The sequence below is a fragment of the Struthio camelus genome, chromosome 1, assembly GCF_040807025.1.
Source record: "Struthio camelus isolate bStrCam1 chromosome 1, bStrCam1.hap1, whole genome shotgun sequence".
Lineage (NCBI taxonomy): Eukaryota > Metazoa > Chordata > Aves > Struthioniformes > Struthionidae > Struthio > Struthio camelus.
Window position 1 is genome coordinate 17,509,366 of NC_090942.1, and position 214,436 is coordinate 17,723,801.

General features: G+C 43.8%; 1 protein-coding gene across 1 annotated transcript; it reads right to left on the reverse strand.

Moving 5' to 3' along the window:
* Window positions 1-14,473: 14,473 nt before the first annotated feature.
* On the reverse strand, window positions 14,474-192,572 carry CELSR1 (cadherin EGF LAG seven-pass G-type receptor 1). Its single transcript, XM_068930868.1, has 35 exons — window positions 189,386-192,572; window positions 116,805-117,443; window positions 95,717-95,939; window positions 90,745-90,860; window positions 88,051-88,139; window positions 65,964-66,121; window positions 64,679-64,842; window positions 63,033-63,158; window positions 58,481-58,647; window positions 57,831-58,016; window positions 57,385-57,498; window positions 56,853-57,027; window positions 55,997-56,138; window positions 54,021-54,141; window positions 52,553-52,736; window positions 51,609-51,710; window positions 49,707-49,801; window positions 48,708-48,917; window positions 46,800-46,983; window positions 45,114-45,257; window positions 43,445-43,646; window positions 42,949-43,116; window positions 40,359-40,485; window positions 39,517-39,717; window positions 34,034-34,208; window positions 29,348-29,460; window positions 28,118-28,197; window positions 26,568-26,694; window positions 24,368-24,493; window positions 23,035-23,171; window positions 22,375-22,478; window positions 21,371-21,538; window positions 19,680-19,922; window positions 18,818-19,082; window positions 14,474-16,763 (listed from the first exon to the last, which is right to left on the reverse strand). Exons 1-35 carry the CDS (start codon window positions 192,570-192,572, stop codon window positions 16,739-16,741), a joined length of 8,787 nt encoding a protein of 2,928 aa, XP_068786969.1. The 3' UTR covers window positions 14,474-16,738.
* Between the last annotated feature and the right edge of the window lie 21,864 nt (window positions 192,573-214,436).

The window sequence follows — 214,436 nt, forward strand, 5'->3', positions numbered from 1 at the left end:
GGGTGGAGACTCCACAACCTGCACTGATACGATCATCCTGAGCCTTCTCTTCTCCAGGCTGAACAATCCCAGCTCTCTCAGCCTCTCCCCATAGGAGAGATGGTCCAGTCCCTTAATTGTCTTTTTGGCCCTTTGCTGCGCTTGCCCCAATGTGTCCATGTCTCTCTTGTACTGGGGAGCCCAGAGCTGGACACAGTGCTCCAGATGTGGCCTCACTGGTGCTGAGCAGAGGAGAGGGATCACCTTGCCTAGCCTGCTTGTAATATTCTGCCTAAGGCAGCCCAGGAGACTGTTGGCCTTCTGTGCTGCAGGGGCGCATTGCTGGCTCATGTTCAACTTGGTTGTCCACCATGACCCCCAAGGTCATTCTCTGCAAAACTGCTCTCCAGCTGTTCATCTCCCAGGTCATACTGGTGCATGGGGTTATTCCTCTCCAGGTGCAGGACTTTGCACTTCTCTTTTCTGCACTTCATGAGGTTCCCATCTGTGCATTTCTCCAGCCTGTCGAGGTCCCTCTAAACGGCAGCACAACCATTTGGTGTATCAGCTACTCTTCCCAGTGTTGTATCGTCTGCCAGCACCCTGAGGGTGCACTCTGTCCTATCATCCAGGTCACTAATGAAGGTGTTAAACAGTATTGGCCCCAGTATCGACCCCTGGGGGACACCACTAGTGACTGGCCTCCAGCTGGACTTCTTGCTGTTGATTGCGACCCTTTGTGCCCGAGCCTTATAGCTCAGCCAGTTTTCCTAACTGTTATCCACTTATCTGATCCATACTTCATCAGTCTGTGGTTGAGGATGTTATGGCAGCCAGTGTCAAAAGCCTTGCGAGAGTCAGAACAAACAACAGCCACTGTTCTCACTTTGTCTACTGAGCCAGTCATTTCATCGTAGAAGGCTGTCAGGTTTGTTGGGCGTGATTTCCTCTTCATAAATCTGTGCTGATGATTCCCAGTCGCTGTCTTGTCACTAATATGTTTGGAAATGGTTCCCAGGATTAGTTGCTAGATCTGTTGGCAGAGATGCGTTTGCCCTGCTCGGTCAAGTGGATGCCATCTCTTCCCAGCAGTCCTCGATTCTCAGATGAGGTCTTGTAGTCGTAGAAGCCAAATCCCTGTTGTCAGCATCACAACATCCTCGATCCAAGCTGCTGGCAAGCAGCAAACTTCTCTAGACAGCAGGTCAGCTGAGCAGATCGGGGCCTCTGTCACCGCAGGGGCTGCTGCCTGGCTTCGGCTCAGCTGGCTTGGGTGCTTCATTGGAGAGAGCTCCCAACTCCTCATCTGCTGCCAGGGCACTGGCCCTATTCTGCAGCTGCAGGTCTGCAGGAGGAACAGGAGCCATCCTCCTTCTGGTGCCAGCAGTAACCAGCTTCCAGCTTTTACCATCGTGAGGTGAACCACCCTTGCTCTGTCTCTGTTGCCTCATAGGCACAGACTCTGCTTGCCCCTCCTTCACTACAGCAGGAGGTTCGGGGTCTTGGAGCTGCAGAGTCTTGGAGAAAACTTGGTCAAGCTCTTCCTCAAAAATCCCATTCCTAAAAGGCCAGCTGCTCCCAGTGCAGTATTATTGGGAAGGCTTAGCTGCTATGTTTCTAGTACAGTTTTGGGTCTTCCCCAGGTCGAGGTGACTCAGGAGGCCAGCTTACCTAAGGCTTAGTAGATGTAGAAGTCATAAGTCCTTGTACCATTGTAATCGTTGCTTCAGGAGTTCTCCCAGCAAAGAGATCGCAAGGTTACTCAGAGGAACTAGGCCAGTGTCTCATACAAGGAAAGTTTAGCCAATGCTCCTTGCAGTTAGCTGGCACAGTGAGTGTTTGCTATAGCTTCAGTTGGAGGGAGGCTTTTTAACTAATTCTCTGCTTCCCTATTTTTCTTTAAATATTCTTAAAATGGGATACAACAGCAATGCAGTTTGGCTGCTGTAGAAAATTGGTAAGTTAATGTGTTGCTCAAGTGCAGAAAATTCTCTAGCAATTCAGTATTGAGCCCCAGGGACTCTTAAGTTTATTATCAGAGCTGCACCTTGGCTGAAGCTCATAATTCTTCTGAAGAAATGCATCTGACAAACAGATGAGTAGGTTTTTTTGGTTAGTAGAAACCCACTGTCTGAGAAGAATGGGGAGTTCTCAGCTTCAAGGCAGTGGGCACCTTCCATGATAATGAGCTGAGAGTTTCAATGTGGTAAAGCAATTGCTGATATTGTTCCCAGTGAATCACACAGTACCTCTGAGAGCTAGGAATTAGTAGACATTTGTGAAATTATCCTGACTAGCTTCTTCCACAGGGTGTTTTACAGTAGAGTGCATATTTGTAGCAATACGAGCATGCGTGTTTAAAACACAGCATTTCCAAATAGTTTGCACTTGTGCTGTTTAGGAAAGGATGATGTGTTTCCCACATATTTCACCCAGGTGAGTATCTAGTAACTATCCTCTTGCACATAAGGTCTCTGGCACAGGGAATTTTATTCTGTTCTGTACAAGGACACAACTTGTAAGTGGAGATTACCTTAGAGAGGCGTGTTTCTAAGTTATAGAAGAAGACATTAAATCTGCTCCTTCCCATTAGGGTATTTTGTAAAAGGTGAGGAACAGCATCACCATTTCTTCTGACTGTCTTTAAAGAGACTGGTGGTTTTGGTAATGTTTTGTGCGGGGTCCGGGTGGGCTGGTGTGCTGTGCAATAGTCAGCGACCTCTGAAAGCAGCAGTGTTCAAATGAGAGCGCTGCCTCTATCCTGCTCAGACCTACGTCTCTTCCAGCTCTGCAGCCCAGCCAAGGTGATTGTGAAATGGTTGTGAAAATGTAGAGAGGTGCAGCTGTAATATCTTGGAAACCTTAAGTAAAAGAGGGAGTTGACAGTGGAGTTTAGTGCCTGAGGGTTAGGCAGCCAAGTTCCTTCTGAATGGGCCGTCTGTGGGGTTGGCAGTGTCTGTCAGTAACTCTATCGCTCACAGGAAAGCTTTGTCAAGACTGGAATTTGGCCAAGATTTGACTTGAATTTGATAAGAGCAGGCTGATTGGCATGTGAATTTTCTTTCTTTTTTCTTTTTTTTAACTACAGAAGAACTAAAGCAGATTAGCATCTAAATGCTTTTTAAAATTGATTAGCTTTTCATTATTCATCATTTTTTCCTTCCACTTGGTGCAACAAAGAGCAAGCAGGTGATTTCACTTTCAAGTTGTCATTAAGCTTTTTAGGTCTTGAAATATTTGGCTTCAAAGTCTCAAATGAAGAACTGGTTGAAAAAAGGACTTTTCCCTTCCAGAGAAGAGGACATGATAACAAGTTGTGGGGTTACCTAACTGAAAAATCATGGCTTATTTCGGCTAAAAGCTGAAACGAAATTGAAATCTTTCTAGTACCTTGTGAATGTGTTTAGAATCTGTGTTACTGCGTGTGTCTATAAGACTGTACTCCAAGTACAGTCTTATTTCAAAAGCGTTTGTGTAAAAACTGTCTAACTGCTCTCTTGGTTTTGATCCTTCTCGGCTTAACCAAGGAACAGGCTGATGGCGTTCTTGACTCGGGCTGCTCCTGCGGGGCTGGAGGACAGAGATGTTCCTTCATGCAATGTGAGCAGGATTATCTTCTCCTTCTTTTTTCACCTGAATAGCCTCTTTGGAAAGGTGAGGCGTCGTGCAGGTGTTGTGAAGAGTTTAATTCATACTGCAGAAGCTCTGTATTCGTGGTCAGGCATTGGCTCTTAGTGTTCAAGTCAGCTTGCGGGACTGAAAGAAGCTTTCATCTTCCTGCTTGAAATTTATGTGTTCATGTGCTTTCTCTCTGTAGCTGGAAACCAGAGAGAACAAAGCTGAAATGCTGTTTTTAGGAAGGCATTCCCCACCTTCTTTTTAAAATAGATCTATCTGTAACAAAAAATAACAATTGTGATATAATACCCATAATGTAGTTATGATTTAATACCTAATACCTATATCCTGAGATTCAGCCCTTGTGGACAAGGCTGATCCCCCTTGGAAAGCAGAAGGTAACTGTGTGCCCTCACATATTTTGGCTCAGCCCAGCAAACAGTGGAAAGGGACCTGCGAGAAGAGTCACAGAGCAGCCTCTGCCACTGGATTTCAGGGGCATGCAATTTCAGATTTAAGGACGTAACTTCCTCTTCAGCCTTCATTTCCAAAGCAGTATTTTCAAATCCCCCCCCCCCCCCCCCCCACCACAAAGAAACCCTTTCAGCTTGGAGACTGTAGCATGAGCACGTCTGGTGAGGGACTCTGCTGTGGCATTTTCACATGGGCAATTTTCAGACTCTGCAGTAATGGGCAGCAGAAGGAAGAACCTTTTGTGTCACCAAACAAACAGCCTCGGAGCTATGTGGTCTGTAAATGTAGGATGTGGGAAGCAAGCAGCACCGGCTGTGACTGTCGCTGCTTTGCAGTGATGCCTTCTCCAGGCTGGGTCTTCTCTAAAGCAAACGGTAGCACAAGAGCACAGGGAAAGGCGACTGGAGGTCCCCTGGCTGCTCTGCAGGAGCACGTGCCTTTCTCAGTAGTCCCAATTTACAGTGCTGTCCAAAAAGAAAGGCTGGGCTTGCACCGCAGCTGTAAGCCAGTCTCAGGGCGAACTGCTACGAAAAGGTGAAGCTTTTTAATTTCCTGTCTTCTTGTCCCGATCCTAATGAGCATTTCGTTGGCTCCTCCAGAGGGCTAGTGAGCTGGAACCCATCTGCCAGTACATATGAGCACAGAAAGTCAGGTTGAAACTGTAGATTTCTCTGAATGTCTGTAGATGAACTATCTGGGTTTATTTCAAGAAAACAGCAGTTTCTCAAAGCAAAGCAAAGCGAAACAGACAACCCAAGGTGCTCGCGAGACCGAAAAGCAGCTGTGCAAATGAAAAAGGGTCGGTTTTTACGGGAAAAATGAACTTTGCAGGGAGTAAAGTGAATTGGGGGATAGTTACTGGCTTTTTGGCTGGGAAAATATGGATATTATGAACAACATATGATGAGTAACAGGCAAGGTTAGGCGACGATAGCGTGGATACAGATGAAGAAGGTGTCCGCTAACTGGAAACATCCTAGCTATCATACACATTCCATGATCTTTTTAAAGTCACATTAAGATTTTCACTGTGTATATGTTTTATTTTTATATGCCTGATGCTTTTTCTGTACTTACATGCTTTAACAAATTAAACACAATGAAATCGTGCATAAATATCCTAATTACACAAAAGTGATACACTTCAATAGCAAAGCAAAGGAGGAAATAAGATGGCCTGTCATTTCAAGCTTCAGCACCAGATGGCACTGGGATATCACATTTAGCCATTTAAACTGTGCAAGGCTCAGAAGTGATGGGTTCAGAAGTGATGGGTATAGGAGTTAACATGCCCGTGACTGTGAAGCTCTTCCTTTTTGCAGCTTTCACTGCGCCAGTACATCAGAAGAATTGTGACTCTGTGTTTGCTTAAGGCAGTGGTAAAGGTGATGCTATAATTTCCCTGTAAAGATTAGCTGGCAGTACGAGTCAGGACAAAACTGGCCGAAGAGCAGGGCAAACAAACGCTGGTACGAAAAATTCAGTTCCTGCCTGTTCTCGCCCCCTGAGCCATGCTGCGCTGGGCATTAGCTTTCACAGGCATCTCAGACTTCATCTGATGCTTGAATGGCTGGTTGTAAAAAGGAGCTTCTGAAAATGAGTCCCCGATGCTTGCACTTATTTGGGTGTGTGAGGGGTCTGATGAACACTAACGTCTGAGTTCGGCTCACTGAATCTCCAGGATTTTTTTTTCCTCCTTTTTTTCTTCTCAAACATCTTGTGTTTTACTAAACATGAGTTAGAGAAACTTGAAAATGGGAAATGTTAATGGCCTCTTCATTCTAGGTAATTTTACAGCATATAGAGTAGTTTCTTCAATACCAAAGAGCTTCAGATTTGCTTTGAAAATTTAAGATCTATCCTAGAAACTGAAATACCTCGAGAGATTCCCATGAATCTCTCTGTGGATGGTAGGACTTAATTGCAGCACACCAAGAAGGTGTCAGTAGGAGAGACCAAGAGTTAGAACCAGCAATGTAACCTTTTTTTTTTTCCTCTCATTTGAAAGACTTCAGAGAAATTAGAGTCTAAAATAACGAGTAGAAACACAGATCTCTTTTTGAGAAACTATAAATCTCAGAGGATGACTCCACAGTCCTGTTGCAGCTGCTGACTAATGGCAAATTAGACTCAACCAGTTTGGCATCGTTTCATTACCCTGGATGATAACTTGTGTAAAATAGAAATGTCAGAGAAGAATAAAAGTGACTAGTCTACAGCAACGTGCCACAGACAGATATGAGGCATCTGATGGATTTAAGTTCAGTACTCGTTAAAGGCAGTTTTAATGTAATAAAGGTGCTTAACGAAGGAGTATTTCTACTGCTCACACATTTTTTCCTCCTGCTCCAGGAGTGCATGAGGACTCTACAAGTTATGTCATGTCAGCCCGCTCCGTGGAAGAGAAAACCTGTTAGTAAATTTGCTATGTGAAGTAAAACTGTGAAATAAATTTATTTCAAATTTGAAAGGTTTCTGGCATGGCTTTTAGATTGAAATCACTTATGTGCTATTGTTATTATGGATAACTGTATACAACAAAGCAGAATAGCCTACACTGATTTTAAATGTTAGGCAAGGTGTTTTTTTGGTATAAGATTTTCACCGTGAACCATGAGGGGAGTTTTACACCTCACTTTTAAAGTGAAAGAGGAGATAACAGGAAAACAGAACCCCTCTGTGAACTGATTAATAGCCAGATGTTGAACTACATTTATGTAACCTGGCCATTTCACGGAGCCGAGACCATCTTTATGTGGTGAGTCTCATCCACACTGAAGTGTAACAACAATGTTCAAATTGCAGAAAACACAAGAGAAATTGCTACTTACCTGAGAGGGTTTGAGACTGATGCCTTTCCAGGTGGTTCCATGAAAATTAGCTAGTTGTTGAATCCAGAGGGTAAGTGTGAAGCACAGAGCGGGAGGAAGAGGTGGTGCCCAGAGAGGTGGTGGAGTCTCCTTCGCTGGAGATATTCAAAACCCGTCTGGATGTGACCCTGGGCAATATGCTCTAGGTGACCCTGCTTGAACAGGGAGGTTGGACTAGATGATCTCCAGAGGTCCCTTCCAACCTAAACGATTCTGTGATTCTGTGAATATATAAATGCTTTCTAAACGCGCAAGATTGATCCTGTGAATCAGAGCAAGCACCTCCGTTTGCAGACCACCTGCCGCAATTATCTAGCCCCTTAATTACGCTGAGTTTCAACAGTAACCAGCTCCCAAGGTTAATACTGCTGTATTAAGCGTCTGTCATTAAAATATAGCCACAGAGAGGCAAGATTTACCTCTAGTTAGAGAGAGAGGAAAGATATAACACAAATGGACGATACAGCCCATCCTAAAGGATAAATTATATGTATCTGTGTCCCTCATGCTGGTGAATTAAGCACTTCTTGTTCTCTGCTGACGGTATCAGAAACAGCCCCCCACCTCTGCCTGCCTTTGCCAAAGAAGGGAAATGGCAGGAACAGAAAACTCTTCTTACTCCTTTTAATTTGCATGACTCTGGTTTGCTGAAGAGTGCTGTTTTCAGGCAAAAAGCACCAAATGCAGATTGCTACCGAGTAAGTGTAGGGAGCCACGTGTCACTCATGTCACTCGACCGAGGTAGAAAAAAATACAAGCTGCTTTTGGTTTGCGTGTGGCACATCGAGATGAGCCCAGCTGGGAAGATACCTCCTCTCAGGCACCCCGACAGAGAAGAGCCGAGCGTCAGGACGGCTTTGGCAACACGGCAGTTGCGTTCCTCCTAACCATCCACTCATTCCTTTGGCAAGTTCATTTCAGTGAAGGACTTTCATCACCTCTACAGAGATTTTTCCCGAGCCTTTCCACCCCAGAAATGTGTTAACTCGTGCAACTGGCAATGAAGGAGTTAACCATTGTAGGGTTTCTTATTTGTTTTATCCCGTAGATTGAAATGTGTAATAAAATGTACTAATTTTTCTCAAAGCCAACTTGCATTTTGCAGGCCTGATTTACTGCTTCACCTGGAAAGTCATTCCCTTCACTTGCTCTCAACCACATCTGTTGCTATTTTGTACTGGATTCAGTTGGATGTTCTTAACCTGAAGGGCCTGCGTGGAATGGGTCCAGGTGAAAGGGATATTTATTTCCCTTAAAAACAGCTATTCTTTACCCACTCAAAACATCCTGTCCTTTTGAGAGCTCGTTTTGTAACTAATGAAATTACTGCTGTAGGTTTTTTATTTTTTTTTAATCTGATGAGCGTGTACAAGAAATGCAGCTGTTTCGATTGAAGAGCACTCTTATCTCCCTGTACCTTCAGGGTGCTTGCTCTGTCGGAATTATTTTATTATGGGTGGCTTAGCATGTGCCGTAAACATTTTTTCCCCTTTTTGAGTAATCGTGTCATCACCGAGCATGTCTATTTGACTCTCTGTTGCAAACCTTCAGGCCGGGTTCACGCATTGCTCATTAGCTCTGGAAGCCTGGCTGCCGTTGAGTGATTTGGCCACAGCACAGAGCAGCTTGGCAGCGGGAGCCATGGGTGCCCGCTTGGGACCGCGGCATCCGCGGGAACTGGCTGGGCAAGTTGAGGTCCAGCCGCAACGCTACTTCGCCTCGCTGCTTCTCCGACTGGTTACGGATAATCTGCTGCGTCGTGCAAATGTGGCTGGTCTAATTGCTCCTGCCTTTATTTTTTCCGCGTCCATATGTGTGGGTAGGGCGGCCTTCTTCCTGCTGCAGGGATGAGGATCGAGCACGGGATGGGGTGGCAGCACCACCGGCCGTGAAGGCTTCCTGCCTGCTGCCTGCTCCTGCCAAGGGGCTGGCGGGAGCGCGCCGAGCCGGCCCGTTTCCCGCTGCGCGCACGGAGGCGGCACCGCGAAGCCTCGCAGCCGGTTGGCACACGCGGTGATTTCGGTTTCGCCCTTTTGAACTGATCTTTGTTGAGGCTGAGGAAGACCGTGTGCATTTGGCCCACCCCTCACGTCCTCTCCGTTTCCCTGAGCGCTCTCTGACGTCTCCGCAAAATCCTACTTGTAGTGTGTTGTGGGTTTGAGGGTTTCATCTGAAAAAAGTATTTATAAAAATATCTTTCTCTGAGCTTTTTTTGGTACAGTAATTGGTTGGACATCTACACTTGGACACCCTGCATTGAACATAGCATTTGTTTTGAAGGCATCTAGCTGTGGCTGTTACTTCTCTTGGAGTATTGTGTGGAGCTCAATGACGGGGTCCATCTCTGACATGTAAGTGGTTTTGTGTTATCTTGCCCGGTCCAAGGCCATGCTATCACACCACCCGCAGCCCAGGCTGAGCTGGGGGAACAGCACACGAAGGAGGGATTGGGGTGAGGAAAGGTCTTTTGCATCTCTCTGGGCCACCGGTGACGCTGGATGGCTGCGGGGGCATGGGGTGAGCGGGGCGCTGCTGTTTTGGCCCGAATCCTTGGAGGGAACAGTGCTGCTGGGCGCTTTTTCATATCAGGACAGCTATGGTGTATTTACTTACTTCTGCTTCGACGCTTTTTTAACGAAAAAGTGGGAGTAGGTAAATTTGGGGAGCTCACCACGAACGAGAGGTTTTTGTGCCGCTTGGTTGTGCGGGTGGGGGTGAGCTGGGTCCCCCTCTGCGCTTCCTGTGGGACGGAGCCCAGGGCTGGTGCTGGAGCTGCTAATTGTTCATAAAAGTTTCACTGGATTAAAAGAAATCCCATCAGTAGGGCCCCACTGCTGAAATTGCCCTGTTTATACATGCACAGAACTTCGTATGCTCGTTAACGCACTCAAGGAAATAATATCCAACAAAAGTACTAAAAAAACCCTACGGTCTTGCTTGCAAAATGTGATAGTGGTTAAATGCTAACCAGCTCATTGCAGACAGCCTTCCAAAGAGCGACTGTCAAATGAGCGAAAACAAGAGGTTTTCCTACACATTAGCCAAAGAGGTTGATATTTTTGCAAACTGTAATATTTGCAGCAGAAAAAACCTAAGAAACTAACCCTGGAAATAGCCCAGCTGAACATGTTACAAGCGTTTTAATGAAAGGCAGCGGCAGCGCTGGGAAAGAACGTGCTTTGGGGTCGCTGCTCTTTCACGAGCGGGTTTGATTTAAACTCCCAGCTGTGCCGAGGTCAGGCCAGGCCGCCGAAGCCCCCGCTGCCGCCCGCGGTCCCTGCACGGGCCCGGGGGCAGCGGCGGAGGCGCGAGCCGGTGGTGCTGGTGGCGGGGCTGGTGCTCCCGGCAGGGCTGCCGGGGACCTGCCGGCGAGGCAAGGCACCTGCTTACTTTAAGCACAATCCTTTTTTCCTCTCCCCCCTCCCTGCTTTTTTTTCTTCCCCCACCTAAGCAGCCTTTCAGGACTAGATTTAGAGGGACTCTAGGATTTTTGCACCGGTTTTACCAGCGCTGTGTGCCGCGTGGTTGATAACGCTGCGGCAGGGAGAAGGGTGCTGGGGTTCTTACCGCCCGCGCTCGCTGCTGAGTGCATGCGGTCGGCGGTTCAGCTCCCTTCGACCTGGCCTGTGTCTCGTGATCGCCCTTTTAGAGGCAGGATGTTAAGCAGAGAAAAAGAGGAAAAAGAAGCAAAAAAAAAGAGACTGCCTTCACGAAGCACTGGTTGAGAGGGCTAATTCTGGTCTCAGTTCAAATAAAGCTAAAATGCTCAGAATGTGTGATATTTTTATTCAAAGGAGCAGATATCCTATTTCTGGTCATCTCTGAGAGCTAGTGGAGGACAGAGCAGGCTCCTGGTCCCACCAGAGGAACTGCAAAGCCAGGGAGACAACAGCCCAGCACAGAGTCCCAGAAAAGAGTCTTGAGTGTACCCCAAAATAATCCTTTTTTAAGTATTTGGAAGGTAATAAGGAGTTAACGTGATCTCTTTACAATACATCAGACTAATCCAATTTTCTTCTTTGATAAGGTGCCTAGCAGGGTAGATAAAGGAGCAGTAACAGATGGGACGTGTATTCAGTACGTCCTTTGGCACCGTCCAACGCTACGTTCTCATAAACAAAACACGGCTAGCGCATCTGACATTAATTGGCATGAAGTAGGTGCAAAATTCATTGAAAAAGCTCTCTCAGCAAGGAGAGAGGTTTTACAAGATCTCTTGTGGGTTTATTTTTATATGATATTTCCATTCAATGTTTGAATGATGAAATAAAAGGTAGCTGGTAAAAGCTGCAGGTGTGACCAAAGCGCACCAGGCATCCCGAAGGACACAGCTAAAATTCAGTATGAGTTTGAGAAACTGGAGAGCAAATCTGAAATCAACTGGCTGAAATGGACAAGGAAACAGGTGCAGATTTCTGCTTTTAGGGAGGAAAAGTGACCTGCATGAAGGCAAAGTGGAGCGCAGTGGCATGGTGGACGCGCTGCTGAAGAGGCTGCGGTGCCAGTGTGGCTCCCACATGGGACCTGACTGTGCAGGGAGATACCAGTGCAGAAAGTAATGTTTTAACTGGGCAACTGGGGAGGGTTTTTCTTCTTTTTTCTTTTTTTTTTGGCTGCTGGTAGGCCCATATTTTGCATTTTGCAGGAAGCTCTGGTCTCTTTTTGAGCTCTCACCGCCTCCAAAAACAGATGCCTTAGACGTGGGGTTGGAGAAAGGCAGGAAGGCATATTAGAAGTACAAAATAGTTTCTGTGCAAGGACCAGTTGCAGAGATTTGAGCTTTGCAGGTGGAAAGAGAAAACTGAAGAGGTCCAGGGTGAGGCCTGTCTTCCTCTTTGGCCTAAATGGCCTGGGAAAAGTGACTGTGAAATGATGGTTCACTGCATCCCTCAATGCAGCCAGCAAGGACACTCAGCTGATGGCAGTGGCGGGTGCCAGCTAAAAAACTGAACCGAAGAAAGAACCTTTTCTTGCTATTTGGAACCAAGTCAAGCAACTCACTGCATACCAGAAGTTCACATGGGTTCAAAAAGCAATGGGACAAATTAGTGGAGGAAAAAAGTCCATCATGGACAATTAGAGATAAACACAACACGTCTTGCTAGGGAGATCCTGAGCTGAGGCTCACTGGAGGCCAGGGGGGAGGCTCATGGTACAACGTGTCTGTGCTAATCCTCTTTTCCTAAACGTTTGCTGCTAACCATTATTGGAGGCAGGATCATGGACTGCTCTGTCCCACAACAACCCCACCTATGTGGGAATCTGGGTCGTATTTATGCTTTTCTGCAGTAAAGTGGACTTTGTTTAAATGAGAACAAGACCCAAGTACTGAACTTGTACAATAAACTGAAAATAAGGTTTCCCTTTGGGCAAATGTTTGGGTTCGTTTAGTGATGAGTTTTGGCAGTGTATTTTTGCAAACTGAAGAGCCCTTTCTTTGATTTTTTTTCCTCTACATCATTTTAATAACCAGGCTCTCTCTCCCTGACCTCACGCACTGCCATTATTTCCTGACGTTTAGAAGAATTTATGGAGAAGCTGGCCAGATATTGAGAAAGTGCTGGCGGACACTTGCAGGTCACTGCTGTGCCTCGTAAGACACGTGAAGGAGAAAGACTTGCACAGCATCCTAATAAATACAGAATGATCAAGACTATGGTCTTGTGTTAGTTGGCTTAAGGATCAGAAAAGTCCCTTCTCATTGCAGACCTCCGTGGTCATTTGCTCCTTTGCACTGGTCATGCTCAGAGTCAGCCATACTGTGGTATATTTGAAAGTAGATGTCCTCCATGGGAAAAGGCTGCAAAGTTTGGCTTGAATGGATGTCAACTCCAAAGCATTTCATCAAAATCCTCCATTAACAAGGAATATACTTTCTCATTCATGCAGGATAGTTTCTTCACATTGCAGCTAAAAAAATCACTCTTTGGTGACCAAACCCCCATGCCTTTTCTCTAGCCTTACGTGGCTGTTTGAGTCACCCGCATGGGTGCTGGGACTGATGGCCCTAGTGATCAGCCAAGCGAGGACAAGAAGAGCCAGAGTTTTGTAACAGTATTTGGATATCACATGACATAGGGTCTGGTGGGTTCTCCAGCACTGGAAGAAGCTTAAGTATCTTGGAGGTCCCAGGAACATGCTCTTGGTGCTAAGGAGCTGCAGCCCTTCTTGCCACTGCCTCGCTACTGGGAGTTGGGATCCTCATGGCTATTGAGCTGCGTGTTCCTCTGCCACCAGACTGCTGTGCAGCATAGGCAGGGATGATGGGGCAAAGCTAGTGCTGGTGCTGCTAACAGTCCTGCCTCTGTGGCATCCTGCCCATGGCAGGCATATGCCTTCCTATACCCTCTTCTTCTGCTCGGTTTCTAAAGCATAAATTTGAATGAATGTCTAAGACACCACAACTCGTATGCTTTTCAAAATAGCTCAGATCACTGCTATTAAATTTCAAATTTCCAAAGCTTTTTTTTTTTTTGAAAGATGTTAATGAAGCTAAAATCCCCCCCTTTCCTTTCCCCCCAAACCTACCCCCTCCTTCCCAACTGACTTGGCCGCATGGTAAAATTAAAGCATCTGCAGAACAGGAAAACAAGGCCTTTTCCAGACCTGAGGCTCTTTGGCTACTGTCTGAACCACAGCATTTTTCAATGGTGCAGGAAGCACAGGACACAGGCCCTGCTCTATATGGCCTGAGGCAAGCTCAAGCAGAGAAGCCAGAGGACTGCGACGGCCGATGAGGAGCTGGGTAGACACGTGCTGGCAGGTCTGAAGTGCACAAGCTGGGCTCGTGGCCTCACCAGCTTCAGTTCCTTCCCAAGCTTGTTTTCGAAACCCAGGGCTTTTTCTAGCACTCTGTGAGGAGGGAGGGGCGACTTTATTCCACAGACAATTTCCCGCAGGTGAGAAATGCTGTGGGTTTGGACAAAAACGCCATGCAGAGTTTCAACAGCAGTCAGCAACCAGTTTGTGTCTTCATCCACGTTGCTGTAGTTGGCCAAAGGGCATCACCCAAAGTCTCGCCAGCTCCATCGAGGTGGCCAGCCTTGCTGCAAGGGTGACGAGCCAGAGCGGTTTCACCGCTACTGAGCTGAGGGGGCCAGCAGGGCAGGCGAGCTCCCAGCGCAGCACCTGCGATGGGCTTTGTCACGCCATCAAAACGCCCTCCACAACTGCCTAAGAGCTCAGTAGTCTCCCAGCCAGCGGTCACGCACTCTCTGTGCAACAGGCAGGTGGTTGGAGGAAGTGTGCGTTTGTCCATGTGTGTCCGTGGCCATGGCCATGGGCGTGTGTGTGTGTGTGTGTGTGTGTGTGTGTGTGTGTGTGTGTGTGTGTGTGTGTGTGTTTGTGTGTGTGTGTGTGTGTGTGTGTGCGTGTGTGTACAAGTGTGTGTACAAGTGTCTTATCCACTTCCTTTTTTTGTGATCTAGCACATCGCCCCTGCTGGCAGTGTCCTGAACCCTGGGAAAGGTGCTCTGGGCCCTCCGCAATCTCAGTACTAGCACTCCGCTGGAAATAAACTGCCAGAGCAGGGATACAAATTCAAAAATCTTAATTTATTGTAAATTCTCCTTTCATCTGTGCTGCAATTCCAGTGTTCTGCACATTAATAAATATACATTTGTTAAAAAAAAAAAAAAAACCTCCAGTGTCTAATCTGCCATAAAGCTTTTAAAAAGTCATAAAAATAGGTTTTAATTTTTTTGTCATTAATACAACTGACCCTCATTTACTGCAACAATTCTGATCAAAATAGAACTACCTACATCTCACTGGGACAAAATATACATACACAGATGTGAAAGCAACTCCCATGGGTTATACACAATGCCTGAGCACACAGCCAAGTGTCAGACACTTAAACATTCAAAACTTTTTTCAACCAGAAAATTTCACACAGTATGTTGCATAATTTTTAAAGGAACACTATCCTTCCTCCTCCCGCTCCTTCCAAAGGCCTCCGAAGTACATTTAAAAATGCACAGGAATATAACAAAGCCAAGGTTACTGTACACTTTATTTCATTTTTTTTTGGCTAAATTCCTGCATTTTATTGAGCCTAATTTTCTGTTTGTTCCCTTTCACATACACATTCATACAAAGAAAAGCTAATGTTTTTTCCAAAATGGATGGTATGAGGAATGCCTAGCCCAGGAAACCCTTAGCTGCAGAAAGCCAGATAACCGCTGTACCATGGGCACGAACAGTGCCCTGAGGGCTCGCTTTGAGCCATATATTCACACCGAAGGGAACCGCTAGCAGAAGCTCTGCCCCACACATTCACTGTGGAGACAAATGTTTTTCACATCTGTTTTTCTTTTTCTTGTAAACGCTGCAGAAAGGTGAAGTTGGTAGGAATGACAGGCTTAATTTTCCTATGCTTGTGAAGCCAGCATATTTGGTGGGAACCATGAGACTGCAACCCTTTTATGTGCTTCTGAAACACCAGGATGGGCAGAGCTTTGCCAAAGAGCTGGGACTTGAAACCCCAGCATCTCAAAGATTTCAGCTTTGATTAACGATATGCTGACTCCAGTAGGAAAGAACTTAAAAGTAAACCGGTGAAAAAGTAACACTGAGCCTCACACAGAGCTTGTCCATCGGGCGGGGGGCTCTTCTTGGGACACACCACTGGCCGGTTTGCTGCTTAGCCAGATCAGCAAAGTCAGAGAAACCTACTATACAATTACACCGCTTGTTCTGTTGTTTTTGGTAAGGGAAAAATTGATTTGACTTCATCCATATAAGGATTGTGTTGAAATCTTACACTATATGACTTATTTTTAGTTCTGAAGTTCTGTTTCTGAACATTTCAGTGCACTTGAGAGAAAAGGCCAAAACACCATGAAATGAAGAAACAAAATAAAATATTTTTCGTTGGTTTGAGAAGAGGTTACGAAAAAACATACTGTGGCCTTAAAGTGTTTCCAAATCTGGCAACAAAACTTTTAAATTATATTCATGGATTTAGATGTAACCTTTACTGTATTACTTTGAAAACTGCATTGCATCTTAAGGTGGTTTCCATGCAAACTTCAGTTACTTTATCAAATGCCAAATTCAAGTAAAATTGTGCAATGTTCATATAAAAAATATCAAAAGCTCTTTTAATCGTTTTCCTATTATCAAGTTAAGAAGATCAGTATAAATGTAAAATATACAAAGGAACTTTTTCTTTAGCATCACCATACAAAATATATAAAAGTATCTACACTTTTTATATATATATAAAGGACTTTTTTTTAAGACGACGTGTCCATAAAGGGGTGGATAGAGATGCTGGCATAGAAACTAAAGGACACTTGTTGGGATGTTTCTCCCTGGAGTCCAGCAAAGTGAATGGTTCACACTGTAGTGGGACAAGACTTCACAAGAGACAAGAGACATCCCCTGGTGCTTGTCTTAAGGCTGACGAATTGACTTAACGTAGGTCCACTGTGATAATGTGTTTTTCCATGTTTCTCCCTAGCAGATAAGCAACCCCTGCAGCATTGTTCTTGTCTGCACCGCAAACTGCTATTTGTCCCTCACAGTGCAGCCCTGTCACCATTTCCACACTTTTTGGCACAGGTGTGCATCCCGCTGAGTGCATCACGGAGTAGCTTTATCCCATGCGCATCCGGGCATGGTGTCTCCGTTGCCAGCAGTCAGGAGTCTGCCATAACATGAATTCACGCAGGAATCAATCCCACCCTCGTCCTCCTCACTACGCAGCAACTCCTACGAAATCCGAGGTACCCGGCAAGTGACACCACAGCAAGTAGTCCAGAACGCAATAGCGATCACAGTTTCCTGATGGTTCAAATTGAAGTTTCATTACTGCCTCTGTTCATGAGAAGAAGTAATCATGCAGGCTCAGGGTTAAACAGGCACAGGCAAACAACTCCGTCCAAAACTACCTAATGCTTTTTAGTAAGGTCTCATGCGCTGTGAAGTTAGCATGCCTTGCTAATCAAATGCTTGCAAGGGAGATACTGCCCTTGTGGGCAAGATCAGCTGGGAAAAGTACTCACAGGTAACACAAAGGAGATGCACGCTTTAGAGGAAAGTCTACGGTGTGTTTGTAACTGGCTAGCACTTAGGTGAAGATGTGAGGCTCACACACAAGTCGTACAAGCTGTTAGAAACCTGGGATTTCAGACAGACTCATGCATTCTGCTGTTGAACAGCAAAGTTTGGCTATACATGAAAGGTGCAGAGAATAAAGCAATTATTTAGTACAGCAAGGTGGCTAGTTCTTCTCTAGTAATGAATATATTACCTGGTAGCAGCAAGTAGCTATTCCTTGTTAAAGACATCTATGTTTTCTCGCTAACCAGGAAATATTCCAACAGCCAATTTCCAGCAACCTAAAGATGGACTTTTACAGGGAGCTGGGAATGGCCTGTGCACCCATGGACAACAGGGGTGCCTAAAACATGGTGGGACAATGTCAGAGTTAAGATTCAGGTGAGAAATTTTCTGTTGGGTTGGAGAAAGAATGAGACCATTATTTGTGTTAATCAAGGGAAGGCTATATGCATAAAATATTAAGGCAGATTTTATATAAAGACTTTTGAGGTTGTTGTTGTCCTCATTTGGCATGTGAGAATCATTAAGAGTAATGAGGTTTCTGAGAATATCCTTTGCCTGAAAGCTTGCTCAGCTTTTTGTTAACGTTTAAATTAGTTTATAATGGCAAATATGCATACCGATCACCATGCTGCAGGTGGGAATCATACACCTGGCAATTTTAGGGTCAAGAGCTTGACATGGTGCTTTTCTCAGTGGCTTTTGCATCTCCTGCCCCGGCAACGTTTTTCTTCTGCCCAGCTGAACGCCTACCCCATGCTCCCCCTGGCCAGCTCCTTTGCCCCACACTACACCCAGCTTCTTCAGAGGATCCTGTAAGTTCTCCCAGCTAGGAAAAATCAGAGACTGGACGAGTATCAAGATGCGCTGCTATATGTTTGCCCTGTTCTTCTCCTCCTTCTCGGGCAACTGCCATTGGCCATGCTATAACTACTGGTACCCCATTGGTGATGGGACCCGAACAGCCCTAAATACTCTCCTTGCTGCAAAAGGTGAGAAAGAGACCTAGGGAAAAACAAATGTTCCCAGGGTCCAAAGAGGTGAAGGTCAATGGGTTGGGAGCTAAGAGCAAGGACCAGAGAGGGACCTGGAGCAGGGCTCCTCAAGTGCCGGCGGGCACTGCCACGAGGTCCTGGGTGCCTGGCAGCAGGAGAGGGCGGAAAAAGCTCGATGCGGGTGGCCAAGATGGGCAGGGGAAGGTGATGGCAAATTCCTTGACTTGGTGGGGCCTTGGGTAGGCAGGGAATGGGTGCAAATGGGAGTGGAGAAATGCAGCCAGGACCTTAGCAGGGAGGGCTAGAGAGGGTGGTCAGGGTCGCTGTGGGAGCTGCTCCTCAAGCTGCCCCCTTAGCTCGAGGCCAGATCGCTGTTACTGGTGTCACCAGGCCAAGCCCTGCAGGTACCACGCAAAGGGAACAGGGCAGAGCCCCGGCTGCGTTGTTGCTGGAGGGGGTCTTGGCCATGCATGCGGACAGAAATGCTGGGAATTTATGTCAAACACAAAAGAGCACGTGTTGCGCTTATCCATGGCATACCAATAGCGCTTGGCTCGCTAATTCAGAGCATGCCAGGCTGACCAGTGACGGGTGCGTATCAAGGCACTGTGCGTGTGATACTTGATTTTGGCCTTCTAATCTGTGCAATACTGGAAACACTGTATGGAAAAGCAATCAGTACAGTCACTGGTGAAGGACGCTAATCCAGTCACCAAGTGAAATCCTTGCACATGTGGGAGTCTGGGGCTGGAAAGCAGAGGGAGAAGCCAGAACTATGGGAGGTCTGTCAGGGTATTCCTATGCGGCACTTACTCTGAGTCTGAGGTCTCAGCGTGTCCTGTTCCCACGTGGACGTTCATGGCCATGCCATTGAGCTGATCTCGAGACTGCTCCCTCCGAGGATTTTTTACTGTTACCCCTGAGTCCGAGGGAGAGCGGATCCCATCATTTGTCCCCAAGGAAGCAGTCCTGGAGGATATCGTTGTCTGATTGTAATCTGATAGCTTTTCCCGCAGTCGATTCTTCATATTCTTATCCATCAGTGGGGGAGGGTATGTGACTTTATTTTTCAAGATGCCTGTTACAGAAAAGGGAGGAATAATGAGAATTTTGAAATGTAACGGTAATTTCATTTATCAGACTAAATACATCCAAAAAGTGATATTTTATGTTTTTTAATCAGACTTTTAGTTAGTCACCTCATTTTAAAACAAAAAGATTGGACCTTGCCAGCCCCAGTACCTACTAGCTTCCCATGGGCTTATGTGGTGGTACAGGTAGGAGTCCATTTGGAGAGCGCTCTTCCCTGACAGAGCTACTATATACTTACTTAAAATCCTCAGCCTCCCAGTTTGGCTCTGAGTTGGCTGAGAAGCAATAAGGCTCAGGGGAACATAGCAAATTGCCTCCTATTCTGCTTTTAGCCACACATCCCTTAGCTGGACTCACTGAGATGATGCCTATGCTGCCAGGGGAGCCCAGTGCAGAGCTGGGTCTCCAGTGCGCTATATAATCCAACTCCAGTGGGTCCTGAGAGCTGAAGCATCTCTGTACATGTACAGGCTGTGATGCTAGGGAAAAACTCCCAGCGCAACCACCGTACAACTTGCAGCTGGCCTCTTTCTGCCCGCGATTCATGTATTTTTCCCCGAGTGCGATGGGCTGGCCGCGTTACCTTTCCTCTGCTCTGGCTGCTGGTTATTCTGGTGGGACAGAAGCCTGTTCTCCTTCTGTTGCCCTTCGTTCTCTTTGTCCTGAGGTGCTTCGCTGCTGTGGTTCACTTGGTTTTCCCTGTGAAGCTCTACGTTGACCTTGGTCTCCACTTTGAGTTTCTGTTTCCCACCAGGGTCTTCCCCATCGCTGGCTGTTATGCACTCTGTGGGCCAATAGGGTTTCACATGATTGAGAAGGGTATCAACTGCAATGCAAAAAAACACTAGCTCGAAAACTACTGTTTGATAGGTTTCCTCAGCTACTGCCCAGCTAGTCTGATCCCTTGCAGCTGGGGAAGAGGTGTGTGCCAAACCAGAGCAACGCTTTAGACGATCCTTGCTGTAGGAATTTGAGTGGGTGAAACTGGGTGTGAGGGCAGGGACTGCGAATGGGATGCACTGCTCTGAGGGTGCGATGCCGGCCACAAAACATGGCTGGCAGGATGGCAGGGTGAACGGCCCCTGCTCGAAGCAGGTTCGCTGGTGGCATTACTGAGCTGTGTGAGATGAACCTGCTCTCACAGTTGTCCAGGGCTGGTGATCTCACAGGCTCCCTGGGGACAGTGCTTCTGAGGGGTGACGGAGCCCGAGAGAACGGAGGCACCTCGCACCGTATTTGCGCAGAGCACCAGTGCACAGCCTGGACGCTGCTGTGCCAGCACACGGCTACCAGAAACCACTGGGGCCAAGAACAGTGGTGCCGTGTCAAGACATACCAACCTGAACCGAAGGTTCCCAAGGTGGCAGAAATATTGAAATAGTAATGCCTGTCGCAGCAAGTTGGGGGTTTGAAGGCTTGCTGGCAGAACCATCACTTTTCATTTGCCCAGAGCCCCCAACAGCTCTAGTAAAGAATGGACCTCTCGAAACCATTTAAAGCTCCGGCTGATCGCACGCAAGCCAGTGGAAATCGGGGTGGGAACAATGCCAGGTTGGCTGAAGCTTGAACTGCCTCTCACATCGAAATTACAGAAGGTAAAAAGAGGACGTGGCCACCAGGAGCCCTCAAGAGCCGAACACACTGACTAGATTAGTCTCTCAGGGAGGGAAGGTGGATTCATGTCTCCGATCTTCAGACATGTGAATTTTGCTAAGCTGACCTACCTTCAGGATAAGCTGAACTGCACCTAGAAGAGCCTGTACCCTGCTGCCCAGTGTTGATACTGGTTGACCATGAGCTCAAACCCCATAGGTCAATGGCCTCCCCTGACTCCACTAAGCCTCCATGCCTGTATTGCATATGAAGAGAGGCAGATGTTTCTTCCTCCTGCCCTCAAACTATCCTGCTCCCTCCTCCTCTTCCTCACCCTTCTCATGTGATTGTGCTGGCTGAGCAGCGCCATTTCCAAGGGCTGGGGGAACCTCTCGGCAAAGCACACTGACTGCTGCCTGCCTCAGCACGGTAAGTAGCTGTTGCAGATTTGCTTAAGCATCCTTCGTTTCTGCACTCATTCACCCTGGGAACAAGCCCTTGGTAGCAAGGAAGACCCTCTAAGCTGGAGAGAACAAGGATCTCTTCGCAATAGCTAGGTATGGCAGCAGGGATGCAAAGCTGCCGTTGTTGTATGCTAGTCTGGTAAATTTGTTCCATCACCTCTAAAGTTATTTTACAGAAGGGAATAAATCCAGTGCTCTCCCCTTGCAGCAGGAGTACCTTTGGGAGTGCTGTGGAGAGGACCACGTTCATTATTTTTGGAAGTGGTTGTGTTCCACTTTTTCTCTGGCTCAATCCCGTCTTCCTCGCTGTCCGATGAATGGGAGGAGGCATAAGAGCTGCTGTGTTCATCGAGTGACAGTTCGCTGTCGGAGTCTGAATCATGCTCTGCAAATGCGGAAAGGGGAAATACTGAGATGAGAGTGTGGAAAGGAGTCAGACAAATCTATTTGATGAGTGCATAAAGAAAAGGAAAAGGCAGGCCTCTGGTTCAGGACGTGTCAGATGTGAGCACTTACGCCTGTAAGGGTACATAAGATTAGCTCACAAGGACTGTAGCATCCACCTAAGTGATTTTGGGAAGCGTAGCTGCGCTGCTTAGCTAATAGACAGGACCTTTAATCTACCTGGGGCTCCAGAGCAGAAAAGAAACTTTATTTTTCACAACTGAATACGCAGAACAGTAACTCCACAGGATCTCAATCAACACAACACACATGCAAACCAACGTTCCTACAGATAACAAAAAACTGTAAATGCACTCTTAAAAACAAGGCAATTACAAGGCAACAAAATTTAACATCAAGACCCCAAATGAAAGGAAATCAGCCAAGAGACACTTCTCATTTTCTTGTACAAAATACATAGCAGTAAAAGAAGATATTGCCTCAAGGTTTCAAACATTAAAAGATCTCCAATTAAAAATCAAGAGAAACAGCATAATTTGTGAGAAAGAACACAGACGCCAGAAACTGTCAACAGCTGTGACAGCTGTCAAATTAAAACTGAACTATCACAAGAAACACATACTTCATATTTTCCCTCTGGAATTCCCTAGCAAGGCAACCTCTGTGCATCTTGTTATGCCAAAAGCGTTATTTAAATTGAGAACGAGGCACAGCAAGACAGAGTAGCTATTCCTACTATACAGAAGCCTTTGAAAAAAAGTGCTGAGAAGGAAAAGGTGCACAAGTGGGTCAGGGCATTAAAAAAAAAATTCTTACCATTGGATTTTGATGGATTCCTATGAAAAATGGAGGAATCTGCTTCAGTCTGACCAGCCCTTGCTTGACTTGAGGATCCACTGAGTTTATGAGCAGCCTCATCCCTTAGGAAATAAAAGCAAGGACTTTTTTGGTCAGTTTACTAGTCTTAACAAGGCAGACATACAGACGGGATTCATCTGGTCAAATGCATACAGCTACAGTGTGAGCTAGCCAACCTGTGCTTACTTCATTGTCAGTGTAGTCACTTTTACAGCAAGACACAGCTTATCCTCTTGCAGCTGTCTACTTTTGATCCCACGAAACAGCCTAAAGTTAGTGATATGTAATTCCACCCCTTGAGACGCGGCTGAATGTAACATTTTAACAGGCAAGCAGCGTGGCCCAAATGGCTAACATAATAGTTACGTTAACCACTGCGCTGTTTGAATAGCGCAGTGATGCAGGGATGCAAAGCTGTCATAGTTGCATGCACCAAAGATGCATGCAAAAGAAAACGCACCACAGAAAATGCCAGTGACACAAAACAGAACTGTTAAGACATTAAACAAGTAGCATTTGAACCCAAACATTTGTTTTGCAATTTTTCCCCCCCCCCGACAGGGGCAATGAAAAGGGAAAGGCAAGCACCTGAAAGCCATGCACCTGCCACCTGATTACCTGAGAATATAAGCAAGGTAGCTATTGTGGCTCTTGGCTGACCTGACGGTGCTTTCTAGGGAGACAGTGGATTCTCCAAGAGTCGTGCGATACATATTTGGCTCCTCTATATATGTGTTGTTACAGTTCAGAGATCGCTGAGGGAGAAAATGACCAATAGTGAATGGTAAGAGGCACTGTTTTAAGCAATATGACATGCAGTTGGATTTCTGATCTGCCCAGACAAAGCCCTCTCCGTTCGGCAGGGTAGTTTGATTTGGACAGACAGCAGATATCCCATTGGATAAAACCTACATCCCAGGACTGCAGGGTAAAGTATGATGAACAGTCATTCTTTGGTATGTTTAAGAATAGGAAACTTGCTATATAATAACTTAAAACAAATCTTTATATCAGCCCTAGCTAGGGGATGTCTGAGACCCTATATGTAAAAAAATGATATTTAGGGATGGGGTTTTTTGTAAGCTTATGCACTTAAGTAGTTATGGACATATCCATGCATGCAATATTCTACACATATACACACACGCACACACTTTTCTCTATTAAAAAACAGATTTAGACCATGTCTGCTTTGTTAATGGGCAAGGGCCTAGTCTCTGCCCTGCCAGTAAAAGGCAATGGATGGCAAAGCTCAAGTCTGTATGGCTGAACTCTCTTTCCTCCCAAAAAGGGTGGCTTTATCCATGCTGCCTATTTGTGAACAGTCCTTGGCCCTTGCCGTTCCTTCCCTTCCCCCAGTCATGCCTTTACACAGACAGGGAGACTGCTAGTTGGCACAGCTAAAACCAGGTACCAGGGCGGACACTAACAGTTAAATACTATGGATGACTGTGGGCCAGGATTCAAGTCTATGATTTGGTCCTCTTTAGTTTACCAGTGTAAATGTAGTCACATGGACAGCAATATATCTAGAGGGGTAACCAGCTATTTCTGCCTACAAGTTTCAAACTGCCCATTATATATGTCAACATGAGTATAAAGTAATCAGAAAATTGCAAGTAACTCTGGAGTTTAGAGCACCGCACATGCATTTCTTTGCAATTTGCAAGAACAAAAAACAACGACTAAAAGTCCACATTACTCACAAATGTATTTAAAGTCTTGAATGAACCAAGTGGTTTTTGATGCTGAGGGAAAAATGATTTCTTCTTCTCAAAAGTTTTAATTAAGACAGTAATCAAAACTTTTGAGAGAGACCATTAGTACCTTTGTACAAGTCACTGTAATCAATCAGAAAATTCATTTAATTATGGACAAGCCACCTATAAATGTATTTCAGATAACTTTCTTCTAATGCAAGATTATGTCTTTTCCCCATTTTTTTTCTTACAGTTAATAATGTAGCTCTTGTTGCAGTAGAATCATCTGGAAGAGGTTTCTTTCCAGTTAAAGTATTCTTCAAGTGCTTCCTGACTTCTTTGTTAAATACACAGTGGAAGAAGAAAATGAACAGCCCCTGGATCATTTTAGAGAGAGAAAGAATAAATCTAAATTATTCACTACTGCCAAACTGGGAAGACAAACAAATCTTAGAGAACAGCCTTTCTGAAACAACCTCTGAATTCCCGTCCACAGTCCACGATATCAACAGCAATTGCGACCACAATAGCAATAACTATTTTCTGCCTCTGACTGAACTGGCACTGATTCATCTCCCAGCACTTCTTCGTAATTTATTTCCAAGTTTTAAATGCGCACAAAGGGCCTTGGAAAATATATACAATGCTGCCTCCTTCCAGGATTTAAATAGCAGAGCTCAGAGTAGATGTCGGCCTCCCTAGTAGTTGGGGAAGGAACGTTCTTCTCAAAATACGCAAAGGGGACTTCAGTGCCCCCCTGGAAGATATTTCAGGGAGTTTCAGGGTTGTAATTGTATTAGAGTTGATACACTGATGTTTAAACAAAATCACAAGGAGCACATCAAAAAAATCTCAACCTTTAGTGAAAACCTCTAGAAATGAGGAACTTCTGTGGTAGGTATTCCTAATATTATTGCTGAGTGAAGTCTGGAAAGCTTTGTGAGACATGATCAGTGGGGAGACTTTAGGGGGAGAGAGGTCCCAGCTTTTGCCCCATATGTTCCTCGATCCAGCAAAATCTCCTGGTGGGAACACTGAAATCCACCCAGCTGGGCAGTTACTGGCCCGTCAGGAACAAACATTCGTAGTTTTCTTGGTGGGGTGTGTGTGTGGGATGCACGTATATGCATTCAGATGTATTTGCTCTGAGGGAATTCATGCAGCTGCCAAATTGTTATCAATTTTGGCTGCCGATATAGCATACAGAAGCCAGTCACTTATGAAGTTGCAGCTGTACCACCATCACAAGATGCCTGCATTTCATGACTTCAGCCAAAGCAATTGACTTTTAGAGTAACTTTAAACTTCAGGCTCACTTTCCAAACATTTAATCAAATGCAATCTTAGCTGGCATTAACTCTCTAGGATTATTCATTAGAAAATTCACATAAATGTCTCTTTAAAAATACAAGTTCAAAGAAGGCAATGACGTGAACCGCCACATACCACCGTGCCTCCCTGGATAAGTTTGGAGAATTCCAGCTGCTGACTTTCCTCCCTCTCGTCACGTTTATGTTTAATTTAACTTTATTCTAGGCTTGTGGAAGCCTGGATTTACGGACTGAGTGGATGCATTTATTTCACAGCAGACCAGCTGCAGCAGCAAAATACCCTTGCTCCAGGTTGGCCTATTTGATGTGCTTTCAAGTCATGCTGAGGAACCATCTCTGGAGGAAAGCAAGAGGACTTCTTTTTCTCTTTTGCTGCAATTTGTGCTTGCTCTGCTGTGACTGACAGGAGTGTCCTGCTAGTAGCTATTATTTTAATGCTACAGGCACCTGCCGTGATGGTTGCTGCCATTCTTGGTCACATTTAAATAGTGACCAACATCAAGCTTCACAATTACTTCCTTGCCAGGTCTCCTACAAGTAGCTATATTCTGCATCATTAATTAGCAAGCCTACAGGCTAGGATAGTCAATCCAGCAAGATTTCCTAGAGCAAACACTTCTATTTGAAAATCATGTTTGACTCATTTCCTTAAACAGTTAATTAATTTGTGAAACCCCTGAACTCTCCACTCTGGGTGAAATGAAACACAGTCTCTTATTTGTGGTAGCAACAAAACAACTGTTAACACTCAGCCTGCAGAAGACAGTAGCAAAGACTCTGCCTCCGGAAAGGTAGAGGTATAATTGCCTACTGTTATTTATCTGTCACAGGTCGTAGCGTTCAAGCATCTATCTTGGAATGACTAAAACGAGAGAGAGCCATTTACTCAGGGTTATGAGGAAAATTCTTGTTTTGGTGAAAAGAACCCCCTCTTTGAGAAAAGAGAGTGAAAATCGCACTTAACATCTCTGCTCTTCTTACGTTAGCCCTGTTCTAGCAGGCAGGAGGTTTGGGCTCAGGGCTGCATTCGCTGAGGGCTGCCTTTGACAAGAAGCAGGCATCTTGGCCGTCTGCGTGTGGCAGATCTGCAGTGGTCGGGGGAAAATGCTGTCTAACTTACCTGTAGGCAGCTGAAAATGGCAAAGAGATAGTGAAATGTCATGACATCACTGTTCACCGCCATCAGCCCCAGCAGCCACGTGGCACTGATGAGCAGCAACAGGACGAAGGCCGTTTGCAGCACAGACCTGTAAAGCAAATACAGTCATTTGCATCATGACAGCGGAATAATAAAATAGCACGGCTTCCCAGCACTGGAGGTGACAAGTAAAGTTTTGAGTTCCCTTTCCTCCTCAAATGTACACAAACTGCACAGCACACAGACCCAGCTGGGAGAGTGCCTAGTGATTAGGCTACCGGGAGGGCTCCTAGGGAAAATTAAGGCAGTGTTTGGCTGGGGGAGTGCCTAACGCCTAGGCACTTTTTCTTCGGGAAAATTAAGAAGGTTCACTTGCCCCCAGTTCCCATCTCTCCCATTACACTACTCAGTGCCTTAAAACATTCAGGTTAAAAAAAGGTAACTTCTTTTCAAGTCTGTTTCTAAGATTTTTTCAATCAAACGAGCCTGGTAGCCAAGCTCTGCTCTTCAGTCTTGTTGACTCTGAGCAAAAGATCTGGGGAGTAAACGGTCAAGTTTGTCTCGTTGCTGTTTGTCAAGTTCCCTTTCACATTCTTTCGCAATGTTGCAGCCCAGGGTCTTGGATGGAGAGTACTCAGGGGAATGCCTGCTTGCTTAAAAACGTTATTTCCACAGACACTTTAAAAAGATGGCCACAGAGCGGTTCTACTGGCAAAAGGTTATTTCTGCAAAATGTAGATTACGAGTAAAATAGCTGCCTCTACGTTGCAATTATACTCCATTTGTTTAGGGAGGTTTAAAAAAGAAACTCAAAAAAGTAACCCAACAGCCAGAGTTGAATAAATAGCTAAAAGAAACCTTTTGACATCTCATATAGCTACCTATTTGAAAAAAAAGAAAGGCTGTCTTGCCACTAGCTAATCACACTTTAGTTCACAGGTAAATTATAAGCTTTGGGCAAAATACAAGCTAATGAGAACAGGCTGCCATAATAGCTAGGAAATGCGGCAGGTTGCAGCTTGTGGGGCTTTCTGCTCATCCCATGGGGAGGAGAACGGGGGATGGTGGCTGGTCTTCAGCACGGCAAACACAGAAAGTCTGCCAAAACAAATCCTGTAATTTCTGCATTCGTTAGAGGAGACCTTTCTGAGCCAAGGGCTACCACGAAGAGAGCCTCTCCCAGAATTTCATCTGCCTTGAAATTCCCATGGGCTGAGCACCTATTTTGTAGTAGGGAATATGTTGAAAGATCTGGAAGGACAGTAATGGTCACCCAGAATAACCAGTCTAATTCTTTCTTCTCTTCTCCTGTCTTGTCCGCAGTACCAAGCACCCTGCTGGACATTTATCCAAGAGCACCCCAGGAATAGATGATGGTAAAATGACTCCAATTTCCTCTACCAATGCAGACTGGCTCCTTCTCCAAATGCCTTATTTGCTCCCCACCCTGACGGTTGCCTTAAGGCAACCTGTCCCTTTATTATTCCTGGCCAGAACTTCTACAGGTTTTTGAATTCTGGCTCCAAACTTACATGACTCCGTTTTTCTCAAATGAACGTTGCCTTCGTCTGCATGATGCTTTCATTGCTAGTATGAAGATGACAGTGTTTATCTGAAAGAGAAATTGAAATAACAGCATAGTTTTTTTTTCTGTAAATTTGTTAGAACTCAGTTTTTATTGACAATGAAATTCTTATCCAAAAAGGGTTGCAGTGCCAAGAATATTTGTCTTTCAATTTACATGTCTCTTCCAGTTCCAAAATTCATCTCGTTTCAAGCCAATAGTAGTCAAGAACGTCCTAGGACTCCATCCCACTGAAACCCAGTAAGACTGCCCTACGACAAGGGGCTTGAGTGAAATACAAGAACTCAAGAATGGCTGTCCACAACCAAAGCAGATTCTACTTAGCCCAGCATCTTATTTTCCCTGGAATAGAGGAAATAATATAGAGGAATATAATATAAGAATAGAGCAAGCCTATAGCAATAATTCCTCAGGATGCTCCTCCAGCCTCCAGTGATTTCCAGAGCTGTGATATATTGGGTGTGTTTGTACTTAGTCATCCATGGTGAATATTTATGCTGTGAACTGGTCCTGTCACTTTTTGAAGCTTTTTACCACCATCAGTGTCCTGCTTCAGGGAATTCCAGAACTGGACTCCATGCTGAATGACAAGGTAGTTCCTCCTTTTTGCTTTGAACCTGTCACCTCCTTCCACTACTTGCATTGGAAAAGACACTGAACAGTTAGGTGCACAGTCTTCTCCACACCACTCACACTATTACAGGCTTCTACCTTATCTCCCCCTCCACTGCTTTCTCTTCTCTAGGCTAAAGGCTCCTAGTCCCCTTAGCTGCTCCTTCAGTGGAGGCTGTCCTGTATCTCTGGCAACTCTTGTGACACCTCTCTACACCTTCTCCAAGTCTGCTTCATGCTTTTTGAGATGGGGGGACCAGAACTACACTTGGCATTCAAGATATGGTCACTCCATAGATATGTATCTTCCAGTCTTCTATTATTAAGGAAAGTTTTAAGTCAGAAGTTAAACACCAGCCAATTTAGAATTCCTGACATTAGAATTATTTAATATTCCTTCAGAATTTCTGGATAAATAAAGTCTGGCCCTAGTCACATGTTATGGCTCATTTTGTTGATGTAAAGAATGCAGTTTCCTCAGATTGTGACTACTGATTGACAAAACAAAAAAGAAAGGTGATAGTAAGGCAGAGGCAGCTCAGGATGCCAACTCCACCATACTTACAACTACAACAATTGCGATGGGCCCAGCAAAACTCCAGATAAGGGTGTCATGAACAGACAACCAGCAGAAATCAGGGTTTCCGTAGCCTTGTGGGTCCAGACCAACAGCAAGTCCTGAGTCACAAAACGGAGAAAAAGGACATTAGAAAGGTGAGACCTTCTATATAGTTAGGCACAGTAATAATGTTTAGAAATCACTGTTTGACAAACAAAAATGATAACGGTAAAATGACATCAATAGCACAGTCTAGAAAGTAAAAATCAAGGCAAATAGTGAAATAAAATTTTGGTAGATCAAAATCTTTACTTTAGTCATTCCATATTAAATGACACTATGAATTTGCCTACAACATTTGGCTACATAAAACTATAATAAATCCACGTCCCAAGTTAATTGTGCTTCAACACAATTTTATAGTAGGTTCATAACAGCGCGGTCAAACCTTTAGGGTGAGTGACATGCTGAGGAATTTCAATAAGTTTATGCAGCAGAATGACATGAATCATAGCTGAAGAGATGTCTGCACTACAAAAAAAAGGTCATTCTTAACTCCAGTGAGCTTACTGTCATTAAAATAACAACCGAGACAAAGGAACCTGGGAACTAATGCAAGTTAACTGCCTGAGTTCAAGCCCAGCTGAAAGCCTGAGATTCATTGTAAGCTGCTAACCCAGGAAAGTGCCTACCTCACCTTGCTTTCACTACCGTTTTAAATGAAGTGTGCTAATGTCCCCAAGGCTACTGAGTTAAGAACATACCTTTTATTGTTTTAGTTTTTGAAGCTTGGACATTTCCATGGGAACCTCTGAGGTGAACCTCTGCCTGGAATGCTGATTTTGTGACCTAAACCTTGTCCATATGGAAATGGACTGGGATTGCGGCCTTGGATCTGCAAAATACTGCAGAGTTCTTCCTTCCTGAAGACCCAGAACATGATCCGACAAGGCCTATGGCCAATGACATACAGTAAATGGCTGCAGCACGTTGTTTAGGTGTTGGAAGGCACCTATGGCAATAAGCGCATGTCCTGACTCAAAGAGGCATCCAAGGAGGCAGCAGTGCTGTTCTCCTCCATGATAAGTCATGTGTACTAATAAACACCTGTTTGAATTGAAGCCTGCAGAGTTTGATGAAAAGACACTGAAAAAAGGAGAGGTAGCTGCATTTCACCCTGGCCCTATAAAGTCTGGAATACAGCCAGTATTCACATCTGGTACAGGCCTACACGCTATGAAAATTAAACTGGCTCTTTGGCAAAGCAGTGGATATTGGATCTGTTTTCTCTGATGTGTGGAATGAGATAGGATTGCTCGCTCTCTCTGTGCTCCTATTGGCCTTTTCATCACCACCTTTAGCAGTTACCATCCAGAAGGAATTAGCCATAAATGATTAAGGGACCATAAAGTATTTTACACAGATGTAACTCTATAGACACAGTCTGTTTCCCAGGACTTGATCTCCCTATTAGTGGAACTTAAACTACAGTTTGACCAAACATCTGGCTCTAAGATTAACTGGCAGACAGCAACATTTTTTCACTCTCAAAATCCTACCCTAAAATTCTCCATTAAACAAATAGGGCAAATTGCAGTCTTCAGGTATGTGGCTTAAATTTTACTGCAGACAATAATATGTGAAATGGCATTTTACCCAAAGGTAGAATTGAGCCAGAGCAATTTAATACAAAGAATCATGCTGGCACATCAGTTAACTGCTGCAGTCTCGTTGTCCCAGGCAGCATGAGTTGAGGACTGCCATGTAACATGCTCAGCGCACTGATGTTCCCAGGAACGGGTTGATTTGACAGCCAAGCCAAGTGGCCTGCGGTGAGGGACCAGCATCCACCCAAGGAGCGTGCCAAACACGTTTCACCCCTCCGAGCTCCTGCAGGCTCTGAAGGCGTGCAGGACTCGGGGCTGCTCCCCCAGGCTCACCACACCTCTGACTCATCACCTCGCTCATTGTTCGCAGCAAATCTGCAGATTCAGAAAACGCCATTGTCTGGGGGCTATTGATTTTAGAAGAAAGAGTGGGCTAAGTAAGAACCTGTTTTAACAGGAGCATTGCTGTCTCCATGGCAAAGCAATCCCTGCGTACATATAGCAAGTAGGTAGTGTGTTTTCACAAAGACGCTCCGAACGGGAGGGGTCCCACTGGGTGCCAAATCCAGCCTTTTGCTCCTGAGGCAAGGAAGTAATAAAATACCCTTCCTAGATGGATCTGATCCATCTTAAAATGAACCAGCTTAAAGCAAATTTAAAATTTCCCACTATCACTCCCCAAGGAGAATACCCCAGACCCTCACTCTTTGGATGGGTATAAGCCCTCTCCCAACTTCCAGCCTACATTTCATCATAGCAATTTGCTTTTGTATTGTGTGATTAAATGTGCTTCTTCCCTCTTGGACAGTTCCCTACAAAAACATTTTGTTAAGGCTTTTTTCCTCCCTAAAGCTCAAGGTTTCCTTTAGCAAGCAGTCTGGTCCCATCCCCCTTAGGATCACTATGCCTCAGGCTGAAATGAATGTGGTTTTGAGTATGGAAAATAACAAAAAAAGAAATACAATGGGGTAAATCCACTGCTGCTGTAGCTTCACTTCTTCAGGATAGCTATGACAGAGATGAATTGGGCTGGATATTTACCCTTTAAATTAGAAAAATATCCTTTGGATGTCCAAGACTAAAATCCCTTCCCATAGCTAGACTTTCCTACTATTCAGAAACATATACAATGCGTCTGTCATAAAGAAATTTAAAAGAAGCTGTATTTAAGATGCATATTATAAGGTTGGAACCTTCTTACTCTTTTGACATTAAAGTTTAAAATTTATAAAAGAAGCCTACTTAAAATACATATGGTAACAAAGTGATCCAGAGGCAAGAAATCCCATACTCTGCTATTTTACTTAGGATGAAATAATTTTCTCTTCAGAGGATTGCTAAAATTGGGAGGGCAAACTAATGGCTTATTTCACTTCATCCTTCATTCAGCAAAACCTGTAAACTCAGTAGTTTCATAGCTTAAATGACAGCAGACAACCTGGAACCCTAATTCATACTATATGCATAGTTGTAATAGTGGAAAATAGTTCCATATTACACAGAACAGTATCTACGAAGAAAAATGGAAAAACGGTGCAGCTTCTAACATTTAAATTGCATAACATTGCTATTGAGAAAGTCTCAATCCTTTTAAAATTCAGGAGAGGAACACTTTAAACATGAAATAGAAAATCTTTCTGACAAAATTATTCTGAAGAGTTACGAAAGCTCTGAAATACAAATTGTTTATTGTTTACTGCTATTTAATGACAACATGCCATTTCTAACAGAAATGGAGCTATCAATTATTTGAGGGTACTTAAATGTTCTTGAATATATTGCAGTAGTCTTGTGTGTACTGATAAAAGCTACACAGGTTTGAAATATTCTAGCAGTTTAAAGACAATTCGTATTTAAAATATCAGGAACATGTCCAGAGTGGTAGAGCCTTCAAGGATGTACCTGCCCCTATATCCTGAATAAACTGATAATAGAAGGAATTATTTATGTGCAAGATGATATGGGAAAAGTTAACAGCTCTCCAGAAAGGATATCTGTACTATCCTTATGCTATGCTTGTGTATTATACTTTTTTAAGTCACACATTTGAAAACCTCCATGTATATGTAAAAGTCTAACTTGTTCTGTAATATTTTTCCTAGTGTACCTGAGCGATAGCTATTTGATTTGAGAGACAGCTAAAGTTCTGTCATTACTGACAGTATTTTGTTATCTGTAAAAATAAAAGTAACTGTGTAAAATTTAACTCTCTGACTATGATTTGAGTTCCCATATGGCAACAGATCTATCCTGAAATAGTTGAACTAAAAAACCCCACGCCAACTGTTCTGTGAAGCGCACTTCCCAAGGAGCTGTCTGCCTGAATTAACGCGGCACCATGTGCTTAAGGTAGCCCGTGAAATGTCTGACTGCAAAAATAGGCACGGTGAAAGCGGAGATAGGTGTGCTCCTGTGGATCACACTGGAAGAGTTTAAAAGATTACTGCCTCCAGCTTTTCATTATTTTTCTTAGACTGGAAGTTATTGCCGTTGTATCTGTAATGAAGTAAGAGGCTGCTCAAATATTCCCAGTCTGCTTTCTCGCCAAGATAAACAGACTGCTGAAATCCCCTCCAGGGACCAGTTCCTGCTGCTGGAGGGTGGGCAGCGGGAACGTCCAGCGGAGGGCAGGAACGCCCAGCGGGTAACGGCGCTTCCGAAGCCGCTGCAGCCAGCTCCCCACCAGCCCGTGCGTCTACGCCCTGCAGCTACCAGCACGGGGAGGAAAATTTCTGCACGCCGCAAGGCAAAATCATTACCATAAAAATGTTATTCCCAAGCAACGTTAACAAATCCTGTTTGAATCAGCATTCAGTTATGTTTATGAATTGTAAAACCCTCAGTATCGCTTTTACTGGGACAATGGATATTTGATGCACGGATCTGCCAAACTCAGGCTGACTTCTGGCATTCATTATTTGGTGTTGCCCTTATTCAGGAAAGCACTTCAGTGACAGCAGCGCTTGAATGCACACACAGCTGTCTTGGACAGGGTAACTTTCCTGAAACTGGCCAGGGAAGATGGCAGGGAAAGCAAACAAAGCTGTTTTGGGGTTGGTGAGTGGTCTCTGTTGACTTTTGGTACCTGTTATAATGGCGGGAATGCCCCAGCCAACGACGTAGTAGAACCGCATGTGCCCAAAGTTGATGTTCCTCACTTCGGTCAGCATCCGGTAGATGTGGAGCTGCTCCACGAACATCCACGCAAAGGTGCTCATGTAGAAATAATGCAGGAGGATGGCAATCACTGTACATACGAACTGCGGAAGGGAAAGGGCACTGAAATTAGAGTTGCTGTGCTGAATCACACAACTTGGTGAGTCACCGGCTCCCCAGAGCAGCTGAAGGAAAGTTATAATAGACTTGGCAGAAAGAATACATTGCCATTAATTTACATTTCCGATAGCTTTCAGAGTTTCAGAAAAGCTGTTCACGCTGTGAAAACTAATTTTTTCATTATTTGGCCTGTGCTGAGCCCAGTTGGGTTTTACACTATCAGTCCAACGTGCTTTTAGTCACTGCCCTGCAAGTTCTGTGGTTAAATCCTCCAAGTATGTTTGCTGGAGAGGTGATTTCAGTTATTCTGACCTGCGCCTCCTCCTCCCGGGCGTAGGACTGGCGGGATGGGCAGAATCGGTGTCCCCGTAGGGCAGAGCTCAGAGCTGTGGCAGTTTTTCCTGGCATACAGAAGTGCAGCAGAAAGCTGAGCTACTCCTGTGGAGGCTGCAGACCTTCTGCTCCATCTTGCGCACTGGCCCGCACCCGTGCGCCGGTAGGCCTGTGAACTCAGCAACGGTGAGTTTAACTGCTCCGTGAGGACTGCCTGAGGCAAACCCACCTTCCTGTGCAGCCAACAGACTGCTCCTGAGCTGCCGCCTTCATCCCTGCACTGACTGACTCAGTGTCTCCCATTACCAAATTACGGGTTGTCCTGTGGGGTTTCCTGCTACTTCACTTCCACCGAGAAAGCCATCTGCTCAAGGAAGGCTCCAATTTGGTACAGTTTTGTTTTGTTTTATGTAACACTGTTTTGTGCTCAATATTAATAAATAAAAGTACAAGTAAACTCCCCTTGTGTTTGGCAGAGAGGGAGGTGAGCTGTGAGATGGGTCTTCGGCCTCCAGTTTAGGACCAGAAAGTCCTCCTTCCTGCCCTGACAAACTTCACTTTGGGGACAGAAATCTGTGTAGCGCCAGTCCAGGAAGAGTGAACTTGCTGCACATGAGCAATAGGTGATCCATAGACTTAAAGAAATCCAACCTTCCCTCAAGGTATTTTCTTGTCAGTTAAATGAAAGATATGTCTCACAAACAGGGAAAATTTCACGTGAAATCATGATCTAGCATAAGATCAGCAGACCATTTTGTGCCTACGTGACTGTATCATAAAGATCTTTGACGTTCAGTCTAGACTTCAGGTGCAGTAACAATTTGGGGCAAAGCAGCTGAGAGTTCAGCTCCTGGAGACCAGGCAAGGCTTATGCAACAAGATGGTAACTCATGAGCCTCATGAGTGCTAATGCAAATGGTATGAAAAGGAGACAGTGAAGCTCCATTAACAGGAATAGAAACAGGCTATGGATAAGATTGTTTGGCCATGCTACAATTTTGTTCAAAACTGGAAAAAAAATAACAAGAAAGGTTTTTTTTTCATTTAGAAAGCGTTCCATCTGCAGCTCCTTTTCTGGGATTCTTTAAGAAGATTCGAGGTTCAAAAGCATGGATGCTTGCACAGGCAAAGGTGATGAGTGCCTCCTCTGCCCTTGTGCCTCGGCCCTTCACTGATTAACCCTGCAAACCCTTGGATAGCTATATCTCAACAAGTTACTGGGGACACCTGGCCATTATCACTGGACTAAAATGATACAGCCTGAAGTAGACTGCTGCCCACTTCCCAGATAAATCCAAAAAGTGGAACCAACATTTCCCCTAATACCAAAATCAGAATATTTGACTATGAAGTGGGAGAGCGGGTTCTACGCCTTACCCAGCCTGTGCGGGGAGGATTAACTTCCCTTCACCTCTAGTGCAGAAAAATGCCCTAACTGCCAGGCTGTAGGGTATGCTGGGTCCAGAAACATTTAACCTTCCTCTTGAAGCTAAGCTACTTTGCAATGAGCACAGATGAGGCATGAGGAGACCCGGAAAGCTGGCATGGCTGGCTTGACGCTGGCCAGGTAGTTTACATCTTCAGCTATGAACAAGAAGAGCTACACCTTCAAGTTCCAGACCTGGTTTTGGTTTTTATCCAATAGCAGCAGCATGAGAATAGGTGGGCCATCAACTGTGTCAGCCTGAGGCCAGTGAAAATGAAGGACCCTCTGAAACCAAAGAGATTGTGCTGTTAATGTGACTCAGTAAAACACCTACAGTGAGTTAAAAACTGGTAGCTCAAGGCATCTCTGTGACCAAATGGATATTTTGAACCCTGTGATCTTCACAGAGCTGCATATCTGTAATATGTGCTAACCAACATTTGCTCCCAGCTTAACTACCTGATGGGTGAAAATAGGAAGGACCACCAGCATCCAGCAGCTACATTAAGACCTAAAAACTAACCTTCTTCCTTCAGAAGCAAATTAAAGGACTCTGCTTAGAATCTGCTGCTAAGTTTGAATTAAGATCACTTTGTGTAAGCATTTAGTTTTTGTTTCAAAATATTTGACATTGTGTTTTTGAACCTTTGTTCCTGTGTAGCACTGTCCAAGCTTTCAGATTTTGGCCTAATTTTTTAGTGCTTTTCCATGCTATAACGCTCAGAGCCATAAGCCATATTTCCTTGTTTAACTTTACACAGTGAAAGAATCATATAAAGACCACCAGCTTTCTGGATTCACTTACTGCATCAGCTTTATTACAACACTAAACATTACTGAAAATGTAGCTCACCAAATAAAAGACCTTTCCTTCCTCTATGTGAGTAGGTCTCTTTTTGTTCCTACTGGCACATGTACATGTGTAGTTTGCTGCCCTGAATATTACCTTTTTCAGGTAAGTAAAAAAAAAAGAAAAGAAAAGAAAAGAAAATAAATCACTTTCTATCAATAGTCCGTGGAAAGATTAAAACCTCACCCAGAAATGTGACTGTTAATTTACAAAAACCCATAAAAGCCAGGCTCGGTGCCAAGTAGCACAACATTATTTGGGCTCCAACATTCTTTTCCTCTTTATGTTCATCAGTGCATGACTCGTTAGACAACTCTCATTCCACACAGACAGATGAATAATTCTCTCAAGTAGACATAGCTTACAGCCCTCCTAACTTCTCAGATTGACTGGTTGGGCTGTAAGGAGCAGCCTTCTCTTGTATGAAATATATTCTGCAGTTTAAAGGGTTTCATAAGTGGGTTAAAAGTTCGGGATGTTTCGCTGAGTCCCGGAAACTGAACTGTACAGGACATTAGCGCACCATGAACCCAGTAGTGTGAAAATGGGAAAGAGCAAAAGAGAACAGTCTCATGAAGTACACTGCATTGGTGTTTGCGGTACTGCTGAAGTGAACTCTTTTACTAGCTTTATATTTGTTTGCTTGATATTTCATGATACTACAAACGGAATTTGGAGATGAGGAATCTTCATTTACTGTGGTGCTTTTAGCAAGATCCTACCGGGATCTGGGTTCAGCTCCTCAGTTTTCATGTTACTGATCTGAAAAAGTATAAACTCCCTGCTAGTGAAATGCAGTGAAAAATGAGTGGTGCGCTCAAGAAGGCATGGGAAAGGTCAAGTTACAGAGAGCGCTGGGGATAAATTGGTTAAGGTGAATTCATTTGAGCAAGGGTTACTTTAATACGCAAACTCATATATTACGGAGCAAAGACTGTAGGTCACACAGGATGCGAGATCATATCCCGTAGAGCAGGCTACTGCAAAAGACAGTAACAGCAGGTAAGAGACAGGAGGTCCTGCTTCAGGGGAATATCAGAACACGGGGTAGGAAGTGGCACTACCTGCTGGAACGCTTTATCCAGTTTAGCATTGAAAAATTTCCAAAAGGTGGGGGAAAAAAGCCAGTAGAGTGATTTGAATCTTAGAAAGTGAAAAAATTAAGGAGGTCTACTTTGTTTTGCTTTCCAAAAGAACTACTATTGAGTAGAGGCTTCTTGGGAAGACAGATCTGATAGCAGAGGTCTCTCAAATTTATTAGGAAAAGGCCTTAACAGGATCCAGTGACTGGAAATTGAAATTAGACAAAATCTGACTGGAAACACAGCATGTTTAACTGAGATGAGATACTATGACACCTTATTAATAGAGCAAAGGGACTCTGCTATCACATCAGACCTCTAAGTGAAGTTTCTTTCTAGAATGTATGTTACAGCTCAGGCGGGTATGAGAATACAGGGTGACACTTCTTGGCTTGTGTCATAGACTAGATTAGGCTAGATGGTTAGGCATAAAGGTATCATTACTATAATGGTGTCTTTATACACTAAATATAGGCATTTTCTCCCATTTCTGTTCCTTGGACAGTGCTGAAGCAGTGTGGTTCATTCTTTCATGTTTTCCTCACAAAATTGTGCTTCTCACAAGATTTAAATTGAAATGTACAATAAAGGATTTTTAAAAGATACATTTTCTTTAGAGTCTTCAGACAACTCTTATGCTAACATTCTGAATGTTCTTAATTTCCATAAGGACATATTCATATGATATTATATACTTTTTACACGTCATCCCCCATCTGTCTGCTGACTGGTACAGGAGACTCTGAAACTTTGTGGTGATGGAACAAGGCTTTGCCTGTTTTTCTTCTACCTATCTTCATGGTAACCAGGTTTTTTGAGATGGGTGCTATTAAGAATTAACAGCAGTATTATGTATAATGCTACACGGTTAAGATAGCAGTGATGTCCTGGGCACAAAACATAGACACTGTATATCTCATATTCAGTTTCATTCCTCACTTGTGCTTCTTGATATGCACAATGCTGGAGGAGCCTGCACTAAGCTATGGCAACAGTTGTGATGGGCTGAAGCCAAAAATCACTGCAGCTGGAAAGCACAAAGCAAAGCAACAGGTTTCCTCCTGTTTCTTGAATGTAGCAAGCTACCCTTGCCTGGCAAGTGGCTTCTCCAGAATGGCCTTGGTGCATGTGCAACATGCATATTAGCACCTGCACAGCAACACAGTTGAAATCCTGCCAGTCAACGCCAGGAGCTATTTGGGCTTGTAAGGTCCCTGCTGCAGGAGAAACTGGAGACCCTCCACTGAACAGACAAAGTAAGACAGAAAATATACTGTTGGAAAGGAAGAAAGAAATCAATATTCAGGGTTCAATTCCTGAGAGAAGCCCTCAACATGGCTGCTGTGATTTGCTCTCTGAAAACAACATACAGCAGGATAGTCCCATCTCCTGGAATTACTATTCATCATGTAAAACACAAAAGAACAATAAAAGTTTGACGCTTTTCAAATGACTGTTTAGTCCAAACAGAGGTAAAAAGGAGAGAAAGTGAAACAGATGGATGCAAATAAAAATTGCAGTATGAACCCAAATTAAGGCTTGGCAACAACTTTAACAATCGCACAGAAAGTGGTATACTACAAGCATCAAGTAAGTCTTACCGGGTTTTCAGTCTGGTTGATCCCAATGAGAAAGACGAGCTCAGAGAAGAAAAGGGCAGCCACCAGGTTTTTGTGGATACTGTGCAAGTTGGAGCGCAGTGTACGGATGAGAACCAGCAATATAAAGGTTATCAGCAAGGCCACCAGTGAAATGGATACAGTTGTATAAGTGACAATCTTCAGAGGAAGTACCTCCCCGTTCTGCAGAACGACAGATTGAGAGGGCCTCTGTGAGTTTTTCCTTCCTTTTCCTCCAGTCGAAGCTACTACTTGCAAAGCCAGTACTTTCATTACTGCTGAGCCAACATACAGACTTTCTTTAGGACCAGTTGGAGTTGGGACAATGGGAATGCCACCTCTTGAGTCCCTCAACCTTTTGAGCATGTATGGGCAATACCCAAAGGGACAAAGAATTAAGCAAGAATCCTAAATAACTGGAGGCTGGTCTGCCCTGTTGATATCATCCTGAGAGGCTGAAAGACCTCTGCGGTTTGTGTATTTGCTCCTGGCTTATTGTGATTCTTAATATCGGAATATCAAGCGACGCCATTTTCATCAGCTGTCAATGTCATCACGATAACTGTAATGCTTGTCTCATTCTCTCCTCCGCACGCCCCTGCACGGTGTAGCCTGGGAGGTTATGCATTGCTGACTACACCGTGCAATGACCAGGCAAAAGGCTCCTGTCAGATAGAGAAGGGAGGTGCAACGGCGGGCGCTGTCAGGTACGGGGCAACGCGCTCCTGACATGCTGCAAGAAGGGACTGACCCACTGACGACGCTCTGAATCAAACTCAGCCCCCTCGAAAATCACGCTGATGCACCAGCCAGGGATCACTCACCTCTCGTTTCGAAATGTCCATTAGGACGGCGAAGCTGGTTAGATGGTTGCACTGGCAAGCGATATGGCTCTGGTTTCTGGAAAACAGCTCACACCCTTTGGAGGACCAGCCCCCTGTTCCACCAGTCCTGTGGGGAAAAAGGGTCACTTCTGAATGCCGTCCTGTGATCGCCCCCTTGCCTCCCACTGCTACTACTCTCTGAGGCAGCCATGGCTCTGAAACCAGAAAGGTCACTTAGTACCAAGACAAAAAAATACTTACAGTTTTCACCTGCCTTAAAGAGTTTGATCAACCTAAAAAAGTCTTGAGTTAGAAGTAGTTTCTGATATGACACCTGACTTTGACTGCCAAATTTTGTGGTTTTATAGAAACCTGCTTTGATTAAAAAATAACAAACTTGCATTTTGTCAGTAACCATACAAGCAAGAAGGTAAAGTGATCACACAGTGCAAACTGTGGAACTGGCCACAGCAAAGTGCTGTCAGCTATGTGGGGTGAAAAGACCAGAAGCACAGATAGATAAATATTTTTTGGTCGCCCCTATTTCCCTCAATTTAGACATTGCTTGTAATACTCTTATGTGAAATACGTTTCAGCAGAAATATGATCTCTGTCATGGATTTCTTTTAAAAAGTAGACAAGAAAATGCTAAAAATAGTAAATAATACTTCATACCAGGAGGTCTCCAGTATTAACATTGTGGAGGAACTGCTCCCTTAAAAATTCTTCCCAGTTCAATCTTGTTTAACTCAATCGACTTTAGAAATGATTTTGCATCAATAGTAATTACTCTATTCTGAAGTTAATGAGTAATAAAAATTCTCTCGTAGTTACTGAGAGAGATTTTAATTAGACATTACAGGTGATCTTTTTCATTCAGCAATAAAATACTTGTTAAACTGCTCTAACATCACTTTCTCTTGCAATGTTTTACCTTTTTTTAAAAACTCTTTTGTTACATGCTTTTTAACTACGGTTATAGGAAATCAGACAGCAACGCCAACGCAGTTGCGAGCAAATACTGATGAAACACTTTAGAGCTAATGAGTTATTCAAGCCCATACTATGTTTAAAAATTTATGATAAAAGCACCTGCCATTCCCTCCTATTTGGTAGAGTCATGTGTACATAAAAGTAAGTAGGATGTTAAGAAATTGCTTATCTAACCTTTGTCCTGTTATCATCTCTACTTTACAAGCAGGCAAATGGAGTAGTTTATTATTGGTAATAAATCACTGATTGATAGATTTTTGTTGCCTCTTTGATACTTTCAATGATATAAACTCAATAAGCCTTTTTTGATCAGGAGGCAAATGTTTGCTTTTCTATTTCCAGTACAGGATATTCCCTCTTAATAGATTTTTTCCAGAGGTTTACTAGAGGCTTGGGATCATTAGGGAAAACAGTAATAGCTACTCCTCTTACCCTGGGCTGGCAATATCATCCTCTCAGTATACGTCTGGTTTTATGGTTGAAATTTGCTTATGTAATAGTTACAATACTGTGAAATTGTAACTTGCTGAGCATGTAGTTACCTCTCAACATATTTTCTTTTCCTTTATCGCACTCTTGAAATATCTGCAACGGGACTGTTGTGTTTTCACAATGCCATAAACCCAGCAAAACATTCATGTGGATACACAGTTCTTAACAGCTCCTTTAAAGTTCTTTAACTTCTCCAAATACAAAAGCCCTAAATGAGCCCTTTCAGAATATTGCACCAGCTCTCTCGCACCTCCCTCCTTGACAGTCCAGCATGCTCTGCTGTCCTGTATTGGGACTGCTTCCTAATAACAGTGGCAACAGGGAGATGCCAAAGGTCCCAAAGAAGGTGTTTTCTTCTCCTCCAGTTTTTCACTAAAACAAATGAAAAGAAATACACAGCAGCTGATGGAAGGAAAGGTAGGTTGCTTCTTATCAGGAAAACGGTCTTTGGCTGGACTGTTGATTCCAAAATGATCTTTGAGATATACAGTCTCCAGTCTTGCCATTTTATCTGCAAAACCTCAATCCTCCTTTTTACTGACATGAAGACTAGTTTTTGTTATTTTTTGCACTGGCCCTGGCTGAGGCATCTGGGTTAGCTGCCGGCCTGCCTTATATTCTGTCTACAGTCACCGGAGTGTGACAGGAGAAGATGCAGCCCATATAAGATGGAATTATCCTCTGGAGATGCCCTCCTAAAAAGAGAGCATGGGGCAATGAGATTCCTGACTTGGGGACCTCAGGTGAGTTATGAACCCATGCATTCGAGCTAGACTGTGCCTGTATATGTTGCGGGCAAAGAGCATGAGCAAAAACAAGTAGAACGTGAGATTTACTATTACCGAGTAAAAATAAACCATGCAAGAAGACAAGATGGCACTGCATGAATTTGTTAGAAAGCACACAGCTAGTCCTTTGTTCAGGGAGTTATGATGATTATATTTCCCTTGCTGATTACGTGGCTCCATTCCACCAGGAATTAGCCGCCTATTGAATGAACTAAGGCAAAAGACATCATGTTCTCCTCCTGAACTATCTACCTAGCCTAGACTTCTCCGTTAGAGACAGATCTCACGCATAGCCCTAAAGAAACCAGGAGACATACGCAATAGAGTGATTCCAGAACACGCAGACGGGCTTCGTTCGCTCCTCTGTTTGCAACATGGCGTACTCCAGGATGATGGGCTTTTCCACAAGGTTGGGTGGAAGCTCCCCGTCACTATGAACGGCGGTGCTCACTACAGGTGTGTTAATAATTGGGCGATTTGGCAACCTGCAGAGGGAGAAAAATTGCAAAATGATCTAAACATTACAATGCAAAACACTGTTTTGGTAACTTCTGCAAATAAAAGATTTTGAGTTGCTTCCATTGAGAAAGTGAAGTAGAGGCACTGTCAGTCTTCCACACAGACAGATTTCAAAAGCAATTAGCACTACTGAAGCGGTTATTCTCCCACAACGTGGGGTGAAGGACAAGAGACAGTATTGCAGTGACAAGTGCATCACGCATGACATTTGATCAACATAAATGTAGCCTCTGCTGTGCATTTAGAGCAAGTGTAAGGGCTTCTGCATGATTTACAAACAGGTCTAAAGTTTACCTCAAGCTCCTTCGATCAGGATCATAGTTTTCAGGTAAAAGCTGTCCTAGCGATCGGTATATAATGACCATGGCAACAGTATATTGGGTGGCGTCATCTGGGTTTCGCTTCCTTCTCTTTGTAAAGGCATTCTCAGGGCTTAGCTCATCACCATTCACCTTAGAGGATAACCTCTGGTTTGAAGGCTTCACTGTAGGTACTGCTATGAAATTATAAAATTAATATTAAATTCTTTCTGCACGGCTTCAGTGCTTCCATTTAAACTGGTATTTTTGCTTAGCAAAGGCACAGAACTGTTTCTGCTATAATTCTAGGCTTGCAGGACTGAGCATGCTCTTAACGTAACATTTTATGCTCTTAGCAAAATTTTAACACATTCTATAGTTAGTTATACAACTGAAAATCAAATAACCATTGAAACATTTTTAATCTAGCTAGAAAATAGCTAGATTTACCTTACCACTTCTAAGCTAGAAGTTCCAAAAATATATAAATAATCTGTGCAGGTTTTAAGAGGAACATTAAAACAATATGCAGGCTATTACTTTGCCGGTACCTTTATATATGGCAAAGCTAGTAAGAATCATAAACATGACAATGGGTAACATTGGATTTCTCTATGCTAATTCCGGCATATAACGAGCTTTCAATTTTGACACTATCTCTTAACATTTACATTTCCTTTTTCCTTACAGAAAAGATATGGGACATATAAACAGATATACTATTTCTGAGAACAAAGTCATAAAGATGTATTAGCTTATTTATTATTGTGTGTCGTTTCCAGAAGTGTTACTGTTTCCCTACATGGAAGATATTCAATTTATATAATTATTCCATTTGGTTACTCTCTCTCTCTCTAATGTGACTTGCGGTTTCATCTGAACCATCTCTGGATAGTTTAGAGACCTTGCAAAGTAGATAATTTTCTACACATTCTCAAACATGTCACCTATCTCTCTGCATGACTCAGACTTTTTAATCTGCTTTTGCTCTCTGATTACGTGGCTCAGTTCCCAAATTTGAATTCTCCACTCCCACATCGTGCTCTCGTTCCTTGCCTTACACCGTCTCTCTCCATCCACCCTGTTATCACCCCAACTTCACGTCTGCTGACACCCCCGCTCTGCCTTCAGACAGGAGCCTGCACCTGACACCGCCCTGATTCCCTCTATTTTCTTAAAACCTGCATCAAATTCCTAAAAGGCTAAAGGCATATATTCCCGGTATCTTCTGGAGTGGATAAACAAACTTTGTCACAGAGTAGGTAAGTCAAAACCAGCATGATTAGCAGCGAGGCCAGGAAGAATCCCAGTTATGAAGTCATGCTGGGAACCCATTTAAAACAGGTGAGGAGTTTGGGAAGTGGGAATGGCCGAGGCCTTCCCCGCTGGGAACCGAGGCAGAGCATTTCTCTCGCATTGGCGTGGCAGTTTGGGGGGCCGGCAGCGAGACCTGATAGACAGGTACAGCAAGTTACACAGCCCCCCGCGCTCCCGTCAGTGCCCAGCAGGCAAAATGTCTTAGAAGTATGCACAGCTGCTCCATCCCTACACAATGTTCGCTTGTGTATACTCTCACCCTAGTACCACTCTGCTTCACAGGGATCAATCACAGCTCTTAGGAGCTAGTCGAAACTGCCCTCCTAACATCAGCAGAAGGGTTTTACCTTTCCTCTCTGAAGGTCTGAATAAGGTATCAGGGAAGGTAACAGATGATTCCAGATCTTTTGGATAATCTTCTTTAATCTCATGAAATTGTGGTATTTTAGCTCCCGTAAAATTAGATTTGTCAAAGATGTCAACAGCAATAACTAGGAAAAAAAAAAAAGTTCCCCATAAAATTAACTTCAATTTCTTCAATCACAATATTGTAGCAAAATGAAACATGACTGCAAGGTTAAAATATCTGCACAATACAGAGAAGCAATTTGAATGAAAAAATATGAAGTCAAATCTGACTCCTCTCAATATCTTAAATGACAACCAAAAGCTTATGTTTCAGCATTATGTTATAGTTCTAAAACTACAGCTATATATGTATTGCATAGGCAATAGAAAGGAATTCACAAGACAGCATTTCATACTAGGAAAACAGTACTGCAAACGCTGGCAATATAAAGATGGCATGTTCCAGTTCCAGACTTGCCTCTTGTCCAGAAGGCGAGAGCTGCTGTTTCAGAAATATACTTTTTTTACATCTGTTAAATTGCAAAGTCAGCTAGGCAAAGAAAATAACCTGGATTTTACCTGGGAATACTTCTTAGCCCTACTCCAGTTCTCCTTCCTCTACACTAACAGTTACTCTCTGGCTCACCTCATCAGCCTCTGCCTGTTGTGTAACCCCCAAAATATTTAAAAGCAGCTGAGTTGGCCTTAACTTTGCCATTTTAGAAAAGTCACTGAGTGCCAATTTATATGTTATAATAAAAGCAAGAAGCTGGAAGTCCTGAGGGTAACCCTACACTGAAAGCTGTGATCCACAGCAAGTTTCTATATGAAGAAATATCCAAGTTAAGATCTGCAAATTCCCATTCCTTTCCTAGTCTCTAAACAGCTCCCAGATGAGCCATTAGGAAACTCCATTAACACCATGTTCACCTGGAAAAACCGTTCAAAAGAAAACAGAACCCATTCAGTGCAGAATTGCCTCATCCCTCCTGCGCTAGCAGAAGAAGAAGAAAAGGGGGAAGAGGCAGACCAGGCATTTACAGCCTGTGCAATGTGGAAAGGTTAGTGCTTAGCTGTCACAGAGAAGGAGATTAAAATGTGCCATAAAACTGAATCGAATGGGTGGGCTTGTGTCTAGCAGAATTAATACTTTTAGAAACTGGGTTTGTCTTCTGAAAGGTATTTTGTAGGTTCACAGGTGGCGCAGCCCAGCACCAGCGAGCTGTGAAAATCAGGGGTATATGGTCAATAGTGGTTTTCTTTTTATACTGACATAAATCTTCAGGTGGCGGAGGGGTGGTTCTTTCAAAAAAGTGACCTAGGATTTCAAACTATATTAGGCGGTCTCATAAGGCACTACCGCTGCTTACAAAAGTCCTTGCTCTTGTCTGCAGACCACTGTGGCTAACGAAATGCCATATGCAGCAGTGTGTCCATCCCCTGCCAGGGACATCAACCTAAGCTGTCGCTGGAGCTCAGCCCACAGGGAAAACAGATGACACTGCAGCTTCACGGCCACTCAGAGATACAGATCAGTGCTCAAACTGACTTGAAATGAATGTGTTGACTAGATTGCAAAATACAAACATTTTGTTTCTCAGTGGATATTATAAAAAACAATAATATCTAGCACATTTTTAAAGCTTTTCTAATACAAAATGGCAGTTTTCAACACAGATACTCACTCATGTTAGTGGTAACGATGACAAAAGGTCTCATGTAGGTTTTCTTCATGTTCTGGGCCACATTGTTGAAATATTCCTCATAACGCCTTAGCAGGTGAGCTGTGCCACCCTCCGTTCGCTGAATTTGTTCCCAGTGCTCCTTGTTGCTGGGATCCAGCAGAGCACTACCCACTTTGATAATATTCTGAGAAAAAAATACTAGCCTAAATTATGAGGCAAACAAAGCCTAGGCAATCAAGTGAAGCATTGGATTTCAAGCTTGGAGAACATTGCAAATGATTGGCATTACTGCCTCAGGTGAGCATATAATGAAACATTTTAATCCAGGCATGTTCCACTGCAGCTTTATAAAAATATGCACACCAGTTACTTACCTCGAGGTTGTTTTACATTAAGGAAATCCCTTCAAACCTTTTATAAGCAAAGTAAGTCAAAATTGGAGGCTATAAAGGAAAAAAGTAGACAGTTTTCTTAAGACAGGAAACCTATTAAGAAAATGCAGAAGGGAAACCTAACCATATTTTCTTTGTCTCAGAGAGACGACAGACAGGAAAAGCAGAGTGCTTGCTATGTACACTAAAGAACACACCCAGGTAAATCAAAAGAATATGATATGTTAAAACCAAAAGAAAGCCATCAACAGCAATATTATTTTCTGTCCTTTTTTCATTTTTGTTTTATCTTGTTGATTCTTGGCTAATTCTGGAAACTTACATGCTGAAGAATGAAAAGAGCAAATATTAACTTGCATATACAAGCTTGGAGACACATAAGAAATTATGTTATTCTCCCCCCATTTTTATGTGACTCACAAATGTTGTTAAAAAAGAGGTTCTAGGCAAGGACCTGCCCCCCTTCGGCTCTTTGGTACAAGATTGAACACAGCACTCAAAGGAACCCTTAGGCAGAATGGAAAAAAAGGCCCCATTAAGAGCATTAAATGGCTTAAATGAGAACGATGAAGATGCTGAGAAGTTTTAATCTTGGTGCACACATACGCTACATTGTTATGTCAAAATTTAACTCCTAACTGAGGTCAAATCTGAGTAAATTACGGTAGATCTTTGATAGTAAGTGGGTCTTTCACGAATGCTCAGACTAGCGGAAACCCTCTGGCCTGCATTTCCACTTATTTGTATGTGCCTAAATCACTTGGAATAACGGCAGGGTGCGGGATCGCTTTTGGTGCACCAGCTCTCTAATAGATGTGATTAAAAAGTTTCAAAGTCTGACTGTAAAAAAATCTTTGAGCCAGTAACTAGCTAAATACAACTTTGTTTTAAAACTGAAGATAGACAGGATTTCTGATCTCATGCATGTTTTCTGTAAGGAAATACTTAAGCTGGAAATGATAGGCCAGGTATGATACAGATACAAGGACTTACTCATTTTTCATATTTCCTATAAAGATTTGCAAAGAGATTGCAGGAAATCCAGTGTGAAATCAAACAGAATAAACTGTTCTCAGAATAAGTTCACTATGCATTTAAATGAAAGTGATCAAATGAGGCAGGTTTTCCAACAAAAATGGAATATGGTAGACAAAGCTCTTTCATCTAGGAATAGCACATCAATTTTATTTTTTAATTTGGGAAATTTTACTTTTGGATGTTGTTTATTATAACCATGCTTTCTATGATATATGTATTCTGTACACACGTGTGCATGCGCATGTGCACGTGGACCCCCCCACAAACATAACCAACTCCCCCCCCGCCCCCACAAACATAACCAACTTCCCTTTCTAAACTGACAAGACTGACTAATTTGTGAGAAACACTAAATAATTGTGTCAAATTTACTCCATCTTGGTCGAAGACAAATTCAATTATCAATTCCCATGTAAACATCTAAGTAGCACTGTAAAGCTCAACACAAGCTCAACACAGTATACAGTGTCTCTCTTACTTCATTGAATTCCACATCCCTGGTGGCGGCCAGGTCAAACCCTTGCTGCTGGCTCTCATACTGTAGGACCCTGATCATCATCTGGTAAGCTGTCCTCACGTCATTCCCGTACAAGCTGCTTGTGTACTTGGTGGCATTCTGCAGCACTTTCACAATCCGTATGGTTTTGTCTCCGTCCAGTTTGGACTCATTGCGGTATAGCTTTTCATTCTGAAGCGGAGACAGGAATGAAGAAAAAACCCAAGTGTCTTAAGCACAAAAATAATGTTTTTTTTTTCATTCTGATTACAAAGACATTCTCTCCATTATCTAGGGAATTTTGACACAAAGGAGTCATTTGATCCAAATGGAGTTTGTCCTGAGAAAGTGTGGACTGGACACTGCAATGCAAAAAATGACTAAGAGCCAGAAAAGGACGGGGCTGTGATGGGAAATGCAGGGTTGAAAGTCTAGGTCAAGAGACGGAGTGTGGGGACATCAAACTGCAGAATGAACTCATGATCACTTATAAACCAAAATCAAAAGTTGTACGAGATTTTCTGCCGGTAAACATTATGCGCTTTAGTAGTGCTGAAAGAAATTAAGCAATAGATGAACAATTAGCAACAGGGTAACACAAACAAACTAAGAAATTATTTCTTAAATCCAAGGGAAAATTGCAGCGAATCACCAAGAAAGAGCATTGGGCTAGATCATCATCTATATACATCAACACTGTCTATAGGAAGTCAGTGAAAACATGATAACTCATACCAAATGCAGATTTGGAGTAAAGTGTCAATAGTCACTGGATACTACAGTGCATACTTCAAAATCTGGCCACTGGATAAGCAGCTATAAACATATCATTACCAGACTTCACTAGACTCACTAGATCTGAGAAATTACATGTCTGTGGATTTCGCTGTGTCCCAAATTTGTCCATTAGATGTAAATAATACTAGGTCTTGACAGGTTAATCGGACTCTAGGGTACTAAATACAAGAAAATATAGCCTACCATGATTTTTAGATCCACAAAAGTGGTGGTGGTACAGTTAAAAAGCTCGGGAGGCAGCCAGCCTTTCTCATTGTTACAATGTCGAACTGCATTCCCTGGAGGAAACAAAGCATTAACAAAAAACAATCTTCTGAACTGTTCTGGATAAATTTACGTAGAACTCTACTTTCAGTTTCCTTAGAGAACTGCACATAGCTCACTTTCCAAACTGGCACTCCTGTCTGAGGAAACTTAAGAGTTTACTGATGTTCCCGAGTCATTTTCTCCAAGCCTTAGGGAAAGGGAGGCAAGCTGCAGACCTGCCTGACCACTCTTAGCCTTGCTGCTCTCATGTTCGCTGACGAATTTGGCAATTTTATGAGAAAGATTGAGCACTTCCTAAATATTTATGAAAACATACCCTGCTCAGATTTGGGTGTAATATAGGAAGCTTATATAGGAAGACCTCCAAGATATATGCTATCTTCATGTCCAAACCTTTAAGCACTGTCAGCATCTTAGCACACAGCACATGGTGAACGCTTAAACCAACACACAGAATTTCCTTTTGCTAATTGTGAATAGTTTGCAAGCAGCTTATTATTTAATTGAATATAGTACTTTGTATGATTTGTCAAATCATTTTTATAAATGATTCTTGGCTGTGGATTCTTCACAGTGAATTACAGATAATAAATTCTAAGCTTGCACTAAGTTTAACTTTGATTGGACACATTGCATGTGTCTAAGTAATTTAATTATGAATGTCTAAATAACAGAATCACAACTAGTAGAATCAGATCTAATTATATTATTTCTCTTTCCTGACAGGTGGATACAATTAAGCCTCAGGTTCCTTACTTGAATATTCATTATTATACAGCATACTTTCTTTGAATGGTCTGTAAAATTCACTTTGAGTGTACAATTTCTAAAAGTATCTTTGCCTGCTAGGCTATTTCCTAGAAAAGACACGGGGGTCAACCACAAAAACAGTGCAAATTTAGTGAGAAAAGTTATATTAATTCAACTTCATACTGTTTAACAAGGTAAATATTTTTTATTAAAAAAAATCAATTCAATCCCCTAAAATCTTTAAAATTGGAACTTGTTTGACTATAAACCTTCTGCACACCTACAGTCAGTGACGTACCCCCGGTAATATTTGCAAAAGTTACATAATCAGTTATAATTTGTTGAACCTGAACAGTGCTAGCAGCAGATAAAAGTCACCAGACCTAGAACTGAGACAGAGGTTTCATTTCCCACAGCACAGTCTTCACAAAAGATTGTAAACATTGTTTGCAAATCTGCTTTGGTATTCTGTGAGATAAACATTATCAGGGACACGCATAAAAAACTAGATTGTCATTCGCTTGCAGTACAAAATGACTTGCACGCTTGACAAGATATGTTTTTCAGCAATCCGAATGATGGAGTAGAGAAAAACTGGTGTAAAAATGAGAGTTCTTTTGTAACTCTGAGCTCTATTAGCCAGTAATGCCAGGAAAAGCAATCAGCACATAAACGGTTTTCTTCATTTTGTCTCTGCCCAGAGGAGTTATATTGCCAAAGATCCTGTCATTGCCATTAGAAACTAAAAGTTACAAGTATAAGAATTGCTTGATAAATAGAAAACAGAAAAATTGACTGTGCAAATACAGATTCAGACTTTTGTTCTTTAGATGTGTTTATGTATGTGCTGCACTTTTGTATTTACTTTTTGCTATAATTCCAAATGTGTTTCAACAGCTCTTGAGTTTCTCTAGGTAAACTTTTCATCTTGTGACTCACATAAGCTATGCTGTAATCTCTAGATTTAATGAATTAACGCCTTACCCTATGTACACATTTTTTTCTCTCTTTTTTTTCTCCACACAGGCATGTAGATAGAATTGTTAATGTTTTACCCAGGGAACTTACCCACTGATCCCTTAGGACATGGCACAGCAGCTGGCTGGCCAAACTTGGTCTGTGGCCACCAAATACCAGCCTCGAAAGCTTTGGGACACCCATTATAAATTACTGAAAGCAGAAAAAGAAACGATGCAATTTTTCTGACAAGATAAAATCACAGAGCAGTAACGAAGAGATAGTTACACCTGCCAAAAGGACCTTCAAGGAGTTCCCAAGCCAAGTCAGGACTTTTCTTTCTCTGCAAGGCCTTCCAAGCTGCAGCCCATCAGCTGCTCCTTTTCGACCGCGCCATCAGACAGATGCAGGCAAAGGAAAGCTCGGGATGATTAGGGGACTCTGGATCTCAGGTTTGCCTATCTCTGTCTGCTCCTTTGTTGTGGGAAAGGGCTGCTCCTTCATGTCACCCACACACAGCTGTGAGATGACTGCCACCAAAGCTTTGTGCTGATCAGAGGAGAAGGGCGTGGGAGGAAAGGCAGAACTGGTTTGCAGTGACTGGCCGTGGGACCGCCAGAGGGCACTCGGCCCGTGGCATGGCCTCCACGGGCAGAAGGCGCAAGGGCTGCTGCCGATCCCTTCAGTTGTGGCACACTAATGTAGTACTGCCCCAGCAGACGAAACCAAGTTTCTAGCAAAATCAGCATTAGCAAGTTTTGCTTCTCCCCCAACTTCTTAGCTAACTGTATTTCCATTTGATGGAAATTACATGAAATTTTATTATTTTTCTCAATCCTTGTGAGTCATATTGGCACAGATTCAGGAGGCGGGGGGCGAGGTAAGGCCACTGCCGCTCCCATTACCCCCGTCAGAGCCACCCTGCCTGGTTCACGTGCATCCCAGGACGCAGCTGCAAACCCATCACCTCACGCTCGCCTGTCTCCCCACTGCCAATGGCTCCAGTCTGATAACTACACCCTGACTGATCAGCAGCAGCGCCGGATGGGAGGTACCTTCACAGCCCTTGGTGGTAACCTCAGCAAAAGGGTTGTCGCAGCGGTTGCACTGCCGCCCTATCACTCCAGGTTTGCAAGGACACTGTCCTGTCTCCATGTCGCAGGTGCGCGTGTAGGAGCCGGAGGGGAAGCAGTCACATGGATAGCAGGTGTCACTGCTCTGGGGCTTGTAGTAATTTGCCTAGAAAAACAGAAAGGATAGGCACAAAGTTCTTTGCTTTTATTCCAGATTTCCTCTTGTTTCTGAAGTCCTACTTCAGCAGCATGCATCAGAAAAGACTTTCCAGTTACCCAGATAGTACGCTGCTAGCTGCTTCACTAGAGCACAGGATAATAATAAGACTATTATTAAGAGAAAAATAACAGTTATAAGAAGTGTATTCTGCTGCTGTGACTTGCAACAGCCCAGGCGATCAGGCAATCAAAGGCAGGATTGCACTGCTGCCCTGTGCCGTGGGCACTGGGGATTCAGACCACCAGTGCAGGTTGGCCAAGAACCTGGCCCACATTATTCATCCTGTGCTCGCTGCCTGTGCCAAGCAAATGCATTCTTGGAGGATTTGTGGTTTTCTCTGCCTTGCAGTTCTACTCTACTAGGGCATGAGCAAACTAATAGGAAAACTTCCTGCACTGTCCATTTATGCCTTATGTAGAGGGTGGAGAGAAAACTGTAATCACATATTCAAATCACATCTTTAAATGCTTTTGATCTGAGGCCTATGTGATTGCACAAGACAATGGTATTGGCACTCCATTGACTCAATGTAATGTAGCTGTTGCCATGTGTTCTGCTGTCATTTAGGAAAGACATACTGGGCCAGTATGTCACTGCCACCAGTTTAAACAGGCACAACTGCTCTATCATTCACATTTATTGCAACACCTACTGTAAAAACACCGTTATAAAACCTATGGGAGGAAGATGGCGCCCATCCTGGGTTTACTTTCTGTCCCTATGTGTCTGCAGCAAACTCCTGTTAAACTCGACAGAGCTGTCTCTGAGGAAAGCATTTTACCTCTCAAATTTAGCTCAGTCTCCTAAGTAGCAAGGCCTTTTGCTGGTCCACTGCACAGAAGAGAGTTTCACCCAGTGGGACTGAGCCGTTTCATGGCTATTACTCACTTGTGATACAACAAAATACTCACTAGCACTCCTCTGCTCCCAGGTCTGATCTCCCTCGATAAATTGGGCTCTACTTCAGAGAGATCAGAACCCAGGCTTTCTCAGTTTCTCAGTTTTCTCAGCTTCGCCTTCCAAATGCAAATAAGATAAGAGCTGCACAGTATGATTTTGTGAAGGGTAGCGCCAGCAAAATGTTTTAGGTAAAGATTAACTATATCATGAACATACATAATACAAAGCACAACTATGTGTACTCCGTTTCAGATATTCAGTTGTATTATTAGTGATATAGTTATTTTTTAACCTAAAGAAATTTTGACTTGACAGGTCTCTTTTGCTTACCTTGCAGTGGCATTCTCCATTAGTCTTATTGCAATCAGGATCAAACCCTTTACTAGTCTCACAGTTACAGGGACCACAAATGGGATTTCCCCACCAGCCTCTGGGACAAGGCAAGTCAATCCTATAAAAGAAAATCACATGGAAATCACATTTTAAGCGTATGCTTGAAAGGTGGGAAAAAAGGGCTTAGGGCCAAATCTGAGTCCCAGATTCACACGTAGGCACTGCCCGGGCAGGCTGCAGAGCCCATGCGGGAGCGTGCTGGCAGTTAAGCAGTATGCACAACTGAGGAAAGCGCTGAGCCTGTGCCTTGGATCTGTTTACCTGCTATCATAGATGTAACCGAAGGGTACAGTTCCACAACAGTTTATACCTAAAGGAGAGCTGCTGCAGCGCTGCCGTTCCCCTCCCTGCAGGTCCACACGGTCCTGTCCTACCCCTGTCGTTGGCATCGGTGCTTGTCTAGCCTCAGAGCACACTAAGTCAGGGTGTGAAAATGACTGCAAGCTGACACGATGTAAAAAAGGCACTATTTTTAGCCAATATGGCTTTCTCAACCAGCTCACCACAGGGCTAGAAAAGCACTGTCACAAGGGAGTGGGAAGAAATGTGTGGCTGGGGACATGGAGGAGAGAACTATGGCAGCTTCGCTTCAGACTAATTGAAAATGTCACACACCTCTGTAGGCTGCATAAAATACTTTAGTGGGGCATGAGCTGTTACTGCTGCTGAAAGAAGCACTCTTACCTGCCTCCTACCCTTGGCCGTTGTTCCTGCCCCACGGAGCAGCGGCACAAATATGCATAGGCTGTGCATCAACCCAAAGGCCATTGCTGGAAGATAACCCTTGTTTTTGCTGGGTTCTTTCTCTTCTGGGTGAGTGTCTGAGCTGGTTCAGCTCACAGCTGCCCCAACCCTTGTGCTGGCAATGACAGCTCTGGGGAAATGCTAGGGCTGCACAGACCTCTCTAGCTGGAAGTGTTCACCAAGCGAAAGCCTGAAGGACAACGTTCCCAAGCCCATGATTAGCAATAACGCACAAAGGAATCCCCTCCCTGCTTATTGACAGAAAAGCTGCTGGCTGTCCATCTCAAAGGCCACGATGAATTCTGCTTATGGTAAGTGCAATGGTTTGTATTTCTATCGTTTATAATATGGAAAAGACAATTGTGCACTTGACATGATGTCAGCAGACAAGGACAAGGGACAACCTCTCCGCATTGCTATTCCAGAGGAGTGAAAGATGAAGTTGGCAACATCATGGCCAGTATTTGCAGGCCAATACAACAAAAGGTGGAGAAAGAGGATTGTAGTTTTCAAAAGGAAGGAAACGTCTCACGAGCTATTCCTAAATGGACAGACAAATGCGCTTCATTTGCACATCATGACTGGCCCATATTGCAGTAAATCAAAATTCTGTCTCAGGAATAAGAGGAGGCTGGTTGCTGAATGCTTATCTGAGACGAAGAAGCTTGTGATGAGGGAACTGGCAGGCTTCCACCACACAACAGGACTTAGACCTAGGCTGCACAGAAGAGAAGTTTTTTTGCCAGCCCAGGAAGTGGACCCAACCTGCAAAGCCATTTTATCTGGCCAGGCACCCTAAATGGGTGCATTGCTCTGTCCGTGTGCTGGGGGAGCTGAAAGAGAGGGGCAGAGCAAAACCACGCCAGGTCTGCCAAAATGGACAGGTCAGATGCAATGTTGCGTAAACAGAGCGTTATTGACTTAGACTCTGAACTGCTGATAAAGGGAAGTGGCCCATGAGTATACGGAAATTCACCAGTCCTGCTCTCTGGGAAGAGAATTCAGGAGCGCCCAAGGGCAGGGGACCTGCAAATACCAACTACTACGAACACTCAGATAATGCCAGGGAAGATAACTGAAGAAGGAAAAGAAAGAAGGGGGGCTGCTGCCTTTGGAGACAAGGTACCTGGAAGGATCAAGAAACCAAAGACTAAAAAACAGTCTCTTACTTGCTCTCGCAGTACTGTCCATAGTAGCTTTGTCCACATTCACAGGTGTACCCATGGGATGAGCTGGGTTTGTGCACGCACGTGGAGACATGCTCGCATGGGTTCAGGTTACACACATCAACACAGTCTCTCCCAAAGTACCCTGGGGAGACAAGGTCATAAAACTACAGAAACCACTGTAATTTATGATTTGCATTTCTCCAAAAGACCATCTATTTTAAGCTTATACACTAATAATACATCCTCAATAATCAGTAGATTCCCCCCTGAGATATACTGTCAAAAAGAAGGTACTCTTTTTCCTCTCAGCAAAAAAGATAGATAGTGTTCTTTTTGACAGTCTGTTAACATGCTTGGGACACTCTTGGGTCGTTGGTTCCCAGTTTTATATTCAAGGCACGTGTTACAGATAGTTTTGTATTCTCTCCCTGTGTGTATGGGAGGTGACTAGCTGGGTGCTGACAGCATGTGCTGGGTACATGCATCAAAAGAGAGAAAACATTCAAAGCATCTCTATTAGGATGCAGGGTATGAGACAGAAATTGAACAGCAAGAAAGACTGGGAAAGAAAGGAAAAGGAAAAAAGGAAAAAAGAAAGAAGGCGGGCTATAGAAAAAGTCCTTTGGAACAGAGACCGCTTTTCTGTTTGAACGTTAAGTTGCTTAGAATAACTGATCTTTAGTCTGTGATTGCAGCTTCTAGCGTGCTACTGTAAGGTAGAGAAAGAAAACACCAACTGGAAGAGGACGAAGAAGGATCAGAAGAGCAGCAGCAGCAGCCGCACGCTTTGCAAGGTAACACCAAGGAGATGTGATTGCAGCTCCCAGATTACTGCATGTGGTAGCCGCTGCATTACCTGGGTCGCAGACACAGGAGTAGCTGTCCCAGTCGTCACTGCAGTAGCTGTGCTGAGGACACGGGTTGGAGTCGCAAGGGTTATCCACTTCACAGCCCTCCTTTACATTGATCTTGATAGCCTGTTTCATGTTGAGTGTAGCTACATTTGTAGATGTCTCTCCCATTCTTACTCCCTGGTCACCAAAGACAAGGTTTTTTTTAGAGTCTTCTTTTAGGATACGGTATTATACATCTCACTAACTCCATTAATCCATGAGGTCACACTTAAAAATATGAGCCAAAACATGATTTTTATCAAATGTCTGTCTTTGATCAAACCAGAGAAGCAGAGGAAAAGGGCTGCTCCCCTACAAGCTAAGACCTGTACTTGGGAAAGTGCGTGAGCTTTACTATTTTGATTCTTAGATATTTTGATGGAAGAAATAAAAATGTTTGAGGAGGGGTGAAAAGGTAAAAAAAAACCCCACGTGCCTTCATATGGCCATTTTCTTCTAAGTCCACAGTTAGCTACTACAGTTCTCACTTCGTACCTGCATACAGCCATAAAATCCCTGCTGAACAGAGACTTGGTCTCCAGAGACACCTCCCACAATGATGCTTTTCATTTTTAGTCCAGGCAGTTGATTTCCAATCTGCACAGTGCTCTGTTGAAGAAAAGGACAGTACGTAAGGGGCACGATCATCCTCCGCGACACAGACAGTGACTTTCTGCAGTGATGGAGTCACCAGTAGCTGATAGCAGACTAAAGAAAAATGATCAAAGCAGTGAGGAGCTAAACATCTGAATGTGACCTTTTTCAGACTTGTTCAGAAGATATTTTTTCATTAGGCTTAATAAAATAATGAGACTTCATTAGGCACAAGTCATGGCAGAACATGGCTCACAGAATAAGTATTTTTCCACAATCCTTTAACCTACTTTCTCCTGAAAATATTCCTGTAGTGATTTAACGGCAAAATTACGATGCTGCCTCACCTGGTACATCCCATAGTCCAAGGACATGACAGCTAGGTACTTGATGTCTTTACCATCTTTAGCACTCTTCAGCTCTACTAATAAATGATGCCATTCGCCATCACTGACTCGCGATTGGGTCATCTTCAAACTAGCAACCTGGTTCAGGCCACTGTACACTTCAAACTGCACATAGTTGTTCAGTATCTGTTGAAAAAAATATCATGTCTATTTTTTGCTGCATATTTGTTTAGGGGGCAAGATAACAGTGCTTCCTAAACAAATTCCAAAGGAAAAAAGAATGAAACAATTGCAATAACTTCTGTGGACATTGGACATTCTGTTTCTAACTTATCCCACTGAGGAAAAAAAGACATTAAAAAGATACATTTTTCTCATTTATAGTAACATACACTCATACCTTTGTTTGAAAAAATCACTTCACATCAAATCACATCCAATTCACATCAGAAAAACCCCTGAATGTTAGAATGATCAAAAGTCGAATTCTGCAGAAATCATTTGTATGTATTGATGAACGTTCTGCTGGGTGGACTAATCAGATACGCAATTTGCGTGGCCATATTCACTGACACGCGGATCACGCTGATATGCGGAGAGGGGGAGAAGAGAGAACTAGTTTTCCAAGGAAAGCAAGCCACATGTTTTACCTGAATGTTGATCTTGGATGCAGTTCCAGCATTAGCTTGCATTAACATGCCATTGACTTTCCGGGTCCTAAACATAAGCCCAATGTACCATGGCACAGAGATGGTTATATCGAGGTCACTCCAAATGATAATGCTTTCCCCACTAAACCGCTGAGGAGAAGGCATTACTGTAAATCAAAAGACAAGAGAGAAACACTTTATATCCTTCGAGACAAAGGTTAAGAGGAGGAACAACACTATATTGAAGACATGATGCAAGGTAACTACTCCCTCTTCCTCTGAGCTGTATTTCATTTACTACAGGGAAAGATCTGGCCCAGGGGAGTTACTAGGAAGCCGCTAATGCTTTAAATTCGCAACCTACCTCAGTTTGTGGTAGCTTGTCTCTGAACCCACCTACACTCTAAGGTGACATCTCCACAGTGCTACTGTACTACACAAACGAGAGATGTTCCTAGAAAGCCAAATTCAAAATGTCTACTGATATAATTTTGATGATGAGTGGGTGGATAAAGCAGGAAGCATGAGGGTAATACTTGCTACAGACATTTTCAACCTGATTACCTGGTTCTAATTAACAGATTAAACAGAGGAAATGCATCTGAGTCAACAGGGAATATTAATTAATTTCAAATACCCCAGGGCCAGGTTGTTCAGCTGTGTGAGCTACCCAGCCTTTTGACAGGGAGAAAGCTCTTGTGGAATTACCCAGATCACTTCCCTTAAACATCTAGAGCTGAATGCTGAAGCGTAGCCCTCATCTCTCATCTTGCCCAAACACAGCTCCTACAGGGAGACACTGACGACAGGCGTCATCGGAAAGCACTTTACTGATGGAAAGCACGGATACATCCACCCTGCAGGCTGTTCACGTAGCTATCCCAGGTAACGCAAGCCGATGGGCTATGGCACCATGGATTAGTTTATCCCACTGAGAGGAAGCGTAAATCAGCCCTGTGCTACTCCCAGCACTCCGGCTGGCTCGCGCGCCTCTGCCCCGTCCTGGGAGGTATTCCCTGTCCTAGGAATAACCACCCCAGGTTTGCACCCAGCTTTACACCTTGTCATGCACGAAGCCTGTTCGGATGGTGATAGGCTTGACAGCCTCCTTCCCCTTCCACTCTACAGCAAATATCTGGTAGCTCTTCTGGATGTTTTGTAGAAGAGATCACATATATGCAAATGTAAATGTATTATTTTAAAATGACAAGCCCTTAGAAAAAGCAGAGTGACGACATCATTGCTGAACATGAAGTCAGGTTGATGTGAAATGGCATTTTTGGGAGAAAAAGAAAAAACACCAAACTGTGCTACATCTGCTTTGCTAAAAGGGAGAAAGGGGTGTGTGAAGGAGCACAGAGGGCAGGAGGACCGTGTTGGCCCCAAGCCCTTTATCTCCCTATCTGTGAGAAGCAAAGTAGCAGCGACCAGTGAATTACCGCTAGCCAAGCTCGAGTGATTAGCTCGATTTATCCTTCTGTAAGGTTGTGGCCAGCCGATCACGCTAGCCGAAGGCAAGTGCAGGCGGCCACCCGAAGGGGCGGCCCCCTCCCCGCCTGCTTTGAGGCTCCCTGTGCGTCTCCCCTCCGCGCGGGTCGTACTCAGCCCTCCAGCCCCCGTCCACGTGCAGCCTCGCGAACCCTAGCCTGGAGCTGAGCCTGCTCTTGAAATCCAGACAGCAATTTTAAATGGTTTTGCCTCCCAACAGAGATGCCTTCAGCTTAAAGTGCGAGTCCAGTGCCTGAGCCCTGGCTCTCCGGGCCGGCGGGCACAGCTCCTCACCCCGCTCTGCGTCCTGCGGACCTACAAGTTGAGCGCAACCATTTCTTCCTCCTGCTCCGGGCGTGCAGGAGGCAGCTCTCTCCTCCCTCCTCTACCTTGCCAAAAGAGCCTCAGCTCCCAGCTGCTCTGCCAGTGGTTTCTAGGCCCGTTGCTGAGTTTTTCCAGTGTGCCTGTCGGCGGAGAGCAGAGCCGAGGGGCAGACCTGCGGGCTTCCCGCCTGCCGGGGCGGGAATGCTGGGTGCCGCTATTTCAGCCGGGCTCCCGGGACAACTGGACGAGCAAGGCAATCGGCCACCCCTCTTCCGCGTCTCACCGTTCCCCCCCTTTTCCTCGGGCTCACAAATAACGCCCCTCCCGGCTGCCTCCCTCCCTGGGGGCCAGGGTGGGCCTTAGGCTGCTGGGAAAGCCGAAATCGCCCCGCTGCCCTCTGCCCGCCCTTCCCCACGCCTGGGACAGCGGTGTTGCCTGCACAGGGTATTTAGTTATTACTGACTTCACAGTAATGTCCAGAACCACCCCCCTGTCCCCAAAGATGGGAACCATTATTGCAGAAGGTACTCTTTAAAAGAGCAACATAAAATAACCCTAGTTTCTGAAGAGCTGGCAATCAAAAAAATTTGGCTTCTTAAACCACCAAGGCCGTTGCTCTCTGTGAGACTGAAGCAGATCCAGCACTGCTAAAGCAGTTTAAGATATGCATCAGCCAATCACTCCTACACAAGACTGCAAATATTTTAGCCATAACTTTTTAAAAAATAGCTGCCTAATGATAGCTAATACTCTTAGGATCATTGGACATACCTTAGCACTCAAATAAACAGTCTGAATGCCAGGAGTACTGTGATCCCTCCTGACTTTAACTTCAGGCTCCTGAAATCTTTGGTCACATTTCAGAAAAAAATCCTTTTTTTCATTTGGCTTGTGAATTTTCCTTGGGGATGTTTTGCCCCACAAATATAATCAAAGAAACAAGAGGACTGCTGGTCACAAATTCTAAAATATTAACAAACTGACACCTTAGCAAGGATAAATATTTAGAAAATAACAAGGGAAATACTCAGGTCTCACTGCACTTAGGGTACGGGGGAACCCTGAAGCTGGGCGACAATAATGCTGCGATTGCTGTGAACTGTATTGCTCTAACCAAAACTAAGTATCAAATGGTGCCTAAAGGACACTCCTGGAGTGATTTTTCAAACCCCTAAATTGACGCTTTGGAATTTAGTTTGAGATAAGAAAAAGATGAATAGAAAAGACATTTGACTGAATGTTGAAATTCATGTTTCAACTAAGAGAAAGACAGAGGGAATAATATTCTTTGTACATGACAACACTACTCCCCATTTATCCCAGTACAGTTCACACACCAGAGTCAGGCCTCGCATCCTCTCAGGAAACATCAGCATGGGCTTTGTTCCAGTGAGGCCAACAGAGAGGTGCTACACAACTCATGAAGAAAACGCTAGAACTTCATTGACAAAGATATTTGACATGAGACACGTGGAAAAATAAGATCTTCATACAGACCTGGAGAGCTCAGAATATTTGAGGAACTGCTACAGAAAGCAGGTACCTTGCTAGCAGCAGCAATAGCAGCTCTGGGCTTTGTGAGAGGAAGGACACGGGGAGGCCTCCATCATCCTTTTTCCCCCAGCCTCCTACCACAGACCATTATTTCCTAAACCAGAAACTTAACTGCATGCTCTGTCTGTACCTCTCTCTTGTTAAGCTGTTCCTGTGAAGGCAAGGTGAGAGCAATTGCCGCTACTTCATCATGCCCCGGCAGAGGCATACCACGATGAAGTGGTTTGCATACCAGCCGCGGTGTGTGCACCATGGTTTGGAAACCTCACAATTAGGACTGCCTTTTCAGGGTCCACATCCTGCTGAGGGTAATCAAGAATGTCTGATTTGTGGTAGAAATATCAAAAGAACAAAATCCTTGCTCATACTGCAAACTATTCTGGGCTAAGCATCACAGGGGGATAACGGAAATGAAGACACGCCACATTTGTATCTGAGCAAGTGAGGACAGAATTTGCTCAGAAGGCTATGCCTCGTTTAAGCAGGATGTCCTTCTGGGAAGCCTCCAGTGCAATGTGACTACAAATCAGCAACCCACAGCCAGGTGTGGTGAAGCTGCCTTACAGCGGGCACCAGGAGCTGCAGCAGCACTGAACCCATGGATCCCCCAATGCAGACACGTCCTTGCTTCCTCGGAAAGGAACTAGCTACAAGTCTTTTATTCCCTATAAAACACACCTGCTGCTCCTTCCTCATCCTTCATTAATGAGGTTTTACACACATAAGCACATTGTGTTCAATCAAAGAAAAACCTAGTAAAATTGAAAGTGCTCTTACTCAGCAGAGACTGCCTTCTCGCTGAGAAAGTGGTGATTAAAACTGTACATTCATCCCCGGTTTGAGTCAGAGCCCAATAAAGTCAGCGGGATTCTTTCCACTGTTTTAAAGGGGCTTAGGACCAGGCATTTTTACTATAAACAAATTACTAAATACTGCCAAGCTCTGTGGAACTACTTTGCTAATGCAAGTAAATCAGTAAAAGCTGTTACTATTAATCACAGTAAGTTAGCTGTCATATTTACTGTATAGGTGATCTCACAATTATTTCAAATATATATGGGACTTTTAGTCTTAATTGCAATCTTCCACGATCTATCCCCTAAGCATCAGAGCTTGGCATACATCTCAGTGATTACTAATGAAAAGTGCACACGTGACTATGCATGAAGAGGTTTGTGCATCCTACCTTGATCACAGTTTTTCCCTCCGTACCGTATGGGACACTCACAGATGTAAGTATTCCACTTATTCACACACGTGCCTCCATTCTGGCACCAGTTAGTTTCACAATAGTTCTTCTGCGCGGCACAGCCTGGAAGTCAGCAAAATAGTTACCTGAAACCACTTGACACTTGTGTAGATGGGCACAGCAGCTGCATCACATCACGACAACCTAGACTATTGCATGGCTTCAAAAAAAAAAAAAGGCTCGGAATGACTGTATCTGAGTTTTTGACAAGGACAAGACACTTAACCATTATAGCTTTTGTTTTTTTAATATCCTTGAAGTCAATGAAGCAAAAAGTAGATGGTAAAAGTTTCCACGCACTTCACAAACGTAAAGTTCATTTTAAAAAAATCTATCAAAGGCTATTAAATCCAGTCACTAGGCTGTAAATCTTTGGAGACTAAGAAAATTTGGAGGAAATATCATTGCATGCTTGTCCTGTTTTCATACTCTTCCCTTGGCATCCACAGCTGGCCACAGTGGGAGATAGCCATACACACGAGTGTTGTGACTCAGCACCGCTGCTCTTTAAAAGTTAATGTCACATAACCAAGAAACTATCTGGGGAAAGCCAATATGTAGTATCACACACTAGTGTAACACTACTCTAAGTTGCGGTGTTGAAACATATGGAACACCCTTCCAAATGAGGGGAAAAAATCCATCCTGAAGAAAATGCTTCTTTTGTCATGGTCTTCCTGTTACTTTCATAAGGTAAAACCTTGTGTTTAACTAATATGAGAGGTATAATTGTTAATAAAAAAGTTTCAAGACAAAAGAGTAATTTGAAGTTAGTGTTGCAGCTCCGTTCTCCATCCACGATCAATGCAATGAATCTAAAAGAGCTGCAATTTATGTATTATGCAGACCTTCAGCAGGGTGGAAGGAAGGAATTTGCCATTCTTCCATAAAGTGTCAGTTTTATGATGATGAGAACATTTTGTCCATCAGAGCTAATCATGATCAGGGATCCAGGCACTAGAAACCAGACTAGAAACTTCAACTGGCTGCTTCATGAAACAAGTTTCAGATTCGAAGGACTGCAGAATTTGATTTAAAGGATAAACATTATTTATGAAAAGTCATTAAGATCATTTTCTTTTTCATGAACCAGTCCCATCAGTTCTCAGAGCAAAGTGACATTATCAGGTTTTTTTTTTTTAACAAAAGAAGAAAAGCTCATTTAAGGCTAAATTCCCTGTGCAAATTCCTGGGTGAAACTCACAGGAGCACAGGTGATCTTAACAAGTCCCGAAGTGCCACTTTATGCTATAAGCGGTGTACCATGCCGCGGGCCATTGTGTGCGTGCTTGGCACAGGCGCTGATTACACCTTACACAAACCAGCGAGGCGTGCGCAGCCGGCTGGGGTGCAGCCGTGCTGTGATGGGGCAGGAGCGCGGTGCCTGGTGGTACCCCAGTCCCCTGCCGCTAGCACCTCGCACAAAGGGGGCCAATGGGAGATGCCAGGGCCCTTTCAGAGCCCTTGGTCCCCTGGAGTTTCTCACTGTGCCTACCTCTTTGAAATCCTAAACCCTGTTATACACACTTATAAATGGCAGAGCGCTTTTTCTTGTCGACTTCTGAAGATGTAGTAGTTCCTACCTGGGAGAGTGCCGTTGTTGGCTATGAAACTGGCCATGTCAATTGGCTTGCTGTCAATAGAGAGGTTCCTCATACAGCCTATAAACTGTCTGTTGTGCACAGGGAAATCTTCAGGCAAGTTCGGGACACCACCAAGGAGAAGAGGGCCAGTCAGGTCCAAAGATCTAAAGAAACAAAGAAATGGTCACAGTTTTGGGGGTATAGATTGTCTTGCTCTTTTTACCTTGCGGTTTCCCAGAAGTACATCTGAGATTTACTTGAGATTTTAATTTATTGATGTTGCCACACACCTCCTTACTACTAGATCAGCTTTTTCAGGGCTTGTAATAAAAGTGCTTTCCAGGAAAACAACCGATCTCAGTGACGTTACAAAAACATCATAACCTGTAATTCAGGAGTTGTCGTACACGTATGGGAATCCAATGATCCATCTCTGACAGTGGTCAATATCAGAGGAAGAAAATGAAAATTATGAGACAATGTGCAGCTGCGGGACACTTCTGATTCCTGTTCCCAGGGGTTAGTTTAAACTATGTACCAGAAGGGATGAGATGCCATTGATTTTGATTTTGATATAACAACCTCATTATTATAAAATGTCCAACCCTTTTTTAACCCACTGAAGATCTTAGTCTTAATAACATTTGGTCAGTTTGAATTAGCCCTAATTTTTATGATGACCACCTTGCGATTTTATAGTAGTGTGTGCATCTCAATGGCCTTTCTGTCATCAGTCATTATTTGATCTCTCTACTATGTTGCTTGCAATCCATCTCCTCTTTAAACTAAATAGTATTAAAACTCTTCAGTCTTTCCTCTGAGGAGACTCTTCTTCCCTAGGTACTGATTTTCACTGAACTTTTCTGTACCTCCTTTATTTCTATGTCCTTTTAACATAAGGATATCAACTTAAATGATGGCAGTTACAAGCTCCTCAGTCATCTGCCTAGTAAAGTTTAACATTTTATTTGCCCTTCTCTCTACATTTTCATACTAAGTAGATACTTTTTTGGAGCCATCTACACTGATTTTCAGGTCTTTTTCTTGCATTTTACAAGTAATTTAGGCACACGTCTGTATAGGGGAAGATCAATGCATTCTTCCCACTGTGCTGACTCTTGCAGTTGCCTCTACCAGATTTCATCTACCAAATTAAAAACTGCCACTTGTTCTTGGTAAATGGAATCTCTTTTTCTAACCTAACCTGACTGGAGGTTAACCACATATTGTTGATTCTCTCCTGAAATAAGAGAATGAGTGGAAAACACATACAGAAAATCCTTACTTTTTTGAGCCAGTCTGAGTCCCTTGGGCAGCGCACGTGTAGTTGCCAATGAGACTCCCGAAGCGCACAGCCACTGCCGTGTCACAGTCATCCACGGTTACAACAGCCACCTTCTCCCCTGAAGGTCCATGGGGAATTCCTAATCGCCCAATGTTGGGCTTCAAGAAATAAAGGACACATCATATAATGCTATATACACGTTATTTGTATGCTGCTACAGCCAGCTCCACAACATAGCTCTTACCCCTGGAAGGGTACTAAAATACGATGTGCAAACGCGAAAGCGTTAAGTTAAGTTGACCTAAGGTAGGCAAGAAGAAATCAAAAGGATGACTCTAAAGGGTGTTCACACCCAATGTGTTACACAACATGGCCAGAAGCGACTGCTGGTTCATTTCCACTGATGAACCACTTGGGCCCAAATCACTTCAAATACGTGTTTTCCTACTTCTGCACAGTGAACTCTTCATGAATTTTGCTCATTTTGTGACTCTCCACCTCAAGCGAATGAACTCACTTGAATTGTAACTTGTTTCTGTCCAAAGAGAAGGAAATGTAAAAGGATGTAATACCACAAGTTAGGCTAAAGGCTTCCCTGAACAGGGTACTCTGTCCAAGCCCCTAGCAGTGACTGCAGACTCCAAAAAGGCTGTAACAAAACGTTCCCTGATGACGGGAGGGAGCTGAGGCCAAGCCTGGGCGCGCCCCTTGCGAGTGCCTCCTAGGTACGGGATGGGAGCACGGACACGTGCTGCCAATGGCTCAGCCGGCTGAGACCCCATCATTTCTAGTAATGGGGTAAGAGCGATCAACGGCCTGGGGAGCTGGCAAACAAGACCAAGGGATGGAGCTGAGCTCGCTTGCTCAGCAGCCGCGATCCAGCGCTGCGGACCGATATGGTGGGTGGTGCATGGAGGGAAACCTTTGTAGAGCCGGCAAGAAACGCTCAGGCTTACCCTGATCTCTGATTCACCCAGGTGGTAGGAAACGCCTCCTCACTGACCCACAAACCACCCTGGTGAATGCAGGCCACCAAACTGGAATTATCACACTGAACTTCATACTTGCGCCCTTATTCAATTTCTCCTAATCGCTGTGGTGTGGGGCATCGTTATCCCCACTTCTAACAACTAAAGAAAACTGGGGAAATTAAGCAATTCCAACAGTCAGGAAAGGCCACGGAACTACCGGGATTTGGACCCTAAACACCAAATCCTTTTGCCTTCACCTCAAACGCTGCTGAACGGCTCCGTTAACTTCCCTAAGTGAGGTACATGAGACTTATTCCTACGCAACTAGCCGCAGACTGCATCTGCTACACCAAAACAGCAAATTCTAACAGAACATAACTTTTCATGCTTAGTGTTTGTAGAGAGCTACAGAGTCCTCATCCCCTTCCCACACGGGATCTCTGTGAACTTTATTTCTAAAGGAGAAACGACGAGCTAAACCCCGCTCGCTTTGCTGCCGTTCCGCTGAGGGCACAGGGATGCTCTGATCCAGACGTACAGCCTGACTTGAAAGCCCAGAGATGCATTTATGATTCGTCGAGCAACAATAGCTGTAGCCATACGAAGGTGGAAGAAGACTGGGCATTACACCAAAGTTTGCTGTACGCTCACTTTGAAACGCGTATTGCTCAGCTGCACACAGAAATTCGTATTTGTACAGCAAACAAGGAAGCAGTAAGGGGATAAAAGCCCGTTCTCTCTGCTTCAATTGTACACACATAAATACACAAAAAAGCCCAAACTCAGTTTCATCATCTGTACGGAGATATAGATTTATTTATAAAGGTAATTATCCCAACGTATAAAAAACATTTTCAAAGATGTTTCCTGGTGTCAGTTCCAGTTGGAAAGTTCTTTCCACTTCCTCTACCAAAAACTAATGTGATCACATACTTTGGCAATTACGCAGCATATGGTTTTGACCTCTGCTAAGTGATATTAATGAAGATTGTATTTTTCCTACACTCCCTCGACTTTGTAACTGCCTAGCTTGGAAAAGACAGGAAACATACCTAACTGCAACGCTCAAAATGGTGTTGCATGCAATGCGGAAAATGTTAGTAAGCAGCTTTTCAAAGTCCATAGAAAATTAACCACTCAAGAGGCAGACCTTCCCTTCCAAAATTAAAATGTTTATATTCCGGGTGCTACTTCTGTTCATTTGGAGGAATGATTTGATTAACATTTATGTTCTCTTGCTTCACCCACATAATCTATTGTTTACGGCATAGGAACCGTGACAAAGGAAGGGTATTTATCCTCTTAGCAGGGGGTATCTGCCCTGGGTTAGTCAAGATTGCAACCTGATGAGACTCATCAGTTTGCAGCTGCTCCTTCACAGTCAAGTAACTGCAGCAGCAAAAGCTCTCCCTCCCCCCTTCTATTTAACTTAGAAAATGCAAAGTTTTTCTCTAGATGTTGACTGGCTATTGCAATCCAGACCTCTGGCATCTCTTTAGTTCAGGTGACCAGTCGGGACCATAAGCAGATAAAGAAGAAATGGGATATTCATGTGAATGAAAATATACCTATACTCAGTTCAAACTATATTCAGTACAAACATGTGGTGATTTGCTGATAGCACGAGCAGGCCCATTTTATATAACAAGCTTTTTCCACAATGGAAGGCTATGTCACAGGGAAAGGACGCGGAGAGTCTCTGAGTCATTTCATGTGACAGGGAACTTTCTCTTCTCTTACACGTGGCAAGTACTACACCGCTCATCTTCTCAGCACTTAGCTTAGGGAATATTTTATAACTGAAGTGAAAAATAAAAAGTATATAAAAATAAAAGACTGGAATGGAATGGAGGGAACTTAAGTTAGGAGTTCCTTCAGAACTGAGTCATGAAACTGATTTATTTAATATTTTCATTAATATTAAATGCCATTTGCTGGTGAAACAGAAGGTATTTAGAGTGTCATGCATCAAAAAAAAAAAAAAAAAAAGGAATCACTTTAGATATGTGAGTCCCGGAAAGAGAATTAATCATGTATCATGAAACTTGGGGTCCAATGACAAAAACTTCTATTGCAGGACATCAGGAAAATGATGGAAATAAATGATGGAAAAGAAGAAAGAATTAACTGGATTAATTGGCTACAAGAAAATTATGAACCATGGTGTGTTGAAAATGTAAGAAAGGCAATACAGCAGTGGGTTGTTGCGAAGATGGGTATGAGAGAATTTTTACGAATTAAACAGGATACTGGCATTTGAAGTATTGTGCAAAATGTTGATTTCACTCATTAAAAATGAATTCAAATTACAGGAGATACACACAGCTGCAGCCAGGGCAATGGAAAGCTTATCTTATAAAACAGACAAAAAGGATTCGGTATGTTTAGCCTATCAAAGTAAAGGCTGAGGAAGAGTTTGCAAATGAGAAGAGGCTGCCATTGTGATGGACACCTTACCACCAGAACCAATGGGTATAAAGTGCTTGCGAGTAATGTAGGCTAGAAGTCAGCAGGTGATGCCCACTCATCGGAGGGGTCGTCCTTGAGAAAGCAGCAGAGGCAAAAATTGTATAAAAGAACTTTATCAGTTTGTGAAAGGGATTATAGGAGCTCGTGTTAGCAGAGGACTGGCCTTGATGACCCTGTCCTATGTTCCTAGGAAAATAAAATAACAGTAAATTGCCAACGCTACATGATAACAGGAACATTTACACTTCAGGCATGACCTTTGCTTCTGTGGAATAGCACTGGAGCAAGACTGATCCCTACCAGAAGGAACAGCTAATACACAACAGCTTTAATTCACACTATTATTTTCTGGAAATATGTTCAAGAAGTTAGAGTCAGACTTTCAGCTGGGTACTTTGCAGTCCTTTCTGTCTGTCAGACTCATCTCCTGACTCACCATGCTACCTGAAAGCCAAGTTTCATTAGCTGTGCCAGTTTTGCATTCATGAGTAAAAGTTCAACGTGGTGTACAGGAATTTACCAGCATGACTCCTATTAACGGCAGTGCAAGTCATATAACTGAGTTCCTGCTCATGGAGCTGAAAATTTACCTTGCACTGCCTAACCCTAAAGACTGCTTTTTTACTTAGTGCCTGTCCAGAAAGAGGTTGGGATTCAAACTTCAAAGACCACATGCTGTAAAAGTGAGTAATAAGAAGAGGTAAAAACAGTGCAAGAAAGAGAGCTTCGTCTCCCTTAAACAAACTAGGAATCAAGTGGATTCAGCCTGGACCGAGAAAAAAAAAAGTGTGTCTTGCAGAGTATTGCCACCATCATGCAATGATTTCTTCAAACATTTTCTTTATCCTATATCCAAGTATGTTGCATCGACATTTACGTTCGCTTGCTATATTTGAATATAGATTCACTCAGAGAAGAGAAAGAAGCAGCCCTGACTCATGAACCGTAAGTGAAAGCAGAAGCCAAGGTGATGGCGTTTCTTGTTCCCTTTGCACATTGTCACATCCCGTTTCCTGGGGCATAGCGCTCCTCTTTCACTTACCTTTCTCCCCATCTGTAAACTGAGATAAACCATATTTATGTTCCTCAAATAATGGTAATTAGTATATATAATTGTATAGAATGTTACAAAACTTGACTTTGTCTCTCCAAGCTTTCATGAAGGAAATTAGTGGTTCTGTTTATGGGTGGACAATTTCAAATGTTGTGTCTAACCCATGCCATTCTCCATTGCACAGATGGAGGCACAGGCAGACTTTGATTACAGGAATGACAGTCTCTCAGGATGTCTTTTGAAAACTGCATCTTTCTTCCAGACCAGAGCAAAGCTAACTGTGAAAAGTCCCACACTCATCTAGCATCCTCGGTTGTGACCTGGAAGAACTACCTTCTCAAACTGCAAAGGTGAATTTACCTTCTTTTGGCTGCTAATATGGTCACGGGCCATCTATCATGACTTTCTCTGGTTGCAGTTGGTGGAGTGAAAGAACGGCGCCGCAGAGGTGCTTCCCTTCAAATGCCAAATCTGATTCTTCAAGTATGGAGCAATGAACTGTTTAGATTTCTCCCCACAATTTCAACAGAAACGAACACACGTATATTCTCACAGGTGCCGATGAAACGCTAAGAAGTTAATCTGTTAACATGCATTTTATAAACGGAGACCAGACAGAAGAGAGAAGGTCATCAAAATACATCTGCTTATAGTTTGCAATCTACTGTGCAAGTCTACTGTTTGCAGTCCTACTGCTCCCATTCCACTTAAAATATCAGACATACATAGATATTCTGAGGCATCTCAGCTTCATTTGGACCCTCTGTTTTTTTACAGCAAATATTTAAACTGCTGGTGCCCACACAGTCAGTTACTAAAGATACAGACGGTCTAATGCTGCATCGTGAATAGAAAAGACATATAGATTAGTGGATAATGAAAGCCTTCTCTTATATATTTAACAGTTTTATTTTTGCTTTATAAATAATACCGTTTTCAAAAGTCATGATGCAAACCTGATGGACAGGCAAGGTAAATTAAGCAAATAGTCTAATCTTTGGTAGGCTTATTTTGCATTAAACCAGGCTAGATACTACACGTTAATGACAGTATTACAAAGCGCAAATGTTTGATTAGTCAATGAGCAGCACTGATGACATCCGCATCTCTGGATGTCGCCCTTTTTACTTGATCCACAAGTTCCTGCGGCTTTTCCAAAGGTCCCACAAACCCCTCCTCTGCCAGGAACACCTTTTTCCAAGTTCCAAGTTCAATTTTCGTATAAAAATGGCCACTTGATTTTTCCCAAAGATCAAAGGAGAGTGCATTTCATTTCATGAATATTAAAAAATAAAATGCGCTCTACTCTCCAGTCAGAAGTGCTGCTTCGCCTATTTCAGGCTGCTTTAGGCACCTCATTGTGTCTTTTGAAGCAGCTGACGTTACGGGAGATGACTTAGCAGCAAACTGTAAATATGGCCAACAGTTTGAGAACATAAAATGGGAACCCTTGAAAATGAGACACAACAGACCTAGTTATGCTTGGCATGAGGAGACCTGTTTTTCTCAGGGGACAGATAACATTGCATACTATAAACACAGCCTTTGCTTAGCTCACCACACACATTAAAAAAATCTATTTTAGAAAGCTGGTCTTTCATCAAAATGCTTTGTGTGTCACGGATTAATATGCACAGCTTGGCTTGTTTGTCTTCATAATAAGTGCAAATCTGTAAAAAGAAAAGCCATCCTGAAGCCAGCGCCAGCCTTTTTCAATGTTTCCAAGAGTTTGCTTACCGGACAATGAGGTACCCTTCTGTTTTTGTTAATCAGTAGCTAATGATTTATTGACTGTTTCGCATGGTTAAAGGTTAAAAAGAATCTGTTTCCTAGTTATTTTTAAAACAAACCAGCATTCTTCTGCATTCGCTGGCTCAGCCCCCTGCTCCCCGCCAAAGCCAGGGGCGGCCGGTGCGAAATGCGGCGCGTTGGCGTCCTCCCGGACTCGCTGCTCCCCAACGCTGGCAGCTCCGGCACAATTAGGGGAAAACGGAGCGAGGGGGCGGCGTGTCCCGCCGGCGGCTGCCGCCGGGGCGCGGGGTGCCGCGGGGTGCCGCCCGCCGCCTCCCGCGCGCCCGGGGCTCCCTCCGCTCATTAGGCAGCCCGCCAGCCTCCCCGGCCTCCTTCGTTAACCCGCTGGCCTCGGCGCAACTACCGAACCCGCGAAAACGGGGGGGGGGGGGAAAAGCCTCCGATTCCCAGGCAATACTTCACTGCTTCAGTGGTCAAAAAAGCTCATTAACTCCCAGCTGCGGCTGCCGCTCGCTGGACCCAGCAGCGGCCAGGGTCCGAACCCGGCAAGGGAAATAAATAAACAAGCGGGAAACAACAAGGGCGGCAGGGGGAAAGCGCGGCGTTTGCAGTCTAGGGGGAAGAAATGAGTAAATGCTCGAGAAGCTTAATGTCGGGATATGAATTTGTAGACTGTTCGGATCAATCGGGAAAGTGGAAATCGGGTCAGATCAAGACAAACCATTACGGTTATTCTCTGCTTTGTAAAATTTCCCCCTACGGGTTTCCAGAGCACCTTTAAAAAAATACAGTGTGGAGAACGGAGAATCCTTTGCACGCTCCCACCGGACGCCTCCTGATTAGTCAGCAGGGGAAAGCAGGACAAATCATTTCACATAAAATCCTCAGCCCTTTGATGTAGGTACCCCCTCTATTGCGTATGCTAATGACATTTCTTTATACAAACTTGGCCGGAGTTGCAGAGAAACATGAGAGCCTGTGACGGCGAAAAGGAAAACAAAAAGCTTCCCAGCACTGAGTCAAAAATGCAAATCCTGAAAAGCCATCAGACCAGTTCCTTTTCCTAGACAAACTCATGGAAACGCTGATAGTCTCGGGCTCATCACTCAGAAGCAGGCTGGGCCACGACGCTGAGCAAGTTTTACTAGACCGATCTGTTATCTCCTTCACGGCTGCATCTAGAGGCTAAACTTTGATATTCAAAGCAGGAGGCTTTCGACACAGTCACGAGACGGGGCGCTGCGGATGGCGCTGCCCTCGGAGGTGCTGCGCTCCCGCCGCCCCGCAGAGACGCGGCAGCGACCTCCCGGCCCGCCAGGCCCAGCCCGTGACGTTGCAAGAGATGCGATGCCAGATTGGGGAAAGCCACGAATACACATGAGCGGCACCCGGAAGTGCACCTTCCTTCCATGCTGCCCAACCAGGTATCTTCACAAATATCACGCAGCTCCCGCAAAGGGCACATGCTTAGATTTCACTAATTATGGCAAAGCCGGCCACAGTATCGACAAAAAGAATGGGCTTTTCTTGCCTGCAATGGAAATTTTATTCTCAAATTTGTATTACCAGGTGCCCCTCTGCTCTTTGCTGATGAGTCAGGGACACAGCCAGAAGCACCTGATTTTGCTACGAGACCATGGCCACTCCTCTCGGACAACATCCTGCTTTCCATATCCAAGACACCAAGCGCCACGCTTGCTTTGCTCCTGAAACTACCTCGCCTGCCTTCTCCAGCTCCTTCGCTCCCTGCTGGACCGCCTCTGCGGCTGGCCCTCCTGCTCCTTGCCCCCCCCCGGCGCTCCAACCCTGCTCCTCTGCCCCTTGTCCTGCCTCCCTTCCTTCATCCTCCTTCTCCTCTGTGCATTCTCCTCTCATAGTTCAGCAATACCTTCTCTGTTCACCTTTCGTCCTTAGGTATCTGCCAAAAATACCACTCCCAAATACTTTCAGCTTTCTATAAATAGCGTATGTTTTACAGCTTAATTTTGCATCCAAGACTTGAACATTATTGCTGTCAGAGTCCAAGTAATACCTAGAAACAGCACAATGTGACACTCTTATTCATACCAAGCGGCTCCCTCCCTTTGGACTAGTCCCGTTTTCTTCTCTTGTGACACCTTGGCAAGTGAACTGCTGCCAAGTGTGACTAAAGGGGAGACAACAGGGTCGTTAAAAGTCAAGGAAACCTCCCTTCCTCTGCTCCGGGGGCTCCTCCTCTGGCTGTGGCCAGCTCTTCGCTCAGGTCTCCCCGTCACACAAATATTCCGGTGCGATCAGGTGCAGCAGAGGTAGCTGCAAAGTGCTGCTTCCCCTCACTCCACAGACAGATGCAAAACACCTGAAAAGCTCCCTGTGAATCAGTGAGTTACTGTAGATTTACTGTGTGATTAAATCGAGATAACTGTGCACTTCAAAGTACTTACACCAAATTCCTGAGGTGCCATTTCAATGACTCTGCTAGAAACAGCGTGCCACACTCAATCAGTGTTTCACCCTGTCTAAAATAGAGTAGGGGGGGGAATAGTCTTTTGCAACCACAAAAAGGACAAGGGTATTTTTTGGAAAAAGAACATACCTGCTCCGAAGCAAAAGAACACAAAAAATAGTGATAATCAGATGTGAGAAATGGTTGTGATTATAGGCATAGCTCTGTAACCACAGGGACTTGAATCTGTAGCTACTCAGACCCGTGTTGTGTTTATAAGAACAAATGCTCACCTGCCACTAACATGGGGAAAAGAACAGTGCCAAGAATCACAGCGAGAAGATAATGCAATGCCATAGCCCCAGCAAAACCAGGACTGAGCATGTGTCACTAATTGCCAGTGCCACTGGATGTCCCTTGTTACCTATTGCCACAAGTCCTCCATCCGCCCAAAGAACGCTGCCTTTGCAGGACACCTAGTCACCCTACACAGGGCACAACCTTGAAGCACGCTCCTCAAGGTCATACTATGAGAAGATGACCATTCAGACTCTGCCAGCTCTAGTGTAGGTCCCTCAAATCATTTTAGCCTTCAAAGACAGAGGAGCTGAAAACATCATTTTGGGAACTGCCATGATGCTCCATTAAACGTCTGGGGAATTTTGCAGCGTGGGGGTCAGCCCAGGCTCGGGGGGTGGCACCTTGTGCCAGCTCCCCCGAGAGCTGGGGCAGCGGCCATCTGCAAACCAGAAAACCCAAAGCTACAAGCTGCTACAGCCCACAAACCTTGAAGTGCCAATGACATAGGAGAGAAGCAAAGGCACATAAGTTAACTATTTAAATTCTGGCCCATTTGCTGAAGTGACAACAGTGAGTGCTGAGCACCTTTTATACGGTTGAGATTTCCAGCCCTGTCCTGAAAAGAAGAGTAGGAGCTGGGCTTGGTTTCAACTTCAAGCCATGGTCCACAACATCATTTGCTAAGTGAAAACCCTGGGGATATTTCTGAAAGATTATTGTTCTTGTTTGCATATGAAATCAACACCGTAACACCAATTATTTTCAGGTGTTGTTTGCAAATTCTGCAGCAGCAATACCACAAGAAGTACACAGAGGAGAGAAAGATACTAAACCATTCTGCACTCGCTTGGCCAACTTCTTCCCTAGCAGTGTAACAGATTTCTTAAAGCTGTTAAAGATAGCTGAGCAATTCAGGGCTTTGGAGCAGGATACACTTTGCATTTCAGTGACCTCTATGTGACTTTCACTGCTTTACACTTTCATTTCCTGAGACACAGATTTAGAGGCGAGTTATTTGTTATTCTGTGTCAAGCCAATGGAATGTCACTCTACAGCCAGATCCTGATTTCCTTTCTCAGATATCAATCACTTTTCACTTACCCCTTACAGGAAAAAAAAAAAAAAACCTAACAGAAATCTGCATGAATAAATATTGTTGGAATTGCAGGGAACTGTCTTTTAAAGTCCAGGTTCGTATGTGCCTGTTCTGCAAGGAAAGACCAGCTGCCTCTACTGCACCTGTTCAGTCCTGCAGAGCTCCATAACCATGTCAGAGCAGGAGCAAAAATAAAGTAAATATTAGCCAGCCGGCCCTTTGAGGATTTTCAGATGTTAGGAGCGTAGGAATGGTTGTCACAGGCCAGGCCAACGGCCCACCAAGGGAGCAACAGAGGCATATGCAGTGCGAAAGCAGAGGGTGGACATACAGCAGTATGTCTCCTGTCCTCCTCGCTCCTGGCCTTCTCTCCTGTTATGGTGCAGGTTGGAGCTTCATATGGTTTTTCACAAGATCCTTCTTGCTGCCCAAGGCTGCCACATTTTATGGCTGAAAGGGACTGATATTATCACTTAATCAGCCTTTCGTCTTTTACAATGACAGGACATCACCCTGGGTCAGTCCTGCCTCCAGAACATGGCTTCTGACCGAGCCAAAATTCTCCTTTAGGAAAGAAAATATAGATTTGATTTAAAGATTTCAAAGAATGGTAAAACCACCAGAACCTTGGGCAAATCATCCTGCTGATTGTATACCTTCACTGTTAATGACATTGCGTATTATTTCCAAACAGAATCCGTCAAACTTCGGTTTCCCTAGATCAAATCCATGAGCTTATCTAGACTAGGGATTTCATTGATGATCCTCAGGATCTGAGCGGAAGAGGATGAACCGGGCCTCACTAAAGACTGGAGTCTCTGAATCTTGGGCTGGAACAGCAGGAAATGACTCACAAACCAAACTATTTTTGCACAGATTGCCTTTTATGATGGCAATTTAAAAATTTAGTTTTGAGCATGTAGGAAATGACATGTTTTGCATTCAGACATGAGGAACATTTTATGTGTTTGACTAGAACAATATTTGGAACTTTAAATGTAAAATCCTGGCATGCATTCAGCAATGGAAAATCTAATTTCTTTCCCTTCCTTTAGATGCTTGTAATTTTTATTGCTACATTTTTTAAAAGGGCCATGCCCACTACCACCACAAAATACACAGTACAGATAAATAATACTAAACGCATAGATATAACTTCCTCTAATTCAAAGGTCATACCCATATATTGTGGATGTGCCTCAAGCACTAGCTACCATCACGCTTAGTAAGTACTTGAGTCTGTCCACCAAAAACCACAACAGTCTGCTGATACCAAGAATGTTATCAAAAACTATTATAACCTTATCTGGCTAACAATATTGGTAACCCAGTGAAAACTTGACTTGGAAAGTAAATTATTTTCCAAAAAGTTGGAAAGTAAATTAAATATGCATGCCCCTCAGGACAGTGGTAAATATTCTGGTCACAGTTAGCAAAGAAAGTGACTTTTTAACTGCATCACTTGAATTGCTTTTCTTCTTCATGTAACTGAAGAGCTCCCTGCAACCTTCTCTGTGAAAAGGAGGCCTCACATTTCTGCAGGTAACCATGGATGGGTTCTTTTCAAAACTAAATTTAAAGATTTGACTGCAGTCAGACTCTGTGTTTTTGGTGTCTTGTAAATTTTCCCATGTTCAAGCTACAGCAAAATTTTTGATATCATGAAAATTCTGTAGAAGAAAAGGCATCCAGTACGAATTGATGACCTTGCAAAGAATATGGTCAGTGCTCGGCTGGAAGTTAGTATTGTCCACTGCCTGACTGCTTGCTGTGCCACCACTGACCGAAACAACCCTTCAATTATTCAATACTAAATATTTGCAATCGAATGAGTGATAAGAGAGCAATAAAATTAGAAATACAGCTAAACCTTAGTAAGAATATCTGCTTTGTTTTAAAAGGAAGCACTACATTTTAATATGCTTTCTGCCTTGCACATCTGAGAGAACCTATACAAGCTGTATTGGCATTTCTTAAGAGATATTATGAATTTAAGTTTGGAAATGTGGATTCACAAAAGCAGGGAATTTTTTATAGTCCTTATTGGAAAAATATGCCACAGAGAAGTATATTGTTCCTAAACGAATGATATTTTCAGTATTTACAGTGCCGCTTCCACCCCCAATACGTTGCTTAACATTGCAATTAATGATGTCCTGCATGCTTAAGGGACCAGTTCTTCACCACACAATACCAAGAGATGCTGGAGGAGGTCTGTGTTGATTACACTGTAAACACAGCAAGTCTGAATGTGATCTCATTTTGAGCCAATAAAATTCAAATCGTAGTGGGGCCCACATCTGATCAACAGTGGCATTATCATAATCTTCAACAACTGCATTGTTTGTTTAGAAAATCCCTCTCAATCCTTTAATAAATTAGTCTGGAAGCCACTGGGAGGATTAGTTTCAGGAATTCTCCATCAGATCGCAATTATGTCTGTTCAGATGTCACGAGTGATGGACGTTTATGTAAGTCATATCAAATCTTTATTACATTTCCAATGACTTGACTTCTATTAGGCTCTGTCTTTTCCAACAGATTTCTAAAAATTAATATTCAAAAGAGCTACTTACACAGAGATGAAATCACTCCCCTGTATGGGAGGTGTTTCCTAGCACAGATTGCTTTATCTATTACCTGAAACTGTAACTGTCATTCACTTTTTCTAACTGTTCAGACTGGGAAGTAAGCGATACTGGAAGGCATACTGGATACTTTAGGGGGAAAAATCTGTCACGTTGGGTCCAATAACTAAAAGTTATGCCTAGCTGGTGGCAGCTATGTGGCTTTTGTCCAAGGAGCCAGTAATCTCTCTCTATTCAGCTGCAGGCAAGTGCCTGCATCATAAATCACCAGCACAGCTGGCAGCCTTGTTGGCTGGCTCAGCAAAGAAACCAGGGGCTGAGCAGATCCAAGGAGCAAACAAGTCCTTCATGCCGAAATAGGAACCTCGCACTTGAGGGGGATCGCAGTGCTGGGGCGGCATGGGGAAGTCCACACCGAGCCTCTGTGAAAGGCTCCTGCCTGCCTGTCAGTCCTGGGGGAACCAAGCACTTTGGACCCAGCACTACTTGTAAGAATTAATCCCCCTTTACAGGAGACCAAGCAGTAACCAACATCATCAATTTCTTTTGATGCAGTTGTCACAATCTCAGTTTCACTCAAGTGTTATTTGGTATCTGCCTTTGTTTTTCTTCCAAAGGAAGCAGGGGAACAGCAAGGGGTGAGACCTACTATTGGTCCTAAATAAAGAATAATTACATTTCCATAACAGGTGAATTTGCTATCATCAGAGAGGTCTGTGTTTTCAGAAGGAAACAGATAACCTATCTGCCAGCTCCACAGGCACCCAGCACCAGGGCATGTGTGCTGTAGTCAACAGGGCTTGCACTTGTCTCTGCAGCAGGCTGCCAGAGGTTGCTATATTTCATTCCGCCCTTTTCAAAACAAAGTGCTACATTAATCTCTCTGATGCAGATTAGCCTGGCTCTCAGTGTCTGAAACTGCCCAGGCTGCTTGCACTATTACAATGTGTTCAGATTAAGGGGCAGATCCTGCCTGCCTGTGCTGGGGAATGCAAGTGGCACTGAGCTCTCAGGTGCAGGTGCCCATGAGTGCACCTGCACAGAGGCCAGTAGTATCTGAATTTTAGAGCATAGCTGTGTCATACCCCCAGTGACTGGCGGCTGGATGAAACTGCGATCCAGCCAAATCTAGTATTTGGGCACAGAGCTGGACCTGAGTTTTTAAGAGGGAACCTTTGCTTATGCTTCCTCAAGTCCTTTGGAAGTACCCTGTCTCTGGCTGTTGCTAGGTAGTTGCACAACATATGTGCCAAGAGCCAAAACAGAGGCTCTAGTAAAACGAAAGCAGCGATGGACGTTGCAGATTTGCTATAAAGATAATCCCAAAGATAATCCTGTTACTGAGATGCAGTCATAACGTTTGTAACAGTATGACAAAATGCAAGGGTTATTCAAGATAGAAATGAAGAGCTTATGCTTGCCACACCGTCAGCGCAGGTAACACATGAAGACACTCCGCATTAGCAGTGCTGAGATCTACAGTATTCAGGACTGGTTCCTTGAATAGTGAAGAGCTAGCGGCAATGGGAGGGAGAGCGGGCTGCTTTGCAGGCAACGAGAACCGCTGGTACCCAGTTGGGTTCTCCATTCCCAAACGCCAGCAAGTTTATTTGGTGGCACTGTCTTTTATAACGAATCTCCATTGGAGGCTTTGATTTTTCCACCCTACTTGAGCCCATTTTGAATTCTCCTTGAGGACTGATGGAAACTGAGGCTGATGAAGGCAGCAGTGATGGACATGGCTGGCAGGATCTGCAGAACCAGGGGGCAGTGGGCAGTGGGGAGTAGCACAGGGAAGGATGGGTGCTGGAAGGAGGCAATACTTTCCCCAAAACAGTAGACACCGTGGTTGCTGAAGCTTGTTCTCTGTGCTCAGGCAAAGGAGAGGGCAGGATTTCGCCAGCAAATGGTGGTATTGGAGGAAACAGCAATGGCACAGACCTGCTCCTTGGTGTTGAGGGTGAGGGGAAATGGAGGCTCTCCCACACGCAGCTGCTGGCCGCAGCCCCACGGACCTCCCTTACCGCACTGCTTCTCCTGACCAATATGGCATCTCCTGACTAGCAATGGGAAGAGCAAATGAAGCTCTTACCTGGCCTGGGAATGTTTTTTCCTTCCTGCCTTTTCCTTCCTGATCCTGTCCCTTCTTTCATTGCATCCCTAGAGCCTCAAGCAAGCGCAGCAGGGATCTGTTGCTCTGTTGTGAGCCATTTCATCTCAAGATTATTGGGGCTGGCAGCAGTCCCAACACCATATCGTCTTCAGCATCTTCTGCTCTCAACTGCCCCCAGTTTTGCTGCGGAGCCTTGTGGCTCTGGAGAGCAGACCAGTCCTGTACAGCAGCTCTGGAGAGTGGTTAAACTCCACGAACAAATGGGGCTCGCTGAACTTTCTCCAGATGTGGATTTGGGTTTCTTTGCCCAGAGGTATGCCATCTCCCAGCCAGTTCATAGTTGGGCACTATGAACAGTATGGATGATCCATGGACACAGACTCAAAATCATCACCATACCGCAGCTATATAACCAGAGCTAAATAACCACTTGGGATCAGCTTCACCAAGGAGCTTGCATGCTAGGGCAAACGCTCCCCTCCCTGCCCACTCACAATCTGGCTGATCAAGCACAACAGGAGAGCTGCAACACTTAACTGAGGTACAGAAAATCAGTTAAAGCATGGGTCTTGGCACTGAAACGGGGGTATTCTGGCACACGGAAACAGCTGTCAGTCAGTAGGTGAGGGATAGACACAAGCTCTCCAGGAAGGAAAGGTTCTGGCAAATGCTAGCGCTCAAGCAGGCTGAGAGTTAAAACTCTACAGCGCTAGCTCAGACTTCAGTGATAGTCAAGCTCCAACTTGCCCCAGATGAAGGCCAGTTAGCTCAATAGAAATCATCGCTAACCACAGGCAGGAGATTTTTGAAAGCATAGGTGAGTCTGATTTAGAGCAAGTCACGTACTGCATTTTGAATTTGCAATGCACTGAAGATCAGGCCTAAGCAGCAACCATTTCTTTTAAGTTTATCCTTAGTTGAAGAATTTGCCCATTTAGCTTGGAGTGTGTCTTCAAGCTAAACGCAGGTCTGAGCACTGCCTGATGGGAACAGGAATTCAAAGCAGTAGATCCCCTGCTAATTGTAACTGCTATAAAAGGATGCAGGGGCTGTACAGAAAATCTTTCACATGAGCTACCCAAGACAGTCAAGCAACTGAAATAAGAACAAAAGACACTTTTAGCAGCCTAAAGAAATGACATGAAAGAGTAAAAGAATAGCAACTTACTATCTACTGTAAAATATGACATGAAACTTTAGCCCCGTTCTGGAAAAAGTGTAATGTTTGTCTTAGATATCTCCTTGTTAGAAGCTTTGAGGCTCAAGTGACCAGTACAGCCCAGGTGATTTCTGAAGCACCCGTTGTTTTTGCACCGCTTGACCTGTGGAAGAGGATCTCATGCACACACAACGCCCCATCTCACAATTGTTACTTTTGTGAGTCATTCTGTGAGTCATTTAGGGATTTGTTCATCCCAGCCCCCAGAGAATTACTGCAATATGCATCAGACACTCATATCATGTTTCTCTCTGCCCTTTTCAGGTTTTCTGTCCTTTTAGGTAAAATTTACCTCCCTTAAACAGATGCAGAAGGAGGTTCTGTCTGTAGAAGGAACAACTCAAGCAACTCAAGCAACTTTGATGTCATATATGTATAAGTAACATATGAGGTGCATAGTATATAAATATACATGTACATGCCCTCTATAATTAAAGGAACATGTCCATACGTAAAACACTTTTATCTTGTGCGAAATGATGAATTCTGCCCTGAGGTAATGAGTCAGGTAAAACATTAACATAAACTTGATGATATATCTTAAATTCTGAACAGAATTGCATCACTACTAGAAGTTCGGGAGAGTGAAGTTTTCACTTAATAAAAACCATCACCCATTACCAGGCTCTCTAAAATGTCCCATACTAAGCACTGCCTGCAAATGTGTATGATACTGTATATGCAGTAAATGCTAGATATTTTATGTGATACTATTGGTACTGAGCACTGTGACTATCAAACAGCCTGGTGGGTTTTGTCTCATTCCAAACAGACAAATATTAGCATGACTGAATCTGTTCACTGGCACCAAGGTTGGCCCAGCAACCAATCTGGGGCAAGGTTGGCTCAGCAGAGCCAAAGGACTGAATGAGGACCCAACCCCTGCCACAGGCCAACTGTGCTCTCATCACGGGGAAAGGAAGGACGTTAGCAGGGTGAGAGGGCAGCTCACATCACCTGCTGCCCCTCACTCCAGCTCCTCCGTGAATAAGGAGCAGGCTGCTACTTCTGCTTTCCATCAATGTTGTATTTGCCAGGCTGAATTTTCCTCTTTCTCTCACCTTTCCTTCCAAAAAAACCCCCACTCCAAAACGTATCTTATAAGTATATATACCTCCTGGCAAAGCAGGTCATGTAGGTCACCTCTAAATTTACTGCCTCCCATTGATTTTAATGGTTATGGGATCAGGACCTGAGAAGATAACATGTTTTAGCTAACAAGCAGTGAACAGCTTTCCTCCCTGCCTTCCCCCAGCTGTCAGCAAACATCTGTAACTGCAAGAAACTCTGCTAACAGGTAAACTGATACCTTGCTACTGTGTAGCTGACAAGACTTTTAATATATAACTGAAACTAGAGAATGGCCATAAAACACTCTTAGCTCACTTTTGCGCTCTTATAGCTACTTCTTTCCCCTTGGTGATCTCCCTTCCAGAAAGTCAATACAGAGCCAACACTGCCTTGCTAAGACATCTATTCGCCTCCCTTAGGCACCTCTGCCGAAACCAGTTGTGCCAATTGTTACCAGGGGAGGAAGCATCCAATTTCATCAGTACATGTTAAATGAAACAACATTGCTTCCTTTCCTCCTCTGATACAGCCTGTTTCATTACGGCAGCACTTCACAGTGCCTGTACATGACAGCATTTGTAAGACAGCATCAAATACTGTATGTAGTAAAGAACCGCTTTGCTGCTCGTCTGCAGACACCACGGTGAGTGGCTGGTGTTGGAAGGGGAATTGCAGTGCGCATGGCTTATGGGACAGAGGAGCTTGGTCCCAAATCACAAGGCTATGCATTGGATCACGGAGAAACCCGTGGAGGGCTGGGTAAGACTGTCGCAGATCACAGAGCTGGCTCGGCACAGGGAGGCGACCACGTGGTTGAGACCTGCGCCTGAGCGAGCACGACACGCAAAGCTGGCTGGGGACTGACCTCCTGCCAATGAATTTAAATGCTTCTTCCTAAGGGCAGCTAATCTGACGAGGAGATAATTATAAAACAATATTATTTCGACAACAGCTAAAGATACTTGTAATGTCACCTAGTGCATCGCTTCTGAGCTGAATACAGAAAATAATCTTCAGGGGTCACTTCTATACGTACTTCGTATTTATTTATTATTGCTATTTTCAGACTGACTTTGCGGCTACCTTACTTCCAGGCAGCAGGGTCCAAGGTTACCAGCGTCTCTAGCATTTCGCCAAACAGCCGGCTGTTAAGGAACTAGCTGCCGTAGATGGTTCCTACCAGAGGCCCCACACATCCAAGCCAGACACTGCTGGAACGCACATTTCAGTGATGCTTAGCAAAATGCCATCCACAGAGCTGCAGATGCCAAAAACTGCTCAAACTCTGCCATATCTAATGATTATCAACTCTGATTTCAAGCGCAACTTTCAAAAGTGTGAAAATTAATCTACAAAAATGCGCTCTGGACTGAAGTCATCTTGACTGTGTATCAAAGTCTGTCAGTCGTTCGCCTCAAAAACTAACGACGAAAAATTAATCTCAACTGTGATGAAATCTAATATTACTTATTTGAATTACAGCAGTATCCGAAAGCTCCAAAGAGGACTAACCCCCTTTATTTTGCCAGACACTGTACAAATACAGAAAGAGAGAAATAACCTGAACAGCTTCCAGTTTAGTTTTAAAACTAATACTTTAAAACTGCTCAACAAAAAAAGGAACTGGGAAAGAAGGATGAGGCTAACAGGGTACCCAACCATTAATGCTTGCTGAAAGCACGACAGGAAATTTTGAAATTGCTATTTATTTGGAAGTGCCCTGCACTAGGCCTCTCATTTTCCAAGGAGCAAAGGGTCCAGCTGGAAAGAGCCTGCTGCCTCCCGTGGGCAGAGCGCTGGGTGCAAAGAGGATGGGGCACAGGTAGCAGGGTGACCAGGCTGGCAGCAGTGAGCTGCTGGAGTATGAAGAACGTGGCTTTGTGGAAGTAAGAAGAGATCAAAGTGGTTACCGTGTGCAAAACAGCATGGAAGTGACACACGAAGAGACTGGCAAAGCTGCTAATATTTATTAAATAAAGAAAAGCTGCTAATGGAGCAAAAGGCAGATGGAGGGAGATGAAACTCCACGCGAGTGAGTGATCAGGATGAGCAGATGCATACACCTCTTCAAGGGGTCTTTAACGGCAAGACATACATAAATGACTAAAACAGCATCATCATGTTTCCGTCCATTACACATGTCCCATAGGCAAAACTGGGAAGAAAATAAGTTTGATAAGGGACAAAACCCAGAAGCTCTCCAGGCAAACACCCAAACTGAAGCAAAGAGCCCCACGGAGGATGCAGGCAGAGGCGGCCACAGCAGCAGAGCAGCCAGAAAAGAAACATTTTGGCAAAACGCAAGAGCGAGGAAGTGGGCGAGGGGGAAGGGGGGAAGCGGTGAGGAGGGCTGAAGCTGGGGATGGGATACACGAGTCTGAGGAGGGAAGAGGGAGTTGGAAAGCAGTGGGAGGGGGGACATGCTGGGAAGGACAGTCGGGGCAGCCACACACACAGCGGTGGTGCCGAGGGCTCGAGGAGGCTGCACACATGTCGAGGTGGATACAGGAGGCAGAAGCAGTGATGAGACGAGGACTTGGCATTGCGTGGTAAGATTTTGGAAACACTGGCAGGATGAAGTACATGCAAAGTGATACGAATGCACGGCATGGCGTAACCCCTGTCCTGCCCCTGCCACCCTGCAGTCAGTGTATAACTTAAGCAAAGTCATGAGTTTTGGGTACTCTGTTATTCGGACATGTCTTAGCTACATCAGGTTTAGACATAACACTCCATTTAGCTTGGCACAACTCTTGGCGCAACCTACATCCCTAAATTATCTCTGTCTTTGCAACCTCCTCCCAGGGATTTTTCCTCCAGCTTCGTTAAAAGACAAAGTAGCCAAGGAACCGCTTCACAAACAGATGTCAGCAGAAGCGGAGGCCTAAGCCTGCTCCCCGGCGCGGAGAGCGGTGCCCGGCGGGCAGGCATGGCAGGGCTCCCTGCCCAGCAGCACCACCTGCATCTTTCCCTGCTCTGAGAGCTGGGGCAACAGATGTGCTTCTCCAACACGCTGGAAAACCCTGAGAGTTTTCTAACTATGTATGTGTTACTACTTCCTATTTGTGTTATTTACTGAATGTTTCCCCATGCTGCTAACTTGAGAGCGGTGTGTGAGCTCCCTTCTGCTGGCCTAAACCTAACCTTTTTGGAATAAATACTGAAACTGAAAAGTGATGACCTCCATCTCCAGCATGGACGGAAAAGAGCAAAGCGTTGCTTTCCACATAGTGACCATACTGTTCGTTGCTATACTGCTGCACACAAATGCACAGGCTTTGAATTAGTGGCGTTTTCTGGCATAAAACTGGCACGGGAGGCAGAGAGCCTCTCTGCTCTCCCCTCCTGCTGTGAGTTTCCTCCTGCCCTGCGGGGACTGGCTCCTTCCCCTCCAGAGAAGAAAATGAGGGCAGGGCTTATGCTCTAATGGTAGGAAAACACCATTTGCTGCACTGCTAACACAAGCCACCTACCTATCTATTTAAACAGCAGCAAACCCTGAAAATGAGCCAGAGGTTTATTTTTAACTCGTGTGTCAGATCTCTTTGCCTTTTAAAGACTGTCCTGGAGCTGCCTCAGGCCCTTATCTGCTTGGCAGCGCTTCAGCGGGCTGCACCAGTGGCCGGGCCAGGCGGCAGCTGGTCCCGGTCTCCTGCCCACGCCTCCTTGCCCACTGAGAGGTGCTGAGCGTCTCTCGGTCATCTCAGCAAGGGTCGCTTATTCTAATAAAGCGTTTCCCTAAAAAAACACACAGAATACGGAAAAACAGCATTTCACAGTATGTAAGAGAGACCTTATTGTGTCCATAGATGCGGGCAGAGATATACCAAGTTTCACTTTTCTCTGTGCTTCACATAATAGAGAGCTAAAAGCATATTCAGTAGAAGTATAAAAATAGGAAAGCTTTTTTTATTTCCTCAATATAATTTTCTTAGGTGAGGAGACCCTATCTAGGAGTCCAACGAAACTGCTAATCCGCTCATTCAAACTACCACACAAACTGTGATGAAAAGATGCAGCACTGGGAAAAAAAGAACTTGTTGATCATATTAATCCTTCGTCTTCCATTCAGCTTCCGACGTCAGCATCCTCCTTCCTTTTTACAGCCAACAATACTCCTCTATTTCCTTATTTAATCCTTCATAATGCTATCACGTCAGACTTAAAAGCAACACTTCTCAGTAACCAAATTCTTTAATTTCTGTTATAAACAGAGGAGCTCTACAATCCACCTGTAAACAGCGACACTGTCCATCGCCACTGTACACCCTAAAAGCCTGCATTTTGTTTCTTCACGGGAACGGCTGCTTTACGCAAAGCCCTCACCTAGTCAAACGGGATTGACTTCTGACGGCCCACCAGGAGCGCGGCTGGGCGACTGGGCGTCCCGCACTGAGTGAGGGCAACGGAGTATGCCGATTGTTGCATTTCTCTTCTACAACTTTTTGCATAGCAGACAATTATTACTAGGATAGCCTGTGACTGCTGAAAAGTGTCAAAAATGTTATAGCTTATGTTTCTAAACCGGAGAAGCTTGCACTAACTATATCGTTTGGTCGTTTTACACAAGAAAAGGCAGTTAAACTGAACAATGCTGTTTCAGTAAATTCTCTGTTCGTGGTTTGTAGTCACTACACTGAAAGCTATCAGGTTGCACAGCTCTTCAGAAAGATCCCAGTCACCAAACCAGCAGCTTTAGATACACTGACATTTGAAACACGTTTGAATAACTAAAAATTGAAAGAGTTTCAAGTATCTGGAGATTTCTATGGTGGTACTTTCAAAAATGCCACTATTTCTGAAAAGGACAAAGTAGGTCTGATCTGGCATTCCTGAGACAAAACTCAAAAGCCTTCAATAGGATTTTTTGACTCAGCAAGACTGGTAGCATTTGTGCAGACCTGTAGCTGTGTGCCTGGTTAAATAAATAAAATTCAGGTCACCTGCACGCACCGGGTCACAGCCGGATGACCCATTGCCTCTATTACTTTACGAATAACGCAAGCACCCCCAAGGCGACTGGTCTTACCTTATTGTAGTACTGCACCTGGACGGAGTGCCACTGCCCGTCACTGACCCCTCCTGGAACGAAGGGTGCCACCGTAGTGGTCGTCTCCCCTGCAAGGGCAGCGAGAACGCACACAGCAAAACATCAGTCACCGTTACTGCAGGCTCCGCTTCGCGCCAAACCGAAACGCAGAGAGACCCCCGTCAGAGGCGGGACGCTGCTGTGCCGCTTCCTCCAGGAGGAAGGTGGAATTTCGTCCTGTGAGACAGCGAGTAGCCTCGGTTGCGCTGCGTTGCTTCGGAGCGCGGATATGAAAATAGCTTCTGGTACGTTCCAGTGAATTATGTTATTTTCTATCATGCTTCTGCAGAGTGCAGTAGCAGATGTCTTTGCTAGATACAGCTATTGCTGAAGTGGTCCGCTGAGGAAAAAGCGCACATTAATTTTGCTGCTTCAAAAAGCAGCACTTTGAGGGTTTTTTGCTCTGAAGAGTATCACGTGGGGACAGTTGGTTAGGGAAAGGAAGCCTGCATCTAGTCAGAGGGGAGAAACTCAACCGGGACCGCACTCCTGGTTAGACAGCTACAAGTACAGACCACACGTACTCAGCAAACTTTTACCTGCGATTAACAAAATTATCGGCAGCCTTTCAGTACTTCTATTTTAAAGAGGGTTCTTTATATTGCAGTTCTAAAGTAGAAGCTCTTACATTAGCCTGAGTCAGCACAACCAGCTTAGTAGCTAGGCATATCTGTTCTGGTGTCACGACAAAATCAATATTTGGTCAACAGTACATAAAGGCCTGGCACAGAGAATTGATTGCTAGGTTTTGTCTTTTTTTCCTTTCTTTCTTTCTTTTTTTTTTTTTTAATTCTAGGCAAAAGTTCCTGTTACTGAGGAAGAAGAGGAGAAACAGTTGGAAAATTCTACATAATAAACCACAGGAAAAATAACTCCCTCCCTTAAGTGAACAAAGTTCACTCTACTGTTGAACTTAAAATGTACTTTCTCCTCTTTATTTGCCACTATCACTTTTCCCCATTTCCTTTACTCTCCTTTAACTTGCATTCTGTAGACTTCTGTTATTTAAATAATACACATTTCAGCTTAGTACATGACCCACATCTTGCTGTGAAATGCGCCTCATTCGGTGATTAAAGAAATAATAAAAATTATTATTTTTATTCAGCTGGAAAGCTTCTGCAGAAGTAAGATTGCTGGTCTCCAATCATTTTGCTTTGGTTGCTGCAAAAAAACTGTTGTGACAGGTAAAACAATCAGATCAAACGTCCAAAACTTGTACTGTGCGTTAAATGCTACTGAAAGTCATAAAACATTTTAAAACCATTCTTCTTCCAAAGAAAACACCATTTGTAAAATACAGGACCAGACCTGCTCTCAGGTGCAGTAGTGCAAATCTAAATTTAGTTTCATGTATTTTAAAGGAGTTTCTCCACATTTAAATGCACATAAGTGCAAGTAGCATTTATCCTCATTCATCCTCAGGGTGCCTTCCTAGCAATTTGATTCAAGTTTAGACAGGCGGAGGACAGATACAGAATAAAGCAAATTTCTCCAACTGTAGCATGCTATTTCATTACACTGATCCATTCAACGGCCCGCCTTAAAATCCAATTTGAATATCTTATAAGTAAAAAAGAAGAAGTGAAACTGGAGTATCTTTGCGGGCCCAGATATGCACTTCAGCACATGGAGTAAATCCGTGGGGTCACTTGGGATTCACAGCAGGGTCTCACGGCCACGACCGTCACTGGTGGTGAGCGTGCAACCCCGACGTGGGCAAGGCCTCCACGTCTACTGTCGGACCGTTTGCAACGTCTCACTTTCAACAAAAATCAATTAGAGTTGCTGAGGGACTGTATGTCCACCTTGAAATCGGAAGACAGGAAATAACAATGTTATTTCCCAGAGCTACTTGCCAGTTGCAGAGGTCTCACCTAACCTGTGCGAAAACCTGGCCATCGATGCCTGCTGCTGAAGGTCTCGGGCACGCTGCAAAGCTACGTGCTCACAGCTTCACGTGCCTCTCCTACTGCGGGAATTAGTACGTATCAAAAGGTGCTGGCTTTGTCCTCAAGTAAACGCTGAAGCCCCCACGCCTTGTTCCCTAGCCCACCTTCACAATGAATGGCCAGTTTGGTTCTCCTAAGTTCTTCGTGGTTCACTGCTTCTCCCAGTAGGAAGTGCTTTAATATGCATCCATGGACTCCAGTGATGGTATTGCTTATCAAAAATGAATAGAGTGGCAGGCAGTTTTCATTCGCTTGTTACTTTTTCCTTTGGCTCATGTATAATTTTTAGATAACATTTATGTACCTACTTTTCCAGAAGGTGTAGTGGAAAAAAGAATAAATACACAAAATCAATCACAGCATGATAAAAAGAAGGCTCATTTAAGCAAACATTGGCTAGGAGGCCAACTTTAAGACTAGTGCCAACCTCATAAACTCTGGGTTTTATAACTGATAACGCTGACAAGCTCCAACCTACAATAGTGAGCGTTACTACTATAAACTGCTATAATCCAGAGTGTTTTGCAACTCACCGCATCAGTTGTTAACTGTACAATGTCACTCAGTTGCTCAATTTACAAGGCAGCAAATAGCTATATAAAATCATTGAAGTACATTTCCAAATGCACTGAGCAGATCTTATCCCCCTAAGTAGAAGCGCTAGACTCGGGTAACACCTCACCTGCAGAGAACGTTAGCTGTATCTGCTCTTCAATGATCTCCAGTGCGATAAAGTCATGCTTCTCATTAAAACGCCCATTGTAGAGAAGGAGAGCGTTCCTCTCTCGCGTTGCAAACCTAGAACATGGAGACGAGGAATCATTTCATGTTTAAGGGCTTACAGAGTAAAGACTGACAGTCGAGTCACCCTGAGGAAAGACAGCATTAGAACCACCAGAAGAGCAAGCCTTACATCTTTCTTTAGACATAAAATTACAAAAAAAAAGCAAGCAGCAGGATAAATATATTATCTCACAATCTGTGGAGACAAGCAAGACAGCAACTACAGAAACTACTCTGCACGTTTGCAGAGCTTCGCTTGGATACTGACCCTAAAAAAGGATAATATTATACACACACACGCTTCAGACTGAGTACCTGAGACTATTCAAACAGTAGCAGTTACTACACTTTGCAAACAGTTCAAAGCTAGCAAGTATTTCACATCAAAGGGGCAGTACTTGCTGCCTGCTTACTGTCTAAATGCTATATGGTACAAAGAGTCATAAACAGATTAGAAAGAACTGTTGGGGAGGGAAGGGGAAAAGAAAGATAAGAGTTACTTTAATAATGTCATGTAGATAGTTAGGGTTCATCAATCAACAGTTAAGGCAATTTGAGGAAGGAAAATAAACACTTCAATGATTCCACTATATCAGCTCTAGTAGGTATTTTTTATTTCTATTTTTCTTGAGCTTCTAATATGGGACGCATCACGCCTTTCCTGCAACCCCAGTTCTAAAAAAGCCTGTTCTTTGTCTGCGCAGAACTTCTTCTGAAAATTTATGTTCTGTGCATTTTAGAATTTTAATTGAAGCCTAATATCTTGGCAGATTCAAATGCACTTTTCCTCTGCTTAAGAACGTAAAACTTTAACACACTTTACAAAAACATTTTTACAAACGTTAACATTATATAAAGAGGGAAGAAGAGTAAAACCATGGGAATCTCTTATGTTTAAAAACAGTGTAGCTTGATTTTGTATCTTCATCTTCAGGAACTAGCCTGATTTAAGTTAATCCACTTCTACAAATGAATGAAATGCTGAACAGAGCTAATGTAGAACTCCCTGCCATGGAGCGAAGAAATGATTCTTTGTGTCTCATGTCACTTCTATCAGCAAGATCCTATGCAGTATAACAAAAACATCAAGGTCTGGTATTTTAAATAAAAAAATTCAAAATCAAAGACTATTTTTTAACAAAAATTGATTAGCAGAAATAAGTATGTTGTGAATTATATATAATAGAGACCATTCAGAACCAGTGGCCTGAACTTAAGCTATACAGAAATGAGAACTTCTGTTTCACAGAAATGTTATTCTCTTTGAAGGAGGAGAATGAATTGTTCTGGTTCAAAAGTCAAAATTTTGAAATTAAAATAAAAATTTCAAAAGATATTCAGTACATTCAATCAAAATGTTATATTACCATTTTTGCAACATATCTTTATTTCTAAGTATATTTGAACATAATATTTAAAGAAGCAAAAGTCAAATTAAATTAAGACACTGCTGTTGAAATATTTCAATATTACAAAAATATTGATTTACTTTTCAATTTTCGTTGTCATATATTTCATCTAGAGCAATAAAGTTCCTACAAAACATTTTGGAAAACTGCATTTTTCTGTGGGCAACTACATCACCAAAACTTTTTTGTTCATATCTGTCCAGGATATATATGACAGAAAGAAAGGGGAATTATATGAATAATGTGCTTCTTTAGTGGGCAGAAACACTTAGTTTGAGGGGCAGCAAAAGGAACATTAGCTCTGTTTGAAAATATTTTTCTGATACAGTTATGATCCTCTACCATGACTTTAATTAAAAAAGGCAAAATATTTTTTCTATTTTTTACACCTGTTTACTCGGTGTGTTTTCAGTTTCATTCTTTGCCACTAGCCAAATGCATCTTTTGTACCACACTGTTAGTTCAGTACCATTGCTTCTGGACTTGCTTGGTTATCACTGGCAGGGGGAAAAAAAGTTATGTTTTTTAATAGGAGGGGCCGTTTTTAACTCAGGAGATAGAAAATGAAATCTTTGAGATTGAAATTTTTGAATAAGTAACTAGAAAACATCTCCACTGACAGTGTCTTTTGGAGTGAAGACTGAAGAGCGACTGCTGGGAGGAAGCCAGGAAACCAGGAAGATGTATAAAGTTGGGAGCAGAAATCAGTATCCTAAATAATAAGAGTACGATGTAGCGTACCGGAAAAGTATTGGGGTAAATATGTACCTGAGTTTTTGCTCTTCTGCCTCTGTCATTAGGAATACTGTGGCATCTATGCTGTTAGCAGTAATACATGGTATATACAATCTATGTACCCCAAACCATTTTGGCGCTGGAGATGTTAAGTTGTCGGCAAAACTCATAATGAATATATGGGCTATTTTTTAAATCTCATTTTAGCTATGAGAATAGACTACACAAACATCCTGTGCTTTGCCATGCAAGGGGAATTTGAAGCTAACAGGAGCTAGACACCCTGGGATTTTAGGAATGTTCCCAAATCACCAAATATGTAACGGCAAATCCTTCATCCAATCAAACTGCTAGTTCTTGCTCACCCTCACATAATGTTTTCTACCTGTGTTGAAGGATAATAAAAGCTAAAGAAATAATAAGTATAAAAAAATAAATTTCAGGTACAAAAAGCTAAATATGTCATTATCCCAGATATTTGGGGATGAGTCCCATGATGACCTTGTTATAATCACACTGAAGGAATAACACAATACAATACAATAAATATGCCATTCTAGGCTGTAAAGAGTGTGAAGAAGTCATGCTGTAAGCACCATGGTACACTATTTTGCTGTTTCTCAGGAATGCCTACAAGGAGAATTTGAGTCACTTTAACTTGAAGCACCCTACACATCAAAGATCTCTTCCTGAAAGCTTGAAAAATGATACCACGTGGCTGCTGGGACAATCCAAGGGTAGTATAGGTAATTTATGCTGGCAGCCAGCCTAGAACACTCCTTTGTTTGCACTTAATGTAGATCTGACAAGCTCAACAGAGCTTTTGCTTCTCAGCTTTTCTGCACATTTAGATCTGATGCTTTAAAACAGTCTTTGCAGGCATAACTGTTCCCTACCTCGGCTCACTTGCAAACTGTATCTGCATATTCTGATTTAACCAACATTTCAAGGTGTCATAAAATGTTGACCTCAGGATTAAGGCAGATGAAGAACAAAACAGAAAGAAGCTGCCTGGTCCCAGAGAGATGTAAAACACCAAGTAACTGCTGAATGCTAGCTACTGTAAGAAATGTGGCTGATTTTGTCAGTCCCGCCTTTCTCCAGAAAGACGCACAAACGTGTCCATTGTCGCTCCTGTTCTTTTCCCTGTCCACAGATCCTGAAGTTTGCCCTTTGGAGTCAGGGCTAACACATTTTGTGCTATTTACACAAAGTCAACTCTGAGGGAGAACCAAAGGTTGATCTTGACCAGCTCAACCAAGGAAAAGCTGCTGATCTGCATCTTCTCTAGAGAAAATTTGTGTGTACATCTAGAGTGTTTGTTCTACTGCAGACAAGAACTACCTTAAGCAGCAGGACCAACAAAAGAAGTTTTCTCCAGAGAAGAGATTTTCACTACAGGGACCACATAATGTGATTGTCACCTTCACTGCCCATCCTGACCTCCCCGAAAGCCCCAGAGTGTCCCCACATGACAAGTGAGAGCTCCAGGGTGGGAGCAGACTGTTCGGTGCGGGGCAGAGGGTCCGTCTGGGGGCAGGGCAGGGACACGGCCGGCAGTGGGAGGGGACCAGGGCCAGGAGCCGGGCTGTACCCAGCCCCATGTCTGGACACAAAGCACAGCTAGGAGCCCAGCTGGCAGCACCCACTGAGCACGGGATGCCTGTAGCCTTACATGGTCAGATCCTCTCGCGAGCTGAGATGCTGGAGAAGGGAAGGGTGTGCTCCAATAAGCAGCTAGAACTGGCATAGTCTGAAGCTGATCTGAAAGTCAGGAGGCCACAGATACAACTGGAAAAAAGCTTTAAGTACTTGAGAGGTGAGCAAGCCCATCTGGGTAAGCCCGCCCAACCATCCCTCAAGGCTGTCCGGCTGACTGCTGCTGAGAGGTGGCCAGAGCTTGCGGTCAGACAGCGCTTTGCTGCCTGGGAAGGCTCGGATGGGAAACCACTGCCCAGCACAAAAACCTCAGAGCCTGGTCCATAAAGCTCCCACTGACTTTTATGCACAGTCCCCTCTCTCCGCTCCTCTTCCCTGGGTTGCACAGCCCTAGTTGCAGGCACGCTGGAGCAGAGAAAGGTCGTAAGGAGACTGGCAGTCCGGCCTTCCCAGCTCCCCTCCCTCGAGGTCAGCGTAGTCACAAAAATGGGCAGCATTCTCTTGCCAGGCCTAGGATTGGACCCTTGGTGGGACACGCTGCTCCAGGGACATCCTCTGAGTGGCCGCGGCAGCTACAAGCTCCTTCCTTTACCAAATGGCCATTTTCTAGATGCTCCTGGCACTTGTGCTCCCTCCTAGCCCGCGAAGGTTGAAAGGAGCCTCCTCTTCTAACCGCCTACAGGATTTCGCAACACCTCACCAAGAAAGGACTCTACGTATCGAAATACTAATCTCCATAGCAGAAGAGATGAATAAACTGCTTGTTAAAAAAGTGACTTTTTTAGTACAAGAAGTTTTTAGCAAAAGTTTCCAGAAAAAGAAACACAGTTAGCATTTCAACAGCCTCAGCAGCTGGGCAGAAGTCAAATGCTTTCAAATAACATGATCCTGCCCCACTCTCACAGGAGTCAACGTCAGAAATCCCCCACGAGTTACTTCCATGAATTTAATTCAGTGGGTTACTATATTTAATAAATACACTCTGAACCCAAACGGAGACACAATGGGACACAAACCTAAGCTTGGATCCCTCCAAGTCGGGATAAAGAAGGAAAAGGAGGGACTTACATGAGGGAGACTGTGAAGTGGAAGCGCTGCCGTAGCCCCTTGAAGGTGATGAACGACTGTGGAGGGAAGCTCCTGGTGGTCATCTCGCAGTATGGTCTTTCGTATTCTCCGGGAGGACACTCGCATTTGAAGCCTCCTATCAGCAGGTTAACGCAAGTTCCTCCGTTCTTACACACCCCGGGAGCACAGCGGCCAGAGCGAGCGTTCACTTCGCAGTACTCTCCTAGAAGGGGAGAAGCAAACACCAGAGAATGAAATATTTCGCTCTCAGCAGCAGGTTGCCTGAGACAGAGTGAACTAGATAACTGTTTCTGCTGAAAGTTAAGCTGTTTCCAAACCTCTGCTCCTAATTCCCTCTGTAATCAAGGGACGAATCTGTAATTGGAGGAGAATAAGGATGCTGTGTTGTCTTTCAAGTCTCCATTCTTAACGTGGCTCAGAATATTATTTGCTGAGTTATCCTTTTTCAAATATTTGACAATGTTGGCTCCAGTTTTTGGATTCCTTGGCTGCTCTCAGAACCGGTGATAAATATAAAACTGGTGATAGACAGACCTATATGGGAGGAGGTAACACTACCATTTAAAAACCTGCACACTACCTGTCAACCAAAATATGTGTGAATTGTTCCAATATTTCACTACAGGTTGGAAACTGGGTAAATAGACAAGTGTTTGCATTTCACCTTGGGTGGAATTTGGCTTTATTGCCCATGTCACACAGGCAGGGCATGGCCAAGCTTCAAATGCAACTCTGAAAGCTTTTACAGAATGAATGAGCAAAATGCAGATGACATATATATTGCTTCCATCTTTTCCTCTGCATCCTGCAGGTGATAGTCATTTAGTGAATCTTTCAGAGATGGGCACAGTAACTTCATTCAAGAGTTAAGGATTTTATGTACTGCTTACTGAAGTTGTTTTTCTTTACGCGCTTCACCTTTACTCTATTCAGCAGTCTGTATTAAGATGCATTAAATATAGGTACTGAAAAATGACGTGTCTTTCCTTGTATATTTGCCATAATACTTCCTGTGTTTGCCCAGAATTTGACAGTGGACCACAAGTTTAAAAAATAATTTGTGATTTTGTGGTTTGTGCAGAGGATATCGACTTTTAAAAAAATCTGCTGTGGCCAGGACAAGAGCAATTGCTGAATTAATCATTATACAGAAAGCTATCCCTCTACGGGAGTTAATTAGTTAACATTTATGCTTTGGAATGTGTCTTCCTAAGGTAACTGTAATTGTGCTGCTTTACTAGGTGTTCAGATCCTGCGTATTAAGCTGTTCACAGAAATTGCGGGTGGCTTATATAGCTGAATTTTACCCAGTAACAACATCTGACAACCAAACGTAGAGCAAAACTGCTCAACACAACCAGGTGAAGGAACACATTTCCAACCAGCTAGTGTTTGCATGATTACTTGCTACAAGATTATACAATTACATTAATTCAAACACAGTTAAAATCGTGCAAATGCATCCCTAGAGGAAAGTAAAAACAGCAGGAAGTATGGGTGGTGACTCACAAACGAAGGCAAATGAAAATGGAAAGCTCTGCTCTGCCAGCCGCCCCCACAGCCCTGCTCCCACAGGTTCCCACGCCGAAGCCGGGACTGCCGAGCGGTGCGGGAAGCCAACTGCAGATTCTTGGGCTTTGCAAAACTACTGGGCCAAGCCAGCAAGCCAAAAACTCTACAGTAATAAACCATATAGCTGAAAGTCCACCTTCAAGCCCATGCTTAAAGTTTTTCTGATTCAGGACTGACGTTTCTAGATTCTCATTTTATCATATTAAGATGAAATGCTGTGAATATCACTTGATAAGCACCTTCCTGTTTCCCTTTATTAACTGTGAGTACCAGGTTAGGCAAGATTATATGAATACACCATCCTTAATACTTTGGTGAGGAATTCAGGTAGATTAAAATGCCTTACAATGTGTTTCTTCTGCAATAAATTTTATAAATCAACCAAGACAGAAAAATTTCTCAGTGTATTGACTATGCCAAGGCAAAGTACACACGCACATCAAACGCATTAGAGAATTGATGGTCTACTGCATAACCAGAGCCAATCCCCCTCAACCCAATAATTGCACAAATCTTGTGTACCAGAACCAATAATTGCACAAATCTTGTGTACCAGAACAAAATACCGTTCCCACATAAAAGACTAAACACAGGTTTGTCCCTTTGTAAAAAAGTAGTGCAATATTCTGTGAAATAAATCTCCCAACTCAGAGTGGAACGTAATCTTCAAGGCTTTCTGAAAACAGAATGATATATTTGGCAAAAGCAAATAAAGCACAGTCCTGAATACACAGGGAAAAAAAGACAAGACCCGAGCTAAAAGGAGAGATTCTAACACGCTGTGGAAATACCATGGCAATATAGATGCATAATATAAAAGCCTACGTTTCAAGTCATTGATAGTTTTGTATTAATTCTATGATATAGCAAGAATTTATAGACCGTTTATTTACAGGCATAAAACTATTTAAGAGAAAAGAAAATTAATTTAAAGTACAAGTATATTGAAAAGTAGTGAAAGTATATTGAAAGTATACTGAATTATGTTTATTACTGCTTTTCATTATGACAGTTTAAAAAAAGTTATTTCAAAAAAACTGTAAATCAATCCTAAATATGATCCTTTGTCCTATATGCATACAACAGTAGCGTAACTCATGTCCCATTTACTAAAATTATTCTGAATTCTCATTATGTATGTAAATAAGAACTGAATTTGAAGCATATCCTTTGATGTTGAGTTTTCATATTTTATGTTTATTGACCAAAATACGTTAAATATCTTTTTTGAAATCTCTGCAAGAACTCCAAGTCATTGTTATGTTTCAAGGCACAAGGGTCTACAAAGAAACTTGATAAATCTTTATTTAACATTTTTTCCAAAAGGAAAAACAGTACCTGGAGTTATTTAGAAACACCACATTGTTGGCTTTCTTAAGTAGCCACCTGAGCAAATATTCCAAGTACTGTTCTGGTCTGGAGCACCTCATCTATTCTGGCAATGCAATAAGTCGCTGTGTGGCTCTTCAGTTCGCCATTTCCAAGGGTGGTCACCTCATCCTGGACACACTGTCGCCTCACAGCACTGCCCTACATGAGCTGGAAGTCACAGCCCAAAAAGCACTATCAAAAGCCGAATGTAAGCCCACATGCACTGGTACTGGAAGAAAGAGCTGGTGGCTGGCTGGCAGACTGAAGCTCAAGTCGGAAGCCCCTAAGGGAATAGCTACTTTAGGAACTGGACAGGAAGGGCATCGCCAATGGCCACAATGCCAGCAGTGAAGATGAAAAATGAAGAGATTGTGTGTCCGCTTTGCAGCTGAAGGTCAGAGGGCTGAGACAGCAGAGGAGTCTGCACTGGTGCAGGGGACGTGCCCCAGACCAACGAGAAAAAATAGTATAACCCCGAGGGCGAGCTGTTCTGGACTCCGGGTCCGAAACGGGCTTGGTGATAAGAGCCACGCAAGACAGCTGCGGCACGTGGCTGGGACGGTGCCCATGGCTCGCGTGTCTAGCATGGCCCCTGGGACCCATCATACTCCTCTCTGCCCATCACATCATTTTCTTTAGGAAAATGATTTCATCTTTCACACTGGCCAGTGTTTTAGGAATCACTGAAAACACTTCCTAGATATCACAATTCTGTGAAATCCAAGCAGGAAATGTAAAGCTTAGTCCCTCCAGCTGCTAAATCTAAAGCACGCACTGTCAGATAACGCTGCGCTGTGTCTGTCTGTTATCTGCTGGGCGGATTCTTGGGCTTTGAAAAGCTACTGGACCAAGCCTGCAAATGGTTTACTGTTACAGGATAGCAGCTAATCTTATATTCTCACAATTAATATTGATGACTTACAGCTATGAAAGCCTGTAGCTTTTAGACAGCCCTTTATGTAGTGTTTCCTGGTTTTAAAGCCCATGAGATCACAATATACTTGCTTTTGACACTCCTTCCTACTTTAAAGCATACTGACTCTCATATACTCCTTCTACCCCTTCTAAGTCTACAGAGATGTTAATGGTAAAATTTCTGATATTAATTTTAGGAAAGGGATGACACCATGATACCAGGCATAATATAATAAGAATAGACAAATTAAAAAATGGCTAGGAAATGATTTAACTTGTTTTTCCTCTGATGCATTCCAAATAAAGTAGTGAAAGAGTTTAAAGAACAAAAAATAAATGAGGATAAAAAGGAAGAAGAAATAAAAAAGAAAGAAGTTATTTTAAAAGTGAAAGAGTAATCCCCTAATTACAAATGAGTTGTGAGCTGAACATGATCGTTTGAGTATCAAATAGTGCACCTGCTTGCATCAATGAACCAGTCGCTGCAGAATTACTTGCACGGGTTTACTGGCGAGCTGCTTGACCTTACAATGATAGGCAATGCATAATGTTGGAAAGCTTGCTAAAAAAAACATGGCATTGAAATAAATACAGAATTGCTCTGCACTTCAGTTTACTGTGGTATGTTTTTACAATATTCCCATTCAAGGATTAGTCCTCAAAAACTTGTACTATTCTCTGACTATTTTCAATTGAAATACCACATTAAATATACATTACCATGAAGCAGCACTGATGTTCTTGCTTCTTTTTTTTTTCTAGTTTCCCTGGACACATTAATTTTTCATTCACTATCTGCAATTGTTTAATTTGAATTGATTCTTCTTTCCTTTCCTCCCTCCTGTCATTTGCTCTAGATACATATTAATCTTGTTCTCCATGTTTGTTGCTGCTTCACCAGAGTGGAAACTTTGGGAAGCTGATTTAAGCAGCCAGTCTAAAACGAGGTACTTCAAAGTAGAAAGCAGAAACAGCAAGAAATAGGGCAACTAAATTCTTGAAGAATCCCCACTGCTGTAATAAAGATCCAACTATCATTAAAAATTTGTTTGATATGTTACATATTATGGGAAAATCAATCCTCCTCTTCCTCTGGTAACTAGAATGCTAATAACCTGAAATGATGATTAGTACTGAAGCGATCAATGCACTAAGTAGTAACACGGTTGTTAAAACCATCAAACGAGAAAAGGAAAAAAAAATCGGCCCCAAGAATCTGCTTAATATCTGGTTTCAAAATCTCCCGCACTAACGTAAAGGCCACCCACCCCCTGATATATGTATCGATACGGTTGGCAGAGACCCACAGCAAAAGGTGCTCTCAGAGGAGAGGTAACCCCGCAGCAGAACTGCTCGAGCCAGATCCGTGGCTTTCTGTCCGTAACACGCTAAAAAAAGACGCTGATTCCATTAAAGCTCCACCGGCCTCCGAGTTAAACATTGATAGCCTGTGCGAACAACGCGCTGGTGTCCAGTTACCCGCACCGGCTATGGTACGCACCACTGCTCTTGCGGTTCTCATCCTGCCGATACCTGCTCAGGACCATGTGCGGATTTTAGCAGGGAAGCATAAAACCACGTCCCACAAAATGAATGGAGAATGTGAGAGGAAACAAGAGTTCATCCTCTTTGTCCCACTCTGCGGGGCTCTAATTTATAATCTCATTGCACATACAGATGAGTTGCAGAGTTAGCCTGGAAGTCTCTCTTTGGGCAAGAGATAAACAGGGTGGGATTCAGTGCACTCAGTTTCGGGACACTTTTGACATAGTTCAAGCTGATGGCAGTGGGAGTTACCATAGTCCCACCCTTTCCCCTAACTCATTGCACATTTTTCCTCCTCCCATGCACCAGCATTCATCCGAGCCTGCAGTGACTGATTTGTAGAGCTAATACAGCAAAGCGCCATTTACTTCTTTCTTGTGGGGTGAGTGCTCTTCTGCTGAGGTCCACCCAGGAGCAGCTGAATCGCACAGCAGACACAGAGGGAGGAGGCAGGAACATGCACCCAGGGATGGGGACACGCACGCAGGGATGGTCTTAGAAGGGCTTAACTGTCACGGAAACACAGCTTTAAGTATGCTGTTGTGACTTCAGTTTAGCTGGCTCACGGGCGAGTCTAGCGCCTGACTTAGGTGACCCGGATCACCACCTGCAGTAGATACCCACCTCTCTCCATTGACTGCTCAGGAACTCAGTGAAGGAAAAGGGCTTTGTCATATGACTAAAATGCCCAGGTGCAAGTTGAGGAAGGAAAATAAATACTGGCTCTCACCCATAAAGGGAAATTTGTGACTTCCACGACTCCGTGGTGCATGAGTCCAGCCCCTGCAGCCAAATGGGAGAATTTAGCCTTATTTCCCAGCATATTCTATTTACAAATGAAACATTCAAGAAGCAGCAGCAGCAGCAGCAGCAGCAGCAGCAGCAGCAGCAGCAGCAGCCTCTCCTTATTTTCTGAGAGAAGTTAGAGAGCTGCTACGCAGAAAAAGTAACCAGTCATTTGGAATAAAGAAATTAGATCAAACAGAATATAGAAGTCATCAGTGTACTAGTGACTGTGATATACATATTCACATATCATTTTATACAGACAACTTAGAAGGTGCTATTTGAAGAGCAGTGGCAAAATCTCGGTCCCTTAGAAATCAACAGCCAAACTTCTACTGGCATTTCAGAGACGCTACAGCAGACATAGTTGTTAGCCTTAATACTGACATTGACATTCTTCACTTTGGGAGGGATTTGAACCTCCATTATACTGATACCTCACATTCAAATTAGAAAATATACTTTGATCTTTCCTTTTACTTATTAATTTACTTATTAATTTATGTTTTAGTGTTGGGATCTAAGAAAATTAAAATCAGCCACAACCTTCTTACATTCAGCTTAACATCTAAGTTTGGGTCTCTCCTTCCCCTTGGTTTCTGCTCTCTTTGCTATTTCCCGCTCCATATAGGCAGATTTTGAGAAACAGGGTAAGTAAGATAACACACAGATACATACAGGCACTCACACCACACACGCTCCCCTGCCCAGTGTCCCCTACTATTTAGGACTAAATCACACTGACTCATAATGACAGCTGTCTTTTGTAATTTAAGTAGCTAACTGCTCCAGATTTAACAAGATATTGTTAAGTTTCTTGTTATTCAGTAACCTGCATTTAAAACACTAAGCAAAATGTCAACAAAAACAATTCTAAACAACTCCTCTCACACTATGAGTGGTTATATATATATAAAAATACATAAATATAAATACATAAAACTTGCCTAGTAGCCCTCTGAGGTGATAGATAGCAAATGAGCCTATACTAAGATACTCAGGAAATCATTGTTTTACCTCTGGATCTGATTTAATTTTTCTTGTGGACATAAGCATTAAACCCTGAGGTGGCGGGAAGGGACAGTGCAGAACTGCCGATGTTCTTACAGCTGTATATCATCACTCTCCTTTACCATCACCCTGTTGCCGTCTCTGTGCCGTTTTCTGTGAAGTCCCTCTGGGCATTCTTGATAATTCATAAATCAGATTTCCAAAAATCATGGGACTGGATGAAGGTCATGAGATCTTTAATCATGAGATGCTCCAAAACAATAAACATGGGAAGCTTTTTATTTTCTTTTATTAGTTTCTCAAGCTGTGGGTGGCATCTGCTGGCCCCAAGGCATGTGAGAGCTTTTGATGGTCAAATTCCAGTCTGAAATACACAGCCCGAACTGGCTGCTCAGAGGGCTCCCCCTGATCCCTCCCCAGTGGGAAGATGCTGGTGACTCCTACCCTGCTCTTCCTCCCAGTGGGGTCCTCAGTGATGGCATCTGCTCCCTGACTGTCCTGGGGGCCACGGCCACCAACCCGGCCAGCAGGACCCACCAGGGAGGAGGACTGCAATGGAAACCCCCTGGCCAAATGGACAAGAGCACCCAGGCAGGACCCAGTCCCACCTGCCAACCCTTCCCCCACTAGCAACAGAGCTAAACCAGTAAACCAGCACCGCGTCGCATTTCACAAAAGCATGATGAGAAAAAGCTGGGGTCTCCACTCTGCTGAGCTGCTTCGGCCGTGCCTGCTGACACATGGCACTGCCTGTGCAGCCACTGGCACCTTCGCGTCCTCGCAGCCCCAGATCAGGCCAGCTCCGAAACACAGCTCCAGCCTGAGCAAAGATGTGCCGCTTTCCTCTGTTGCTTGCCTCCTCCCCTTCCCTGATCTCACAAAACAAAACAGGACACCCTGCAGGGATGGATGACCTGGGATTTGGGTATTTTTTTTCTTTTTCACATTTAAATGACAAGGAATAATTGAAAAAAGAGGCAATACAGAGGAGGATTAGTGATATTTGGGGCACATCTGTTGGAGAAATGAATTAGTCTGTGGAGTCTAAAAATTATGAGCATGTTCTCAAGATGGCATATACTCAGTCTGAATGGTCACCGGACCTTACCCTCCCATGCAACTTCTACCAGTGTTGACTATACACAGGAACTGTGCACAGACAGAAGCCACAACTAAGTCTTTAATGCCTATGCTCTCTTCCTTGTGTATTTGCTGAGGATTAAAAACTCTCAGTCAAAAAGCTTACATTTTGTTTACACTAGATAGCTCTCCATTAATGTGCCAGCAACGGGACGAGCAGCGGTACAAACCTCAGAAGTATTACCAACTCTTTAAAACTTACCACAAATTATGGCAATGCCTTTTTTTCCCTTTAATGTCGGCGTACCCTTGATGAACAAGGAACCAGAAGTTACAGTACAATATTCTTCATTTACAAAAACGTTCAACTTTGAAGTCTACCTTGTGGCTTTGGAAAGAAAAGGTGCTAACTCAGAATTTTGCAGCTCCTGGATTAGTGTCAAAAGGCTTGGACTGTTCTGCAGACCTGTGGTGCACGTTAAATGGCAAATTCAGAAGTGCTGTGAGAGAGTGGCAGGCGCTACGCCGCCTTGGGCAGATGCCTGCATGAAGCCACCACCACGGGGTCAGGAAAAGGAGTTCTGTGGTAGGTAACATATGTAAGACATACATATATACACACACATACATTGTGTATATACATATGTAAGACAACCTATCATAAGGCAAATTGCACTGATTTGGGGTAAGATATGATCGCAAAGCACTGCCTTTCTAAAGTTTAAGCTTTATCTCTGGATGTATTTGGTAGGGGGAAAACATTACTATAGATGCAAAGATTAAACCAAATTGGATTACGTCATTATGTCTGTAATTTGCACTGTTTCTTACCTGTAATAAACCTCTTGGTATACACCTTTCTAAAAATCCCTCCTTCTTGCCATTCTCCGTTAAAAACCAATGAGAAACCTAGGGGTGTAAGAACAAAAAATTCCTCTGCATAACATGTTAAATTAATTTACAGAGGAATACCCCCACTTTATTTATTTTGAGAGAAACAGTCTTCTTCTACCTTAACCGTATGTATACCTGACATGATTTTTCGTTCTGTTCTCCGTGCCCCTTGATCCTTCTCCAGGAGCGTTATTACGCAGAGGGAACTGAAGGCTGGAGCAGCCACAGTGACTTGCAGGACTTGTCCCCTTAGGGACAGATTTTGGAGTCTGGTCTTTGTGGTCCATGTGCGCTTCCACGCACTTCAGCATGGGAACCGGCTGCCTTACCTTGCCCTAACTCGTTTCCAAGGACAGCAGTAAAGGAAAAGGTCACTCGTGAACACAGCATGCCTGTAGTGTGATGCCAAAAATGAGCTACTTCCTAATGCGAAGTTGCAGTTTTCACTGGGCACTGAATAGCACCGCTGGGCACTGTAATTCCACAAGGATGTGGTTTCACAGCCAATTTCAGTTCCTCACAGTGCCCTTCACAGATATTAACCTATTTATCCGAAGGACGAAAGTAAGCAAGGCAAGGTGGCTGCGTTGAGGGGACGGAGGGTGCAATAATGTCGTTTTTCAACAGGTTGAAAAGCCAGACATGATTTCAGGCACACACAGACATCCTCACTTTTAGCCTGTTTTTTTTTCCCCTGAACTCCTTTCCATAGAGGAGAACACCAAAGGTCTGCAGCTCCCAATTCCCAAATTTTTAGGAAAGGAGAAGGTTCTAGCACTTATTTTTAAACAATTTAACAACTTCAAACAGTTGGAAAAGGTTACTTATTTGCAAATAAGGCAACTAACTGGCAGCAGAAAAAGAGGAATAAAAAAAGGTCTCAGGAATATGAGAAAGAGCAGATCGGGTTCTCCCCTTCAATGGCAAACATTACTGTTTTCTTTAGGTGAGTCTAGCCCTTTTTCCACTCAGCTCCCACTTCATTTTCTCCATGTAGCTGCTACAGACTCCATGTTCGGACTCGAGTCAAAGGACAGACGAAAGAGCCTGTCCTGGTCCCCAGCAGCCCTCTGGGATTACCCGCACGAGCCTTACTCTGCACACGGACGTTAAAGGAAAATTGGTGAGAGCCTGTATTTTGAATTTTCCAGGATTTGAAGTTTCCACAGGGGAATCTCACTCTCAAATCTTCCGTGTAATCCAATACAGTAATAAAAATGATAGCACTGGGAAATAGGCAGACCTCAATCAAAATCATGCCCCTTAATGTTCGTTTGATATGTTCGCAGCAGCCTTCTTGGAAAGAGGAATAACGGCCAATAGTGAGAATACTTGAGAAGAAGCCATAAAATATCTTTAAAAGTAACTGAGAACAAAATGCAACTAAATCAGGGAAGTCTACTTTTTCTTAATGAATCTTGGAAAAGATACTGCAGTGTCACATATCTTGCACAGAAAACCTTAAAATACATGTACTTTTTAATCTATAGAATAGGAAGAAATGCAAATTTACATATATATATACACACATATATATATATATATAAAAACAGACTGATTGACAATAAATCAAGTCAAGTTCCAGAGCTAGTAATTAGCTCTTGTTAAGACACTTAACTAGATTAAAATTCAGCTATTTTGAAAAACATAGTTTCATTTTAAAGTAAACTTATACGATTGCCAAGTCTTGTTAGAGTTAATATACCTTATTGCATCATCTAGATTGTGTTTAATTATTAATATAAGGCACTCATCATAATAATGTTTCTTACCGTACACACATCAGTGTGCTGACCTCTCGAGTGTGGGTGGCCCTATCTACTTAAATAATGTTTTTTTAATTATTATATTGGAAAATACAATATATTAGCTCTATTATGCTTAGCTAAAGAGAAAGTGAAAGATAGTGCAAAGGAAAATATATTGATCTTGAATTTTAAAAATAAACTTAAAACCTCTGGATAATAAGTGCTCTTAATGTTTTGATCCAGCTGAGCAGTGGCACAGTACAGTAGGAGTCTCGGAGACCAAAGCCCAGCCCCGAAGAGTAGCAGGGGATTTGGATGCAGGCAGTGAACCATGATGCTCTAAACAAAAGAGCATTTGCAACAACAATGAAATTGCCGTTCCCACAACGCTCCACATAACTGTACCGCAGAACTCCAATTATCTTGATGTTCAAGGCCAAGTGCCTCAATCTGTTGCTCAACTGTCGAAATTTTCAGTCATCACAACACAAAGCAGAGATGCACAAAAAACTGCTTTAAACTTTGTTCTTCCCTAACAGGACATCACCCTAATACCCAGCAGTCCATCCTGCTGTCTCTGTGATCACAAATATGCACAGAAGCAGCATATGTTCTTCACAGTTTTGTCCTATTTTCATTTCTAAGTGGTTTCCCACTTTTGCATTAGGAGATAGGAGAAAAGGAGTCCTGTGTACCTTGTTCTTTGGAAGTTAAATTTCTTTTTGTTTTGGAATATATAAAATATTTATTTCCAATCTACTTGGAATTTCTTTTTTTAGCCATAACCTATGACCTGCTACGAGAATCGTGAGGGGGTTTCCAGAACATGAGGTACATTGAAGAAAACAATACCTCGTTATGATTTTATCATCTTCCCCACAAATAACTTAGAGGCAGGTTGCTGATTTTTTTCTCCTCCTTTCTGTTCTCCTTTTCCCCTATCTAATTTGTTTTCAGTGAGAAACAACCAATCAAGACACCTCACCACTAGCAAAAGAAACATTTAAGGGGTACTCTAATATATGGGCTATTCCAACGCTTAGCAATTGTATGTTTTGGTGTTTTAAAATGCATTTGTGTGGCTTACATACATTTTAAAATTTTATCCAAGCAACCTTTCTGACATTAAAAACAACTATGAGAAAAAAACCCAAATCATATGTTACGCAAGGCTCAACTTAGCTAAATTAATAAAAGCACAATGGTAAACTATGGTCACAGGGAAGTTTGCAGTAGTTCTATAAACTGTTATTTATAATATTTTAATTAAAATAACCCTCATTCAGTGTGTAGTTTCTCTCAGGTGAATGTTCTTCAATGCATATATATGCTCAAAATTATGACTGGGTGTGAGAAGTTAGGTACTTCAGTAAGGAGGGATTCTACCTGTACCTATAAAATTATAATATCAAAAAGCTCCACTTTGTATAATTACTCTCCACCTTCCACTTTTTTTGGTTAGTAATAGCAACAGAGATAAGCAAGTACATCATTACTAAGAATGTCAAAAAGCCTGGGAGAGTGAAAACTCTCCTTTAGATGTGGTAAAAGAAATCCCATCAGCACGAAACCAGAAGTACACGTTGAGAGCAAGCAAGAGCTTGAGAACTGCAGAAAATTGATAAAAGCAAAATCATTCAAAAAGAAAGAGACGTACAACAGCTAAGGACAATAAAAGAGACTTCTCGTGTATGCTAGAATGAAAAGAATCGTAAATTTGTAGCAATCCATTTTTAACAGGAGGGCCCATAGGGGTTCCAAGAAATGGGAGGTGGTCAGTACCGACCCCTCTTCTATTGAAAAGTGCTAACAATATAGTCACATTCATAGGACATTTTCTTGGCAATAGTATTGAAGGAGAGGTCGGGTACCACAGCTAAGCAGGTACCAAAGCGCAACACTTGTTAATCAGCAGCTCCAAGTAGTTCCCATGCAGGAAAGGGAGAGGAGTCGGCTCAGAGCATCTCCGCATTAATTCTAGTTTCCAAACCTCTCTTCTGGGCTCAGAAAGGAGGTTCCAGAAGACTGGAAGGAAACCAGCATTATTGCAGTCGTTCCAAGAGTAAACGGGAGGACTTGAGTAATCACACACTGTCATCAGCAGACTGCAGGCTATCAGAATGCCTTACAAGACTAGATTAATCAAAAATAATGCGTCCGCATGCCTTTTATGTCTGCAAAGCACCTTGACTTGATACCGTATAGCATTTGGTTAAGAACCTACCCTCTTCCCAAACTATAACGTAAGTAGGGCACACATCAAAGGAATTAAAAACATCTAAAATTAAAACAGGTTTTAAAAGGTAAGAACAAGCATGGAATCATTCCTAAATAGGTAGTTTCTCAAGTTCTTTAGATGCTGATTTTTAGCTTTGTTACTTAACATTCTCAGCAACAAGGAAGAAAGCATAAAATCATCAGTGATAAACTCTGCAGGTATCAAATACAGGAGGAGGGTAAATAAAGAGAAGAACAGGCCAACGACACAGCTGTCCGAAGAAAAAGCAAAACAATACAATGGAAAAACCAGAACACGAGCTTTAAGCAGTAGGTCGGATTTCCTGGACGCTGAACTGCTTGGAAGAGCTGAATTCAGAAGTGTTTGGAGATGTAGTACCAGGGTAGCTTCCAAAGTGAGGGCTAAGCAATTATATCGGTGTCAGATCTGTTGCTTTCTTTTAAAAACTACCCTTAATACATCCACTATTAAAATAACTTGTAAGAGCTGAAGTCTTGTCATGCTGTTCTAAAACTAATTAAAAAGAACAAACAAAATATTAAGTCTGTAGCTCGGTTTCAAAATGTCAGGCCTGGACTTTGATCTGTGCAAGTATATCCACAGGCAAGAAGGACAAGCCAGGGGGCTCCCAAAGAGGAGTCTCAGCTGCCGGGGTTTCACCAGTTTGGCTGAATCAAAGATGATCACGCGAGCACCACGTTGGGGCAGGGGGCAAGGGAGGCTTACTGCATGGCTGGGAAAGCTTTCAGACTTTAAACAGTAGCTAGTTAATATACACCGGGATGAGGGTAATATGATAAAACTCTTTGCCGAGGTTTAGGAAAAGGCACAGCAGACTGATGTCAAAGCTGCAGGCAATGTACGCTGCGAACATTGAGAACGAAACTGTCAACAAATACACCACAGTAATTCAGTCGGAAAAGACCTCTTGCGTCCTGACAAGTGAGCATAGGCTGAGGATTAGCTGAAGGAAACATCCTTCAGATAAAAATCAATCTGTGGAAGCGGCACACCTCTTCTGCAACACCTGTGAAGCTGATATAAACTCCAGATTTCCAACGTTAATCTGTTATGATTAAGGAACATCGATAGAAATATAGCCAACAGAAATACGACGTGATTCAAAAGCTGAATAGACTTCAGCTTTCGATTGTATTTTCTAAAAGTGTACATTCACCCTGTTTGTACTGGGCTATTATCCCAGCTACCTTACTGGGCAAGCAGCTAGGTAGTCATGATATCTGGGCCAGCTCCTCAGGTCGAACAGAGAAGCATTTTGCTCTAGCGCAGGCACGAGGCCATCACGCGCTCGCCTCCCCCCTGCAGCACGGCTAGTGCTTAGTGCTAATGCAAACACCAGCAAGGGCCCATTTTAACATATGGGGCACAGTAAATCTCCAAGTTTAACACAGTGGGTGCGTGGGCCCACAGGCTTCTGCTGAGCGGCTGTGTTAGGAAAGAAATACCTCTCGCAGCGAGATCCTCTAGGTTTCCGGCCATCTGTAGCCCAGGAATAGCACAGAGCAGCTGCAGCTGCTCCCGACTTCACCACCGACTGCTCTTCTGTGACCTGGAGGAGTTCAGGACCTTGTGCCTCAGCTTCCCAGGCCTTCGGGGAGGCCTTTGGGGAAAGTAGCAGCACCCCTCTGGTGCTGGCTCAAAGGGGTGTCTCAGAGGCTTCACTTATTAACAGCAACTTTTGCAGAGTCCGCAGCAATCCTTAGATGGAAAGTGCTTTGTACGTAAACGACTTGCAATGATCAGAAGTCATCATTCTCTGACAATACACATACCCAAAAAAGTGAATTTTGCCTGGTGATACCTCTTTATCTGAAAATCCAGACTAATTTTTTTTTTCATGATTTCATGACAAAAAATGGACATCATACTAAAAGGAGAGAAAGTTAATTAAATATCACAATTGACTGCTATGTTCTTGAAATACAGCATGTACTGCATAAGAGCCAATGGAAGACTTATCCATGGCTAATCGCAAAGAATAGGTTGTAAGGTTTCCTTATATGTTTAGATATTAAGTCAGCTCATGAGACAGCATCTGGGGTTCATTGCACTTTGGCATGGATAAATGCAATGGTCATATCGGGAAACTTCAAAGCACTGAGAAGAAGATTTACGAGACACTGTGTCTCAAAGTACACAGCTGAGTGATGAAGATCATCATAAAAAAAGAAAAAGACGCTTCTTCAGCTTTTGCACTGGTCATGCTCCGCTTCTGGACAGCACTACAGAAAGCAGGGTCCTTGCCAGCCAACTGAGCGTGTGAGCCCGTCTGCTTTAAGAGGGACCACAGGTTGGGACGGAAGAGAGGTACAAATTGCCCGAGCTCCCTCTGCACATCGTTGCTGCCAACGGAAGGGACAGAGCTTGCAACGTCTAGGCCAACCGAGCTGCCTCTTTATTTCAGGAAGGGAGAAGAGGGGTTTCCCTCACAAAAACGTCATGCTGATGACATAAAAAAAGTGAGATGAAGTGATGGCAAAGACTGTGCTGGAATAACTGTGAGAACAAGATAAGAAATACTAATCCCAAGGAAGGACCCTATAAGGATATATTCATTTGTACCTCCATCAGATGTGGAAAAGCTGCCTCAGCTATGGAGAGGGAGAGGTGCACAGAAATAAAGGAAAAATTGTGTTTCATTATAAACAGCTTGCTTCAGTCACAAACATCAGAACAACAGCATGGCATAGCACTGCTGAAAAAGAAGGAAAAAATTCTGTTGTTGCTCAGACTTCCCTATTTCACCAGAGTGGAAGCATTCAAAATGAGATTTCTTCTGGTACTGCCATACAGAAACCTCAAGTAAAAACAACCAAGGATTCCTCCAAGGTTTCCAGAAACAATGCAAGTGATTTAAAAAGCCAACAGTAAGCATTCTTCCTCAACTTTTCCTGTAACCAGAGTCAGTAGAATGACTTTATAAAAAACTGTTAAGACTTGGCACAAGTGGGAAAAGATACAGCCTTCAAATTCTGAAACGGGCACAAATCATCCAGTGCAAATCACCCAGCGTTCTAACAAGTAACAGTAGTCATGTTTAAACTCTTGAAAATGAATACTCGATTTTTACAGCATTAGGTCTTGCCACTGTTTTCATATGTTTGTAATATAAATGCACCTGAAATCCACTATCACTATCCGCTCTCTTTGAAGACCAGGACCAAGAGACACTACTAAGGCAGTAACAGTATAAAATATTTTAATATCTTCATTGCATTGCCTTAACATTTGAATGACGTATCGCAGAGAGGTGATCCACAAAGTTGTCCAACTGTCTAGATTTACGGGAGTGTTTGGGAACAACAGAATTTCTTACTTGGTGGTTTGTCTCAAAGACTAACTTAGTCAAAACTGTTGGAAAGTGTGGGCAAAGCCCCACAACTCAGAGATGGTAAATCTTGCTCAGCCTTGCCATTATAAACTCCTGGCCTTAACAAGGAGTTAAAGATGTAGTGAGAAGTCTAAAGGAATGATATTAAGAAACACTGCACAAGATTTTGCTGTTACAAACCTAGGATCCCAATTGCTTAGTGGAGCTGCAAAGTGTAACTGAGACTGGAATTTCAGACTCTCCCGTCTAAGATAAAATCCTCATTATTGCTACCCTGGCTGCCAAATTTCTGTACTTGAAAGCTGAAATTCTTCCAAATAAATCTCTCTGGCCTGAAAAATGAGAATCTAGTATCGGAACAAGTAGTGAAATTACTGTCTGAAGAATGGATGTAAGTAAAGATACCAGAGAATCAAATCTTCACATTTACTATTACGGCTAGTACGTTGTTGGAAAGAGGCAAACACTGCGAACTTACTAAACAATATGAATAGGGCCTTCTGGCACGGTTCTACAAAAACAGCTATAATTGCCTTCTCATGTCACAAAGTGAGAGTTCATGGCGGTAAAGTTAGATGTCATGATTTCTCATGTCAATATGGTAGCACAGAAATAAATTAGGAGAAAAAAAGTGTAACACGTAAACCATCTCTAATTGCTGTATTTGATTACAAGAAGATGTATAACCACTTAAGATTTCTTCCCTCCCCACCCCCCGAAACGAAAAATGAAATCCAAGGAGAGATGTAGAGGATATGGGAACTTCCCTGACAATCTTTTCCCTAGAAATCGCTCCTTGCTCGGGGTTAGGTAGCAAAGGAGGCAGAGAGAACGCCCTATGCTAAAGAGAACAGTGGGAACATTAAATCTCTTTATTGTTTTAGGAGTTTTTTTTCCCTTTGGAGTACTTTTGTTATGTATAAAATAATATTTTACTTTACGGAAACGTTGAACTGCTATGAGAGCTGCTGTGAGGATCCCAGTCCCAGAGCAGACACCAGCTCACTCACACAGTAATCCTGGCCAGCAAGAATCATGGGAATCTATATCCAAAAAGGTGGCATCTTACGGCCTCAGTGATGTGTCCTGGAGAAGGCACCAAGATGGGGCTGGAAGTATAGCTCATTCAGAAACTGTGGCAGCAAGTATGCCTCCAAAAACTGCGTGGATCAAATTATGCTTTTGCCCTTCAGGGATTTGCCCCTGTGTGGTACAGATATTTTTACCTCTGTCCACTCCTTCACCTACAGCTCATTTCAGCTGCGTCTGCAGCACTCAAAGATATATGAAATATAGCTGAAAAAATAAAATGTGCTTTCCACAGTGGTCATGGTGTTTGTTTGCTTAACGAAGTCACATCCTTCAACTTTTTAGTCATGCACATAGCATCCCGCAATCAATGGCACTATTGTTATTGCGTACTTCACTTTTGTGCACAAATTTGGATAAAACAAAATAATCGAATCTGATCCTTATTTTGAAAAAAGTGGTTAAAAATATATGTCCTTGTTCACTCACCTCCTCACATCACAGGAAGTGAAGCTAATTTCAAGTAACCAAGAACTAGTGAGTATTCAAATTTCAAAAATATCTTGCAAAAGCTCAGTTTACATTTGTGCTAGTAACAGAAGACTCCTGAAGAAAGAGGAACTTTCATCGTGTATAAATGACTAACAATTACATCAAAACAAATGGAGAGCTTCAAAGCAGGGTAGAAAAATGGGGGGAAATTCCATCCGATTAAGATAGGACATAATTATCTTCTCCAGGAAATAAATACTATATTTTTAACAGGTGACCAGTCAGACAGATTTGGTACAGGGTTGTGACTGTGTAGTGATTTATCATCGACTTTCAGTATATCTTACCAAAGAGATGACAGCTATTAGTATTTTCTTGCAATTAGTTTTCTACATAGGCTCTTAATTGGGAACCTGAAATTTCAGAGCTTCCAGAGCAGGCTGCATCTCATTGACTATTGCCATTCATATTTCATCTTTTACAATTGATTCAAAGATTCATAAGTAACTCATACTTATATGTCACTACACTGAGTTAAATCACTGTAACATTTCTGTAAAGGCAGAATCTCTCAACTTTCAGCCATAGCAATTCTCTATTTATCAGCCAAACACTGTTCTAGTCCTTCTCATTTACTATCATCACATTATATAATTCAATATGCACTGCTGTTAATTAGAAAAAAACCCTGCTCTGTAAATATTAAATAGACATAAAATCTGTATCGTTGTAAACCATAAACATTTTTATATGACTGGAAAACATAACATTATGATTAACAGATATAAATTGAACTTAAAAATGGATTTGAACTTATTTCAAAAAGGACAAAAATCATGGATAAAATAACATAGTTCTTAAAGAAGATTGGGACAAGTTTCAATAATGGATCACGAATTTTATAAAATATTTCTGGTAATGGTAATATATTATTTGTTGATAACATTTTCCACTCCGTTCAGTAAAGGGGATGAAAAACAACTGCCACCTAATGACCACCACATGTGGGTAAGTGTGTCAGGCTTAGTGGAAAAAACATTGTCACGCGACATTGAGCCTAAAGGGACTAATGTAACATCAGCTAACCACAGAATAGATATTAAACTTCAGCCGCATGCATTCCCCAATAAAACGGGAGTATTTGATAATACGCGTATCAGTTTACAGGTTAAAGGATCCTAGAGCCTTCCTGAATAGGGCTGGTGCGATTTCTCCCGGCTGTCCCGACTCTTGGGCCGTGGGGAGAAACATGCCAGCCTTGGCCCTGCAAAGCCGCCCTGGCTAAAGGAGTCCAGGCATGCCGCCCTGGGGGACAGCGACGGACCACATCGTTCTTTGTGTAGGAGTAACATGGTGCATCTCCTCTAAATGCGTACCATGTCGGCTCTGAGTACAGTGTCAATTATTAAATATGTTCATGACTTATTTATATGAATAATACTACCCTCTCTAATTTTTTAGCACGTTCAGCCTTTTTTCCAGAGATTTCTAGCACAAGATCCTCAAAACCTGATAGACAGGAATGCATATGATCCCAAAACCTAAGTCATGGATGAGTTAAGCTTATTTATAGGCACATTTTTGTTTAATGAGACTTGCTACTCATAACCATTCCTATTTATACTATTTATTACATGAACACGTTAAATGAAATGAACTGGTCATAACATCTATTTTGTGATGCCCAATGCTGCGTAGAGTTTGCATCAACTACTCTCAAGGGAAAATGGCCTTTACAGTTTATTCCATTGCGTAAGTCACTCGTGAGAGGTCTGGCAGGAAAATCAGCAAAGACTGTCAGTCCCAGCCATCTCACAGCCAGATTCAGGATTTCACCGGCTAGGTAAAGCGGTTTGTCTCCTGTACTTTATGAGGCTCCTGCTGTCCTGAGCCCCCTCTGACCTGGGGGAACCCCTCGTCCTGTTCCTCTCGCGGGGAAAAAGCCCTCGTTTACTTGCTGCTGCCGTTTCCCTGCTCACTGACAGTTGTCTCCTCTCACCATCACATTTTTAACTATAGCCCTGAGCCAAAAGCCACGGAAAGTGAAGGAAAACCCTTCCACTTAGAGGGTTTGATCCATCCCAGTAGGCATGCACATTGTGTAGCCGTTTTTTATACAAAGACTTGAATAATTTATCTTCTCAATTTTTAATAACTGCAGCGGTTAAAGCAGACATTCCTGCAACATTAGCATAAAATACAGCTGGGCAGCACTTAGGTGCAGAACGCTTAAATGTGTGCACAATTTCAAACATAAATAATCCCTCTGACTTTATTGAAGTACCAGAAAACGTTCAGTTAATATTCTTTATAACTCTTCAAGTGTATTTGAGAAGCAGCAGTTTGATCTTTATTAGCTGTCAAGTAAATTATGAGGCCAAGTAACCTCATCGCCAGGCTGCTAGAGACAGGTCTAGAACAAGCCTGCAAGACCCTATGTCTTTCTGGAGTTCATCTGGATATTTACAAGCTGAAGCTGACCTGAAGTGTTTCCCATAAATGTATATTATTGCAAGCGCTTGGGAACATGAACCATCCTTATGTTCTGCGCTTGCACAGGGGGACTGATGAGCTGTTACTAAGGCCGCACAACACCTCTGTTAACTGGTAACACCCGCTTCTGCTGCATCCTGAACGGACACACAGCGGGAGGCCCGCTGTCTGTCTGCGGCATGGCTGAGGGGCCAGAAAGCAGTTACAACATAAAACCATAAATGAAGGGATGTGTTCAAGGGATGTTTGCACAAACGTTCGTTTTGAGCAAAAATGCATGTAACTAGAATCATTTCAGCAACTATAGGGTCCCCTGCAAAGGCCTGGTGCGACTCACGGTTCCTATAATCACGTGTGCAGAGATACAGGACTTATTCTGAGTGACGTGTGACACGTAAAAGCCTACTCTCCGGCAGAAGTTAGTGTCAGGAGTTTTTCCCCCTTTGAGTAAGAATGTCAGCAATTTCAGCTTGATACAGAGCTGGCTCAGTTGATGGTCTAACATATAAATCATGGGCAATAGATAAGATAAACACATACCAGTGTAGTCCTCGTAGCATTCACAAGTGTAGCCCCCTTCTCGGCTCCGACACAGCCCATTGTTACCACATGGGTTGGAGTAGCAGAGGTCAATCTCCGTTTCGCAATAGTCACCCGTGAACCCTGGGGGACACCGGCACCTCAGCCCGTTGATGGGGTGGATGGGGCGGAACAAGACGGTGTTTGAACTGATAAATGGAGCGGAGCTGTCGAACTTCAGCACAGACACACACTTCATGTAGTTCTCACAGGGCTCCCGCAAGCAGATGTTGTCGTCAAAGGGCAGCACCCTCTGCGTGGAGATCATGGTCAGCAGGGTCCTGTTGAGGTAGATCTGCTCCTGAAGATCCTCAGAGGGGAAGAACTTGTTTCGAATACCACCCGGAAGCAACGCCGAGAACGTCACGTTGAGGATATTGGAGCTGACGTCTGTGTCGTTTTGGATGTTGAAAACGAAAACGCCGTCCTTGGCAGTGGACAGCACTGTCGCCACCCCCTCCACAAACAGAGAAAGGAGGGGAGAAAGAAACTTCTCCTGGGACATATTTTCCAGTCGCACCGTGATGCTGTTGGTGAGCATGTCGTCCGTGATGATGGTGACACGCAGGGTGCAGACCGCCGTGACACTGTGGACACCATCTGAAGGGAAGAGCGAGAGAGAAGAGTGACTCAAGAGAACAGGCTTCAGCCCACGGACAAGGGACCTGCACAGCCTTTCAGTGCACCAGGATGTGAGAAGGAAAGGTATCCACCTTCTGCAGTGCAAATCAATGCCTTATTTTGCGTATCAGGAAAACAAAAGAGAAAACGATTACAACTCAAAGGACTAGAGGCAGCTAGGAGAGCCCCGCGCACCTGGAGAACTTCCCAGGCAAGCACCTGGAAATGGCGAGCGAGCAAAGAGACTGTCTGACAGCTGTGACATGGCTCACGGGAAAGGGAGCTCTCTTGATAGAAACTACGTGTATGTTAAGACAAGTCACTGCAAGTCGACAGCTGGTGTTGGGAAGCTGTCACTTTTCACAGCACAATACCAAAATTATCTTCTCCAGGAGTGGTCTCACACTTAAGGAGGCAAAACTATCCAGGGGCAGAGAACTGTTACCAGAGCTTTAGATATAACTCATCTAAGGAAACAACTCTTCACATTTGAACATTGGAACGTCTTCATTCTTCACCTTTGAACTTTTTCAAAAGTCTTTACGAAATTAGAGAAAGTGACCCAAATCAAATAAGTCCGTAATGTCCACAGGCATTTAAAAATAGTTCCAATTATCTTTCTTTTACAGCATTTCTGATATTGTCATGGATGTTTTGCAATAAAAAACTTAAATATATACACAGTACTAATACCTTCTACCAGACTGAGAGATACCACTGCAAAAACTTGGTACACTCCTAGGATTATAGAGAACATAATTTGTATTATGAAGTGTTCTTTCATTATGAAAGATAATTATTAAACACAGGCAACGCTGTAATTAATACAAATTCTATGTGAGTATGGAATGGGAAATTGCATCATCACTGAAATCAAAACACTTAGCTCAATTCTGTCTCTTCGCTACCACTAAGGACTTCATTTTTGCTGATCCACCGTATTTTACTAAGAAAATACAGACCACATTACACAAAGTACGGGTAGTATTGTAACAGCACCTAGAAATCCCAGCAGAGATCAAGACCGCATTCAAATAGGGAGTATATAGCTAATAAGAAACGTTTCTTTCCAAAAATCTTATGGTGTAAACAAATGACCAAAAATGGGGAATCAGACAGAGAAATTAACTGATTTAAATGGCAAATATCAGGCCCACAGAGGTGTTAGAATCCAGTTCTCCCAGGTCCCAGCCCAGTGCCATATTATTGGCCTAAAGTGCCCCTGAAATAATATAACTTCACATGTGACTGGCTGTCACATTTATTTTAACTACACCAGAAGGTATGTATGGAAACTCATTTTGTGTCACCTGAACATAAAATCGCAGCAGTAGCTGCATTTAAATCAATCTAAAATCAACGTGAAATCAAAATTTGAATAGCACAGATTTCTAAAGGTCATTTTCCTAGGGAGTATTATCTAAGGTGTGAACAAGTTTATGATCCGTTTTGGGCTGTTATGAAAGATCTTTCAAGAACAGAAAAATCATAGTGGCCCCTTTTCTATTCCCTGTCATTGGTGCACCTAAAGTGCTATTTGTTTTAAAAATAAATGCATTGCTGGAAGATTTTTCTTCCAGTAGTACAGTAGCAATAGAATAATTTAGAACAGCATAATAAACCAATTGGCTTTCAACTCCTGATCAGGGTGTCTGTAAAAGCTCAGCTGTTGACTGTTTTCCTTTCACACTGAAGCAGCTTTTCGGCAAATAGGAAAACTTTTCCTCCTCTGTGCTGCTTTACTACTGCCTCGCTAAAAACAAACAGCAATAAGAAGTCGCTGTTTGGGGTGATCTTTGTGATGTGTCCATCAGACCAGCTCACTTGCCAGCTTTCCCTCTCTCTCAAGCTTGTGCAAATCTTGCATTTCCTCTTCCTCAAACCCATTCTAGAAATATGTAGTTTCAGTCTCCATGAAGGCACAAAGACGCTGAATGCAACCTTTAAAAATTATCAGGACCGAAGCCCTCATTATAAGCTTGGATTTCTGGACAACGGATAATACAGGATGCATCTTATTTTCTCAACTGACAGACTCAGACTAGTTTACCCCCTTCTGTCAACTGCGTGGCTTTTTCCACCGAAAGAACAGAAGCAGCACAAACTATTCACATTTTTTTTTCCAGAAAGCAATCGACATTTGCCTAGCTGTTCCATAGGGTGCCCAAAGCATTTTGCTATTTGTTGCACAATACGCTACACAACTTCTCTCATACCAGCGAGGAACGAGAAGACTGGACAATGGGCCCTTTTCTTAAGAAAACACTATGATCTATAGTCCCTGGTATGTATAGTAAGGGGACAAAATACTATCCACTGTCTGACAACACACTGGAGTCTACAAACTGTCATAATCAATATCAACTGTCACAATATACAAGAGCTTCCCAGCATTCACAACAGCTCTTCTGACACAGTTAATAAATCACTGGAAAAAGCCCAGCGTCAGATACCCCATAGACTTGTTGTTCTGAAGATAGCACAAAAGAAAATCAGGCACAGGCATATCGCTGTGGATTCTCCAAAATTAAGTCATGTTATAAGAGCAAATTCATCCTAGTGCAGCCCTGCGGCAAAGCATTAAAATAAAAATAAATAAAAATAAAAAGGAGCTGAACGTGTCTTCTGTAGACAACAAGCAACTGGCACAACTATCCAGTTTGCTGGACAACTAGCTCTTTCACATCACCAGTGAGTTTGAAAGTAGAATTACTGGATTTGATCATTCTAATAATTCAGAAATCCACAAAAAGCTGAAAAAAATCTATGGCTTTATGTGGCCAGATTAGAATCAATTCTACTTTAAACAGGTAGAATTTGCTTTGAGGACTTGAAACAAGTACAATGAAGAATGGGGAAATGTTGTCCTTGCCTTTGGTGGAAATTGAATTAAGCGCTAAATACACAATAATATATGTTTTTTGAGACTCATAGGCGAAATACTCCATGCAAGTTACAAATGTATACTACCAGAAATGTAAGAAAAATTATGTGAGAAAGTATTTTTTAATGGAGCAGTAACATTTTACATCCTTTTACTGTCTGACATGCCTGCCATGTGCAGCTATCCAATATAAACGCACAACCAATCTGTTATTCTGCTAAAAAGACTCTATCATAATCTGTTTTTTCAAAGGTCTTAAGAGACAGCTCCAAAAAAATCTGCATCATGTTTTTGCAGACGCAACATGGATTCAGTCAGAGGTGTGAAACAAACTTCAAATCATATTACGCAGGAGAAACTCTGGATACACTCTACTCTTTGGAGCAGAACTATGCATGAATTCATGCCTGTCACCAGGGCCATCACCTGGTTGGCTTCCATAACAGGCTGCAAGGGTCTTCCTGAGAGCGCTCTAATAAGGTAAGCCACGTTGCCGGATGGGACGTATAAGCATCCTACCAAGAGTGGCCTGAGCGGACGGCACAGCCCAAGCCACAGGCAACCTCATGCCTCGAGAAAAGGGAAATGCTGGATGGGTCAAGAGGTAAGATAGGATTTGACCCATCTTTTTGGGGGGTTGACTCCTAAAACCCTTGTGATAATGGTTTTCATCACTCGGTCCTACAATTTCTCTTCTGTGATGTGGAGATAATGGCACTTACAGGTAAACTGTGAGGTAGAGGCATGAAGATGTTGAATTGCAAGATACTGGCATAATGAAGACAATGTAAACATCCTAAACAACTCATAAAATACTGTTTCAAAAGATGTTAAGGCCAAGTTTACCAAAAACAAGGTGGAAAGATGAAAAAAAACATCTCTAGTGTCTCATACTTCTGTGGATGGACAGCTGGGTGACCATACAAGAAAAGAGATGCTTGTTACAAATGCAATCCATGCCCAACAAATTTTTATCCTGGCAATATTATTCTTTGTATGATTTCTATAAAATCAATATCCAGAAGGTAGAAATCTAAGCAGCGGGTTGTTTTTTGTGCCATTGTCACCGATGGACAGGCTCCCTAAAGACAGATCTACTAATCTTAATCCTCCATCAAATTAATGAAAACATTTAATAGCAACCAGACGCTCTGATGCATTACAAAGAGAAGAGAAGATAGCAAGTATGACAAAAGCTCAAACTTCTTTAAAAAACACTAACAGCTGAAAATTTATTAAATATTCATTGTTTCATGATTACTTTTACTTTACGACAAATCCAATCAAATCTGAGACTTTAATCTCAGCTTTCTATCTTCTGGCAGTCCGTAAACCAAAGAATTTTATTATCTAGAAATGTAAACACAGCAATGTTTAACTGAAATGTGTATTTGGCAAAGGCTGTACCTGGCCAGAAGGAATCTTTTTGTTTGTTTTTTAAGTTGGCAGGAATAAAGTAATTAACACTTTTTTTTGGCTTACTATATACAAAGGTATTAGAGCTAACTATCAAAGCTACATATTTCATATAAATGCTGTATCATCAGAAGTTTCTTTCACAGATACCCTAGCCTACATTTATTCTAATTCTGCTTTATAATGCAGCTGGAAACAACGGATATCAGAGTTTACAACACAGCCATACAAACTCCTTGGCCAGCAATAAACAAAGAAAGAACACTCTAAAAGCTCAAATAACCTCCTGGTTTTCCTAGCTCATAAGAAGCAGGCATATCTTTGGGTAGCAGACATCATTTGGCCCACAGCCTGATTTCCCGAGTGACTCCTCGCTAGCAGAGCTCTGCTCCTCACCTGGCAGATCCGAGCAAGTGCCACAGCCCGTCCAGCAAAAGGCTGAAAGCTTCGGATCAGGATGGCGAGGGCAGAAAGCAAAAGAGGAGAGATGAGTGGGGCAGATGGGAAGACAATATGAGCCTGTAGTCTCTTGGCAAGCAATGTGCACTGCAATTGCTTGCCACTTAGCGTTGCTTGCTAAAGCTGGTCTGAAGTTGTAAGGGTTTTCTAAAATCAGGGGTTTGCTAAAATCAAGTGTCTGAATCTATATTTGGACGTTTCCAAATTTCCAGGAAGAAATTTCCAGTAGCCCCTCTTCTGCAGAAGCTCATTTTTGAAAACACTGGCCAATGTTGTCTGGCTTCCTTTGCAGAAAAGGGAGCTGAGGATGGACAGAGAAAGGAAGAAGAAAAAGATGTGTCACATGGTGCAGGGGAATTTTAGCTCATGGCAACATAAAACAGAAGGCAAGGCACCGCCGGGACCCCGAACAGCAGTGCGTGCGAGCTGAGCAAGCAAGCTGCTCTGCGCAAGCAAGCACACTGGTCCACAGAGGCTCGGGGCAAAAATGAGTGAAGTGGCAGGCCGTCAGGAAGGGAAGCTTGAACTGAATTCAGGAGGCAGCAGATTATCAAGGAACGTGTTACATAGTTTATCACAGATGCCGCAACATGGACTTTAGCAGGAACTGGCAGCCCCAAATAAGCAATTACAGTCCTGGGCAGGTTTGTAAAGCCTGCTCAACCTCCTTCAAGGGAGGCTATAAGTGGGTTTGTCTGAGTCAGGAGGACTGGAAGGCTACTCTGTTACACAGCAAACCACACTGGTTTTTCACATAGATTGCTACTACAACATGTATTGGTGTTCCACCAAAACAGTGGAAGCAGAAGCTGTATGAAAGCAGCTTATTTCTGCTAATATGCCACAACAAAAAGTTCAACAGCTCAGTTGTATATTTTCCAGACAAAGTTGCGTGCCTTTTAAGTCATGTGGGACTCAATTTAAAGAAACTGCAAGATTTCCCCCAAAAGCCCAAGTTCATTCAGAGATTTCGTTAAAATATGAGAGAGCTTGCACTCAGCAAAAGCTTTCCCAGACAACCATGGACAGTATTCACCGATGCTTTTTATTACCAGTAATGCTTATGGTAGATATGTTCAAATATGGGTCAATATATTTAACCTTCCAACAATTTGTAAAGAAAAGAACGTGGATAAAATCCCAGGTCTGCTGATGTCTAACAAAGCCACTTGACCATTATGTCACAATAAAAACAGTTAAGTATTCCGGTAAGTGGGATAATCACTTGTTGCTGGACTTTGAATAGCAGGCTGAGGCAATGTTTTGTCGTTTTAATGAAGACCCCTAGCCTTTGAGAATCTGAGCTGATAGGATGTGACAGGCTGATATCTCCAAAAAGGAGAATGGACTCTGTATGGGAGGTTTCTGGACAGTAGTAACAATAATGCATTACTAACCCAAACAGTTACCAAACTTGCAGCCATGTTACCGTAAGGCCTCTCATAGCCCATCATTATTTTAGAAAAAAAGTTCTTTTTTGTTCTTTTGCTGCTTGCTTCTCCTTCGTTTTCCTAAATACACTGTGTGACATTCCCACCACATATCGAAACACGTAAAAAGGATGGACTGGTGCAGAGAGAGGGTCCTAAAAATGCATGTTCTGTCTTGAGGAAAAAGATTCAATCATACAGAAGCTGATGACAGCTCTTTGGAAACACCTTAATGTTGTTTACATGCTGAGCCTGGCATGGCAAGTTTGTCTCAGAGGTAAAGCTGCAGCAGACAATGCACATTTGGGGCAGGGTCCAATGGCTCAAACACATCCCTAGGGATGGTCACGTTGCAGTGGTGGCCACCTCAGGGCACAGGGCAGTGCAGAATCTGGATGCCCTGTGCAGAGGTCTGAATCCCGGGATTTCTATGTAGCGCTGACTGAGACACGAGTGTGGAGAGTGTCCCAGAGAAAGTGTCTTTGGGGGAAGAGAAAATATCTGGGATTAACTGGTCCAAGGCTGGAAGGCTGCCTGATGAGGACAGGCTATGGTCCATGTCAGGATAGTCAATGCATATATATAACTGCACTCCAGGTCAATTGTCCCTAAGCCAGGTTTAACCAAACTGCCTCCAGCAGCAGTCCTGGTGCAACTGAAGTAGCTCAGAGCATCAGAGGGGTCTGTACAGGCCCACCCAGGACCTGGGGTTTTAATTTGGATTGGTGCCTATTCCAGCTTGTGCCTGTGACTGCCCTGCTACAGCAGCCACCTTAGCCAGACCCACGCTTGCGAATGATGTAGGGGTAGACACAAGCAAAGGACCAGACAAGTCTATCCAGAGACAGAAAGCAGCTCACTCCTTTTACTTAAGCTGTGTCAGAGCTTCCAGACAAAGCCACTTCTAATGCGCACAGGCTGCAGACACTCTTAAAAACGTTTAAAGTCAAGCTTTCATGTACTTATTTTGACAGATGAGTCATCTCTTTGCCCTGACAGAGATGGGTATCTGTGAAGCCTGGAGGAAGGCAGGCAGCGAGACCCGAGGCCTGGCACTCGCGGGAATTCTCACTCCAAGGTCCCCTCGGCAGCAGTAATAGCAGGACGAGCTAAATTGGAACGCTTAAAAAAGAAAACCGTGGGAGAAGAAACTGTGCATAATGCAACTGTGAGTTCCTGAAGTGTGTAAGAAAAAAACAAACTAATCTTGGTATCCCAATCTTTAATGTAGCCTCTGCTGCTCAGGATTATTTACTTTGTACTCAGTACTGACAAAAATATATTTCCATTTGCAGCTAGAACAATCACATAGGGGATTAAGAACAAATTGAGGCCAATTGGATTGCTCAATATTGTACAAGATTGTGATTAGCTTTTATGAAACCAGCACCTGCAAGCTGAGAATTTTGAAATGCTAATTGGGTCGGTAATGCTAGTCTGGGGGAATATTTCCGGAGGGTGGGAAGTGAGACAAGCTGGATCTGCTGACAGGAATCAGCGCTGCTGAGTTCTGACTGCAGCTAGGCTGAAAATACGCCTAACTTCCCAAATAAATACACTCCTGCAGCCTCTCCTGCTTGCTCTTCGGGGGCGGAGGAGAGATCCAGGTAGGAGAAGCTAGTGAGGATGCAGCAGCAAGAAAGCAGCAAACAAATATCTATACTGAGGAGAGAGCAAGACACCAGAAGGAGAAAGGATGAGGGATATTTAGAGAGGGAAGTACAGGATAACCAGGAACACAGTGTAAGCACGCTAATTACTAGCTCCATCCAGACCATTTTGCTGACAAGGAGATTCTCCTGCTAGTCAAAATGCAAAATGATTTACCCTTCGTGGGCTCTGAATATCTATCCCACTGAGCCTAAGCTGGTTTTCCTTGTCAGCGAGGACTGGCAAGGCTCCTCTACCTGGATGCGCCTAGCAAAAGGGCTTTGCCTGCCGGCTCCAGCTTCACACTTAGCTGCAGGCTTCGTGCAGGTTATCCCAGGCAGCTTCCTCTCTGCCTGGTCCGCAGCTTGACAGGCTCTTCCCAGGGATGCGGGGAGACAAACGCAGCCCCTAGCCCCACAGCAGCCCACCCTGCTGCTGCTCTGAGACTGCCCTGCAGTCTACCACGGGCAAGCTTTCAGATGCAAACGAAGAAACTTTTCCATTTTATGCTAATGTCCATGGAGACTGCACATATTATGGTACTAATCAGACCTGTTCAGATTAAAAATCCTACTTCAGATCGTTACACCAGATAGACTCAAGGATCGACTTGCTGGAGGCTCAGCCACCTCCCAGAAAGCTTGATCTTGTTTCATATATAATCAAAACTATTGCCTAATGGCTGTGATAATTTTTAAACCTCTCTGAACTTTAAAGGGAGCAGCTTTTAATATCATTTACATTTTCACTTCAATTTAATGCATAGCTAAATGTCCACAGTTAAAAGACAAAGTTGTGTTTCCCAGCAGGCTCACATTTCCGTATTTTACACCTCAGCGTACAGGTGGCCAGGCTGCCCGGCACCCACCGCAAGGACCTGCCCTGGCTCCCTGGCCGCCCTGCATGACGTGAAGCTGGGGGCACCACACGGGGAGGGGGAAATGCTGGGCAGCGTCGTGGCAAAGGGGACAGCAGCGCTAGCGGCTCTCTCCCTTGCTGTAGCCCAGCCTCGCTCCCGCTGCGGGAGCTGACCTGTTACATGCACCTGGCCGGTGGTTGCAAATCAGGGCCAGCGGTTGCCCCCTGGCCAGTGGGACTGTGGCCCAGGCACGCCTGGTGCATCAGCTATGAACCTGCAGGCGTTTCGGAGCTCCATCCCCAGCTGAGACGGCAGGTCCCGCTCCACGCCTGGGGCGCGCGGAGGCGCCCGGCCATGTGGCCGACGCACGCAGGCAGGGAGCTGCCGCGGTCACGGGCAGGGGTGGAGGGAGCGCTGGGTGAGGGGGACCTGGGGTGGCAGGACCGGGGGCTGGCCAGGGTGCCGGGGGACCAGGACCTGGAGGTTGGGCGCCTCTTGGACACTAAGAGGAACAGAACAGGCTTGGGAAGTGAAGAGGAGAGGTACTGGGAGGCAAAGAGAGCATGGGGCCAGGGCCCTGTGCGAGGAGGCAGAGACGCAGGCAGGGGGGCTGGAGAAGGCACAGCTCCTGCCTGCAGCTCGGCAGGCAGAAGTTGTCCGTCCGCCCCTGCCCTATGCTCCTCCGCTCCAAGCAGTCCTTCAGACGGCTCGAAACGGGTTTCTTAAACAACCGAGAAAGCACCAGACCAACTGTACGCTGCAGTCTTGAGATGCTCAAGTGTTCATCTACATTCGGGGCATAGTCTTCAAGTAAATTACGTATTTTGTACAGAGTAAGATAGCACCAGCATGTTTACCCCAGACGTGTTTTTACCTCACTAGCCCCACTTCAAAAGAGAGAGGTCACGTTCAGAGCGCCCGGACGCGTTGCCTGGGGAGCCGTCGGACTGGGTCCCCACAAAAGACTTTATTCTCTTCTCAGCTGATGATCCCCTATAAACGTTTTTATTCACACAGTCTGATTAAAATAAGAACTTCCCCAGACAAGCCAGAGCTCAGCTCAAAACTCTCTCTTTTCAGTGTCCAAGCAGGAATGGATTAAAATTATCTGGGGGATGGAAAGGAGGATGGGGAGAGCTGGGTTTTTTGTTTTTTTTTTTTGCTGGAGAATTTCAAAAGCAGTAGCAGCAATAAGTAAATAGCTTCTCTGCCTCACAGCGTTTGCACACAAACTGCATATTAGTAACCTCAAAGGGATCCTTTCAAAACAACATCGGTAAAACAAAGCAAATTACATTTATTTTTCTAAATGCCTCTGTATTGCCATGTACCATTTGCCTTAAGATATGCTCTAGATTCCCGCGGGGTCTGCTCCAATTCACAATGAAATCACGGGGACGCTTCTCACTGGATGGAGTTTGGAGTTGCTGTCTTGACTCAAAAACAAAGGAGGGAACAATGAAAAAAGACAATGGTCCCTTTTCTGATGTCATTTCTGTTTGCAGCTAAGCTTTCAAAAACATTTATGTATCAGCTGAAAGAGTTATTGACATTCTGGGCCATACATAAACTTGCCAGATCTCCCTGAAACAGAAAAATACAGAAAAATATCAGCTTTCTGTCACAGCTGAGCAGGCTGCTCACTGTGTTCATAGTCTGCTGAAGAACGGCTTGGGAAATTAAGAGTATTCTTAGACGAAGGTGTATTTTTTTCAGTTTTCTGCAATTCCAGCCATCATGAGGCTGTTTACAAACCGTTCAGGGGGAAAAACAGAGGGCTAGCCATCAGGGCTAGGGCAAGGGGAGAACTTTTTTTCAGCAATATCAGTTATGTGTCAACTTCCACATATACCTGACACACGAAATGTCGGTTCAGTTACTCCTTTTGCCTCATCGGATTTGAACCCACTTCTCTCAAAGAAGCAGAGAAAACCTCTCCTCCCCTCCCCAATACTGCTTCAGTTCATATCAAATTCCTAAATACTGATGGCAGCAAAGGCTGGAACACAGATGTCCTACCTGCAACATGTATGCCTTAAGGGAAAGGTTTAAGAGCCTTTATCGCTCTCTCACCCTAGCTCAACTAATGTTTAAGAGTTTTTAAGAAGCAGATGAAAATGAAGACGGGGAGTATTCCACCTCGCAGATGAGTGGGTGAGTAGTGTACCCAAGGTTCATCCACTCGGCTCAAAAGTAAAATATAACCATCTCCTGCAGTCTGAAGAGCTTGCTTACACTTTCAATTGCCTTGACTCCGCTACAAATATCCGGAATGAAAATATTTTCTTCAATAGAAAAATATGTTTTCCCCATTTTTGGTTTCAAAGGGAATACATCTTCTTTCTTTCGTCTAACTAGATTTTCAACTGACCAGATGTGCTGATCTTTTTTCTTACTTGGGGCCCATAAACTCATCAGCAATAAGAAATATTTGCTTGCATCATGTGATTAATAAAAAGAACAAAAAGTTAAAACAGATAGGCAAAAACACCTTTACCAAATTTCTGCAGTTTTGGAAAAGACCCATCAGGCACAGACAATATTTATACACATTTTGTCCTGATGCTTTGCTTATAGGCAACTCACACATTTTTTTTAAAGCACGCCAAAAAAATAAAAAAGAAAGCCAAAGAAAAATTTTGACTGGTTAACAACTTACATGTCACTAGCCAGTGGCAATGAGATCACCATGTTTTTGGCTGTCTGGTCAACTGAGAAGATTATTCTTGGACCCTGGCCATTAAAATTAGTATGCTGAACACTAATCAGAAGGGACTTGTTTCCTGTTTCTATAGACTTGAACCTAGAGTGGGTATTTTCCTCCAGTGACTTGCTCTCCGAAACTTTCACAAAGAGAAAAGCAGCCCCACAGACAAAGTCGGATGAATGCAAGAGCTTTATCTAATTTCTGTATGCAGTCTTGGAGTGCTGATACAAAAAAATGTCATGTCAAGTTATGACAGATTCAGATGTGTAACATCAGTCTTTCTGAGCCATTGGTGCAATGCTGAAACTACACTGATATTCAGAAATGATAACATAATCTCAAATACCTAACTAATTATTTCTATTCAATTGCATTTTAGAAATGGATTCATAACTATCATCTGATTCATTTTTTTGAAAGCTAGATAAAATTTCCTGCCAGACATTTTATAAGGCATAGATCTGGAGTTAAATAAATATTTTGTATTCTAGATTTAGCATAAGACTATCCAACAACTTCTGTAAGAAAGAAATTATTTTTAAAAGAATTTACTACTCTGGATAACATAGAAAAATGCTGGTGCTCGCAGTAAATACTTGACCTTAGCAGCACATGAACAGAGCACCCCAGGAGCGTGTCAGGGTAGATTCTGCGTGACGTTCTCATTTTAGGAGTCCTTACCCAGGTAGTCCCCTTGATATTAACAGAGGCCCAGCATTAACGGGACCGTTTCGGATGAAGTCTTCAGATCGAGCTCTCAGGCTGTGCTTGGGGACCACCCCAGGAAAGCAGGGCTTCCCGAGGCAGGTCCGAGGAGGAACGGCGTGACTGGGCCGTGCATTGCCACGCGTCCCATCGCCTTTTTCTAAACATACCAAACCTCTGCGCCAGCCGTTTGTACGCATGCAGTATGGGATACACATTACCTCTGCGTGGGCATGTATATTAAATAAATAAATAAATAAATAAATAAGCCAAGAGTCTTTTTCAAAATTTTGCGCTCTACACTGTGAAAAGGGGTTTTGTAGAAAGAGTAGATGGGGGTTGTCTCCGAAGCTGAAGGCTTCGTAGGGCGCCGGGGGGACAGAGGTTGGAGCGGCGGGCGCCCGGGGGTTCGCCGCGGCCGGGCAAGACCTGCCGTGAGGCTTCCTGACACCCCTCCGGGCCTTGGGGGCTGCCTGGGGAGATGCTCTGCCATCGGCACACTCCCGGCTGGCGGCAGAAAGGTGGGCAGCACTGACGTGCGGCCTTCGTTCAGCTGGGCGCCGCGGTTCGCCATGCGGATGCCACCACCGCTCATCACGAGCCGAGACGGAGGTAAGGTGCGCACCAAGCTGTCACGGCGGCTGGCTGCAGCGTCAGCACGCCGGGGAAAAAACGTTTCCCTCGGACATGTCGTGTCACTGAAAGCAATATAAATTAAGAGGTACATATCCAAATTTGACGAGACTTTCATTGAGGCTTAGATAATTTCTTTGCAATGCAAGAGGAAGACAGATTCACCTCCCTCCCATATATATTGATATAGCTACATATACATACATACACATATACGCACACACACGCACACTCCGTCCCAAATACTGCATGGCAAGGATGATCGCCTAGAGTCCAGGATGTCTAAAGTCTCTTTTCTTGGCCTCCAGCTCAGGCTTTCTCCTTTACCGCTGACTCCTATGACTGCTAATGAGAGGCTGAAGACACTTCCCGCAACACCCCCGCAAGAGTAGACAGCTACCTGAGAGAAGCTGCCTTTTCCTCTTTCCTTCTTTTCCCTTTTTTTCTTTTTCCTGCTGTCCCAGCCAAAACAAACTGCTGCATTTGTGGTTACAGGAAGATGGGAGGAAGAGCAGCCACAAAGTGCAGGTCAGTCCACACCAGGGCGATTCGCCCAGCAGCGAAGTGGAAGCAAACTTCAACAGTGCAATTTCGGTGTGTTAAAATTATTCACACGAATGAAGCCTGCAGGCTCGGGATGTATTTAGCCAAATGCTCGCCTTGACAACCTCTACCTTACTTTAATTTCACTATAGGAAAACGTAAAACATGCGAAAGGGCTTCCTCAGTTGCAAAATGCCTCATCTGCTTCCGTTTCATAAAAAAACCCAACAATAACAAAAAAAAACCCAAACTTCTAATTAAGGATTGATCTTTATGTAATTAGATTTCTTTAATTTCACTGCAGTAAAACTTTAAAACACTTCCAAGCTCGAAATTAAATGTTCTAATCCAGAAAAAAATTACCAATTTGTCTTTGGCTCTTTTTCAGAGACACGGTTGGGGGAGAAGACGTTTCACAGTTTCCTACCATGGACATGAAACTCCATGCGCTCTCTCCGGGACTGCTGCTTGCTTCGTGCTTAATGGCCAAATCCTCTCCCATTTGCCTTTGAAACTGATTCTTGTGAACCGGAAACTTTGCTGTGACACCAGGCTCTCATGCTGCGCAAGTACTCTTTAAAAAAGCTCAAGCTCTGTAAAATGACCTCCCTAAACTCTGTTTCTCAGTTGGCTGAAATAATCTCCTGCACTGTTATTTCTACAACCGTAACTTCGGGCTTCCGAAAACGCTATAACAGGTGCTAAAAGTTAATTCAGTAACCAAGAAGAGGCAACGCTTTAATATTGCCATTCTAATACATAGAACTACTACTTTTGCCTCACATCCACACTCATAACTAGCTTTTTTTTTTTTGGTACAAGTCCATGACTCATGTTCAGACATTACCAAAGGCAAACAGATAGGGCATTGCAATTAGTTTGCATACAGTATCATTTAACATCTGCTACGTTTTTGACTGAGTTGTCTGTGAAGTGCAGGGCACTTTGGAAATGGTGGAAATACAGGGGCTTATTAAGGCTCATAGCCTGTTTCGTAAATGCTTTAACTTTCCAATTAATCCAACGGTACCGATCTTAGTGTGTGCTATGGTCATCTGAAATCACTTTGTAAGTAGCAGTATTTGAATAATTATACCATCCTAGAAAACACAAAAAAGTAATCCCAAGTTACCAGAAGAAACTTAGGAATAAGAAATAATATGACAACAATGAGGTTGCACAAGCATGAAACACAGAACTGCGTAATACTTACCACTATAAAATAAACATGTTGCTTGCTTCTCTCCTTTCTTAATACAGAGTAATGCACTGAACAACACCTTAAAGCAACCTTTATCCAAAGACAGAAGTATTGAAGGGACTGCTTCATTGACTCTTCAACCTCACAAAATAACTGATCTACTTTGTAACATCTTTGATTTACTAGAATTATTCTAGATTTACACGCGTGTAACAGAAGTCAGAAGCTGGCCAAATCACCTTAAAAAGACTGAACTGCTTGAGACATTAAGACCTGAGAACCCATCTCTTAATATGCCATTGCTCTAATTTCTCTTCTTAAAGCATTTGTACCAGTAATCAGAGGTGATTACTGAGCTCCATCCTGCACCTTTAATTAAAGTCTGTTTCTGAAAGCCCTATCTAGTTGCTAATCCTTCTCTAGTCAGCTGCTACATTTTTAAAGCAGGGCAAGGAGGCAGATGCATGTTTTGGGAGATGCATCCGGGCCCTGTTTGGCATCCCAAACTGTGACAAAACATCTACTAATACTGAAGCCAACTAATTCAAATGCAAATTGTCAACAATCAGTAAAGAAGTGCAGCAGAGAAGCACAAGCAGGGAAAAACCATGAATACAGATGTGAAAATTAATCTTTCAAGAGTAACTACACATTATTTGTGTTCAATTCTATCCATGTGGGCTTAGGTCCTGCCCAGCCCTTATCTGGAGCAGCTGCTTCTGTTGGAGCAGATGCAAGGAAATCTGCACAGCTTGCAAAGAAGCTAGGCTGAACTAGGGACTGTAGGAAGTTCTCTCCACAAGAGCTCAAAAGAGCTAGGAAAGAAAGGAGAACTGGCACTCCAAAAAAAAGTCAATTTAGTCCCCAAAGCAGTGGCTTGTACTATCCTCATAAGCCAGGGAACTGTGTCAGAGAGCTCATGTTTCACTGCGGGCAAGGTGCATCAAGATTTCTGCTCCACCGCGTCGCACTCTGCTGCCTTTAGTCATAGTGCGTTTCCTCTTTCCCTCTGCCCTGACAACAAGGCTTGGGCTTAGGCTTCCAATATCAAATTTGCCCTTGGTTTCATCTTCTCTCCCGTATCTGCCCCTTTGTCCACCTCTCCAGAGTATCCATGAAGTCTTCGTCCTCCTTCCTGTTCTCACTCTACACTTCTTTCTTTTGAGACACCTAAGGGAAACTGCCTTCCTGTAAAGCAAGGTGAAAGGAAGCAAAAGGGGCTTTAGATCTATTCCACTGACGTTCTTTTCATACACTAATGCGAACAAGTAAGTGTCCCAGCTTTCCAGTAAATGTACGTGTCTGACTGTCAGCCTTGCCCTTCTACCACCCTTCACCCTCAAAGAGTCTGACAAACATCTACCATGTCTTTTCTCTGCCTCAAGAGACTAATTTCTATTCTGTGCTTGTCCATCTGCTTTGGGTCTCTCCAGGCTGCTGTCATACAGTAACATAAGAGCAACAGACAACTTGCTGCAGAAGAGGATTTAAGGTCCCAGTGTGCGTGCTTGTGGAGAAATTACTACATGGACTTAAGTATTGTTCAGACTAAGCTGCAGCTTCCACATAAACTATGGTGTGGAAAAGGACATGTATAAGAAAATCCTTCAAACTTATAATTAAGAAACAAACAAAAGACAAAGCCAGTAGATAGAGAGATGAAATGAGTGACCGTGATAGTAGCTTCATGGTGAGGAACCAGACCTGTGATACCATGTCTGTAACAAGAATAGATGATGTTACATTGCCTTCTGACAGCTAGGACATGTCTAAAACAATAAATGTATGGAAGGAAAATAACCTCAGCAATATTGGGGAATTTTCTGAGTTACTGTTCACAAGTGAAAACCAATGAGACATGCAGAAGGGAAGTCAACACTATGCAGGATCACATTAGACATCTAAGACTATGAATGAAAAGGGGAAGCCCTCCCTGAAATTGCTCTGGGACCAACTAAAGATCAGCTGAGACACTGCACAACGGTCAAAGGATGTTGGAGCAGTGCAGAAAAGGACGTGCATTGGCAGAGCTCACGGGTGCTTTCTGTGATGAAAGGTTAGTACTAAGATTAGATGGTCTTAAGCAAAGAGGGTGCTAACCTCCCTGTGTTCACAGCTGACAATTCAGAAGAGCTTTCAGATAAGTGGGAAAAACAAGGAAGGCAGCTTTCACTTGGCTCAGAGGTCTCATCAGTGGCCTCAGCATAAAGTATAAAGCAAAAGATGAATTAACAGTTTTTCTTATTTCGTAAATATATATCACATCTCAATTGTATGATGCAATACACATTAAAAGAAGCTAAGCTGCATGTTGCATGCTGATGACTGGTGCTTGCCTCTTTTGCTGACAGCCCCGCAGTGTGTAAACATGTCTTCCCTAACTGCACATACCTCTTAGGTCTATGTAATTTGGTTTTCCAGTAAACCTTAGGGAACGGCTGAATGTGTGACTGTGCAAATCCACTATTTCTTGGCACTTTTTATGGTTTAAAAAAACCTCTCAACATTAAAAACAGTAATTAAAACAGTAAAATATAGCAGTGCTATATCACTGAGTTGCTTACTCAGTGACAACTATATTGAGGTATGCACACACAGTGTTGAGGGTATGGGAAACAAGGAAGCTATGACAAAATGTTAATAAATTATGCAATTTGTGACCTAGGCAACATCACTGAAACAGGAGAACAATGATTCTGGGACCTGCAAGGGAGAGAGAGAATAAAAAAAGAGATGGAGGGGGGATGCAATGTTAGAAGCATAGATATTGCTAACAAAAAGAATATGATAACACAGGAGAGTGAGGGAGGGAAAGGTTAGAGAATAAATGGCATGAAAATCCAAAGCAGCTATAAGAGACAACTTAAGCCAGATACCAGGAAGCTATCATAACTTAATATTACCGTGCTTACCTTTCCACACTATGCAGAGATAGGGAATTTTAACACACTAGCTAACACATGGTAACAAAAATATATTTATTTTCCTCTAGCAAAGTCACAGAAGTTTTATGATATAAAAAAGAGTAGAATCTCATGACAAGAGATTTTACAATCGTTTACAAATGAAAAAAAGAACTAGCTGATGACGCAACAACGTGTTAGGTTAGTACTAGCAGTCATGGGCTAGTAATGAATCCTGCATTCAGCATATTTAAAAATGACTTGCAAAATAGAACACAAGAATCTTTCTTTCTAGTGAAACTACTATCTGTGTGATTCAAACATGACATAAGCTAATTTAACCTACGAGAAACTCCACTGATTGCACATTTCTTACATAAATAGACTATTCGCTGATCTTAACCATACATTACAAAGCTGAAGATTGTAAAAGAGTTTTCATTTGAATTAAAGAAGCAACTTCCAATCCATCCGGACCTGAGAGATGGCCACAGTATGTTGAGTTTGCAAGTGCCGAATTTGAAAACCTCATTGAGAGTGCCACACCTACTTACTTTTAACTGTCACCTCCTCTAGTTTAATTTATCTCTCTTGTTGCCAGTGTGCAGTGCAGCGTGTGGGCTTGGCTCTAGGCACTTAATGAAGTCATCCGGGGAATGCACATTCAAAATTTCAAACCAGGAATACACGCCACGGGCAGGTTTCCCAGCCAATCGAGCCGCCCCAGAAGGCGAGTGCTATTCTTCCTTCGTCAGCTCCCCGAGCGGCGCGCGGCCCCCCCACAAAGCACAGGTTTGTTCAGCTCAATTACACAGCCTGTCCTGAGCGCACGTGGGGAAAGCAGCAAGCTTTCCCGTCCCACTAACAACGGAGATCTCCCTTCTCGTACTTATTACTCTTCCAATTGGTTTTAGAAATACATGTGCCCATGTTTAGCAATGTTACAAAGCCAATTCTGGTCACCAAATCACGTTTTAGGGATTTTAGAGGCAGGAAATAGTTGCTTTCACTTTTTGATATCTACATTACCAAAAGACGCTATGTTCTTCATGTGAGTGAATCCAGAAACACCCGAATTTCTAGTTAATCTACTTGTATGTTGATAAAACTGAAAAATTAGAGAGATGATTTTTAAAAGAATAACAAACATTTACTGTACTTCTGATTCTTCTCTTTAAAGTTCACTTCTCCAGTCATCTGATGCTCTTTCAAATTCTAAGCTGCGTTTTACCTGGAAAAAGTGTTTTTAAATTATATGCAGTTGCCAGTGCAAAGGCATGAACATTTACCTTAAAACATAACCCAGCTAGCCAAGCAAACGTGATTAGGCTTCATTAAAACAAGGCTATAATTCACACCTAATGAAATCTGCCATTTGCGTGCAAACCTCTATCAGCTTTGTCTCCTCCACAGGCGTTGGCACCCGAGCGGCACCGGCAATATTTGGCACAACTCTGCGCTTTAAAGCACGCGTTCGCCTTGCTGCTGCACTCAGGCTGCGGCGTTGCAGCTTTGATCGCCTCCCGGCAGCCTAGACAAGGAGAAATCTGTCACTCCAGCTCCTGCTTTACAAGCTCGGTAGCCTTTTCTTCTTGACACTTCCCTGAAGAAAAAAAAGGACAAATACGGGCCTAATAGCTAGGAATCGTTTAAACGACTCATCCTTCTCAAAGAGCTCACAATGAAGAGCCGAAAGGTAAGGTGAAGGCGAGTCCCTTTGATAAGAGGCCAAGAACTGACACTAACGAGATAAGCGGAGCCTTCAAACCCGTCCTGCGCACCGAGCACTGCTATCTCCAGCTTCCATCTGACAGCAGAATAATCCGATTAATATGAAACTTCAACACCAAGCTGATTGCCACGGCAAAAGACAAAGACTGAATGAGTTTAACTTCGCCTGTCTCTGGCTCTTCTTAGTGCCCCAGACATCGACTTGTGAAGCTGAGGGACACAGAGCCTTTTCTCGTGGATAAACAGTTTCGATCTCAGCTCTACTGCCCTTTTACCCTACAGATCTTCTATAGAAATTCTGGAAGAAAAAAACAGCCTCTCAGACATGACCATAGGACTTCTTATTAAGCATCCCAAAAGCAAAAACCCTGCCTGCTCTACTCCAGCTGTCCTTAGGGAGGAACAGGGAGCTGGGCACTTCCCCAGAAGTGCCCTCCCCAGGTATGCAGGACAGGGCTGCCCTCTAAAACCCTGGCTGGCACAAAGTTAGGGATGCACACAGTATAAGGATGATGCTAAGGACAAGACACAACATTTCTTGCTGATGAGCCCTCACATCTCCATGCGTTGGGGCACCCCAAGTCCTTGACAGAGGGCAGCTACCATGGCCCACAGAGAGCTTCAACTCCCACCTGTCTGATGGCCCTGTCGGACACCTAAATGTTATTTACAGCGACAGAAACATTCACCCAAGCAGAAACTGCCAATCTCGTCGCTGTTTCTGTGTCAGTGTCGAGGTCCACCAGACTCGGCTGCAGGGAGGTGGCAGGTGCTGGGACGCTAAAGCAGCTGCACTGATCCCCAGCCCCAGTGATGGCCAGCCATGGTGGTGCAATGGGCTCTGCGGTAGCAGCAGACCCTCTCATCTAACAAAAAAGTGTACGAGAAAGCCCTACCAATCTCTTAACAGGAGGGAGGAAGGGAGACCGTTTCCGGAGCACAGACTCAGTCAGGAAACGTGTTAACACCAAAAGAATGAGACTCAGCTCCCAAAGCTGATGTCAACCGTTCCTGACTTCTGCCTTAGGTGAGCCGATTCATGCATTTTATAGCCGTAAAGTTTGAAAGATACTATTGTTCCTAGAAGATCTCCATCGGATGCAGCTTCTGTCTTGTTTTGCTCTTTTCTTGACTCTTTATCAAGGGGTCCAAGCCAGAACTTTGTATCCCAAGGCTTCCATCTTTACAGAAGCTTAAATCCAAATCATTTCTTGGCTAACTCTTGTGAAGCCAACTAACCGTAAATCTGATCATGGGAGAAAAACTGAATCTAGACAAGACTTCAGTTCAGTCCCAAGTCTTTCAACTGTTTTCCTGATCTGGCTTTCTCTGCCTCCTCCGCCTTCATTTTTTCTCACCAGTCTGGTGTGGGTAATGAAGGGAGAATATGCATTTTGCCTCTGGCAAGAGTTTTTTTAGTTCAGACCAGCTGCCCCTGACTAGAGTAGGCAACATCTGCTACAAGAACGGCATACAACCACAGCAGGCTGAAATTAAAAAAAACAGCTAATGTACAGACCACTTCAAGAACAGTGTTGGCTACACTGCCACTTGTTGCCTGCAACAACTACATCACTTTCCTGTACTGTTTCTTTCCTGTAAAGAGTTAGACTATATGTGGACCTATGACAGTTAGAGAGATTGATTCGGGGCTGAGGTGCATAAACATCCATGGTGCTGGAGACAACCCAGTGTATCAGAGACCTCCACACCGCCCTGGCAAAGGTGACAGGGGCCAACAGGATACCCGAGCCCTTCCGGAGGCAGTGCAGCAGCACACCTTATGGCACTGCGCCTGGCCGAGACACCCACCACTGGGCAACTCGGTTGAGCCCATGACAACTGGTGAAGGCAATGACACACTGGAGAAGGACACTGCAGCCTCCTGAGAAAACAGAGTATTCAACTGAAACCAAGCTCCGTTAAAAAAAAAAAAAAAACCAGCAATTAACATCCCACAGCTCTCAGTACAAGAAAATGAACTGCTGCACCACTTGAAACAAAGCACATGTACATACATGAAAACACTAAAACAGGGCTTCAAAAGATGCGTTCAGGAGGAAAGGAGGAGCTTGGGAGGCACTGTACGCTGCCCAGAAAAGAAGCCTACAGCAGTTTTTGCCTCAGTGTCTTTGCCAAATGCCCTTCATAAACAATCTTGGAGGGAAAAAGCTTCCATAAATGTCAACAATTGCAGTTTATTACACAATCCATGACCTATTTGTAAACTGACTCAATTTCTTAATTATATTTGTCTTTAGATGGTAAGAACCATATAAAAATTTGGTATCTTTTGTGGAGCTTTAAGTGAGCAAATTACCTGCTTCCTGAGCCTTGCTAACATCTCAGTGCCTTTTGGCATAACTTCATTCAATAAGTAGGTATGGAAAAATAATACATTCGTGAGAAAGAATTTATACAATCTGCTATTCCCATGTTGGTTAAAATCAGATCAATCAGCTGGGCTCAGGTAAAGCTCACAGACACAAAATGTGCCTTTCTACAGCCCTAAAGAGGGAGAAAATTGAGACAGTTAACTTGTACAGACTAGCATTTGGAAGGTTTTAGTAATATTTTTAAAACATGCTGTGAGAAGCACATTGATCTGTCTACACTAGATGAATACACATTAGCTCAGGGATCGGCAGCCATTCGAAGCTGGCGTGCCAGATGATATTTTTCTTCCACAGATTAGAGACTAAATTTGCCAAGAGAAAACAAGCAAGGTCTTGGAGATGCTACTTCTGAAAAGGGTAGGATGCTGCAGACCCAGTATTTAGGTGTGGGCAAGACAGCGGCACCCCACTTCCAATAAATTTTATTGATCATTTTGCTACGTCTATTCTTCCTCATTTTATTTAGTGGATTTCAACTATTATTTTACAGGGGACAGAGTATGAACACAGTTAAACTGCAAAGGTTGTTCACTGAAGGACTTCTTAGAAGTAAAGTCAGGTAACTAAAACTTTAAAAAACTTTATGAGTCAAACTTTGGGCACTAAATTCAAGTTTAGCTTACAAATTAAAGAAGAATAAATTGAATAAAGTAATACCTTAATAGAATACAGCAATTAGGCAATTTAAACAATCAAAAGACACACCAAACATATTTCAACTGAAAACAGGAGTGGCAGTGTAACATCTTCTCTTCCTGTTTAATTGTCACTTCATTTGCCACCCCAGGTTATTTGACTGATGATCGTAATTCTGCCATTTATACTAGCACATATTAAAGGATTAAAAAAAAAAGAAAATGAAGCAGCTTGCAGACTTTTTGTCTAACTTGGAGTAGACAGTTTATTATTATTAGGATGCTCAGTCCCTTCCTAAACTGCGCATCCCTCCTTGCCTCTAACACTCCAAGTTTTGACTCCTTAACTCCTTTACACTCAAGCACTAAACTTTTTAAAAAATATCCCCTCTTCAGACGTTCCCGGCCCCCCCACGCAGAAGGCAGCGGGAAGAAGGAGCGGGGAGCTGGGCACCGCTGCCTCCCGCAGCAGCTGGGCGCACACGGCTCCCGCTCCTTCCCCGTTGGCACCTCACTCAGGCTCTGTCCACACACCGCTTTTGGCAAGCTGCAGGTTGCTGAATACGATCCCAGTTAACGCCTTTTAAATCCCACCCTAGATAAGACTTACAGCAGTAATGCCCGCGCTTTTGGGGCCACCTCACTTCTTGAGCACCGGTATGCAACCTTCAATAGGAAACCTTAAGTTGAAAGCACTATAAATTTTCTCTGTGCTATTTTGCAGATCACCATTTCAGAAACACTAGCCTGACAGACTTCAAACAACCTTATGATCTGCAAATGAAGCCCCTATTGCAGATCTTTTTCATTGCAAGGAGGGAGAAGAAAACTAAGTGTTCATCTGATCTGCATGAAGAGAGAGAAAACTGCTTCTTTCTGGGATTTTTTTGCTTGGTGGGGGGAGACGTACAAATGAGCTTGGTGTAGAGCTCAGATATCCAATTTTCTAAGATCTTGGTATTTCCCAGTTCACATAAACTCTCATTTTTTGAAAATAAGATGCAGGCAGGAAAGCTAACCCTATTTTAAAAAATAAAAGTAAACAACTGGAAAAATTACAATGATGTCTTGCATCCTACTAAATAATTTCTAAAATGCAGGAGAGGACTTTTTCATCTCATCTCGCGATCCTTCCGAATTGCAGCTGAATTTATCCTTTCAGGTTTCCTCAAGTAGATTTTTTCAGAAACATACCCCCCCTTAAAAATGCCCATTAAAAATCTGAGTTCGAAGTTTTACAAGATTTTTTAATGCAATGGAAATCCTATTTCCTGCATGTAATCCCTTTTTTAAAGAGCCTTGTTGTGGCCTGTTGTGAGTACCCTTCTGGTTGCTTGAGAAGCAGGAGCTAACACATATAAGATTGGCAATGAAATAACACAAGAATGAGTATCTTCGAGGGCACTGCTGAGGTATAGCAAGCATAAATCTGCAAGAAGTAAGTCCGCCCCTGGAAATCCGCACTGAGGACCCCTTAGGGGAGCCAAAAGGCATTAGTTTCTCCTCAGATTTCTATTTCAGTAGTAGCCTGGTTCTGGGAGGATGAAGATGGCCAGGTCGTTCCCTCTGTGCACCTCAGCTCTGCAGAGCTCAGACTCGCACCAGATCTGTTTGCAAGCACCTAATGAAAAACAACCAGGATCCTCATTTCCAATAGGAACAGGGTAGTTTTACTAAGTTTTGTTCTCTTTTTGTCTGTTCCATACAGGGCAAATGGCCTTTCCAGTAAAGCCTTTATGTGGGAAGGGCGGAGACATTTGATTTATACAGTCCTTAGTTAGACTGTTTCAAAAACACAGGTTTTTTGAGTTGTGTAAATGCAGAGAAAAGATTAGTCTATCACTACTTTATTTGAGCTGTTAACAAGTAACCCACCTTGATTAAGCCTACTGTAAAGGAAAGGATAAAAAATATTACTATCCAAACAATCACCTGGTTAGTGTTTGAGCTGTTCTGTACTACCTAAGTTTGAGCTCGTGCATTCCAGAGGCCTAGCAAAAGTGCATAAAGGACCAGGTGATTTTATATCCATTATAGCCACAGAGTATTTGCTTCTCCTTTGAAAGGAGAAAGCTCCACGAGATAGCCTTTCCTAATGCAACACCTTCTTTCGAAAAAAACACTTCTTTTTCAGAACGTTGGTCTGAAACCGTGAAACGACATCAGATGCAAAACACTTGCATCACGGCAATTACATAAAAATGCAAAAGAATTACAACAAATACATAAAGCAGACTGTCCCCGAAGCAGATGCTTGGCAAATATCCGACCCGGCGAGGATCTGCCCCACACCTCCTGCAAGCAGCAGCCTCCCCAGGTGGGGCAGTGCTAGGACATGGTGCTGGCCCCTGAGCTTAAGCTGGCACCTGAAACGCACACAGCAAAGGACAACTATGAACACATAAAATTTGCCTCGTGCTGCCTAGGGAATAGCAATGAACACAGCCAGTTAATAAAAGCACGAATGAAACCCACTTGCTGGCCAAGGCAGGTAACTTCACAGCTGCCTCTGAAGGCCCCTCACGCGGTGTGTCCCACTTGCCTGAGCAAAGCCTCATCCTGAGCAGAGCTGCAGCTCTGGGCGGGGTAAGAAGCTCTTGCAAATCTCTTTGGGGATGCAGCAGGGGAGACACGCAGCAGGACACCTGCTGGAGAACCCCTGCCCAGGCGTGGCCCCAACTCCCCGTGCAGTGCCCATGACCTCCAGTGTCCTGCACACATGTACAAAATCCCATCTAGAGAATGAGTGGTCTGGGCAGACCCAAGGGGAGGCAGGCCCCACGGGCAGCTCCTGGCAGACGGGGCTCCTGTCTTGTCCATGGGAGCCCCATGAGGTGAGTGACACTGCTTCAGGGTATGGCTGCCAGCAGTCTCTCTCCTCAAGTCCTTATAGTTACATCAGGGAGGATCAGAGCTTCCCTCCCAAATGTCCCCTTCCCCCTTCGATGAAATCAATTCAAATAGCCCATAAACCTACTCCAGTCATGGCAGAAACAGATTTTTATGCACAGGTGTGCATAACAATAAAATATTATTGAAACTAAGTTAGAGAAATTCAGTGATATCATTTGAGACTCTCTACATAATACGCACAGCACAGTACTATCTGCTGCCCTAAAGTCAAACCAGCAGGAAATTGCCCCTCTAGTCACAGGTGCAGAAGTCACTGCGGTACTGTGCAACGTGTAAGATTTCTCACTGCACCATTAAAGACTGTAAATTTACTTAATTCTGAGCTGAGAATTACCTTTCTAAATATGCTGGGAAAGGACAGTCAAGTCTGGTAGGACAAAAGTTGCACAGTATGTGACAAGAAAAGAGAAACCAATCGTTTTTTTATTTATGCACTGGAATACTGGTGGAAAGCCAAAACATCATTGTCCTCACACCAAAAGGTGCCAACATGAAGCAATTCCACTGATTTGGATGGGGTTTACACTGCCGTTACTGGAAATGGAACTTGACATCACCAATTTCAATAATAAAGCTAACTTGGCCTTGTGAGTTTCAGCCAAATGCTGAAATAGTAAAATATATGCCTTGGGAATATAAGAGCAACCTGGAAAACCTAGCAAAACCCACCTCACAGGTTTTTTTTTCCACGTTTTAAATGCTATTTGCATTTCTGCTCGTCTACCTGGTCCAGCATCTTGCGGCAGACTGCACACCTCTGATTCTCAGCCCTTCACAGACTGTAGACTGCTTTAAGTCAGATTATCTTGTCTACGCAACGCTCTTGCCTCTTGGCGGTTCTCATTCTCATTGAAATGTATGTAAAATAGCATGCATGAAAAGAAGGGGAAAAACCTACGTATGAGGTGTCATTACTCTTTTCATTAACCTGTTTTCTCTAATCTCATCGTTTTCCTGGTTATACAGTTGCTAGTCCAAGCACACACGGAAAATGCATGAAAGATCTTCTACTCCTTAAGAGCAACTACAGAGCCAGCATTTGGGCATCAGTTTTAACTCAATATGCTTTTCAGCACCATGTTATTCCTATAGGTCTGGTCCTTGGGGAAAAAAAATAGTGACAACTGAAACTTTCTGAGGCCATAAAAGTCTGCTTCAGTAGTCAGCATACATTACTGGCTGGATCATCACATGGAGCAACAGGCTCACGGGACTGACCCAAGATTGCGCATCTAGTGTTTGTGTGCCCTAAAGACAGAAGAGGGAGTGATGCTTCTTTCCTCAATACTATTTACTTAATGTCTCTATATATTACTGCTGATACAGATAAGCTGCACAAGTGCCCCAAAACAGATTCAGCTCCTGACAGTTCTTGGGGATTCTGCAGTTTAAGAATTTTTCTTGTCTGCATCAGGCCAGGCCCTTTCCACATGAAAGCTGTATTTCACATTGACTGTGGGCGAGAGGCTAGTCTACTTACAAAGGCCCTTTCAAATCTGAAAAATACTATCGGTTTTAAACTGCCTTTAATTGTCCGTAATATTTGCCATAATAGGCGGCAAAACGGCACAACAGTACAGCCATGTTCCCACCTCTATCCTCTGTAAAGCTGGAGGCAAATGAACTGATTCACGTGCCAAATGAACTGATTCTCCAAAACAGAAGAAAACGCTTTGGTTCTTCACCGCAAATATTTTAGATACAGTATATCAACTTTTTTCAAATGAACCATTCATAATAAAAAAAAATATTAACAAAAAATAAATCATGCTCCATTGAATGAGAGCAAAATTGCACATTAAAGGCCAACACTAACTCCAGTTGATAACCTTTTATTTCTACAAGTAAATTCAGAGCCAGCAGCCTTACAACATTTAATTCCAGTTTACAATTTTTCAGAATTACAGAAATACATAATATGGAAGATAAACTATATATATCTAAGGTCACCCATGACTGAATTTAATATGTTGATGTAGACTGCCTAAGGACTATTTTAATCAGACCTACATATGGTCCCAGATACGCACACTTACTTCAGTCTCAGAAAAAAATGCCAAAGCAAATGAACAGCAGATTTAACTAACCCAGCATTCGCTGACACCTGTAGCCTCTACGCTGCTGGAGCTCCCCAAACCCCAGCTGCAGGAGCCTCTCCCAGGGGAAAAGAGGGTAGTTCTGCCTTTTTATTTTTGCTTCCTTTTTGAGACTTGATAATGGAGATTTCAGTTGCTGCCAAATACAGAGGCCATTTCTGTCATCTGGGTTTGTCTCCGCTGATAAGGGGATGAACACTGCCAAGCATACTTCATCAAGGCCACTGAATAACAATTAATTGTTTTATTAAAACACACTGCGCATAGTCTGTTTCACGTTTAATTATCCAAGTATGAACTATGAAGTAGCTGAAAGACCAATTACTTTCAATTATTTTGATATTCCAGAAATCCCTAAAAAAACACAGTGAGCTAAAAACATGTTAGCAAATGAAAACAATAAAGTTTGGATAGTACGGTTGGGCATAAAGAAAGAACCACAGTGATGTGAATGGATTTTAATTTCTATCCATTTGCATAAAAACTTAGGTGCATTCAGTTATTTCTTCACTAAGTTTTATTATACTGTACTTAAATTCTATAATGGAACTGTAATGGAAAAAGTGATTGTCAAGATCTAGATCAGAGTGAGGGAAGGAATTCAGACTGGCACGATATCAATAAAAGTCTTAATCCAGCTCCCAGTGAAAACAATGGGAGTTTTGGCACTGGCTATAATGGAAGCAGATCGGAGACTAAGTATCTGTATTTTCAGGACTCTGCAGAACTTTCCTTTAGCGTCCAACTTTAACAACGCTACCATTCCACACATTTATTTTTTCCCTTTGAATTTATACTTTTAAAGGAAAATATGAGAGTGTTCTATTGTGGATTTGAATTCTAGCGAGAAGGAAAGGCATGGAGATTTCAAGCCAAATATCTTTCCCATGTTCACAGATGCTAACATGAAGCAATTCCATTGATTTTGAGGGGGCTTATACCACTGTGACTGAAAACAGACACACAGATATGTATATGGCAAAAAGATAACTTACCTTTACCTTTCTTACATTATTCAAACTCAAAAGTCTAAAACGTAACGTACATTTCTGTTTTTACGTTTTTTTCTTTTTCCCAATTCTTTCATGTTAAGGAGGTTTCACTTTCAGGTTTGAAGGTGCACAATTTCTAGCTGCAGATGCTGAAATTGCTAATTTTTCATTTACAGGAATACATTTTTTTACTCAAAAGAAGCATATTTGCTCACCATTTTCCACCAAGTCCAAATGCTATAAAGTAATTATGCAACAATATCAGGCAATTTCTCACAAACAGAAAACACTCGAAAGCTCCCTCTGCAGAGGTAGAAGTCAAATCTCTGTATATCCCAATATTTGATTATCTATTACACACACACGTATGCATGCACACACACACGTTCAAGGCAGATACATCCTAAGTATATTTTCCAGACTGGGATTTTAACTTTTGTGTCCTTAACATGCTAGGAAGCACAAAAACTTCTAACGCGTTATATCTTCTTCCCATCCCACTCTCCTCTTTCAAGTACTACATCTCTTATTAAAAACTGCTAGTGCCATAAGCAGAAATCTCTGCGCTCTCACAGAGATGGATGTTTTGCCAGGTTCAGGTACAAGGTATTTCGCGTGGAGCAGAGGCAGGAGGGAAATGGGGCGTTAGAAAGGCAAAACCTTTTGGATTAAGTAAGCAGATCCAACAGGAGCAGTTTCCTACAGCTGATAGCCTTTTCCTTTCCCTCCCACTTCCCTCAATTCTCACTCTCCCCTCCGTCCACCTTAGCGGACTGCTTTTCTTCCTAACCAGCTCCCGGCTCTTCCTGTGCTTCCTGATCGACACCAGTTCAAAAGAAGTCAGAACTGGACTGTCTTTTCTCTAAAGGCAAATTTTCTTTATTCCTTTCGGAAACGGGAAGGCGCTGGGACCCTCCCTCCGCCCGCTGGCTGCGGCTCGCGGCTGGGGACATGACAGCTCCGTCCCCTCGGAGGCCGGATTGCTGCTTCTCTCCTGACTCACGACGGCTCTTACTATGTCACTCAGTACGGCTTTTGTGACCCAGGACAAAATACCCTGCCTGATTTCTTTTACAGAGGCTTTATCACGACCCAGAGCTGATGATACTTGCTGCATGTGTTCGTACAAAGTAGTCCATCACAAACCTCACAAGACCATCGCCCAGGAAACTATGCGTGTAAAACCGGACAAGTCTCCACGGTTATGGTGTCTTTAAAGTCGAAGCAGAAGCTGTGTTACGGTTCAGGTCTGAAGGACACAAAACACAACTCTCATCCTTTGAAGCAGCTCTTCTTCTGACATGAGGGTCAAACAAAAGGGGAAGTTGTGCAATTTTAAATCACTGTTGTATTTAAAGGTCCACCGGCTGCTCAGAAGCAAGCGTAAAAACCTCAACACTGGTAACAGCATCCCAGGGACAACAGATCTGAGAGTCATAAATAACAAGGTTCACCATTTATAATTATTTCTGTATGTTTTCATGCTCATCTTTCTTTCTGTTGATACAAAGAAGCAACTTCCATAACTATTTTTAGTGAACGTGTCTTACTGCTTGCCTTAAATTAGTTTCATTACCAAATATCTCCTTAGGCAAAATTTCCACACAGTTAAAGTGCATATCTAAGGGCTGAAAATAATGTGCTTATGGCTTTCATATAGCCAAAGCCCTGTTTTTCTGCCTGGGCAAAATTGATGGGAAGTAAAAAGAGACTTGTTCAGGAAAACCTAGAAGTTTGATGGTTTTATAAATAATTCCTACTGCATTCATAGGCAAATTAAAACAATCTGGTGCCTATCTCATTTGTAATGCTTTCTGAAATAGACTGAAGTTCAAAAAGCATTTGACATGCTTTAGGTTTACTACTATTGTATTTAAAATAGCTAACTTCTACCACACAGTAGATACAGTGGAAGAAAAAAAAAAAAGGACCTAAAACGCAAGGTCTCTGCTATGAGTAACTCAGAAACATAAGACTAGACGCCCAGTAACTAATTTTGGATCTAATAAAATGGGAATCTCAGCAAAATAAGTTGTTTTCTTTCTCACAGTAACACAGAACGGGAGTTTTTCATTCATCAAGACAGCAGATCAATGAACTTAAATCATAGGTTGGAGAAGGCTATTGTTTGAACACAAAGAGAAAGACCTCCCGGATTGAACAAAGTAGCCAACATTTTGAGATATTAAGCCTTCACAGTCCTAATATGGTTTCTGAATGCAAACACTTTTTACACTTTTTCTTCTAGTACTGCATTTTCAAAATTAACATGTAAGTATATAACGCTTTTGAGTTTAAAGAAGAATGCACCTCTAATATGCAACACTCACTATTCCTATTCAGGGCTTAAACAACCCTATGTAAAATAACTTTCTGGGCTTACACAGACAGTAGTTGTTTAAGGTCCTGCGTTCCTTTTCTGGTGGAACAATGATAAATCATTCTACGTTAGATCACGCCTTTCTACCCGATCACTTTCTAAAGCTAAGAATGCGTGGAATTGCTTTCCCCCAAAACATCTAACAATGCCAAGAATGTGCTCCTGCCTAAAGGTTTATAAAAGCAGTACAAACAGAAAAAAAATGACAGCTAACATTTTAAATTAAAGACAATGAGTGGCGACCAAAAGGGACAGTTACTTTGCCCTCACGCGCCCCAGCTATGAGAATGATACGTGGTTTCAGCACTGTTATTTTTATAGTTTCTAAAAAAGTGTCTGTTCTTTCCTGAACAGGGAAAGACAGGGAGCTGGATGATTTTGAACCTAGAAAAGAAGATCACACTAATGGCCTGGGACAAGAATGCTGGTATTATGGCAAGGCTGATTTTACCCTTTCCGTTCTCGGTCACAGCCCCCAGGTGAGGCACGGACCTGTCTGCACCTAGGTAAGTGCCAAGTGACGTGGGAGACTCCAGCATCTCCTGCACCCGTGTTGGCCTCCTGCTCTTCTGTCCAGATCAAACCAACCTCCCAACTCCAGAGCCAGAATGATACGCCATGTTATTAGAACGATCTCTGTTTTCAGGGACTGCATCTCAGAAGCCACAAGCGGCGGCATAGAGGAAAGCTGTCTGCTTGGGAAGGGTCTTAAGTTGCCCAGTTGCGATGGACAAGGGGCAGGAAGCACCATCTGCAGGGTTACACCACAGCACAGCTGCTCCAAGCTGTGTCTGTGTCACCGGCAACTGCCTGCCAGCTCTTTCTGCACATAACGGCAAGGACAGCCCATAAAGTTCAACTTATCTATTGATAAGTTTGGATTCTTTTATCCAAAAGGCACCATTATACTGTCCAATATTCAGCTCAGACATCATTGATCTGAAGCATCAGGATGTTACTAATAATGTGACATTGCAGCAAGTACCACTATTTCCTCCACTAGTCAAAAATTTGACATTTACTGGAAGGAAGAAATGAAGATGAGGACTCGGCTCTTCCTCAAAGTTTTGCTCAGGGAAGTGGAGGATATAGGGCTAAACTGGGAATCTTTCTTAAAAAGTTGGATCTCTCCTTTAGGAATTTGAGGGCGGACAAGATGGCTTGTTCTTTCAGGATCTCATTTTCAAACGCTGTATAACGCAAGTCATTTGTGCTCGCTTTATTTTTTAAATATCTATTTATCTCAATAGATAATACAGAAAGCTTATAAATTTCCAAACAAAATATAACATAAACTCTCTTGTGTTAATTCACCCTTTCCTTCCTCGCAGTCTTCACACGTCTGAGGAATCTCACTGAAGTGAATGGCCTAAATTATGAAGAATCGAGGCTCACTCCAGATGGAGTCAAATGAAGTTCGCCTTTGTAAGAATTGTTTCTCAGAGGAACGCTAAGCAAAGACCTCTGGTCTTGGTCTAATAAGACAAATCACATGATGAAGTAAGGCTTGTATGATCAAGCTCTTACTCTTAGAGGCATAAAATGAGCTCTTTTATTGCAGCATTCATCAAAGTAGTATGGCTGCCACTCGGATTAGAAGTCAAGTATTGTTTTCCCTCAAACCAGATCTCACTGAAATCTCAGTGGCAATGTGTGCTTATTTTACATGTAGACATGCAGTAGGCTTGAGGGCCATCTGCCAGAGCAACATGCTCAGCCAAAACTTTCATAGCTTTCACTCATCATCTTTAGGTGAAAACATTTACTCATTAAAATAGCAAAATCTAATTCATGAAAGAGATCTCTATTAATAATTGAAAGTGGCACATTACATATAATTAAAATCTTTATATAACTCACTGTATTATGTTGCTCCAATAGCTCTATTTTAATAGACGTTAGTTTTAAAGCGGAATTTACAGATTAATTCTTTGTCTAGTAGACAAAGGAATTCCTGCTATAAAGTGGGACACATTTTTCTCTTTTTATTATCCTCTGCTTTTCAACATTTGAACGCTACCTGACATAGATTCCTCACTCACTTTGGACAGTGCAACAGTAATAAAATAAGCAATCTGTTTCACCTGCATGGGAACAAGAATCACAAGTTTTCTATAGCACAGGGAATGAATCTTCTACATGACAGCCACAGTATACAGAAGTTGTAGCCAATGTTGTGTCTGTTGTATTACAGCAACCTTACATATAAATTTGGTAGTACTTACACTTACAGACCTCAAAAAACTTGGGGGATGCATTCCTTACTTCTCCTTATAGTGGTAAGCTCAGCCGTGAAACGAACTGCAGGAAATCTTGTGTCCTTCTGAGTTCAAAGGGGGAACTGTTGGAAAACACTAGAAGATTACCAGTGATTTAGTCGGCGTCCCTACCACTGCGCATGGCTAGTCCAAATGACGTGTCACCTGGTTCCAGCGCAGACCCCAGTCCAAACTAAAAACTCCACCTAAATTTAGGTGAGAAATTCTTGTCTGCAGAAAGGAGAAGACAATATGGGTAATGCTGAACTAAGAGCACTGCCTAACTCAGTACATGAATCCAATTGCCTTTGCAAATCAGGCAGTGAGTCATCTGAACAGACGCTATACGGTTAATTGTAAGCACTTCTTTTCCCTGCGTTTCGTTGAAGGCCAAGCTAAGACTCTGATAAAAATCCTAACCAAAACAGCATAGCATCTACAGGTAATTATGGACTACAGTATTACAGATAACTATTCGCCAAGATAAAGTCATGGAAGTTGAACAAAATTAATAGGATAGCATTTTATAAATAAACAGATCCTAGGTTATGCATTTGCCTAGTCGCACAAAAATTTCAGACAATAAACAAAATGATGCGTTGTGTAACCCCTGGGATTTGTGATGTGGGAAGTAAAGGCGATTCTAATGCTGGACAGCTAATGGGTATCCTCTCTTCTTCACATACTCAAATCTTTCCATATGATTTCCAGGCACCCTTTCATGGCCATGGTACAATGCTGGCTGCAGTACAGTCCCATGGAAAAGAGAAAACCGTCGCAATAGGCAACTCAGCTCCTCCACAAACCAGAAAGGACTCAGCAAGGAAGCAAGGAAAGGAGGCAATTCCTTTCTCCACGTCTCCTGAGACCAAGTCTTTAGCTCTCAGAAGGGAAATTGCTGAATGTTGTTGGCTAATGTTGCTGCATTCAATCTTTCCAGTGCTCCAGATGAGTTCCATTAGCAGACGCAAACCACATGTAATTTGCTTTGTTAAGAAGAGAGCACTCTTCCTTCCCAGGCAAAAACCTCCACAGTTGTCTCATCGCTCCCAGGTTTGCTTTCTGTGGCTCTCTTGACCTGAGGTCAACGTAACTGCCATACCAAGGCTCTATCCAGTGCACCCACCAGTCATCTCACTAAGAGCCAGGCTAGGTCTGTGTGAACATATATCAAGACTTTCTACTCCGCTGGCTTCCAAATTCAAAGTCAGCATCTGAGACGATTCACGGCCAGAGTCAGAAGAGAATTTCTCTTGACAGCTTTATAGCAATAAACCACAGACAGAGAGATCCACAGGGTAGCAAAAAATTGTGCAAAGAAAAACACTAAGTCGCTCATCAAAGTACAATCGGAAAAATTAAGTAAACCACATGGGCAAAGACTGGATTAACGTTTAAGTCAGACTGACCAGAATAAACGCTATGGAATGTAATTCCCTCTTTTGAGTTACCTGCAAACAAGACACTTTGAGATGAGTTTTGTCTTCACAGACACTTGCCACTCCCTCTGAAGGAAAATCTGACAAAAGGCAATTACTGTGTTGCACGTAAACGGACCTGAGAGGAGAATTTCACAAATAAAACATACACTGATTAATGCCCTTAAAAGTAAGGGGCATGTAAGGTGTGCTTATAGACTCAGTTGCTCCCTCTCATATGAGTGCATACTCTTCACTCTTCTGTTATAAACCTCTACTTTTCTGTTTTAAACTTCTTCAGATCCCAACATGCCAAAACATGGCACATACAACAGACATGACTAACAGTAAAGGATTAGGTTAATGGATGTATCAATGTTAATTCAGAGCTGGCATTAGCTCCTTTTACTCATATTCACAGGCATGTATTTGTTGAAGTAGTTCCACTGAAGTCTTAGCATGAGAACGCAGCCCACACAGGAGCTGTGTAACTGGTCCATCAGAGTTCAGCAAACGAGTCTTTATCTTGCTCTCAACTAACTCAAAGGAAAAATTCCCATCACTGTGAATGGTGCAGGCTCTAGCCCGCATGGCATTGTCTTCCGGACTTGCGGCAGACTCGTTGCACTGCTTTTTAACAATTAGTTCTCTATGCTCAATGAATACTCTTGGCTTTTTGATAGAAAACAGCTTTGTCTGAGTTTTGCTAAACTTGAGATATTAGACTTTGGAAAGATCAATATTTCAGTTACACTAATGAGAGTCTTCCCCCAGGTAATTAAATCACACATTTACACATGGTGTGCAATAACATTTTCCTGTCAATTGCCATATGGCTACTTCTACAATAAAATTTTGCTCAATGCAATCACGGCAGAATTAGGTCCTAGCTCTCTATTAAAAGAAGGCACACCTGACAGAGTATGGCTTTTGCATAAGAACACATGATTTTAATAAGAAATTGCAGCAGGTTGAGAAATCTAGTATTAAAACTATTAAACATCTGTTCATTAAAGTGTTTATTTTTTTCATCCAAGCTCTCAGTCTCACACAGTTCAGAGTCTTTCTTATGAGGGATCACAACAGCAGTAATACTCAAGAACAACAGACAGAGATAATGATGCCAAATCCTCTTGGTTTTGAGAACTTAAGTTAGATCCTTAACATTAGCTTAATACTGTTTTTTTCTCTCTATCTCTCTTTTAAATTTTGTCTAAGATGCTCAAAATGATCTGAAGGATTAGGATGTGCAAGTCCCATTAAGTGTAACAGCAGTACTTCAAATTGTCAGAGGAGCTTTAAGACCAGGGTTAACTCAACTCTCACTATATGCATATAAGATGTGCTACGGCATGGCACGTTGCTCCAGCGATGATTAAAGCATTCTTAAAAAGTAAAGAACTAATTCCTTGCCACACCATCCCCAGAAGAAAACCACCCATAAAGCAAAGATGCAAAGGTCCTGAGAGGCACTGAAGCATCCAGGGACTCCAGCGCTTCTAGGGATAGGTCTTCATAGAGTTACTTCAACTTTTGCATTGGTCGCTGTCAAACCAGTGTAACACAACGGTGGATGCAAAGGAGCAGATGGCCAGGGAAATGGACAGTCAGTCGAAAAGCTTTGTAGCGTTTCTGCTGCTGTTCTCCTCACGTATTGCTAGTTATCACCCATCACGTCATGCTCTAACCTGATAAAGTCCCTTGACCTTGTTAAACAGTGCTTGCAGTTATATCCACTTAAAAAAGTAATTCTGCTGATTTCAGTGAAGAGAGCTGTCAGCTGTACTGATATAAATGTAGTGTGATGGCTAAGGAGCAACCCAGTATAAAGCCAGACTTAATGAATACAGAACGTGACTCTAAAGACGCTCCTGATGGTATCAATGAAAGAGAAAGAAGAAAGGCCTAAGGCACTTCCATGCTAATATAAAAGTATTAGCTCTCCCTGCTTACAGTCCAGGAGCCTTCATTTATAGAAGTATATTTGAATCCTTTTATTTTTTCCAGTCCCAAGGATGCAAAAATCAGGAGCTAAACCTCAGAAAGAATGAAGAGCTTTATTCAGACAACAATAAATATTGGTATATTATTACATGAATTATAAAACCAAGCCACTAAATTACACTGGAGAACTTTCGAAGCTTCTCTAGAAAACCACATTTCTTAAAAACGGAAAGAGATTCTTGTGAAAAAGCAGAGCTCCTGGTGCTAGGGCATTAAGAAAAGCAGTAAGCGTGATCACTTGCAAGAGTTTCCTGCCAGAGAAAATGGATTTGGTTGTCTTCCGCATTCTCCTTGGGTTAAGGAACCCATTTTGCTATCCTGATGACATCGTCAGGAGCTCAAGGAACGAAGAGCGAGTAAGAAGACGCGCAATCGGGTATGCCGGGAGTACCCATAGCCCTGGATGGATAGTGATTTGTCCCGATTCTAATCTTTTAGATACCTGAGCTTTAATTTTACTGAGAAAGAAGAGGAAAATGTTAACTATGAGCTTACTGCTTTCAGAATGATTTAATATGACATGTCCATACTTATGATGAAACAAACTTTTTAACTACTAGCAAATTTGACACTTTAAAAAAAGAGAAAAAAGTTACTGAAAGGCCAATAATTCAAGTACTGCTTAAGACTTTGCTGACTCTGTGAAATCCAGTAGGCAAGCTCAGCAAGTCAAAAGTCCTTGTGCATGAGTCAGGAATTTGATTCACAGAATGATTTTTTACAAGTACTAATGCATTCATCATATCCACAAAGCCCTACCAAATCAGTCGCTGTTCACTTTAGATTGGGCAAAATATAAGAACAAAGCATCACATTTGTTTCTCTTGATAACACATCGTTTCTATCAGCTACTTAGAAATTTTTATGGCGCTTTAAACTCTTTATAGTACTAATATACTTAGATATTGATGCATTTTCATATATACACAGAGAGATGACTTATACAAAAATACACAGAAATGCAAACCTGTACAGTATTTACAACTGGTCAAGTAGGCTACCTCTATGTCATGAAGAATAGCATGATTTGAACCTACAGGGAAACTACAAACACACAGACAAACTCTATGGTGATCTGGAGCTACAGTCCTTCGTCTTTGGTATTTAGGTACATATTTAGGTTGGGAACGAATACTTAGATGACATCCACATCCACAGGAAAAGAGAAAAGTCGCACTAGGGTTTATAGGTAATTCAGTTAGCTCATTATCATTTAGTTCATTATCACTAACAATATCAGCAGAAGCACAGGAAGGGATTTTTGGGGAATATCTAAATACTCTTTTTAATAAGGCAGTCCTTTTAAATGACACTTGAAGGGCAGGCACCAAGAGCAACCCCTGATTCTGATCTTTTCAACAACCGATGACACAGGTATGAAATCAAACTAAGAGTAAAACCAAAATTCTTTCGAAGAACTCATTGACCCCCTCCAGACATCACAAAAAAATTCTGAATAAACAAGTAAAATTGCCAGGACCTCAAATATCTTTCTACCAGTAAACCGCCATGGCGAACAGAACCTGGGAACTTCTGGCAATTACTGCAGCTAGCGGGTTAACTTGGCCTTTTTAAATTAAAAGGACATTCAGGAGACTAAAAGCTTGAGATGGAAAAGGCTGAGTGCTCCCTACACCAGCAGCCTCTGTGGGAGAGCCCGGTCCCCAGAACCTTCCAAAACTGGATAAAGAATTATCTGCTTGTAATGAGTGCTTACATAATATGTCTGTGTTTTATTACTCATAATTGTAACCTTTTAAGCATTGGGTACATGTACTGTGTTGGTCAAGGCAAAAGTGAGAGGCTGCCCCAGCCACAAGGTGTTTATATGCATTTGAGCTCCTTAATGAAGCAGCCAGACAATGTAGAAAAGATGCACAGATGTTCCTGATGGCCTAACAAGAATGGTTAATCCTACAGAGAGACAAATAAATGAGACTTGGTAACCTAATGGAATCGGTGCACAAGTGACCTTAGCGTTTTAGGTATACACATAACTGTGACCGTACGACTTTTACCACAATAACAATTTTAAGAATAATACACCTCAACAGGAGAAAAACGTTACAAAATGCCTAGACAGGTAAAATCAACATGAAAGAGGACAAACAACAAGGACTGCTTGGGCTGCTTACCAAAATAACCTGTTCCCTTAAAAATAAATTCAAAATGGCAAAAAACAGTTTACTACAACAAACTGTAGCATCCTGTGGGAAAAGGCAGTCAGACTGCTGATCTGATCTCACAAAACTGTTCCTGCACGGCAGTTACAATGAAATTACTGAAGTTGCTCAGGGAAGAGAGGACGGCTCACACAGGTAAGAATTTGCGGTGCCAATTCCCAGAGAGATGTTTACCGGGCACTGACAGAATTTTTACACTGCGAAATTATTACAGTAAGTCTTCACTGTCCGTATACCCTACAGCGAATTAACACGTGCAACCAAACTCTGCGTGCTCTAGTATTTCAGGCTCAAACAGCGGAGGCCATCATCACCAGCTGCGTTGAATCATGCTGAGTATCCTTGCAAATTTATCCTCATTAGCACTGTTCTAAATAGTCTAATTGCAATAGAGCTATTTGCTGGCACAGTCTGCAGAAGCAATTTATTCTGAGAGTTAGCGGCGTAGAGTCCGCTTTTGGCTGTGATGTGTGACGGGAGGACTAGTTATAAGCAGTTGGCATTGACACGGGAATGAAAATAGTTCCATCCAAAAGTGAAATTAAACTAATATTTACCTCGGACAGTAGCAGAACCAATCAAACATACTTTAGCAAGTTTATAAATAGCTTTAAGATGTTTTTCTACAAAGGTACAAGGCTTTTGGTGTGAGATTTTTTCTAAAGCAAACCTACTAACATAAGAGTGATATTGTATAATATGTACCACTTTAATTTCTGTGATACAAAATTTGGATATATTGGGTTCTCTTTCAAGTAAGCTAGTGAATAATTGCACTAAGTTAAAATACAGTAGTTAACATTTGCAAGTAAACTTTTATCAAACTCCTGGTACAGCCTGATGTGACATTACAGAAACTAGGAAATACCTATAGCCAGTGTTATAACGATTATGCCATAATAAAAGAGTCGCTTTGTCAGCATATTCAAGAGGAAAAGAGAGGGATTTTTGTCTTAAAAATGACATAAATATTTAAAAATTAAAGGGAAGGAACAAAATACTTCATGCAAAGTCAAACATCTAACAAAAATTTCATCACTTTAAAAGCTGCAAGTTTGCAGGCTCTAACGTATCATGCCCCAGACCATTCTAATCTCTTCAACATGTTTAATGCCCAGAGTAACATAGATTGTGTGCAGCAGGCTATGATCACATTAGCGGTCAAATCCTGTTCACCTCTCCTTTGTGAATAGACCCATTGACTCAGGCAGGACAACTTGCGTGACTAAGGCAAGTAGGATTTGGTCTTAGTGAAGTGACAGACCACTGTAACGTGCGCAAACGTAAAGCAATGCATTTTATAGCTAGAATACAGAAGACAACCTATATGATGCCGGGTAACGAGGAGGTACGGCCAATGGATAGGGGACAGACTGTTCAGAAAAAGAATAGGCTAATGGGATTCTTGGCTGCAGGAGAGAGAGTCCCTCATGCCAAGGTATGGGCCCCAGCGAAACTATATCTGGACTGCTGTCCCCCTTTTGGGGTGGTTATCCCACGGCGAAACACAGCACCAGCCGGCTAGGTGATTCCCTTTAGCCACACTTTGGCTTGGGACATCTTTTGTCACAGCACTCCTATCACCCCTCAAGCCCACATCCAGTTTGGGAGCTTCCCACAGAAGTGAAGAGGGAACTGAGAAAAAGCTGGATAAAGTTTAATTGCGTTCCCTCGATTTAGTCCCTGACGTGTCTAAAATCCGCTGGCCGTTAACAACTTCCCGGGGACCAGGAGCCAGCCCGGCGCGCCCCGACTCGGAGGCAGGAGCTCCGCCGCCGACTGGGAGCCGCTATCTTCCCGCTAGGCACGGAGGAGCTGCTCACAGACATCACGCGGAGTTTAAACTCATCGGGCTGGCTGCAGTTTCTTAGGTGTTTTCATTAACTGCATAGGTATCTGCATGTTTTCTGGATATGCTTCGAAAGAATAAACGACGACGGCCTGCTGCCGACGTGCAGATTAAGGGTTTCTTCCAAAAAAAACATTTTTTTAATGGTAAGAGGAAGTTCTCAACCGAGAAATTACCTCTGAAAACTCCTAGTGGATGGTAACAGCAGAGTTTCTCTAAATCACTCCTAAGCCTGGCAGATTACACACGCACACCCGTGGCAGCGAAATAATGAGAGATCTCATCTCGGGGGCCATACCTGGAGAACGCTCTCGGGGACACCTGGGACCGACCAGGGTACCCATCCGCTTCCGACCTCGTTAAACCAGTGTCAGGAGCTAAGTGATTTCAGTTATTCAGGGAAATAACTGTGTGACATGGAAAAGATACATACGGGCTAATGCTTTAAAGCAACATACAAGCAAACTGCTGTGAAAAAAAAAAGTCATTGAAGCAATGTAATCGTGAATCTAAGACAAACCACAGCAGTAAATGAAGCACTGCCACCACGTCTGCAGTACTCAGAGTGATTTCTGTTATCCAATGACATATTTTTTTGCTGCAGACAAGCAGCGAAATGAAATGAAATGAAATGAAATAAAAGGAAATAAACCCTGACTGAGAACATCCTTCCGTAAGCAGGCAAACACAACTGAAAGGCTAAAACACTTCTATTGAGAAATCGTGAAGAAACTGATATTTTCTCCTTAGTTTTGCTACTGTGATTACACAGACAGACTTGAACTCCTTTTCCGTAAGTTCACTCCCTAGCTCAGGGTATCCTATAGGTTAATTACACTGGGGCCTCGACAAATGATATCCGTGAGCAGGTACCATCTAGCTGTTACTGAGCAAAGAGCCACGAAAACGTTCTCGTTGAGAAGACGCAAGCACAGCGATGATTTTGCACGACCTGACGCCGATGCAAACGACCAACGACCAAACCGCTACCGGCGGTCCCAAACCTTGTGTTCGAGCTGACGGAAACCAATTTAACAAGGCTGGAAATGCAAGCAAAAAAAAAAAAAAATCTGCATTCCTGACACGGAAAAGAAAGAGCTTCCAAGATTTCTGCCAATACGAAGCAGAGAGATTCGCTTTCCAGCAGAACAAGCCCCCGTTTCATCCGGCTTGTATCAGATAACCTTTTACATCCCAACTACCAGCGTTTTGTCTTCTCCGCGAGCTGTGAAAATTCCTCCGGAGCGGCTGGCGCGGTCAAAGATCACATTTACAACGGTAGCGCGGCGCTGCCGGTCACCACAGCAACGCGGGAGCCCCCGCAACGCCGCGGCCCCCGCCGCCGCGCCGCTGTTTATGAGTAACTACGGGGACAAAGATCGGCGCTCAGCGCCCCGGCGAGCTGCCGAATGCCAGACAGCCCGGGGAGAGGAGGGGGACGAGGCTGCAGGACGAAACAAAACCCGGTGCAGGCAGGCTCGGAGAGCGGCCAGTTTCAAACTGCAGCTGGGGAGACACCTGTAGCTGCCGGGGGCTCTATTAATCATAAAGAGAATATTAAAGTTGCTTTCTCCGAACGCTTTTATTACTCTTTCTAAAGGATTAGCTCGCGAGCGTTTGTGGCAATTGCTCGTGCGGAGAATAAACTGGAAATGGGACTTAAGCTGCAAAATTCGGAATCGGATCCAGGCTTTGCTTCCTCCTAACTCTGGAGGTTTCAAGAAGAAAAAGCAGACAATAAATTTGTTTGTAACATTATATTTTGACTGCAATTAACCTGTAGCAACCACCTTGCAAAGTGCATCTCCAAGTGCTACCATACTGTGCTGCTTAAAAAGCTATAACCACATGTACCTAAATCAGACCAGGAGCATTTCTGAAGCGTTTAAAATCTGCTGCTCATCTGAAAGGAAGAACTTTCCTATGAAAACACTAATTCAGTGAATGCTGCAATATTCAAACAATAACAGAAAGTGGAAAGGGGGTAAGATGTGATGTGTACTGAAATGTCAAAACCTGCCTCACACGATCGAAGGTCTTTGCCTCGAGGGCGCTCAGGGCCAGGTACATCCTGCTCCCCACACTAACAACAGCACGGAGGCATAACGGAGACACAGCTGAGCAGGAGGGACAGATCCATAGGGCGACACAGCTGGCGCTGAGAACCAGACATCCTCATTATAAGCATTTGCGGGGGTCTCAAGTCCAGTTTGCCCTGGTCCTGAGCGCCTGAAAGTGGTTAGAGCGCGTCCCCCGGATTCATTTTGCCTGGAAAGAAGCCAGCTCACGCGCTCCAGGACTGGTCCATCAGAGTGCAGTAAGCGGGAACGATCAGGAGACATGCTTCCAAAGCACACTCGTGAGCCAAACCGATGTAGATGCACCCACGCGAGGCAGATTTAACCTATACTGTGCCTCTGCCCAGTTCCCAGGGCACCCTGATGCAATATAAAAAACAGTCCCTGTGGCTCACTCGAATGGATTTTCCCATGCCCACAAATGCTGAAGTCACTATTTTAGGACCGATGAACTTTCGTGTAGGGGATGAAAGTAAAATAAATGGCTCACAGGTCCTGCTCCTTTCAAGCCAATTGCCAAAGTCCCTTTGACTTCAGAGAGAACAACAAGAACAATAATAGGTTCTTATTAGGCCCCTTCCCAGCAGGGCTTTGGGTACTTCCAGGAATAACAAGATCTTCCCAAAGGCCTATTTCTTTGTCTCTTCCTTTAATCCCTAAAGGATTGGAATTTGGGGTTAATTTTGCGGCAGGAGTAGGCATAGAAATCCAGTACAACTCACATCAACACCTCACATGCTGCCATCATCTCCCAACGTCTCTGGATTAGACTTTTCTTCTTGGGCAGTCAGGTTTCTAACAGATGGCTCTCAGTTAGCCACGAGTTTAGTTTTGAACTAATTAATATTCTAATTAATATTAATAATTAATATTGCATGTGCATGCGTTATGAAAGAATTCAGGGTAAGTGTATGCAACGAGCCACACCTACAGGCGTCCAAGTACTCAGGGCTATATTCAGCAGGAGACTTCTATAACCTCTATACTATCCCTTCATCATGTTTTACTCCTAGCTTAATACTCCTCCTGTCTTTCCTCACATTATCCGACATATGGCTATATTATACTTCACTTTATCCTAGCCCCTGTCCTGAAAACACAAGCTCCCTAGCCTCAGTTTGGTAAAAAGAAATATAATACAGAAATACTAGGGATGTAAATGAATAATTATATCTTTACATGCAAATGCATTGATTAAATGCTATACTTCTGTATTTAATACTAAAATTATTTGTTCATATTCTCACCCTTCCCTCTTTTTTATCTGCACACAACTCTATCCAGAAACAAATACAACAGTCATATATATGTCAATCAGCATGCTTGGGAGATAACAGTGAAGTCCAAACTTGTATTAGGTTCCTCACAGTCCAAAAGACAAAACACCTACAAGGAACAATTTCCCAGGCTGTGCTTTTCAAGCCTACTCAGATCTAATCAGGGCTAAATTTGAGTGTCTTCCTGGAATCTTTTCCCTTATTAACCTAGGGAACTAAGCTGTCATCCTGGTTTAGATCTAAAAAAACTTGAGCCTTGCAATACCAAGAAATTGGAACTTAATTCCCATTGAGACATTTCTTGTTGAAAGTAATTAAAATAAGCATTGATACACAAACAGCACTCCAGAGCACTATTGTTTTACAAGTGACAGAAATCTGCATTTAGACAATGAAATAGGCTCTTCAATTTAAAGGGTCCCTTACTTAAAAAAGGGACTACAAAGGTGCATCTTGCAGCCTACTTTTCCTGAGGAATGTCTATGAGGAGGTTTCAATCACTATGACAACCTCTTTTTAATGCCAATGCTTTTCCAGCCCAGACAACTCTTTCTTGAGAAAGGGCATGTTTCGAGGCTCTGCCAAAACTGTGGTTGAAAGCATTACTGACAAGAAGATAATCTATGAGGTTACCGTTTTGGCAAACATCAGCTTTCTAAAAGAACTGGGAATTTTGCGTTATTGCTGGCCAGAAGACTGCTGCTATAAAGAGAAAAATAGTAGAGTGAATAAGAAAAAAAAATCTCCCACAAGCATCATTTGTTTAAAAAACAAGCATCCTGGGCTCTAACATTTTTGGCATTTGGGGAGTTGGGACAGATAGGGAGAACAACAGGCGCCCTCTCCTAATCTGCACTTGATTCTAATCTCCAATAAAGACCATCTACTATTTGTCAGAATCTGTATCTGCTAAGGGAACACGTATGTCTCCCATCAGAGAAAACAAAATCAGTACGAGCTAGAACTTTTCTCCTGGCTTATTTCTAGAGAACACTTCTTGCACTATATTGCCATCTAGAATAAGCACATAAAGTTTTTCCTCATTTTCAGGGATTCTATGCTATTCCGTAAGAACTGCCTCACGGAGAATATGATAAAAGAGACTCTTCAAAATTCACAGCGCAATTCCAAGCCAGCGTCAGTTTAGAGGCACTTTAGCACAGCCCACTATGGGCTGTGCATTCCCATGAGACGGTTGCAGCTCTGTGGCCGCCCAGGTTTCCCATGCAGTAAGGATTTGCACCCACTCAGGTTCCAATGAGCAAATATGCTCATTTTCTACTCTGATTTCTGATCTGTTACTACTTTCACAGACAAATAACAGTGCAGGGTTACACAGCACACCTAAAACTGCACGCACTAAACTAGTGACAGATTCAGGAGTACAAAATGGGAATTTCTCAGTCTCATCCCGTACAAACTTTCTTGCTACCCAGAATTCAACAAGCTGCCGCAGGGACTGATGGTCAGTACTGGAAGAAACAGGCAGCGAATGTTTTTGCAATCTTACCCAGCACAAAAGCCCTAGCAGCTGTTGCTATCAAATCTGAGGTATGGGAAAGGCATATTCAAACAACTGCTTGAATCCGAGGCCGAAGGGAACAACAAAGTGTTCCAGGAACTGTTTGCTTTTACTGCAGTGATGTTCTTTACACGTGTAGCTATGCATAAAATAAGAGGATTCCAATACTGTACAATAACAATGGCGTGTTATATAAGATACAGTAGTTAAAAAATAAAAAAAAAAGGGGGTAGTGTTATGTTAAGAGGCGCCTGCGTAGAATATACTGCTGCATTAGACGCCTGGATAGCCTTTCTTTTCTAAGACTACAATACTGCATTGAGTCTTCTCCTCTAGAAGCAGCACACAGGTTATCAGAAAAAAAAATGTTACTGTTAAAAGAACAAAAAAGGGGCTAGGGAAAAGCTTTTGGTTCTGGGAGATTCCTCATAAACCTGAATAACCGTGTCTGTGACTCCCACTAGCATCTGTTGCTTCAGAAAGCCATTGAAAGGGTCAGACAAACGCGAGAGCTTGTCTCATGTTACTTCCACTATTCAGGAGTGTGGCGCTCTCAGTATTCTGATCTCAAAAGGAGTTGCAGTCATATACTGGGACATGGTGACAGACCTACGCACAAGGAAGCATGGACAATGTCATTAATATAAGGATACTTATACACCTCTCAGTGTATATAACACACCAAATAACTGGTAATACTTTTTTGTCTCTATTATGCTATCGGCAGCAAAAAAAGCAACTAGGCTCCTAAAGATTCAGCTGAGGGATCTGAGAAATTTTTCAACAAACCGTTTATGAATGCCTGTATATACAACTAATGAAAATGAGCTTTGTCAAAAAAAAAAAAAAAAACAGATCTGTAAAGGGAAAGGCAGTTAGATTGCACTTGAAGACAGGACTCCCAATTAAGGCTGTGTGCCCCCCACCCTCCAGCCCAAGGAAAAAGCCAGCGGGGCAGGAGTGGCAGCGGTGCTCTGGGCTGAATTGCAAGAGTGCTGAATTCCTTTCCAGAAACGCAGCCTCTTGTCTTGAGGGCAGCAAGGCCAGCAGAGCTATGCAAGCACGCATTTATCCCCGGGCTATGTATAGCTTCTTATAGTACATAGATGATATTGTGTGCCAACTAAGAAAAAAATTGGTCCTTGTCCACTCCTCCAGGATGGATGTTGGTCAGGCTGGGCAGGAGCGGATAAAAGGAGGATCCTGAAGTATCTAAACAGTGACAAACTCGAGACTCCACCAAAGTCAGCTGAGGCTCACATGCAGAGAGAGTCCAGCACAGCCCCACGGATCTGCTGACAGCAATAAAAAAAAATCAGCCCGGAAGGTGATCCTTTCTAAGCTAAAGTAGAAGATAGATGGGGCCATTGCTGCCAATTTATAGTTTTTGTACACGTAAGCAGCTTGGGGAACTGAGGCTACCAGATCCCAAACCCCGCAATTCTCATTGCTCTACCCTGTAGCCAGCCTCTTGCAGACACCACTTACGTATTTCCCATTGCAAGCACAGGTGCAGTACGGCAGGTTTCAACATCCCCTCCGTTTCCTGGAGAGTGATCTTGGCCTTTCCAGGAGCTGACAGAGTGAGGAACAGCTGCTGGTGTTCTGCTGATATCACCACTTCCCCTGTCTCCAGGGTTTTGGCAACATTAACAAATTCCTCCTGAAATGTTCTAAAATCAAGTGCAGATACCGGCATCAAGGATATCATTTCAGCAGTAGATGATGGTGAACATGCTCTAAGTGGCAAAAGGAGAAACCAGGGTTCTCCACACCCCCAACTCCACTTCAGTTAGATAAGAAAAGTTTGGCTACATTCACTGAAGGGGAGAAAAACCTCATTCCCTAGTGCAATGGATGTCATATAAGGATGCTCCTGCTCCACCAGAACTACAGCAGTGCAACATTAGATCACCCATAGCAAGGTGGTATGTTCAGTGGATGCTGCCTTGTTCTGCACTGATCTTGTCGACGGGTTTCTAACTGCGGCGGCAGGTCTCTCAGTAGAGGAATGTGCAATGGAGAGCGAGTTTCCCAGCAACAGTGAGGAGGGAACTGGTGGCCACAGAGTCCTATTCTGTTTCTCCACACCTCAGTCATACGAAGGGCTTGGTAGATGTCTCCACCAGAGCTTAGCATTGTTTGTCCTTAAGAAAAGATGTGGAGCTTCATCTGGAGCATGCAGAGTCCAGAACATTGCTCCACTTCAGTGACATTTCAGCCTGGCAGTGCTGAGTCAACATCAGAGTCAAAACTGATGACCCAGGAGCCAGCAGTATGGAGGAGTGAGTCAGTAGTACTTGATCAAATATAAGTTTTGTGAAGTCAAATATCTGTCAGGTTCCCTCTTAGTGGGAAAAGGGAATGAAGGGAGCTTCGTGGCGACTTTGCCCTGCATCTCTCACCCAGTAAAGGAAAGAGAGGCATAAAGCATATACGTGGCCCTTGAAGGACTGTAATTCCACCAGTACCCTCTCCCACACAGCATACCCTTCCTGAGTCCTCCTATGTGCCCTTCCTTCGCAGAGCCTTCCCTCCACTCTTTCTTTTTTCAGAATTTCCTTAGGTATTAGATTCCTATGTCCTGAACGGTTTATTATAACAAAGAGACCATTTTAGCCTTAAAGAGCTCACAAGTATTTCTAGGTCACATAGATAATTATTCTAACAGCTAACATATTCCTACAGATCATCTGAACGTGCGCATGCCGTGCAAGCTTTGTCTCAAAGTCAGTGGAAGATTTACCATTTTTTTCAGCAGAAGCAGGTGCAATTTCAACCGAAAGTGTTTGTTTGGAAATAGTGTCTTTGGGAGGGCAGCACACAGGAGATCATGCTTTTGGAGAGACAACGATAATCGGTTTTAATATCCAAGATACCGATCTACAGAAAGGTAGTTATGCTATAACTCTGGAGCACGCCGCTAGTATAGCTCAGTTTAAATAAAATAGACTCTCTTTGTGAGCCCTCTTTGAGGTGGGCAATGCCTAACAAAAGACCACTGACAGTCCTTTGGCATGATCTCAAGCAATTTGAACTTTCCACAGCTTTTGCAGTAACATAGTTCACTTAAAGCGGACACAGTCAGGAACTTTCCAGTAATCCTCATGTTAGCTTTTATGCTAGGTTAATAATTCCCTGTTCAATCATCTGTGACTGAGACACCACCAGTACGATTTTTCAAAGACTCATCTATTAAAAGTAGAAGTAGAATCAAAACCACATTGAGAAAAACTTAAAAAAAAATGCTCTATCAAAATCCCACATAAGGCAAGGAGAATTGCTGAGGTTTTTTACTGCAATGATTTATAACGCAAAATGGGATCAAGACCAAGACGCTATGCTCTACAAATATAAGCAAAATAGAAACAGCAAATATTTTACATCTGATGTCCTTTGAACAATGTTGTTGAGGATTTTTGGTTTTCAGTTTTTGTCTTTTTTTAAACCAGTAAGTAGATATAAACTCAAACCTAACACCTAAGAATAGTATGCCTCCAGTGCTGTTAACTTTGAGACAAGCTCCGAGATGTCCCTTTGGGTGAAGCTGCTGTTCTCTAAAGGGCTGGTGACAGCCCCCGAACAGAGCCTCCCCTGAAGCGCAGTCAGGCTCCTAAAGCTTCAAACTCCTTATTCCCTCTAGATAATATTCTATTATTTATTTATTATTCTATTCTAATTTTTTTTCTTTTTAGTCTGCAGCAATCCTCTTTCCTGAATTGACTGAGGCTTAGAAAAGAAATTCAGCATGTTCTGATTTTGGTGGGAGGAGCTTTTGTAAAAAATCTGGACTGGATACACTAACCTTGGTCTTTCAGCTACGAAAGGTTCAACAAGAAGTCTCAGAAATAGGTCAGCTATACCTGTCACACTCTCAAAAGCAGAATCTCAATCAGAAAAACAGCATTACTTCTTAAATTAATTAAAGTATAGCGATTTTCCTTAGTGATTCAAAGGTGACTTCATATAGCAGTTTAACTTTCGGGCTCAGAAGTGCTTACAATTAATGTGGTTACAATAACAAAAGTTTCCAGATACATAAACAAATAAATAAACTGACAAAAAGGGCTGAAATATACAGCTTGAGTCTAACTCTTCTCCTATGGGTGAAGTAATCTATGACCCTTCTTGCGTGCAGCCTAGTTGCCAGGGCAGCGGGTCGGCTCAGGAGATGTGTGCTGTGCACCCCATGAGAAGGTAGGTGATGAGACCTCAAAGTCAAGAGGATTTCCTACCTTCTGTTTCTCTTGGTCTTTTTTTAAAATTATTTTTAACCGAGAATTACCAGGGCCCAAATAGAATCAAAAGGGAAATGAGGACAAAAGCAGGAGAGGCAAACACTGCAATTTTCACAAAAAACCCAACCAAAGTCTCGGCTACCTTATATCACCTGCAGCAAGAGAAGCCGGCAGCCACGCAGAGTAAACCTTGCTGGGCACAGTTCTCCTGTGCGCTGGTTTGTTTTGGCAATCCACAAGCTAAAAGGCTGCCAACAGATACAAATAAAAAATGTAAAAATACATTCACTGCACCTGGTTCTTTCTTCTCCGAGAGACGTGACTAAGCTTCGCTCTAACATGAGAGGGGAGGGGATAGTTAGTATTTGTGTACTGAAATGGGTATTAACTGTATTCAAAATAGCCCAGCAAGAGGGATGAGCAAAGAATAAAAACATACAAGACAGGGCACCCTGTCACTTCTCAGACAGAAGCCAGCAGCCAGCACAGCAGATGTCTAGGGATGGGTGCTTCTTTGGTGGAAGCTTCCCAGCGTTTGCATGGGATTTTTAACGAATGATGTAAACACTGCAAAAATTTTACATTAAAAATGAAGCTCAAAGCATTTGAGAACAATGCAAACGGTTAACACTTCTGTAATTTGCTCTTTACCTGGAAATGGCTTGCGCCTAAATACACTAATTCACAGGGGGATGCTTCCATTTGCACCCTCCTGGGCCAGTCAGGCCCCAGTCTTTGCAGCATGTTACAAAACGGAGAGCATCCATTGCAGAACGGAGAGAGGGACAGCCAAGGGGAGGTGTGATAGGGACATGTCAAATCGTGGCAGCAAGGGGAACAGGGAACAATTAAGCCTAGAACAATTAATTCCTAGAAATCCGTGCATCTACACTGTGGAAATCGTGACAGGGCACTGGGGAATGCACAAGTCTCAGAAAAGGATAAAACAAATTCAGAGACGGTAAGGCCAGAGATAGCTGTTTCACACCGCAGTCCAGGTGAGACCTGTAGTGCTGTAAAGCCTTAAACATCGAACTGCCAGGAGCTGGGACAATGCAACATGAAAAGGACCCGTCTATACTTGTCCTGCTTCTCATAGTCTTTCCTTAATATTTGCTAGGAGGCCTGACTAGAGTAGGGATATTAGGTTAGACATCCCCTTGGCCTCATCCAGTTCAGCAGGGCTCACAGGCAACGCTTACAGTAGCAAACAGAGAAGGCCAGGGCACGGGCTCAGGCATGGCGCCAGATCACCTGTACGTGTCAGCCTCAGACCTGGCGCCGTTTTGGCCGAGGCCAGCAGCACCTTCTTGTGCCAGGGATGGTCCCTGGAGGTGGCGCGCCTGGACCACGTGGGCCATGTGACAGGGACCAGGGACGGAGGAGAGGGAGCAGGGCCAGCCCTGGGCCAGGCAGGGCCACTTAGCCTCCGGGGCAGGCCGCCACCCCTGCCTCCTTAATAAGCTTCTGTAAACATTAGCAAGGTAGGTCCCTTTATAACTTTAAACCGCTTAAATATGCAAAACGATGGTTAAAAATCATCCGAACTGTTTTCTGCTATCTGTATTGCAGTTGGCTCCCTGATCTCACACATCTTTTTACAGTGGCCACTTACACTAAAGGAAGGGTATACCTTAATTACCTGCCCACAGTGCGGGCTCTGAAAGGCAGCCCAGCTGAATCCTTGTCCCTGCACTGCCTTGTATCCCTAAAATCAGCTGTACCAGGAGATCCTCTTTCACTGTTTACCTGCCTCTCCTTCAGACTAATTTCTCCTGAAAGAGAAGGAAGTAAGTTTACTTTTTGACTAACAAATGCGTCCAAAAAGGGTGTGTTGTAATGCGCAGATTTACAAAGCAGAATACATCCAAAAGCTGGTTTGGGGAGCACCAGTTTTTCCAAGAGGCTGATTCTATGTACGTTATATTCAAGAAATCATTTCATACGGGTGGCCAGAGTACCCTTGCCTAGAAGAAACCCTCATGGATGAACCGGTGCGAGGAAGTCCCTGAGACACGCTCCCCGCCGAACACAGCCCTCGAGCTCTGTGGATCGCAGCCCAGCCGCGCGAGATGGAGGTTTTCCTTGCAGAAGCTGCCTGCCTCCACATTGGCTCCGTGGCCGCAAGATAGCTCTTCTGCAAATCAAATGAGGTTTCCCTAAGACAGCTTCTCAGCTGGGTCTACCTTCCAGTTTACCCCTTAAGGAGGGTTTCCCATGCAGAAGAAAGAGCGTCTCTGACTGGATTTCTTTCTAGGCCTGGCTAAATGCCCTAGGCTCTCAGGAAGGATAATGCCAGTGCCCATCTGGCCATCCCTACTTCCACTGGGCTCCTCTTACTTCATTAAAATGAAGACCTGTGACTTTATGTAACGAGAGGTGAAGATCTCTGTGTGCGATGAGTATCTTTAACGCAGGGATGCCAGAGAGAAGAGTAAAAGGGAGGATTTTTTAAAAACAAAACACAGTTCAAGAGACATGAAAGCAGCTTTCTTCTTTGTGCTACACAAACCTGTCTTACAGTAAAAGATTACCACACTTTCTAAACCAAACTTGTTAATTATTTGGACCGCTTAACTGAGTACTACCATTGCGCAAAATCTTCTGTAATATGTTCAAAGAACAAAAGTGGTTTAAGCCTTTTTGTCATATTTGAGGATGGATAATGAACAATGAGAATTAATTCTAGGTGCAAGGACATTAGCTTCAGCCGATGCCTCAGGGTCACGTGAATTCCCCAGCCTGCACCCCCTTAGGCATCAGATATTAAGCCCAACAGTCACTTTTTCTCTCTGACTGTAGCAGAGTCCACAAGTCTTCTCCCCCAGCTCTGAGAGCAGCAAACCCAAGGAAGATATTGATTTCATGACAGTGGCAGACCATTTCCCAACTCTGAGCGTTTATACACACATAAGCCAATTAATATGAGCCTGATTCTGATGACTCACCCTGCTTAGTTTGCTTCATCTCCTCTGCTGCTCACCAAATGCAAGCTAGTACAGGCCAAATCCTACCCAGTTGATACTGTCTCGTGAAAGCAATTATAGCAAGTTGATTCTCAGATACCCTGCCTGCTCACACAGTATTTGCGTGCAGCTTACTAACACGATGAGGGAACACATTTGGACACATTCTGCGTACTAGATGCGCCTACATTCAGCTTTTTCACCCTCTCTCTTTTCTAAAAACACTGAATTGCAGCCCTTCGGTTCTGAGAAAACAAGGGCAGGGGGAGGGAACAAGTGTGGACAAGGCTCAAGCCAGCTGTAGATAAGACGACGCCTAAAATACTAGTAGCCTCCCTGGAGCCACCTCTCTCGTTCCTTTTTCTAGTAACGTACCTACCAGTGGAGCTGCACCAGTCTTTGCAGAGATAGAAACTTTTTTTTGAAGTGCAGCCAGAGTTATGAGTACAATCCTCTGAAGCCAGAAAGGTTTCCTAAAGTGTGAGAGAGGCCAGAGCCCAGGCTTTTATATTCTCCCTCTTTGTTCAGATGAGGAATTTGCAATCCAAATCCCAGCCACACCAGGGTAGGCAATGAGCCCAACCACTGTGAGTAAGAAGCATCTTAAAGAGTTCATGAGGCTGCTTGCCAAGATGCTGCTGTGAGACAAGGTGAATAGAGCTTGAAAACCTGTATATATAAAAAACCAGTAAGATAGCAGATACGAAACCTGTCCTGCAATGTGAAGGAATGTGGTAGTTAGCTACTGCTCCCCAATAGTTGCACAGAGATCTTGAAATATTAACGGGATTATCAGCATTTGCTTATCAGTTACAGTAGTGGCTAGATAATTCAAAAGGACTTAGCCAGAGCACATAAACACATCCTCTTTATCAGCACTTTTACCATACAGAAATCCTTCTTACCATAGAATTTCTTACATTTTTAAACCCAGATTTGCTAAGAGTCTCATTAAGAAATCTAGAAAGGCAGCAATCTACAGGGAATGAAGGACTAAAATACTCAGTTGTTTATTTTTGCATTCACTTATTACAGAATTTTATTCTACTCTGTGTGTTTCCAAGATACAAGCATTTAAACATATTCATCATTTAAGAATCTTGTAAGGTTTTGATGTTGGCAATGCATCTCACATTACAGAATTTGTGGTAGTTTCTAGCTGTAGGGGTGGCAGAATTTCATACTAACAGGTAAGGAGCTTGGTACCCACAAAAGAGAGTCACGAGGGCTGACACACTTACTTACATGGGTTAGGTGCTCACTATTGCGCAAACAGCACTGGAACAAATTCTCCCCTGAGTTAGAGTCAATGTGGTTGCACAAGACTAAGGGAGGGACAGCGTAACCTTTGGAGATCCGTATGTTGAAAGGGTTTTCTAGAGACTTTCTGCCTTCCAGAGGGGACAAAACACAAGCATGGGCAAACACACATAATCTCCTCTAATATCAAGTGGCAGTGGCAAGGCAAGGCAAGGGCACCCACCAAGGCAAGGGCAGAGCCTAAACCAATCTAATTATTGCCTCCTCCCTTATGCCATTTCTGGTACCTGTCCAACCATGCGCTGAATTGTTTCAGCACAAAGTAATAAAAATTCAACTCCAAAAAAAAAAAAAAGAATACTTTTCTTCAGAGTTTGGTTGTGAATGCACAGCCGACCTAAGCCAGTCTAACTGCTAGCTGCCATGGTGCCATCTTCTCCTTTGCATTGGTATTCATCTGATAATATATTGAGCTATTTCTTTGCCCTGTCAGAATCTTTTTGTTCGGCTGGTTTGTTTTTCTCATTGCTAGTTTGGCTTTTAATCAACTTTCATCCTCCCTTGCACTGTCTCTGGTACTTGTTTGATGCACTGAGCTGTTTCTTCATGCAAAGTCAGAAGTTTGTTTCGTTTGCCTTTTTTTGGCAAATTGGCTTTTTAGCAACTTAGCACACTGAAACAGCTCAGCACAAGGTCAGACAGTGGCCTTGGTAGGACTGTAGCAGTCAGAAGCTAGGCTGGCCTAGATTTGCGGTGACTTGCAGCCTATGACATTTCTGTGTACCTTCCAGCCCTACTAATTTAGCTGCCTTGTGGATTCTTTATCTTTGTTTGACATCATGTTTAAGAGAAAATAGCAATGCTGTTATCAACATACAACAATTTCCACAAGCTCAGGCAGTTCAAAGGCTAATGCATTTGCAATTTGTTAATTTGTTAATATGTGTATTTAATTTCTGCAGGAAAAAAAGAGAATGGGAAAGAATTTTCCCACCAACAGGTTCAATTTTCTATTCAAGGGAGCTTCTCAAGGAAGTACATTGCATATACATAATACTACTCATCAACTATCAAGTATTCATTAATTTATCAAGCTTCATCTCAAATCCAGCTGTGTTTTTTTGGATCCCTTTACAGAGAGGCTTTTCCTGAACTTTGCTTCTCTAACGGTTTCAAACTGCCTTCTAACATCCCACCTACATTTATTCTGAGTCAGTTCACTTATAGATGTTTTCTTTTCTTTAAACTGTCCTGCTGTTACCTTTGTTTTTCTGAAGCACTTCAGGGAGGTCAATGACATTCGTAGTCCTTGGTTGTCCTTCTGCCAAATTCAAGGTGCAATCTTCTATAAGTGATACCTCTAGTGAAGCAAATTCTCTGTTCCCAGCTTGTCTCCTGAACGCCTTTTCCAGGATAAACTAACTTTTCTCGGATGGGTGCTATCAGAATAGTACAGACAAGAGGTATTAGCAGTGCCTTGTACAACACCACGTAATACTTCACTTTCTTTAATAAAACCATTCCACTTAACACATCCCTAAAGTGGAAGACCCATACTCCAATGCATTTTTCAGCTGTTATATTGCTTCTTTTTTCCGTACCAATTAAAACACATAGATGGTAGTTTGATAAGAATAATAAATTACTGAAATACTGTAATTTCAGAAAACAGAATCATATTTCTATCCTGGTATTTGATAATCCCTGATTACTTCCCCTTTCTCCTTTTCAATCCTACCATGGAAGGAAGAAACATACTTCTGTCAGCTCCATCAATATGTCTGACTGTGCCAGAAGCACAGCTGAGAGGATCGTTTAGTCCATCACTCATTTTAAACTTGCCCTGTCGTTCCCTCCTGGGCTGGGTAGACCCTTGCTGCAGATCATCGGCCCCTGCCCCTGCCCTAGTATACAGTTTTACAATATATTTCTGCCACGCTGCAGGCATTTCACATACAGGGACTACTAACAGTCCTTTTCACAGGTCATTTTTAGGGAGTTACATCTGCCCAGTGGAAATCTCAGAAACATTCTTTTCCAAATTCTCCTTATCTCTTTAAAACGAAAGAGTGAATGTGGTCCACAATGTGAACCTTAACTGAAGGAGTGAAAATTCTGTTTGGGACACCGTCTCTGTATTACCACTGATATTATAAGGGAGTAGGACTTCAAAAGAGTCCTATGCATCTGGTAGAGATGAACCCAAAGGAAGAAACCTTGTAAATACCACCTAAGAGGTGGGGCAGCCTCCAAAGAGAGGATAGCATGGTCCTGAGACACCACATTATAGTCCTGACACTATATATTTACAATCTTTTACTTTCCTCAGGGAAGGGACAGCATTGCCTCCAAACAAGTAGCAGTACATAGCCCAACAGAAGGAAACGTGAGAAACGTGCTGAAATGCCATCACAGTTAAGCTAATATGTTCCATGAGATTTCCGTGACTCATAAATTATCGAAGAGAAAATTAAACGCTACAAAATGTCTAAGAACAAAAATGGAAAAGAAATTAATTTAGAAGTCTAATAAGGAACAGAAGCAGTAGCAGTTTGTTAGTGTGGGATTATTAACTACTGCACTTTCCAAAAGTGATTAAATTACCCTGAAGCTCGAATGGATCAGCATCTAATTTTTAGTGTAGCAACAGCTTGCAGAGGCTAGCTCACGGCCTCGGCTGCTGCCACCCCAGGACCCGCACGGCTACGCAACGTGCCTGCACCTCCGACTGGCCGACGCAGCTGAGCCAGGAGTCGGGAGGATGCAGAAACCTGCCCCTGGAGCAGACTTGCAGCAAACTGGCTGCTGACCACCAGGAGTTGGAAGCAGGGAGGGATCACGCTTGTCACAAAACTAGTCCGAGCCATGCTTTTAGTAACTACTATACTGTAAAATGCAAAAAATACTGCAAAATAGAAAACACACTGTAAATACAAACACAGACATGTGGCAGTAAAATCGTCAGGCTGAGCTTTCTGCTGATTAAATAGAGGGATTCACTGACCTTGACTGAGCCTTACCTATTAACTGAGCAACGCACGCACCTTGTTGGGTATTATGTAATACCATATAACATGATCAAAGCAGTTAAGTGTAAAGAATCCGACAAGCAAAAACTGTGAATTTCAGAACTGCAGAAATCTCAGAGAGATTCATTTCTCTAAAACTCGGTTTCATCTCCCTAACAGAATTTCATTAGTCTTTTCTTATCATTATTCATTTATGTAATTTTAAGCACCTTAAAATGCACAATATGCTGACTTTACACAACACTAACACAAGAAAATGTCATCCTATAGGATTTGCATGGGATGCACTGAATATGAGTAAAGAAAGTTGTTTACCCCGTGAGACACTCTTCAGTCTAAGCAGACACCAGTAATCAGGCCTGATGGAAAGCTTTCAACTCAGCCATGAAAGTTGTCACTTCACTTTCCCTTTAGGCCTTGAAAAGAGCAACAGGATCTTTTGACAGTTCAAGTCAGATTAAGGAGATGAACAGCGAAACCAGGGCATCACCGACACCACCGCAGAGCAGGTGAAGCCATCTTTCCCACAGAAAACAAGGAATCAATGCAAAACTGCTCCCGAGACTTCTAAGGAATTTGGGTAATTTTATCTAATCATCTCAGCACCTCAGCTTCAGAGCAGTCTACCTGATACACACTCACAGCGCCAAGGAGTGAATTAGTCATCTCAGCTTAAGAAATTCCCAACAATTTGGCAAGGGACATATTTTAAAAGCAATTGTGCAGAAGTTTGTAAAGCTCATTCATACAAAACAAATAAGTTCATTGCATACCACATAAAAAATGTCCTCACCTCTCTGTTCTCACCTAAGTTTATTGTTTATTAATTATTCATATCCATCAATGCTGTTAGTAACAAATAGGAATCTCTTAGTTTAAAGCTTCTTAAATCTGAAAAAAGTTACAGACGCTGCTACTATCTAAACCATAAGGGAGCAGATGCACAGAGAAGTAACAACACATATTTGTTTGAGGCAGACGGTAACGACAGCTGCAACTAGACACAAAAGATAGTAAAGAACCGAAGTGAGTATCTGCACACAAACTGCGCCAAATTCCCTGCTCGTGGGCACAAGCGTTGCTCCCATGGACTGCAACGTCACCAAGCACTGACATCCAGAGTGCAGACATGTCCTAGGATGTCGGCTGGCCACAACCAGCACTCATGCCGTGCACCAAAGCCCCTGCGAGTCATTAATTCACACTGCACATCTCTGAGGTCTTTGCAGAGCAGGGAGCCTTGGGCAGGGCTCGCAGTTAGGGATGACTTTTGACATTCACAAGAAGGACCCAGACACATTTCCCAGGGGAACGTGCTGGCTGTGTCCTGGTCTCACGTGGCGTAGGTACGTACCATGCCTCCTCTCCATGCTCCTGTGACCCTGTGAGGGAAACGTGGGCCAAAGGGAAGCCCCAGCACACTTCAGAAGGTCCCCTGCTCTGGACACGCAGGGCTTTGGGATAGAACAGAGCCTGGGAGCAGGCACATCCCCAAATACTGCCAGCCACTCTGCCCCTCTGCGTTTCTACAACACACCACCGAAGTGCTGCAGTAGCCAGTCCCGGAAGGGCCACCAGCACCACCCTTCATAGCCTCTGCCTCCTTATTTCTTCCAAGCTGAACATCCAGATCCTCCTTGCTCTTGGTTTGTGGTGCCAAGGATGCGGGATACATCCCCAGGCAAAGTGATGGAGATCAAGCTGCCCGGACATTAGTGGTGACAGGCTGGACGCTCCACAACGAGCACTGGCATAGCTGCTTCCACATGCCTCCAACTTTAACATCCACAGTGCAACAACGGGGAGAAAGGATTGCAGCGGCACAAATCCTGGAAGTTGTACCCAGCGTAAGGGTTGCCCTGGTTTCACCTCCAGCGCAGCACAGTCTTGCTCCTTGCATATATAGGGGCCCTCTCACATCCCTGCATATACAGGCACCCTCTCATAGGGCATCCCTAGAAGAAATAGGCCCTGCCCGACACCGTGGCGCAAATGCACCCATGAAATAGAAAGTATGGAAATAGTGTAGTGGTCAAAACAAGGTAAGGGATAAAAGAGAAATCCGCCTTGCTGCCCAGCAGGGAAGAGGAAAGGGAATGAGAAAGGATGGCAAGCACCACATTTAGCAGGCAACTGCAGCCTGGTCAGGGGCGTCTGCTCCAGTATCAGGAGCGCAATCAGCAGGGCCCAGGGGGAGCCCAGAGCGCCGCCATCCATATCTAGCTATCTCCCAGGGCTTTCGGTCAATAGATGTCTGGTGATTACTATAATTATTTACTGCACGTATTACAAAAACAGCCCCCACCAGGTCTCTGCCACGCGAGGCCCTGTACAAACTTGCAGGAGACAGACTTTGGCTCGCCCAGGAGTGGTGACCACAGCCTGGCAGCAACCTGCGGGGCCGGGGTCCCTGCGAGCCACACACACTTCTGACACCGGGCCTCTGAAACACAACACAGAGCAAATGCACAGAATAAACACAAAGGGACAGGGGAAAACAGGATAACAAGAAGGAAAAAGAAACACCAGCATGTTTTTGTATAATAAGATTTCAGCCCAGCTAGACATCCACAAAGTCCTAAAATGTATCCTGGGTTTACACTTTGCATAACCACTGCAAACAACTCCAAGTGTGCTGTCAGCAGCTTAGAGGAGTCACTGCCTGACCTATACACAGCGATAGCTATCCCTAGGACAGAAGACTATAGATGGAAAGGATCTATGTCTAAACAGCAATTCCTCAAGTACAAGATTGAGATTTCGAAACTCAGTGTAGAATAATGTTAGGTAACTTAGTAAGTAAAAGCTAAACGTTAACAGAACCTGTCTTATCTATTTCACAAAAACACAGATTTTTCCCCATATCACATTAACTCTTTCTGAATTTTTCACACATATGGGATGTTCTAAGTGGCTCCAAATAGCCCACGTGGGGGAACCTATCTGGGGTTTTCTCTGCTTCTCTGTTTATTGCTTAGTTGTTTCTGTTTTTGTCTGAGTCTTACTTAAGACTCAAACACTGCATAAGCTACTGCTTTCTGAAATTTTCACACTTAATTTTTTCAATTATTATGCAAAACTGTTACTCACACCTTTATAAAGCTCCTCTAGCTCCCTCCCTGTAACCCTGGGAAAACTACTGAAATGAACTATTAGTAAACTCTTCTAAACCAATTATTTCACCTTTTAATAGTAAGCCAAAAAATATGTACTTCAAACATCCATTTGAACCTTAGAACAAATCTTTTTCCAAACAACAGGCTGCAAAACCAAACAGAATGAACCAGCAGCTTCTGAAGAAACTGAAGTTAAAAGGGGATTTAAACTAGCAGACAATTATCTGCCAGATGGAGAGCTCATCATGTGGAGCACACATCGCTGAACTATACTGTGTCAATAAAAAAGGGGTAACATTAGAAATATACAGCATGTGAAGTGGGGAAAACAGTAAACTGATGGGATAGTTCAGCTGAGTCATTACTGCCAAGAGATCTTTACGGTGTGTGCCGTGACAATGCCGACCAGCTCTAGCGTCAGCGAGCGCGCTGCGGGAGAAGCCGCAGGATCCAAGCAACAAGCAGTAGCATGTTGATAATTACTAGCAAGTCTATCATCGTGACAAACTGCAGTGAGAAAGAGGATTAGACAGTAGGTGAAGATGTGCTGAGATCTTTAGCGGTGTAGTAGGCTGATCCCATGAATCCTTCCATAACTGACCCGTTAGTCCATCTGGAGGCTTCTCCACCCGAATGCATGTCAGAAGAGGCTTTTTTAAAAATACTTTTAGAAATAGTTAAAGCCAGAAGACAAATAAATTAGATCTAATAAATAGGAAAGCAGTCTTTGAAAAGCCCTGGGGTTCTTTGCTGTTTATTTTACCTTTGAGGTGCTAGGTGTGAAAATCTGAGTTCGTGGCTACAGCCAGAATTGACCTAGCCTGGATGTGGACTGAACAGTTTGCAATCCAGCTCTTATTACAGCCTAAACAAAATCCAGAAACGTCAGGTCAGAGCCAGACTACCTAAAGCGGTGCTCAAGTGAAACGGAGGTGCTTGCATACAAGACAGAGAGCCAGAAAGCTGTCTCTCGGCGCACTGCAAGTGTGAGCATGACTCTGGAGCTTACGGCACTTACCTAACAGATGGGAATCATGAGTCCCAAACTGTTTCTGTATCACATTCAGCTCCTGTTTAATGTGTAGCACAGCGAGAGTTTTGAGATCAGGGACTGGAGTCCAGCCCATCTCTGCCCAAGATAAGTGTCCCCATCACTATGCTGAGTGACTTGCCTAAGCAGTAGCAGGGTGGTATTTCAAGTATTCCCACTTTATGGGACACTTAATTGCCTAAATCAGGATATCACTCCAGAGAACAGACACCTGAAAAGTGAGGCATTGTAGCCTGTAATGCTTAGTTAAGATATGCAAGTCCTCTACTGGATCCAAGTCTTGAGAAGTGTCAAATGCCACTTCCTAGCTATGTCAAGAGCGAGGCACGGTAGGTAACAAGAGCTCTGTCTGGTAGTGTCCGGAGGCTGGCAACCACACGTTGCTAAAACAAACAATGCATTAGTGAGCGTGTGTCAACTTTTACATGATTTAAACTAAATTCAGATAACTACCTGGAAAAAAAAACAGCTCGGATGTTAAAGGGTCTCCTTCAGAGTAAGACCCAGTATGACCAACGTTGAAAGCACAGGAATAAACTAGGGGCTGCTCTGGACTTGCTCCCTGGAAAATCCAAAAGTGCTATAGCATGAATTCAATCACATAAACTAAATGAGCTGCTAAGATCAGTTTCACACAGTGTCAGGGAATTTGATCTGGAGCTAATGAAAGGAAAGAGCAAAGCCAACAGATCCAGCAATTCTTTGCACCCAAGAAACCTGCTCCAGTGGCAGAGCAGCTACAGAGAATCATCCTGATTAAGTTTGCTTCGTTATCGCTATTAACTCTCATGAAGACTTCCAAACCCATTAGTCCCCTCGGGATATAACTGCAAAGACTGACTGCTAGGCGCTGGCCATCATATCTGTGAAACTCAAATTTGATAACACAGTCCGGCTCTGCCCCTTTTTGCAGGGGCCAGGTGGTTTTGCTTCTCCCTGAAACTAGATATAAACTGCGGGCTCCACACGAGGAAAGAGACTCGGTGCTGACAATGGTTGTTAACAATGGGCTCTCCCTGCTCTCCCTTCTTCGGAAAGCGTTGAAATATTTTGACCAGATGTGTCATTTCCAAAAGTGCTGCAGACCTGCTGGAATGTAGCATCCATCACGCTTTCTGCAATGGTGCTGAAAACAGGTTGGCCTCACACGCCTCTCTTTGTTTTTGATAAGCGTAATGTGTCCGTGCTTATTATGTGGCCTCTACAGGATTTACTACAGCTTTACCATGTCATTTATTTGCTTTTTTTGTGCTTGGCAAGTGTAAATACTGGAATAAATATGAAAGCAGTTACTGCTTAGCAGCTCTAACTGCTTGTTGAAACAAAGTCCATGAGCTTTCCTTTCTCTGATGTTAGCAAATCCTACTCTTCTGTCCAACAGCCTTTTTTCCCAAGTGCAAAAATCACCTTTATGAAGTATTTTTAAATTTTTTTTCTTTGTTAAATGCCAAACTCCCATAAAAGCATACTTTTCCCCTTTATATACTCAAACTCTTAAAAACTTTGAAAGTATACCCCAACCCTGTCTGTGGCAAAACATTTTCCTCTTTGCAAGTTATAGCCCTCCCATCCTTCCTAGTCTGCCAAGCTTGTTAATGCAGATCGTTTTCTGTAAGAGAAGTAAGCACAATCATCACAACAAAGGAAAGCTAATCCTTCCTTCCTGGCATATATTGAGGGCAGGTTCGTCCCACTGAACTTCAGCTATCTAACAACACGGCAATTAGCCCAAGTCAGTCATCTCTGTTCCCTCTTTAATCAGTGGAGTGAGATGGACATCTCCACCCTGCAGCCCTCCCACCCATCAGCTGATCGTGGGTGGGACCTGCAGGACTAACTTTAACAGTTAACTTATTTCTCTTACGAATAATGTCAGATGATATGAACCTGGCCATAGGAATCAAACTGCATCTTTGGCCATGCTACTCCAACAAAATCAACAATGTCATATGAAATCTAAGATGGTTTACACACCTGTGCCTTACTAAAAAAATGTATTAGACAAATCTTTACCAAACAAGAAATCTCTGAATGACAGATCACAAAATTTTCCATGAAGTTTCCATCCTGCTTCCTTTGGAAACTTTTGTTACATCTATAAATAGTTCAGTGCTTTCAACAGTGGAAAGAGAGCTGCACTGGGGGGAAACACAGTAAAACTCTGTCACTTGTCATAGAAACATAAAGTGGCAAAAAAGAATTTAATCACAAGTTCTTTCAAGTGGACTAATACTGCGAGCAAGGCTTTGAAGAACTGAGCCCCTTGTCAACTTGCTCCGCACTCTGCTTTATGCAGTCTTTTGGCAAAAGAGTCCTAAAAAAGGGAACAGACAACAAAAAAAAAAAGCCAACTAATCATAAAAGACAGCACTGGCATTTGTTTCCGAAATGTCAAAGTAGCTGTCAGAGCAGTTTAAGTACTATTTTGTCTAAAAACATCATAATTCCCACACAAATCAGGACAGAATGATTGTAACATGGAAAACTGCCAAAAAGGGTTATTAGATCTGATTTGAATATCTTCAACCCTTTTAACCCTACTACATTTCCTAGTGAGCTACCATAGAAATTTTTGGAAATACAAGTCAGGGTGCCAAAGAAAGCAAAGAGAGAGAGTTGCCCAAATCCTGTAAATGAGGCAATACCGAATTAAGCACATAAATTGTATTGTTATCTCAAGCGCTCAAATGTGGCAAGTTTGACCCCACCAATTGGCCCTCAAAATGCTGAGGGCTTATAAAAGAGAGGGAGAAGGGATGGAGAGAGCAGGAGGCAGCATGCTGTTTCTGCCATTTGATCCTCCCTTTACTCATCTTCTATGCATGAGCATTACAGCTAGAGTTGCCCACTCTCCTAAATATTGAAAAGGTATTTGTAGCAGTTAGCTTTAGAAGAGGTTTCTGCTTCACTTTTTCTTCTTCTCTGTCCAGAAAATAATTCTGCTCCCAACTCTGAGACTGGTCCTATTCCCACACTCTCTGCGTCAGTCTCACCTGACCCAGGACTCTGCATACGCGCCGACTAGCCTGCCCTGAAACCCTGCCACTCTCCCAGCGGCAGGACTGCAGCCCACAGCGGCAACGTGGCAGCGCAGCAGCCTTGCTCGCCCTCGGTGGGGTGCTAGCAGCGGTCGGAGACTGGGCTCCCGCGCGGGCTGGGCGCCCATGCGGCAACCGAGGGTCCTAGGGAAACCACTCTGCTCACACCGAAGCTACGCTATGGTACAGTGCTGTCTACAGCCTAAATACCTAGGTTAACGCTAGCTCAGATATGCCTGCGTATGCAGCAGCTACACATCTGATTGCACTGCGGATACAGCCAGAGGTGTTGCGTGTTCCCACAGGCCCCTGCAGCTGCGAACCCAGAGCATCCTCCCAGCCCAAACGTCAGAGAGCGCCCGTCGGCCGCGGGGCCCTCCGGCAGACCCACGGCACAGGCCGAGGAAGGGGCAGAGAGCGCGGATGAGTCTTGCCAGCCCCTCTCTGAGGATGCCTGGAGGCACCTGGGCTGCGCTCAGACTGCCCTCCAAGAAACGTGAGAGCACCCCAGCTCCCATGCAACGGTCTGCGAAGGGTCTGGCCGGAAAAGCCCTACCGAACCGTGGCACACGCTAGGTACCTCCACGCAACACTGTACTTCGAAACCCAGCATTATATTCCTCGGTCTTCACTTGTCTGATGCATAATTTTGAATAGCAGTGCCTGAGAAAATCCATTTATTTCAAAGATGGGAGTCAACAACAAAAGGGAGTTTTAAGATACTGATTACATGTGCTGAAGAAAAATGGGCCGTTCAATAAGCAAATGTAAAATTATACACTTTATTGACAGCCAGTCACTTCCTCAAGTAGTGCTTGGTATGCTGGACATAATAAAGTAAAAAAATCCACTGCTTCACGTCATGTGCTTCCCACATGAGTACTTCTAGGATGGGTTTGCTATCATCCTAACATCCAAGCTTAGAAAACTGCTCCTTTATCCTAAACAAAAGGTTCTTGGGTCATTACCTTTGATGGCAACTCAAGGTTTATCCTGTATTTGGCAGTTTTCAGTATGCTCCACCACCTCATCCTAAAACAGCTCTGAACAGCAAAGAAAGGCATGACCAGAACAGTAAAATGAAAGAAAAAGAGGATTCTTCCTACTTTTCAAGCGTAAGTCAGAAACAAGAACACTCACCCTCAATGACTTCTAAGAGGGAAGCAAATCACGGCAAGGGAATATACTAAGCAAACCAATTCCTGAATACACCCTGAAGCTTAAAAAGTAGTCCAGAAATATGAAACAATTACCAACCTAATTAAACATTGATTATTATAACTATCTCCCCATTTGCAAATAATTTGGCAATGGGGAAAAACAGGTTTTCTGGTAAACCCTTCATCATATTTCTCTCCTTTTAACTTCAATCCCTTGGGGGTTTTATCAATCAAAGCCCAGGAGATCTTTCTCTCTTTTACATGGTCAGTCTCATTTTTCTTATTCCTTCTTATGGCTACCCTCAAGTCTCCCTCTTTTCTGCGCAGCGCTAAGAGAAGCATCAATGTTTAGGCAATAAAAAATAAAATAAACTCTCATTGCACTGAGCAAAGTGTACACAAAGCCAGCCATAAAAAAGCTGAAACCCTGTGGCAACCCAATAACTTGCAGAGAAATCTTAACAGGAAGACGGTGACCTGACTCTGCTAATATAAACACGCGCTTAATTTGGGGTTTTAGCCAGCATTGCTGAGTTCAGGTTTACTTCGGGTTTTGATATACATTACCTTCTCAAACAACTGAAGCAGTTAGGGCGCCATCCCCCTACACAGAGGCACCGCGGCTGACGCCTCTCTGCCCCGCCGCCGTCACGGCCCGGAGCCGCTCCTCGGGCGCCGGTGCTTGCGGCTGGGCTCGCCGATCCCGCCGGGTTTCGCCCCAACGGCCCGGCCCGGCCCCGCAGCAGGCGCACCCCGGCGCCCTGCCAATTGCAGCCGCTCGATTCCAACCTCCAGAAAATATGAATTTTATCCACCTACTGCGTGTGTGTGTTTTCTGTGTTTTTGTTCAGGGAAAAGCGGAAGCTGCTGCATGCCAAGTTCTCCCCTTTGCCATTAGACATAGCTGTTTCGTAGGCTGCTTTGCTGCAACACCGTCCGCAGGAGGAAGAGGAACTTTTTTCTCCAGGTACTGGCTGTGAGTGACCTCTAGGATTTATGCTTCCAGGCTTTGCTTTGTAGGATGAGGTTAAGAAGTACCATGTGTATAGGCTTCAACCACTGAGGTATACTAGGGTTGAAATACCCCGTTTAAAAACGGTGTACCGAAACCACGGGTACGTACAGCGTGCCCTAAGCGTGCAGACAAACAGGGAGAAACAAACACTTTCAGCCATGGCTACTTTTCATAGTAGCATTTTGCAGAAGACTGGGAGCGACAAAGTAACCTTTCACTGAGATAAACCGTCCTTTTCCCTTTCTAAAGTGTGCTGTAGTAAATGTTTCTTTTTATTACTGGGGATCACCACTTTAGTGAAGAAATTGCTTGCTTACAGGAGCTTGAGCTGCAGATAACATACCATTTTATTTATTTGCTTGCAGTGGATATCTTTTATCTCATTAAAAAAGTTATTTTGTCAGTCAGCCTTCCATTAAATATTTTGCTCTCGTAGCCATAGATGTTTTCCTGTCTTCTGAAATAAAAATGCACCACTCCTACGAAATCCAGGAATCAAGTGGAAGGAAACACTTACGAAAGCAACGAGTTAGCAAAAGCTTTTCATCGGCAGGAGTAGATTATACATATGAAGAGGGAAACTAACACTCCTGTTAGTTATAACTTTTTGTAAAATGCTATAATGAAAAGTAGATTCCAGGATGGAGGGGAAATACCTAAAGTCTAATTATATAGACCCAATAAAGAATTTAGATGGCCACAGAAGACCTGGGAGCTATCCTAACTTGGAAAAGATAAGCATCACTATCAAGTCGCCATTTTAGGAAAACAAATATAAGCTCTCAAAAACATTGCAGGAAGGCTACTAAAGTTGGTGGTGATCTCGCACTTCAGCTCCACTTAACATACAAAGCGCCGGCCGCAGGCTGCAGTCCTGCAGCTCTCTGAATCGTGCCAACATACTGTTTTCTAAGGAGGTCGCTCATTACTGTCTCCCTGGTCTCTGTAGTCTGCAAGTTACTGCTTTTTCCTCCCTTTAGTGCTGGATGCACAGGCGAAATGCAAGTGCAGACAGGGCTATGCAAGATCACCAGCAACATCGGAGTTCAAAATTCTAGTTTTAGGCTATTGCTGTGACCGAACACGCACTGCCGCCACAGGAGCTCTCCCCGAGAAATATGTATTTATACAACACCTCCAACCTAAGGAGTGTGGAGAGAGAGGGAGAGGGAGCACCCTTTCATTTCTATAATCTTGTAATTGTATAACCTGCAGGGATTGCGTCGCAGCCGTGTTTAACACTCCTGGAATTTATTTCCCTGGTGGCTACGGGGAGGCCACAGAGAGCAGCTCGTGCGTTAATCTTTCCTGGTTGATACCTGAAACCTGGCCTGTTCCTCTGGCCGGTAACCTGGTGCACGAAGGAAAGGGAAGCCCGTCCTCGCAAAAAAAGCGGAGATGTCGGTCACAAACGAACTGGTTGCCCTGCCTATCTGCCACAAACCAAACAAGAGCTGGGCAACGTCCGCGACGCAGACGCAGCTAACGCAGCGCTTCGCGGGCGCAGGGGCACGGGGCCAACGGGTGCCGCGGCGCACCCGGGCCATCCTCCGGCCTGCGCTTCCCCGAGGCGGGCAGCGCGCCTGGCCGCTTCAGCCACACACCCTTTGCACCTAAACGTGGCCTTCGGTCCTACGAAGACTCCTTTTCCCTCAGCTTTTCTGGCTTTCAATCTCAAATTTTCTTCACACAGACAAAGCCCCCAAAGCCTTGTGTTTACAGCACAATTGCGGCCTCCGATTTATCACAAGAGCGAAAACTAGGTTTAATATCTCCCGTTATATTTGCATGGAGAACAAACTGACTTGGAGATCCAGGATCATTATCATAATGACTGTCAAAGGACAATAATAATGAAGATCCTTTAACAATCTTTGAGTCAAAATAACAAAAGTGTATTGCAGCACAAATGAGCTCTATCTTGATTTAAATTTGTTGATAGTCAATAATGTCACTAAAATGCCACTAGAGATTAAAAGTCAAAGAAATGTAAAAGGAAATACTTCAACTTGCATACACTCCAAAATAGAGGGGTCTCTACCTCTTACTAAGGATAACAGCTCCTAAAGGCTGTGTCTGAAATTTATATTTATTTGGGTCATTTGAAAGCTCCAGCACATAGTCAGGATGGCTATTTTATCTACATGCACTAATTAGACTCTAATCCCAGAAGAGTTTACACACGGATCTATTGTATTCGAGTGAACTGTCACTCGCGGTAAGTGGGACTACTTGCGGCACTAGAACGAAGCAGGTGCACAGCGTTTGCAACGCGATACCAAAGCAAACTGGGGCAACAGTTGTGCAAAGTCGAGGCCAGCACCAGCTTTTCTCCACAGCACAAGGGGAGACGGAGGCATAAGGTTTAACACAGGCAAATGTAATGTTGAGCAACATCTAAGTCATTTTTTGACTAGATAAATTCCAAACTAACCAGAACCAATTTGACAACTTCCCTTTCAGTCCTGTAAACACCATTATGGGCAAAAAATAACAGTTTGCAGCAGTCCTGTCTATTTAAGTCATATGTTTATTAATAACACTAAGAAATTACACACTGATTTACTATCAGCCACCCGTTCTAGAAGCCCAGAGCGAAAATCCTTACCCTCTGGAAAGCAAGAGTGGGATTTCAGCAGGGTCCAGATTTCATCCCCACGGTTAAAAAAAAACATAAACCTTATGATGCTACATGCAGGAAAGGCTCTGCCTTCCTGTAAGAAAGCCCTGAGGGTATGAAGGAAAAGGTGAACGTTGTTTGCGGGTGACCCAGAACCTGCGCTATGAGCTTGGGAGGAGGGTGTTGAACTACCAGTTCTCAGAGCAAGTGGTGCTGCTCGTGAATGCTTCTGAGTACTGTTATTGTTCACTTTTGCTCAGAGGAAAAAGATCCCACAGGATGAAGGGCATCACATGCGCTTTACTTTCGCCCCAAAGGCCTCTAGTTCGGTCACGCAGACTGCTCCGCAGCAGGCAAGGCGAGAGGCGGACACGGAGAGATTCGCTTCAAAAGACACTGACTTCAAAAGCTCCCTCCTGATCCAAAATTAAATGCTAATATCCACACACCCTCCGAAGCACGACCATCCACATTCCTACCACCTAGTCCTACCCCCTCTTTTTGGGCCCGTGCCCGACCTGCGGTGGGGGTTCGCGGTGCAGCTAAGCCAGCGTAGCAGCGCCAGGGCCCAGGGAGAGCCCCGCACGGGCGGACGCTGCCTGCCACAGCCCAGCCACCCACACCGCTTTTGTAGACGTTCACGTTCTTTGGTTATTTTTTTAAAATGAATTGCATCATTCTCGAGTTTTACTAAATTATTACAGTTTTGCTAGTTTTCTTTCTTCTTAACATTTTGTTTATATACAGAAGGCTGAAATTACCACAGGCATTCAAATTATTTTCATATCAAATTAAAGAATACAGGTTTTTGCTAAGTATCAAAGTCTCATAGCAATTTAGGAGAACAGTATGTCTCCTCACTAGCCTCGCACACACACTTACACGCCTTCAGAGCAGACTGCATCACTAGCTGGAAATAACATTTTTTAACAGCAGTGTCACTTCCTACTCGTATTAGATCAAATTCCCCAAGTTCATAAAGAGCTCAAATTCTTCATTGACCTGAACAGCAGCTGTGACTAGGGCAGGACTTTCTGTCTGGGTTGAGAGGTTAATGGCTACTCGATAGACGCGTTTTTCAGTTAACTGGCAGGTCATTTTAGCAGATGATTTACAAGCGTTTTGCAACACTTGGAGATAATCACGTGGAATATTTCAGTCTGAGCTTCTTTTCTACCTCTTTTTAAAGACTACATCAGATAAACTAGAGAAAGCTGGCAGGTGAGAGTTTCCTGGCTATAACCCCAAACTCCACAAAACTCTGCCCTTTCAATTTCCAAACAGCAACCTTTTCAAAATCAGCATCCAATGGAGTTCAATGCTTGTCAAAATAATTTTAAAATCTTATCTGTAGAAAGCTCTCTTCTTTCAAATATCTCAAGACAAGCAGCAGCCGGAGAGTTTTGATTGAAATCACAGAAGAGTTTCAAAGTTCACATCCTCACCAAATATGAAAATGATGCACTTAACGATCAAGCTCTTATTACTTAACAAAACAGAGGTTTCAATTCCTTCATTCCCCTGTCTTAGATTTCACCCACTTAAACTCTAGAAAGAGTTGAACGCTATTAGAACGAGACAGCAATACTTCATATAACCTGTTTTTCTGTCCTGAGCACTCTCTTCATGTAGTCTGAAAAAACGACTTTTCCAAGCTTCTTGCGCTATGCCAGGTCCTTATCTCTTGCTGCTCGATAAAGCGCTACTGGTTCAGACGGACAATGACCACACAGTCACCTGTATGTTAATCCAATTCTTTTTTTTTAAGGTCACAAGCCAATTGCCTGTTTTTCTGCAAGTCCTCACAGGACACGGAAACAGCATTTATGAGCTAACTTACCATGTTAGCTGCCCCCTAGCATTTTGCAATAAATTGGAGGCCATTGTCAGACGATACAGCACAATAATTTCAATCAGTTCAGTTAATATCACTTTCATTTTCCTGAAGCAAAAAGGAGCTCAAGCCTGCAAACACTACAGAGAGTATTGCTCGCTACCCTGAGGCTCCACCACTCTCCGGATGACTACTTGCAGTAGCAAGCCTTGCCAGGATTGTGCCGTACTGCGGTATTTTTTAAAATACAATCACCCAAAGAGAAGCATCTCCTACAGTGCCATTATATATACCTAGTACTTTCAGCTATTTCATGCAAAAAGAATACAAATATTAGCTTTTGCTTGCACAGAGATGGGGAGAGGAATGTATCTGGTTATAACCTCTGAAAGTCAACAGAAGTATGGGATCAGGTCCACAGTAAACTTTGTGTAGTGGCACCTGCAAAGGAAATTACTCATTGCACGACTGATGCCACAATTAGAAACATAAAAAGTAAATCCATGATAAACAAGCAACTGAGCAGAAGAAAAATAATCTCCTAAGAGCACATGTAAGAGTATAAATTGAATAATATTGAACAGTCTACAGAAGAAACAGTCCTCGCACACGCATGCAATTTTTCAAGTAATTTAATCCTATGACACCCGCCTCACCAGTCCTCTCGCCCACCCCCAACAGCAGATTTTTCAGTGCTGATTTTGGTGCTGTACTTGGCCAGTATCTGCCCTTAGTTCTAACAAAGCAACCCCAGTGCAATTAGCTATGTTGCAGAGCTACTACACAGCTATAACTCACTGCTTTAAGAGTAGGCATTTCCCACAGAGACACACACCAGCAACGCAAACCAGAGGCCAAATGTTGTGCCTGTCAGATAAGTGCAGCTCCACCAGCTTCGCATTTACCCAGTCCACACTAACAGAGCAGGCTAAAGATTTATCAGCCAAATCTCCCAGTATATAGAATGGAATAGACAAATGAGCTACATCTTGTTGTTAAAAAGGAAACCAATACAAAATCCCAACTTTTTTTTTTTTTAACAAAAGAAAAAATAAAAGCGGAGGAAAGCTCTCCAAGGCTGTGGTGTTGATAGCAAGTTTAAGCATTAAAAACGTGGCAACCAGAGAAGTGCACTCCCTTCATCTTTGCAAGTTAGGTCATTTATTAGCTTTATGCATCACATGAGGAAAGCTTCAACCGAAGTACTACCTAAACTGAGGGAATATATTCCCTTCCGCACACACTTGTGATCCACATTTACTAAACAGCTTCAACACACCACCATTTCAACCCACAGCACATAGGTTTGACACATTTTTGTGCTTCCCCTCCAAGAATTTCACAGATAAATTGCTGCCTCAGGAAACTGAAGGCTGCACACTAAACTGCATGTAGCCTACTTCTGCCACCGCCAGCACGCTGGTCCAACAAACGGATCTACGCACTTTATTAATATCTGTACGCTTGCTTACCTGAGACTGACACTTTCATGAGGGCTTCCAGGGGTCTGTTGTTGTCCAGATCCCGACTAAGTTTCAGTTCCCCAGTGGCAGAGTCCAAAAGGAGCAAGTTTAATTCATTGCCTTGCACAAAGGTGTAGGCCAGGCTGTCAGAAACATCAGGATCATGAGCTGGGATCTTGCCAATCACGCCAGAGGGGAAGCTATTAGACTTGTTGGTCACGTAGTTGTTGAAGAGGATCTGGAAGTCCTGCAGTACAGGTGGGTTATCATTCTGATCCAGGAGGCGAATATGTACCGTTGCTCGGCTGACAAGAGGAGCAGAAGTGGCCTGCACCACGATCACGTACTCTGTCCGGCTCTCATAATCCAGATCCATCAGGGCTGTGAGGTCACCGTTGAGCAAGTCTAGCTGGAAGACCTCAGGGATGTTGCCCTCCACAATCTGGTACATGATCTGTGCGTTGGTTCCCTCGTCAGGGTCGGCTGCACTAATCCGTGCCACAATAGAGCCCACGGGGCTGTTCTCCTCCACAAAGATGTCAAATTCATCCTTCTCAAAGACAGGAGGGTTGTCATTGATGTCCAGCACAGTCACCTGGATATCCACAGAGGCTTTCAAGGGGGGGCTACCCCTGTCTACAGCAAAGGCCCGCAGGCTGTAGACAGCCACGTTCTCACGGTCAAGCTTGCGCAGTGTTCGTATCACCCCAGAAGTGGGCTCAATGTAGAAGTCTCCATCTCCATCATCACCGCCTTGGAATGTATAGAGGAGACGGCCATTGAGGCCTGAGTCGCGGTCCGTAGCAGACAGCTGCAGTACACTCGTGGAGAGTGGCACGTCCTCAAAAACCGAGCCCTGGTAACGGTCGCGCAGGAAGCGGGGCGCGTTGTCGTTGGCATCTAAGATGAGGATCTCGACATAGGTGGTGTCGGACTTCTGGGGGATGCCGTTGTCATGGGCTGTAATGGCCAACGTGTAGGAGGCTTGGTCCTCATAGTCCAGCTCCATCAGGGTGGTGATGGTGCCTGTGTCGGGGTCGATGCGGAACTGGGGGATGTTATCATCCAAAATATAAGTGATCCTCGCGTTCTCCCCTGTGTCTTCATCGGTGGCACTGATGGTGACAATAGAGGTGCCAATGGGCTTGTCCTCACTGATGCTCACAGTGTAATGGGAGCTCTGGAAGACTGGGCGATGCGTGTTGGCATCTGTGACATTGATGAAGACCTGGACGGTGTCAAAGCGAGTGCCATCCGAGGCAGTGACTGTGAGCACATACTGCCTTTCCTGCTTGTAATCCAGGGGCAAGGCCAGGGTGATCAGTCCCCCTCCGCTCTGACTGGTGATGGCAAAACGGTTCCTGGTGTTGCCACTGGTGATCTGGTAGGTCACAACACTGTTGACATCCCTGTCCACTGCTGTCAGGGTCAGGACACTGCTGCCCACGGCTGCATCCTCATTCAGTCTGAGGTGATACACCTTCTCAGTGAAGGTAGGGTTGTTGTCATTCACATCCAGGACCGTGATGGACACACTGGCTGAGGAGGTCATGACCGGCACACCATGGTCCCTGGCCTCCACCCCAAACTGGTAGTTCTCTACAGTCTCTCGGTCCAGCTCTGCCGACACTGTGATCCATCCCGTGCTATTGTTGATCTGAAAAGGGAACCCAGAGTCACCCGCTACAGGAGCACTTCCAGCAGGTGATATCATCTCTATGAGTTTGTACTCCAAGCGCGCGTTCTCCCCAGAGTCAGCATCCACAGCCTGGATGTGCAGCACCGAGTAGCCCAAAGGAACGTTCTCCAGGACTGTGGCCTGGAAGGGAGTGCTGACAAAGATGGGGGCGTTGTCATTCACATCCACGACTTGCACTGACACCATGCCACTGGAGTTGATTAAGGGAGGCCTGCCCCCATCTTGGGCTTTGATCCGCAGGGTGTACTCCCGAATAGTCTCATAATCCAGAGGGTTGATCAGGTCGATGGCACCAGAGAAAGAGTGGATGTAGAACTGACCTTTCAGGTTGCCGCTCACAATGCTGTAGTGCACCTGGGCGTTGCTGCCCCGGTCCCGATCAGTGGCCTGCACCTGCAGTATCTGACTGTTCACTGGGGCATCCTCTGGCACCTGGACCAGGTAGCGCTTCTCACTGAACTGAGGGTAGTTGTCGTTCTCATCCTCCACAGTGATGTGCACCATAGCTGTGGCACTGCGAGGTCCTGGGTCCTTGCCCTGGTCATTAGCTTCCACCACCAGGTGGTAGTCAGAAACCTCCTCGCGGTCCACCAGGGCTCGGGTCCTCACGACCCCAGAGCGTGGGTCAATCTCAAAGACGCCATCGCCAGCTCCCGGCTCCAGCAGACGGTAAAGCATGTTGGCATTGGCTGGGGCGTCCCCATCGGTGGCACGGATAGTCAGCACCTCATAACCCACCTCCAGGTTCTCCCGGATGCTCTCCCGGTACTCGGGCTGTTCAAACACTGGCTCGTGGTCGTTGGTGTCGCTCACAGTCACCGTCAGATAGGTGGTGGCCGAGCGACGGCGCGGGGAGCCGTGGTCAGATGCGGTCACTTTGAGCACGTGGGTGTCCTTCGTCTCCCGGTCCAGGCTGCGGGTGGTGACCACGCTGCCCGTCTGGGGGTCGATGGAGAAGTAGTCGTTGGAGCGCTCGTCGAAGAGCGCCTCCATGGAGTACGCCAGGCGGCCGGCCTCTCCCTCGTCGGGGTCCTGCGCCCGCAGCGCGATCACCGCCGTGCCGGCCGGCTCGTTCTCGGGGATGGAGACCTGGTAGCTGGGCAGCTGGAACTGCGGGGGGCTGTTCGGGCTCCGGGGCCGCCGGGCTCCCCTCCGCCCGCCGCCGGCCCCCGCTGGCCCCGGGGGCTCCCCGGCCGCCGGCCGCCGGCCGCGCCGCGGGCAGGGCCGGCCGCCCCCCGCCGCCGGCAGCGGCCCGCCGTCCCCCCGGGGCGGGCGGAGCGGGGCGGCCGCCGCCTTCAGGCGCCCCGCGGGCGGCGGCGGCGGCGGCGGGGGCAGCGGCGGCGGCTCGGCGGCGCCGCAGCGCCCGGCGGCGCCCGGGGGCAGGTGGAGGAGCGGAGCGGTGCGGGGCGGCCGCGGCTCCCCGCCGCCCGCCCGCCCCAGCGCGCAGAGCAGCGCGGCCCAGGACACGCAGGCGGCGGCCGCCGACAGCCGCGGCATCTCCAGCGCTCACGAGGCAGCGATCCCGGGCAGAGGGCTCCCGCACAATCCATCCACCCCGCCGGGCTGCTCACCCGCCCTCGTCCATGAGCAGCTGCGCCGGGGCCCTCGCTGCCCTGCCCCGCCCTGCCCTCGCCGCCGCCGCCGCCGCCGCCGCTTGGCTCTCCGCGCGTCGCCGCCGCCGGCTCACAGCCCCGCTGCGGGCACCATCCCCGGGCACCGCGCTGGAGAGCTCCAACTTTTCCACCTTAAACTTTGAAGTGAGTTCAAAATGGCTCCTCTCCTCCTCCTCCTCCTCCTCCTCCTCCTCCCACTGCTGCTCCCGAGAGGGTGATTAGCATAAACCTGCTGCTCGTCTCTTTCTCCAAAAAAAAAAAAAAAAAGAAAGAAAGAAAGAAAGAAAGAAAAGAGAGAAAGTCACCCTCCGCCGCACGGCACGTCCCCCTCGGCGCGCAGCGCCCGGCCCGGCCGCGGCGCCCTCTCGGCGGGGGCCGGCACCCGGGCGGCGCGGTCCCGCGTGGCTCGCCCCCGCGGACGGCGGCGACACGGCGCGGCCGCCCCGTCGCTGCGGCCCCGCTCGGCGGCTGGCGGCGCGGGGGCGCTGCCCGGGGCGGGGTCTCCGGCCGCCCCGCCCGGCCCCGCCCGGGCGGCGGCGGGACCGGGCCGCCCCCGGCCCGCGGGGGCCCGCGGGGGCCGCGCGGGGCAGGTGCGGCGGCCGGAGCGCCCCGGCTCCGCAGCGGCAGCGCGGCCAGAAGGCGCCCGGGGCCCTCCGGTAGCTTTCATCCGCTTTCGCAAGCAGCGGGCACCTGATTTTAGCTGCCTTCTCGGGTTTTGCCGTCCAAAACAAAACTAAAGTGAATTTAAAATACTTCTTTTTTTATTATTTCCTGCGAGAAAAAAAAAAGTAAGATTCCTTTTCAGAAAACTGTAGTCACAGTTTTCCCCCCAGATCTGGGTTTCCCCCACCGATCCAAGTTAGGCTGTGAAAGTTTTCTGCCTTACTTTAACAGTGCAGCGTGTCCCAGCGTCTACTCTTTGCTGACATGCTCACGCTTTGCTCTGCGCTATGCACAATATCAGGTAAAGTCCGGAGCCTTGAATTAAAGATTTCTTTGGGGCACCAGCAAACAATTGTATACAAAATGCAAACTTGGGTAGTTTTGTGGGGCGAAGCAAAGCCAAACCCCTCCTTTAACTATCTCACTGGTGATTATGATGTCTATTCCGGGAGGTGATGATAAATGCTTTATATCATTTTGAGCCTTTTTTTATTTCTGCGCTGCACTGGTGTTCATCCCTGCAGCTGCAGTGTCCTCTTGTGGGTGAGGCGAGAAGTGGGGACACCGCGCTGGGAGCCGCGCGGCCTGCGGCGCGCGCAGCGAACCGACTGCGCTTGCAAAATGAGAAAGGCAGGGATTGCCTGCCCTCGGTGGGCATCACACCATTAGTCGCAAAGCATGACTGCTAGTCTGTAACGATGCTTTCTACACATATTAAGAAGACCAGCAGGTCATGAGCAATAAGCCACAAAATGTTCCATTCCAGGATTTTGTAACATGCCGTGCCTTGTATAAGCTGGAAGGCAGCGTTTAGGGAAAGCTGTTACTGTCAGGATAGTCTCTTCAGCATCTGCACGAAGACTATGAAAAAGCACGTTCTTAGAACTGCTCTCGTCCCTGGAGCGGCATTGTTTCAAGGGGGGGGAAAAAAAGGTTATTGCCAATATGTCTGAACAAGGGGGAGGGAAGTTTTTTGAACGGAAGTTTTAGAAGCTGTTTAGCTGATCCAGCCCTACCCTGCTAGATTGCTTTTTTATGGAATATGGAAGTTCAGTTACATTTTCAGATGCTCTGATGAAATTAAATAGTTCATCAAAGGGAAGAGGAAGGAAATAGATTTAAAAAAAATTAAATATAACCTCCCCATTACTGAGTTTGAGTGAATGTGGTGGTCTGTTTTATACTCACAAAAATCAGGCAACTTACCCTCATTGTGGTTGTTGCAAATCATGACAATATTAACATGGGGTCTGCACAAAAGCTCCTAGTTTCAGTCCCTGTTTTTCTCACTTATCTCTACGTTTTGCCAATTACAATGCTTTTTTTTCCTCTCCATTTTATTGCGTGAAGAGGAGGGGGAAGAGCTTGTAAAAGCGTTTGTATGAAACCGGTTATGTGCGTAGTTACGCCGAATCCTCCGTCGCGCTCCTGTTTGTATGACTCGTCTGCCGTTTTCTCGGAGCCGCTTGCTGAGCCGTTCGTTTTGTCTTGTTTGTCTGATGAGTTTTACTGTATTCTCATTAACTACACCGTCCCTGTTGTTCCCAAGTCCTTTCACGTGTTACACCACCTGCCGTATTATTTTACCCTAAAAATGTAAATATTTTGCTTGTATTCAAATACAGGGATGACTCGCTGCCCGAGTGAAAAGAGTAGGTTATTTAGAAAACGCATTGGCTGCTCGAGTCCGTTTTCAGACACAGCACCTCTGTGATGTCTTGCACCTCTTTCAGTATCGCTCCTGTTAAACGCGTCTCTCTGTAGAAACTGAGGTCCCCGCTTGGTCGGAAATAGGGTCTGGGATGATCAGTTTTTGCTGCTGTTCCTCTGGCTCTTGTTTCCAGAAGAGGCAAAAAAAAAAAAATATATTGGCCACACCAAACAGCTGGTGAAGGAAACTCAAGGTGGGGATGAAAGCCAGAATTACATTTGTCTGGTGTTTTAACTGGCAAGTTTTCAGTGAACGGTGATCTTTCAGAGAAAATTAGATACTGTCTTTGACTTTCTGCTGTATGCTGCCCTTATTTATACAAGAAATCACATCTGTCTCAAAAAGAAGGGTGATTTCCATAAAAATACACAAGTGGGCGAGGTTTTGTCTAATCCTTTGTTTTCGTGGTACCAATCGATGACATATTCATTTCACAGTTCGAAAAATGCTGTTTCAACTTGTCTGGGGGTGAAGCATTTCAAGTTTCTTTCCAAAGTGATTTTAAAATAAAAGCAAGAAGGTAAAAAATCAAACAAAAGCCGGGATAGTGTTACTACCCAGGTCCATTCAGAGCTCAGCTACGCAGAAAAAATTAAACTTCAAGGGATTTTCTTAAAACACTAAGTTTACAAGGTCAGGGAGCCTTCTGAACAGTGCAAAGGATCATGCAGAATTAATTTCCTTAGTTTAAATTCTACTGTAACATCTCTAACCCAGAGAAAAAGAAATACGGAGTTAGATTTGCCTGTGTCTAGATGTGGTAGTATTTTTAAGTCTGGAAATGAAGTGTTTCAGCGTAACATCCGTCTTTGCTAAAGAAGGCTTGGAAGACACCTGGGCTTCTCTCCTCTCAGCCCTTCAGACCTTTAAAGAAAAGCTTAAGAATTGATGTTCAGTAAGATAGTATTGCGAATGCTTCACTTCTGAGAATAAAAAAGTGACAAAAATCCTTTTGTAATAGGCTTTTTCAATTATATCATAAACAGATGATGAACAAGCTTCCCTCCACCACAAAAAACGGTGTTTTTCTCTTCTAAATTCTTGTTTGTGGTTTTTTTGCACATGAGAAGAAAAGTTGTGTTCAAATTTAAACATCCATGCAATACAAATTTTATGCATATATGTATATGTATGAAATCTGTGTTGCATGGACACACACACATACATATCATCTATGCAATATTGAACAAGACGTATATATATAGTGTTAAATATGAATTTATGTATGTAATGTGTTCATAAATACATTTATTGACTTCACAAGTGTACCAGTGCTCTATTCCTGCTAAAGTAACACTTTAAGAAAATAATCTGAACAACCACAACAGCCAACAATAAAGCAGCCTTTAACCACACTTTATTTCTCAACCTTCCAATTTTCCAACACCTGGAAAGAAAACAGGAGTTTTGTGCCATACATTAAAATTGAACAAAACTAGGTTCTGAAGGAGAACGTGATTTATTATCCATAATTTCAAGAAAACTAGCAACACATTAGAGCTGAGAAAACTTGAATAACAAATAACTTGCAAGTGTTTTAGGCTCCCTGTGCTGGGTCCTGTCACTTCAGACCCGCAGGGCTGTGTCTGCTCCTTGCGTGGCACTGCCACACCAGCTGACACCAGTCTCCTGTGATCTCAGAGTTCAATAAAAAAAGGGAGAGACAAACTAAGAGGATTTCCTAGATGTGCTAGGTGAGGCATGGACTGCGCGGCTCATGCTCTGCAGCTCATGTCTAGGAAAGTGAACAAAATGCTGAGGTAGGTGTTGGGACGGGCCGCGGTGGGACGTGAGACCCGCAGCACCTCCCACCACCCACGGCAGCCTGGTCTGGCCCCAGGGGAGAAAAGTCGTTGTGCCATGCAGCCCAGCTAGCCTCCATGATTTTGATGCTCCTTATGCCCCAAGCTCCGGCCCCACGGCGGGTGTCCCACGTCACGCTCTGCCCAAAGCAGCGCAGCGTGGGACCTGGCATGGCGCCGTGTGCCGGCTCGCTCAGGGGCCTCAGTGGGCGCCCCGGCAAAGCAGCTAGTCCAGGATCACTCTAGCAAGTTTGAATTAGATGAAAACAAAATTGTAGGCAATCATCATAATCACTGGAAAGAAGCATGATAAAAGGTTGCTATGTGAACAGGTACCTGGACTTGTAATTTGCGCATGAATCTGTCTCATTTGCAACCCAAGAAACCTTGAGCAAAAGTCACTATATTTTTTCACACGTTTCATCGGCGTTTATTTTAAGAATGGAGAATTAGCTTGAGCTCCGTAAGATGCAATCTGACCCTTCACCTATTACAGGAACCACACAGGTTTGGAAAGGTTTCAGAAAGTACTTTTATTGCTAACATTAATTATTCGCAAAGCCAAGAACAGATTCCAAACTGCTGGAATCCTTCTTGCCAGGATCATGTTCAAGGCTCCTTGGCTGTATGTAGCTGCTATTAGGTAGTAAGAGAAGAAACAATTTAGAGTTCTTAAACGGTGAGCTTGTTTTAACCAGTCATGGTGTTGCTTCTTTTAAAATCTTCTGTGGAGATAGGAGCCATTTGGTGTTGTAACTTGTTTATTTCCTTACACTTAATCCCATCTACTTATGATTTACCCTAAGGAGCTCAGCTCCACCCTTCTCAAACACTGCCTGTGAATTTCCTCACTCTAAATATGGTTGGTATTTTTTCTCTTCACTTATAGTAGCTAAAAATTCAACAAGTTAAAACCTGCAAGTAGACAAATAAACCAATAGAGGAGCAATTTTCATGCACAGAAATTGCACTTGGCTAAGAGCAAATAAAATCTGAATATGGCTCAACTTTTATTTACGGGAAAAGTGAAGCACTGCAAATGCTCGTGCATCATAAACGTAGTCCTACAAAAGCTCTGTACTGAAATATTATATCAAAATATGTTCCAATTCAAATAAGCAGTGTAGAAAGCCCAGATCTATAGATCTCTGTGGGTTTCTTTTCTTGTCAGCTCTCTCTTATGTATTTAAGTGAGGAAGTAGCTGAAACAAAATCCCTTGGAAGTTACCCTTCATTGTTTCAAAGCAACAACAGCAAGTTTTGTTAGGATTCACCTGTTCCCTCTCTCTCTCAGACTCTCACCATGAAGTCCTCCATTATACAGACAAATATTGCACAAACAGAAAAAAATCAATTTTCTTGGCCTTGTCCAAGAGATTCAGGTGAGTTTTCTGAAAGGAACGGTCCCTTCTGCCAGCCCACCAAAATAAAGGCGCAGCATGGCAGTTTTGCCTGCTTTGCTGGCCTCAGTTATTTAATCAGGGGGATTTAGGGACTAATTAATAAGAAAAGAGTGCAAAAGAGAGACTAGCTTGGCTAAGAGGCAGTTTAGGGACTGGACAGGAGCGGGGTCTAACACCACTCTGCAAATATCGGAAGGCATAGGCACCAAGGAGCAGTTACGGATGGCAGCATGAGCAGAAGCGTTAGCAGCAGTGGGATGAAATGTAAGAGGGGAACCATGTAGACTGAACGTTAGGGTCCAAGCACTGACACGGAGATGCTCCTGCCGGTGAAGCAGACTCCCAGAGGGGAGAGAGGAAGCGATGGCAGGGCTGCACGTCGTAACCGTGGTGTAGCCACGCTGGCAGGATGCGTTTTTTTTGCTGTTGCTCTCCATTTCTCCCCTAATAATTCCTAATGCTCTATTTATCCTTTTGGCACCTATTTAGTACTGAAATGCTGTCTTCTAGGCGTTAGAATGATTCCAAAATCATTTTTCCGGAGTGAACTAATCTTTTCTGAACATTTTACGCAGTATATAGAGGTGGGGTTAGGGTTCTCCCCACCCCCGTTGACATGACTTTGTGCCTATGAGCCCAGAGTGCCGTCTTACATTGTACTGCCCACTCTCTCAGCAGCACGAGATTCTTCTTCAAGTCTCCCAAAATAGTGTTAGATTCGACTATCCTGACTATTTTGGTAAAAACGACACTCTTTCTTTGCCACTTTTCTGTTCATCTCTCTTCCGGAGGCAGGGAGCAGCTGCTTTGTACCTGAGCCCGTGGAGCCCCCGTTACATGAGCTCCTCGCGCCCGGGCCCGGCTCCTCCGGCACAGCAGTCTTCATGTGACGGCGAGGAAGGGGAAGGTCTGAAGTGAGCAGGAGCAGGGGCGAAGGCGGTACTGCGCGAGCGTGTCAGGCTGCAGCTCTGAAAGCAGAAAGTCAGGATCCCCTGCTGCTGAGAGCAGGAAAATTGGTCATAATTTTGCAGTTGCAGTGTGATATCTGAAAGGTAATAGTTTGCTCTTCGACTTCTCGGACAGTGCAGTGGTCACTTAGCAGGACTGCATTTTAGAGAAAAATCAGCTAGGGAGTTTCTGATAACTCTTATAAAAAAGTACCTAAATAACATGGGTAGGCAAGAAGACAGAGTGAAAGCAAGAACACCATTAAATTGGTCGGGACTGTTTTTTTTTTCCAGAAGTTCAATTACATTCAAAGGCTTGAATGCATATTTCAGTCTCTCATGGGAGGAAGCACATCACAGTAATGAAACACTTTCAGGCGGGGGATTAGTTGAACTGTTGGAAAAATAATAATAAAATAAACTGAAATGCTTAGCCTGGGAATATGATGTCAGGGTAGCAGCTTGACAGCAACACTCCTTGAGACTTTGTGGCTGTCTCAGCAAAAAGTCTGGGAATGTGTGACATGGAGGTGTTCAGTACCTCTCTTAATCACTATATTTTCTGCACATGATGCATTATGGCTAACGCTATTTCCTCCTCTTTCTTAGTGTTATTTCCTACCAAGAGTTCTATGGGAAGATTCTGCCCTGGTTTCTAGTCCGGGGCTGGAAGCACACTTTGTACCACAACCACTTTTCATTCTTTTCCAATAAGCCTAAAAAGAGTCATTTTTTCTCGTAGATGCATTTAGTCACATACTGCTGAGTGTCCATCATCTTCACTGAGGCTTGCCACTTCTGAATGTAAAAAAATAGGTGCTTGAAAAGCCAGGGTACACAATTCTTTTGAAAACCATCGGGAAGGCAGTGACGAGCCTCACTTCAGGCATTCTCTGGGATGGATGTGCACAAGCAGTGGTCACCTCAGTGCTGTCAGTGCCGGGTGGTATTTTCTGTGGCCCGGTGGTGGTTGACATGTGCTGGAGACGCCCCTGGGTCTGCTGGAGCTGCCTGGGTGCACCGGATGTCTGTGGTTGCCCCTTAAACCATGCAGGACAGGGCTCAGGACGTGGTGATGGTGTTTGACCAGCGTTGCGTGCTCTGAGGGTGAGCTTTGCCCCATGTCTCTGCCAGACACACCAAGCACACGGGGTCAGCGTCTTCCAAGGGCTGGCCCCAGGGAACCGTGTGGACGTGGTTGCCCTGCATGCTTTGGGTAAGGTGAAAGAGTTTGTCCCTGGGTGTGAGCCAAGCTGTGCCCGTTGGCTCCCACATCAAAGAGCAGGCCCTGCCCTGACTTATTTACTAGTATAGATGAAGCAATAAGTTACGTTTCACTTCCAATGGATGAAATGTATTGCATTTTCAAAGCCCAGCCTTTTAACTGTCCACTCTTCTGTTCCTCTATACCACCAAGGCTCTTTCTGTGGAGGGTCAGTTGTCCTACCTTTCCAGCAGCTTCACCTCTCTCAGGCTCAGTACATATTCTGCAAGTCCCGTCTCTCGCTGCTGGGTTTCTTGAGAGATCACTCAATATTGTTTCATAAAAGAGAGGAAGAACCTTTGCACCGCTAATGAATTTAGCTGTCATCACTCGTCAGCTCTGTGCTCTGAGGTCTCAGTTAGGTAGCATAATTATCATTATATTTATATATAGGTAATTATAATCTGGGAAGCTTTCCAAATTCTTCTTTTAAGTAAAATTGGTCAGCCCTATTTGCAGAGCCTAGAGCCCCTTTGCAGCTCTGCACTGACTGCAGGAGGATGTGCAGCGTGGAAACAAGGAGATAGGGTCCTTACTCAGGTGTGGCCACCGGTCATTTCTTATATTCTCTGATATTCCCAGAAACATCCTGAACTTGAGACTTTCTAGCCAGGAAGCTATAGCGAGGAAAGAGGACAAGAATAATCATAGGTTGCGCAGTCTGGGGAAATGGGAAGGTCATTACAGTGTCAGCCTTGTGCTCTGTCCCCATCACTGCTGACAAGCCATTTTTTCCATGGCCTGACAGACTGCGTATAAGGATCTGGTCTCACATGCCTCAAGAAGAAGAGAATCACACAGGACTTCTTCTCAGAGAGCCTTTTTGTTTTCGAATCTCACCATCACTCTTACTGGAGTGGCAATTCCCCAATAAACAACACAGTTAATGCAGTGCCCAGCAGCACTCTGCAGAGACAAAAAAAACACCATATCCATCCTGCCTGCTACTCCAGATCTGATCCACCAAGGTAAACGCTTGGCTTGAACGGTTTCTCTGTCCTTAAGGGGAAAAAAATACACTTTCAGGTGCAAAAAATCTGTAAAAATTCTTACTGGTATCTGCAACGTAGCAGCTAGATGCTTTTTCTACAATTATCTGCACCTTCTGTCATTGTCACTTCAGGAAAACGCAAAGTGCCCTTTGCTTTTGCACGCTGTAGGGACTCCCACCATCATCTCTGCTGCTCGTCCAGGGAGCATGGCTGTAGCATTAGGAAGTACTAATCTCCATTTCCACCCACTGTGCAAAAAATGAAATATTTTTTGAACTATGAAGAGGCTGAGAGACTCAGAACTAAAAATATTCCTGCAGCTGCCACTGTCACTGATGAAGAAGGCTATCAAAACTGGCTTATTCTGAAACTTTTAACAAGCAAACCATGCTGTTAGCCCAGGCAGGGGTTTCATATGGGGAAGAGAAGGGGGCTGGGTGGTTCATGGGAAGCAGTGCTGGGATGCTGGATCTCTCATGGGTGGAAACTGTTGGACAGTACTGGGTTGCTTCCTGGGAAAGGGGGTGAAGGGAAGTTAAGTGCTATAACTTTTGAGAACATTTGTTCAGCGCTGAGAAGGGGTCAGCCATACTAATACATTAGGTGGGAACTTGGTGGCCATTAGCGTACGTTAAATGTAACCTCTATTCCCACATGAGCTCTGCAGCATTTTTCTCCTAATCCTGTGCTGCAGAGGGACCTGCTGTTTGTCACATTTTCTGCTTGTTACTTTGTGAAGTGTTTCTTTGCCCTGCGTTCATTGCTCCTTCTGTTGAGGAACATTTTGGTTTTGATGAGATTATGCAATTTTTTTCCGTCAAAATGCAGCACAGACTGCATTTTGGAAAATCTCTGCTTCTGTATCCACCCTGTTACACTGATCAAGCTAATGGAGCCAAATTCAGCCTAATCCAGCAAATCTTCTTAAATCACAGGAATAACTGAAAGCAGAATTTGGCCTACTGTGCGCAGGGTCTGGGTCAGGGCCAGGACTCAAAGCACACAGAAAAGACAAGATAGTGAATAGGGGACAAGGGGCAGGACAAAAACAGGGCAAGAAAGATAGTGCAAGGTGAATTATTGATGTGGGGATAAGAAGGAAAGCGAATACTGCAAGGGATCACTCACTGGTCAACATTCCCTCTCCTCTGGCCTTATCTTCCACAGACCTCTCTTAGGACTTATTGAGATATAACACTGCAGTATAAACTGACTGCAAACTGGAAAATGGCCATAATGTCACACCTTGGTGGGCTTCCTTCCTGGTACAGAGTTTCTTGGGATAGCTCTCAGTGTTTTGTGGGCAGTTTGGGCCAAGCCAGTCCTGCCTCCTGTGATACTGATCCATTGAAACCTGGAAGTGCCAAAAAAGCTGTCTAGTATCTTAATGTCCCTGTTTTTTCTTCATCACTGGTCTACCCATTCCCAGTACCAATACAGAGGTTTCTTGTGGATGTCAGAGGGGATGGCAGGATGATCCAAGAGATGTGGCTCCTACTGGAGCATTTTTCTGTGAGTTTTCCATCTCCACTGAGTCTGAATCCCTGGCCCTGGTATGGCTTTGGGGAAGGGGCTTGCAGCCACGCACCACTGGCGCTCTGATTCGGAGCAGCTGGCACGTCTACCTACGCTCCAGCACTGCGCAGGCCTCTCCCATAGTTCTCACTGCAGTGTTTATTTAGATTGCTGAATTGTCTGTTAACAGTTTTGTAAAGTGAGATATGTAGGGCCGCGATAATCATGACTGATGTGTTCTCTGCAGGAGGGTCTGATCCCACTTTCCCTGCTTTGGATGGATATCCGATAAATTGCTCTCATTGCAAGAGTTTTTCTGGCACCCATCAGCATATCTCCTTGCTATTGATGCTATCAATTTTGGCCATGTAATTAGGGCTACAAGGGCTCCCCACCTAGCCACGTGCCCTTGGGTCGAGGGGAGCCCAGGAAGGGATGCTCAGTATCCTTCAGGCTGAGCCAGCCAAACTCCAGCGTACAGTGTGGGCCGTGCTCAGGGTTTCACCGCCGTGGGAATGCTGAACACACCAAGACGCAGTCCGACTGAAAGGACCCAGGGGGAACCTGCCTTTCAAAGGGTCGGGGCGTATGTACGTCGTAGCCTTCACCTCTCCTTGCAGTAAGAGAGCAGGCGACTTGCACCATGCTAGGTTTGATAAAGGAAAGTCATCTCAAAAGGAGAACAAATGTAAAGTGCTACTGATTTTAGAGATGCTTCCTATTAATTACTCACACAAAAGTGAACACACAGACCAAACTAAATGAACGTTATTGCCATTGCAAAGTCAAGCGCTCAAGAGCTAAGCAATGTCAGAGTTACAGCATGCATGCTACGTAGCCTCCTAAAGTTCAGATATTATGATACAAAAGTTTTCACTCCCAGAACAACTGCAGTTTGTTCAAGAAATGAAAGCCAGTGCAACCAAGGATTATAAGCACAACAAAGGGCAGTTTCAAACCTTATATTCTGCAATGGGGTGAAGATGCAAGCTTAATCCTGGCATTTCACTACTTCCCAGTGTTCACTTATACAACTACCCGTATTACAGTTTTGCTGAAAGGCATGGGAATGTGTTGCAATTTGTCAGTCAGCAACTTGTTGTGCACTGTGGACTCAGCCATGGAAATGATTTTAGCTACCTGTCACATTTAGTTGAGGCTTTTCTGGCTTTTTTTTCTCCCTCCCTATCTGGACCCTTTAGACTAACATCTCCTGTTGAGGCTACAAATATAATATAGCAGGTTATGTGCTCCTGCAAATGCTTAATAGGCATTCGGGTGTTCCTCAAATGTGGAAGGTGCTGGATCTGAGTAATACAAACAAATTAAGAATGAGTAGACCAAAGGGCCGCCTGTCTCCTGCAGGGAGAGCATAAGAACAGGACACGCAGGCAGTGGGTGCTTCCCCAGGGTGCTCTCAAACTGCAAAGACCTGTAGTTCAAAGTCTTCCTGACCAGAAAAGGTGTCTTTATTTTCAGTAGTGCTAAATGGACTTGTCTCCCCCAAATTTGTCTGGCTGCTTTCTGAGCCCTGTAAACTTCGACAGCCTCCGGTAAGTGGTTCTGCAACAGCCTGGGGTGGGAAGAAGCCGTTCCTTTTGCTCGCCACCACCCATCGCCAGCTCGGTTGGTTAGACACCTCTAGCTTTTCCTCCAGCTGGGAAGGCACGGCACTCTCTGCTTGCTTTCTTCAGGCCTCTGAGGACTTCATAGGCATCTATCATATCCCCCCTTCAATAATTTGCTGTCTAGGTTAATGGCTGTGTTTTTTCCGTACCAGTTTCAGTTGGATATGTGCAGCCCTAGCATATATTGCTATAGGGCTCCAGCTGTAACTCCTCTTCACTGAGGATACTGCCTGGGTATTCATATTTTTGGCTCCTGTTTTTTGCCAGTTGCTGACTCCTACGAGGACAGTCCCTCTTAATACACAGCAGCTTCGTTATGAGCTGTTGTTGAAGGCCTTGCCCTATACCTTTAGAAAATTAAGTTGACTGTATCTGTCGGGTTTTTCTTGTCCAAATGCTTGTTGATGCTTTCAAAGAGCTCTTATAGATATGTGAGTCACGAATGACCTGTACAGAATCTGTGATGACTCTAACTGTGATGAATATATCGTATTTATGCACACATCCACAACATCTGTTCTGTCCAATAGATTTTTATCAGAATGTGAAATGGGAAAAAACAGAGTCCTGAGACAGTAATAACTCAGAGTATTCCTAAGTTTCCGTATATTTCTTATCCAAAAAGACTGTCAAAAAAAAACACCCCCAAAAAGGAATGATGCAGTTCACCTTCCAACCACTAGGTAGAGGCAAAAACCATTACAAAATAAATACACAGGCGACAGCATAACAGTATTTCCAAAAATACCAGTCTAATTGACATCGAACAAAAGTTTCTGGCCGATTTATCTTCATGGTTCTTAAAATAGGTCTGGCCAAATTCAAATATAAAAATTAATTTTGAATCTCATTAGCTCTGTAGTCAATTAGTTAATTAGAGAGCAGTTGCGGACAATCCGTACGAAGCACACTCTAATTATCTCTTCCTGCCCAAGACATAAAAGATTAATCACGGTAGAGTTGTTCTACCTTTTAAGACAATGATCAAAACAGTGCAGTAAGTGTTAGATATCTCAAAGAGCTTTCAGTGAACCATTTTAGAAGGAATTTTTCCCTTCTAATAGAAAAGCTTAATCGCTTGCCTATTAAGAATTTTCTAAATCATAGTCTTTTGAAATCTGGCCTTATTAAAAAAAGAGTCATAAAAATGCCCAAATCTTCGCACTAAAGCTCAAAGGTACTAAACACTAAAAATATGCAAAATTACTTATAATCTATTCATAGGCTTTTCATGAGTTTTTTAGGGGCTTTAAAGGAGAAGAAAATAAAAATAAGTACATTTTTTACTGGAGACAAAATATATTTGTATAGTTTAATCTCCATACAGCAACAGTATCAGTCCTGACTCTTCAGACTTAGACCTGTGCTCGATGTTATGTACCAGCTGCACCTATTATTATTTGCAACCCTGTAGCCCCGTAGAGCTCTTGATGTGGATCAGGACCCCATTATACTGCAAACTCTGCATGTATAAGCTTCAGTGAGACTGCTCATAATGCATGAACTAAACCTACCTGTCAATCTTAGAAGGAGCAGGATTGCAGATGTTCAGCTCATAACTCTCCCTCACAATTATAGTGTGCAGAACTGCTCATTCCCCAGTAAAACACACCTTTGAGTGTACATTTGAGTAAAAGTGTTTGAAAGCCTTGAAAGTCTCTATTACAACTGCAGGTAAAGTACATCAATATTTCATTTGTGGTAATTGATGGACACTTTAAGGGTTTTTTTTGTTTTTGTTTTTGTTTTTAGATATCATAGGATTTTGACCTCAAAAGCACTGCTTGAAGAAGAGTGAAGTCTTGTGCTTGCTAGTTTCCTAAAAGCTGTCAGAGGAGCAGAATTTGCTATGTGCAAACTGAAGTCTTTTGCTATATGCAAACTAAAGTCTCAGCAAGGAATTTTGTATGAACATAAGAGATTACAAATGGACACAATCTTATTGCAAACTAGCAGTATAATATTGCAGATCATGGATAGTCTCAATGGCCATGGACAGAGGGCTGGGGCAATGGAAAGCACTGGTACGTAGTGGCCTAGTGACACTGATGAGGTGAATTTCCCTGTCTCCGTTGTAGCACCTCACTGCAAGGATGGGTTTGGGCAATAGGTGTTAGGAAACCTCTCCTAGGAACCCAACGTTCAAAGCCTAGGGTCTTTGGGTCACTCCTCCCCTTTCCCAAAATGGTTGCAGAAGGAATAGTCAGCATTGGGCAAGCTTTTGCCTGAAAGGAATTCCTGAACAGCAGGGGCAGCCCCGCAGAGCAGAGTGGGTAAATGCTGAGCCCCGTCCCACATTTAGGTGGTGCTTTAGGAAGCCCCAGGGGACATGGGCATGGGTCTTCTTCCAGCCCTACTCCAGCCACATGGACATCCCCCAGAGATACTCTACCCAAGTCTGGGAAGAAGGCAGAAATAACCATCACGGTCAATATAGGCCTATTTTGACTTGTTTCCCTTCCCTCTCTTCATAGAGGGAGAAGACGTGACGGAAACCCTTGTCACAGGCAGTGAAATAAAATGATTTTCGGTCAGGAAACTTCTCTGTTAATAGGTGGCATTTGCTGACCGACCCCTGCAGCCAGGCAGGGCAAACTTCTTGCCTGTTTGCAGCCTGTGGCGTGGGGCTGACTCTCCGGGGACACACCTTGGAGCCAGTGTCACGCACCAACGCTGTTTGACCTGCTGCCCTTCTGCTTTTTTTTGCCAAGAGAGAGATGGCCACACTGGGCTCCCTGAGAAAGGGTCCTGCTTTCAGAGAGTGGCACCGGGTCCCTCTCTCCCAGGACACTGCAGCTGGGCGCTTTGGCTCAGGGCGTTCCTGCCACCTGTCTGTACCGGGTCCAGAGCCTCTTGGGCAGGAGGAGGTCTTCACACACAATATAGTTTCTTCATATCACTTAATTGTTAAATTAAAGTCACAAATGTTGCAAATACATTGGGATTTTCCTTGCCTGGTGTGCAGAGAAGGAAGGGCTGATTTCCCTGGCCCACCAGGCGCTGAGATGCAGCTGCCTCCGGCGGTGGGGAGCAGCTCCAGGAGCGTCCGCTTGCTGCACCAGCCGCTTGTGCCCATCACGGCACTGCAGGTGCGGGTGATGCAGGGTGACACTGGGCACCGCACAGCCCTGCAGCAGCTTGGCACCTGTGTGGAAAAGCAGCCGCTGCGTTTCTTTTCAAGCCTTTCTCCTGCTGTAACAGATCCCTGCAAACTCTGCTGATGAACAGCTGCTGTGCGTCCGCGACCTGCAGATTCATCTCTTTTTAGAGAAAACCATAGAAGCGTTGCTGACTTCCAAGTAAAATAGGAAGTGTGCAAAGAAAGAGCAGGCTAATTTTGCAGTGTTCCCAACCACTGGAGCAGAAAGGGGGTCACTGAAGCAATGGCAATTCAGCCACAGACAGAGAAATGTGAATTGGGGTCTAACACTTATTATTAAGGTATTGTTGCCTCTGTAATCTAGTGTGGGGGAGGGTCAGTCTGAAGCCCCACGACTGGACCTTTAATTGCATTTTATTCCATTTGCCGGTGATCATCCTGAAACCCGACCTTGTCTTGCTCAGGGTTAAACGGTGTCTGCAAAGTCAGCCCTTCCAGCCGTCTTAGTGCTACATTTTTACAATTTCATTTAGTGCGCTGTCCCAATTTTTTCATCATGTGACAACTACACAAGGAGAGGGGGAACTTCCTCTTCATCCCATCGTTTAGCAGGGAGAAAACAGAAAATAACGCTGTGAGACAGCAGTGAGTCAGCAAAGGTCACAAGGCAGCAGGGAGGAACACGGGGGTTGGGTTTCAGCTGGCCTGTAAGGTAAGGTGCCAGCAGCACCTTGGCCTTTCCAGTTTGATCCAAGGAGCGTGCTTTTTTAATTTTAGCTTTTGTTGAATATTTAATTGCACAAAAATAATAGCCTGCATCTAATAATATCCCTACGATGAGGATACTGTTTCAGACACAGTACAGTGGTGCAGACTAAGACTTAGGTACTCGAGATCAATACCTGAGGCTCCAGCTCCTGGAGTGATGTGGTTGTATCAGTGTATGAGCTTTTGTCAATAAAAGCTTCATTACATTTCAAAGGAACCTCCTTCCTGCTTCAAATGGAAGAGCAACCATCAGCACTTGCCTCTCCTGACATGAGCAGAAAGCTCTATTTTTCCTAGGAGGTGGTAATTTGACCTTCTCACTGATAGGCAGAGATGAGATATATGATTTATCACTGATAGCTGAGATCTGACAAGTCTGAAGAGTTGATTGTGTAGCAGGATGATCCAGCACTTTCAGGGTTCAGTCAAAGCAGAGAGAGGCGTAATCTGTCTTCCCAGATGAAGGCGAGTGATGAACACATGATGATGAGGAGGAGGAGGAGGAGGAGGAGGAAGAGAAGGGCTGCTGTGGAGCAGGATATCATTTTGGGGAAGCCTGGGAGGCAGGGGAGCTTTGTGGCTTAAGGTGGCGAGTAGCAAAGTGAACAGCGGGAGCCATCTGAGGGGCTCCTGGGACCCCTGAGGGGTTTCAGCAATGAGGTTTATGAGCATTGGGGGCCTGGGGGGCGAAGGGCTGTAAAAGGAGAGCAGCACAGAGGCGCTGGAGATGGCTGCCTTCTCCTCCTCGCAGAGACCCAGCGCGCCAGGCTGTGCTTTCTGCGGGCAGCAGCTCCGTGGGTCACAGCACAGCGGCTTCCTTCAGAAACGAGGCTGCCATCCAGCTGCCTGCTGCTCTTCAGCCTTTTGCGGCATGTAGCTCTATCAAACTTTGCCTTGCAGATGCCCAGACCTGACCGGTGTCGATCTGTGCTTAGCCTGGATAGATGGATGAGGATATCAAGCCCGGCTTTCCCTTTGCTTAGCAGAGTATTTCAGAACTAATGGCAGCCTCCAGCCCTTCCTTCCTGACTTCTGAAGAACAGCAGTGACTCATCTGAGCTCGGCGACATCTAGAAATGTTTCAGTGACCAGAAATAATGCATTGCTTCACTGCTTCACCTGAGTCACAGAGCATTAGCTAGGGGTAAACTTTCCAAAAGATAAGCAAACAGGAAGGTCAGCAAGGCCTTAGGTGTACCCATGTTTCTTACTGATACTTAGAAATAAAGTACATATTCTTATATCACAAGCCTGCGCTGCCCGGTCCAAAAATCAGTGTGGATTTTGTTTGTGTGCCTGCTTTCATTTCTTCCAAGAGCAGGTGGTGTCAAAACTGTCAGAGCGACAGAGGAGGAAAGCTGAAGGAACCTGCGCTGTTCCCCTTGCTACACATAATTAAAGAGAACAAATATTTGTCATTAGCTTGTGACTCTTCCACACTGCATAAGAAGAAGATTCGTATTACTCAAAGAACAAGGTAATTAAGGGCTACTAATCCCCCAAACTCCCACTATACTTGCATCATGTTAGTTTAAGGGAGAGCTGCAGCATGTCTTATTCTGCTCCCACAAGTACGTTGTGAAATAAGTTGCAAATATGAAATACGACTTGCAATAACAATCAAAGAAGCCCCTATCTCGGGGGTCTAACGATAGAAGAAGGAATACAGCTTCCCACGTGAGGAAAGCTCTATGCTCTCCTGGCTAAGGGAGGCCAAACCCAGAGTCATGTTCTGCCCTCTCTTGCACTGGGGCAATGACAGCAAACCCTGTAACACGAGGGGAAGTGCTTCAGACTTAAAATAATGGTCCCTACTCTTCCAGCTGTCTCTGTGCAACTGCACAGATTTGTCTGCCTCAAGGCATTTCCAAGACATAGGTAAAAGAGAGAACCTGAGCTCCATCCAGCCTTTACAATAATTACAATGAGTGAAACTAACACCCCCACCTTGCAATTGCATAAATTTTGCAGAATATGCCCATGGAACTACACCGTGATTAGTATTTGTGTTTTTGACCACTGTTGTTAGGTAGAAGAAATGCTGGAGGCAGAGTGGGAATGTCTGAATACAATTGCTCAACAGATGACAATATTTAACTGTTCTCCAAAAGCTTCAGGGCTCTGTGCTTTCCTTATCCCTTCTCTTATGGGTAGGAAAGAGAGAGGAAGAATGATTTTCTGATTTTATTTCTAACCAGAAGATGCAAGAGTGTGTTTGGGCTAGTTTGCAGACACTGACACTGACAATGCACTTGGTGCCAGAGCAGCTATTGGCTGAATTGTCCTGACTTCATGCCTCTCCTACCGTTGCTCAGCACAAGAGAAGCACAGCCAGGTGGCTGAGGGATTTCCTTTTGCTTTCAACGCTATGCTGCTGGCTGCTGAAGCTAATGCTCCTGAAGCCCAAGGCTGCTCTCAAACTGCCGTCTGTCCTCACCATCTCTGAACAGCCGAGAGATGACCTCTTCCAGAACCGATTTGGAAACAACACAAAACCTCTGTTCTAGCAGAGATTGCTGGCAGGCCAGAGATGTGACCGATGTCAGGTCTCTGCGTAAGCGGCCTGGAAAACTTTCACACTTTATTTATTTTTTTTCCCCACAAGTAGATTTGTCTTGCTCTCTGCGGGATTTAACGCAAGTGCTGTGTTTTCCCTTTAAGCGAGAAGGCTTCACGCAGGGAAGGCAGGGTACCCTTCCCAGTTGTGAAGGAGGGAATCACACAGTCTGCAGTCAGGCTGCTATAAAGTTGGCAGCTAAGGATTTAGTTTGGGGCTTTGGAAAGATCTGCCTTTTCCCTTCCCTAGGAAACACAATGGGAATGGCAAAGCAGGATGTGAAAGAGTGAATGTGACCCCATTCATGTAGGAGGTGCACACGGAGAAGAGGGCTTACATGCAAGGAACTGAAATACTGCACCTGGAGAAGACCTTGACAAACTGAACCCCTTGTGTCTAGCAGTTGAAACTTGAACACCCAGCATTTGGTGCTGCAACAATGTCATCTGCAGGCCTCGAGCAGACAGATCTAGTCTCGATTTGGTTCAGTATATCTAGGCATAGCAGCCTGCTCTAGCTAACTAGTGATGGGAAGGTTAGGTGCCTGACACCCACAAGGGATGCAAAGCTGCCTGGCACCGCCACACATACTGGTTGTTGGTGTGTTTTCCTTCTCCACCATGTCCTCTCCTTTCTCTGGGAAGTGGCTATTGCACAAGGAGCTCCCAGGAAAGACCCAAGCCTCCACTTGAGTTAGTACTGGAGCAAACTGCTTTTCTTTCCCTAAAAGCACTTATATTATGGTGTTTAACAAAAAAGGGAGTGGAGTGAGAGAATAAACTGATAATAAGCTCAGGTTACAGCTCTGTGACACCAAATTCCTATATTGCGGCTGAAAGAAAAGCCTGCACTGGGGAAGAGAGAAAAAGACTGCAGATGGACCTGAAATGAGTGAAGCTACCTTGTTTAACTTTAGATATTGATCGTTAAGGTAGTTTCTCGGATCTCCCCTATTGTAAAATGAGATAAAAGGGCGCTTTCAGAGTTTAGGTCACTTCATCCTGCTGTAGGCCAGCTGGATCACACCTTTGAAAATCCTCTTCACTCCAGTGACTATAGATGTTTGCATCTGCACTAGTGCCCCAGGCACTTGTAAAGCAAAGTGAACTGAATTTACCAGTGCTGGGCAACTGCTAGTGTGTGTGGACTGCAATTCTCCTTTCAAACGTACCAGAAGTGCTCAGACTCGTCCATCTCGGTGGCAAGGTGAGTTGTCCTTTGAGGCCTTTTCACCTGTGCTTTGTGGTTAGGGGCTTCAAGACAGAAAAAAAAATCTCTTTTCTTCACAGTTAAATGTGCTCAGATAGAGTGGGAAGTGGTACCTTGTCCTTGTCTGTTAGGAAAGAGCTGACTGAAGCCATCCATGGAGAGGAGCAGAGGAAAGAAGAGGTGGCTTGAGGAAATATCATGGAAAGGAGTTTGAGCCTGAGAGAGACCTGACAAGGCTAGCAGCTTGTTGGAGGATCTGGCAAGCACTGGGGACATGGTAGGCTTTAAGCAGATATTTGTGCTGTGGTTTTATGTTCACCAAGCAGGCTGTAACGAGGAGTGCCGTGCACATGTCTAGAAACCATTGGAGACTTCCAGAAAGCAAAATGGTCACTGGGATCCTTTTTGAAAACTTCCTGAACGCGCAGGGAGTGTTAGTGCTAAATGAGAGAGGAGCACCTCTCAAGTCTAACTTAGATGTGCCTGGGGTTAGCTCCACATGTTCTTTGACTTTAGTGGTAAATTGAAGCAACCATAGCCCCCTGCCTGCTGGGTTCTGCTTACAGTCTGCTGCTATTATAGAGAAAGAAATATAGAAGCAAAGGTCATCGATTGGCTTAGTCTTGTCTAGAAAACAAACATTTTTCTGATATCTAGCAGATCAAGTTCTCAGGCATAAATCTTCACTATGTAAAGTCTCCTACAAATGGCTGCACAAGGTAATATTGCAGCAGCATCTTACTGTGAACCTGGTGCAAGCATAGGCTTGTGTCGCACTGATGTGGCACCATCGGGACCTGCTGAAGACTGAGCAGATTGCAAAGTGTCCGTAAAAGTCAGGGCAGATTGGTGGGGCCAGGGACAGGCATTCTCCTTCTGCTTTCCTAGTGTCCAAGAGCACCTTTCAGTACTTTTCCTCCCCGTATCCCTGCCGTTCTGCCGGTCTGTTTTTGTGTGTGTGAGAGCGAGGTCTCAGGGACAGAAACTGTTTTCTGTGCTGTAGAGACCTGCTCACATTTGAATTATTTTAGCACTGCTGAAATACAAGTGAAATAATTGGGATGGATGACTTACTCTTTTCAGTTTTATTTTCAGTGCTGACACAAATTGGCTGAGTTTAAATAAACTGATTTACACTGAATACTGCTCTGTTATATCCACAGCTTATCATCATCTACAAGAATGACAATCACTGTCTGCAACAGGTTTAAATCAGCTCCTATAGGAGAGGCTGGAAGTAGCTGCGCATGTGTTGTTCTTCAGGGTTAGGGCTTTGAACCGTATATTTGGCATATCCAAGGCACAAAGGAGTTTCCTGTGGCTGCCTTAGGTATTCAGCTTGTCATTAGGGCAGGTTCACTGTCTTCAGCTCAAGGTTCAAAAACAAGACGATATCATAAGTGTTTCTGTAAGGACAAGGTAATACCAACTGACTCAGTGACTCAGTGCCCATGTGGAGGTGTCTTAGGTGGTTGACCTGAAGGAGAAAACTGAATCTAAAAAGATAAAAAATGACTTGTTCCACCTTATTAAAATCAAATTAGATTACTACTGAAATCCAGTTCAAATAAAACCTGAGAATCTAAGTGGGATTTTATTTTGAAACTTACTTACACAGCTGCCAGGCCGGTAGCAAGACGCATAGGACACGCAACTGAGTATGATTTGGAAAATACACATCCACATCAATGTCTGCCAAAGCTAGGAAGATATCAGTAAAGGAGAATAGCCGTCCCTCACAGTGAAATACAATTTGACTTGTACTGCGACAAGAAATCCCACAAGTGATCAGAGATGTCAGCTCAACCGCAAGTCTTCTGATAAATCATTTATAAAACCCAGTCAAACCTTATACGTGGCTGACTGTAGGGTACTGAAAATACTGCCTGGTATTGCAGCATCTGGGTCAGTCTTCATCTGACAGGTGCTGGAATGCTATGTAACCAAGATACAGAGAGAAGACTGCTCTCAGGGCTAAAATAATCCCAAGGCATTCACTGTCCAGGGGCAGGCCAGGTCTTAGCTCAGAGAACGATCATCTCAGAGCAATAAATAGTGTTTTATAAAGGTCAGTAATAATAATAATGATAATAGATGTTCCTAACATCAGTGCTTGGATCTTTGGATCCAGCTAAGAAGGCAGCTTCTGTTTTCAATCTAGGAAGAGAAATGAAGGTTGGATTTCTCCC

Coding starts and splice junctions, on each gene's coding strand:
- CELSR1 (XM_068930868.1), bottom strand. CDS start 192,572: ATGCCGCGGCTGTCGGCGGCCGCCGCCTGCGTGTCCTGGGCCGCGCTG. Junction 117,444..189,385: donor CATGAAAGTGTCAGTCTCAG/GTAAGCAAGCGT, acceptor TCTTCCCTTCAG/ATGGTGTCCACAGTGTCACG. Junction 54,142..55,996: donor GGACAGTACTGCGAGAGCAA/GTAAGAGACTGT, acceptor TTTCTTTTATAG/GATTGACTTGCCTTGTCCCA.